Source organism: Xyrauchen texanus, chromosome 24, assembly GCF_025860055.1.
Source record: "Xyrauchen texanus isolate HMW12.3.18 chromosome 24, RBS_HiC_50CHRs, whole genome shotgun sequence".
In the NCBI taxonomy this organism is placed as follows: Eukaryota; Metazoa; Chordata; class Actinopteri; order Cypriniformes; family Catostomidae; genus Xyrauchen; species Xyrauchen texanus.
Window position 1 is genome coordinate 27,977,319 of NC_068299.1, and position 266,398 is coordinate 28,243,716.

At 38.4% G+C, this 266,398-nt stretch overlaps 14 protein-coding genes, 1 long non-coding RNA gene and 3 pseudogenes across 22 annotated transcripts; 10 read left to right on the forward strand and 8 right to left on the reverse strand.

Annotated features, from left to right (window-relative positions):
* Positions 1-4,479: 4,479 nt before the first annotated feature.
* LOC127617745 (G-protein coupled receptor 151 protein-like) lies at positions 4,480-5,655 on the forward strand. Its single transcript, XM_052089831.1, has one exon. The coding sequence runs from the start codon at positions 4,480-4,482 to the stop codon at positions 5,653-5,655; it is 1,176 nt and encodes a 391-aa protein (XP_051945791.1).
* A 4,957-nt stretch (positions 5,656-10,612) lies between these two features.
* LOC127617746 (uncharacterized) lies at positions 10,613-17,588 on the forward strand (annotated as a pseudogene).
* Positions 17,589-20,901: 3,313 nt separating this feature from the next.
* On the forward strand, positions 20,902-23,922 carry LOC127618082 (pantothenate kinase 2, mitochondrial-like; annotated as a pseudogene).
* Positions 23,923-24,296: 374 nt separating this feature from the next.
* Positions 24,297-59,161, forward strand: LOC127617536 (lysyl oxidase homolog 3B-like). Of its 5 annotated transcripts, XM_052089500.1 has the most exons (17): positions 24,297-24,506; positions 30,161-30,487; positions 31,569-31,732; positions 32,480-32,697; positions 36,898-36,948; positions 37,700-37,774; positions 44,262-44,469; positions 44,760-44,940; positions 45,746-45,900; positions 47,462-47,632; positions 51,660-51,815; positions 53,435-53,594; positions 54,724-54,967; positions 56,344-56,459; positions 56,577-56,713; positions 57,011-57,122; positions 58,219-59,161. In XM_052089500.1, exons 2-17 carry the CDS (start codon positions 30,169-30,171, stop codon positions 58,290-58,292), a joined length of 2,541 nt encoding a protein of 846 aa, XP_051945460.1. In that variant the 5' UTR covers positions 24,297-24,506; positions 30,161-30,168; the 3' UTR covers positions 58,293-59,161. The 5 variants fall into 5 exon arrangements, with proteins under 5 accessions (XP_051945460.1, XP_051945456.1, XP_051945457.1 ...); XM_052089496.1 differs by lacking the exon at positions 51,660-51,815; XM_052089497.1 differs by lacking the exon at positions 47,462-47,632.
* A 236-nt stretch (positions 59,162-59,397) lies between these two features.
* LOC127617540 (serine protease HTRA2, mitochondrial-like) lies at positions 59,398-68,208 on the reverse strand. Its single transcript, XM_052089504.1, has 8 exons — positions 67,554-68,208; positions 66,273-66,477; positions 63,872-64,066; positions 63,658-63,690; positions 62,593-62,701; positions 62,424-62,493; positions 60,172-60,267; positions 59,398-60,053 (listed from the first exon to the last, which is right to left on the reverse strand). Exons 1-8 carry the CDS (start codon positions 67,997-67,999, stop codon positions 59,888-59,890), a joined length of 1,320 nt encoding a protein of 439 aa, XP_051945464.1. The 5' UTR covers positions 68,000-68,208; the 3' UTR covers positions 59,398-59,887.
* Positions 68,209-69,833: 1,625 nt separating this feature from the next.
* On the reverse strand, positions 69,834-73,169 carry mrps26 (mitochondrial ribosomal protein S26). The gene is made up of 4 exons (XM_052089507.1): positions 72,805-73,169; positions 71,686-71,832; positions 70,939-71,062; positions 69,834-70,497 (listed from the first exon to the last, which is right to left on the reverse strand). The coding sequence occupies exons 1-4, from the start codon at positions 73,023-73,025 to the stop codon at positions 70,366-70,368; spliced, it is 624 nt and encodes a 207-aa protein (XP_051945467.1). The 5' UTR covers positions 73,026-73,169; the 3' UTR covers positions 69,834-70,365.
* Positions 73,170-74,759: 1,590 nt separating this feature from the next.
* On the reverse strand, positions 74,760-77,898 carry si:dkey-33c12.3 (uncharacterized protein LOC335380 homolog). The gene is made up of 3 exons (XM_052089505.1): positions 76,780-77,898; positions 76,130-76,254; positions 74,760-75,931 (listed from the first exon to the last, which is right to left on the reverse strand). Exons 1-3 carry the CDS (start codon positions 77,749-77,751, stop codon positions 75,871-75,873), a joined length of 1,158 nt encoding a protein of 385 aa, XP_051945465.1. The 5' UTR covers positions 77,752-77,898; the 3' UTR covers positions 74,760-75,870.
* A 166-nt stretch (positions 77,899-78,064) lies between these two features.
* Positions 78,065-90,749, reverse strand: LOC127617537 (uncharacterized). Its single transcript, XM_052089501.1, has 21 exons — positions 90,632-90,749; positions 88,749-89,006; positions 87,159-87,272; positions 86,325-86,507; positions 86,157-86,244; positions 85,712-86,056; positions 84,775-85,134; positions 83,700-83,801; positions 83,374-83,469; positions 83,165-83,266; positions 82,369-82,455; positions 82,063-82,224; positions 81,681-81,764; positions 81,422-81,559; positions 81,039-81,131; positions 80,769-80,852; positions 80,498-80,590; positions 80,306-80,404; positions 80,192-80,210; positions 79,693-79,747; positions 78,065-78,592 (listed from the first exon to the last, which is right to left on the reverse strand). Exons 5-21 carry the CDS (start codon positions 86,206-86,208, stop codon positions 78,476-78,478), a joined length of 2,088 nt encoding a protein of 695 aa, XP_051945461.1. The 5' UTR covers positions 86,209-86,244; positions 86,325-86,507; positions 87,159-87,272; positions 88,749-89,006; positions 90,632-90,749; the 3' UTR covers positions 78,065-78,475.
* Positions 90,750-90,990: 241 nt separating this feature from the next.
* Positions 90,991-111,226, reverse strand: si:dkey-33c12.4 (uncharacterized protein LOC560112 homolog). The gene is made up of 18 exons (XM_052089503.1): positions 111,040-111,226; positions 110,680-110,723; positions 110,472-110,547; positions 109,261-109,433; positions 109,096-109,179; positions 108,956-109,024; positions 108,535-108,696; positions 108,221-108,385; positions 105,892-105,970; positions 105,685-105,775; positions 105,419-105,560; positions 105,203-105,307; positions 100,189-100,279; positions 98,342-98,486; positions 98,176-98,250; positions 97,950-98,052; positions 92,012-92,118; positions 90,991-91,837 (listed from the first exon to the last, which is right to left on the reverse strand). The coding sequence occupies exons 1-18, from the start codon at positions 111,065-111,067 to the stop codon at positions 91,714-91,716; spliced, it is 1,863 nt and encodes a 620-aa protein (XP_051945463.1). The 5' UTR covers positions 111,068-111,226; the 3' UTR covers positions 90,991-91,713.
* Positions 111,227-121,453: 10,227 nt separating this feature from the next.
* Positions 121,454-128,444, forward strand: bbof1 (basal body orientation factor 1). Its single transcript, XM_052090482.1, has 12 exons — positions 121,454-121,509; positions 121,680-121,932; positions 122,019-122,084; positions 123,247-123,390; positions 123,486-123,566; positions 124,710-124,780; positions 124,921-125,065; positions 126,497-126,849; positions 127,217-127,357; positions 127,455-127,556; positions 127,746-127,817; positions 127,957-128,444. Exons 1-12 carry the CDS (start codon positions 121,469-121,471, stop codon positions 128,051-128,053), a joined length of 1,566 nt encoding a protein of 521 aa, XP_051946442.1. The 5' UTR covers positions 121,454-121,468; the 3' UTR covers positions 128,054-128,444.
* Positions 128,445-132,754: 4,310 nt separating this feature from the next.
* On the forward strand, positions 132,755-134,399 carry LOC127618050 (protein YIPF5-like). The gene is made up of 6 exons (XM_052090282.1): positions 132,755-132,842; positions 132,973-133,092; positions 133,226-133,347; positions 133,497-133,642; positions 133,812-133,993; positions 134,104-134,399. Exons 1-6 carry the CDS (start codon positions 132,820-132,822, stop codon positions 134,264-134,266), a joined length of 756 nt encoding a protein of 251 aa, XP_051946242.1. The 5' UTR covers positions 132,755-132,819; the 3' UTR covers positions 134,267-134,399.
* Positions 134,400-136,249: 1,850 nt separating this feature from the next.
* On the reverse strand, positions 136,250-139,658 carry grxcr1b (glutaredoxin and cysteine rich domain containing 1 b). The gene is made up of 2 exons (XM_052090283.1): positions 137,963-139,658; positions 136,250-136,389 (listed from the first exon to the last, which is right to left on the reverse strand). Exons 1-2 carry the CDS (start codon positions 138,362-138,364, stop codon positions 136,354-136,356), a joined length of 438 nt encoding a protein of 145 aa, XP_051946243.1. The 5' UTR covers positions 138,365-139,658; the 3' UTR covers positions 136,250-136,353.
* A 922-nt stretch (positions 139,659-140,580) lies between these two features.
* pomk (protein O-mannose kinase) lies at positions 140,581-143,277 on the forward strand. Of its 2 annotated transcripts, none has more exons than XM_052090317.1 (3): positions 140,581-140,606; positions 141,091-141,371; positions 141,450-143,277. In XM_052090317.1, the coding sequence occupies exons 2-3, from the start codon at positions 141,105-141,107 to the stop codon at positions 142,215-142,217; spliced, it is 1,035 nt and encodes a 344-aa protein (XP_051946277.1). In that variant the 5' UTR covers positions 140,581-140,606; positions 141,091-141,104; the 3' UTR covers positions 142,218-143,277. The 2 variants fall into 2 exon arrangements, with proteins under 2 accessions (XP_051946277.1, XP_051946278.1); XM_052090318.1 differs by lacking the exon at positions 140,581-140,606 and adding an exon at positions 140,709-140,981.
* A 2,275-nt stretch (positions 143,278-145,552) lies between these two features.
* Positions 145,553-161,337, forward strand: wdr32 (WD repeat domain 32). The gene is made up of 7 exons (XM_052090116.1): positions 145,553-146,148; positions 148,305-148,418; positions 151,271-151,468; positions 151,577-151,779; positions 157,195-157,269; positions 158,389-158,534; positions 158,873-161,337. The coding sequence occupies exons 1-7, from the start codon at positions 145,742-145,744 to the stop codon at positions 159,242-159,244; spliced, it is 1,515 nt and encodes a 504-aa protein (XP_051946076.1). The 5' UTR covers positions 145,553-145,741; the 3' UTR covers positions 159,245-161,337.
* Positions 161,338-161,430: 93 nt separating this feature from the next.
* LOC127617944 (uncharacterized) lies at positions 161,431-162,885 on the reverse strand. Its single transcript, XR_007967386.1, has 4 exons — positions 162,718-162,885; positions 162,397-162,536; positions 162,206-162,308; positions 161,431-161,830 (listed from the first exon to the last, which is right to left on the reverse strand). It is a non-coding gene; the product is annotated as an uncharacterized LOC127617944 (long non-coding RNA).
* A 1,176-nt stretch (positions 162,886-164,061) lies between these two features.
* Positions 164,062-165,900, reverse strand: LOC127617747 (probable carboxypeptidase X1; annotated as a pseudogene).
* An 8,097-nt stretch (positions 165,901-173,997) lies between these two features.
* On the forward strand, positions 173,998-194,045 carry LOC127617931 (SMC5-SMC6 complex localization factor protein 2-like). Of its 2 annotated transcripts, none has more exons than XM_052090108.1 (22): positions 173,998-174,410; positions 174,517-174,553; positions 175,907-175,975; positions 176,371-176,753; positions 177,403-177,633; positions 178,068-178,101; positions 178,213-179,141; positions 179,273-179,352; positions 180,020-180,130; positions 181,023-181,190; positions 182,133-182,235; positions 187,631-187,718; positions 187,800-187,941; positions 188,498-188,597; positions 188,750-188,926; positions 189,780-189,874; positions 190,002-190,089; positions 190,204-190,311; positions 190,427-190,504; positions 192,368-192,454; positions 192,560-192,628; positions 192,935-194,045. In XM_052090108.1, exons 3-22 carry the CDS (start codon positions 175,939-175,941, stop codon positions 193,478-193,480), a joined length of 3,654 nt encoding a protein of 1,217 aa, XP_051946068.1. In that variant the 5' UTR covers positions 173,998-174,410; positions 174,517-174,553; positions 175,907-175,938; the 3' UTR covers positions 193,481-194,045. The 2 variants fall into 2 exon arrangements, with proteins under 2 accessions (XP_051946068.1, XP_051946069.1); XM_052090109.1 differs by having other exon boundaries at positions 176,444-176,753.
* Positions 194,046-194,616: 571 nt separating this feature from the next.
* Positions 194,617-241,156, forward strand: LOC127617932 (semaphorin-4G-like). Of its 2 annotated transcripts, none has more exons than XM_052090110.1 (15): positions 194,617-194,747; positions 205,854-206,175; positions 221,013-221,161; positions 221,779-221,841; positions 221,919-222,017; positions 222,132-222,225; positions 222,366-222,479; positions 222,880-223,034; positions 225,157-225,332; positions 230,306-230,453; positions 231,182-231,404; positions 231,629-231,744; positions 231,874-232,028; positions 232,213-232,274; positions 235,527-241,156. In XM_052090110.1, the coding sequence occupies exons 2-15, from the start codon at positions 206,040-206,042 to the stop codon at positions 236,441-236,443; spliced, it is 2,607 nt and encodes an 868-aa protein (XP_051946070.1). In that variant the 5' UTR covers positions 194,617-194,747; positions 205,854-206,039; the 3' UTR covers positions 236,444-241,156. The 2 variants fall into 2 exon arrangements, with proteins under 2 accessions (XP_051946070.1, XP_051946071.1); XM_052090111.1 differs by lacking the exon at positions 194,617-194,747 and adding an exon at positions 201,377-201,501.
* The last annotated feature ends 25,242 nt before the right edge of the window (positions 241,157-266,398 follow it).

Sequence of the window (266,398 nt, forward strand, 5' to 3'; positions counted from 1 at the left end):
AAAGTCACTTATGTGTGAAACAACTTTTCTCGGATCCATTAATATAAAAACTAATCTCTGTCAGAGGACTGTAAGTCAATGACCGCTTCATTTTAAAATTCATTCACAATTAGCATTATTAAAGTAGGCTATTAGAGTCTAATCTCTATATTATTAAGTCTACTATCTTATAGGCTATTGTGTGAATAATTATAGTAAATTCGTCTTTAAAAACAAGACGGCTCACAAAATTGTTCGTTAAAGATTGGATGGCTGTGATGGACTCTGCTGACCTCTTCTGGATAGCTACACATATTACTAATCTTTTTTTTTTTTTTTTTTTTTCTTTTTTTCATTCAACCAACACCTAAGCTGGACTGTAAAAAAAAAAAAAAAAAAAACACAAGTTTTTACCAAAAAACAAAACAAAACAAAAAACTTGCAGCTATTGTTGCCAGAATAATTATGTAAAATTATTATAAACTGCTGCGATGGACTGGCGACCTGTCCAGGGTGTCCCCCGCCTTTCGCCCAATGTTAGCTGGGATAGGCTCCAGCCCCCCGCGACCCTGTACACAGGATAAGCGGTTGACGATGGATGGATGGATGGATATTATAAACTGTAAAGATCTGCTTTTCACTTTATAATGTATTGTTATTCACCATGGTAACTACAGAATGGCACATGATGACATGAAGTTCATCAATAGTGACTCTTCCAGGAGCAATGAACAATAAACATGTAGAGACAGTCACTCACACAAACACTAAACACCATCAGGGTAACACATATGAGATTTAAATAATGCAGTAAACATGAACTAAACTACATCAGATATAAAACAGAACACCCCAAAGTACATAACTGATATTAAAAATAAGATGAAACATAACTATTCCCATAAAATATAATGAAATGTAATGGGTCACGCAGGAAATTCTGGAAACGCTAGATTATTGTTTTTTACTGTAATGCAACATGTACTCTTTTGTTACACATAATATACATTTTAACCATTAATTATATTGGAAATCATACTTTTTACATCTAAAAAATATTTTTTTACACAATTTTACCGTAAAACTAGGCCTACATGTATAGTCTTTTTAAATATATATATAAAAAATTACATACTCTTAAACTAATTTAAACTAACTTGTTTTTTTTTTCTGAAGCATTTTTACAGTCTTTTACCATTAAAATTATGGACATTTCTTACAGTGTGTGAAAACTAAACATTTGCATATTATTGATTTTTTTGTTGATGTTGCTGCTTTACTGTATTTAACTGTTTGTTTTCTTGATATATTGGTATTTATTTGTGAAACTTGACAAAGAGCCGTTATTATATCTATAAAAGCAAACTTGAAAAAAAATATGATTTATTTTTTGTAACTATGATAAAGTACTTCCAATACTTAAGAATTATTTAATTCAAACACTTCCCATATTATATTCAATTATTATACACCTGTATGGAGCATTTAATGTTTGGAATATGCTTTGGATAAAAACAAAACATCAATACTTTATTTCTTTTAATATTAAAAGTAATGAAGCTAAGCTCAAAGTGTTAAAATAATCTTAAAATAACTTTTATGATTTATGTTTTGGGATAAATCTTCAGGAGAAAAACTAAATATCTTGAAAACGTAGGTTAATCCACTTCGGGACAACATACATGACAAGAAAGGGTACAGGTTTTTTAACACATATATTATATAAAAAATTATATATTTTTTGTAGTTTGCTTTACATTAGGAATCATATACATTTTATACAATTGTACAGCAAGTCCCAGGGTTACTCTTATGTTATTGATTGAGACATCAATAGTAATACCACAATGTTGAATATTTTGTTTGTTTGTCTATGTCTCAATGAGAGATCATCCTGTATATTTTTTGCCATATTCCAAATGCTCATGAAAATCTGCCAGATAATCTCCAATTACACTGATCCCCTTATGAAATTTCACTCAATCAAAAATGCTGCCCTGAATTTCATATAGTTTGTTTCAAAGAGTTTTATTAAGTGATTTGTAATGTCCTTGGGGCATTGAATTACATGCTCTGTGAGTCTAAAAGCACTGGCACACGGGGGGTGTTATGTGTTTTACCCCCGTGTGTCACCCCAATATTCACCACAGTGACCCTCAGTTTATGTGTGTATTAATTTATGTGTAAGTATATGTCAGTTCTCTTCAGTTATTTAAACACTGTGGTCTTCAGCAGTTCTGATCTTGTTTTTGTATTTATTTTCATGATTTATTTTTATATTTGTTAAATTTGTTAAAATAATTTAATTATAGATTAAGATGTAGTTCTGTTTTTATGCAACCTCTGCTTTGGCAATATTGTACTGTTTACACTCATGCCAATAAAGCTACTTTGAATTTAATTTAATTGAATGAGAGAGAGAGAGAGAGAGAGAGAGAGAGAGAGAGAGAGAGAGAGAGAGAGAGAATCTTAATGCTTATCCCTGAAGTAAAAACATTACTTTCACCATCCTGGAAAGAGGAACAAAAATAACCATCCCTACTGACCTGTGCACATTAAGTGAACATGTTATATTGCTCTCTCTTTGTTGTTAAAAATCACAAAAATAAACCCAAGGGCACTATGTCATAAGAATAAAGCACATATGCACACAGGGTCAAACACGCCAGCCCAGAATTGTACACAAGTAGGTCTGAAGAAACATGGGCATCCGACCCACAAGATGCTTTACTGGCTCCATACAGCCAGAATAATCATGCAAATATGCACCCAAAAGGACATAGACTATTATTTTTTTGTGTAAGATCTTGACTATGGTTTAGCTACATTTTTAACTCAAAAGAAAACTTTTTGTATTTTTAGAATAAAACTAATCTTTTATTGCATTTTATGCCCTCCAGATATAACCAAAACACAAAGACCGATCTGAAAACTTCATAAATCACTACATAACACATGACCAGAAAAAGAGAGACTGTTCCAAGTAATATTATTCTTGGATGTCATTTATTTATTGATATAAAAAACAGCACCATCACTATTTGAAAAATGTAATTTTTTATCAAATCTAGACAGACCCCATCTCCAGCAGCCATCACTCCAACACCTTATCCTCGAGTAATCATGCTCAATTGCTAATTAGGTACCAGAAAATCACTTGCCATTATATCAAACACAGTTTAAAGCTATTTGGTTTGTTAAATGAAGCTTAACATTGTCTTTGTGTTTGTTTTTGAGTTGCCACAGTATGCAGTAAACTGGCATGTCTTAACGTCAATATTAGGTCAAACATTTTAAAAATGAAACTGCTTTCTCGAGAAACTTGTGAGTCAATCACTGTTTTGAGGAATGAAGGCTATACAATGCTTGAAATTGCCAAAAAACTGGAGATTTCATGCAAAGGTGTACACAACAGTCTTCAAAGACAAAGGACAACTGGCTCTAACAAGGACAGTAACAGATGTGGAAGGCCAGATGTACAACTAAACAAGAGGATAAGTACATCAGAGTCTCTAGTTTGAGAAATAGACTCCTCACATGTCCTCATCTGACAGCTTCATTGAATTCTACCCGCTCAACACCAGTTTCATGTACAACAGTAAAGAGAAGACTCGGGGTGCAGGCCTTATGGGAAGAATTGCAAAGAAAAAGCCACTTTTGAAACAGAAAGACAAAAGAAAAGGTTAGAGTGGGCAAAGAAACACAGACATTGCACAACAGATAATTGGAAAAGAGTGTTATGGATCTTAACCCTATTGAGCTTTTGTGGGATCAGCTAAACTGTAAGGTGCGTGAGAAGTGCCCGACAAGACAGTCACATCTATGGCAAGTGCTACAGGAAGTGTGGGGTGAAATGTCACCTGAGTATCTGGACAAACTTTGGCTACAATGCCAAAGATTTTCAAAGCTGTCATTACTGCACATGGAGGATTTATTTATGTGAACTCTTTGAAGTAGTTTAAGAAGTTCTGAACAATTGTAATAGTAATTGTTTATGTTATTAATGTCCTGAATATACATTGTGATCAGCTGAATGCCACTTTGGTGAATAAAAGTACCAATTTCTTTCATTAAGAGCTCTGTACATTATTCCAAACTTTTGGCTGCCAGTGTATTTCTGAGAATTATTTCGAGAAATAAGACACAAATATACTCACATATTTATGATCAATATGATCACTTGCACATTTCAGTCATTTGAACTGTAGCACGAACACAATCCTAAAGCTTTTACAAACTGAAGCTGTTGTTTATGCTGACGTCTTTCAAGCTGCACTTGCCAGAAAGGGGAAAACGCCATTACTACGTTTCAAAACACAATAGACAAAATGGGTTTGCGTTCCCCTCAGCTATGATTACGTTGGAGTACTACGACACTAAATGGCATCTCTTAAAATAACGCATCTGCATCCGAGCGTATACGCAACCACGGGAGCGCTGTAGCCTACACCGTCGGCGATTCTTCTTCAATATCTTAAACGCGTTTCTCTCCTGGATGACATGGCGATGAACAGCACATTTGTGAGTTTCGATGGTGGCATTCAACAGTTAAAAGGTAAAGATACTTCGGTGATCGTACCAGCTATTCTCAGTACGATCAGTGGGCTTGGAATCGGCGGGAATGTGTTGGTGCTTGTGGTGCTTATCTACGTTTTCACCAGCCGGAGTGCATCCGAGGCGAATGTCATGCTCGCCAGCTTAAGCGCATCTGAATTGTTGATACTCTCAATGTGCGCTCCCGTGCGCGCGGTCACATACTACAGGCGCACTTGGACACTCGGACTAATAACTTGCAGAACTACAGAGTGGATCCAGCACAGTTGTCTGGCGGTCAAAGCTTTTACGCTGTTAGCAACGAGCCAAGCACGCCATAACTTCTCCTCCCGTCCAGAGAACCCCTCAAATTTCCGCCAAAAGCGCGTTCTGATAACCGTAGTGATAATATGGACAGTTGCGCTAGTGTTTCCAATTCCTGATATCGTATTCTCCAGGTTAAAGGAAGAGCACAACATCAGTCTGTGTGTCTCTGAATTACCTTCTTACTCCCATGATGTGATGCGTGTGTTCAGTAAAATACTACCGCTGGGCATCTATGTTCTTCCCATCATCCTGTCAGTTGTGTGTCACATCAGGACCATCTTCCACGTCAAACCGGTTACGCACGTGGAAACATTTCTGCCGCGTCAGTACGAGTGTTCTTTGCTGTATTTAAGCGTCATCGCTATGAACGCGCTCATGATGTTGCCGGAGTGGGCTTCTTGGGTGTGGATGCGTCACAGTTCTGGCGAGAGCTGCAAGCCGTCAGCTGGTTTGTTGATCTTCGCTCAGGTGTGCGTTTACCTGAGCAGCGCGTTCTTTCCCGCCATCCTTTTCACCATGCACGTGCCGCTCAGAGAGAGTCTTAGCGATTTGTGTTCTCTGTTAGCGTGTCGAGGAGGTAAACACAGACAGAAGATTGAGGGGAACGGAAATGAGATGCGCGCAATGGTCATGAAGGTGTTGGATGAGCGGAGCTGTGTGCCCACGCTGACCATAACAGAGAGTCATTCAGACGCGCCTTGTCAAACTTTCCCGGATCTCGAGCATTTTTGGAGCGAAAGGAGAAACACGGAAGTCGCTGAGGATAGCGACCCATTACCATGGGAACGACTGAACCAAAGCACTGTTGAACTCTAAACTCTGATTGATCTCTGTGATAATAACTCTTAATAATTGCCAATAATAGTATCAGTTTGTGCATCGGACATCCTGGAAATTAAACTGTATAGTCATGTATTTACTAAATGCATGTATAAAAAAAAGTGAAAGGTATTTTATTTGAACTCAAGTGTTCTCTGATGGCACACGTAGGCCTACATCAGCCAGTTGTGTATTTGATGTGAGCGTTTACATCTTGAAGACATTTTTTTAGGGTGTTTGCCCATCAGCAACACAACTATTAGACGTTTCCTCTCAGATGTCAATAAGCCATTTAGCAGATGTCTTTGAGACGTTTATGATTTAAATGATTTGTTAATCGGACCTTTTCAAGATGCTTAGCATATTTTAATTACAATGCAATGCTTTCCAGATGAAACGCTCTTAAACAGACATCTCAGAGATGTACAGTACATGTGCTATATGGGTGATCACTTGCAGATTTATTGTAGATAGTTTCCTTCTGTTTTGCATATTGTATTTCTTAATTGGTGCGTGTTTAAAATGTTTTTAACTCAGTATCTGTATACAATAAAAATATGCTTTATGACTTATGATAATGTTTATTGTTTTTTCACTCGGTTGAGTCCAAATGCCACTTTGAATGCACCCCAGCACATGTACATCTAGAAAGAATCACATTCTAATTAACATCTGATAAACATTATTCTAAATCATAAATGTCTCAAAGATATCGGCTGAAAGTCTTTTTGACATCTAAAAAAGTGCATCTTCCAGATGTAAACACACACATCAAATAACCGTCTGGGTGATGTATGTGTGCTGTAAGGGCAATAGAACATTTCCTATAGTTTGAATCCTGAGACAGAAGTTCTAAAGTTCTTCTGCTAAAATCGTTCTGTGCTTACCGAAATTGGAATCACTGCCCCCAGTGGCTGAGGCAGGAAGTGTTTTTAAATATATGTCAATGTGCTCCAGTTTCTAGGTGAAATATCCACAGAGAGGGCGTGTTAATTTGTTTTTAGTTGTAAATAGTGTCACACAGTAAAGAGGAATGCATATTTTATTAACTTCAACCCATTTCCAAACTATAAGTGGAGTGACAATTCTAGAGGGAAAATGAAACCTCCAAGTCACGCTCATCATGGATTATGTTGTCAGTGTGTGATGTTTCAATATTCTTTTAATCACACGTCTTCTCGTCATACGAATTTGCATGTCAGATTTCACCAACATTGAACTTGTTTAGCGGAATATGGAATTTATTCACATGAGATTTCCTGTGCTCAGATGCATTTGAATGGAAGTGAATGGAGCGCGATGTGTAGTGTGTCCATGGCTTGAGGCTATTGACACTATGCACTATCAGTCACCCCACAGGAAAAGGTAAACACCATTGAATGCAATTATGTATGATGACAGCAAATGACCACATTTAAAATTGCCATGTTGTTCTCAAGAGTTCCAGTGTGTTTACCTTACCTTGTGGCGTGACCGGAAGCATAACAGCAGCATGGAAGACATGGGTTCAGATCAAGCATTGAAACCTTTAAGTTCATATAATCAGTGACGAACGCGATTTGGAGGTTGCATTTCCCCCTCTAACGTTACATTTTTACTCCACTGATGGTTAGGGGGGTTAGGTTTGGGGTTTGGGAGGTACAGTTTATAAAATATTTATTCCTCTTCACTGTATTGCAGCCTGTCGAGCTGAATACAACTCGCATTTGGTGCCCTTCTGTGGACATTAAACCAGGATAATGGAGCTCACACGTGCCCCTATGTCCAACATTTACTGCTTTAGCCACTGGGGTAGTGTTTCGCATTTCAGTAAACATACAGATTTTAGCTAAGGAAAGTCAACCTGCTGTTTCTGATTTCACTGTGTGATCAGTCTGATGACAGATGGCACTTGTAAGTAACTTGGTAGAATGGTTGATTTCCCATGTGATCATGTTGCTTATAGAAATACTTGATTTCTTTAGTTGTGGGTTGTATCAAAAGGTTAGAGACTGAGAGGAAAGAAAATAAGATGCATATAGGTTATACTATTTTGTTGGTCTGCAGGAGCCCACAGTGGATGCAGAATGGATGATAAACTTTAGGTACATTTTACATCAAATACTTTTTAAAAATTCAAAAGCCATCTTGGTTACTGCAAAATACACTTTAACATTAACTCCTTACTTTAATGTGCAATTATATTAAGGCAGCAATTACAAATGAGATTGAAACATACAATCAAATGCATTAATGTTTATAAAAGAGTTCGACTATGAGTGACAACATTAATCAAGCTGAACTTGTTCTGTACAGCTAATCTACGTATAACCTATAGCAACTTGGCATTCACATAATAAACAAAGAAGAGGAAAAGGTGCAGGACTACATTTCATTGATACCAACGCAAGGCACTATGTCAGTTATACAGTAAATACTTTTCTGGAGGACATGCCACCACTTGTCAATCTAATCTAGTATATCCACAATGATGTCTTTGTCAGTTTAGTGTTTTATAAAATCACCTTAAAATACTCAGTTAGCATTAAAAAAATATATATTCTGAAATTTCAGTTTGTGACACAGCTTCAATGATCAGCTATCACTTATTCTCAAGTTGTTTGTATTACATTTTACAGGCATGCTTCTGTTGCCACTATACAACAAATTGGAAATGTGTCTCACTTTGAACTATAACAAAGTCGATGCACAACTTAAAAAATATAAAAAAGAAATAAAAACATTTTATATATATTTTATACATACAACATTTTCTCTCTGCCTATTTAGCCATCTCATTTCACCGCTCAGTATTTAGTCTCTCCCTCTTAGGTTTCCTCTTAAGTGTATGAAAAAGTAACTATTGAACATGAAAATACAGTACAATAAGTGAAATATGTATTTGTAATGCTTGTTTGAGCTTAATGAATAAGGAATGCATGAACAGTGATTTATACCACAAAGCATTGAGTGGCCCATACACTCCAACACAAGTACTGGCACATATACACATGTATGCTCACTGAGGGGTTAGCCGTAGCCTTAGGAGAAATATGCTCATAGTATCCATTTTTTTTCTATATGGTCTAATGGCCATTACCAGTAAACAGAGTCAAATAACTAAATTTATCTTTATTTCTTTATGTAGTTGTACCACTTTACGTTATTTTGCCAAAGGATGTATGTGAATAGAAGGTATTATTCTGTGCGGACATGATCCATTACTGACAATGATATTGTCAGTAATGTATCTATAATAATGCAATCTATGATTACATGAGAATCCTGTAATTACCTTGTTTAACCTGTGTCTATATTCAGTAGCTAAAAGATAAGAGACTAAATCTATATTATAAAAGGATCTTTTAGTTCAATGTAATACCTGATGGTGTTCATACTAGTTCACAATATTAGTTTGTCACATAATGATATAGAGTCAGGTGCCAGAATACACAAAGGCTACCTTACTTAAGTTTTAAAAAGTACACAAGTAGTTTACTTATGCAGTCAAATATCAACTTTGAACATGGATCCTCCCAACAGAATATCAAGACAAGCCCAAACCGAAATATATTGGCATGCGTTATTAGAGAACATTTAGTCTGATAAATGCAATCCTGACCCAATCTTAAGCAGCTTTTGTTTGTGCTTCTCATGGGTATCACATCATGGAGTCACTATGGAGATTCAGGTGTTTAGAAACATCTGCTGGCCTTTGGGGGAAAAAAACATACAAATGTTGTCATCATCACAATCCTGTTGACAAGAAGAGAAAAATAAACATATCAGGTGCAAGTTTCTTAATAATTTCATTACAGATACAAAAGTAAAAATATTTTATAGACTTTACAGTGTATATATATTATTCAATTGAGCTGTGTTCCATGTCTCTGAAAATTGTCTAAAATGTAATTTAACCCTTTAATGTATGGATGTTTCACCAAATATTATTACATGCCTAGTGTCTTTAGTGACCCGGCACTTACAGTATATCTATCATAAATGGATATACAAAAATGCCCAGATAGTTTCAATTAGAAAATAATAGAATATATTCTGGTATATTTTGATGTTTTATTTTTCATATATCAAAGAGATGATGCAACAAATATAAACCAGGATTCAATACATGGAAATTTCATGAGATGCAACCGGCACATACATCATAAAACATCACATAACAACACATAAATTACACATTAGCTACACATTATTATTTTCTCAGGAACTTTTTAGTCTGAATAATTGCACAAATTACATAACTTCTGTAGTACACCCAAATGACAAAAGCCAAATCATTCTGTGCATGTGTTACACTTGCTATAGTTTTGATCAGTCTTTTTTGGCTTGTTTTCCAAAAATAATATCTAAAACTCCTTTAAAACAACGTAGATTTACATTAGTGGCTATACTGCAGAAGAAAAATTGTTATTGGAGAATGTTGAATACAATATTTAATATTGAAACATTTTAAAATATCTAAAAACAGCCTATTAAAACAAGATACATTTACCTGAGAAGCAACATAAGATATGTGGAAAACAATGGAAAACAAGACAAATTTTTTTGATTACAATAGATTTTTTTGCAGTGAATGTTTTGTGAATTAAACTTAATAAAAAAAAGTTTTATTTTTCCTTGGAATTCAGTGAATGTCAATTAAAGGTATTTTTAAAAGATTATTTTGTCCTCTTTATTGTTAGTCAGCATGTTTAATACAACCTTTTAAGTCTAGGCACAAGCTGAATAGTCAGTTAAGAATGATTAATAATCAACCAAATATTTGAATAATCGTTCTAATAAGTCAATTATCAAAATAATCATTAGTTGCAGCCCTAGTACTGAGATAACAACCTTCGTGGCTCATTGGAGAGAGCATAATGGCTGTAATGGTCAACTAGCATTTTACGACAGTTTGCTGATGTTATACAAATGAATGGACCTGTAAACGGACACCTTCCAGGCATAAAATCGTATGACTTCTATAAAACAGCAATTTTATAATATTAAACTCCACACATAGTTCACTCCAAAAGGATTTATTGTTAAACATGTTGAAGATTAGCAGACAGGTTGTTAATTCATTAAATCTGGAAATGGGTCACACAGCTCTTTTGTTTCACAGTGAATCCCGATGGCTGTCACGTGGGAAGGTTTTATCCAGAGTGTTTGAATTGCGCGATAAGATCAGAATCTTCTTGGAGGAAAAGGGTAATGAACTTGCCCACAGGTTTAACAATAACAACATCTTCATGAAACTTACATACCTCAGTGACATGTTTCAGAATATCCATGAACTAAATCTGCAGACAAAATCACATCATTCACAAGAAAACAAGGATATGTGGGAGCAGCGAGTGAAAGAGGGGAATATAAACTCATTTGAGAGCCTAAAATCATTCTTCGAGGGCAACAAGCTGCAGAACACAGTGATCCCAAGTATGAAAACTCATATCTCTGCCCTACAAAAACATTTCCAGAGGTATTTCCCAGTGCAGGATCCTGCAAAATATGACTGTATCCGAGACCCCAACACCACCAAGTTCATTAATGTCACCTCCAATTCAACATTGAGGCTGCAGATGAACCCTTATGCGACCTTATGTCTTTTACACTTTAGTTTTTTTTTATCATTTTGGCTGGTAATGCATACGGCATAAATTTAGCCAAATGTGTGCATTTAAAAATGTTTATTTTATTTTATTTCATTTAAACTGCAATATTTGATCACCGTGCCATTAAAGCATTCTATGTTAATAGGCTTTCATTCTGGAGCCCTGGCTTCAAAATTAATTTATTTTATTATTTTCCACCAGATAGTGCCATTTTTTAATGTTTGGCCTGTGGAGCAAATACTTGCTTTTTCCTGTTTTCTGTTTCTGCTGTATTGTAGAGCAGGCCAATTGAATAAATGATGCAGCTAAAATTGTGTGAGTGTGTTGGTATGGATGTCAGAGAGTGGTTTGTATGTGTGTATTGAGAAGTGTGTGTGTGTGTGTACAGTTTGAGATAAATTATATTGTACTGCAAATCACATATCCCAACCCCGTCTCTCTCTTTCTCACACGCATACACACACACACACACACACACACACACACACACACACACACACACGCATGTGCAGGCCTTCAAACTCAATAGAATATAATTTATATTATACCTCACAAGTGCAGTCAATTTTTGTCAATTTCAAGATAAAAGAGATAAAACGTGAGCTTGTCTTTCATATAGAAGTTCAAAAGCCCCTTAATCATTTATTGCATTTAAAACCAAAACTAAGTCTGGCTTTATTTGGTCTAGTATATTTTAGACCATCAGTGAGTTTACACAGGTGCTGTCGCAGCCAAAACTATAAATATGTGCAGCTTGAGGGGCTGGTCATGTCATTGCCTACCTGGCAAGATGAAGAAACATTTCACAGCGCAAAAAGCTCTGGAGCTAATCATGTAGCCTGACAGTGAGCAGGACTTGGATGCCTCAAATGGAGGATGAAAGCACAGAGGATGAAGTAGAGTTTGTGCTGGAGTCTGATCCCTCTGTTGACTCTCATTCCTTTGACTGCACTGAGTTTGGGGAGGACATGGAGGATACAGCGAATCCTGAATGGAAATCAAAGAATGGGCAGATTGTCTGGTCTCCCACTCATGCTGAGGTGCTGTGCTACCTTCCAGCCACTGGTATGATCCCGGGACCAACACGATAAGCCACTGCCTGTGTCAGCACTGTGAAGTACTGCTTCGATCTCTTCATAACAGAAGACATCATCCAGCATCTTCTGGACATGACCAACTTGCAGGGGAAACGTTCTGTCACAGATTGGAGAAATGTAGATGTCACTGACATGCAGGCATACATTGGGCTGCTGATTCTGGCCATGTGTATAGGTCCCGAAATGAGTCAACCAGCAGCCTGTGGGATGAGTCAACCAGCAGCCTGCGGTTCGATGACAGGCTGATATGACCTGCATGCGTCATAGGCACAAGCTGGATGCCTTTCGGACCATCTGGGAGAAGTGGACGCATCACCTCCCCCTGCTATTTTACCTGGGCCAGGATGTCAGTGTGGTTGAGCAGCTTGTCCCTTTCAGAGGCCGCTGTGGATTCCGCCAGTACATGCCCAGTAAACCTGCCAAGTATGGCATAAAAATTTGGGTCACCTGCAACTTCACAAGATTCTATGCATGAAAGATGCAGATCTACACTGGGAAATCTGCTGGCAGTCACGCAGAGGTGAACCAAAGAAAAAGGGTCATGCTGGAAATGATGGAGGGGCTCCAGTGGAACACCGTGACCAACGACAATTTTCTCACCTCCCTATGCACTGACGGAGGAGCTTCAGAGGAAGAAGATGGCCCTGGTCATTACTATTCATAAGAACAAGCCAGAGCTTCCCCCGCAACTACTGCAGACAAGGCAGACATCACTTCTATCCTCCCTCTTTGCCTTCACCAAGATGCACACATCAGTGTCGTACATACCCAAATGGGGGAAGAATGTGCTGCTGCTCCGCACAAAGCACCGCGAGTCAGCTGTGAGTGACATGGACAAAAAGAAGCCAACAATCATCACAGACTACAACTGCTGCAAAGGAGTTCACAACCTGGACAAGGTATGTGCCATAATTAATCAATTACTCACTGCCTAGTGTTATATTATTCAGTATTTCTTGCATTTATATAAAGAATGTTATATATTTGTGTATGATGAGATGAAGACTTCTATACATTTTTTCTTTGGAATTTATTTTATTTGCAGGATGTCGGCACCTACATCTGTGAGAGAAAGACCTGTCGCTGACCACTGGTTCTCTTCTTTAATATTGTGGATGCCTCCTACAACTCATTTATGCTGTGGACACCTGTGGATCCAAGGGCAAGACATTCAGATGGAGGCTGTTCATGGAGGACTTTTTGAAGGTAAAAACTTTGAAGAGTAATAAAACAATAATGGACATTTTATATGGACTATAAATGTACAGGTGAGATTATTTACTTTAAACTAATAATACAATTCTGCTAAAAATAAAAATAAATCTCCTTAGCATTTAGTGTATGGAAAATAATAGATGTTTTGTATTTTTCTTCACAAAAACAGTGTCATTATATAAACAAACTGGCATTTAAAGGGTTAAATTCTGAAAATTGATGAATATTTGGAAGTTTTAAAAAATTCTAATTGAAAGTGGAAAATAATATCAATATATAATTGTATAATGGCTTTAGAACTTTTTGTCCTCTAAAGACCTCTGAGTAACTTTTTTTAAATTGACACACAAGGGTTAAGTCCAACACATTGGTTGCATTTTGCATTTTGGTAATACTGCCTAGCAGAGCAGTGCAGATGTGTAAAAGAGCTATAGGTTTCTTTAAAAGTTTCCCTTTGACATTAAAGATTTTAGCCAGCAGGTGATGACAAAATACATTTTCATTTTTTCTCTGTGACATCAAGATCAGTTTGTGGAACCAACACAAAACAACAATTGTGGGTCTACTCCATTCATTCTTTTGTTTGTATGATCAGGCAGAAAATGCCTCGATTTTCATCAACGCTCAGAGTGAGACAGATGTTACCTCACTTGCCACGCCTCACACTCACTGATAGGGTAAGGATCACAATTAACCAAATGTAAAATTAAAACTACGATTTATTCAGATATGCAAGTGTGACCATACACAAAAGCCCAAATATTAAAATGACCACACATTGTTCATAGCTTTTTTTGCTTGAATTATTTGCACATACTTTCACAGTTTGTTTACTTAATAATTAAACTTTACATTTGGCAGGAGGAAATTGAAGCCAAGAGAGAAACTGCGCAGACAAGAGAACTGGCCAGATGAGTTCATCACTGTGCTGCGGAATTGTGAACACAGGGAACTGGCTGAGGAGATCAGCGCTGCTTATGACAGGATCAAGGGGTGACAAGTAAGACCTTTCTGTAGTAGTCCTGCTTTTGTTTACAGTGAAGTATGACAGAGAGGGACATCATTTTATGAATGTCTTTTTTCTGTTTGTCTTTTGTCTGAAGATAATGCAGTTGCTGATGCTGTGCCCAGCCTTGCGCCTACCCCAGCTCCTGCACTTACCTCATCCGCTACTGGAGCAACAGTAACCACAGCTACAATTCATACTTTCCCGGTGACTACTCATCCTCTACTGACTTTAACCTCAGTGGAACCCCCAGCACATTCAGTTGCCTCATCCAACAGTGCAGCCCAAGTACCACCTCCTGCTGTGGTTTTTCAAGGTCTCCAGTCCAAACGCATACAGCAAGTGGAAGTCCCAACTCCAGTTCCATCCCCCTCTTCTGTGTCCGCTTCCAAAGCTGAAATGGCACCTCCAAAGTGATTCCCCCAACAGCAGTCTCAGCTTCCAAAGTGACTTCACCTGATCAGAAAAATGACATCCCAACCCATACTTGGGCAGCAAAGAACAAATCCACCATTGTAGATACCCCAGATTTCTTGGCTCTAACCAGCCAAACCACCAGCACCTTTAATTATAACACTGTCCTCTCCACCTTAAGTGCTCAAGCATCCTTGCCAGAGACTTTTCAAAACCAAACTACAAGCCCTTGCTCCACCTCGCATGGTTCTCCGAGGTCAGGGAAGAACCAGGTGCCAATAGCAGTCAAAGAGACCATCCCCTCTGAGAGGTACCCTGTCCAAGACACCAGTCCTCCTTTGAAAGAGCAAACTGTGTTTAAACTGGGGCCAGAAGAGATCTCAGATCTAACTGCAAATGAGGTAATGCTCAACCCAAAGCATCTCACTCTACAAATTCTTATTACTCAAAAGTAAAGCAGTTACACGGTAAAATTGTCATCTCAGTAGGCCTACGTTTCTGGTCAATTGAACTTATATAGTACAGAAATTTGTATTAGCATTCCAGATTTTTAATCATCAGTCTGTTATCAAGGGCTGTACAGTGCAACAGTTGTGCTCGAGTTTGCTATTAAAAATGATAATATATGATGACAAATGTATGCCCATTCGCAGATGTGAGAAGTGTTATTTCTACCTACAAAGACCATTGCAACAAAGATTGTGTATAATGAGTCTAATGTCTGCTTTGCTTTAGCCAAATCTCGAGCACTAAAACTGTAGCGGGTTGCCATGGACACGGTAATGTTACTTCTATGCTATGCATACAGAAGTAGCACATTACAACCTATTCGGCAGAAACTGAAAATTTTGGATTGTTTGCATCAAAGTCTGTGTGCATTTAGTTGCTCGATTTTCAGAGGACAGGTTAAACGAATGCACTTTGATTCAAAAACACTGGATTAAGCATATTTCTTAGATACACCATCGAGGGATGCATTCCTGTAATAGGCTATTCAGAATAGTGGTCGATAGATAGGCCTGTGTTTCCCAGTGGTCTATTCTTTAATCATTGCAATTAAAATGCTAAAAAAAAACATATTATAAATCAAATAATTATGGTACCAGGGCTGTTTCAGACCATTGTGGCATCTTAGACAAGATTTCTATAGGCACCCCATGTCGGGGGGTGGGGGGTGTTTGGGGTTTGTGTTGGCAGCCTTCTCTTTGCCTAGTTCCCCTATACCTAGAAACAGCCCTGATTGGTACATATATTTATAGCAAAAAATATATATAATTTTATGTAATTTGTAGCTGTAGTAAGTTAGGGCTGTGCAATATAGACAAAATTATATTGCACTTTTTATTTTTTTTTTTATTTTGAATAGGTATTGGGATTTTAATCCAATTTAATTTTGCATTGAAAAATTTTACATTGAAAAATGTGTTTTCAAAAACATTTCAGTATTGGAACAAATGGTCTTTGTGTTAGTGATAGATTAAAGCATCAGTTATTATTTTATGAATTTTAGCTTTTCCCAATTTCTGTTCTGTTCTGCCTTTTACCCTTCTACCATGTACCTTTTTGCACAGCATTCTGATTAGCAAGATCTTGTCAGTGTGAAAAACATGTGGAACAATCAAATGAACATCAAATTAAAACATCACATAATTCATAGTCAAATAAACTGCAGTTTTGTATATGCACATGCTTAAATCTTGATTTTATTGTGATTAATAATGCAGCCTTATACTAAAAAATAAAAAGAGTAGCCTAATAAATAATTTAAACAATAACAAAATTTCTACCATACTCTTCTGTGCTAATACATTTTTATTTGTGCTAAAAAAAAAATTCACTAGCACAAGTTCTAACACCTTAAAAGCATACAGCCCAGCTGTTAAATGTGTTGCTGAATTAGTTTTGTTTTAAGCATGTTCAGAGGAGTGGTTTCAAATCAATTGGAGATCAGCAGGTATGCAGTGTGTTCCACAGAGCCTGGACAGTCTACTAGTCTTGCGGAGCACCTCGGAATTGAGTCCAACAACTCCCCTGAACCATTTCTCTCTGCTAAGATAACAGTAGAGTGTGTTGATTACCCAAATCACAACACAGAGTCACTCTCCAACACCAATGAAACTTCCAGTCACATTGCTTGCCTTTCCATATAGGAAAATAGTTCTTTATTGAATGCTCCATTGTCTCCTAACCAACCAGTGGAGGACCACTATGAATCTTTCTGTGTGAGTCAGACAAAACCAGGAACACTGATCAATGTCATTCATATTGCTGAAGAACCATCTGCTGAAAAATCTAATGGTCAGTGGGGTGTCAGCAAATATCAAACCTTGCACGGTCATCTCTGAGGACCAACCTACCCTAAACAATCAAAGCACCAATGATCATCTCCATGAACCATCTAAGCATGAGGCATCAGACCATAAGAAGTTGGCTACCATTAACTACCAGGAGCAAGAATCCAATGCCACTAGACCAGGGAGTAATCAACAGTTAGAGCAGAGAGAAATGGACAGAGCATCATTCCAGATAAACAACTTCCATCTTTGCGCTGCTGCAGGCATTTGTCTGACTGCCATTGTCCTGGCCTGGAAGCTCAAGCATTAACTCTTAATTCTTAAAAGGAATAATTCACCCCAAAATGACATTTCTGACATTATCTCCTTACTCTCATGTTGTACTAAAACCATGTGATCTTAATTAGGGGAATATCCAGCCTGCTCTTTTCCCATACAACAAAAAAGTAAAGTAAATTAGATCAAGTTAGATCAAGTAGATTCACTTAGGCTACATGATAAATGGAATGTCCAGTACATGTGAAATTATATGGAGAGCCCAGTTTGCCAGGCATTACATAATACAACAATTGGTTTTACAGTCAGTTATGAAATGTTGCAAGACGCCTGTGTGTGACAGACCATGAATATAAGGGGCTATTGCATAACTTTGGTTACACATATATGGAAAACTCATATGGAACACTCACTCAAGAACAATACAGACTGTACAACTGCTTCAATCCCTTCCTCATCACAGATTCACATTCACTTGTGAATTTCTGTGAGCAATTTCACCCATATGAGACTGTCCAACAGGCACTTCCTATTTTACTGAAATATTAAGTTGCACACTGGCACAAACACAGGCTTGAGGCTGCCCACCACTGGAAAAATGTCTTCAGTTGTAAGATGTACTTACAATTTATACTTGAGTAACTGTAAAGGTGTGTGTTTGCATCTGATTGATGTATTATTTTAGGTTGTTTGCTCATCTGCAATACATCTAAGACGTTTCCTCTTCTTCAGAAAATGTCTTTGACACGTTTATGATTTAGAATGAATGTAAATCTGCTCTTTTTAAGATGTTTTTCAGATGAAACACTCTTAATGGGTTGTAAGCGTATTTTTAATGCATGAATCGTGTATATTGATGAATGCATATATTTAAATTTAAATCTCAGAAATGGCACTTTTATTTAGACTTTTTAAAACACTTGATGTTATATTAATTTCAGTTTAACTTATTATATTATTGCTACTTTTGATCTTTTAAACGTTTTCTGTGCCATTTCTTTTTCTATTTTATCCCCTTTTCTCCCAAATTGGAATGCCCAATTCCCACTACTCACAAGGTCCTCGTGATGGCGTGGTTACTGACCTCAATCTGGGTGGTGGAGGACAAGTCTCTGTTGCCTCCACTTCTGAGACAGTCAATCCGCGCATCTTTTTAAGTGGCTTTTTGTGCATGATATTCAGTAAAGTTTGTCCACAACATCAAGTACAAACCAAAATCAGAAGAGTTCAAATCTGTTCAGGGAAGGGCGCCATCTTTTGGTGAAAAAGAAAACGCGGCCAGCATATGAGGGAATGGATGAACTCTAACTGAGACCCTTCCTCTTCTTCTTCTTCTTCTTCTTCTTCTTTGGGGTTTTATGGCAGTTGGCATCCGGATTGTTGCATTACTGCCATCTTCTATTCTCCTCTTACCTAGAATCAATTTTTTTAATTTATTAAATAGACACTTCCTCCCTTGTTTTCTGTCAGCACATTCTAGTATACCTTTAATATTGACCTCTGTCTGTCCCATTTCCCATAGCAGTATCAGCTATTCTTGTCTTTCTTGATTGAATTTCTCATATGATGTAAGAATATGTTCCACTGTCTCATATTCCTGGCACTGATTGCACAGACCTGTTGGATGTTTTCCCATGATGTGAAGTGTACCATTAAGGTTGCTATGTCCCATTAGCCTGCTTATTATTACTTGCTCTCTCCTACTCACTTCTTTATTTCTTACAATCCCTACTGTGCTTTGTATTGAGTATAAATCTCTCCCTTTTACTCCATTATCCCACTGTTGTTGCCATGTTTTTATTATTTCCCTCCATAAAATGTTTTTTCCTTCTGATTTTTACAATTTAATATTAAATTCAACATTTTCTTTTTTGACTGCTTTTTTTGCCAATTTGTCTGCTCTCTCATTGCCCTGGATACCTGAATGTGCTGGTACCCACATGAATGTAAAATTTTTCCCATGCCTAGTTAATCTTGAATAGCTAAACAAGATTTCATAGAGCAGATCCTGATGGTTTCTTGTTGTGCCTGATTCAGCACTTACAAGAGCAGATACTGAATCACTGCATACTAAAAATATATTACCCCTGGCTTGTTCAATCCATTCTACAACCATCAAAATGGCAAATAATTAAACAGCATAGACACTAAGATAGTCAGATGCTCTTTTACTAAGCCTTTTGATCCATCTGTTAAAATCTGAATATTGTCCAAGTATTTACAGTTCCTATACCTATAATACTCATCTACAATATCAGAAGTCTTGTTGTTTTGTCTAAACTTCAGTAGTTCCATATCTACGACTGGACACTCCAGTGCCCACTGATTATGGGCCATAGGCTACAACAGTTTCTCCAAATCCTATATCAAATTCTCCCACATATTTTTCTATCCTGTCCTCCAAAGCTTTCTTTATGAATCCTCTTCTTCTCCCAACATGCTTACAACACCTTTTTTGTTGGGTGGTTACTGAGACCCTGAGTGGTTCGTCATTATTTCAGATGACAGGAGAAGCGCATTCATTGGTCACTCGAGTAGCTATTATTGTAATCAGCGACATACTAAAATGCGTTTACGGTGATTTTTCTACTTAACAGTAGATGTAGAATTTATTTATTTATTTTATTTATTTTTTTTTGTTAAATAAAATAATGGATTTGAACGGTTACCACAGTGACGGCGAGGAATGTATGCAGGAACAAGAAGAAGAATTTAAAGCGCTCTGGCTGTCTCGAAACGACATGTAGCATAATTGCTACACCGGGTGCGGACAATGCAGCGGCCGGCGGCAGTCGCACAGAGAGCCTCGAACAGCAAAATCGACTCCGAAGCTTAGGCTCGATTCGCTGAAGAATGCGCTAGGGAACAAGATTAACAGACCAGAGTCAGAAATTAACTGTAGACAAATTGTGACAATGGCCAAGTAGTCATATATTAGTGTGAAATATCTATACTACGGTGTTGGCCATGTTTGTCCTCTCACGATTAACATTTTAGTACTTTTTTTTTTTTTAATTAATTAACAGAGATTCCTGTTAAAAATTAAATATGCTTTAATCTTTCAAATCAGATATTGTTAATGATAGAAGAGGTATAATTGCATTTAGATGTAATTAATACAGTTTAATAGTAGGCTACTCTAAATATATAGTCCATAATATAGTCCAATTTCCCTTTAATGTATTTCATAGACAAACCTAGAAGCCTATATCTTTCCTTATTAGGAGTTAGGCTCATTCTTTTTTCCTTTTTTTTTTTTTTTTTTTTTTTTACAAAAAATGTGTTTAGAATATGCACAGTCACACTGTATGTTATTGGTCACCAGTTTTCCCATGGTTTGGTATGGACATTGATGGAACATTGGTAAAGCTGATCGACTTTGAGCCAAAAGACAGTACAGCCGAGGAAAAACAGGAGGAGGAGAGTCACCACCTATGGCACAACAGGTATCCGAGATGTCCACGTGGAGCTCTTGGATCTCACCCTTTGGGGCAGCCTGCACTTCATCCACTTTCCTATGCACAAGCTACCTGCCTTCTTGCAGGTGGGGCGAGACAAGCACTTCTCAAGTTTGCACACCTCCCTCTGTGCCACTGGAGGTGGCACGTTTGAGTTTGAAGATAACTTCCGTACTGTGTGTCCTGTGCTCAATTGCTAATTTTAATCATTTTCCATATTGCTGCACTCATTTCCCATGTGGTATTTTATTAAAAGCTGACTCTCTAAGGTGGCCAGTCTGCAGCTGCTGAAGCTGGATGAGTTGGACTGTCTGATAAAGGGGGCTCTGTACATTGACTCAGTGGTCTCATGAGGTGCTGAATCTGAATATTTCTACTTTGAAAACCCAACAGACCCAAAGCGTTGTGAGAAGGCATACAACCTGGAGAACACCTATCCTGTGCTGCTGGTTCATCATTGGCTTAGGGGTCAGTATACTGGCTGTATATTTGAGTGGTGGTGGCGTAGTGTGCTAAAGCACTAAACTGTTAAGCAGAAGGTTGTTGGTTCAATCCCAACAGCCACCACCATTGTCTCCTTGAGCAAGGCACTTATCTACAGGTTGCTCCGGGGGGATTGTCCCTGTAATAAGGGCTCTGTAATTCGCTTTGGATAAAAGTGTCTGCCAAATGCATAAATGTAAATATAAATATTCCAAAGACAACTACAAGCACGTTACTGCAACCAGGTTGGTTGTTGGTTAAAAAAAACATGTCGGTAATATTGCATTAATTTCTTATAACGCTAACAAGAAGCTTACTGCAAGTCTAGGCTTATTTCGCCTTTATCCCCCATCCAGCATAGGAGGTGGTGCATTCCTTGGGCTGTGTTGTGTGTTGACCGGATGCTCTACTTTTGAGAAGGCATTGGCAATGGCCACTGAGGGGGGAGAGTGCACGTCTAGTTAAACTTGTCCGGGATATCTATGGTGGCAACTACGAAAGATTTGGCTTGCCAACATGCTGTTGCCTCCAAGTGTAGGCACATACATTGTGTGGTTATTAATACACGCTGACATATTAAATCTCTTGTGTCTCAATTATGCTATAGTATTTGAAGAAAAAAAATGTAATTAATGTTAAATATCTGGTGTTGTTTTTTCTTTTGTAGTTTTGGGAATATGATGTGTAAGGACAAGAGAGACTCTGTCTCTAAAGTGGATCACAAACAACATTGGCTCAATCACACGCATTTGTGCACTTATGAGGTACACATGTACATCCATACCATAAGGTCCCACATTTATTTAACTCTTGCCCTTGTCTGTCAGCCTCTTTATGGTGCTGCCTTGTGGAATCTGGATCAAGCAGCATTGTACAGGGCTATGAGAGACCAGGGGCCAGTCACCTCCTTCAAAGCTCCAATAAAAAAAATTTGATTTCAGGATGGATGCTTACTATTAGGTCTTTCCATCTAGAATATTGAGAGAGTGGTGTTGGGAACTTTCTACGAGTGAACACATTGTCCATGATGTTATTGGCATATGGTTTGGACTACTGGAGAAAAGGACATCTCAGAGCTCTGTTCCTTAAGGTGAGTGTGTTTTTATAATACTCACAAAGTTCACATAATATCTAAACAAAGTGTCCATAACCACTATTTGTTTTGTCATGTTTGTTTCACTGGGTTATTTTGGTGCCATTGGTGCACTTTTGGAATTACCAGACCAATGCTGATCTGCACTAATCAACCTTGGATCATTGCTTTTACCAAAAATCCCAAAATTATTATGCAAACAGTCCAAAGTTTCCTTCAAATGTTGTCAGACCACACGTTATCTCATTAACACCAGGTAATACAGCCACTGTCATGACATCACCTAACAATGGATTAAACCATTGTGATAAACCATATGCAGATATGAGTTTTTGGTATTGCTGCTTCAGTCCATTTAGCTGTATGTATTTTGAATTCAGCAATCAGCAAAATCAATAAAAGAGCTCATATGAGAATAAGCCAGTAAGATCAGACCCATAGCCTGCATCAACAATTTTATTCTCAATTTTTACATTACATCAGTACATCTTGTCATTTGTAATGCTTGAATGTGTCAGCGATCAGCATATACTGTACTACCTTTACTGGTTGGGAATAACATTGATATTGTACTATGCAGACAACAGGTTACAGTAATATGATATGGTTGTGAAAGAATGCAGCAAAGCAGTGATTTAAACTTTTAATAAGTGTTGTCTTTGCCAGTCATCATTACACCAGTATATTGTACATTTCCCTATTTTGGGGTGCAGTCTTTTAGACATTTTCAGTGGTTTAGCTTTAATTGAATTGCAACAGAAATCACTCTCAAAAACATTTATGTTTATCATTTTGTTGTCTTGTTTATATACGTATTACATTACTGATGCAATGTAAATGCAAAGTAAGTAAATGGCTGGTGTAAAAATTAAAGCAGTAACTGATTTTATTATGTTTGTAGAAAACCAGTGTTGTGTTACTTGACAGCATTTTACCAAAAAAGAACTGTTAGGGAGAAAGGACCATGCCAGCCTTTTGACCTAATATTAGGGAGGGGTACAAATTCTTTAAACATTTAAACTAGGGAAACTCTCCCCTAAAGAAGCTGAGAACTTATTTAACCATTTGCTCTTTGGAATCATTTTGGCATCCCTGTTGCTCTAACATTCCATAAAGCAATGCACACTGCACACACTTACCTATTTTCTAGTTCATTATCATAAAAATGAGTTTGTTTTTAACCAGCAAATATTAAGTACCTTTGTGAAAGTCCTGCTAGGGAAGCATGTTGTTAGTTTAAAACATGTAGTGTGTAAAAAAAGATCCATTAAAATCCATTGTACCTTTTAAATTCCTGATGATTGTCAATTTTCTTTTGTAATAAAATATTGAAATGCACAATATAATGACTCTTTAGGCTTCTCATGCTAACTTTAATACAAAATAAATATTTATTCAATATTTTCCAATTGATGATCTTATAGTATCATGTGTTCAATGTATGCATTTTATTTTTATACCTATTATTAAAATGTTAATTTTTGCTTAAAGTTGAGTTGCTCAAAGGAAATGCCTGAAAGTAATGTTATAGATGTAAAACGTGAGCATTTGAGAAACCTCAGAAGAACGTTCCGTTATCCCAGGTAGGAAAATCTTTCCTGAACTGTGAAAGGGCTGTGTGTCTTTCCAAAAATAAATCCGGCCCCTTTTCTTTCGTGTGAAGTCGTCCACGAGTCAGCTCCACCTCTCCCTCCTGCTGTCCCTGACCCCCCGTGCCCCGTCTTTCCCGTCCGTCCAGCTGGCAATTTCAGAGTTATTACTGCTCTTAGGTGTCTTTCTTAGCTTCGGAGAAGTACTTTGTCCTGCAGCAGGTACCCCAAAATTTGTGGATAATCTCAGTTCTGGGTATACCGAAAACAAACGGCATTAAATAGAGTATAGAGACTATCAGTGGGGGAATCGACTAACGTAAAAAAAGGTAAGAAAAAATGATATTCGCTTGTCTATTTATTTTTTTCGTTAGTGAATACATTAATAAAATAACCACTCTGTTGGGCAAAAGAGTCATAAATGCCACTGACTAACGTACACTAGATGAAGCAGTTGAATTGGACGGCATATCCTTTTTATATTCATCTGTGTTTTGCAGTGAAGGTAATAAGGACCGCCCGTCAAAAATGCATTTTCAGTTACATATTTAAATAATTCGACGTGGTGTTTTGTCGAAAGTTTCTTTTTTCGTCCCCCACTTGTGTTTGGACAGCAGTAGTTTTGTTGAGGCTGAACTAGGCTTGGAGTCTCTTGCTGATTTTAAATGCAAAATCATTGGTTGCTTTTCTTGCTTACACTTTTATTGACTTGATGTAAAATAGTAAAAATGTCCTTGACCCCTTTAGGCACGAAACCTTATGAGATCCATATTATGTTATGCGCCTCGCCATCACACGAATATATTTGTTTGTATAGGCACAATCATGATTTCATAGCATGATATGCATGATTGTATGATTTTCAATGATTAAATCCATAGTCATTAGTTCGATTGAAGTGGAAATACCATTTTGAGATTTCAAAGGCTCCTAAATCGCACCCAATCACCCCTACTGAAAATCTGTTTTCAATTGCGTGCTGGTCTCTTGTACCTACCTTGTATAATTAGATCCATCAGGAGGAAAACGTATTTTTCTCATAAATGTAAAAATATTTTAAGCATTCTTATGAGTTTTACACATACACTAGTCTGTGGTTTTATGTATTGGGACAAGCAACGTTTCTTAGTGTTGGTGGCTTTCCAAAGAGTTGTGGGGATTTTAATTCAGCTTTTATTTCGTTTTCATTTTGGAGATTACAGCTAACGACAGTAGGTGGCGACAAATGCATATCTTTTAAAACAACGAGCTTATGTTTCCATCCAAGTCAATATTATGTTCCTGCAATACTGTGGGCTGTATTTTCAGGACATCATTTCTAGGACCCAAGCTTTGGAGGACCGAAAAAAGAGCAACCAAGGCAGTATTTCCACCAAATACTAACTACATATCGTTTTAAAGTTTTATTACACCCAAATACGACTTTCTTTCTTGCAATTCAACTTGGTTGCTAAGAGCTGCATGTTGAGCAATTTGTGTGACTAATTAGCATAATTAACTCAAGTAAAATAAAGAAGGAATAAAATGCTTTGGCCTTTTCAGTCACTAGATCTCAACCACAAATCAAGACAAAAAGATGACTCTGGGAGCAGATTCAAGATTGTGTATATTTTATAAAATAATACAACACACACATACAAAAACCCATTTGTTCATCAGCTGAACATGGAAAGAAATTCTGTCTTCACCGACTCCTGAGAGACAGAAAGACGGAGTTTGAGAGAGAAGTGAATGAAAAAAGGAACATTTACTTGAATTTCATATTTAAAATAACTTAGTGACCTCAGAGCACACGTATACACACTCACTCACTCACTCAATCACTATACTATATGTATATAATTAATAAATATCAATCTTCATGCCAATGTTCATATTACTGTTATTGTGTACTGTTCAAAGATTTGGAAAAAAAATATTTTGATGCTTTGGGAACACGGTTTCTTGAAACTTTCATGTCAATAAACCCCCTCTGAATTGAGAAAAAAAAATTATAGAGAGAGATGCAATAAATCCGAAGAGTAACATGTTATTGACATGACTTTTCCTGACCCTTAAATATTGAAAGCCCAGATTGTAAAGTATGTAGCAGCATTACCTACCAATCGAATGTTCTCCCTTCTTTCCTCTTGTTTGTCTATCCCTCTATTAAAAGCCTCCACTTCACTGAAATAGTAAATGGAGAACATTATCACTGCTGGATTAACAGAAATACTGTTAACACTTTAAAAAAGGATACATTGGACATTGTGTAATAAAATGACATTTTCTACTCTTACCTGTGATGATAATCAGGACCAGAGAAGAAGGCCTGCTGCAAAGACAAATTCTGAAGCACTGCCATGCTGGCCTATCAAAAGAAAATGGTTACTTTAAATATACACAGGTCTGTACACAAGCAGCATACAGTATAGTATACAGTAGGTTTGAAAGTGCAGGAGCAGGAACATGCACAAATATATTATATTGGAAATTGTTGGAGCTGGGATGGTGGTGGTTATGGCAGGGTGCTTACCCTTGCAAAAAGACCTATGCTTCATGAAGTCCGGTTTACGTAGCAGCATTGACTGACAGTGGATGCAGTGGTAATGCCACTGTGGTCGACAATCTAATCCGCATCTGTGAATGGTATACCCTAAACTTAAGAACATTGAACTGTAGTATTATTATGATGATCATCAGTGTAATTTATGAATACCCAAAATCTGAATAAAGAATCTGGTTACCAAAAACAAAACATAAAGGCAGTTGATTAGATTTATTGCTCAAATGGAATTGATCATAACATTCAGGCTGCTTTTCATGCATAGACATATTATAACTCCATTTGCATTTCCCGAGAAAATGTTTGCAAACTTTACCTTCATGGAGAACTGCACGGTTGAAATGGCTCTCTAAATGGGTTTGGACTTTGCTCAACTTTGTTGGGTGCATCCTTGCAGCATGTGGTGCATTTCTTCAGTTTGGGCAAGGATCTCCCTTCTTGGATTGTTATGTGCTTCTTGAAAAAGAGAGAGCCCAATTGGTCAAATGAAACATTTTAAGTTAATTTTATAAACATAAACAGACATAAATTGGGCCTAAGCCTAGTACTTGACCAAAAGATTTTTCTTTCGTATTTTATGCCATGCCAAATTCTATGTCTATATTCATAGCGGGAGCCAGGTTTAGTTATTTAAAAATAGAGTTAAATAAGGTGTTTAAGATAAAAAAAAAAATCCTAAAAACCTTAACACAAAATTTGGATTTGGCAGTCAGCACAGTTTAAATATTAAGATTATTTTAACTTAATTAAAATAGTAAAACAGTGAGTATTAAACAAACTTTAAAAATGAAGACAGTAGCATTTACTGTAGCTGACAGACACATCATATCGACATGCTTTTATCATATTTTTAAGTTTAATGTGCTGGCTAGAATTTATTATCATAGTCATTAAGTCCACACATAGTTGGAGCTTGCCAGTCGCACTACAGTTTCATTAACGGATATGCTAACAGTTCGTTTTACAGCTTTATTAGCTAATATACAATGGTTTCTATAATAGTGCATTTAAGACTATAGTTAGCAACTCTCGGTCACTTCGGCTACGTTAACTTTGCTGTCCAATTCAATGCATCACAGTTGTTTTTAATGTTAAACAAATACAAATATATTCACATTTGGTACTAACACTCTGATTGTTGTCCATCTTCTATGTTGCCAGAGAAAATGCAGTCACTGGTCCTCTAATTCAGTAGGTGGTGTTGTCACTAAAAACCTAGGGTCCTAGAAATGCGATCCTAGGACTGCGGTCCTAAAAATGCAGCCTTCAGTGTTGCAGGAACATACTACTCATCCAAGTTGCACATTTAATTTCTGCTATATATATATGACAAAACAATGTGCCTACAAAGCTGTTAAAAAAGCAAACAAAGTCATAGCTTCCTGTTAAATTGTAGCCACTGTGACTCTTTTATTAACAAAATACTCGGATTAAACTCACAGACAAAACACTAAAGAACTTGTCTCATGCCTGGGAGCGACAGCGTGTCACACAGTTTTGGGAGCACAACACACAGTTCTTCCATTCTTATGACTTTACCATGCAGATCTATTTGATATTTTCAAAAGTGTCAATAAACTTGCTCTTCGGCACAGTTCATGTTTATATTCGACTTATTTGCTCTGCAAACTCTTTTCAGGCTTCGGATTTTCAGGACATTGTTATTACAGTATGACCAGACAAAGTCTTTCTAGCAATTCAGTCCACTGTTGGTCATCATTGGAATGCTCTCAGTGCAGCTCCAATCTACTTGAATAAAGAAAGACCAAAATCTAAAAATATTTAGGTAAAGATTATGGTCAAAGAACGTTTCAAATCAGCAATAACATTTTAAAACACTGCAATCATAATTTGTGACCGCCCCCCTCCCCTCCCTATATCTAGCAAGAACCGGACACAGAGCATGGAGAATTTGAGGGTGATTTTGGTTCCCTGAGATGAAGGAAATGAGACATTGAAAAGCTGGCCGCACTACTACTACAGTGATTTGAGGAACGTGTAATACCCTCTGTCAGAAAATCTGAAGTAATGATGCTTCATTGCCAATCAGAAAATTGGCATTATTTTACAAGGGTTTCACATAGGTCATCAAAGAAAGTACTTTCCCATAGCAATGTCTCGTTCCCTTCATTTTAGAGAACCACTGCGAGTTAGAATGCGAGCTGGGAACGAGATAGTGACTTGACACAGGTCATTTCAATTTCTGTTTGTACTCTTGTTAACCCTGTGCCACAATACAGAGATTTTAGGTTCCTCGGTATTGCTTAATAGCCCTCTCACATTTCCCGCTGTGGCGAGCTGGAAATGAGGTTCTGCTTAGTTCTCGAGTGCGACTACGTGGTACGATTCTCGAGGCTGCAACCTCGTTTCAATGTTGTCATGTCCTCCACCGTAATGGTACAGTATGCACCAATTCTCCACTCAGAAATATTAAATATCCTCACAAATCTCAACTAAGTCCCTATGATAGCACCTGATGAATGAATGCATTCATTCCATTCACTGGTGTTTGAAAATTTTCAAGCTGGGAAAAACATTTCCATTTAAGCTTTTTCAATGAGCTCTGGGCCTCATGGTCTCTGCAACAACGATCACTGCGCTGGGACTACTGCGGAGGAGACCACTTCAGAGCTGGCTTAGATTGAAGGTACTGTTCCCCATCATTCATGGCGACATGGCCGCTTACATCTTGCGGTGACACGCCGCTGTCAAGCAGTGTTAACCATTTGGAAAACGCTCACATTCTATCAAATGGAGGGGGAGTTTGATCATGTCCATTGATGAACCTGGGGCACCAGCTTCTCCTCTGGTGCGAGAAACATCTATCGATAAATGCAACACACATTCCTGGTCACCTGAACAATGGTGCAGATTTGCTCTCACGACAGGGTATTTTAAAGGGAGAATGAAGACTTCGTCCTCAGACAGTTCTAATGATATGAAATCGATTTGGGGAAGCCGAAATAGATCTATTTGCATCACTGGAAACACCACACTGCCTGTTGTACTCCCTGGCTCATGCCCCACTGCCTGGACGCTCTAGTATGGCCAGCAAATATGGATTCCCTCTTGTCCACTTACTTCACCAAGTATGCGACTGATGCGCACTCTCACAACAGGTGCTCGACACCATATTGCAAGCCAGAGCCCTTTCAGCAAGATGTTTATACACATTGAAATGGCAAGTGTTCGCTGATTGGTGTTCCTCTCGGGACGAGGACCCTGTACAATGCACCATACAGCCTATACTTAACTTTCTACAAGAACGTTTAAATACAGGTCTCACCCCATCCATGCTCAAAATGTATGAAAAGCCTTAATAAAGGGCTTATAAAAGCCTTTTAGATATGTGCTGAGAGGACAATAACCATTGGATCATTGTAGTGTTAGTGTAGACTCACACTCTTATCCCTCTCTTTCTGTTTTTCTCCTCTTTAGAACCACAAATGGAGCTGTCTCATTGGTTGCAACACATTGTAGTCCTCTTACTTAATGTTTGGATTCCATCATGCTTTGCCCAAACCACACCCCCAGTGCGTTCAAGCCCCACAACGACATCTCAGACACCAGAGAGTCTGAAGTTCCGTCTGTCTGGTTTCCCCAGGAAACACAATGAGGGTCGAATTGAGGTGTTCTTTGAAGGCGAGTGGGGAACCATCTGTGATGATGACTTCTCACTGGCCAATGCCCACATCCTCTGTCACCACCTTGGCTTTGTATCCGCAACAGGCTGGACACACAGCGCCAAGTATGGGAAGGGCACAGGTAACGTGCATGTCAGCCCACATTCACACTTACTCCGACCAGACATGATGCAAGTTTTAAATGTCAACTGTAAACACCGTCTTCTTTTTTTACAACTTTATCAGTAAAACTTTACCGTAAGGTTCTATATGTTAAAATAATGCATTAGATATCAATGAGCTTTTTTCCATCTTGAGTAATGCTATGAATATACTGTAGTCATTGCTAGTTCATGTTAGTTCATAACAGCCTGAACAATGTTAACAAAAAACATTCAATGTTAAAAATGTATCAGAATATGTAGATAATATTATAATTTAGCAAGATTAATAAATGCTGTAAATGCACTGTTCATTGCTAGTTCATGTTAACTAACTAATATTAATGTATAAATCTGTGATAACACTTTAATTTGTGAACATTAGTTAAAAACATTTGTAAACATAAACTAACAATGAACAATACTTTTGATGCCTTTATTAGTTCATGTTAATTTCAACATATACTAAGTCAGTTTTAAAATCAAAAGTTTTATATGTTAACATTAATGAATGCAGTGTGAACTAGCATGAACTAACAATGAACAACTGTGCTTTTATTTACTAACATTAACAAAGATTAGTAAATGTTGAAAAAAAATATACTGTATGTTCATTGTTTGTTCATGATACCCAATGCATTTACTAACGATAATGAATGGAACCTTATTGTATTTTTACCAAAACTTCACGTTAAAATTGTATCGATATATAGATATTAGCATTAATCAGCCAATAGTAATAAATGCATTAGAAGTATTGTTCATTGTTAGTTTGTTAACCAATGCATTAACTTATGTTAACATATACAACATTTAATGTTAAAATGTATCAGCATATGTAGAATTAACATTAACCATTATTAATATATGCTGTAAAAGCATTTCATTGTTAGTTCATGCTAACTAATGCGACTTCTAATGTGAACATATTAATTCATATTCAAACATTTTCATATAAAGTGTTCAGAAGAGGATGCTAAGAAACAAAATATTCTACAAATTATGTTTTTATGTTTATTTTATTTACTGAAACCCCAAATGCACCATGTGTGTTTGTTTCAGGTAAGATTTGGCTTGACAATGTGCAGTGCAGTGGCAGTGAAAGAAGTATTTCAATGTGTAAATCTCGTGGCTGGGGCAACAGTGACTGCACTCATGATGAGGATGCTGGAGTGATCTGTAAAGATGAGAGACTGCCTGGATATATGGACTCCAATGTTATAGAGGTAAAGCATAAAACAACCCAACACAGACACATAGAGTTGTAGATGAGAAAAACAGTTGCATTAACAATTAAACACTGGGGCAGTGGTGGATCAGCAGTTGAGGCTCTGGGTTACTGACCAGAGGGTCGGTACTCTTGGGCCACTGTTGGACCCTTGAGCAATGCCATTGACCCTATCTGCTCCAGGGGCGTCGTACCGTGGCTTACCCTGTGCTCTGACCCCAGCTTGGCTGGGATATGCGGAAAAGAAAAAGGATTTCACAGTATATGTTCTATATATGTGTGACCAAAATAAATAAACAAACAGTTATGAAATAAGTTATTACCATCTTATTACCAAGATTCAGCAAATTATGAAATCAGGTGTTAAAGGGATAGCTCAGCAAAAAATGAAATTTCTGCCACAATTCACTAAAATTGTACTGAAAAAAGATGCAATGAAAATAAGTGAATGATGACTGAGGCTTTTTGTGTTAATTGGAAGAAAGATTATCATTCAGGTTTGGCACAAGTGAATGATGACAGAATGTAAATTTTTGGGTATACTATCCCTTTAAGTACACTTCTAGTAACCTAACATGCAGAAACACTTAATGGATGAGCTCAGCAACTGTAACATGTTTTTTAATCACCTAGACTTTTTTACTGTCTAAAGGAGTCAACTACACCCCATCTCACATGGTTCTTTGCACTCTGTTATTTGACTGTCCATGTGGTTTCCATTCTTTGCATCATATTTCTGTCTAAGGTGCAAGTGGATGAGAATAAAGTGGAGGAGGTCCGTTTGCATCCTGTTGTCACCATGGCAACTAAACGGATGCCAATCACAGAGGGGGTGGTGGAAGTCAAGTATAAGGACGGGTGGGCTCAGATCTGCGATAATGAATGGACACCCAAAAACTCACATGTTGTTTGTGGCATGATGGGATTCCCCCACGAAAGGAAGGTCAATAAGAACTTCTACAAGTGAGTGCTCATGACATCAGAGGATCTCTGACAGTACTGTGCATTATACTGAGAAATGTTTTCAGGTCAGCATGAAACTGTGTCTGTAACCCATTTTGTTTCCAAAATCTGGTGCATTTCAGACTGAAACTGTATATTTAAAGAGAAAAGAAATGTAGGGCACAAACAGATTTTTCCAATGAAGAATTGATTTGATCGTGAAAAGTGGGCAATCCATACCAGAATTAAGCCATTATTAGATCAAGAATGTGATCTGCAAACGTAAATAGGGACAGTTTTGATTTCATGTTGACTTTAACTTGACCAGGTAAAGCCAGAAGTCTATTCCTGCACAGTATACTTGAAAACAGTTTTAAACTTTTTAATCTTGTTCTGTTTAGACTAACTGTCTTGTGTGTGTTTGTGTTTGCAAGTGTGGAGTCTCACTGTGGTGTGTGCTTTATTGCCAATGTGAGAGGAAATTCTCTATACTTTCTCAGCCATCTGTGAAATGTGGTTTAGCTCTGCTCAACAAACACACAGTTTAAACCACAAACATACAAATGCACGAGCGAACTATTGCACAGATGTAGGACGCTCATGCATACAAAAAGGTAGATTGTGGAGGTCTCGTGTTCCTCTTGCAGGAATGACCTACTCACTAAGAAGATAAGGGGATGTCTGTGTGCCTCTATTGGACTTCTGTCTGCATTTATTTCCCATGTGTAGTTTTATAGAATACTTTAAGGTTCCATTTCTCAACCATTCTCTCTAATTAGGCATATATGCACCATTACCTACCCCACATACTTGAATGAATGGCGCACTATGACTAATGATGTTTCCATAACCCCGCATCACTTATTTGAATAGATTTTATAGTTTTAATGGCAGCCATTTTTATTCCAGCATAGTAAAAGAACAGTCTGATTTATATTTTATTATCCATCAAAAAAGCAAAGCAGTTCACTTTCTGGCAGGCCATGATTTTGAAGTCTAAATAATACCAAAATAGAATGAAACTTGGATTGCATAATATATGCAAGTAAAATATTGCATGTTAGAGTAAATGTGTCCAAATATTAGCTGTTTAACTTAACCTCATATCTTATCATCATTACTCTTATTTCCTTGCACTCTCCTGGATAAACAATGCTCATGTTCTGTTAAATAACTGAGGTTAAAGGAATTAAAATGGGTTCAATACAAGTTCATCTTAATCGACAGCATTTGTGGTATAATATTGATTACCACAAAAATTTACTTTGACTTGTCCCTCTTTTTCTTAAAAAAAAAAAAAAAAAAAAAAAGGAAAATGAAGTTTACATTAAGGCACTTAAAAAGAAAGTGAATGGGTTCAATCCGTAAAAAAAAGTATAGCCCCAAGACACAAACATGAGGTGTTAACATGATTGTAGTTTGATCATGTTAACCTTTTCTGTGTGAAGTTACACTCAGTCTTCTGCTGTTGTAGCCCATCTGCCTTAAGGCTCGACATATTTTGCATTCTGAAATGCTATTCTGCTCACTACAATTGTACAGCGTGGTTATCAATGTTAACTTAAAATTTCTTCCAGCTCGAACCAGTCTGGCCATTCTCTGTTGACCTCTCTCATCAACGAGGCGTTTTTGTCCACAGAACTGCCGCTCACTCTGTGTTTTTAGTTTTTGGCACCATTCGGAGTAAACTCTAGAGACTGTTGTGTGTGAAAATCCCAGGAGATCATCAGTTACAGAAATACTCAAACCAGCCCATTTGGCACCAACAATCATGCCACAGTCGAAATAACTGAGATCACATTTTCCCCCATTCTGATGGTTGATGTGAACATTAACTGAAGCTCCTGACCCGTATCTGCATGATTTTATGCACTGCTGCCACATGATTGGCTGATTAGATAATCTCATGAATAAGTAGGTGTACAGGTGTTCATAACAAGGTGCGGAGTGTGGAGCGGTAGTGTAGGTTCGCGCTGCGCTACGAACCTGGCGACCCGAGTTCGATTCCCACTCATGGCCAACACCAGTCTGTAAAACATCGCCACTGGGGAGATAAAGGCGATTGGGCGTGGTCCCACCCCCTCGTGTACCGTTCCGGCCTTCATAGGTGCTCGCGAACAGCACTTGCCCCTACAGTCTGTTAAGGCTAAATGGGGGATCTTTGTCTTTGTTATCTTTATAACAAGGTGCTCAGTGAGTGTACAGTATATCTAATTTTAAAAACTTTGTTGCCATGACGATGTAGTCCTGTGTGAAGCGTTTCCACTGAGGAAGGGACGGAAACAGCAACAGGTTTCAGGTAAGGTTGCTTTTTAATTCTCAAATAATTTACACACAGAGAGATACAACACAGTAGCTTCTTGGCCTTCGTGTCGGGCTCTGCCCTTGGGCTCGGTTGCTGCTGCTTTTTATGCCGCTCTCCTCAAGCTACTGCAATTAAAGACAGGTGTTAGACATAATTTAGCTCAGGTGTGAGTGACCTTACCGCTTTTCTCTCCCGTACAGGCGCTTGACCACGCCCCCGCTGCCACATACCCCCACCGCCCGACTCAGGCCGGGGCATCATCCGGCCTGCCTACCACCCCCCCCCCCCATTTCTGGAGAGGAAGTCAGCGGCAGCCATCTGCACCCCCGGTCTGTGGACCACCTTGAACTTAAAAGGCTGGAGGGCAAGATACCAACGGGTGATCCGGCGTTAGTATCTTTCATGCGGTGGAGCCACTGCAGTGGGGCATGATCCGAGCAGAGGGTGAAGGCCCGCCCCAGCAGGTAGTATCGGAGGGTGAGGACCGCCCACTTGATTGCCAGACACTCCTTCTCTACGGTGCTGTACTTAGTCTCCCTCAAGGAGAGCTTCCGGCTAATGTACAGCACCGGGCGCTCCTCTCCCTCCACCACCTGCGAGAGTACGGCCCCCAGCCCTCTGTCTGAAGCGTCCGTCTGCAAAACAAAAAGTCAGGTGCATTCAAAAGCGTCCCCCCACAAAGTGCAGCTTTAATCTGTGTAAACGCCTGTTGGCACTGCTCCGACCATTGGACCGGATCTGGAGCCCCCTTTTTAGTGAGGTCAGTCAGCGGGCTGGTGACATCCGAATAATTAGGCACGTATCTTCTGTAATAGCCAGCCAGCCCCAGGAACTGCCTCACCCCCTTTTTGGTCTTGGGTCTAGGGCAAGTCGCAATCGCCGCGGTCTTGTCAATTTGGGGACGCACCTGGCCATGACCTAAGTGGAACCCCAGATACCGTACCTCCACACGCCCAACCGCACACTTTTTCGGGTTTGCCGTGAGCCCCGCCCGCCGCAGCGATCTCAGGACGGCCCTCAGATGTTGCATGTGCCGCTGCCAATCATTGCTATAAATGATGATATCGTCTAGATAGGCAGCGGCGTAAGCAGTATGCGGTCTGAGGATCCTATCCATGAGACGCTGAAACGTGGCTGGTGCCCCGAACAAACCGAAAGGAAGCGTCACGACTTGGTGTAATCCGAATTAGTGTAATGCGTGGTGAAGGCCGTTTTTTCACGGGATATTGGTGTCAAGGGGATCTGCCAATAACCCTTCGTTAGATCCACGGTCGAATAAAATCGAGCCGTACCTAACCGATCGAGCAGTTCATCAACACGGGGCATTAGGTACGCGTCAAATTTAGACACCGTGTTGACTTTTCTTTAATCCACACAGAAACGTACAGACCCATCGCTCTTGGGAACAAGGACGACCGGGCTGGACCAATCGCTTTGGGATTCTTCTATTACTCCCATGTAAACCCTAAAACCAGAAAATTATCTAAAAAACAATGATTTAAACAACTTTCAGCTCAAACAATTAACAGAAAAATGAATGTAAGGGCTTTTACCTGTATATAATTATAAGTTTCATATTTCTGCCTTTAAACTATCCAAAACTTCGTCCCATTCACTTCCATTTTAAGAGCCTCACTGTAACCTTGATTTATGCTCTTTCAAAGAAAAGGATGAAAGAGTTGAAATTATCATTGTTATTACCGTTATGCCAGTAACACAAATGCTGTCAATTGAGCTTAACTTGTATTAAACCCGGAATGTTCCTTTCATATAGTATGGTGTTATTATACAGTTTCTCCTATCTCAAGCATGTCTGAACAGTCCTGAAGTGGACACAGAGAAAGAGAGATAGAAAGGCTGAGTGTATGTGTGTGTTTGTGTATTTGCGCTTGACCCTATTTTACTGTTTTCAACAGGCATCTCAGAAAGAGATCTGCTGAGTCTAAAGTTAAAGTAACAGCGGCCAGGTACCATCTGAGGGAAAGAAACCAGTAGTGTTCCTTCCCTAGAGCTTAAACACTAGTGTGCCTTTAGTAGTGCAGCTTTATTAGTGATAGTCATCCTCTAACTAACTCATTGAAGCTTCAAGCTTCTTGATAGTCAGTTATACTATTTATAATTGAACTGTGAACTTGATATGCATTGTTTGGGAATTTCTTGAGTGTGAGTATCTGAGAAAGAGATTCTGAGGGACCCAATGTAGAACTTCTTGCCATCTGTTAGATTTACTCACATAGATTTGCAATAAGGCTGTGCTTGTGTAAAAGCTTTCTAAGGGGAAAATGTTCTTGAGACAAACACCCTCATACTAACTCAAACTCTTCCCTCTGCTAACTCAGTATACACTCTGCATGTTGACCTTGTGCAATCTCTTCAGATGTGGATGTGTGCCTCTTATGTGCTTGTTTCTAAGTATGTAACGGGCATGGGAATGTTATATCATCTAAAACATTTATTGTAATTGATGTTGTATTTTGTAATTCTCATTTCTCCTCAAAGTTTCTGTTACCGAGTCTGACACTTACAGTAATTATTAGGCACTCTACTAAATAATTACTCTGTCAGTGCCTTGTAGCATCATCATTTCATTTATGACTTAAATTTCATTGTCCCCTTTCCCATGCAGCTGCTATTAATAATTGTGCTCATGCATGTTGATGCTACAGTGGAAATATGAATGTACTGTATCTGAAGGCTTAATTGATGTTTGCATTACAGGCAGGAGCCCAAAGCTAAGGTTAACCCTAAAACTAGCTCTAAGCCTAAACCAGGCAAATCAGCTGCAGCTAAAAGGTAACCTTGGTTAAAAAAGATAAAAAACAATAAAAAGAATCACAGTTATGTCCTTCCAGTCTCAGACATGCTTTTAAACTTCAGTTTGTACTCAAATATTTAATGTGCATATTTGTTTGAATATCTTACAGTGTGTATGTTTATGAAACTTGTCAGACCAAGTGCCACCTTTGATCAAATCGGTACCACCATCCAGTACCACCAGTTCACAAGAATGTCCCATCTAATTATTTCAGCATTATGCAAATTGACATCACTTTGAGGGACATAATGCCATATTTTGATACAAAAAATAAATAAATCTGTAATTAACAGATTAAACTTAGTCTGTTTAAATGCACAGTTGTAATCGAGCTAGAGCAGTCTTCATGTGTCTGTCAAAATATGCACGAATGCATAATCGAATATCTGAAGGAAGTCAGCTGAGGAAGTGTTACATTTATGTCACGTGTCACGTCTGTCTTTTTGAGCTTGTGCAAAATTCAGAGGCCACATATATATATATATATATATATATATATATATATATATATATATATATATATATCGTTTGGTTACGTATGTAACCTCCGTTCCCCGAGGAGGGAGCGACACGTTGTGTCGGAGAAGCGACACTAGGGGTCTCTCTTGAGCGCCAATATTCACCTCTGATCTATTGAAAAGGGCCAATGGGAGTTGGCCGTCAGTATTTGCATACCCCGCCCCCAGACATACGGGTATTTAAGCGGGGCAAATATGGGAGTTCATTCAGGATTTTTCTGAGGAGCCGGAAATGGTCCGGCCACAGCAGTGGCTCAGTTCAGCGACATGGCGGAGGAAAGACACAACGTGTCGTTCCCTCCCTCGGGGAACGGAGGTTACATACGTAACCAAACTTTCCCCTTCTGTCGCTCTCTCCACGTTGTGTCGGAGAAGCGACACTAGGGGACCCATTCCAATCTTGCCATGCGCTGAACCGTGTACGTGAACCGCCGATACAGAGGCGGGCAGAGATTTCATCCAGTGCCGCGCATCGTCTGTACCTGGCTGCACGTACCCTTCCCCAATGCCCCATAAGAACATCGGAATCCTTCTAGTTACCCTGGGAGGGGAACAAGGCGATGTTTGCCAACATGGGAACGGGCCAGCCTGGCTGGGCCTCTTTCTCTCTATGTTTCTCGCATAGAGCAATCACGGCCGGGGCCCTTACACGCATATAGGGAAGGGGTCTTACCCAGACCCTCGCGGAGACCACACCTGCCCTTTTTCTTGGGGAGGAAAAGTGGTAGACACGTCACACGGCCGTCTTAGGGCTCGTGTGGAAAGTATGGTGCGGTGGTAGATCCAGCCTCGAAAGGGGAGTTGCTACAGCATGGCGACCGGGCAGCTGTAACTGCCTAAGGGAGACACGGGGTCCGCTCGTAAGGGGACAGAACCGTGGAATTACACACAGGGGAGTCCGAACCGGAGGCCTTCTTATTTTACCTGTGGAGCCCCTATACCAGTATGGGGTGGCCATCAGGGTACCCGCAGTGGCTTGGGTCGGCGAGTTCCTCCGCTGAACCGCGGACCCGGAGGGCTGGGGAGGAATCGACCAGGGTCCCAACTTCGGAGTGGGAGCCCTGGGAAGAAGGCGACTACTTTACCTTGACGTCAGGAAAAGGGCACTGGGCATAGCGATCCACCCGGCCGGTCGGTTCACGTGTTACCGAGTTCTACGGGCTCGGACCTGAGAAAACACGAGACGCAACCAACTCAACGCGGAGGTTGTAAAACCTCGCGAAGGTGTTGGGTGTTGCCCAACCCGCGGCTCTACAGATGTCTGCTAGGGAGGTGCCCTTGCCAGTGCCCACGAGGACGCAACACCCCTTGTTGAGTGAGCAATGAAAGGGCTGGGTCTGCCTCCTCCCGGGGCAGCGCTTGCAGGTTCAATACCTGATCTCGGAATGGTGTGGTAGGAACCTTGGGCACATAGCCCGGTCGCGGTCTTAGGATCACAGACGTATCTGCCGGACCGAACTCCAGGCAAGTGTCGCTGACAGAGAACGCTTGCAGGTCCCCGACCCTCTTGATGGAGGCAAGCGCGATCAGCAGGGCCGTCTTAAGAGAGAGGGCCCTGAGTCCAATTGATTCAAGCGGCTCGAAGGGAGGTCTCTGGAGTCCTGCCAAGACTACCGAGAGATCCCAGGAGGGAACTAGGCCTGGCCGGGAGGGATTCAACCTCCGGGCGCCTCTCAGGAACCTGAGGATCAGGTCGTGCTTGCCCAAAGACTTGCCATCTACAGGATCGTGGTGGGCGTCAATGGCGGCAACATACACCTTGAGGGTGGACGGGGACAGCCTCCTGTCCAGCCTCTCCTGTAGGAACAGGAGCACTGACTTGATAGCGCATCTCTGTGGGTCTTCAGTTCGGGAAGAACACCAATCTGCGAACAAGCGCCACTTTAGGGCGTGAAGGTGCCTGGTAGAAGGGGCTCTGGCTTGGTTGATTGTATTCACAACGGTTGCTGGTAAGCCGGCTAGCTCTTCCGCGTCCCGTTCAGGGACCAGACGTGGAGGTTCCAGAGGTCTGGGCGCGGGTGCCAGAGCGTGCCCGTCCCTGAGAGAGGAGGTCCTTTCTCAGGGGAATTCGCCAGGGAGGAGCTGTCGCGAGAAGCCTGAGTTCCGAGAACCAAGTCTGAGTGGGCAAGTAGGGGGCCACTAACGTGACTTGCTCCTCGTCCTCCCTGACCTTGCACAGCACCGGTGCAAGAAGGCTCACTGGGGGAAATGCGCACTTGCGCAGCCCCGAGGGCCAGCTGTGTGCCAGCGCGTCTGTCCCGAGGGGAGCCTCTGTTAGGGCGTACCAGAGCGGGCAGTGGGAGGTTTCCTGGGAGGCAAACAGGTCTACCTGGGCCTTGCCGAACCGTTCCCAAATCAGTAGAAAGCAGAGGTCTGTCCAGGGTCGGAGTGTTTTGAGGCAGGCGGGGGTGATCCTTACACGATGCGTGCCGTGGTGCCATGCTTGTCTCGGGACTCGAGTCTGGAGCCAGTGCTGGAGTGGTCTCACATGCATCAACCCCAGCGGTGCGACCACCGCGGAGGATGCCATATGCCCCAGGAGCCTCTGGAAAAGTTTTAGAGGGACCACTGTGCCTGGCTTGAAGGAAGCGAGGCAGTCCAGCACCGACTGAGCATGCTCGCTCGTGAGACGTGCTGTCATTGAGACTGAGTCTAACTCCAACCCGAGAAAAGAGATGCTCTGAACCGGAGTGAGCTTGCTCTTTTCCCAGTTGACCTGAAGCCCCAAGGGGCTGAGGTGCCGGAGCACCTGGTCTCTGTGTGTGCATAGTAACTCTCGAGAGTGTGCTAGGATGAGCCAGTCATCGAGGTAGTTGAGAAATCGCGGATGCCGGCTACTCGTAGCGGGGCAAGGGCCGCCTCTGCGACTTCCGTAAAGACGCGAGGGACAGAGACAGGCCGAAGGGGAGGACTTTGTACTGGAACGCCTGGCCGTCGAACGCAAACCGTAAGAAGGGTCGGTGTCGTGGCAGAATTGAGGCGTGGAAGTACGCGTCCTTCAGGTCTATCGCTGCGAACCAATCTAGATGCTGAGCGCCAGCCAGAATATTTCTCTGCGTGAGCATTTTGAACAGGAGTTTTAACAAGGCCCGATTGAAAACTTCGCAAGTCCAGGATTGGTCGTAAGCCGCCGCCTTTCTTGGGTACAATGAAGTAAGGGCTGTAGAAACCCTTCCTCATTTCGGTTGGAGGGACGGGCTCTACCGCGCCCTTGGCTAAGAGGGTCGTGATTTCTCGCGGACGCCCCTGAAGGGGCGGAGCCGGGCAAACTGAATTGCGTAACCGAGTCGAATGGTCGGTGCAGCCAGCGTGATGCATTGGGAAGCAAAAGCCACGCTTCGCAGCTCTACGCTAGGGGCACCAAAGGGACGAGTATTTTGGGCGTACCGGCGGGGCCTCGCAGCGGGCGGAACAGGTAATGCAGCGTCGGGCGGCCGTTCGCGGCCTGAGGCTGAGGTGCTGAGAATAGACTCAAAGCACTTACCTTGCTCCGCGCACCGGCAGGGGCGGGTTACGTGACTGAGGAGGAGGTCTGATGCTGGCGTCCTCTGGACTTGTCTGAACCGGCTGGCCGGGGACAGTCGTGGGCAGGCGGAAGGCGGGATCGCCGGCGTCCGGTGTACCGGGACTGTCGTAATCTGAAAGCAGATTGCCGTGAGAACGGCATTTGCGAGCCAGGTGACCCAGAGGCAAAGGAAATAGCTCTATTATTGAGAATGTGGAAAATGTAAAAACAAAGGATTCTCCTTCCGGCCCTCCACCGGGAGCGGAGAGGTCTTACCACCTCGGAGCTAGCGTCTCGGTCTCTGGGTCGGTCGTCTCAGGAGCGCCTGGGAGCCTTCCGGGTCCTCGAGGGGGTCTGTGAGGCGAGGGGCGTCCTCTTTCTGCGGGGAGCTCAACGCGGGGCTGAGAGCTAGGCCCGCTCTCGTTAGATGGCGGAGCACCACTTCCTTTCTTCCTTGAAAGCCACAGGAGGATGCCCTCGGCGAGCAGACAGGGCATGACCCCTGGCGGCAGGTTTGCGGCGGGGCAGGACGTGTGACCTGGCCTCCGTCTGTTTCTTCACCACTGAGGACTGCTGGGTGGAGTCGTCAGGTGGTGTCGCCGAATGGAGCTGGGAGACTGGAGAGTTTTGAGAAAGCGTGCTTTGTCTACCTCCTGTACTACGACCAGATCCAGTCCATTTGTTATGTTTCTGGACCACGAGGGTGGACATCGCGTGTCCGAGTGCAGTTCCTGCAGCACATCTTGAAGTGCCTTGGCCCGGTGGACTTGCAGGGAGGGGCCATGGCATGCAGGGGGGGAGCGGTCTGGGACGTTCTACCGCCGAGGGTAGTGAGAGCGGAGGAGCGAGGAAGCTTGGCTCGCTCAGCTCGTTGTGCACGTCCGGGAAGGAACGGGGGTGGCGCGGCTGTGGGCGGCGCACCAGCCCGTGAATCATCAAGCCCGGGGAAGCATAGCGGATCTCCGTGCGTCAGGCTCAGACTGGGCAAGCAGACCCGTAGGTGGCGGCCCAGGCGAGTTATCCGCATCCGATGCCGCTGTGACGCTCTCCGATGCAGCGGTGATGTCGTCATCCAATGTCCGGTAGCTCCAGGGACCGGGCGGCCGGCCGTTAGGCGGACCCGCGCTTATCCCGAGCTCGTGAGGGGAGCAAGCAAGCATGCAGGGGGGGGCGGGGGGTTTCGAGCGGTTTTTACCCGGCGAAACGCAGCCCGCCATTATCCCGGGATCATCTTCATCGCTTGCGGCGCCTGCGTCAATCCCGTAGGAAGGAGGCGAGGAGCGGAGGGCGGCTGAAGTGGCTTTCTTCCTCACAAGAAAGCAGAGATCGCAACGCTGCTGCAGCTATGTTCTCAGGCTGAAAACATAACCCATTGTAGAGCATGCTCATCCCGAGCCCGGACGGAAAACAGCAAGCATGCCGGCGAAACGCTGCCCATCATTGACCCCAGATCGTTTTCATCGCCCGCGGCGCCTGCCTCAATCCCGTGGGAAGGAGGCGAGGTGCGGGGGGTGGCTGAAGCGGCTCTCTCTCACTACAAGAGAAAGCCTACGACCGCAATGCTGTCATGGCTATGTTTTCATACTGTGGGCGGTTTCATACTGAAAACATAGACCATTCATAAAAAACGCTGCCTGAGTGTTTCGCAACCCAGGTACGCCAGGCGGTTTTTATGACAGTCAGAGGTGGGGAGAAATCACCGCCTCCAAAAACTACACAGGGGCGGAAAGGCATCTTCAGAAAGACGCGTCCTGAAAAGGACGTTCAACGCCGCTGTGTTTGCTCTTTTAGAGAAATTTACTCTTTTAAGGAAAATAACTCTTTTAATATACACAGTGTGTATGTGTGTCTGTTGTCAGCTACAAAAGCAGCACCGCTGGTGATTCTGGGACCTAGACAAAATCTCTAGTGAATTCAAAAAATTGAAGCTTGCTGGAAGTAGCTTTCTGTGTAGAATTATATTTCACACAAATGTCAGAACGAGGTTAGAATCTGTGATGAGTAAAAGCAGGCTCCTATGTTCTCTGTAAAGGCCATAAAAGGCTTAAGAATAAACTGGTGTAGTGCAGAAGTTAGGGTTAGGGCCAGAATCCTTATGCTTATTGGTAGGTGTAGGGATGGGCTTTAGGGACCAGTGAGGTTAGGGTTGAGGTGAGCTTTAGGGATAAGGGAAATTCAGGCAGTGAGGAGTCAAAATCTGGCAAGCAGTCCGATTTTTGACACAACACCTGTGTTTTCTTATGGCTTTTCCAATGAGCGCATATGCTGTGTGCATGCCTTTTCATGGTATGATGTCAAAAGCAGAGAATTACAATTATTTAGAATGTAATGTAAATGCGGATTTCTTGCTTTGTCGGGTTTTTAAAACAGCTGATTTTTGGGAGTTATCAGTGTATTGGTGTGCATGTAAATGTGCTCAATGTTTCTTACACTCTCTCTCAGGTTATACGCTGAACGGCAGAAGAATCATTTCCTGGTACATTCAGTGGCATGTTTAGGTACAGAGGTGCACTTGGGTGCATGTCCACTAGAGTTTAACTTTGGCAATGCCACTAAATCCTGCCCTGGAGGCATGCCTGCTGTGGTCAGCTGCATACCTGGGCCCCTGTATGCACAGAACTCTGCCATGAGGAGGAAACTCAAAATTGCGGTAAAGTGGGTTAATATGTATGATATACAGTTGCACCAGAAATATTTGGATTATTTTGGACACTTAAGTCTCTTTTAAAAATGTATGAATTTCATTGCATTAGAAAATGTGTGCACTATATTTCTTTTAAATAAATGGCACTTGATTTATATTTTGTTAATGAAAAGGCATTCATACATTTTTATTAGTGGCATAGCTAAATGTCCAAATACTTTTTACGTGCATTTCCTTAGTGCTACTCACACTACCTCCATTAAACGCCTGCGTCATCCTCTCTTTTTTCTCATCAGCCCTCTATGCGTCTGAAGGGTGGAGCGAAGCATGGTGAGGGCCGTGTCGAGGTGTTGAAGGGTAGTGAATGGGGAACAGTTTGTGATGACCGCTGGAACCTGCTGTCTGCCAGTGTCGTATGCAGAGAGTTGGGTTTTGGCTCTGCCAAAGAAGCCCTGACTGGTGCCCGCATGGGACAAGGTGAGAATGAGACAGAGAAAGAGATACAGAAAATGATTGGCAACCATCTAATAAGCAGGACAAAGTGCAGTCAGCTGGTCATTATAGCAAAATAAACCTCTTCAGAGTGATACAAGACATCTATGAATCGTGTGTGTGTGTGTGTGTGTGTGGGAAAGAGAGTGTGTGTGCGTGTGTGTGAGCGTGTATTTATCACTTTGTGGGGACGAAATGTCCCCATAAGGATAGTAAAACCCGAAATGTTTGACCTTGTGGGGACATTTTGTCGGTCCCCATGAGGAAAACAGCTTATAAATCATACTAAATTATGTTTTTTGAAAATGTAAAAATGCAGAAAGTTTTCTGTGAGGGTTAGGTTTAGGGGTAGGGTTAGGTTTAGGGGATAAAATATAAAGTTTGTACAGTATAAAAACCATTATGTCTATGGAAAGTCCCCATAAAACATGGAAACACAACATGTGTGTGTGTGTGTGTGTGTGTGTGTGTGTGTGTGTGTGTGTGTGTGTGTGTGTGTGTGTGTGTTTTTGAATATGGCTGTTGAATATGGCTGTTTACAAAAATACACGACAATTGTCAGTTAAAATATTGCTTTGTGTGTGCCGATATTTGATTTAATTGAGTGTCTGTGACTCCATTAAAGTGTGCAGTTCTCCAATGCAATTCTCAAACATACAGTGTTTTTATGTGTGTGGGTGAAGTTACCTATACACTCTCATGTTTATATATTTTTCCAAACAGCTGTGTCTGTATATATTATTATACTGTACATACTGTTGTGGATTTGTGCATGCTTGTTTTCTGTAAGGTTTGGGGTCTATCCATATGAATGAGGTAAAGTGCACTGGCCATGAGCGTTCTCTGTGGAACTGTCACTATAAAAACATCTCTGCTGAGGACTGCAAGCACACAGAGGATGCATCGGTCCGCTGTAATGTCCCATATATGGGCTACGAGAAGACGGTCAGAGCAACCCACACAAACTCACACACATACTTTTGTTCTCTTTTGATTATTCATTTGATAAATTACAAATAGCATGTTTATACAATGAAATGTTTACATGTGCAAATTCATGTGTTCATTTTGCCATGTTAATAAGTAATCTACTCACCCTCATGTTTTTCTAATCCGTATGACGTTTTCTCTTCTGTGGAACACAAGAGATGTTAGGCACAATGTTTGCCTCAGCCACCATTCAGTTTGATTCTATGGAAAAAACGATGCAATGAATGTGAATGATGAATGATGAGTTAAGTGTATGGTCTTCTATGTGTTTAGAATATCAACATGAGGGTGAGTAATTCTGATGACAGAATTCTCTTTTTTAGGTGATTTCATGTTAATTGAACTTAGTGCCATGTCTCTGTCGTACTGCCATTTTCAGAGATCATGCTGTATACATCCACTTGCATCTATTGCTAGTGTCTCAATTCAAGGAGAACTCGGCCATGATCAAGTCAATGAATGATGTTGTGCTTGCTATTCATTTTGAAAAGCTCGAATCAAAATGAATGACTGATAATGTTGTGTAACATTATTAATGTCAAGAGACAATGACTGGAACTGATCATCCGTTGTGATCGATGATGATTAATCACAACAGATGAAACATTGTCTTGCAACATTGTTTACCATGATGCATCCACTTCTAGAAACCCTCTTTTATAATCCATTTCTGTATGTAGGGGAGATGGGGGCTAGTTGTCACACGTGAAAGTTGTCACAAGGGCTATAGCTCAGTAACAATAAGATTTGAGTTAAAAGTTCATTTGCTTGTTTTCTCTAGCAGTGGTTATGTATGTTTGATTCAAAACCCTCATACAATTACAAAATTTTAATAATTAAAGAATATTCATAAAATATTTGTTATTTAATTTTTCTATTATACAATATTTGAAATTCTAATATCATATTTTTTAACAGTTTTTGGGTAAACAAGTGAATGCAATAAATCCACACTGGGCTAAATTAACGCAATGGTCATCTAAGATGTTAAAATGTTCTTAGGACCAGGTTTTTATATTATAAATGTCAGTTTGGGGCAGATGATCTCATTTATATTGGGCCAAGCTGTCATGTTTCACATGTTGTATTTTTATACATTTAAATAATTACTGTAACTGTTGTCTAATACAGTGGATGGATAGTTGTGTATGTTACCTAAGATATTTTTTTGTTTCATGAATGCTTGTGTCTCATAAATGTTTTTTTTAAAAGCTGTTAAATAGCCAATAATAACATCTTCAATGGCAGGTTCCCATTGTTACAACTTATCCCACTGAACACATTGAACACACGTTGTCACAAAAGGTCAATGTGTTCAATGAACAATTTTTTTCCAGTGCAATAACATTACAAAAGTTAATCAGCTTTTTGTAGCAAAGATTTAATGGGATTCAAAAACACCCTACCCTGAGAAACGTTTACTGGAGTAAAAAGTGTGACACATAGCCCCAGTCAACCCTATAATCTACAAGCTGAACGCCCCCTTATCTCTCTTCCCTGGTTGTGCCCTGCACAGGTGCGCATCTTAGGGGGGCGTTCGCGCTATGAGGGCCGTGTGGAGGTGTTACATGTTGAGACTAACGGAACCCTGCACTGGGGCCTGATCTGTGGAGAAGGCTGGGGCACTGAGGAGGCCATGGTTGTGTGCAGGCAGCTGGGCCTCGGGTACGCCAACCATGGCCTACAAGTAGGATGCTTACAGTAACAGCAACACACACATGCATGCTAACAATGTCTTGAACTTTCTGCTACCATCAAACAGTCTGATGGTGCTGGCTTACACCCTCCCAAAGCCTTCAGCTTTGAAAAAACACAGAACAACACATGAAAATGCAGAGTCAGTGCATATAGTGCTGGGACAGACAGGGAATACTCCTGCTGAAAAGACCAACATAGCTGAGCAAGAGCACACGTTGTGTTGGTGCAAGGGCGAGTCTAGCCCCTTTTTAGGGGTGCTTCAGCACCCCTAAGAAGGAGCTCAGCACCCCTAAAACCTGGAGTAAGAAATGTTGTTGTTATTCTAAAAATTTTGTTTGTCTTTGACAAGGTTAAATAATGTCCAAAACATACTCCGTGGTTTGTGGTTTAAAATGTATGTGTTAAGGATGAAAATGAAAACACCCCCGCTTAGCAAATGGTGTCATCCTCTTCTCTTCTTCTACTTCTCCTCTGTACCTGCACCGCTCAGCACGACCATCATCCAGCGTGAAACACACGAAGAGTGAGAACCCGTTATGTAGTGTTGCGAATCAACTAAGTTGCTCCAAAGCTGTGTCTCACACTTCTTTCCTTTTACCTAGAGTTGTTCCGATTCCGAAACCATATCGGTGAGTACAGGAGTCAGTATCCTGAATCACCATGGTACAACTATAATAAGTGTTTATTTTCGCACTATTTAAGTCCAGCGGGTCGCCGCCGCTGTGGAGTAGCACAGGACCTGGGTGACTCGTCTATAGACATAAACGGAGAGAAGTAGCGCCTGTTACAGTGTTCTTCCGCAAGACGCGTGCAGTTCTGTTTATTAACTGCTAGAGCGTGAAACAAAAACAGCAGCGCGACAAATAAACTGCTCCATAATGACCTCTGTCTTGTTTTTTGGTTTTTTTGTTCTTCTGAAAAGTGTTAAGCTAAAGTAACAGATAATGCAAACCAGCTATCTGTTGTTGTATCAAATTACTTATCTAGGCAACGGTCTCCTGCTTTTATTTATTTTATTTATTTCAAACCCACAATGGAGAATACAGCTTCTCTTGTGAAAGGAATTTGTGAGAAAGGGAAAGGGACAGCATGCAGGAAGAACCAGGTGAGGAAACAACAACAATAAATTGACATATAGTGAATAGTGGCAAGCAAAACAGTAACTACTCATACTCCTATACTAACTTATTGTCATTAAGTAGCCTATATTACATTTACTTTTTGTAACATTATTTTACACCACATTTGTTCATAATAAAGGAGGAGGAAAACAACAGGGAGAGTCCATAAGGGATGAGAGGGAATTGACTAGTGAAAGAAATGAAGAGACAGAGGGAGTGCAACATAGAGACCACCAAGCCAAAGCAGCAGAGACAGAAGAGAGCTGTTCAGACTTAGGGGATAAGGACACTGGTCCTAAACAGTTAAAGCTGTCTCAATACCCTCATACTCAGTTTGGCACACAAAAAAGAGCCTTTCATGAACCATTTTTTGTAAATAATTTACAGAAGACGAATTACATTTTGTTGTCCAAGTACCTGTTACTTTGTTCAATGACAATAAAGTTGAATCTAATCTAACCAATCTGATGACTGTTGATACAAAAGGAGGCACATGGAGTTAACGGTCAGGAAAAGCAGCCGAGTGAAGAAGGTTTTGTGTTTGTTACAGGAGGCTGTCTGTGTGAACTCTCACAATTAAGCTGGTGCTCTGAAAAGGTCTAAAAAGAAAAATAAATCTGGATTTTGGAGTTAGTTGAACCAATGTTAAAATGATAAAGTTATTTTTCAATAGACATATTTTTTATTTTTGTGTGAAAAGAGGGTGGGTGGTGGCAGTGGGGCTCATTGTGTGCTCAGCACCCCTAAAGCTCTGACCCTAGAATCGCCCCTGTGTTGGTGTCTCACAAGGTTTCTTAATCAGCTAATGTAGCATTGCAAAAAAACAAAATCATACAAATCTAAACTTTAATTGAAGTAAAACAATTGAAAAAGGGGAAATATCTCATTATTAAATAAATATTTTTCTCCAAAACGCACTGGCCATAATTATTGTCACCCTTTATTCAATACTTTTGCAACCTCTCTTTGCCAAGATAACGGCTCTGAGTCTTCTCCAATAATGCATTATGAGGTTGGAGAACACATGGTAAGGGATCTGAGACCATTTCTCCATACAGAATCTCTCCAGATCCTTCAAATTCAGAGGTCCATGTTTGTGGACTCTCCTTTTCAGATAACCCCACACATTGTCTATGGGGTTCAGGTCAGGGGACTGGGATGGCCATGGCAGAACCTTGATTTTATGGTCGGAGAACCATTTTTGTGTTGATTTTGATGTTTGTTTTGGATTTTTGTCCTGCTGGAAGATCCAACAAGGGCAAATTGTAAGCTTTCTGGCAGAAGCAGCCAGGTTTTGATTTTTTATCTGTTGGTATATGATAGAGTCTGTGATGCCACGTATCCGAACAAGATGTCCAGGACCTCTGGCCAAAAAACAGCCCCACAATATTAAAGATCCAGTACTAAATTCCCTAATGGGCATTGGGTGGTACTTTATCTCTGTGTGCGCCAAACCCATCTCTGGGTTTGGAAAAAAGCTCCTTTTTTTGTTTCATCTGACCATAGAACCCAGTCGTATTTGAAGTTCCAGTAGTGTCTGGCAAACTGAAGACGCTTGAGTTTGTAGTTGGATGAGAGCAAAGGCTTTTTTTTCTTGAAACCCTCCCAAACAACTTCTGATGATGTAGGTGATCTCTGATATCTATATATATATAATTATATATATATAATTTATTTATTTTTACTTTTTTTAGACTTTTTGACTCCAAGACCCAACAAATTTATGCAATTCTCCTGCTGATCCTTGGAGATTCTTTGGTCACTTGAACCATCCTCCTCACTCTGTGTGGAGACAATATATACACACGTCCTTTTCCTGTCTGATTCTTAATATCTCCAGTTGATTGGAACTTGTTAATTATTGCCCTGAAGGTGGAAATAGGCATTTTCAGTCCTTTGGCTATTTTCTTATAGCCACTTCCCATTTTGTGAAACTCAACAACCTTTTGCCACACATCAGAACTATATTCTTTAGTCTAACCCACTGTGATTGATGATTAAGGGAATTTGGCCTGTGTGTTACCTCATATTTATACCCATGTGAAACAGGAATGGCTGAACAATTTCTTGTTCCTAGTCACCCAGGGTGTACTAGAAAAATTAAAATATTAATGGTAATATATTTCAGATATATTTTGCTCATAAGAATTTCTAGGGGTGCAAATAATTGTGGCCAACATGAGTTGGAGAACAATATTTATTTACTAATTAGCTATTTCCCCCCTTTCAATTGTTTTACTTCAGTTAAATGTTCGATTTTTGTGAATTTTTTGAATGAAAGATTTTTTAACAACCTTTTTTTTCCTCATTTTTACCAAGGGTGCCAATATTTTTTGGCCACCACTGTATATATCTATGTATCTTATATGTCTTGTTTACTAGTAATATATTTAACATCCTTAAATTTTTTTTTACTTAATTGGCTTTTATATATATATATACATATTCCCCCATTGGCCCCTGGAGGTTTATGTTTACAACAATAAAAAAAAAAAAAAATATATATATATATATATATATATATATATATATATATATATATATATATATATATATATATATATATATACAATTATTATATAAATTATAACTTAATTCATGATTCAAGATTTGATTATTATTATTATTTTATTTTATTTATTCCTCTGTCAATTAGCTTCAGGAGAAAGGCCATGCTGGCTGACCAGCTTTACCATCCAAATTTTACTTTTAAACAGCTTGGCTATGCTGACTTACCAGCTACACCAGCATGGACATTCGTGCTCTTCTACGTTGGTCTTTCAGTAGTAAAGTCTGTTTGTGTGTGTGGGTAAGTAGCGACTGGCAAGAGAGAGACTGGTGAGGTGATCAGGGTAAGATGCATGTGGTTTGACGTGGCGTAGGTTGTGTTTTCAGATGCGTCTGTCAGGTGGGCGCTCGCTATATGAAGGACGAGTGGAGGTGCGGGTGGGACAGCGGTGGGGCAGTGTATGCAGTGAGGGCTGGACCACCAAAGAGGCCATGGTGGCATGCAGGCAGCTAGGGCTGGGTTTCAGCATGCATGCTATTACAGTGAGTACATAACATGGACACACACATACTCTCAGATGCGGCTGTATTATTTCACTAGGCATGTGGTTGTTTTTTAGGTGAAATTTATGATTACGAAAAAGCTGTTTATTAGAAATTAGTTTTTTCAGGAATAAAAGTGGAGCACATTTGTGGTATCTCTTAACAAAACACTGTATAGACTATAAAAAATGAATCACCACTTCATATGCCAGTGTCTATTTTTAGATCATGAAGTTGAAGATTTTTTTTTTTTATCACTATTATCATTAGCATTATGACACTTATGTTCATTTCCTTACATTTACTGTAATGCAAAAACATTTTTATATTACTTTAATTGCCAAGTATTAATAAAGAAATATTGCATAGTATTGCATTATATATAGAGAGAGTACTGTGCAAAAGTCTTAAGTCTTAGGCACATAAGATGTTTCACAAAAACTTGTCTTAAGATGGTTATTTATATCTGCTACTTTAGTGTGTCAATAGGAAATTTAAATGTTAGACTTCCAAACATTACTTTTGCAAATAGCAAAGATTAGAATAGAAACCCCACAAAGCCCCCCAATGTACATCATGTCAGACAGTGATTACATAAAGAGACAGACGCAATTAGCCTAAATAGATAGAAGAACTGTGGTGTGAGTGTGTGTGTGTGTGAGTGTGCGTGTGTGTGTGTGTGTGTATGTATATATATATATATATATATATATATATATATATATATATATATAGTGGGTGAATATGTGGGTGACATTGTTAGATTCACTGAACTGCTCTAATTTAAAAAAAAAAAAAAACATTTTAAGAATTAAGATGAAAGGAGTGGAAGAAACTAAAGGTGCCTTTACTCAGTCAATTTAAAGGGTCCGTTCACCCAAAAATGAAAATTCTCTCATGATGTACTGGCATCAATGATGTGTATGACATGTTTTTCTTCTGCAGAACACCTAATAAGATTTTTAAAAGAATATTTCAGCTCTGTAGGTTCTCACAATGCAAGTGAATGGGTGAGTAAAGAAGAATGGGAAAATTTGGAAGTTTTATATATATATATATATAAGAACTTAAATATTGATATGTTTCTCACCTAGACCTATCAAATTGCTTCAGAAAATATGGATTTAACCACCAGATTCGTCTGGAGTACTTTTATGTTGCCCTTTTGTGGATTCTGGAGCTTCTCAATTTTGGTAGCCATTCACTTGCATTGCAAGGACCTACAGAGCTGAAATATTCTTCTAAAACACTTTATTTGTATTCTGCCGAAAAATGTATGTCATAAACATCTGGGATGGCATGAGGGTGAGTAAATGATGAGAGAATTTACATTTTTGGGTGAACTATCCCTTTAAGGCTGTTCAGTGCCTTTTCAAAATGCAGCATCAGTGCAGCCTTAAACTGTGTTGTTGTCATGATAGATCATATATTTCATTATTTATAGTTTCATATTTAAAAGTATAATTTGATATTTTAAGAGTTATGAAAATGGCTTTTCAGATGAGACCTGTTTACCAATTAAATCTGTTCGTAAATTTATTGCATCATTGTCCTCATGCCAAACTGCTCATTACTCTGTCTGTGTTTGTTTGTGTTCCTGTATTTGTGTGTCTGCCAAGGAAACATGGTATTGGGATAGCAGTAACGTGACCGCGATGGTCATGAGTGGAGTGAAATGTACTGGAGAGGAGTTGTCTCTCAGTCAGTGCCAACATCACAAAACAGTCAACTGCCAGAAAGCAACCGCACGATTCTCAGCAGGAGTTATCTGCTCAGAAAGTATTTAAGATAGTCTTTCTAAAACCACAATGAAAATCTGGGATTCAAACTCGAATTTACACCTGGCAATACACTGATTTCATTATGGCATGAAATTAATCATAAATATTTCTATTTACTATTTCTAGGTCACTATTCAAATGCAAGCAAATGCGTCTTTTAACTTCTTTTTGCAAAATGTCAGAATTCTTTGCTTCCATTGAAGTGCAAAAGATGGAAATATATGTATAAAATCGTATAAAAGTCCTGTGATGTGGCCAACATTCTGGTGTTTTACAAAGATCGTTAAGAAATTGTCACCTCTCAGACGGTCAGTCTTTTGCTGATGGTAGAGTTTAAGTTGTGGTCAGTCTGTTGTTTATCTTTTTTCGTGTACTGGTCTGCAATTAGTGGACATCACATGGAAAGTCTTGGGAAAAAATCTGGCTCTCAGAAATGTTAATTACTTACACCTGTCTGGATAATCTAAACAAATGAGACAGCATATCATTTTCTGAGGACTATTGCACATTGAGCAAAAGTTGTTGTTCAGACAGTAAAACCTCAGAAATCCAGTTCAGAGGCCAACATGCTATGCCGCTATCAACAATTGGATTTCAGTGTTTCAGTTTTCAAGTATTTGGTCCCCCTTTTTTTATGACTGCATGCACTAGACTCCGAAGAAACTCCTGATGTGTGCAAAACCTGATGATCCATTTTATCCAGCATGATCTGACAATGTCCCAAAGAGTATCCTGTGTGCTTCAGTGGAAGTAATGAAATCTGACCTTTTGTACAAAGGGGTTAACATGGCCAATGTCACAAATTTGCTTATTTGATTAGTGACCTAGAAAATAACACAGAATCTTAAATATTTAAAATCTCACGTCATATTATTTTGTCATTTCTATTTTCTAATTCTTTAGACGTTGTTTATTTATAGGTTTAAATGTAGATTTTGAATTAAGATTGTCAGTGTAGACTCTGATTTTAAATCCCACTTTGCAGTATATGTAGCATATGACATGAATACTTCAATTTTAATTTGGTATTATGCTATTCCATTCTTTTATTTTATTTTTATTTTTTTGCTTGCATATTTTAACCATATGATAGCTATGTATTAATGTGTCCAAGTTTATTTCCCCAGCTGCATCTGATCTTGTGTTGAATGCGCCACTAGTGCAGCAGACGGCATATATAGAGGACCGACCGTTACACATGCTGTATTGTGCAGCAGAGGAAGACTGTCTGTCCAAGAGTGCTGCTAAAGCTAACTGGCCTTATGGTCATCGTCGCCTGCTCCGCTTCTCCTCACAGATACATAACATCGGCCGGGCTGACTTCAGGCCCAAAGCTGGCCGTCACTCTTGGGTCTGGCACGCATGTCACGGGTAACCAACCGCAACATATTGAGTTCACTGTAATTAACGGAGAATAATAATTTGACAAAATTTCACAAAATATCAACAATAAATATATGTTGTTTAAAAAACACACAAGTAATGGGTAGTTTTATGATTATCACGCACCATCCCTTGGCAACCACATGAGGTGCCTCTGCATTGTCTTTGTTTTTAGTTTTCTGATTGCTCTCTTTGGTTCATTGTGCACACTTGACTCTTGTTAGTCATTACTAGTCTGTATCTGTACCGAGTATATTCACTTGTATCTTTTGCAAAGGCTTTATGTATTGGTGTTGTGTAAGGAAATACAGTTATACACAGTAAAGAGACCAGTATGAACAATGATGAGACGTAGTCAGAGTTGAAGTTTCAATCAACAGAGAGAGAGTTTACTGAAGACAGATTTCTCCACATATCCAAAGGCAAAAGACAGAAAGAGAAAATGAGTTGAGGATCTAACCTCGAACTGACTTAGATTACAGAAACAACAGTAATTATAGACATATGCAAATTTATTGACACAATCTTTTACAAGTACAAAGATCGGATAGGTGAACAGTACAGATTATACTAGAAATCCTACAAACATGACGTTCTGTTTAACTACGTGAATGAAATCATTCAAGGATGATATTTTTAAGACACTAAGCCAAGTTGGTAAGCAGAAATGGGTCAGAGCTGAGTCTTCTCTTTAGATACACTGGCGTCTAGTTCCCCTGACTTAGTCACACAATTCCCAAAACTACAAACAATCACAGAACACAATAATTAGACAGAACACAACATTTCTCCCAAGGTTGAGAACCTCACTGGACACAGACCTTATCCAGCTTGGAACAAACATTATGATAGAACAATATGTCCAAGCAAATAATGTGTACAGAGCAAAGTTATGCAGAAATATGCTTTTAGTGATGACTGTTAAGATTGTATTTGTGTCAGGAATTAATGACCGAAAACTTAAACACAACAAAACTCTTAAACTGAGTTTTATTGTTTGTAAATCTGTCCTCTTGGAGCCGGGCTAAAGGAGAAAGCACCGTTAACTGAATTCCTGACATGGGTCAGTCCCTCAGTCACACCGACAAATACACAAATGACCTGCAACATTCATAATTTTAACTTAACCAGAATAATTGCACATGACTAAAAATGCTTTGATTACCTTGCGATTATAAATACAATTGCTAGTAAATGTATTCAACTCTTCTATAGGCTAAAGAGACGAGTTGGTACCAAAGGTACTGGAAAGAACAATCAACAGGAATATAATCAATACAGTCACCTCATGTGGTTACCAAAGGGATGTCCCATTGATTGAGGATACAAAAGCAAGATTGTAACATGTGTATGTGACTCCACAGGCATTATCACAGTATGGATATTTTTACACACTATGACCTGCTGTCTGCCAACGGCACTAAGGTGGCAGAAGGACACAAAGCCAGTTTCTGTCTGGAAGACACAGAGTGTGAAGAGGGTAAGTGACTCGCATCTAAATATACTCTTCCATAAAGGTGTACAGTGTGCTATGTTTCGTTATACACATAGCCAGTGATGCGTAATTATCAGATTTGTTAATCTGTTTTGATTACAGGTGTTTCCAAGAGATATGAGTGTGCTAATTTTGGTGAGCAGGGCATCACTGTGGGGTGCTGGGATTTGTATCGCCATGACATTGATTGCCAGTGGATCGACATCACTGATGTCAAACCAGGAAATTATATCCTACAGGTCAGTGAATCACCAGTCTCGGTTTCATCGACATAATGCGAGGAATGGTAGAGTATAGAATATTGTAAATTTCAATGGGTTCAGAACATCATCCCGGTCATCACCAACATGTCTTGTAGAATTTATTTCAGATTATCTAGACTTGTTTTTTTGTCATCATGGGAAGGATGGTTAGAGAGTATATGACTCACAGTTATTAACCCCCGTATTAATATTTATGTTTTATTTATTCATGTTATGAAATATAACAAATAAATGCCGTTTTTGGGATGTTAATGTGTTTTGCTTTTTTTCCAGGTTGTAATAAATCCCAACTATGAGGTTTCTGAGAGTGACTTCACAAACAATGCTATGAAATGTAACCTCAAATACGATGGCCACCGGATCTGGGTTCATAACTGCCATACTGGTGAGACACAAATACAGAGCACAAGAGATACAAAACTGTCTGTTTGGAAAGGAATACTAGTATACTATTTAGGCCACATCCACACTAATCCTTTTGAAGTTTTAAACCTCCATTTTCAGTTTCATGATGTGATCATTTTCCAAAGCATGCGGTTATGGAGAGCATTTTCTGAAGTTTTAGTTTCCGGTGGAGGGAAAACAAGTGTGGATGAGAGGTGTAAACTTACCAAAATCAATGCGTTTTCAAACGAAAACAGAATACTGTGCAGTATATACTTTTAAAAGTAGTAGAAATAGTATATACATGTATGGTACGTTAAAATGCTGTTATGCAACCATAAAATTATTATTTTTTAAACAAGAGAGTAGCTTTCAGATATCATGTCAGAAATATATATATATATATATATATATATATATTTTAATCCAGTTTTGTGTAAAAATTAGGGCTGTCAATCGGGAAAAACAATTTTGACGACTTAATTATATGATGTTGCAAGCCCCTCAAATAACAATAATTCAATAGATAATGATTAAATAATCATAAATAGATATATTTAAATTATTAGAAATATAGTATATATTATAAAAATAATAATTCATTCAAAAAAGCATCACATTATTGTGGCAGACAAGTGGCCTTAGAAGGCAGTATAATGTTTATTTCCATATTATTGAACATAAGCCTCTCATTGGTCTATAGTCCACAGCAATCCATTTTGCAAATTTAAGAGTTTTATAATATGGCCTTTTCTAAGGACGGTTGTTTTTGGAGCATCTTACTTTGGTCGTGTCACATCATAAACGCAGCGTTTTTAGATCTAAAGGAGTCACAGAATCAAAAAAAATGTAAATAACATCATTTATACCTTATTTGTCACATTGGAATTGGAAAGTCAAGTCTAGCGCATTGGATTAGGATACGGTACCAAGTGCACAATGCTGTGTTGCACATTTAGCAAATACAGTGGATCATCTGGTATTCTATACATACATAAAAAAATATTCATACTATTTACAGTATACATAATTACATGGAACGGTTTAGAAATGGTTCATGTACTGACAATTTTGTTTTTCCATTTCTTTAATTTCAGGTGATGCTTTCAGTGAGGAGGCTGAGAGAAGGTTTGAGAAATACCCTGGACAACTGAACAACCAGATCTCGTAATCAGCTCACCAGATTCATCTAATTAGCATACTAAGACAATCTAATATGTAGGCCAAGTGATTTTTATTCATTTAAACTAGTTATCCTCTCACACTGCCAAATACAGAAAACACAAAATGTATTGAATTCTTGAAATCATCTCAGATCCAGACATGAAATGTTGTCGTATAGCATATATGTTCTATTTCAGCCCAAACTGAATTTCATAAAAATAACTTAACATTTTCCATTAGACCAAAGGGGTAAAACTCAGAAGAGAAACATTGTGAAGCCCCCAATATCAACTCTACACTAACTTGGATAACACTAATTGTACTTTTTTTTTTTGAAAACTCCATTTGAACTCCAAATGAGGATGGCTTAAGTAGTTTGAAGGTTTGATGTAAAACGAACATTCCTGAAGGCCGTGCATGGGCATAGCCTGCTGGAATTGTTTACAGTGCAATCAGGTGCTTATTTAGGATTTAAAAGCCTTGTTGATGCATCACAGCCAATATGCTGTTGTCTCTGTGAGTTAAAAATACTTGAATGTTTTGTACTCCAGATGATCATTTATGTTTTAAAGCTGTTGCAAGATATGAATGTATGTTATGCTTCAAAGCTCTGATTCAACATTCAATTTACATTACTCTCAAATGAAATGATCTTTCACGGATGACTTGTTAAAGCTTTGACTTTTTTTTACACTGTATCCTAGATTTCTTTTTTCTACTAAACAGTTTATGCCTTCATGTGATCAGATACAGCAACAAGTCACGCTCTCCTCTTTTAGAGATGGATGGAAAATAAAGTGTTATAGTTAATACAGATAATAGTATTTCAGCTTTCATGAGCCACAAATTAAAAGTCAATAATCAGATTATTTGAAATGACAAAAATAATCTATTGATCAAGGTCACATTAAAAGGGCCTCTGCTCAGCATTCAACAGACAGGATATTTGAGCATTATACCAAATTGAAAACTGCTTTGACTTTGCAACACTTCAAAATGAGAATTAATCTGTTGGAGGTGATTGAAGAAGGTCTTTGATATTTTAGTGTTTTATTGAGAAATGAGTAGTTTTAAAAAATTATTAAAATACAAACTCATAACATTGTAAAAAACATACATGAGATTCAATACAAAACTTCTGAGATGTCGCAATAAGAGTATCCACTTTAATTATGGAGGTCAAATGTTCAATGGTGTCATGCTAATCTGTTTCCTGAACACAGACTCATATTTAAATGGTAGTCATTCTTTTTTCCTTCAATAACAATACTGGTACAGGGCAGTTTTGAGGATACTCTGATATTTATCTAGTGTAAAGATGAAGACAGACAGGCTCAGATTTCCCAAACTCATTTACACACTTCTAAAGCCTTCACAAACTGTACACTAAAATAACATTTAAATCACATTGCACAAATGTCCATCTATGCAAAACAAACTAAACCCAAGTGTGGTCCATTATATTGGTGCTTTCTTACAACACCTCCCAACAATGATCATGTCTCACATCTGGTAAACATCATCGCTCTCTTATCTATTGAAACACAGCTGAGCCATTTCTCTATCTCTTATTTTAATGAATATATTTTCATCATGCTGATATCATTCTGTGAACTCTGGGGTCATGTGCAGCATAAGGAGATCATGACCCCTACGGATCACCACGTTTAAGCTGTCGCTTGTCCTCACAGCATTATAGATCTCCTCTGACGTGTTCACCTTTGCCCCGTTTATCTCAACAATAACATCCCCTGGTTTCATTCCAGCTCTGTAAAATATAAAACAGGAAATGGCATCAACAATAGGAGGCCTCTTTAAAACATTTGTCAGAAACAAGACCATGGCACTAAGCAGAGCACAGAAAGGGTCAGATTAGTGCTGCTTACCTATTGGCTGGGGACCCTATGATAACACGGTGGATCAGAATTCCATGTGTAACATCTGGAAAAGATGGATCACGCATCTTCAACTCTTCGATTATACTGAAAAAGGAAAGACACACCATTTGAAGTAAAAAAAAAAAAGGACAGACACATTTATGGCACAATGAAAGAGTCGGTCTCTCTCTCTCTCTCTCATTTTTTCAGCCTCCATCCAGGTAAAAATTAGGAGGTCATTTTAATTATATCTAATGTGTGTGTGTGTGTGTGTGTTTGTTTTGTTTTTTTTGTTGCATCAAATATATCTGCTTCCAAAGACCTGACCCTGTACGCCTTAATACAGTAAACAAAAGATGGCTTAAACTATTAAGAGCCTCATGAAAGGTTTGTTTGTAATTTAATTCCATGGCAGCTTCTGTGGCTATTTTAATGTAAAAAAAACGACTTAAAATACAATAGTTATAGTGATTAAAAACCAATAATAGGTTTCTAACATCTATTTTCCCTAAAAAAGTATATATACTGAATATATATAGTTGAAGCCATAAGTTTACATACACATTAGCCAAATACATTTAATCTCTCAGGTCAGTTAGGATCACTACTTTATTTTAAGAATGTGAAATGTCAGAATATAGTAGAGAGAATTATTTATTTCAGCTTTTATTTCTTTCATCACATGCCCAGTGGGTCAGAAGTTTACATTCACTTTATTAGTATTTGGTAGCATTGCCTTTAAATTGTTTAACTTCAAACATAGGGTCAAACATTTTAAGTAGCCTTCCACAAGCATCTCACCATAAGTTGCTGGAATTTTGGCCCATTTCTCCAGACAGAACTGGTGTAACTGAGTCATGTTTGTAGGCCTCCTTGCTCGCATGCAGTTTTTCAGTTCTGCCCACAAATGTTCTATCGGATTGAGGTCAGGACTTTGTGATGGCCACTCCAAAACCTTGTCTTTGTTTTCCTTAAGCCATTTTGCCACAACTTTGATAGTATGCTTGGGGTCATTGTCAATTTGGAAGACCCATTTGCAACTGAGCTTTAACTTCCTGGCTGATGTCTTGAGATGTTGCTTCAATATATCCACATAATTTTCCTTCCTCATGATGCCATCTATTTTGTGAAGTGCACCAGTACCTCCTGCAGCAAAGCACCCCACAACATGATACTGCCACTCCCATGCTTCATGGTTAGGATGGTGTTCTTCAGCTTGCAAGCCTCACCCTTTTCCACCAAACATAACGATGGTCATTACGGCCAAACAGTTACATTTTTGTTTCATTAGACCAGAGGACATTTCTCCAAAAAGTAAGATCTTTGTCCCCATGTGCACTTGCAAACTGACTGACTCTATGTTCAGTGGGGGGCTCTGTGGGGGCCATGCTATCTGTTGCAGGGCTCCCTGTTCTTCTATTCCATTCGCAAAAGGAATGTTCGGGAATTTAAAATGCATGTTCCCTATTGACACACTAAAGCTGAAGATAACCATCTTAAGATAAATGTTTTTGTGAAACATCTTATGTGCCCAAGACTTTTGCACAGTCTTGTACACAGTGTATAATATATATATACACACATACATACACACACACCGATCAGCCACAACATTAAAACCACCTGCCTAATATTGTGTAGGCCCCCCCGCGTGCTGCCAAAACAGCGCCAACCCGCAACTCAGAATATCATTCTAAGATGCTATTCTTCTCACCACAATTGTACAGAGCAGTTATCTGAGTTACCATAGACTTTGTACGTTCGAACCAGTCTGGCCATTCTCTGTTGACCTCTCTCATCAACAAGGCATTTCCATCCGCAGAACTGCCCCTCACTGTTTCTTTCTTTGTTTCTTTGATTCTGGCACCATTTGGAGTAAAAGCTAGAGAATTTTATGCATGAAAATCCCAGGAGATCAGCAGTTACAGAAATACTCAAACCAGCCCATCTGGTTCCAACATCCACCAACAATCATGCCATGGTCCAAATCACTGAGATCAAATTTTTTCACCATTCTGATGGTTGAATGAACATTAACTGAAGCTCCTGACCTGTATCTGCTTGAATTTTTGCAATGCACTGCTGCCACACAATTGGCTGATTAGATAATCGCATGGATGATTGTTGGTGCCAGACGGGCTGGTTTGAGTATTTCTGTAACTGCTGATCTCCTGGGATTTTTATGCACAAGTTACCACCGCGGACTATATTTGATCCTGGAAAAACCCACTAAGGGTCTGTATCAATAAACAGTTTGTCACCTGGGAGTAAGAGTCAGCATCATCACTCCAATGTAGCGCTGTTTTGATCCCGATTCTCCGAACCAGGACTCTAAAAGCAAGAGAAACAGGTGAAGGAAAGTCAATGACAATAAGACAGATAACATCACTGATAAGAGTAAGATCCTGTGAAGTCAAAGGTCGTTCTTACTCTGTTTGTCTGCAGCATGCTCAAGAAAGAGGCGGACTCTGTCTGAGGGAATTGCGAAGGAAATCCCTGCAGTCACTTTCATGGTATTAATGCCAATAACCTCACCATCCTAAATTACAAAGATGAGAGACGCATCAGTCAAAAATAACATTGCATCAGTAATAGTTTAGCAGTTACATGCATGACCAGTCAGTGCACAATAGGCCTTATTCATAAAACAAGAAGAATCCCTTTCTTTGCAAATTGTTCATAAAACCAAATGATCACTTTTAATTCAATGCATCAATTAATGGAAGAATGTTTTTTATGCATGATTTACACAGTAATTTATTCTGCCCATGTTTCATGAATGAGGTATGAATGTTACATTTATATAGCGCTTTTCTGACACTACAATCAAAGCCCTTTACACAGTGAACAGGGGACTCTATTCAACCACCACCAGTGTGCAGCATCCACCTGGACGATGTGATGGCAGCCATAGTGCACCAGTACACTCACCAGCTATTGGTTGAGGAGAGAGTAGAGTTATAGAGCCAATTAAAGGATGAGAATTATTGAGAGTAGATTTATAGAGCCAATTAATGGATGGGGATTATTAGGGGGCCATGATAGATAAGGGCCAATGGGAGGAATTTGGCCAGTACACCAGGGTTACACCCCTTCTCTTTATGAGAAGTGCCCTGGGATTGGCCACAGAGATTCAGGACTTCATTTTAACATTTCATCCGAAGTATGGACCTTTTTAAAAGTATAGTGTCCCCGTCACTATACTGGGGCATTCGGTCCCTCACAGACTGCAGGGTGAGCACCCCCTGCTGGCCTCCCTAATACCTCTTCCAGCAGCAACCTTAATTTTCCCCACGAGGTCTCCCATCCAGGTACTGACCAGGCTCAACCCTGTTTAGCTTCAGTTGGCAACCGGTCTTGAGCTACAGGGTGATATGGCTGCTGAATTACATGTTTATTCATCTGTAAATCAATTATTTGTCTAATTATCACAACTTCCTCAATTCTAACACCAAAAGGCACAAGCAGTATATTGTGTAAATGCCAGTGACTCACCAGGTTAATAAGGGGACCTCCTGAATTTCCAAACTGTAAAACGGAAATGTACACTGAGTGATGCAATACTATAATACAATACTCAATATATTTCTCAATATTTCTACTGAAGCAACTAACTGTCATATATCTATAATTGTAATGACATAAAATAGCATTTCCAGGCATTTGCACTTGAATACTCTATATGCAATATTAATTTTTGTTCTCTTACATCTATGGTAGCATCAGTCTGGATGTAGTCAATGTTGGTGTTGGATAGGCCCAGTTCTCTACTTCCTCTCTGGGCGGAGCTGACTATTCCAGATGTGATTGTGTTTTTAAGAGAAAAAGGGCTCCCCATGGCAACCACAAACTCCCCCTGACGCACATCAGATGACTGACCAAGACGCAATGTTGGGAGGGGATGCTAAGAGGAGATAAAAAGACAGGCTATTTTATATACCGGACAATATACTGCGGCAATAAGCAGTCTGATATTTCAAGTGATATTTCACCAGTCATCCGGGTATTGTGAGTCATCTTCTGGTATCACTCTGCATTCAAAGTAAACTAATAAAATTATTAAAACTCAAATAAATTTCATGTCCATTTATTTTATTTTTTTAGAACTAGTAGTGATGTAACAAGGGAGATAGTGAGCAGTCATATGTCATTATTGCAAAATAAACAACAACAGGTTCATTGCAAACCTTCAGCTGTTTCTTGAGATTCTGCTGTCTATTTCTTCTCACATAATGACATAATTTCAACTCAAATCAATATTTAATTTCCATTTAACCCTATGACGTCGTATGCATCAAATATGAGACACAACGTTTCACGGCTCCTGTCTAACTCTCTGTTCAAGATGAAAAGCAAAGAAAATTAAAATAAAAATATGGTAAGAAAGTTTCATGTTTATGGCACCATTTAGTGTTTATATAGATCCTTTTATCCTAATCTTCTGTTGGGGAAAACATGATTTTCTTCATCTCAGTGGAATGAGGTTTGGTGACTTTTCCTACATTTACTATCTACACACACACACAAAAAAAACTGGGCTGGATTCTGTTGGTGTAGTGGTGTGAAAAAAATATAATAGGAACACTAACGGTGTTCGTGGTCAAATTTGACACCCTATTGGAAATTAATGGGTGAGATGATAACAGTAATTTTTCTTATTTGTCAAATAAAATCAACAAATCAGCATAGAAAATGAATTAACCACTAACAAAAGCCATCATCGGCCAAAATCAAAGGACATTGCATCTACATGTATCTCCTCAGTTAATTCGGGATGACTTCAAAGACTTTAACACTAAAACTTAAATAATTTTGTTTAACCACTGACCCACAACACTTACTTAGTTTACTCATTTTAACCACTAATAGTCCTAAACATAAACTAATATGAGTGTTTGTTGCATAAAATACATCTGATAAAAATTATATTTTATTCCTATTGTATTTGATGTACTGAATTGTGTGATACATTTCAATCCATATTTTTAAGCCAATCTCATCCTGACCGTTCTCACCTGTAGCTGGTGCAAAGCAATCGGGTGTTTACTGCTGAAAACCTACAGAGACCTAGTAAAGCTACAGGTAGAGAGAACAGCTGTGTAAGTTTTGATAGTTTGTTTTTCAATTTGAAAAGAAATGAGCAGAAACAAGAAAATAAAATACAAATATTACAATACAAATATTACATAAATTAATGAATTAAAAATGAATTATGCCTAAATCAATAAAAAATACCTAAGCCTTTGTGCACGAGTTGGTACAAAGTGGCGCATGATATAGTAGAAGAAATGTCGAGGTTTTACTGTATCTAAGGGGATATTGTCTATATTGGTGTGTCTTCCCACATTCCTTCTCTTTACAAACTCTTATCTTCCTCTCTGACACCGAAGGGGGCTGTCACGCGCACATTGTTAGCATTAATGTTCAATTTGGGCGCAAGCACAGATTAGTTTATGTTTGTACATTTTCTCTATGTTAGTGCTTCCACCGCCCTATTGTGCACATGAAATAGGCCTGCCAACACGTTAACCTCTTTATACATACAAATAGACCTTAGAAGCTTGCACCCCGATGGCCGACCCACAGATGATAAATGAAACATTGCAAACACACATTTGATGAACAAAGCAGTGATTGTGTAAACAGTAGATCTTAGCCTCCAGCACAAAAATAATAAAAAATCTATGTATTTAATTATGTAGTTAAATAGTTTGATTATTTAAGAAAATAACTTTGAACATTTCTCAAACCAAATCTTTTTTTTTCTTCTAGTTATTATTTAGATTTTTGATGCACAATAAACTGCATCTGGGATTTTCTTTTTGGACTCTTGTGGCTTCTCTGTTTGCATCCATCATTGTAAGGGACATTTATTTTTTATTTCTTTACATTCTATAAATCGATTTGCCGTACTACCAGCCGATATATCGGTTATTGGTATCGACAAAATCCACTATGATTTGAACTCTACTCCTGACAACCCTGTCAGGGTCAATTTTGCGATATATAGTGACAAAATTGGGTGGGGAGGGGGGGGTTCCATGGAGATCTCAATTTATGTCCCGTTTTATAACGAGAAATGCACAATGTATCAAAAGCACAATTGCTACCTTAGAATTGATTTTGATAGTGGCAATGTCCGCAGCCTGGTCTACATCTTGAACTGTGGCATTGTAAGATTCTCCACTGGTCAGTTTGACACGGACACCACGCTTATTGGCAACCACATGAGCATTGGTCACTATCAGGCCATCACTACTTATGATGAAACCAGAGCCATTCGAGATGGGCACTTCACGGCCGGAAAAAGGGTGTCTGCAAAAAAGAAAGAAAAAAAAAGAAAAAGGTTACAATATATGATCTACTGGCTAGCATACAAGACAATGAAACTTGATAACTTCTTGTCAGCTAAGACACTATGACAGAAATGTAAAGTTTGTCAAGATAAACTTTGATGGTTTGACAAAGCCATGCCATAAACGTTTTCAAACACTGACAGTTTTAAAAGCTTGAGGTTTGACGGTTTAACTGTCCTTACCGTTAAACAAACAGCAGCTAGTTAGACAGAATATAAGCAGACAGACTACATAGTCAAGAAACAGGAGTTGAATTTAATAATTTGTGTCTTTGTTTAGGGATTTTGGGAAAATCCTAATCAGTTTAAAAGGAATAGTTCACCCAAAAATGGAAATTCTTTCATCATTTACTCACCCTCATAACATCTCAGATGTGTGACTTTCTTTCTTCTGCAGAACACAAATTAAGAATATTTCAGCTCTGTTGGTCCAAACAATGCAAGTGAATGGTGAGCAGAACTTTGAAACACCAAAAAGCACATAAAGGCAGCATAAAAGTAATCCATATGACTCCAGTGAGGATTAATCTATGTTGTCATAAGTGATATAATAGGTGTGGGTGAAAAAATATCAATATTGAAGTTATTTTTGCTATAAATCTCCACTTTCACATGATTCTTTGCTTCACATTCTTTGTGCATATCGCCACCGGCTGGTCAAAGGTGTACATTTATAGTAAAACAGGACTTAATTAATGATCACCAATGTGTTTCTCACCCGCACCCATCATATCACTTCAGACTATAAAGATTTAACCACTGCAGTCTTATGGATTACTTTTATGCTGCCTTTATATGCTTTTTAGAGCTTCAAAGTTCAAACCATTAATTTGTTTTTTATGATTTTCTTTATTTTATTTTGTAGTGAACTATTACTTTCTAGTGCAGTTTTGTTTTTTTCAAGCCAACATAACATTACTTAACTTCAGAAGGTAAATTGATGGACAACAGGGACATGATTCATCTATATTTTTTGATTCAAGAGCCATTAAAATATTTGTTCCTACTTCCTACACGGTATTGTTGACAGACTCACCGCCCAACAATCTCGATGTACACGACAGCAGGCGTTGATTTCTCAACCACATCTGCGATGAAGTTGTATTTGTACCGCGGGCTGTCAGGTTTAAATGGGGAGGCACACTTGACAGTAGGCAGCAAGCTGTCAATAAGCACATTTCTGACAGCGACTGTCCTCTGTAGGGCATCTGTATTGTCCCCTTCTCTTAATGCGTACAAGGCTGTTGCTCCACCGAGTCCCAGTCCAATAGCCACAGCCATCAGGCGACCTCCTGAACTCCGCTGTGACGCTACAACAGCCGGGCTGCTCTCATGTCCTTCTACTGGTTCATGCTTTCCTGCGGTGGAGTTAGAAAAGTGTCCTACAGGCCTTACGGTCATCAAATTTGGTTGTCGAGTATTGTCCCGGAGACATCTCGTGATTGTCCTAACAATACAACGATTCACATGTGACGTTGCCATGTTGTTGCATCAGATCTGTTGTTGAAAACACGTAGTACTTTGACTTTACGGTGCCGAACCGGTTCCGAGTGAATAAACCGTTCTATGATAAATCTTCCTCAAGCAGAAGCAGATATATGTGGCTAAAAATGACATTTACATGAGAAGTGATACTCCTGACCATCCTTCGGCTCTAACAGTGGCGAGATATCTGTACCGGATGTGGTGGATTCACAAAACATCTGCGCATGTCTGGACATGTCCAATGGGCATGTCTTCAAAGTCGTAATGGGGAGATCGGATAATTTTACTGACTTGGATTTTTGAGTCTCGGTCAGCAAAATGAACGAATCTTTATTCAAGTCATTTCGTTAATTTGATCAGAATTAAATTAAAATGTTACATTTTCAATAGCTAAATCCCGCCCCTAAACAGAAAGAATAGTTCACCTCTGGAATCTTCTTGTCCGAGTCGTTCATTCTTTCTGCATAGCGTGTACCACTCCAAGTGATTTGTTCATTTTGTGGTGGCGCATGCCCTCCATTGTACAGGAAACAAACTGGCTACTCGTTCTTCGGAGTCACAAAAAAGATGTTCAAAATGAACGAATCACTCTGTGAGACTAATCACATAAAATATTCGAATCGTTCATAAACGATCCATCACTACTTCAGAGAAAGGGCAGCCGTATACAGTAGTGTAATAAATGGCAAATCATTACAAAATATTAACATTAATTTCCTTATATGATATCCTGTTTCCCTATTAAATATTATTACTAAGAGTGCATTGCATCGTTGTTTCTCAAATCGCGAATGATAAATGATAATCTAATTGGCACCACAAACACAAAAATGTCTGTTTTAGTGTAGGTATGTGTGCTACTACTACTGACTGATCTTCTCAAAGTTGTATTCTGTACAAGTGAATCTGATAACTTTATTATGATATACAGTGCATCGAGAAAGTATTCACAGCGCTTCACTTTTTCCAATTTTGTTATGTTGTCTAAGAGGTCTACAGACAATGCCTTGGACTTCATGGCTTGGTTTGTGCTCTGACATGCACTATTAACTGTGGGACCTTAAACAGGTGTGTCTTTCCAAATCATGTCCAGTCAACTGAATTTACCACAGGTGGACTCCAATCAAGTTGTAGAAACATCTCAAGGATGATCAGTGGAAACAGGATGAACCTGAGCTCAATTTTGAGTGTTATGGCAAAGGCTGTGCATACTTGTTATTTTTCTTTTTTTATTTTTAATACATTTGCAAAGATTTCAAACAAACTTCTTTAAAGTTGTCATTATGTTTGTAGAATTTTGAGGAAAATAATGAATTTAATCAATTTTGGAATAAGGCTGTAACATAACAAAATGTGGAAAAAGTGAAGCGCTGTGAATATTTCATATACTTTCCGGATGCACTGTGTATTTACACTTGGTTAATTATTTAAGCCTGTGGTTCCCAACCAGGGAGGCTCAAGATGATTGAAAAACTATTTAACATAAAGCTGTAATAATCTAACTTGCTTTAATAAATTAAAATAAATGCTTAAAAAACATTAAAAACAAAGATGTGCACCTAGCATTTTAATTTCAACAACTGATTTCTTTTTTCGTTCTTGAAACTTCTGTATTCACAAAGTTGTGATTAATTTTAATGTACTGACATTCCTAGTTTCTGTTAATACAGTTTAAAAACTAGCAGCTTTCAGATCATTACAGCAGAAGTACCAGGGGAAACATCTTAGCTTATTTTGTGGCCTTCAGATTTTGACAGCATGAGTTCTTGGATTCAAAAAGTTGAGAACCACTGATTTAAGCCATAGTTGACTACATGGTCAATGATGAACATTTTGACTTTATTCCGTTTGTGAAAACAACCATTTACTTAAATGGAATTCCATGGGGCAAGTACAAACGTCAAGCTTGTATTTTTGTTAGAGCACTTCCATTAATTTTTCAGTTAATAAACGTTTAAATTTTTTTTAATTCTCATAATCATCTATTCCTCCTGTAGGAGTTTACTTTCTAGAAGCAGAGCATATATATTCATACACAAATATAATTCGAATGTTACCCGGTTTACGTAGACATAACACGAGTTAAACAACTGGATACAACTGCACAAACAAATATTGTCGATAAAGCGTCTAACTATAATAAGAGGCATCTGCACTGATATTGCAAGAAGAAAAACCAAACGACAACACACAAAGTGGTGAGTTAAATAAAGTTAAGGACCATCCAAGTCAAGTCTAATAAGCTTTAGTATATTTGTGAGACATCTTCAAAAAACAAGCACACATAAAATCACACTGTATATTTAAACCACAACATATATTTTATGTACATAGGAATTTTGGTTCTTTAAATGCTACATCTATCACTGAATCACAGTCCGTTTGACCACACGGCCTTCTTTATCTATGGCAAAATTGTAGTTTTTCGGGTTGTCAAGGGCCTCCTCAATCCTCTGATCAAGATTTTCCAATGTGATGAAGTTCTTTGCCTCTTCCTGCAACACAGATGAAGAGTGAGAAACCAAATCATACTGCCCAAAAACCCCATAACTGAGATACATTTATGATTCATCTTAAAAAACAATTTCTTCATGGAAATAATGACTTAAAAATATAGAATATACAAAAACACAAATATGCAAACAGCCTTTATAAAGTTAACTTTGTTCAAATGTATCAATTGTGTATGCGGCTTTGATGGATCAAGTAGAGTGTGAGTTCTGCTGCTGCATGTTATAATTGTTCATATTTAAATGGATAATTTACAAAAACCTTTTTATTTATTTTTTTTATTTTTTTTTTTTTACAGATTCCAAAACTAATATTTATCTTGTAAAATTATTTTTGCAAATATCTGTTTAACCTTACCAAAAACATCTCTTTGGCAAAAAGAAGTCTGCCATATTGTTTTTTTAACTGCAGAAAATAAGAATAACCTGTAGTTGTAGAATTTCTTTCTCTTTCTCTTTAATATAATTCTCCAGCTCTTGTTGACGTAAGATTGCTGCTTCTCTCTTCTTCAGTTCCATAATCTCAGCCTCCTTCTGCACGCGCTGCTCTCTGGAAGACCAAATGATAAACATTCATTTCAAACAGCAACAAAATCCAAGTGACCCTTTGTTAAGCCCCGCCTTATGTGCTTGTGACCAATCCTGTTTTAGCAAATGTTGCCCTGCCGCCTAAAAGTAAATTAAAGCTAATTAACTGAACGTTAATTCAGTTATGTATTGATTCAAGTCATAGTAAATGCAATAGAAAATAAACAGTTCACAGCATCAAAATGAGTGTTGAGACATTATAAACAGCTGTTCACCTACGCTAATTTTATTAGACGTGTAAATCGCTATTAAATTAAGTTTTTCTCTTTTCAAGTGACTGTAATAATCATTTGCCTCGCAGTTTCCAGATTCACAGTTTCCACAGTTTTTAATCCAAAAAATCTAACAGTGTAATTTAACGATTTATTTTTCAAAAGACTTCAGATAAATATGCATTAAAATGTCACTCCTCATATCATCTTACATAAAATTATGATCCATTCCGTTTATGAGAATTCCATTAATTCCAATGGGGAGTTCTGCAGAGCTTGTCAGAGGCGGAGACAGGCGGAGCTTAGCAAAGGGTCAATTACTTACTGCAGAAAATTTTAATTTCTCTTCATATCTACATCTAAAATGACTCACCGTATTTTCCGCAATCTAAGGTTTTCTGCGTCATTCCAGGCCATTAGTGACCGATGTTCTTCAGCCTCCTGTTTGGTTCTCTCCTCTGCCAGGGAACCCACCTCCTCTTCAAATCTCTTCCTCAACATTTCCTCTTTGAACTCCAATCTATAAAACACAAATGTAAATCTGAATACACTGGTTTTGAACAAACTGAAAATGTAGAAGGAAACCCAGTGTGTCACTGTCATGTTAAAGGGATTGTTTACTGAAAAATTTAAATTCATCATTTACTCACTCTCATCCCATCCCAGATGCGTATGACTTTCTTCTGCAGAACACAAATGAAGATTTTTAGAAGAATATTTCAGCTCTGATGGTCCGTACAACGCAAAACTTTGGTGACCAAAACTTTGGAACTTCAAATAGCACATAAAGGCAGCATAACACTTATCCATACGACTCCAGTGGTTTAATCCACGTCTTCTGAATCGATCCAATCACTTTTGAGTGAGAGACCAAAATATTACTCTTTTTTTTAAATGTACATCTTGCTATCACAATTTCGAGTTTGATTACACTTCCTAGTGTTTGACGCATGTGCAGAGTGCTAGATGGTGCTAGGAAGTGTAATCATGCTTGAAATCATGATCACCAAGCAAACTGCTGATTTATAGTGAAAAAGGAGTTAAATGTTGGTCTGTTCTCAATCGCTGCAGAAAACATTGATTTAACCACTGGAGTCGTATGAATTACTTTAACGCTGCCTTTGTGATATTTGGAACTTCCATTTTTTTTAAATCACCATTAACTTGCACCTACAAAAATTCACTTGGACCTTCAAAATTGAGATATACTTCTAAAAATATTTGTGTTATGCAGAAGAAAGAAGGTCATGCACATCTGAAAGGCGTGAGAGTAAATTATAATAGAATTTAAATTTTTGGGTGAACTATCCCTTTAAAAGAAGAGGGGTTGAGTGACCTTGATATTCGGAAACACGCTCGTAGTAGTAGTAAAGGTGATTATTTATTTTTTTATACGTTTATACTTACTACTTATTTGTTTTAATATATGCCGTTTAATGTTGATTTGACATCATAATCAGTCAAGAAATAATCTAATGACAAGCAGGTTTACCGTAGGGCTCTCACGACCAGATTGTACTCCGTGAAACGTTCCTTTAATACGACCATTTCAACAGGGTCCACGGAAGGGGGAGTCTTGATCCGTCCGAGCTTTGACTTCGCTTTCGGGTCTGTGCGAGATTTTCTACCCCGGACTGTTTCAACCATAACAGCACTACGAGGAGCGAGAAGTCGAGAGACAGCCACATGGCTTCTTGATAGAGCTCGGAGCATGTTGCAGATTATGTCCAGTAATGATTAATGATAGGCGACTATAAAGAGCACACAGTCAATGCCTGGTCTGAAGAAATACAATTCAAGTGACAACTAACAGCATGGTTATCATTGAACATCTGCACTCAGGCCGCCATGTTCTTGAACTTTAACCACGGAAGATATTTATTTTCTCTGATCCACACAAGCAAGGTTGAAGGTAACGCTAAACGCTCTCTACTGCCATGCGATGTAAAGAAGTGGAACTGCGAACGTACTTCGAAAAACATATCAAATAGAGCTATTCAGTGCTTACTTTTGCCTCTGTAATAATTTAGAGTGGCTGTTTTTTTTTTTTTTTTTTTGTTAACTAATATTTTTCTTAGTGCTGTGGCTCTGTAAAATATTACATTTAAAAGGTAAGTCTTTGCCCGTGGCATTCCAACACCTACACACAGCGCCGTATTTAATTTAGGATGGAATCATGGCTGTTAGTCTCTTCAATGGAATGCACTGTTTAAAGGTCCTACATAAACATTTCTCAACTTGTGTTTTATGGAGATTTTTTTTTGGAAAGAAGCTTTTTAATGTTTCGTCAGCTGATAACCCACTGAAGAAACTTTTAGACTCACAGCCTCGTTTTCATTGCCATCAAAAACTACTACAAACCCTCTACAAAGGTGGAGCCTACAAGGTTAGCAAAACAAAGCATGACCCAGTAGAATACCTGTAGGGGAGACCAGATGCCATTCTTTTTTAATAATGTCAATGGAGGAGATGCTAAACTGCTTTTGTTAGGAAACAGCTCATTACTTCATGAATTGACCACCTGTCTGCCAATTTTCAACACGTTTTACGCCAAACAATCCTTTTGGAGTGAAGTGTGGAGTTTACAGTTATAAAATTGCTGTTTTTAAGAGAAATCACAGATTTTTTGACTGGGGGGTGTCAGTTTACGGCTCTCCCCATTCATTTGTATGGTTTCTGCAAATGATGATTTACTGTCGTAGCGCTCTGGACGCAGTTCATAGAGTGCAACAATCTTGTTCCGAAAGTAAACTTCCATATTTTTTTCCATAGACTGATTGATTTTCAACGATTGCTTATAAACCTTTAAAGACAGACCTACCATGAGCTCCGAGGTTGTTCATGAATGGTGTATGCCTTCTGTTGAATCCATCAGTCTGTGTTATTTCAACTTCATTAAAAGTTCCTGGTGAATAACTACACTACCCATGGTCCAGCGAAACAAGCCCAGGAGCGACCGACCACTCCAGTGACACCCTGTGAATGACGCGTAACCAAGTCAGTCTCCAATTACCCTAAAAATACTAATTATATATTTGAACATTTTGGAAAGATTTAGCAAGAAACTTAAAATATTTTGTTTCTATCAACCTAAAATCAATAGTTTTATGTAGTCCCATCACTTTATATTTGATTATATCATTCACAATGTTTTATGGGATTGTAGTTCATGACCTTCTGAAAGACGGTACACACAGAGTCTCGACTTGTACCTTTGTCTTTTTCCCCGATTTTCAAATACTTTTTTGCCTCAAAACAAAGTTTATTATTATATAATTGGCTTGGAAGACTCACGTGATCCAAGTTGACCGTTATGCTCTCTCCAGTGGTTAATCTGTGGAGGTTGATGTCGGTATAAAAAAATCTCTGGCGCTACTCTGAATGAGGTCTGTGAAAATGCTTTTATGTTCACATACTTAAGAGCAAGAAGATGCATACTCAAACATACAGAAACATGCTAAACAAAAGGTGTTGTATTTGCTTTATTTAGGATGAATTTTGGTGCAAACATACAGCACCAATTTATTCAGAGACTGTCGTGGTAAACAGGCTCGGTTTCTTGATTATTTACCAAATTACTGATAATTAGCTTACAATAAACTAGATGATGCATCAGAAGCAGATGAGAGCATAATCATATTCTTTAACCATGACTTTATCCTACTCTTGATTTTCAGTCATGCTTTTGTCAAGTCGAACACTGTGAAACAATACAATCAGATATCCTCAATAAAACATACAACACGAGAAGCAGAACTGACAGAGCAATTGAAATTCTACTACATTCAATGTACTGTAAATAATACAGTCTATAAGCTAACATATAATGGAACTGTTGCTCTTACAACTGCACATGTAAGCTAAAGAGCCAGGGATGGTGGACAGTGTCCTGTTGGCTTATTCTTGGTCTGATATCATGTAAAGAAATGAATTAGCTTTAGTCCATTGCACATCACCCAAAGCAAGACTAGATTTAACAACAATCCACCTCCACAAACATTTGGTTAAAAGTTTGCATAGCAGGGGCTTGCTGGCTAATCAGATGCTCAACGGGTGCTAGGAGTCTAACATAAATACAATAAGTTTAATATTTACTTGCAGAACAATATATTACCTTTGTAAGTTCGACTACAAGAATTCAGCCAACATGACACTGAGCTCTGGCTGAGTGAGTGCTGCTTTTAGCAATGTCTCCAAGGTGGCCATATTTTCATTTAGAGTGTAAAGAAGAAGGGGGACCTCTTTTGATGTACCTCTTGTGTGACACAAGGACTCGTCTGTCTTTAAATCACTGATTTGTTATTTAGTTTCATGGTTAGATGCTTGGAGTAAGGTAAATGCAAAATGGACTTGGGTGTGGCAAAGAGGGTCTAATCTGGGGTTCTAGGTTACAAGGGTGGTTTTGGAAAAACAAATCTATATGCTTCATGGTGTTTGAAGAAACATGGTTGGTATTTCAGGACCTTAAGGGTAATTGTATGATCTAAAATTGTTTTATTTGGCACATGAGTATTTAAAGAAAGAAAATTATGAATTCGAGTTTCGTGTTTTCAGTTGTTTAGGCGAGAACTGGGAGGGTGGAATATGTCAATCGAATTTCTTCTCCCTCCAGGAGTTTCCTGTTGAGACAAAAGTCAATGTGCTGTAAATATAAAACAAAAGACAATAATAAAAAATACAAAAAAAATCACATCAATGTATTTGTGATCTCAAGTTAGTTATTTTAATTTCAAATTTTTTGAGTATAAACATGCACAGGAATGTTTTTTAAGTAACTAAATAAATAAAAATTGGAATGCTGTCAATAATGCCGTTACCTGTAAGCTGCAATCTCAACATCCAAAGCCATCTTAACATTAAGTAGGTCTTGGTACTCCCGCAAATAGAGTGACATTTCATCTTTCGCGTCACCAATGTCCCGCTCTAGGTCACTTATCTTCCCCTACAACCAGTTCATAGAAACATTCAATGAATAAATCTACGAAAAAACTATTAAAAACAGAAACATCCAATATTTGTGACAGAGACATAAAGCAAAATGTCATAGATCAAGGAGATTTTTATCTGCAGTGCCGATCCTTTAAGAATCAGAATTTTATCTGTAATTACTCCAAAGAAACAGTCATGACTCAGCATTGATTGAGTCAGCATCAGTTACATTTCACAGATTCATTAGTTGGTTGTAAATGCATTTTGCGTCCACTTAATAATGACAAAAGTAGGAGAGGACCCATTAGAAACAATATTCCATTACTGTTGAGACCGTATGTACGTAGGAAATTACAGGACAGCTGTAACTTGTGACAAATTTACAGTCTCCCACATTGTCGAAACTGAGTTATAAATAAAATTGGGTCTTTGATTATGATCTATCCTGTGACAGATGGGTTTGTAATCAACATTAAGAGTTGGCATAGTTACTGCATTTCGCCTTTGTAGGGCAGTATCGTTATCATTATAAGTATACCTGGTAATTGCTGACTTCAGTGTTCTGCATCTCCTCTAGTTCAACTAGTTGTGCACTCAGTGACTCAATGGCATTCCTCAGCGCCTCAACTTCAGCGGAACGGGACTGGAGCAGCTGCCGGTACTCAGCTGTCTCTTCACGCACCAAGCGCACAGCCTTCTCCTGTTTATCAGTCAGCGCCACTACACTTGCCACCTTACCCTGATACCAGGCTTCAGCTGTCTGCATGTTGTGTCCAGCCAGGCTCTCAAACTGCGATCGGATCTCTCTGAGAGCACCCGACAGGTCTGGTCTACTTGTGTCCAGCTCCACGCTGAGGCTAGCCACCTGTAGCTGGACCCTCAGCCTCTCTATCTCCTCTGAAAACACTTGCTTCAGGAATGCCAACTCCTGCACCAGGGAGACCACACAGGCTTCTGCATCACTGCTGCACAGCATGGCCCTGCTTGCCTCCTCCTTCAGCCACTGCAAGTCTTCTTCTGTCCGAATCCGCAGGCGTGCCTCTTCCTCCCAGCGTTCGTGTAGCTGTGCATAGGTCTCCCGCAACTGGTCCCTCTTTGCCTCCATGTGTGCCTTAATCTGGGCCTCTTGGTTCAACTGCTCCCTGAGCCCCCGTACCTCTTGTATGTAGAGCTGCTGCACCCTGGAGGGCTGACTCTGCCTGCGACGTAGGGCCTCCAGCTGCAGAAGCAGTGCACGGTTTTGCTGCTCAAGGTGGCGCACCTTCTCAATGTAAGATGCAAAGCGGTTGTTTAGCCCCACCAACTGTTCTCTTTCCTCGGCCCGTAGCTCCAGCAGCTCTGCATTCACTACACTCACCTTACTCAAGTCTGTCTGCTCCCAGCGCTGCAGCGGCTCCAAACGCATTGGCCACCTGGAGGAAGAGAGGTGCCCTTGGGAGAGCCGGTAGGTGGTGTGGGAGTCATCCCATCGTCGGGTCAGGGAGGAAGAAATGAAAGGGTTGAAGCTCATAATGCTGGATGTTTTTGTTGCTTTTTTGTTTGGTTTTCAAATTATGTTGATTTGTTGGTTTGAGAAGTTGTTCTCTTTAAGTCCCCCTTGTTCTGCACACCATTAGTGGAGATGAACCGGCACTGCACCAGTTCAGAAATGCTGCAGAGCAGTCTGCTATATAAAGGGCACACATACTGTCTCTCCCCGCATACACACACACACACACACACAGCTTGCCTCTGCTTTCTCAGCCAATGAGTGTTCTCAGCAGTGCCGTGATGCTGCAGGTTGGTTTGATGTTTCTTTCTTGGCTTTAGGAGCATATCAGAGGAAGTAGGGCATGTTGATTTGTTTATTAGGTCACTCTGCATGTTTTAAGATGAAATAATGGAATATTGTTCAAATAGCAACATGATTCGATGTGACAGTGACAAAATCCATGCAGTCAGATTAAGAATATAGGAATAAATAACTGTACATATTGTGGAGATAAGAACAATAAAGGAGATAAAATAACATTGTGACATACAGAAGAATATCTTACCAAGAGGTACCAAGTCTCAAGGTCCATAACAATGTAATATCGTTTTTTTTTTTAACTATACAATTATATAACATTTATTAGACAAAGATTGTATGAAAGTAATTGAAACCTAATTGATAAATAGTTCTATTTAACAAATCTTAATCAATAAATGTAATAAAGGGATAACATCAGTCCATGATACATGGTGTTAAGGTCTTAAACTTTTGTGTCTAGTTCACTCTCTCCCAGGAATGGTGTTGCTTCTGGCTGACATCTTTTGCTCTCAGAAAGGCAATTTTCAGAGAGCACATCTGATTCACCAATGTCTCCTAGCTGTGATGTAAAAAAAAAAAAACATACTAAATATTATTTCAGAATTTACAAATTCACGGGAGGGGAAAGTTACAATAGCAATATACGGTACAATAAATTCTAGTAGATACTTTTGGCATCAGAACCAAAGTTATTAAACTATGGGAGTGAATTGCTATGTATTACAGCAATTCAGCAATGCAATAAAATGAAGTAACTAACGTAACAAAAACCTCTAACTTTGTTCTTGAACATACAAAATCAAACCTCCTTGGAAATCCAAATCAGACATGACAGCTCTGAAAAAAATATTATTGCAGGCTAATTGTAGTGACTGAGTAAGGCAAGAACGTGGTTTTAAACACAGATTTTTACGTGTTTGCTCAATAATTGTATTTTTACATTTCTAATGAAAAATGTACATTTAAAGGGATAGTTCACTCAAAAATTAACATTTTATCATCTTGTACTCGCACTCATTCCATCTCAGATGTGCATGACATTCTTTCTTCAGCAGAACACATATTATGATTTGTAGAATTATATTTCAGCTCTGTGGGTTCATACAATACAAGTGAAAGGTGACAGAACTCATAAGGTACAAAGAGGGCATAAAGGCAGCATAAAGGTAATCCATATGACTCCAGTGGTTAAATCCATATTTTCAGAAGTGATATGATAGGTGTGGTTGAGAAACAGTTCAATTATTAAGTCCTTTTTTAACTATCAATCTCCATCTTTTACCAGCCTTAACCTAGGTGGCTCAATGTGAAAGTGTTCATGTAGATTTTCAGTGAAATATTGATCTGTTTCTCACCCACACCTATCATATCCCTTCTGAAGACATGGATTTAACCACTAGAGTCTTATGGATTATTTTTATACTGCCTTTATGTCCTTTTTGGACCTGCTGATCACCTTTTGATCACCATATATTTGCATTGTGTGTACCAACAGAGCTGAAGTATTCTTTAAAAATCTTAATTTGTGTTAAGCAGAAGAACGTCATAAACATCTGGGATGTAATTAAGGTGAGTAAATGATGAAATATTTTTTGGGTGAACTATCCCTTTAAGAAATTTATGTTGTAATTATCTCACCAATTAAATTACATAATTTACCTTCGGTGTGCACTCTGTCACAAGGTCCCTCAGCACATACAGCTCCTGTTGTACACTGAAAGACAGTAATTACCTTTGTTGTTTTTTTTTTTCATGAGAAATTAAGCAATCCAAAAGCAGCAAGTCAACAAAATGAAGCAGTCAGCATGGTAAAGGGATAATTCATCTTTGTAGATGATTTCAATAAACGGTCAAATATTGTGACATTTTTTTTACAAGCTCATGGATGTTTATATTCCCTCTGTATAGTCCTTTCCCATTTCTGGGAAGTTATTTTGTTTTTTGGAAGAACTTGTACATTTGAGAAATCTGTTACAGGGTCATTATAGGAAAGACTTTAAAACATCATCATTATTCACTAGTAATGATATTATTATTCATTAATTATTTAACTTGGCCAGTAACTTAATGGCCTCAAACATTAATTAATTCATGTTAAAATAAACAAGTTAAATAAGTTAATATTGCTATTGACATTAAATAAAAATGTTTAACTTACTCTCCGCCTTGAACTGCCCCTGCGATTCATAAGTGAAGAGAATACAAGTGAGCTGTGTTAATAACAGTGGCAACTTTTTTTACATAAGTGGCATAAAATACCAATGAAACTCACAGTATGCATGGATCTGTAAAATCAGCCAAACACCAGCCATAATGCTTTCAAAAGGCAGCACTATTACACGTAGATCATCCACTGTTCTCTCCCCCTTGTCTTGGAAAGAGAAGATTAATGAACAATAAAATATTGACCTCTGTAATCCAGCCTTATAACTAACTGCAATATTGTTTAGGTGTTAACACTTACACACTTGTAGTATTAATTCTGTAGCAAGAGAAACAGAGTTGACCACTGGCAAACCTGCTACCCCATACATGAACAAAACTGTGTAAATTACATCTAGAAAAGAGAAAATGGTTTTAAGATATTCAGCATTGATTATAAAGGAATGATTTCAGGGAAATTCCTAAAAATATCTTTGCAAAATCAGGAGGCATATAATTATTAGATTTTTAAACAAATAATGTTTTCAAATGGACTTTGTCCACATTTTCTAATTCTTATGGTATTTTGTTACCAGGAACCGTTCTCGAGAACCGCTCAGGTGCAATTGCAGTCAAAATATGGAGCAGAACTGTGACCAACATCCATCCATAACGTCCTGTGATAAATTACATATTTTAATAGTCATGTTAGAACTTCTGTAATCCTGTGCTATGCAATCAAAGCCATGACATAGAATAATGACATAGACAGAATAGTAAACAAATCACCATTTAAAAAAAAACAAAAAATGGTTACAATGGTTTTTATAGAATAATTGTGCTGGCATTTCATAACAACTTACTCTTAGTGTACTCCAGAATCTTGTAAAGATAATACAAAATAAATGCGCTATGCCCGATTAGCGTAACAACCATAACGTTTACCCAAACTAAATCTGTGGAACAGAGACAGAGAGTGGGAGAAAATGAAATACTGTCATCATCAATACAGCCAGTATCAAATGTAAACTGTATAAAACAAAAGAGTGAAAAAAACATAACTAATGTTCTCTATAACCATAATATTTCCCAAACCACTTATTGTTATTGGCATATTTTTGGCTGTACATATGCTAATTTTCCTGCCCTCCATTTTCCAATTTGTAACAAATGTTTGATTATTCAATTGATTCAATCTGAGGGAACACTAAAAATAAACATGTGGCGTGTGTGTGTGTGTACTTACAACATCTCCATGTAAGTATAGAAAGTTGCCTTTTGTCAGGTTTTTTACAAATGTATTGTCGAATTACTGGAATTGGAAGGACTATGAAAGATATGGCAGCAGTGATTCCCCCAAAGACATATGTCATTATTATCATGGCTGAAAATGAAAACAGATATACATTGTGAATTAATGACTATTGTTAAATAAGGCCTCAAGCAGAACTAAAACGATAAGAAAATGGGATCCTGAATAACTGATAAATATGAATCCTACTTACATTCGTCAACACTTGGTGATCTATAGAAAAGGAGACGCATTTGAAGAAAGTTGCTTGATTGCATGAGAACGTGTCCTAAAGATTCTACATGAGAGCATTCATAAAGCAATGTCGGTGTGACCACATATGTTCATTACAAAATGTGAAGCCTGGAATGGGGACAGTTGTTTAACAATTTCCAATGGCCCCGGTCATATGACATTAAAGATTCTATTGTAAATCAATTTTATTATATGTGTTAGCTGTAAAAATGATTACGTGAAATTATCTAAAAACATTGAATGATAAATATGATTAAAGCAGTTCTATGTGACAAATCAACATTTAATTTGCGTGCTTTAGAAATTTCCTAGTTACTTAAAGTAGACAACATTTGACATACTTATTACAAATCGAAGGGGAAAATGAAGATCAAAAAACTGTGGGAAGCAAACATCGATTAAAGCCTTAAGAAATACTGGTGTGGATGACAGCAGAATAACCACAACACCAACAAGCACAACTTCAGTCCACTGAGATGTATTCCAAAGATCATGAAGAACTACTACAAAAGAAAGATGAAACATGTGTTACACAAAGGTCTATCCATAAATTAGTTCCAGACCGAATTTGAAGACTTTTTCTTTTTTTATGCTGCATAATAATAATAATTACACATTTTATTTTCATTTAAAACTGGCTGCATTACCTGAGCAAAATGCTGCTGCAATAAGAAGATATGCAATGGGAATGCTTAAATATTCAATAATTCTCTGGATGTGATCTGGAAAAACAACTGGAAAGACATATTTACATTGTTAATGTGGGTTTACCACAAAAGAGCTCAGTTCCACAGCTTGCACAGCATCAGGTCCACCTCAACACTTACTGAATTAATTAATTCATTTCTATCACACTCAGCCATTTTGTTTATTAATCCTGACTCTAATCAATATACAGTACAATGCAACACAATAATAAGTACCAGAGGGGAAATTATTTTAATTTTTTTTGGTAAACAGGATGTAAACACAGAAACTGTGATACAGGTGATGACACAGAGATATGGTAGACTGTAGCATATAGTTAGAATAAGTTATAGAAATACAGCAGAATATCCTATTTTATATATATATATATACTGTATGTATATGTACGGATATATATAAAATATTTGACTGAATTCACAATACGTGAAATATATAAGAATGTAAGTGCAATAACAACTAAAACAAATATACAAGAGCTATACAACGTTATATAAAATGAAATACAAATATACATGGATTGAACAATGCAGTGTTCAATCACATAGTTCTGTCCCAGAATTGAAAATATATAATAGCTTATATAAACTCTAATTTCATCCGATCTTTACATATATGTAGGGTACTATTTGATATATCTCTGTTGATTGCATGTTCATGGCTTTAGAACATAAAATGATTCACAGAATAAAAGATGAACATAAACAGAAAAACAGTCATTCATTAAAATATACATACCTGAAACCACTCTATTCCAGTTAAAATATGGGGCCATGAGGAATAACAACATGATCCTCATCATATTAATAGTTGCACACATTGTCACCTCAACTATAGACCCTGATCAAAGCAGAAGCTCAAAATGATCAAATGTGATATATACACATATTATTATTATTATTACTATTTGAGAATGTGAACTTAATTAAAATGCTTGGGATGCTTACCCTCAATTACACCCCATAGAGAAAATGCAATAGATAAACAGATGTTGGGACAGACAACTTGCAAATAATGTATATACATAGGTCTTGTACGGGTGTCTGTAGAGGAACAGGAACATCATATCTCAAGTGCAACCGTTTAATTTATTAGTTACTTAGCTAATAATCGATATGGGCTAACTGCTTATCAATCATGATGCAATGGTGTAATGGAACAACAATTTAACCTCATATTAATAATACATTAATTATTAATAATGTTATTATTAATACATCTGCTATTCAGTAATAATAAATATAACCAGCATACTTTATAAAGCTTGGCCTACCTTTTCTGTTGATATAGATCGTGACAGGAATACTTAGTACAAGAGTCAACAACAGGGAAATAAAGCAAAGCATCAGTGTAATGATGTGCAAAGTGGACATTCCTAAATGAGAAACAGAATACATTTACTGACATATTAGAAAAAGCTGATAGAAAATAGCTATTTGTTATATAGTACAGATATATATGTTTTAACATATTTAAACTCAGCAAAAAAAGAAACGTCTTCTCATTTTCAACTGCTTTTATTTTTAGCAAACTTAACATATAAATATTTGTATGAGCATAAAAAGATTCAACAACTAAGACATAAACTGAACAAGTTTCACAAGACATGTGACTAACAGAAATGGAATAATGGGGGTGGGGGGGTGATTTTTACAAAATGATCTTTAAAATACAGTGTCCTGAAAAAGGGACATTTCTTTTTGCCTAGTATATATATATATATATATATATATATATATATATATATATATATATATATATATATATATATACACACACACATATACACGATCAGCCACAATATTAAAACCATCTGCCTAATAATGAGTAAGTCCCCCTTGTTTCAGTTAATGTTCACATCAACCATCAGAATGGGGAAATAATGTCATCTCAGTGATTTGGACTGTGTCATGATTGTTGTGCCAGACAGGCTGGTTTGAGTATTTCTGTAACTGCTGATCTCCTGGGATTTTCACACACAACAGTCTCTAGAATTGAGAATGGTGCCAAAAACAAAAAACATCCAGTGAGGGGCAGTTCTGTGGATGGAAATGCCTTGTTGATGAGAGAGGTCAACAGAGAATGGCCAGACTGGTTTGAACTGACATAGTTTACGGTAAATCAGATAACCGCTCTGTACAATTGTGCTGAGAAGAATAACATCTCAGAATGCTATTCTGAGATTTGGTGGCACGAGGGGGACCTACAGTATATAATATTAGGCAGGTGGTTTTAATATTGTGGCTGATCTGTGTATATATATATATATATATATATATAAATCCTCCATACAGTATTTTTTCAAAGTTAATGTATAAAAGTGAATTTCAACTCCACACATGACTTACCCAGCTGTCCTATTTCCACAGTTGTGGAGGTCACTGAATATTCTGTGTGAACTTCACACATATATTCCCCTTTGTCAGATGTCTGGAGATTTTTTAGTCTCATCGAAAAGTTGCCTTTGGGAATTTCTTCAATAAAGAAGTCAGCTCTGTCTTTATAACTCTTTTGAGTGGATTCTAGATATACTGTCCCATTTTGGAGAAGCAGCACAGGGATGATGTCTGAACTTTTGTCAACCTTTTTCCAAGTGACCTCCTCAAAATGTTGAGGAGGAATATGTGAGTCAACCATGCAATTAAGAACAACCTCCTCACCAACATACGCAAACACAACATGTTGTTCTCTTGTCACAACTACACGCTCTGTTATACACAAAAGAAAAGTATGATCATCTTGATTACATAAAATATAGCAGCATTTAGTAATATATTTTAAATATCTACAGTGACCCCCAAGAATTTGGACACTTAAAGTTACAGTTATAAATATTTGAACATAATTGCATTAGATACAAAATATCAAACCAAGTTGCATCTGCAAAGAAATTATTCAAGAGCTTTTCTCAGAACTAATTTTAGTGGATGTGTGAAGTCAGTTCACCTCAAGTCAACGTGTTCCACAAAGTCCACAGTGTGATCAAATATTTGTTTTTGTCTTAATTCTGAACAATATCTCTATTGCTTTATTATTACAAAATTAAACTTATTTTTGTGAAAGAAGATTCTTGAAATGTGTTGTGCTATGTCTTAAAACTAAACACCATTTGGTTTGATAATTTGTTATATAATGCAAAGATATTCAGACATTTTTAAGTGTGACTGAGGTGTCCAAATACTTTTTGTGAATGAAAGCCTCATTTGGATCCAGTCTGCATACTTCTTGTATGATAAACACATTGACATATTAAAAGATTCTTATTAAATAGGGTTAAATACTTACCTACATGTTTAATTTTAACAGAGATTTCCCCAACTTCCTCATAAGAGTAAACTACACATTTGTAGATACCAGTGTCTGCAACAGTTATGTTTTCCAGCAGAACTGAAAAGTTCCCTTTAAATATCTGGTCAGACAAAAAATGTGCTCTATTCCGGTATGAATGATACTGAGCCTCAGGTCTAACATCTCCATTCTGAAACAGTTGCACTATTGTCTGTTCATCTGTCCTTTTCCATTCAACCTCCAGCTCCTCCAGAGGTAAAGGGTTTTCCACAAAGCAGGGCAGTATTATGGAGCCCCCTAGTTGTGCAACCAGAGGATAAAGAGGACCTTGTACATAGAACCCTTCAAAAAATAAAACATGAAACACTTGTGATTCCGCTGCAATTATAAGCAAAGCGCACATTTAAAAAAGACACAATGTAACAATATCTTTGTTTCTTACCTTCAGATGTAAGCAGAACTGCTGCTGATGTCAAAGTTATAAAGAAGTTCATGTTCAAGATCTAATAATTCTGTGCAGTAACCCAGCTCTAACAAATAAACAAGAACTCAAGTAAGAACTCATGCAGAGATGAGGAACATTTTAGCGTGCAATATGAGTTGTTCTTACCTTTTTTTTTTATTGGGCTGTAATGGTGTAACATGGACTTTGACAGAGGATGAACATTATTGTGCTACTTAAGCCATATCTCTGTAGCTGAAAACAGGGTTTTTTGTGTGTCTTGACCAAGGCTGTGACAAGGAAGATGAAGTAAAGGGCAAAGTCAAATATTCTACACTGTAAAAGATTTTCCTGTAAAAAAAAAAAAAAAACAGTAATCTACTGGCAGCTGTGTTTGCCAGCATATACTGTAATAATACGGTGTATTACTGTTCTTGAAATTAACAGCAAGATACTGTTTTTGACAGCTACAGTATACAACTGTAATTTAGCCACATATTGCATTAAATTACATATCATACTGTAAAAGATTATCTTGTGAAAAAAACAGTAAACTACTGGCAGCTGTGGTTGCCAGCATTATACTGTAAAAATACGGTGATACCATTTTCGAAATTAACAATTAATTAATAGCTAAATACTGTATTTGTCAACTACAGTATACAACTGTAAGTTAAAGCATATAGCTGTTATATTACATACCACTCACAACCACATAATTACAATTTTAAATGCATATTACACCCTGCACTTTCTATTTGTATATATGGATTACAAAAGGTAAACAAAGCCAAGTTATGAATGTATTTTATTATTCTGAAACAACAACATGTTTATCGATATGCCCTATAACAGGTAATAAATAAATAAAAGTAGTCAAATAATATTCAGTGCTGTGGTGCAACAAAAAAGCACCCATCATCAAATCAAAATACACAAATGACTTCTCAGTAAATAGCAGAACGTTTATAAAAACAAAACAAACATTTTGAAATGACTTACCTACAGTTACGATCCCTGGTTGTCCGCCCCGTGTTTCTCTTCTTCTTCTTCTTCTTCTTTCAGAGTTTTATGGCGGTTGGCAAACCAGCTAAAAGGAGCATTTACCGCCACCAACTGGACAGGAGTGTGAAGCATTAACAGAGTGAAGGAAATTAACAAATAATTAAATAATCAAATAATTCTGGAAAAAAAAAAATATATATATATATATATATATATATATATATATATATGAACCTATATTCTGTTAACCAATCCTGTTTCCCTTAGATACCTCATTAAAGCACTATAGACCCTTTTCTCTATCTGTGCGTTTTGAAATATGCTATTGACTAACAATGTATCAATACCGTAACTTAATGATTCTGCAAAATTGATTCTTTCTCTGTCCTATTCTGTGCAATGAATCAACACATGTTCAACTGTTTCTGACAAGCCACATTTATCACAATTTACAGATTCTCTTTTCCCTATGATGAACATTGAGTAATTAAGGCATGTATGCCCTATTCGAAGCCTAGATATTATGGAATCTTCCTTTCTGCTTCCGTATTTATTTCTCTCACCCCCAACTTTATTTTGAATTTTATACAGATGTCTTCCTTTTGTCTCCTTGTCCCATTTCTGTTGCCACATCTTGTTTAGAGCAGATTTTATTATTGCTTTAACTTCAGTTTTACTCAGTGATACATTAATGTCTATAACATTTCGCTTCAAAGATCTCTTTGCCAACTGATCAACCTCATTACCCTCTACCCACACATGTGCTGGAACCCATAAAAATGAAATGTTTACACCTATTCTGTATATTCTGTACATATTTTGTAGTATTTCATACAAGATATCCTGCCTGGATGCTGACTTTCCACTATTTATACTCATTAAAGCTGAATAGGAGTCTGAGCAAATCACTACATCCATAGGATGAACGTCTTCCACCCATTGAAGTGCCATTAAAATTCCAATCATCTCTGCGGTATATACTGAAGCATGATCTGTAATTCTCTTTTCAATACTATATTTAAAATGGGGAATGTAAACTGCTGCATGTCCAGTATCTGGATTCTTAGATCCATCTGTGAATATTTGAATACTATTATAATATTCTTGACAAGGTGCTGCTTCACAACTATATCCTTTGTTATGCTTATTTCCTTTGTTTGTATCTTGTCTTGCAATGTTAAGTAAACATCAGGTTTAGGGAAAAGCCATGGAGGTATTGATGGTATTACCACTGTGGGACTAATATTTATAATTTATTTCTATGTTCTGGGCTTCTTTTTCTACATTCCATCCAAAACTATTTATTTCTCCTTTTCCTTACTCCCAGCATTTTTCTAGGATCTTTTTCACTGGGTGATTCTCATCGTGTCCCTTTAGTGTACTCCAATACAACATTTTTAATTGTAACCTCCTAACATCCAGAGGCATTTCTGCCATTTCTACCTGCATTGCTGGAATAGGAGATGTTCTGAATGCTCCACAACTTATTCGTAGGCTAATGCTTGCGACTCCCGTGTTTCTCGTGTCGCCATCACGGACTTCAATCACCATGATTCCCGACCCTCATCACTGTGTTATTGTTCTCACCTGTTTATCATTTTGTCATTTTCCTGTCCCTGTATTTAAACCCTGCTGTTCCTCCATTCCTCTGTCGATCGTTGCTTGTTTGTAGATACTTATGTTTTGCCCTGCTCACTCAGATCATGTACCATTTGTATGTTTTCGGTTTCAGTTTTCCCATCGTGGATGTTTCCTTTGTTCCTGTCGGTTTCGTTTTCACTTTGTTAAATAAAACCCGCGTTTAGATCATCACTCCTCGTCTGCCTCCTCCTACTTACGCGTCACCTGTACATAAAATACACATTTACGGTCAAATCTTCAACAAACACCTGCCCATTTTTTTTTTATATCAAAACAAATGGTTTATAAAATGCAAATCAGTACAAAACACAAAATCAGGCTTCAGCAACACTCCAGCCCACCATGTTGTCCAAAAACAAACTGCATTGGTGGGGAGTGTCAGCTACATTTTAAATTAAGTCCCACTCAAAGTCCATCCATCTTTTTAAAAGATTTGATACTTTTGGACTGACGGTTACAGTCTTCTTCTGCACAGTTTTCTCCATGCATGCTTGGTCCAATTTTCCAGATTTATTCCAATAAATCATCAGGAAAAACAAGAGGGGAAGATTTCCAGTGAACAATGATTGAAAATGTTATGGTTTTGATTATCTAAAGTGTCCTCACCAAATTAATGTAATTTCTGAAGACTTGGAATACACCACACAGGTCATGCGGAGTACATGGTGTTGTTTTGTTCTTTATTGCGCTTGTCAGTGAATGCCCCCATGTGAAAATTATCTATAAAAAGTCTGATTTTGTGTTATATGGAAGAAAGCAGTACAGGCTTTGAGCAACATGAGGGTGAGTACATTTTAAATGACTTTAAATTGAATTCCTTTTTTGGGGAGGAACACAAAGAGAGATATTTTAATATGATGATGAAGAAATATGATGTCTGGTTTTCAATACAATGCAGTGAATGGAGAACACAAAATTAAGCTCCAAAAAGGACTTAAAAGAATTTTAAAGGAAGTCCTTTTTCACCATCAGCACTTTCCTTGACGATCATGATTTCAAGCTCAATTACACTTCCTAGCGCTCTGAGCGTGTGTGAAATAAGTGTAATCAGGATTGAAATCATGATTGTGCAATGGCAAGTTGAACAGTGAGTGAGTTACATTTTGGTCTGTTCTCAACTAAAATTAAACCAAACTGAATTAAACCACAGTACTCATATGGATTACATTTATTACGCTTTATGTCCTTTTTGTAGCTGACAGTTTGGTACATATTCCACTTGCACCGAATGGACAAATATCACATCTCCATGAAAATATCTTTGTGTTCTGCAAAAGAAAATCCCAAGTTTTAGATGACAAAGTTGAGTAAATGAAATAATTAAATGGGGAACTAGTCCTTAGTCAACATAATAATATTAACATATTAATGAAATTAAAACAAATAATAAAATAAGTGCAAGGTATCATATCACTTGAGAAGACATGGATTTGTCTTGTCATATGGATACTTTTATTCTGCCTTTTGGGCTCTTAAAGTTTTGGCCATCACTCAGAGCAGATATATCCTTTAAAAAAAAAGGATTCTTCTGTTCTGCAGAAGAAAGTCACTCATACACATTTGGGATGGCGCGAGGGTGAATAAATGCAGAATTTTAATTTTGGCTGAATTATCCCTTTTAAATATCTGAAACTTACATGTGTGACTTCACTAGTTTATGGATGTAACATCATTTTAGTTTCATTTAAGTCCATTATGCTCTCAAGTAAACTGCTCTTTCCCATTTCTGATGTGGACAGTGTATGAGTGAAAGTAAATGTTGATTACATCATTGCTAAAACATGATTGTGCTTTGCCATGTGTATTAACTGGAAAGGCAATCCACTCACCTCCAAACATTTCACATCAAATATGGCCTACTTGTGTCATTCCAAATTGTGAACCATTTCTCTTTGTAGTGCTTGTAAAAGAGAAGGGGAAAATGTTAGCTACATTTTCTAGTCCTTAAGTGCTGGAGAGCAATTTAGGGTTCTGCAATCTCAGGTGAAATCCAACATACTTCAAAATGAATCGGGAGAATGACATGATCATAAACGTCAAAATTACTATTAATCAAAACCAGGTTTAAAAGTGACCGTGGAACCTTCATTAAGGAGCCATTGTCCTTCAAGGGTGTACAAATTATTTGGAATTCACTGCAGTTGGAGAAAAATATAAACTTAATTAAACAATGGAAAGTTTAAAAAAAAAAAAATGAAATGTCAGTGTACCTTTTTATTTGTACGGAGCATGGCATTGGAATACAATTACAACTGAATGCAAACCTTCACTCAAGATGGTATGACTTTGTTTACTGCAGATAATTTCTACTGATATTAGAGCATGATATTAATAAGGTATCAATTCATTTTGCAAGATAAGATATTAAACTCATCCCATTTCTTCTTTGACATGACTAAGTTAAGACTTCTATGTTGGAATCCCTTTGAGACCGAATACTGCTCTGAGTTTAAAAATACTTCTGGTTTCAAACCATCAGATAAGGTCATAGTAAACCATTATTTATCATAAGGGCTTAGTTCATTTCTTTCCAATAGCTATTTTTATTTTACATCTGCAATGAACCTTCATTGAATATTCATTTTGATAGCCTTAAACATAATATGAATCTTCACATTGCAGATATGGAAAACATATTAAAAAAAATAAAAGGGATACTTCATAGAAAGGAAAAGGAGCTGGATAATTACAGCCCTCATACCTGTTGTCCAACTCAAAACACTTAATAACTTGTTTATAGATTAATAGTAATTAATATTTAAACAAATAGAAAAATAAATGAAGCATTCAGAAGAACCAAAAATGACCACAGCTTCACAAGGTGTTTTAGGCATGTGTGTCATTTTTTTCTGTATTTAACCAATTACAGTATATATTTTTTTAGGATAAATCCCTCTCTGTATGCTCTAAATCAGGGTTGTGATTCCCCTTTATGTCTGTCAATGCCCTTGTTTTCTGGTATATGCTGGTAAGTGCAGCGATCCTTCTTAATGCAGCCGTTTGTCCTCCAAAAATAGCATTCATCAGATTGTTTGCTAAGATGACAGGAGAGAAAAAGATTATTAATATAAGGAACATTATAACAACATAACTATATACTAGTCCCACTTAAAATTTCTATAAAATAAAAGCAGTATTTCTAACCTCTGAAAACAACAAAAAAATTTCAGTAATGTCCAACGTAATGCAGAATCAGAAACTCCACTCACCCAGCCTTGTCTGGGGACTCTGTAGATGCATCTCTGGACACGCCAAGACGTGTGTGTATCCTATCTGGATAACGCACCACAAGAGTAGCTCCATCAAAAGCGTGACTCTGTGATCCACAAACACACAGTTACCATACACAGAGGACAGAAGTGATTCCATCCATACTGAAAGACCTTCATTTATGTGGTGACCTAGTACAACCCCAAAGCTCAGACAGCTCTAACCATACAAGGGTTAGACATACACAACAAGCTACAGGGTTTCCCGCAGAAAATGTGTTAGTTAAGGTGGTGGTGGTGGTGGTGGGTTGAGGTGGGGGTGGGGTTGTATTTGGAATTGCATAACTCCTGACACAAATTAAGACAAATACTGAAACTTGAGTCATATCTTTTTAATGATGTATTAGTTTGTCAAGGTAATAACATTACATCTAATAGTCCGTCAAAATGTGCAAAGCTTATTACAATCACTGCTTATGGCAGAGCTGACACCCGCAGCGTCGAGTCGCTCCTTTACTGTTGAGTCGCTCTACTAAAATTCGCGCTGTGAACATAAAGCCCGCCTACTTTGATTTGATTGGTCATCTCAAATATTCTGACATTGACGAGCAGTGACAGACCAATGAGGCTCAGGTGAACACACACACACACACACACACACGCGCCGCTCTTGGAAGAACGCGCTGATAACAAGACTGAAGCGAACACGAAGGCTTATCACATATTTAAAGATGGAAAGGGAGAAAACAGGACAGAGTAACACGGCGAATATCGCTCATATATATTTTTTTGACGACGTAGTTAAGGCGGCAGGCATGTGTTGCTTAGGCGGCCGCCTTAGTTTCAAAGTGCTGCGGGAAACCCTGAGCTATATGGTCACCTGCAATCTGCTAAATTTATGGTTACCAGAAACATCTACCTATATAAAACCACATTGTAAATACTAGGGCTGGGTAAGAATATTGATTTACAGATTGTGATCTTCATTTGAATGATCCTGATATCGAAACTTTACTCAATGCATACCCTTCTACAATGCAAGTAAATCACTCGTATACAAACCAAATTTCACTATGCGACTAAAAAGGTCTGTGATTGACAACTGGCTTATAAAATGTCAGATTTCACTTGCCAGTGATTGAGTATACTACTCAGTATAGTGAGTGCTGAAAAAGTTTGGTTACATTTGTTCTGTGTATTCAAAGAGGAGTCCACGCAATCAATCCGTCATCAAATAATGTCTCTTTTAATAACCTTTTTACACCGGAGGTCACGTGACACCATGAGAGGGGCGGACGTGTGAGCGACGAGATCTGCGCACTTTGATAGCTTTTTAATTATTTTCATGTTATAATCCAGTGAAATTCGATACACCCAGTTACACATTTGCTCTTTGAGGTAAACATAGCAAATAAGTGAAATTCCTCGGTCTCTGGAGACATTAAAAGACACTTACATGCTCGAGTTGAAACCTTTGATGGGCCTGCAGACCGCAGACTCAATTTTGATGGCGAGGCTGTGGAAAATCAGCATCAACTGTCCAACATGTCGGTGATGCTGACGAAGGTTGTTGCTGACTTTGAGGATCTCGCTGTAATACATCGATCGATTATGGCGATGGAAACAAAATTCTCTGAGTTGGTTACATGAGTGGCAGATGTTGAGAAATGGATCGATTATCTCAAGTCATCAGAAAGGGAATTATCTTCTAATCCACTCATGACCAATAAACCTGGAAGGCATTTTGGAAAAACTGGAAGATCTCGAAAATTGGAGCCGAAGGCACAACATACGGATTGTTGGAATTCCTAAGCATGAAGAAGGCACAGATATGGTGATATTCCTGGATAAGCTTCCCTAGTCTGCTTGACATAACAGCCCATAAGCTGGAAATTGAGCAAGCTCGCAGATTTGCTAAGGGAGACAGGCCCAATCAATTCTGGCCAAATGTCTGAGATCATCCGATAAAGATCTTGTGTTGCACCAGGTGAAAAGCAAAGGAAAGCTTTCTTGGAAGAATCGCAATATTTTCTTGTTCCTGGACTTTGCGGATTCAACAAGAGAGAAACGCGATCGGTTCAAGGAATGAAAGAAACTCTTGCATCAACAGAAGATCGCTTTTGGACTGATGATTCTGGCGAAACTGAGAATAGACACCAGGGATGGCCGCAAAGTATTTTTATGCCCCAAACAAACACTGTCCTTCATAGAAACAATGGGTAAGTAAACCATTTGGTGTTTCTCATGTGAGTGGATTGACTCACTGTACATTGACTCTGCAATTTTTATTTCTTTTTGCGTTGGCTCTGCCTAGCAGCTGGAGTTTTTGTGTTATAACACTTTTCCTTATAGAAACTTTTGGAAAAGGTCATGAGGCATCAGTGTATTACTCCCTGCTAGTTTAGAGTCTGGGGGATGGAGCTTTAACCTCTATCAAGAGATTATGGGAGAAAGATTTTAATTTGGTATTGGAGGATGGAGTGTGGGCTGGGATTCTAAAAAACGTCAAGTCTCTGTCTAGAGGTGCAAGGGTGCAACTTATACAATTCAACATTCTACATAGATTCTATTGGACCCCATCTAGACTGTATAGGCTTGATCTTAAAGACACACCCACCTTCTGGCATTGCCAGTCGAGGATGGAGACATGGCCCATATTTTTTGGTGGTGCACTGAGATTCAGGAATTTTAGCTGAAGTTACAGAGTATTGTGTGTGACATTTTGGGCATTCAGATTTCGTTTAGCCCCAGACTCTGTGTCTTTGGTGATGGAGCGGTCATCAACGTAGGTGACAAATACATAAATGACTGGGCAATGATAGGCAGGCAGATTGTTTTAAGGGGTTGGAAGTCGGTGGGAGCACCCTCAATTCAGGAGTGGTGCGAGGAGATGGGAAGTGTGGCAGCCTTCGAAGAGGTAACATTTAGAATGCTGGGGATATGGGATTCTTTTAATGGGAAATGGGGTAGATATTTGATGTTTTTGGGGGCTCTCGGAGTGGGTCTATGGAGAGAGAGGTATAGTTTAGAGTTGTATGTTTATAATAGGTGTGTATGTATTAGGGATGCACCGAAATTTCGGCCGCCGAAAATGGCACTTTTGGTTTTCGGCCGAAAGAGAAAAAAGGCCGAAAATATGAGCCGAAAATATATACCTCCTCGCCCCGCCTCTCAGTGCTCTGATTTCAATCTGGATCGATCTAGCCCTTATCACAGCGCTACCCAACAAAGGCCGATCATGTCAGCGGCGTGGAAATTCTTCAAAGTTACTGATAACTTATCTTCAAATGGAACCATTTATTTTTAAGTATTACGGCTGTATCTTAATGGCATCTTTTTATTAATGAAGGCCAGTATCACTGATATTTTATTTAGTATACTAAATTTTAGGGTTATAAAATAGTCCACAATGCATAAATTATAAATTAAATTAGATTAATCCTTATTAAAGCTACAAGCGTTCTTTAGTCAAAGAGTAGTTAGTAGTTTCTCTGTTCCCTTTGTTCTTTGGTTAACTTTACTGACAGACAGAATTAGTGGCTACTGTCACTTTAAGATCTACAGCTGGTGACAGGATCTCACGCGTCTCATTCTCTCACTACTCTTTACTTCCATTTAAGATTTTATTTAACTCATTTAAGGGTTATTGTTCGTTCAAGCCGAAAGAGAATTCGATACTAGTTCGCGACTTTTTGTGCCTCGTGTGTGTGTGTGTGTGTGTGTGAGGAGGACATTTACTGAAGTGCGTTCTCTTTTGTCTTGTCGCACATTAATGGTTTAAAGCATTTGGTGGACAAACTAATAACTAATAAGAGCTAAAGAATGACAAAGAACGGATGCAGCGTTAATTGTGTTAAATATTTAAAACATTAAAGCTGGACAAAAAAAAAGAAATCGCATACGTTAACGTTGACAGCACTAACGTTACTTGTCATACATTGCTGACAGAAAATGAAGTGGTTTAAAGTGGACTCGTTTTCATGGTAGGCCTACACATAATGTTTTTTTTTAGTAAGCTACACAGAATGTTCTACATTAAATATTTAACTAACAGTCTAAATTTACCTAGCAGAAGTGTACGTTAATGTTAGCTCAGTCAACGTAAGGCTAACATCAAAAGGTGTAGACAGAAAATATGATTATGCTGACCTGAGCTAATTTACGAAATCAACCAACTCATATCTCCTTTCTTTTCATCCATGATGACATTAAGTCACCTAATGTTGTTTCTGGAGTTCTGCGCTCCATGACGCTAACGTGAGGTATGGATCTCAATCACACTAGTGATGTGTCGTTCATGAACGATTCGTTCATTTTGAACGAATCTTTAATATGACTCGGGACTACCGAGTTGTCTCAGAGAGTGATTCGTTCATTTTGTGTTGACCGCGCATGCGCGCAACATCGCATAAGGTACATGAAGTCATAAATGATTAGTTCATCTTTCGCGAGTCTTCGGCCGGGTCCGAGTCTTTCGTTCTTCCTGTCAGTCCCATAGAGACTATGCTGTCAGTACCGGAAAGAGAAATGATTAGTTCGTCTTTTCGGTTTCGAGTCGTTCGTTCTTCAAGTCAGACTCACAAACCCATAGCACTTAAATCACACTGTTGCCAGGACCCGCCCTGCTCTGCTTCTGATAGGCTTGTGTCGTTAGTTAGAGCTGCGCTCCTCTCATATGATTGGTAGGTGAAATCAATTGACTCGAAAATATTAAACTGCATTGAAGTTCCCAGTTTCAAATGCAGCCGAGCGGTATGCGCGCTCATAATGGAAGCGGCGCACTCGTTTTTTCCAAGCGCGTCTGCGCCGAAAGTGCGTCCGACTGTAATTTGCAGCCTGATTAATACATTTTGCCTGCACCGGAGTTCACTGTACTAAAATGGCCCCCACAGTCACCAGATCCCAACCCAATAGAGCATCTTTGGGACGTGGTGGAACAGGAGCTTCGTGCCCTGGATGTGCATCCCACAAATCTCCATCAACTGCAAGATGCTATCCTATCAATATGGGCCAACATTTCTAAAGAATGCTTTCAGCACCTTGTTGAATCAATGCCACATAGAATTAAGGCAGTTCTGAAGGCTGAAAGGGGTCAAACACAGTATTAGTATGGTGTTCCTAATAATCCTTTAGGTGAGTATATATATATATATATATATATATATATATATATATATATATATATATATATATATATATATATATATATATATATATATATATATATATATATTTAATTTTTTATCATCTTAAAATGTGTGTACTTATGTAAAACTACTGGGATGTTCCTGAGGGGTCAGGTAGTTCAGATTGAGGTCAGAGCTTTGTGATGGCCACTCCAATACCTTGAATTTGTTGTCATTAAGCCATTTTGCCACAACTTTGGAGGTATACTTGGGGGTCATTGTCCATTTGGAAGACCCATTTGTGACTGAGTTTTAACTTCCTGGCTGATGTCTTGATGTTGCTTCAATATATCCACATAATAGTCCTTCCTCATGATGCCATCTATTTTGTGAAGTGAACCAGTCCCTCCTTATCAGAAGCTAAATTAGGCTTGACATAATTTCTGGAATTTTCCAAGCTGCTAAAAGGCACCGTAAACTTTAACACAGTTAACTAAGTGTATGTAAATGGCCCACTGGAATTGTGATAGTCAATTAAAAGAGAAACAATCTGTAAACAATTGTTGGAAAAATTATGTCATGCACAAAGTACATGTCCTAAACGACTTGCCAAAACTATAGTTTTAGTATATGTATCAATTCCCAGGCCCAGTATATACTAATTGGGACATTTATCTCATGAGCAACATCCATTGTTAGCTATGAGCCAAGATGTTATCTAAACTCACATATTCCCCAACATAACTGGAGAGATACAGGGGAAAAAAATCCATCACATTCAGAGTAATAATTCAGCAAACAAACAAACTTACATGGAAATCTCGGATAGCTGTCTCGCAGTCCTCCTTCTTGGTGTAGTTAACAAATGCACAGCGTCTTGCCGGTAACACTTTTACACTATGGACTGGTCCAACACTGTAAAAAATATAAAAAGTTACATTACATAAATGGCGCTTTATAGACTGATGTTAAATAAAGCATAATGTTACTAGTAAAGAATCAAAGTTTGTACAGTACAAAGCCAATGAGGTCACTTACGATTTGAATAATGCATAAATCCTTCCCTCTGTTATAGAAGGCACCAGATTTCCAACCCAGACAGGGAATAGCTCTCTGTTAAGTAATGAAACACACTTCAGGATTCATGCAGTTTTGACTGGTAGCATATTGAATGACTGCATGTGTATGGGTGCATTTGTCTTACAGAGGATGATAAGTAACTGGAGCAGTTGCTGGGGTATTGGGTCTATGCTGATACTGAGGAAGAGGTCTGATTTTAGCTGGAGGCTGTGGGTTTCTTTCTCGAGACATAAACTCATTTTCTCTGGGCACAAGAACAGGGGCTAAACCTAGACAGAGATTAAACAATATTCCGGGTTCAATACAAGTTAAGCTCAATCAACAGTATTTGTGGCATAATACTGATTACAACACAAATTAATTTTGACTTGCCCCTCATTTTCTTTAAAAAAGCAAGAATCTGGGTTACTGTGAGGCACTTACAATGGAAGTGAATGGGGGCCTCCCGTTTATGTAACACAATTAAATCCTTGTCAAATTAGAAATATATATTGGTTTTACCGGCAATATATCTTATCTGGGATCACAATTTTAAAAAATATGGCCAGATGTGCAGTCCATCAATAACGTTAGAGCTACAGCAGTAAGAATGCCCAGGAGCAACTTCACAGTATAAAGACCAACAACATCAAGCAATAAAGTCACTGCATGTGTGTACAAGGCTTGATTCCCTATCATGTGGAGCTCACCGAAATAACAATGAGCACTTTATGAACATAAACAATTGTAATAGTGTGTTCCTTCTATCATAGTATATACCTTCTACATCTATTTGAATATCTCGTTTAAACAGATTTAATTTACAAACCTCGCACGCATTCCATTTTCCCGCTCTCTGTTTCAGCTCCCTGAAACAGTTAACCGTCTTGTCTAATGTTAAAAAGGTATATATCAATAAAACATTCTATCATATACTGTCTGCATATATGCAGATATTTCGTTCTCAGATTTAATTTACAAACCTAAAGAAATTTGCACAAATCTGTTTTCTTCCCGTGGAGCTCTTGTATCTATTTCGCCAAACCTTGACTGTCTCACAAATGTTGCTTGACAGTCAGTCCATGACACTCCATGCATTCTGGTCCGAGGAAGCTGGATGTGTTCAGTAGATTGCTGCTCTCGCTTGATCCGCACAAGAGCGATAGAGCAACTTCAATGTAAAATCACTTCAAGTGTGCTATAAGTAAATGTCATCTTCACTGCGCCATGTATTTACAATTAGTTTGATTCTGTCTTTTTGTGACACAATGCGCTTTCTAATGCACACATACATCCGTGGTTTTACTGTGTGCACTGGTGTTATTTCATTCTTCCTAATGTATTACAATGTCTTTATGTGCAAACAATTATTAAAATGGGAAGAATAAACAGAAATCAGGAGAAACTGCTAAATACCATTTTAAAAAAACTTAATGTTTTGTGTAAGCAAAAATAATACTAAATAAAAGCAAATTGCCAATTTATGCATATGTACTATTATATTAAACTGAGTGGTATATCGGCCTATCGGCCACCCTACTCTCTGGATATCGGCATCAGCCATTAAAAAAAACTATCTTGGTCAACCTCAAACAAAAACGATATTTGATTAAGTAAAAATGCATAAATATCATTTAAAAAAATTGGTTAAACTGATTATCTGTAAATCACTAGTTAAAAGAATATACTTCGAAAACCTGAGAGCTCGATGACCCAAAACACATTAAAACGGAGTACATCCAAGCCTTTGGGCCATTGCATCTGTCCTATGCTTTAGCATCTAGCCATGTTCCATCTAGCCATGTTTGAAAGCAAAAACACATCTTGTGTAAAAATAAAATGTGTCCAAACAGGGTCAAGAGAACAAAAAAAAAAACAGACTAATTGTACGGGGCTTCCTTAAGATTAGTCAACAAGTTGTTCAGGCACCTACAGTGTAGTCAATTTTGAAAATGAGTTGTTTATGTATTGATTACATTTGTATTATCATACCTGGTACTCTAGAGAGTCCTTCAAAGGCTTTTTCTACAGTTCCATGAAGAATAAGGGCATTTGAACTCTGTTCTCTAGTGAATCCCATTTCCTTTTGAAGAAACAAACACAATCAGACAATCACAGATGTGCATAAAACAGAGAAGCAGCTGTAGCCAACATTCAAGCAGGCCCAGCACTCATATAGAAGTTGGTCCTGAATGTAGCCACTAGTGCTGCACGATTATTCATATCGCAATCACGATGACAGCCTGTGCGATTATATGACGGCAAATGCTGCGATTTTATTAAATAAATAAGTACTTATGTGGACGTGACAGCCCATTCTCTCTGAGAGCTGTTTTCCCATTTTCTACATCGCTAACGAAAAGATGACCAGTCAGTCTCAGTTTAGGGAGTGGCACATGTGGTCATGTGAGTTTCCGGTGTGCAGCATGGAAATCAGGTGAAGATGGATGCCGAGCAGACAGACACTGAACTGGTGGTCAGAAAAAATAACACAGATCACAGCTTGGCGATATGTCTATATTTCAAATAATTTTACATCAATAATTATAGTTAATATAATACGGGAGCATGACATGTAAATAAGCACAAACTCCAAAACTGTCATTCTCTGTGTGGTCAGAGCTGCTTCAACCAGATGCGGAAAAAACCCAATCTGAGCGGGAGTCGAGACCCGGAGAGATTTAAAATTCCGCCGGCTGATGCACACTCTAACACGGAGACGCTCGTCTCTCACCCCCGCTGTCTGCTGCTCGAGTGTCTGATAGAAACACAGATCACAGTTTTGCAATATATCTTTATTTTATCCTTAATTAAAGTTCATATAATATGGGAGCGTGACATTTAAATAAACACAAACTCCAAAAATGTCATTCTCTGTGCGGTCAGAGGCTCAACCAGTCGCGGAAGAGACTCAATCTGAGCGGGAGTCGAGTCCAGGAGAGATTTAAAGTTCCACTGGCTCATACGTACTCTAACACGGAGACACTCATCTGCAGCTTGCAACATGTTGCATCATTGATGAGATCATCATAAGATCAATCTTATGTGAAAAATAACATTAAAATTACAACAATACAATGTGTGTGTATATATATATATATATATATATATATATATATATTCATATACATATACACACAACAACAACAGTTTTAGTGGTTTGATTGAGTGAACCACACATTTATATCCAGTTCCCTTTTCAAAAGAATTTATACAAAGTACATGTTACATATTGCTTAAATGTCCCTGTTTGTTTGGACAATCTTAGGGGGCTTTCACAATTGGTTCGATTGCCTGTTCCGAACCCGAGTTCGATTGCTCCCCCCTCCCCCCGATGGACTGTGTTCACATTATATATTTGTATCCGAACCGCGGTACGCTTGCGTCATCAAGCTGCAGCTGGCGCGTAATCGTGTTGCTTGATAACCGCGAAATGAAAAGGCGTCAAAATTCAATGATTAGACTTGCTCGGACTTGCTCGGTTCACATTTGTTCTTCTTTTTTTTTAACCTTTGGTTTTGTTTTCAACATCAAGATACAGAAACACTCTTGCGTCTGTCTGCCGCAAAAATACTGAAATCGTTCAAAAGACAGCGGGCTGTCCGCCGAAGACAATTTTTGGGAAGGCAAGCAGAAATCATCTCTCTGCTTGCAGTGCGTGTGCGTCTGCGTCAATCACGCTTTTAGTCAAGGTAAGTGTATACACTGCGCACGCGCCGCAAAGTAAACTCTTTCCGCTCATTTTGAAAGTGGCGTGTGAGACTGGCGACCACATTATACGTCATCAATAGCGGTTCACTTCCGCGGTTTGGTTCGATTGTGTTCATATCAGCAGCGAACCGTACTGGAGTTCACATGAACCGTACCCCAGACCACCTTTTTAAGCGGACCCGAGTACGGTTCGCGGGTGCGCACCCGAGTTCGGAAGACAGCGTTCACATCATCCAGGGATATACTTTAATTCGACTGGACCGTGATAGTCAGAAATCATCCAAAAACATCGGAGGAGGATTGTGTATGTTTGTCAATAACAGCTGGGCAACAAATATCACGGTACGTGGAACTTATTGCTCAACCCATTACGAACTTCTATCGGTGTCCTTCAGGCCACACTATCTGCCCCGTGAGTTCGGACAAATAACTATTATCTTAGTTTATGTACCTGGGCCGAATTTTGTATTCGCAGCCGAGGGCATTGCTGCCAGTTACAACATGGCATTACGTAACTCATCGGATGATCCGGTGTTCCTTTTGGGTGATTTTAACAACTGCGAATTATCTGCGTTTTGCGAATTTGGAACAGTATATAACTTGTCCGACGAGACTGAGTAAAACTTTGGATAAATGTTTTGGTAATGTGGACCGGGGCTTATGTACCAAGGCTGCACCCACCATTAGGGCGTTCAGACCATAATGTTATCCACCTTCTTCCAAAATATAGACAGATATTAAAAGGACTGAACCTGTCATTCAGCAGGTCCAGTCATGGACTAAAGACTCAATTGAGAACCTCAGAGATTGCTTTGGAAGCACTGATTGGAATCTGTTTTTTAATGATTTTAATGGTTGCAATATCGATCATGAGTCTTTGAATGACATAATTACCAGTTATATCAATTTTTGTACAGAGGCAGTGGTTCAAACAAAAAATATTAGAATATTTCCAAACAATAAACCTTGGATAAACAAAGATCTTAAACAAACCTTAAACAAGAAGAGAATGGCCTTTTTAAGGAATGAGATAGACATGGTAAGAGAATTAAATAAAGAAATTAAATGTAAGATAAAGCAGGCCCAAATACAGTATAAAGATAAAGTTGAAAATAAATTTAAAACTGGTAATGTCAGAGATGCATGGAAAGGACTAAATATTATGATGGGCAAACAACAGAAACGGGCACAACTGGCTGTTGACGATGATCCTCATAGTTTTGTAAATAATTTAAATGTTTTTTACTCAAGGTTTGACAATCATGCAGATACTGAGCATAATGTTACTCTGATAGAATCTGAACCTATGAGAATAGAGGTAGGGGAGGTTATCAAGGTGCTCCGTGGGATTAAACCAAAGAAGGCTAGTGGTCCAGATGGCCTTAAGGGTATTGTTCTTAAAGAGTGTGCAGTACAACTTGGGCATGTATGTACTAGGCTGTTTCAGATCTTTTTAGACGATGGCTTTGTGCCGGTAGCATGGAAAAACACTACTGTTATTCCAGTACCTAAAACCACTTATGCAAGAGACCCGAAGGATCTCCGCCCTATTGCTCTCACATCTGTTCTGTGCAAGTGCATGGAGCGCATAGTGAGCAAGGAACTTCTAGCACAAATTAACGGATCTGTTGACCCATTACAATTTGCTTATAAGCCCAATCGGAGCACCTCTGATGCCTGCCTGACCTTACTTCATAAAGCACAGCATCACTTAGATAAAACAAATGCTCATGTCAGAATGTTTTTTATGGACTTTACATCAGCATTTAATACTGTACAGCCACAAATTTTAATAGAAAGGTTACGAGATTTAGGGGTACATAGCTGGTTAATTTTATGGATTGCTAATTTTTTAAGCAACAGGCCGCAAAGAGTCCGTGTTAACGGAATCTTATCTGAGCGCATAGTCTTACATTCTGGATTACCTCAGGGATGTGTATTATCCCCTTTGCTCTTTTCTGTTTATACTAATGAACTTAAGTGTAACAGTGATGATCTTACGTTGATTAAATATGCAGATGATTTGGTTTTAATTTCGTGCCAAATAGACAAGAACTGTCCCACCTACTTTGAGTATATTGAAAGTCTTGTACAATGGTGCGACAATAGTCATCTACGGTTGAACATTGAGAAGACAAAGGAATTATGCTGTGGGAATCAGAATAAGAAATGTACAGTTGACCTTCTATATGAAGAAGTAACTATAAAAGGTGTAAAGATTGAGCAAGTTCAAAATTTTAAATATTTAGGCACAATCATTGATGACAAACTTTCGTTTTTGGATAATGTGAACTATGTACATAAGAAATCAAGACAGCGTTTAAGCCTACTTAGAAAGTTGCGAAACCTTGACATCGAAAGGAGGATCTTAACCATTGTATATAGATCGATAATTGAAAGCATTTTAACCTATAATATTGTATCATGGTATGGAAATTTAACAATGAAATTAAAGAATAAATTAACACGAGTAATTAACGAAGCAAACAAGATTATCGGCCATAAACAGAGTACATTGCAAGAACTATTCTTAAATTTTATGGAGAAAAAGGCTTAGTTGTGTTTTTCAGATCAGACCCATCCTCTTCACTCCTGCTTTGAAGTCCTCCTTCGGGTCGCGAGGCTACGTACACCGTATGCTAGAAAGAATATTTTAAAAAAATCATTTGTCCCAATGGCAGTGACTGTTTTAAACCAAATTCACAATTAGGGTTGTTATTGTGAATTATGTATACTGTTTTTTATCGAATCATGTATTTATCAATTATTATGTGTTTTATGTGTTTAATGTGGTTGTAGAATGTTGTTGAAGCCAGTGTCAAAGATGAATTTCTGTCCAGTAAATCTGAACAGACAATAAAGTTAAAACAAACAAACAAACAAATCCAAACGAACCGAACTCTGACGTCATTCGAACCGGGGTGCGCACCAAAAGTGCTAGTGTGAAAGCCCCCTTATTTTCATGAAAATTTGTATGTTCTTATTTATTGTTCTATTTTATTTAGGTGTATAATTGAGAAAATAACAAGTTTGCCATAATGCAAAGATATTATTTCATATTTAAAACACATTTAAAACACTGCATTTATAGTTGTTGTTGCTAGTTTGTATGTTTGAGTTGAGAAATACACATTTCAGCATTATCAGTAATCTATTTGTGCATTTTCCTTGATAACCAAGCAAGTTGACTCATGTTACCATTTGTTTATTATATCGCAATCGCATATCGCAATATTAACCTAATTTCCCCCAAATCGTGCAGCCCTAGTAGCCACACCAACCCACATTCACTCACCATAAGCTGGATGAGCTGCACCCTCATCAACTCCTCAGCTGCATCCTTACATGTGCTGTCCAGCTTTAAGACTTCATTATAGGCAAGTCTGGCTTCAATATACCTCTGACAGAAGACAGAAATTGTGTTTAAACTTGTGACAAAGCAGTGACGCATGTGTGAATCTATACTCTTATGTAATCTGAATAAGATTTGGCTCTGTTGTGATAACAATACCTTTAGCCCAACCAGTGCTTTGCCTTTTCTGTAAAGTCCTTTAATCCATTTGGGATTCATAGAAAGAGCAATATCAGCATCTGTTAAAGCTTTTTCATACTGCAGCATCTTTTCATAGCAGTAAGAGCGATTCCCAAATAACCTACAACAAACAGACACAAAAATGCTTTAAATGTAACCTAGTCACAGATTTGCTCTACCTGATTTACCACTTGTGTATTCAAAAGTTATATGTTGTGGCCGAAATTGATGATGTGGGATCTTACTTAAACTCTTTAGGGTTGTGTTTTATAGCATCTGTAAAATATTTCACAGCCATCTCCAAGTTTCCTGAAGCAGCATACTGGCTACCCAAAACTATATATATAAAAAAATTGGAATAAGGACCATTTACTCCATATAATTTAAAGTCTTAAAACTTTGTAAAAAAAAATATATATATATATATTTTAAACAAAATGACATCCACACACCTGCCAGCTCCACGCTTTTTGTAATAAAATAATTAGCATTGACTGCCTCCGCTGACTCCACCTCCACATTGTTATCGATCTGCAGGAAGAAAAATGGGATGTTATCCAAATGTATAAAAAGTCTACAAATTGGTTTTCAAAATGCCTAAACAGGATTGTGGTTGATACTTTTGCAAGAATATGATAATTATGCATGGCTATAGTGTATGCATAAAACAAGTAAGTTGTGTGCTGCTCTTGAGCGCCATCATTACAGTTTAATGTGATCCCATGTTACGTTAAATGAGATCAAACAACTATTCGACAACAAAATGTTTTGTCGATACATTTTTATTGTCGACATTATCAATAACGTCGGCTAATAATTTCTGTCCTAATGGATACACATGGGGCCATACAAAATATTTTGTTTCAGCTTTAGATACATTTGAAGAATAGAAATTGCATGCTTTTAACACTAAAATGTAATAAACTAAAAGAAAACCACTATATTGTGTATATATACACACACACCATTTCGTTTTTCCGTAGTTTGATGCACATTGTGTACAATGGACCCTTTTCACAGACCTCTGATGATGCGTTTTTGCCTTATTTGGCAGAGAAAATCTAGCAAACTTAATTACTTAAAGTTTATAACAGCAGGAAACTGATGGAGTGCGTACTCCAGGTAGGGAAGGAGGTATTGCCCCAAGTGAAGGAGTTCAAGTACCTCGGGGTCTCGTTCACGAGTGAGGGGACAATGGAGCGGGAGGTTGGCCGGAGAATCGGGGCAGTGGGGGCGGTATTGCACTCGCTCTATCGCACTGTTGTCACGAAAAGAGAGCTGAGCCGAAAGGCAAAGCTCTCGATCTACCGGTCAATTTTTGGTCCTACCCTCACCTATGGTCATGAAGGCTGGGTCATGACCGAAAGAACTAGGTCACGAGTACAAGCAGCCGAAATGGGCTTCCTCAGAAGGGTGGCGGGCTTCTCCCTTAGAGATAGAGTGAGGAGCTCAGTCATCCGTGAAGAGCTCGGAGTAGAGCCGCTGCTCCTTTGCGTCGAAAGGAGTCAGTTGAGGTGGTTTGGGCATCTGGTAAGGATGCCCCCTGGCAGCCTCCCTAGGGAGGTGTTTCAGGCACGTCCAGCTGGGAGGAGGCCTCGGGGAAGACCCAGGATTAGGTGGAGAGATTACATCTCCACACTGGCCTGGGAACGCCTCGGGGTCCCCCAGTCAGAGCTGGTTAATGTGGCTCGGGATAGGGAAGTTTGGGGCCCCCTGCTGGAGCAGCTGCCCCCGTGACCCGACTTCGGATAAGCGGTTGAAGATGGATGGATGGATGGACATAGTACTTTAAATTATATTACCCAAAAATTATAAAAAAAAAAGTTACCACAGATCCAATGAGGCTTCAAATACAGCTGCTGAGAGGGTGACAGAAAATGTACTGTCTTCACCCTAATGCCATCCAAGACGTGTATGATTTTCTTCTGCTGAACTAAGATTTATCAGTGGTAAGTCCTTTTTTACTATAAATTCTCCTCACTGCTGAGTAGGAGGTGATATGCATGAAGAATATGATTTGCCAAAAACAAAAATAAAAGAATATCCAAGTGAAAGTGGAGATTTATAGTAAAAAATTACTAATCTTTTTCTCACCCACACCTATTATATAGCTTTAGAAGACATCGTTTTAATCACTGGATGCTGCCTTCATGTGGTTTTGGCACTTCACATTTGTTGTTGCCATTCACTTACATTGTGTGGACCAACAGAGCTGAAATATTCTTCTAAAAATATGTTTGTGTTCTGAAGAAGAAAGTCATACACATCTGGGATGGCATGAGGGTGAGTAAATGATGAGAGAAATTAAATTTTTGGGTGAACTATCCCTTTAAGCACGGTAGCCCAGCCAAAGCGCCACCCATGCTATTATCAGAGCTGTTCAGTTGCAGCGAGCTAATTAAAATAGCCAACTTGATCATACCTATAGCACACCGGTTACATTTCTCAACTCCATCTCTCGAGTTCCACCTGGAATATACAGTGCAGGTAGTTTAACTGCCTTGTGTGGGCATGTCAGGCAGTTTTGGATTTTATTTACATTAGTCTGATTGCATGTTTATATCCATATCCATTGATAAATTATCTACTTTTATAATGCATCTTTACTGATTTAGTTGCAAGGTCACCTCTATCAAGATTGAATCTGTTTCTATATTCAATACATTATTTCAGCTTTAACTCACAATCCTGTGCATTTGATTTGGTGGTTGAGAGACATACAAACTTCCATTCCATAATAATCCTACATTTCCTTTAACTCCATTCGTCCCCTTTTCTAACCTGTTTTTGTGGCATGGTGGCACCTTTCTCCTCTGACCCATGCTGTTTGCTGGAGTTTGCTGGAGCAGCTTTATTTTCTTTCTTGTCAGATTTGGGCTTTTGTACCAGTTTGCGCTTAGCGATGGCTGCTGCATTTGATACAAAGCAGCTATTCATGTCAAGCTCCTAAGACACACATAAAAACAGCATCATCAAAAACAGCACATATGTTAAACTGTTCTGCTTATAGAGTTTAAGCATATCACTTTTGTAAATTACAATGAACATTAAAATTAATTGGCTAAAAGATTGAAAAGTTAAAAACACAAGTCAACCTCTGGTTCAATATTTGAGTCTTCCTCTTCATCACTTTCCTCACTACCACTGCTTTGCACAGGTGCTGAGGTGCATGGAGGGCCAGAAGATGCAGATGAACATTTATTGTTTTTAATTTTATCTGCATGTTTATTCTTTTGTGATCCAGGATCAACATGTACCTTAAATCAAAGAAACAAGAAATATTTTGACTACACCATGACATTCTGTGCCATTTCTGTGAGATAGACACAAAATAATGGTGGTATGCAATGTGATCATAAATTACAATGGCACTATTTCACCCAATATCTATATAAATGACTGATATATATATATCAGTATATATCATGACTGATATATATATATATATATATATATATATATATATATCCTAAAGGTCACAGTGGTACAAATTATAATGCATTTATTTTAACTCACCTGTTTATTTTTTTCTTTATCTGCATTTTCTTTCTCTAATTTTTCCTGCCGACGTCTCTCTTTCTGTCTCTGTTATATTTCAGAAAGATATCACTTAAAACATTCAATAACTGATAAGAGCTTTTTGTTTATGCTCTTACCATCTTTTTCTGCTTTTTCTTCTCTGTTTTTTTCTTAAGTTTCTCTTCTTCATCCATCAGTTCTTTAGTATTTCTTTCTGCTTCCTAGAAAAAATATTTAAAGCAAATAGTTTTATACTAAAATAATACTGCAATCAGCTCCCAGCATAGGTGTTTGACACAAACCTCTGGTGTTATGTGTTTGTAGGGTTTTGTCAGGCCTCTCTCAAGGAAGTTGCGAGCAAAGCCACAGTATCTGTTGTTTGTACGGACACCATATTTATCAAAATCATCATAATCTTCATCATCTGATGACATATAAGCCATAAAATGAGAGGCGAAGTGGTCCAATTCTGGAACTTCAATACAAAAACAATTAGTACAGTGAAAATATAACAAGTATGCAGATTGCATCAAGATCTTAAACTACAGTTGGTATGATTTTATGAGAATGCCTAGTCAGGTTTAAAGGGACAGATCACCCAAAACTGAACATTTTCTCATTGTTTACTCACTCTCCATACCATTCTTTCTTCTGCAAAACACAAAGATTTTTAGAAGAATATCTGATCTTTGTTGGTCCTCACAAAGCAAGTGAATTGTGACTAGAATTTTAAATGTCCAAAAGGAACAAAGGCATCATAAAAGTAATTCATATGACTCCAGTGGATAATCAATGTCTTCAGAAGCGTTATGATAGGTGTTGGGGAGAAACAGATCAATATTTAAGTTCATTTTTACTGAAAATCTACACTTTCAATTTTACATTCTGATGTGAAAATTACTTTCACATTCAGCCACCTACTGATTTGGGATGGTCAAAGTTTAGGCAGTTGAGGAAGATCCCGCTATACTATGAAAAGCACTATATAAATGTAAGGAATTATTATTATAGTTGCATATTGATAGTAAAAAGGACTTAAATATTGATCTGTTTCTCACCCACACCTATCATATAACATAAAAGATGTGGATTAAACCACTGGAGTCATTTGGATTAAATTTATGCTGTCTTCATATCCTTTTTGGACCTTCTGAGTTCTGGTCACCATTAGCCTGCATTGTATGGACCTAAAGCGCAGAGATATTTTTCTAAAAATCTTCAAAGAAAGTCAAACACATTTGGGATGGCATGGGGAAGTAAATGAGAGAATTTTCATTTTGGGGTGAACTATCCCTTTTAGACAATGTTTGACCTCAAAAAGAGGATGTGTTGCTGAATAAGGTAACTTAATTGGAAAGAAAGAAAACATTTGGAATAGTCGCATATTATTGCAGTTCCAATAATAGACCAATCTGACAGTCAAACCTGCCCTACTATATATGTAGGTTGTAAGTGACCAAGTAACCATGATGAAAGGTGCATGTGTACGGAAGATAAAGAAAATATATATTACCAAATCCATAGCCAAAACTTAGGGCATCTAAGGAGTGGTTCGAGGGTCTACCATAAACAAGATCTACCATTGCTTCCTAAGAAAATAGACATCAATGAGAACTAAGAACTCAAACTTACCATCACAACTGAAAATATCAATAGTACAGGGTACCAGCTGATAACGGAATACACAGAAACGTCAGGACTCAGGGGAAAAGAAAACTTACGTGAGTCCGCATGAGGCGTGCATCACCACGATAGCGGAAGTACTCTATGAAAGTGATTAGAAAATTATATTTTAAACGTTTTCGCAGGCTATACATAAACACAGACACACGGATAGTGACTTAAAGTGCTTTAATCTTACGGCGAGCTCAAACATGCATCTTACGTATACTGTTAAGTAGTTTTTTTTCCGCAAATGTAAAAAGATATATGTTATATAATGAGATAGAGTGAGGCTATTTCGAGAGTATTTTGCTGAACAGCACGTATTCTTCAACATTGTTATAGGTGCTACATGTGTTCGTTGAGCTGGTAAAGTTTACAAGTCGTCATAAAACGAGTCGAATGCATACAAAACTTACCCGGTCCCATTGTGCCTTTTCTATACATTGTAGTGAATTTATTTGTATATAAGATACGAATTAATTCTAAATCTGAATATATTTAAATGTACTAAGTGACTTTTAAATTATTTAACATCCCTTCCAACCGTATTGTTTTCTTTGGATTCTTCTCCGCTTTTGCACACAGTTCGCGCTCATGCGCATGCACTTCCGCTCGCTGGACGCAGCACGAAGTGCACCACGTGGTTGAAAAGGAGGTTTGAAAAGAATGAGCTGATCAAATAACGCTAGTGAGTTGTAGAACTATGACCTGTGAAAATGCTTAACTGAACCATCAAATATAATATTCCCTTGTTATAATGTATAATGATTATGAAGTTGATATATTACCATTGTAAAAACGAAATGCATTGAAAAAAACAGTAATCTGTATAAAAAAGAATATTAAAAGTAGTAACTAATAAAATGACACCTAATCTTTTAGTTTAGGTTAGCATGGTAATTTTCATAGCTTAGTCAAATCAACTTGGACTTAATTTTATGAATATTGTTACCTTTTATTTCAATTAGAGGTTTATTTCCTAAAACTACATTAGTCTAGACGTGCAATGTCTGGCTGGAGGCACTGACCATCAATAACTTTCACTTTTTCACAGGCATGCCTAGGGTTTCATCTGGTGTCTGCTCCATAGGGAAATCCCTGCATTGAATATTCTAAGGGTGGTAACACCAGTGTTTTAGGTCCAGTCAGATGCACAAAATTGCCCTTATTATTGGCATTCAGACAAATAATGCAGCGCAGTTCCGCAGTAATCAAACTTGTGTTCCTTCAGGAAATATGCTCAACTTCCAGAAGTCCAGAAAAGGAAAGAGGTGGAAAGGAGTCTCGCATCAATGCTCCAGTCTTTAACAAAGTATACATGCAGTTATCGTGGAACATGCACGAAGAATCTTTCTAAGATGCAAGAAAACTCTCAGAGTCCTGGGTTCCAGATGCCAAAATTGTAGTTTATTGAATCACCAACAAACGTATCGGTTACATAACGTAACCTCGGTTCTCTCTAGATGAGGGAACGAGTATTGCGTAAGCTAGCTTACGCTACGGGAAAGATTCATCTTTTCTGAGATATTGAAGCCAAAAAATTATCCTTAGTTTTTGTATCCATTGTCAACGCAGTGCGGCAGCTGCAGACCTTGAGCGGGCTAGCTAGCAAGCTCATTGGTTGCTCTGCGGCAACTGCTGCAGCCTATAGACGAGCTTGGGCGAACTCGCATCCAATGAGAGGCGTCCGCGCGCTCAGTGCATCAAAGCCCGCCAAAATGGGCGTGACTAGAGTGCATATAAGCGTAGTTCGTAGGCTGGAACCCTGGTTTTCATTGACTGAAGCTGAAAAGTCGCCGTGGCGCGAAGCACGGCCGGCTACGCAATACTTGTTCCCTCATCTAGAGAGAACCGAGGTTACGTTAGGTAACCGACACGTTCTCTTACGAGAGGTTCTCTCGTATTGCGTAAGCTAGCTTACGCTACGGAACCCATTGTCAACGCCGTGCGCGCCAAGCATCCACTGTATGAGCCCCAGGGAATTAAGGGGGACCCGGGGAGCCCTTGTGAGTGGGGAAATAATATTTGGCCAGCAAGAATGCGGGTCATTGATTGTGTAATACATAAGCACATAGTGGGAAGGGAACGACAGAGCGGCGGTGCAGGTCTGTGTGGAATGTGTCCCATCAGTGCAGCTCACCAGGGGAGCTGTAGCGTATTAAACCGCTAGTAGTTTTGCCTGCAGAGCGGGCACTTCCATATTGTAAAATCTGACAAAGGTGGAGGGGAAGTCCATCCCGCTGCCACACATATGTCGTGAATGGAAATCCCGCTGGACCATGCCCACGAGGATGCCATGCCTCTAGTGGAGTGAGCCCTAATGCCCAACGGGCATGGCAGGTCTTTTGACGCCGTATGCAGCAGCAATAGCGTCCACTATCCATCTAGATAGTGTCTGTTTCGAGGCGGCGAGACCTTTGGTGCACCCTCCGAACGAAACGAAAAGCTGCTCAGAGCATCTGAAAGCGGCGGAGCGCGCAGTATACAATCTCAGTGCTCTGACCGGGCAAAGGAGATTGGCGTCGCGTTCGCTATCGGGTGCTGGCAGCGCCGATAGGGAAACGACCTGTGCTCTGAAAGGAGTACCGATCACCTTGGGAATATAGCCGTGTCTAGGCTTTAGAATGACCTTGGAGTCACTTGGTCCAAACTCAAGACACGCAGCGCTGACAGACAGCGCGTGAAGGTCTCCCACACGTTTGACTGATGACAGGGCAGTCAGAAAAGCGGTTTTGAGTGAAAGGTATTTCAAATCCACGGATTGAAGTGGTTCGAAAGGGGGCTTTCATAGTTTCGAGAACTATAGAAAGATCCCAGATAGGAACCGATGGGGCGTGGGGGTTCATCCTTCTAGCTCCCTGAGGAAGCGGATGACCAGCTCGCTTTTACCCCATGACTGGCCGTGCAGGGGTTCAGCGAACGCCGCAACGGCCGCCACATACACTTTGAGCGTGGATGGGGATCTGCCCTTATCCAACAGCTCTTGTAGAAATACGAGCAGCGACGACACCCCACATGTCCGCGGGTCCAGGTCTCTGTCGGTGCACCATTTTGAGAACACAGACCATTTTGACGCATAGAGTCTTCTCGTGGAAGGGGCTCTAGCGTGTATGATGGTGTTTATTACTCCTTCTGGCAGAGCGACGGGTAGTCGTTGATCACCCACGCATACAGCGCCCAGCGCTCTGGGTGGGGATGCCAGATTGTGCCGCGAGCTTGAGAGAGGAGATCTGCTCTCACTGGGATGGGCCACGCCGCTGTCAGTGACAGCTGCGTAAGCTCCGGGAACCATGTCTGATTCTCCCAACGCGGGGCTATGAGGAGCACCGAGTGACGCGTTTCCCTGATCCTCTGCATTACCTGTGGCAATAGCGAGACGGAAGGGAAGGCGTAAAGCGGGCGTCTGGGCCAGTCCTGGGCCAGCACGTCCTCGCTTTTCGAGAAAAATATTGGGCAGTGAGAGTTCTCTTTGGACGCAAAGAGGTCTATCTGTGCTCTACCGAATAGGTGCCATAACGTCTGGACTGTTTGAGCGTGCAGGGACTATTCCCCTGGGGGAATATTGTCTCTGGACAGTCTGTCCGGGCCGTCGTTCAGGTGGCCTGGCACGTGCGTCGCCCTCAGCGAGCGCAGGTGGCACTGGGACCAACTCAGTATGCGTTTCGTCAGATGGAAGAGGTTCCTGGATCTGACACCGCCCTGACGGTTTAGGTAGGATACCACAGATCTGTTGTCCGAACGGACCAGGACGTGGTGACCCTGAATGACCGGGAAAAAGCGCCGCGGCGTGCTCGACCGCTATCATTTCCAGACAATTTATGTGAAGGAGCTTTTCCTGAACTGACCATAGGCCGAAAACCGGAGAGCCCTCGCAGACCGCGCCCCAACCCGTGTTGGACGCGTCTGTCGAGATGACTTTTCGGCGAGATACAGCTCCCATTGTCACTCCCCGCTGACACCATTCGGCCACTGTCCAGGGCTGCAGAGCTGAAATACAGGTCTGAGTCACCTTGATGGGCTGGCGGCCTGTGGCCCAAGCCCGGCGTGACGCACGGGTGTTTATCCAATGCTGAAGCGGGCGCATGTGCAGTAAACCCAGCTGAAGTACTGCTGCGGCTGAGGACATGTAACCTAGCACTCTCTGGAATTTCTTCAGAGGCGTGAGGCTGTTCATCTGAAAAGATGCGGCTAGTCGCTGAACACGGCGCGCGAGCTGTGTAGATAAGCGAGCCGTCATTGCCACGGAGTCTAGTTCTATTCCAAGGAAGGAAATTGTCTGACTGGGCTGTAGTGAGCTCTTGGTCCAATTGACTGCAAGACCCAAACTGTTCAGATGGCTGAGGAGAACTGCTCTGTGAGACAGAAGCTCCATATGTGACTGTGCCATAATCAGCCAGTCGTCCAAATAGTTCAAAATTCGCAAACCCTGACTCCGCAGGGGTGCGAGCGCCGCATCCATGCACTTCGTGAAAGTACGGGTGCTAAGGACAGGCCGAACGGGAGGACGGTGTATTGATAAACCTGGCCGTCGAGGCGAATCTCAAGAATGGCCTGTGACGGGATTTATCTGAATCTGAAAGTATGCATCTTTCAGATCGAGAGAAATAAACCAGTCCCCCTGGCGCACATGCGCGAGGAGTTTCCTGATTGTAAGCATTTTGAATGGTCTTTTTGCAAGCACCTTGTTCAAAACCCTGAGATCTAATATGGGTCTGAGGCCGCCGTCTTTCTTGGGAAACAAGAAAATAACGGCTGTAAAGCCCCGACTCGCTCAGAGAGGGTGGCACTTTCTCTATGGCCCTTTTACACAGAAGGCTTGCTATTTCTGAACGAAGCATGCACGCTGCTTCCGTGTTCACAGTGGTTTCGAGCCGCGCTCTGAAGCGAGGAGGGCGGCGATCGAACTGTAGCAAATAGCCCTGTTGTATTGTGCTTAACACCCACTTGGATATCCCTGGAATAGCTTCCCACGCTTTGAAGCGTAACGCTAGAGGGTGAATGGCCAATTCGGCTCTGATTGCCGCACACAGACGCTGAACAAAATGTGTGAGCTGCGTTTAGTGTGTTTATGCATGATTGCTCGCAGACAGCATGAACAGGCTGTTTTGTGAGTGACTTCCGATTGGATGAATGGGGAAAGAGTCACATCTGTTACTTGATCGCTAAGCATAGTCATGGGCACGGGACTTACACACAGAGGAATGTTTGCTGGCCGTGTAACAGAGCGGGCAGAGAATGGGCATGCGCACGTATTCGTGGGCGCATTTATTGACTCTAACACTCGAGCGGTTCGTAACCGCTTTATGTGAGCGTGCTCTGGTGGGGACACGAGACATGTAGTGCTTGTGTGTAGAGGTGAACACTGGATTGTGGGCACATTTTCTACACATAGGGCTGGTCGTGTGACAGAGCGGCCAGAGAATGGGCGCGCACACGCATTCGTGGGCGCCTTCATTGACTCTGACGCTCGAGCGGTTCGTAACCGCTTTATGCGAGCATGCTCTGATAGGGGCACGGAATGTGTTATGCTTGTGTGTAGGGGTGAACACTGGGTTGTGGGCACATTTTCTACACATAAGACATGTTTGCTCTTTACAAGATTTATTTGGGTCGCCGTGAAAACGCCGTTTGAGTGCAGGCAAGCGGGCAGTGTCACCGGCTTGTTGGCTGCTAAATTCACCACTGTAGTAGCCTGAGAGAAGTGGACTGACAGGGGGCGAAGCTTTGACGGTGGTCCGGCCGTGGCGGGACTGAGCTGTCGTTTGTTCAACAAAGTTAGGAAGACTTTGGTTGCTCTGGTTTCAGCGTTACCTTAAATCGAGGCCCGCGGGGGGGCGGCGGTCTGCGGCGGCTGTCTGAGCGTGATCGAGGGCGGCCGCCCTGTCGACGCTGAGAAGTCTGAGTTTGTTGAGCTGGGCGCTGTGAAGAGGCTCGTGCAGGAGGCTGATCACGTGAGCGGCCTGCAGAGGAGCTAGCACGACGCGGCAGGAAGAGGTTCATGGCTTGAGTGGCTTTCTGGACTTCTGAGAAGCGGTCAACAATGCCACTCACCGCAGAGCCGAAGAGACCGGTCGGAGAGAGCGGTGCGTTGAGGAACGTGGAGCGCTCTGCTTCTCCCATGTCGGCTAGCGTTAGCCACAGGTGTCTCTCGGTCACAGTCAGCGAGGCCATGCACTTCCCTAGAGCTTGAGCTGCAGCTTTGGTAGCACGAAGGGCGAGGTCTGTCGCGCTTCGTAGATCAGTAACAGCCTCTGGGTGCCTGCCTTTCTCATCCCACTCCGAAGAAGGTCCGCTTGTAGGATCTGTAAAACGGCCATGGAGTGCAGAGCAGATGCGGCTTGGCCGGCGGCGGAATAGGCGCGGCCAACATAGGTGGAAGTCGCTCTGCAGGCCTTAGACGTGAGCACAGGCTTAGACCGCCATCTCGCGGAGGGCGGGCAAAGGTGTGCTGCTACCGAGTCCTCGACCGGGGGGATGGAGGAGTAGCCTCTCTCGGTGGCGCCGTCCACCGACGCAGAGAGGTGGAGACGTGGGAACGGGACCTGGCCGAAAAAGGAGCGTTCCACGACTTTGCAAGCTCCGTGTGTAGTTCCGGCAGGAAGGGAGCGGCCCGGGCCGCGGGTGTAGAGCGGCGATGGCTTTGAAGAAAGCAGCCGTCGAGTCTGTTGGGTGCCTGCTCAGGGGGCGGTGACCACTCGAGACCGAGGCGGTCGACGGCCTGTGTGAGGAGGCGTGTTAACTCCCTTCGACTCCGGCGCGGGTCCTGCTGGATTCCTGGGCCGAGGAGGAGGCTTGGGAGCCTGACCACTCCTCGCTGTCTGAATGGAACAGCAGCCCTTATCCTCCGCCTCGTCATCCGAGATGGCAGCAGTGCGGCCGCTCGGCGGCAACTGCGCGTCCCGGGGGGGCGGGGGGGGTGAAAGCGATGCTCGAGGGAGAGGCTCTGGCAAGGCAGTCACTTCAACCACAGTTTCCGGCAGCCTTTGGGAGCGGCGCTTCTTTCTGCGCGGCGGCATGTAAGGCGGCGCGGCGGCTTCTGCTTTGAGCGCTTCGAGTCGAGCCCGCAGGGTCGACATCGGTAGCTCCTCGCAGAAATCGCATCCGCCCTCAGTGAGGGCGAGCTCTGCGTGCCCCAGTCCCAGGCAGAGAGCGCAGATGATGTGGCGGTCTCCGGTGCTGAGAAGGGCGCGACATGAGGCGCAAGTGGAACGAGGCATCTTGAAAAAGACGCTCGTACTCTTTTGTGAATAGTTCGTAAGAACTAGCTTGCTGAATAAAAAGGATACGTCGTCGGATGGCGTAGCTCGCAGGATGGCTGAAGGTGGCTGAGACGGCCGACTTCTTCTAGCGCTGTCCACGCTTGCTTGATGCCCCTCGAACGGCGACGCGGCTTCCAGGTCAGCGATGCGAAGAGCTTCGCTGAAGAGATGAAAATCAGGGTTCCAGCCTACGAACTACGCTTATATGCACTCTAGTCACGGCCATTTTGGCGGGCTTTGATGCAGTGAGCGCGCGGACGCCTCTCATTGGATGCGAGTTCGCCCAAGCTCGTCTATAGGTTGCAGCAGTTGCCGCAGAGCAACCTATGAGCTCGCTAGCTAGCCCGCTCAAGGTCTGCAGCTGCCGCACTGCGTTGACAATGGATACAAAAATTAAGGATAATTTTTTGGCTTCAATATCTCAGAAAAGATGAATCTTTCCCGTAGCGTAAGCTAGCTTACGCAATACGAGAGAACCTCTCGTAAGAGAACTTCAGAAAGTTCAGCTGTCCGTTCTAAATACACAGTTCCAAATGCTCAGTTATATACCTTTCTGTGTTATCTCTGACCAGTGGGGTCACTGCCCTTGTCTTTTTCTTCGCCACCAATATGTTTTATGTCCTTCGTTAATTAAATATTGGTGGAAAATATATCTTCCATATGCAGCTAGCAACTTCTCATATCTTGGGCATATGTCACAGTTTATGCAAAGGGCACGTTGATTTAGAATCACTTGTGTAAGAGACAAACAGATTTTCCTCATAACATTTCTTTTACCTTTCACCTACATTCCAGTGTACCCTCATAATGAGGCGGCTTTGTTTGCTCATACACCATATCATTTGATTAATGAAAGAAAATACATGCTTTAAAGATATACATCATATATTCAACTCATTAAATGTCAGAAATATGTCAGAAATATATCATATGAGAGATACCTAAAAGGTATTCATCATGTAAGAAATGCATCATGTATTTTAATGAGACACAACATATATTTTAAAGATATAGTCAGCATATAACTAATTAAAAGAAATACATCAAAGATATATGTCAGAATACAACTAATTAAAAGAAACACATCATACCTTCAAAGAAATACACCATAGTGTCCTTCCATTTTCCGCCATTATCTTTTAGATTCTCTCCTTTTTAACTATTGGTGGAAAGCCCCTCGCCTGGTTATTTTTAAAAAGATTACATTATATCCACAGAAAATATCCCTTGCTTTGCAGTTTTGTCTGTTATCCATTAACTGAGCTTCTCTCACATTTTGCATAAGGGACATGTATTCTCAACACACATCTGCCTTTCTTTACAATATGCTTACCACATTGGTTACATTTATTTGTTTATACATAATTTTGATTAATTTATTTTTAGAATATATATGTAAAAAATACAGTTTGAGAGGATCAGTTATAAAACACATTTATTAAATATAACAGCTTAAAAAGTACCTGTACTCAGCTTTTAAACCCACGATCACACTAGACTGTGGGCTGGTGATGGGCGACACCACTTATTTTCTTTTCGATCTGATATCAATAATTTCAAGTCCAATATCGTCGATACCAATACCAATATTTTATTTGTAATTTTTTTGCGATTACTTAGGATAAAATGGGTAATTAACATTTTTATTTTTTGTAATAATTCGTCATCATTATTTTTTTAATGACTTATTAACAACAACTACACAAAATTATAAGAAATAAGAAATGTCACCTTTAGATATGTTGAGACGCTGCCATAGGAAATAAATGACTATTTTGCAAGAAAAGTCCAGGGTTCCAGATGCCAAAGTTGTAGTTTATTGAACACCAACAAACTTGAGACCGGTCAGCTGTCCGTTCTGACTCTCTTAGTCCAAAACCTCCTCTTCTATACAGTCTCATTTCCACGCCCCTTCGTTATTTTTGTAACCAATGGATACTATTTCCCACCATTATCTCACAGAGCCTTTTGATATCTTTTTACTGGAAGAAACTTGGCTTCAGTCTATCTTTTTAATTAATTTGACCACTAGTTGTTTTTACACCTTATCTTCAACTGTGTTTCAAGGTCCTTAGCCTCATTATTTTGTTACAGCTGGGTGCTCTTTGTGGCCTCTGCAGCATCAACACTTTTAGTAACCTCATATGCTCTCTCCTGGGTCACACAAAGGCCAGGAAACTCATTTAAGTACTTTGATATAAAAACATACTAGAATATTGAAAAATATACTATACCAGGTCCTTTAAGAGCTTTGTATGGGGCGATATTTAAGACTATTAATGTGAGTGTGGTTTGATATGCGTGTATTCAGATTTTATTGAATGTAGTCTTGAATGTGAACTTATTTATCCTTATGGAGTTGCAGTGTTTGGTTTTAACCAAGTTTTTGAATTTGAATTGTTCCATAACGTCTGTCTTAGCTAAACTTTAGTACTATTCTTTATAAAGTGTGAGTGTGTGTGTGTGAGAGAGAGAGAGAGAGAGAGAGAGAGAGAGAGAGAGAGAGAGAGAGAGAGAGAGAGAGAGAGAGAGAGAGAGAGAGAGAGAGAGAGAGAGAGAGAGAGAGAGAGAGAGAGAGAGAGAGAGAGAGAGAGAGAGAGAGAGAGAGAGAGAGAGAGAGAGAACCTGGCGACCCGAGTTCGATTCCCGCTCATGGCAAACACCAGTGACGATTATCTGAACCGGTCTCGGGCCTCCCCTAGGTCGACTCAGCCTAAAATGAGTACCTGGTGCGGTCTGTAAAACATCGCCACTGGGGAGACAAAGGCGGTTGGCCGTGGTCCTGGCCACCCACCCACCCCTTCGTGTACCGTTCCGGCCTTACTTGCCCCTACAGTCTGTTAAGGCTAAATGGGGGATCGTTGTCTGTGTGTTTACGTTAACCTTAATTATGCCAAATAGTATCCAACAAGAACAAAAAACTTCAGTTGGTAATAATTATTTATGAATATGGGTATTGTAGCTTAAATAACATCCTAGAAGAGAATACGTTAAAATAAATATTTTAAGATTTGCGCATTTCAATTTAATTACAAAGAGTAAATAAAATAAAATAAACCATTACATTTTAAGTTTTAATTTAATTCAGTTAAAAAAATACATAATTAATTTGATGGAATTTTGTTATGAAATTGAATATGTATAAATCTTTAAAATATGTATTATTTATTATTATTTTGTATGGTGAGAGGCCACACTGGTCCTGTTTCACAACACAGATGATGAATAAAATGTCTAGTTCTTTATCATAATAAAGATATATGAAGGTAGAAGATGTACATTTAAAGCGGGTATGGCTTGTTTCAACGTTGGGGCTGTATTTTGTTTGATATTAGTGTAGATAATATTCATCACATTTTGAATTGTTCACAAATGATTGAAACAATAATCAAAACAACACAAAAATTTTATTCTGAATGTATTTGTTGTTGTTTGGTTTATGATAATTATTATTTTTGCAAACGAGGAAAAATTGTTGGTCTGAGACAGCGGTATGACGTGACCATCTCTATGGCAACACGTGTAAACAAACTACTGCATGAGGAACTTGTATTGAGCACTGAACAGCTGAGTCGAGCATAGAACGATGCCGATTAAAAAAGGGAAAAGGCCAAAGAAGGGCAAGGGGTGAGTAAAAACATTTATTGCTCTGCCTATTGATAATAATATATACATACATTTGTTTCTGGGGGGAAAAATGTAGATAATTAAAAGGATTTGAAGTGTATTTGTGTATATAATATACGTTCTTGCGAAGTAGCGAAACTCTTTCGTATTGTTATTGGTTTTCCATACAGAAAAGGGAAGAAAGATAGCAAGCAAGAGTCCAAAAGGGATACAGAGTCCGACATTGAGAGGGCGAAAGCCAACGCGGCTCTGTGGGAGGCCAGGTATGATATGACAGAGACTTCACGCGTTGAGTATCATGAAGCAGCTCGAAGACTGACCAAAACCAACGAGCAGCTCACAGATCTACAGCACAAGACCGAGAAGCACACCATTAATGTCATTGCTGTTCTAAGGGCAAAAGACCTGGAAAATGAGGATAAGGTATTTTAACACAGAGGGTTAATGTATAGTAGCATTTGTTTGTAATCATATTCTCATATACAGTTAATGATGCATTGTCTTCGCAGATTGCTGCATTGGAACAACAAATACAGCTTGAGAAAACAAGGGCCTCTCAAGAAAAAGCGAATTTAGTGAGTAATGCCTCTGTGTTTCCAGTTTGTTCCTTCTGTGGGAAAGCAGGAATTTGTTCTCATCATAAACGAGAGGTCTATTAGAGAGTAATTCATTTATTAAAAATAAAAAATAAAATAGGGAATTCTTTTAAAACTATATTATTATTATTACATGCCTACAAATGTATTTATATCTTGATTAATATTAGGCTATTTTTATATGATATAAAATATAATTTGAATTATATGTTGCTTCGGACAGCAGTTTTTCTTTCTTAAAAAAAGAAAGAAATTCTTTCTTAATATATTCTTACCATTACTGACTAGACAGAAAATCAACATGATGTGAATGACTTTCCACATTCCCATGTACTGAACAATGAATTGTCACATTTGACAGTAATGTTACCTTAAAGGGATAATTCATCTAAAAATGAAAATTCTCTCATGATTTACTCACCATCATGCCATCCCAGGTGTTTATGACTTTCTTTCTTCTGCAGAACTCAAATTAAGATTTTTAGAAGAATATTCAGCTCGTAGGTCCATACAGTGGAAGTGAATGGGTACCAGAACGTTGAAGCTCCAAAAAGTGGTTTAATCCATAACTTCAGAACCGATAGGATATAGGTGATTGTTAGAAACAGATCAATACAAGTCCTTTTTTTTTACTATAAATTCTCCTGCCTGCCCAGTAAGTGGTGATATGCTTGAAGAATGCAAATTGCCAAAAACAGAAGTAGAAGTATGTGAAATTGAAAGTGGAGATTAATAGCAAAAAAGGACTTAAATATTGTTCTGTTTCTCACCCACACCGATCATATTACTTCAGAAGACGAGGGTTTAACCAGTGGAGTCATTTGGATTACTTTTATGCTGCCTTTATGTGATTTTTGGAGCTTCAAATAGTTGGTACCCATTTACTTCCATTGACTGGACCAACAGCGCAGATATTCTTCTAAAAATGTTTGTTTATGTTCTGCTGTAGAAAGAAAGCCTTACAGCACATCTGGGATGGCATTAGGTGGAGTTAATGTTGAGAGCATTTTCATTTTTGGGTGAACTATTCCTTTCAAAAAGTTGTGTTGCATGCACAAAGATGTCAAGAATAATTCTATCAATTGTGAAAAGGAGCTGACTGATCACCCTTGTAATCTTTTTCTCTGATTGGTCATTACAGATCGCTGAGTATACACTTAAGATGGGTGAGCTAGAGAAGACGTTTAAGAAGAAATCTAGTCAGTTCAGCATGATTGAAGAGGATCTTAAGATCATCAGTGAGTTCCGTAAGAAGAAGCCCCAAATGGAGCAAGAACTTAAAAATGTAAAATACAATTTATTGATTTCATGTAGTCAGTTATGTAGAAGTGTTACAATAAAGCTTTATGTCTATTATAATGTCACCATTGAATTGTACAGATGAAAGAAACTATGGACAATGTAGACCTGGAACAGAAGAGAATGCTTGCAAGAATGGAGCAAAAGTTCTTCAATGAGAAGGTATAAGGGTAGTTGATACATAACAGGTCCATGGACTTTTTGTTATGAATATCAATATTTTAGGCTTAAATGTATATGAATTATAAGGGAAAGTGTATATTTTAGTAATTGGTCACTATTTTAGAATAGCACAATTTTAATCACCTTTTCGCATTCTCTTGTTCATTTTAAATGGTCCTGCAGATTGACAAATTAATGTTTAAAAGTACATTATATTCCATGTAGTCTCTTATGTAACATGAGATTGTTTAAGATGCGTGCGTAATAATGATAAATGAATTAACACAAGGATGTTTAATAGTTTTAGATTTGCCCTTTTAAAGGTAAAGTTCACCCACAAATTACATTTTTACAATCGTATAATTTACTCAGCCTCATGCATCCCAGATGTGTTTGACTTTCTTTCTTCTGCAGAACACAGACAAAGATTTTTAAAAGAGCTTTTTTGATCTGTCGGTCCTCACAATGCAGGTGAAAGGTAACCAGAACTTTGAAGGCCCAAAAGGCACTATAAAAGTAATCCATATGACTCCAGCTGTTAAATCAGTTTCTTCTGGAGTGATATGAAAGGTGTGGGTGAGAAACAGATCAATATTTAAGTCCTTCTTTAAATATAAATCTACACGTTCACTTTCACATTCAGCCACCTACTGGTTTGGGCTGGTCATAGGTGGAGATTTATAGTAAAAAAGGACTTAAATATTGATCTGTTTCTCACCCACACAACTAATCACATCATATCATATAACTTCTGAAGATATGGATTTATACACTGGAGTCATATGGATTACTTTTATACCTACATTCCTTTTTTGGACCTACTGAGTTCTGGTGGCCATTCACCTGTGTTGTGAGGACCAACAGAGCTGAAATATTCTTTAAAAAATATGTTTTTGTGTTCTGCAGAAGAAACTAAGTCATTCACATACTGTATGGGATGGGATGGCATGAGTTAATTATGATAATTTTCATTTTGGGTGAACTATCCCTTTAATAAATCAAAAGTTTTTTTCATTTAGTAAATACAATTTTTAGAACTACTTATATACAGTATAAAGAAGAAAAACACATGGCATAACAATATATATCTTTCATCCTTGATGACTCTCTCTGTCTCCCTCTCCCCATATATTTTGTATTTAGGTTCACCTTGAGAAAGAAGCCGAACAAAAGATTGCTGTGCTTGCAGAGAGAGCCCACAATGAAGCGATTGTGTAAGTATCTTCTCCATCTCTCCCTGTTCTCCCTGCATCCTAACAGCACTTTACCCTTCTACCTGATGCCATTGGAACTGTTTGTTAGATATATTTACATGTGGTAATTGAGATGACATCTTCTGTCTTGGACCCATCAGACATCTGGATAATACTTCTCGCTCGGTGTTCAAGGAGAATGTACGTTTAAATAAGGCATTAGGTTACCACATCAAAGAAGTTGAGGATCTGCGGAAGAGAAATGCAATGCTGGCTGTGGAAAACGACACCCTCACTCTGCATGAGGTGACAACACAACTTATAGCATATAAACTACCAGTCTTAACTGCTCTACAAATACAAAATGCAGAAGCTATGCCAACACTAAAATGTATGAAAATATATTTATATAGTTTTTGATTGAATTTTGATTGATTTTATTTAAATATTCGCACTCTGTTTTCTCTGAATCTTAGTTGTGCAAAACCTCTGTCACAGGACAGATCATAGTCTATGAGACTGAAATGTCATCAAATCAGATCAAATCAAATCACTTTATTGTCACACTACTGTGTACACAAGTGCAACAGTAGGTGAAAGTCTTGTGTGCAGTTCCGAATAACATAGCAGTACCAATTACAAGAAACAACATATTTACACAACACAATTTACATAACAAATGTACACATACTTATACAACACAATATACAATGTACAGTAAACAATACACACAATATAGAATACACATATATAAGGGTATATAAAAATATATATACAGTTGTTGAATTGGGGAGAATATATTTGACAGTCCAGTGTGAGATAAGATGATGATTAATAAAGTGCAGTGCTGATTGTTGATCGTGAGAGATCAAGTGTTCAAAAGTCTGATTGCTTGGGGGAAGAAGCTGTCATGTAGTCGGCCGGTGCGGGTCCTGATGCTGCGATACCGCCTGCCTGATGGTAGCAGTGAGAGCAGCCCATGACTCGGGTGGCTGAGTAAACATAAATCTGAGTAAACATAAAAAAAGTTTTTAAATGATAACTTCTTTGCTTCAATAAAATCAGGGGGGAATCATGAAGGGGGCAAATACTTTTTCACATCACTGTAACATTGTACTTTGTATTATATTACCCTGGAAGTAGTTTTGAAAAGCAAGTTACCACAGATACGATGAGGCTTCTAATGCAGCTGCTGAGAGAGTGACAGACAATTTACCTCTGACTGTCATAATCCACCGCTCTCTCCCATTTTTTTTTCTTAATTTGAAGAAATGTAAGTTGTGGCAATGTAATAGTGCCATTTTTCTTTTGACGTTGGAGCAAATGAATAAGCAAAAATTATATTTGCCGTGGTCTGCCATTCACTCCCATTCACAGCTTTCAAGGTTTACCCTGCATTCCTTCTGCGTTCCAAAACCCAGAAGTGTGAAAAGGGTCCATACTGTTTAAAACCCCTGGTGGCACCACATGAAGTTGGTTGAAAGAGTGTGTAGAGCTATAATCTAGACAAAGGGTGGCTTTGAAGAAGCTAAAATATAAGATTTTATTTGTTTCCATTTTTGTTCACTGCACAATACACATACTTCAATGTGTTATTTCATAGTTTAGATTACATTACAATGAGTAAGTGTGTCCAAACTTTTGCCTGATAGTGTACAACTAATAGACTATGAATACTACATAGTTTGCCTATTGAACAACAACCACTGGAAATGAAAAATGTAATTGCCCCCACAGAAAAGGAGTCAGATGATTACGAATGACACGGTATCTCAGATTATGACCCAACGGAGCACAATTTCGGATCTCAAGACCAAGGTATCCACCCTGGAGCAGGCCCTGGCCAGCATGGTGGCAGAGTTTGAATGGAAGAAGGCTGACATCAAGCAGCTTGCTGTGGTCAGAACTCAAGCCAGCAGTGTAGAGCTGGAGAAACTCCAGAAGCTCTTGAGCATACGGGAGAGGGAGCTGAGCCGAGTGAAAAGACTAGCACGCAGTGTAGTGGAGCAGCGCACAGACATGGAGATCCTCTTCCATGAGGCTCTGAACCAACTGAAACAGGAGATTCTAATGGAAAGACAACAGCACAGGTTAACTTCATTATTGATTTTAGAGATAAATAGCTAGTTATTCACCCAAAAATGAAAATATTGTCATCATTTACTCACCCTTATGTTGTTCCAAATGGATATGACTGTCTGTCTTCCATAGAACACTTAAGGAGATTTTCAGCAGAATTCACTGTCATTGTATGAAAAAGATGCAAATAAGAAGTGAATGGTGACCGAGAATAACATTCTGCCCGATATCTCCTTTTGTGTTACTGAGAAAGACATACATGTTTGGAACATGAGAAAATTTTTAATTTTTAGGTGAACTGTTCCTTTAATGAGCAAGAGTTTGAGTTGCATGCACTATTTTTAATAGTGAACCATTTAGATGATACTGTGTTTGCAGACAGGAAGCAGAGGTAAATCGTAGCAGGAGGATGAATGAGGTTCTATTAGGTAGAAGGGAGTACGCTCACATTCGAACTTTCAAAAAAACTCTCCACAATACCAACAGCATTTCTACAGGAATGGAGGAGGCTGAGAAAAAGTAAGGGTATTTATGCCTAATTTGTGTTTCAAGCATTGTATTAGTTATTTACTACATAAAAAATCCTTTCAGTAACAACGTTGTGTTCTTTCATCAGCAATCTGAAGAATCCCAAAGTGAAAATATTAGAAATGACCTGGGAGCAAAGAGAGAGAGTGCTCAGACTGCTCTTTGCTAAAATGAATGGCATGAAATCCAAGTAAGCATCTTCTAGTAGATACTACATTTGGATGACAAACAATTTACTGTATGCCCGTAATTTACATGCTGCCCGTTGTGACAACGACCAAAAATTCTTCCTCCCAATCTAATTTAGACTTCTTAGCTTACTGTTGGCACCCACTCAAAGGTGCAGCAAATGTATAAATTTCTCTGGCATCTCTTTAAGGAAAACAACACAAGCTCTAGCTTTGACAGAGTTGACAGAGTCTGAAGGGAACCAGAGTAGCAGTGATCCAGGGTGAGACATTAACATGCCAACAGATGCAGTATGTTTGGCTTTCTGCTAACAATTATTGTTACTAAACCAGGTGGGTCTTTTTGTTCTGCTTCATCTCATGTAGTTGCATAATGCATTAATCTTTCTGTCCTCTACACAGGAATGCAGACGAGGAATCTATTGCAACCTTTTTAACCCAGGCACCAGTTTCCAATATGAGCTCCAGTACTAACTCCAGTGCTCTGCTAGACTTGTAGATCACCTGACCTCATCATAGTATCTCAAGAGAACCTCAAAATCTCCCAGATGAAAATATTACAATTTTTTGGCATTCAAAGGATCTGTCCTACTTTAATGATGTATAGACCATTTCAAGTGACATCTTTGTTCCATGAACAGTTCCTTCTAGTTGTCATAATCATTAACACAATTAACGTTACTTAAATTAACACGATTGTCATAAAATGCCAGTATTAGAATGTGAACCATGTGGTTTTTGTGGCTGGACGCTCCCTGGATGCCTGGAACTAATGGAAATTAAAGTGTTTAGATATCCAAAAGAGCAACCGCAAATGGATTCATGATCCGCTGAAGTGAAGCTGGACTGCAGGATACATGCAATATTAAAGGAATGTTCCTGGTTCAATACAAGTTAAAGGAATAGTTCTCCCAAAAATGAAAATTCTTTCATCATTTACTCACCCTCATGCCATCCCAGATGTGTATGACTTTCTTTCTTCTGCAGAACTTAGATGAAGATTTTTAGAAGAATATTTAAGCTCTTTTGGTCCATACAATGCAAGTGAATGCAAGTTACAAAAATCACTTAAGTCAGAATAAAAGCTATCCATAAGACTCCAGTGGTTAAATAAATGTCTTCAGAAACAATGTGATAGGTGTGAATGAGAAACAGATCACTTTTACATTCTTCCTGTTGTGTTTTTGGTGATTCACATTCTTCATGCATATCTCCTCCTACTGGGCAGGGAGAAGAATATCTAGCAAAAGAAGGACTTAAATATTTAAATAATCTGTTTCTCACCCACACATATCATATCACTTGTGGATTAAAACACTGGAGTCTTGTGGATTACTTTTATGATGTTTTTATGTGATTTTTGGAGCATCATTCACTTGCATTGTACTGACCTACAGAGCTAAAATAATTTTACAAAATCTGAATTTGTGTTCTGCAGAAGAAATAAAGAAATACACTTCTGGAATGGCATGAGGGTGAGTAAAGGATCAGAGAATTTTCATTTTTGGGGTGAACTATCCCTTTAAGCTCCATCGACAGCATTTGTGACATAATATTAACAACTGTTAATCAGACGGTTGTTGGTTTGATCCCCACAGCCACCACCATTGTGTCCTTGAGCAAGGCACTTAACTCCAGGTTGCTCCGGGGGGATTGTCCCTGTAATAAGTGCGCTTTGGATAAAAGTGTCTGCCAAATGCATAAAAATGTAAAAATGTAAATGTAAATAATATTTATTACCACAAAAATTAATTTCGACTTGTCCCTCCTTTTCTTTAAAAAAAGCAAAAATCAGTGAGTCGGTTACTATGGAATTGAATGTGGCCAATCTTTAAGTTACAATACTCTATCTATTTCAGAAGTATAGCCCCAAGATATAAAGGATATGTGTGTAAACATTGTTTCCATGACGATGTAATGCCAACAAACCTAAAATCCTAAAACGACTGTAAAAATGGCAATTTAAACAAATTCACAGCTCAAATAATACACAAGTTTTAAAATAATTAATGCAAGTGATTTTATAAAATTATAAGTTTCATATTTCTGTGTTTAAACCATCAGAAATTGGCAACATTCACTTTCATTGTCCCCATTCACTTTGTGACAGTGCCTCACTGTAATCTCAATTTTTGCTTCTTCTTCTTCTTTTTTTTTAAGAAAAGGAGGAACTACTTAACATACATTTTTGTGGTAATTAACATGTTGTCGATTGATCTTAACTTGTACTGAACCCGGAATATTCCTTTAACAACTGTAGGTGAACAACATTTATACCAACTAATTGTAAGTTTGATAGGTAGAGCTCTAAAAGTGACTATAGATGCTCCCATTATAATGAGTGAAGCTGCATAAGTAACTTTATATTACATTTAGTCATTTAACAGATGGAATTAGGAACAGAAAAATGTAATCCTTTCCATGCCCATCGGTCACACAGACAGCGTCATTGAACAGCTGTAATGATTACACAGATTAGCCACAACCACCTGCCTAATATTGTGCAGATCCTTTTCGTGCAGCCAAAACAGCGCTAACCCACATCTTAGAATAGCATTCTAAGATGATATTCTTCTCACCACAATTGTACAGAGTGGTTATCTGAGTTAACTTAGACTTTGTCACAAACCAGTCTGGCCATTCTCTGTTGACCTCTCTCATCAACAAGGCATTTTTGTCCACAGAACTGCCGCTCACTGGATGTTTTTTGTTTTTGGCCCATTCTAAGTAAATTCTAAAGACTGTTTTGTGTAAAAATCCCAGGAGATCAGCGGTTACAGAAATACTCAAACCAGCCTGTCTGGCACCAACAATCATGCCATGGTCTAAATCACTGAGATAAAAAAAAATTCCCCGTTCTAATGGTTGATGTGAACATTAACTGAAGCTCCTGACCCGTATCTGCATTGTTTTTATGCACTGCTGCCACACGGTTGACTGATTAGATTATCGCATGGATGATTGTTGATCCCAAATGGGCTGGTTTGAGTATTTCTGTAACTTTTGATCTGCTGGTATATTCACACACAGCAGTCTCTAGAAAAGACTATTTGATATTGTTTGAGAAAATATGTTAACTCAGAACCTTATTTAAAGGATCTGTATATACCATTGTATTTACAGTGCTCCAAGACCAGTAGTGTTAATGTTTACATCCTTGAAATGGTCTGTATGTAGCTACATAAATTTGGATTTGCATTTAATGTAAATTGTTAATATATAGTTTTGTTAGAATGCCAGGAAGTATTCTTGTCACAGGGTCACAGACTATCAACGCCACAGCTTAAAAAGTGTGATGCAATGCTTGTATATCAACACTGTTATACTAACATTGAAGCACTTTCATCAATTACACATAAAGGAAGTTGGATATAGGAGGTTGCTTAACTTAAGTTAAGTAGACACAGTATTCACATGGAAACCACCTGAAAATGTGTTTCTTAACAGACCGATTTAAATTTGTATATGATTTAATATAACAGAAAATGTATTTAACATGGCCAATGTTTGTGTACACCAATCAATTTGACATTGCTGAATTTTTGGGACACCTGATTCAGTTTGGGGCTATTGAGATGAGCCTTTTACTGAATACACTGTAATAATTATGTAAAAGCAGAATAATGTTTTCCAACCTACACAGTTACATAAAGAAGTTGTTTTGTAATTGAAAATATGAACAGCACTGTTGAAAAATAATGTGAGTCAAAATGATTTTTGCAGTAACAGGCAGCATGCCACAGTTGCATTTAAAGAATGTTTATTTAATTGTTGAATGCAGATTTTAGCTCATTACCTTAACATTTTAGTGGGAAGAAGAGTGATGAAATTATAATCATGAAAGCTTAGTGATGCCGACAAAAAATGTCAAGGTCATTTCCTATTACACCCTAAATCAATACATAAAAATAAATAAATTAAATAATTTCATAATTAAGACCATAAAGATTTTAGCATAGTGATAATTTCAGGACACTTACGCATATTTTACTCCCCAATTCTCATTAACATAATGTGCCTGGATATTTTACTTTCACAATTTCCATTGTTTTCAAGGATGATTCTCATTACAGTTCTTGTTTTACTGTATTACAAAGGAGTACTATGATACTTTACAGTTTAAATAATAAATTATATAATTTTCATCTGTTTTTCTGAGTTGTGGTAAGGAGAATTGGGGGTAAAATGTGCATAATTATAATGAAAATAATGTCACTGTTTAAAAAAAATTGAATGGCTCTAAAAAACAGGTTATATATTATGTATTATTTATTATTATAGTAACAGGACATTTTCATGACAGATTTTGTGTAGAAAAGAGTTGTATTTAAGTGGGGAAAATGTACTGCAGTTTAAGGGTGCTTTCACACTTCGATTGCTTGGACCGAACCTGAGTTCATATCCTCCCCCTGCCCCCTGCCGGTCTCTATTCACATCATATTTGGGTCCGATTACGTAATCAACGTGAGTACAAGCGGCAGCTGTTTACCACTGTAGGAAACAGTTCAAGAAGACGTCAGCATCTTTGTGTTATTAAAGTATTTATCTCTTTGAATTTTTCACCAAAACTTTACATACACAAAACAATTATGTTTGTCTGCCATGGGTGCATTGAATGTGCAATGATGTGATGAATATTAGCGTTTGTCTGCCGCGCGCCTGCGGAAGGGTTGCAAGAGATGTGCAGAATATGATCTGCTCTCTGATGGTGATTTAGTTGGACACAATCAGTTATGAAATGCATTGCACCATACGTATACCACCCATGGCCATGAGTATTCGGTCCTTTGCTTAAAAACGTATAAGAATTATTATGAAGGTAATTACCAATACGTTATAGCATTTTTAAAGACATTCTTAAATGTCGTAAAAAAAAAAAAAAAGCTTTAAAACAGCTAGAAATATCTATCATCTATCTATATTATTTTTATACTACAAGTTTATCTGTAATTTAAGCTAATTTTGTATTAGCAAATAAATATTTTTTTTCTATAATCATGTTAAAAGAATCACCTCTCTTGCACAGATATAAGTTGTGTAATTGTACTGAACAATAAGAATGGTCAGCATGCCAGCAGTCAGTGCATGAGTGCTCAGATCTGTAGATCATAAGGATGCAAGATTACCTCCCAGCAGAGTCACAGTGCTTCTAATGTCCCTCAAGTAAATATAGAAGACTATTAATATCTCATATACACACAACAAACAGCTGCTCAGTGACCAAGTAAACCACAAACAAATCAAGTTCTTCTAATCAAACCTAGGATGACTTCAAAGGACATGCAAAGGTAGGAACTTGTACAAACGTGTATTTACACTAACTGAGAACTGTATTCTAGCACTTGCCTGCTTCCAGAACTGGTTCTTAAAGTGGCAACTTGGTCATTCCAATGTGACATGCCTCATTTTATTAAGCAGCATGGGAGACTTTCAAAACTTTGAACAAGACTTCTATCAGTCTGGGTATAATATGGATGGCCAGCAAGAAGAGGTATATGGCTATGATCCAGGCTACGTCCATCCAGAATACCATGATGTGTAAGTGTAACTGCACCAATTGCATACATGCAGTATGTTTCCTATACAATTTCAGCTCATGTGTGATGTGTTTCTGTGTGGAGTCATGTTGGTGTAGTTGTAGAGTTGTAATTATTCATCGTCTGGTTGGCAGTGACGGTGATGCACCCTCGCCAGATGAATATACCACTCAAGGACCTACTGGGCAAGTGTTCCAGCCTGTAGCACAACCTGGGCAAACAGACTCATATGAGGAGGAACCGCCACTCTTAGAAGGTAATCACACCAAAAAAAGATTTATGATAAAGATAATTGAATACTTAGTAATTTCTTAATGTATTTGTCTAACCATTACATAACATAATTCAATCAAAATCAGCAAACAAATAAAAACATCTGTATGTGTTTGTGTGTTTTTCCCCTAGAGTTGGGCATTAACTTTGACCATATCTGGCAGAAGACTCTGACTGTGTTAAATCCACTGATGCAGGCTGATGGTAGTATTATGAATGAGACAGACCTCACTGGCCCTATTCTCTTCTGCATTGCCCTGGGAGCCACACTTTTGATGGTATAAACTACACCTTGAACATTTAGGCAATAACATGTCACCAGCAGTGAAATGGTTAAACCATTAGGTACACAGTGATGTGTATTGGACAGTGACATGTCCAGAGCATAAACCAGTGTATTTGTGCATGTGTCTGTATTCTGTGTTAGTCCATGTATTCTCTTTGCAGGCAGGGAAAGCACACTTTGGATATGTGTATGGCACCAGTGCCCTGGGATGTGCTGGGATGTACATGCTGTTGAACCTGATGAGTTGCTACAGCATATCCTGTGGATGTGTGGCAAGTGTGCTAGGATACTGTCTCCTGCCAATGGTAGCACTTTCTGCCTTTGCTGTTGTTTATTCCCTTCAGTGAGTATTGACACCTACAAAATACCTCAGTGTTTAGGCAGCTGCATTGAAAAAAGTCAGCAGTTACATTGTATTTCAATAAGCACATGGCTTTGTTTATTTACATTCAGAGGACTCCTAGGCATGTTGTTGGCCTTGTTCGTGATTGGCTGGTGCAGTCTTTCAGCTTCTAAGATGTTCAGTTCCACTCTTGACATGAGTGGGCAACAGCTGCTTGTGGCCTACCCCTGTGCTCTCCTATACGGTGTCTTCGCTCTTCTCACTGTCTTCTGATCATTCAGTTAAAAATGTTAACATTTATAAGAAAATCACACAAGAAGTAAATAATATCAAATTTGCACATTCATATTGCATGTCAAAGTGGCAACAAAGCAAGTTACATTGAATCTTTGTCAAAGTAATAAAAAAAAACTTTAATTATGTATAATATTTATTTATTGTTACATTATTAAGAACTTAGAGACCTGGCAATATCATACAAACATGTTTACATACATGCATAAATATACTGTATGCTTACATCAGATAGATACTGGTTACATAGTACAGCAATAATCTAATGATACACTCTCTCTCTCTGGGATCATGTTAAATAATGCAGAGGAAGCTGAGCTATTTGACCCTACAATCTGATTCATTATTGAGTATATTCATGTGTATGAAGGATGCAGCTCTTTGAATTTAAATTAATATACAGAGTTGACTTATTTCAAAAACAGACATATTTCATTTCACCCACAGGCTAACTGAGCCTAAATATTTTGCAGAATAAAAAAAAAATCACAAATGTAATAGTTTACAGTATTACTATTATATTAAATTAGCCTTTGCATGTGGGACGTGGACATGTTGTTCATGAAAGGTGTTTCCACAAGGTTCTTTGAACTATTGAAAAAAACTGCTTTAATCAAACAACAGAAGAAAAAAAGGTTGGTGTACCTAGGGACTAAAAAACGGTTCAAGGAATGAAAACCAAAATCATATGAAATTTTTTGCAGAACATAACCAAAAAAACGGAACAATGTGATTTTCAATTGTTCCGGAGTAAAAACGTTATTTTTAAATGCTGGTAACTGATAATAATCAGTTAATTTTGTTTTGATAATTTTTTCATGAAACTAAAGGACCAATGTTGCATCCATATTGCCTGAAAAAATGAAACATGTGTTTTGATCCTGAAGGAAACTGCTGCATCACACATTTCTTTGCTTAATTGCCTGTTGTGGATGTCAAATTCTGTGAATGAAGTCCTTTTTAACAACTATGTATAATTACTACATACACATGCACAGCTAATCCAGATACAAGCAAAACATTATTATAGGTAAAAATGACTTTTCTCAGTTGTTTCCAAGTCTTCACTGAATTATTGTTAGATATGATGCATCAATACAGATTTGATGCTGAATAACAAGCAAATCTGTAATTAAAATATACTTAACTGTTAATTAACTGAATGCTGTTATGATTTCTATGCTGATAAATCCACCACACAGAAAAATGTTTTGGTGAGGCAAGTGGCTTATTTTTGGCTTGTTTTTCCAGAACAGGTTGCTTAATCTTTGTGAGATCTCGCAACACTGCAATTGGTATTTCACCCACCCATTAGCGGAGAGTACTTTCATTTTAAAAAGAACATTACTCAGCATTCTTTATTAACGCAGCGGAGGTGTCCCATGCCGTCCCTGGCAAGATACCACCTAGGGTGGTTGCCCATGTCATCTATGCCTAAATCTAGAGGCGGCATCTTGCCAGGGGCGGAAAGAGGCGCCCATGTGAACAAGTGGGCTCCCTGAAGTTCACCAGCCATCTCACCTCCATCTTTGTTGGGGGGTGGGTGCTGAAGGGAGTTTTGCCCAGGGAGCCATACAAGCTAGAACCGCAACTCAAACTTCTGAATGAAAAAATACTGGCTCTGCTCAGAACAAATCAAAATTAGAAACATTTCGTTTTTAGTCCCTGGGTGTGACTTTTTCATATTTTATTGCATGAAAATATAACCGAGATATGCATACATTTTAAACACAACATTGCATTTTCTATAAAATAAAAATAAAATAATTTTATCAAAAACATTTCAAAAGTGAAATAAACAGGCAAACACCAGGGAAAAGAATAATACAAACTATCTGATTACAGATCAATTCCTTTGATCCCTTTATTTTAAAAAAACTAAATTTTTTTGTTGCAAAGATCTAATATAAAATATATTTAAATAACTACAATATGCACAAATAATTAAAAGCAAAAACATTGGCCCCTTTTCATTGCTTCTACTGAATCCTACACATCCTCCCAGGGTTACACCTTGTGATCCCATGCGCCACTGCAGGACATCCAAGCTGGTTTCAGGCAAAGTCTTATTGTCTTTTTGGCCGGTTCAAAATAAGAGAGTCCTTTGAGAGACACAAGTTTATTAGAAATGATAGATTCATAGGCTTTAACACTCAATATGCTGTAACAGCCTAAAACATTTTACACTGTTTGATTGTTAACTATAACAAATACTGTCTTGATCAAAAATTTCAATTGACAACAAGTCTGAAATTAGCTGGTGCCATTGAATTAGAGTAAATAATTCCAATTTTTCAGACTTCTTTGCCAGTGGAATATGTACTGTATTGTCTAATAGTAACAATACATTGCGACTGCATACCAAACACTTTTTCATTTAAATAATAATAATAATAATTTAAAGAACTAACGCCTCTTGTTACATATTCATTATTTAATAACAATCCTCTATTCGTGTCGATATTTATGGTTTTATATATATATCAGGCCCGTAGAAAAGGGGGTGGGGGGGATTCGCGGATTTCGAACAGCTACTGACGTTATGCACTCATAACAAAATTTGTGAGCGCGGTAAAGTTAGTTTGACGTTCGACATTCGTTGGACATTCGGTTTCGCAGATGTAAGGGACCGTCTGAAAACTCTACTCACTATGCTAAAACAGGAGATGTCCACTCATTCATTCATTTCACGTGCAAGTTATACAATAAAAAAAAAAATGAAAAAATACATGTTCACAATCAGAATGTTCTTATAACTTCCCAGAGGACAGACAGACATATTACAGGTGATATTACCGTATGATCAATCATATAAGTAGGCCTACTGTAATCAATTATTTTAGAAAAATATTCAATAGAATTCACCAAAATGATGTTTTCTCATTTTTAAGGCTGTGGTAACTTCCCAGAGGATTTTTGAACTTACTACAGGTAAAATTATTACAGTATAATCAATTATATATATATATATATATATATATATATATATATATATATATATATATATATATATATATATATATATAGCTATACAGTAAAATCAATTATTTTATAGAAAAGAAATCACTAAAATTCACCAACATTTTATTTTCTCATTCTAAAGGTTGTAGTAACTTCCCAGAGGATAGAAGGACTTATTACAGGAATAGGCCCTACAGTATCATCATTTTAAAGGCTGTATTTTTATTTTTATCGAATTTTAGTGATTATGTGTATAGTGCTTCTATCCTCTAAAATTTATTTCTGTACTTATATAATTGATCATACAATAATAATCTGTATGGCAGTCCCATACTTGTAGTATGTCTACCTGCCCTCTGGGAAGTTATAAGAACATTCTGATTGTGAAAATGTATTTTACATTTTTATAAATTGCACGCGAATTGAATGAATGAGTGGACATGTTTTAGCGTAGTGAGTAGAGTTTTCAGACGGTCCCTTACATCTGCGAAACGGAAAATCGAACGTCAAATTTTACCGAGCTAAATCAGTGAGGAGGCCAACGACATCCAGCTGAGTATGGGGGAAAAGAGCAGGAGAGACGGAAGAGAAGCAGGCAGCAGCGTCATTGTCGCAAAATATTGAACATATGTTCAAAAAGACTGCCAAACAGGGTACGGCCGCTAACAACAGTAAATAAATTGCATTGTCCAATTGCTCTAAAATACAACTTACCTCATACATTTTGGATAGGTGGTTAAATAACACCTGTCCGGCGCTCACTTTGTCTCGCACGCCCCTTATAGTTCCATTCTTACTGAAGATGTTCACGCGTTTTCCAGTGAAATGTTTATTCTTCGCAGCACTCGCGTACATGAGTAGCTCGTCCGGTTCGCTGCCGCTGTCGTCCGGTTCTGGTCCGACAAGGCCACACAGATGGCTGTTGGCCTCACTGATGACGGGCGAGCTGGCGCGCTCCGGCTCTGAGCTGACAGAGGTGTCTGTTTCAGCGGAGTCCTCGAGCGCGTCCTCTCTGAACACCTCCTTCAGGACGCGACCGCTATGCGCTGACGCAACGCGGAATCGCACTCTTCTCTCTGCTCTGTCTCCATCAGCCCTCGATGTGCGCCTCTCCATCCTGCTGTTAAAAATCTACATTATACAATTTTTGTTGGATGCCCAAGGTGGTGTGCATTGCCATCACACTGAAGGTCTATCTTGATCTTCAGATAAAAGCTTGTGTCTAGGGTGTCAATTTGACACCGAATGCGTTAATATTTAATAAACGTTATCCATGGAAACTGCGCAAACCGACTTCTGTGGAACCTTTGTTCTCTTATGAATAAAAGATAACTCATATTGGGAGTATAGGGAGGGAACACATTGGGTATAAAAAGTTAAACATATTTCAGCTCCTTTATCCCTCTTGAAGTTCTTCAGGATGGGTGTAGCTTCAGTATGAGAGACTAATATATCAGTGCTAATTAAACAATATAACTCAAGCTGTTGTTCCATCAGCACAGCTGGGATTTGGTAATCACAGACAAGCTGATATTGTTGTGGGGCGTGGAAAACTTTTCTGCCCTTTCAGTATAAGAAAACTCTCGAAGTCATGAGTTCCAGGAGTTTATTGCGCAAACCAACAAACCCGAGACGTCAGCTGAAATTGAAATGACTCTCTTGGTCAAAACACTCATTTTTTATACAGTTTGTTATCTGGCATTGCCTCATGTCTATGCCCCCTTCATATTTTTTTGTCTGCCACTATTATTTCACAGAGCCTCTGACTTATTTTTAATGGTGCTCTATAATTAATTTCTTACTCTCTGTAATTCCAAATGCATGCACATATCAGTTATGTAAGTCATTCTAGGAAAATGAAGATTTTTCATATCAATAATTACATCGTTTCTAGTGCAAATGTCCATTCCTGATATCAACAATTAAATTATAACGATAGAGAAAAAAAATTCAACTTCTTTTTGCAATATGCAATATTGTAATTTGTATGCTATGATATTGCAATATCTGTAATTTGGTTTTCATTATGTTAATTTCAGATATCTGGAAATGGATTTCAGATATCAATAAACTGAAGAGTAATTATATCTTTAAAAGGCTTTCTTATTAGTTAAATTAACATTACCACGACAAAGCTAAATGTGTCATTTATTATAGGATTTGGGGAGTAATGGAATACATAACAGGATTACATATTTAAAATACAAAATATAAGTAACTGTATTCCACTACAGTTACAATTTAAATAATTGATAATTATAATACAGTTACATTCAAAAAGTTTTGATTACTGAAGAGATTACTTCACACTGTGCCACTGTGTGTCCGACTGTTTGTACTGTATTTTATTTTATTTTATATAAATTGTTTCAATTATTCTTATTTTTATTTTTTTTTAATTCTTATTTTAATCTCTTCTATGTAAAGCACTTTGAATTACCATTGTGTATGAAATGTGCTATATAAATAAACTTGCCTTGCCTTACATTTTATTTATTTTTATTGTCATTTGTTTCATTTAATATTTAGTCCTTTCAGATAGAAAACATTTATACATATTAATGATGCAATCCAAAGTGCATTTAAACATGAAACACTTTCTTGTGATGTGTTACATTCAAACGAGCAGACAGAGAAGTAAGTTTGAAGTAAGTTTGAAGTAAGTTTGGAGCAGAAGAAATAGAAATAAACCTTAGATTGTAAAAATATCTAAAAATGCTTAAAACAAGATCAGTTTGATTGATCTTGTATTAGAAACAGCACTGCAAAAGATATTTAGTTTTTTCAGAGAATGTATTAACAATAACATGTGTATTTTGTGTATTGAGTTTTATAGTCAAAACAAGTGAAAAAATCTACCAGTGCTGTAGAAGTAATCTAAAGTATTTAGAATACAGTACTGACCTTGAGTAATCTAATGGAATACGTTACAAATTACATTTTACAGCATGTGTTCTGTAATCTGTAGTGGAATATATTTTAAAAGTAACCCTCCAAACTCTGTTTATTATAGGACTAATGTGTGTGCTTTTACATTTGTTATGAATTTATTAAAATTAAAAGGGGTTATAAAATGTATTGTGTATTGAATTTATGATACACAAGAGCAGACTCTGATAATATTCATTTCGAAATGATGGTTTCTCAGAAACCGCGATTTTGTCCTTTGTAGTACTTGGTCGAAAAGACAATAACTGATATCGCCCATCCCAACAGAAGACTGAAGCCATAAACGGGCCTTTTTGTCGACTGTGAGGTTGTTATGGTGATGGCGCTAGATGGCGGTATGTATGTCTGACACAGTGAGGTGCTCTTATCAACTTCGTCGAGCGAGACAATACGGAAGAACAACATAGAGGTAAATGGAAGCGTGGAGTATGAAAATCAAGTTATTAAACGCATTTTCAAAAAGAAAATAATTGCTCAGAAAACCATATGAACAGAAGACGTAGTGTCTGCCGTTGGTGAAGCAATATACTTATTCTCATGCATATCATTGTTTTGAAAGCATAAGTTGATTAAATAATATCAGATTGGACCTCTGTTTAAAATTGCGGTTTATTTTGAAGTAGCTTTCTGCTTAACACATTTACCTCATTAAAGCACATTTACCTCATTAAAGTCATTAAAGCAGAAGGTTTACTTTAGACAGCGTGTTTGATGAAAGTTAACTCAAATAATTCCCAAAAATTCCATCTGACTAAAAGAAGGCCTTTTCAAAGTCTTTATGGATGTGAGCTGTGTTTAAATACCTTTATCTTATTTTCTTTATCTTATAGTTTTCATTTTCCACTTGTATTTAAAGATTTCTCTGAAATGTCATAACCTGTTCCGATCAACAGGTTAAGATGTCAGTATGGGTGGCACTGCTAGCTATGGCACAAGGTGTGGACTGCCTGCAGTTTTGCTTTGCCTTGCAGCTCTTCTCTGTGCCAACGTGCTGCTGTATATCTATCTAGATGCCCTGTACCAGGACACTAATCCTCTCTCAGCACACATGCAGTGCCCACCACGCCACTTTAAAGTGGGCACTATGACCACATGTACTCCTTGGCTCCAGTGCCCAGAAATTCGTGCTGAAGTCCACCGTGTAAAACTCATTGGACAAGGGGCTGTAAAGATGGTGAGAAGTTTATTTCTTTTTCTTTTTTTCTTGCTGCATCTTTAGAGACTAACACAGATGCATAATTATGTTTCCTAGGTTTATCTGTCAGAGTGGCGAGGGCAGAAGGTAGCTCTGTCGGTCTTGTCTTCGGAGAAGTATAAAGAGGATTTTCTCCATGGAGTGTCAATGCTACGTTCCTTGCAGAGCACCCACGTTGTATCGCTTGTCGGGGTATGTGAGGAGGAAGGTGTGTTTGTTACAGAGTACCATCCTCTTGGATCAGCTCTGACTCTTGATGCCACCCTTGCCCAAGACAGATATCGCTGGCGAAACTCATGGCATACTCGGCTACAGCTGGCAATAGACTACGTTGCCTTCATGGCATACCTGCACAGCAGTCCGGTGGGTATCCGTGTGATGTGTGACTCAAATGACCTACACAAAACTCTCAGCCAATTTCTTCTGGCATCTGACATGCATCTGTTGGCCAACGACCTGGATGCACTGCCTGAGGTGGAAAGAGGACATCAGGGGGTGAAGTGTGGCCACCATGAGCTAACTGGAGACTTTGTTGCTCCTGAGCAGTTATGGCCTCATGGCGAGGATGTTTCTTTCTCAGATGAGCTCATGCCTGACTACGATGAAAAGACAGACATCTGGAAGATTCCAGATGTGACACGTTTCTTATTGGGGAATGTCCTAGGAAGTGATGTCATCCATTTTCACTTGTTTCAGATCTATACAGAGTGCAAAAGGAAGGATCCTCATTTGCGGCCCTCGGCACTTGAGGTTCTCAACGTTTATCGCTCTGTCTATGACAGTATGTTAGAGAGCCAATCACAGAGAGTTAGAGAAATGTTGTAAAGAATTAATAGCCTCTTATGATCCTAAGGTTTTAGAGAGTATAAAGTTATAAAAGTGGTCCTTATTTCATATAAATTAAGTTTTGTCATTCCATGTCATTGAGAAGAATATACAGTTAAATCTGTATTCCGTTGATGAGAACAACATCTAACAGAGGATGAGTTGCAGCTCCAAATTAATTCTGAAAGGGATAGTTCACCCCAAAATGAAGATTCTCTCATCATTTACTCACCCTCGTGCATCCCAGATGTGAATGATTTTCTTTCTTCTGCAAAACACAGATTAAGATTTTTAGAAAATATTTCAGTTCTGTAGGTTCATACAATTAAAGTGAATGGTGACCAGACCTTTGAAGCACATAAAGGCAGCATAAAAGTAATCCATATTACTCTGTTGGTTAAATCTATGTCTACTGAAGCAATATGGTTGGTAAGAGTGAGATACGGATCAATATTAAAGTCAGTTTTTACTATAAATATTCCCTGCCAATATGCCGAAGAATGCAAATCACCAACCACAAAAGTAGTGTACTCTAGGAGAGAAGAGTGCATAGGTGAATGTGGACATTTGTAGTAAAAAAAGGACTTAAGTATTGTTCTTTTTCTCACCCACACCTATCATATCGCTTCTGAAGACATGGATTTAAATACTGGAGTCATATGGATTACTTTTATGATGCCTTTATGTGCTTTTTTGTGAGCTTCAAAGTTTTGGTGACCATTCACTTGCATTGTGTGGACATACAGAGCTCAAATATTCTTCTAAAATTCTATCAATGTGTTGTACAGAAGAAAGAAAGTCATCCACATCTGACATGGCATGAGAGTGAGTAAATGATGAGAGAATTTTCATATTTTGGGTGAACTATTCCTTTAAACTAAGAAGGTTTGTCAAGCAATACCTCATAAACATTATTTTCACCCGAGTGAATAGAACTTGAGTTACTGATGCAATGCTTAAATCTGTTTCTTTTAATTTTCAGAGGATTACACTGAACCTGATTTGGTAATTTGATTGTTCTTTTTCAACATCTGGGAGCATTTAATAAAAAGAAAAATCTCAAGACCACACTGTGATTGTGTTTATCAGCAATGTGAATTAACTGCGTGCTGAGAAGGGCCTCATCCAGTTAATGTAGAAAGTCACGGAAGGGGATTTTGGTTGGGTTTCAGTCCGTCATTAAAAATAGACAAATCTAGTCCAAAGCGCTTCTGATATTCAAGTTAAAGCCTTTTATTTTAATCTGGCTAATGAGACATGGACACTAAATGGATGCAAACTCATGAGAGGTAAACAAGGTGAGAAAGTAGGCAGGTTGTAAAGGAGTATACAGTGTTTTCAGATAAATTGTTTGCATTTAAAATCTTTTTAAGTTCAAGCTTAAAGTATAACTTTCAAGAGATATTAATAAGTAAACTGTATAAAGGTTTACCAATCAATTTGGGCAAATTAACTTTGGCTAAAGTTGTCTTGAGCCAAAAGTTGAGCAATTTGAATACCTGAATAAAAAAAGGTACAAACCTGTTGCTGAATATATATATATATATATATATATATATATATATATATATATATATATATACACTCACCTAAATGATTATTAGGAACACCTGTTCAATTTCTCATTAATGCAATTATGTAATCAACCAATCACATGGCAGTTGCTTCAATGCATTTAGGGGTGTGGTCCTGGTTAAGACAATCTCCTGAACTCCAAACTGAATGTCAGAATGGGAAAGAAAGGTGATTTAAGCAATTTTGAGCGTGGCATGGTTGTTGGGGCCAGACGGGCCGGTCTGAGTATTTCACAATCTGCTCAGTTACTGGGATTTTCACGCACAACCATTTCTAGAGTTTACAAAGAATGGTGTGAAAAGGGAAAAACAGCCAGTATGCGGCAGTCCTGTGGGCGAAAATGCCTTGTTGATGCTAGAGGTCAGAGGAGAATGGGCCGACTGATTCAAGCTGATAGAAGAGCAACTTTGCCTGAAATAACCACTCGTTACAACCGAGGTATGCAGCAAAGCATTTGTGAAGCCACAACATGCACAACCTTGAGGTGGATGGGCAACAACAGCAGAAGACCCCACCGGGTACCACTCATCTCCACTACAAATAGGAAAAAGAGGCTACAATTTGCAAGAGCTCACCAAAATTGGACAGTTGAAGACTGGAAAAATGTTGCCTGTTCTGATGAGTCTCGATTTCTGTTGAGACATTCAGATGGTAGAGTCAGAATTTGGCGTAAACAGAATGAGAACATGGATCCATCATGCCTTGTTACCACTGTGCAGGCTGGTGGTGGTGGTGTAATGGTGTGGGGGATGTTTTCTTGGCACACTTTAGGCCCCTTAGTGCCAATTGGGCATCGTTTAAATGCCACGGCCTACCTGAGCATTGTTTCTGACCATGTCCATCCCTTTATGGCCACCATGTACCCATCCTCTGATGGCTACTTCCAGCAGGATAATGCACCATGTCACAAAGCTCGAATCATTTCAAATTGGTTTCTTGAACATGACAATGAGTTCACTGTACTAAAATGGCCCCCACAGTCACCAGATCTCAACCCAATAGAGCATCTTTGGGATGTGGTGGAACGGGAGCTTCGTGCCCTGGATGTGCATCCCACAAATCTCCATCAACTGCAAGATGCTATACTATCAATATGGGCCAACATTTCTAAAGAATGCTTTCAGCACCTTGTTGAATCAATGCCACGTAGAATTAAGGCAGTTCTGAAGGCGAAAGGGGGTCAAACACAGTATTAGTATGGTGTTCCTAATAATCCTTTAGGTGAGTGTATATCAGTGTAATCTCCATGTGTCAAGCAAAATTAAGGCTTTTTAAAGGGATAGTTCTCCCCAAAATTCTGTCATCGATTCACACTTATGTTGTTCTAAACCCGTATGATTTTCTTTTTTTTTTTTCTTTTGGGGGGGTTAAAAATACAATAGGAGATGTTAGGCCAAGAGACTAATTCACTTTCATTGTATGGAATAAAGCTGCATTGAAAGTTAATGGTGACTTGAGTCTGAGAGTTTCTAAGATTCTGCAACGCACCTTTTGTGTTGCGCAAAAAAAATACATTCAAGTTTGGAACAACATGAAGTTGAGTAAATTATTACATATTTTTTATTTTTTGCGTTAACTATTAAAATTATATAGCCTTGGGCTGTCATCATTTTATATGACAAGACTTGCTATACTTTAATTTTGCCATATTATGCGTAGTGAAGAAGACAAATCTTTAAACATCTGATTCAACAAGCGTCAGTTTGGAATTAATTTATGCGGAGGAGGAACCGGAAATACGCAGCTGTTGTATGTGCACACATCCGCATGACTCTTGTGTTTGTATTAATGGGTGTTTAAACGGCATCTGTACGCACTGCAAGACGGCCTGGCTTGCATGTCTAGTGCCTGTCCCCCACCACAGGAGGGTAAGTTAGGAGAACACAGCCGCTTCTTTTCTCTCTCTCTCGGGCGTTCAAAACGGAGCCACCAGCAGCGTTCGCGCAACAATGAGCTCGGAACAGCCGAGCGACAATGAGGAGCCCGAAGAGCCGCGCTCCACCATCGTCCGCGAGTTGGACCCTGAGAGGCAGAAAAGCGATGAGGACAGGGGCTCCACGAGACCACCATCTCCGCCAGCGGGCAACGAGAGTGCCGGTGTGTCGGGCAGCTCCAGGCTCGAGTTGGCTGGAGACGGCGGGACGAGCTCGAGGTGCAGGGGCTCGAGCGCGGGTGACTCTCTGTTCTCGTGGATCTGCAATAGGACAATCCGCAGGGGGCCGCTCGTAGACCCTGCTCGAGATCATTACCGTACCATGACACGGCTTTACTCGTCCATGAGTCCGGCTGCGGATTCGGTCAACCTCAGTACACAAACACACGGTGCTGTCTTTAACTTGGAGTACTCTCCGGACGGGTAAGTAAAGAAGAGGCAGTGACTGAGTTCAGTGTAGCTAATGTTCATTTGTCGATCGTGGCCTCTATCGAACTTTAAGTGGATTTTTGGTTTGTGTGTGTGTGTGACAGTTTTCATTAACTATAATAACACTATCTAAAACCATTTTCGTTAACTAAAATAAGAACTGGAATTTTTTGAAAAAAATAAAATTAAACTAATTATTTTTCTTAACTCTAAAGTAAAAAATAATATTGTATTCGTTTCCCTTTTAGTTTTGGGCAAAGTCGGACACTCTTGGAAATTTTACATTTCTTGGCCCTCTTAATTATGATCCAAACACACATAACCTGTCATTATATACCTTTGAGAAAAGCTCAGGATGTCTTCTACTTTAGTCAAAAGCAAACATGAAGAAATTCTTAATACTGAGATGCAAAACCTTTGAAGATCCTCTGTTGACCAAATGCCAGAGGAGAAATTATTCTCTAGAAAAGATCTACGTGTTTTGAATAGATGTTTTATATTTTGTAACACTTTTACATCTTAAGTCATTATGTAACATTTATACAAACATTACATCTCAAATTTCTGTTATTTGCTTTCCCCACCAGTGGACATGAAATGAGCTCTGCCACACATCCCAAAGAAAACATGGTCAATTTAAATCTTCAAAAAGCGAAAAAAAAAAGAGCGCGCAAGATTTTGCCCAAAAATGACAATTCTCTTATTTACTCACCTTCATGCCATCCCAGATGTGTTTGACTGTCTTCTACTGAAGACAAATATATGATGAGAATATCTCCGCTCTGTAGGTCCATACAACATGTGTCAACAAGGTCCAAAGCTTTGAAGCTCTAAAAAGCACATAAAGGTAACAAAGTAATCCTTAAGTGCTTTATTTTATGTTTTCTGAAGAAAGCTAATCAGGTTTGGGTGAGAACATGCCAAAATGTAACTCCTTCACTATAAATCTTGTGCTTGCAGTCAACATTAAAGATCGCCAGTGAGACTGATTTCAAGATTTACAGTAAAAAAAAAAAAAGCTGCATTTTGTGCTTTTTGGAGCTTCAGTGTTTTGTACTGTGATGACTTGCATTGTATGGAACTACAGAGCAGAAACATTCTTCTAAAAATCTTCGTGTTCTGCAGAAGAAAGTCATACACATCTGGGATGACATGAGAATGAGTAAATGATGAGAGAATTTACATTTTGGGGTGAAATATCCCTTTAATTGGTTACTTCCCAAAGATTAGTTAAGAAATGATTTATAATCTTTGAAGGAAATTCATATGGATGCAATGGGGATCAAGTTTAAATGTCCTATTTTACCCTATGTTATAAAATTGGCAACATTTACAATCCAAATTAAACAACATAATACAAATAGATAGCGGTTACATGAGCTTTCCCTGAGAAATGTAATGATGTTTGACATTTTGAAATGATACCAGTAAATGCTTCTCCTTTGGCAGCCAAAAAATACTAAAACCAACAGACAAACTGTGAAACTAAAACTAATTTGGAATGACAGATTGATATGAAATAAAACAAAATTAAAAATTATAATAGCTCAAAACTATAATAGCTCTGGTGTGTGATGATGAACTAAATTTTTGCAGTTCTTCAGAAACAAAAGTTGGAAAAGCCTTGGACTTGCTAACACCATAAGCTAGCAATCAGTTAACTTTGAGTTGGGAACATAAAAATAAACAGACTTTCTGAATACTAATGTTAAATACTAACAATAATGGTAATGGCACATAAAATTACTCTCAGATGTTGAAGTGGAAATCTTTTAAGTCAGTTGCATTTCTGATCACTCTGTTCTGACAGACCGAAATGGGCTCACCTGTCATTTCTCATTTTCATAATTACCAAATAATGCAACTGTTATTTTGTATCTTTATATATTGTTATTAAAAATACAAATTGTGCACACACACCAAATTAATTGAAAATATAATTTTTTTTAATTTCTTTGCCAAAATAAAAGTAAAAAAATAAAATAAAATTTCCCTAGTCCAAAATAGAGAAATATTGGCAAATTCCATCTTTCTACACTCTTATAAAATTAGGTAGCAGACACAGTAAGTTTAAAAATATTATAATATATCCTTTAAAATTAAAGGGAAATTCTCCAAATTGAAGGATCACCCTCATATGTCTTTTATAGGTCAGTTTTGACGGTTGCTTGTGAGCAGACAGAGGTGCTTTTGTTCGACCCTGTTTCCTCCAGACATATCAAAACACTGGTGGAGGCTCATGAGGATTGTGTAAACAACATAAGGTACATGTGCACATGAACATAATTGATTGCAATGTGGGAATACATCAGTTACACTTGCAAAAACGGTTTCAGGAACAATTTCATATAAAGCCAAATTTACAGCCTTTACACTGGCGACCAAAGTTTGGAATAATGTACAGATTTTGCTCTTATGGAAAGAAATTGTTACTTATATCACCAAAGTGGCATTCAACTGATCACAATGTATAGTCAGGACATTACTGATGAAAATTACTATTACAATTAATTACAAAAATTACAATTTTCAAAACTTCTTAAACTTCAGAGATCTCATCATATAATCCTAAACATGCAGCAATGAAAGCTTTGCAGGTCTTTGGCATTCTAGCTGTCAGTTTGTCCAGATACTCAGGTGACATTTCACCCCACACTTCCTGTAGCACTGGCCCATAGATGTGGCTGTCTTGTCGGGCACTTCTCATGCACCTTCTAGTCTAGCTGATCCCACAAAAGCTCAATGGGGTTAAGATCCATAACACTCTTTTTCAATTATCTGTTGTGCAATGTCTGTGTTTCTTTGCCCACTCTAACCTTTTCTTTTTGTCTTTCTGTTTCAAAAGTGGTTTTTTCTTTGCAATTATTCCCATAAGACCTGCGCCCCGAGTCTTTACTGTTGTACATGAAACTGGTGTTGAGCGGGTAGAATTCAATGAAGCTGTCAGATGAGGACATGTGAGGTGTCTATTTCTCAAACTAGAGACTCTGATGTACTTATCCTCTTGTTTAGTTGCACATCTGGCCTTCCACATCTGTTACTGTCCTTGTTAGGAGCCAGTTGTCCTTTGTCTTTGAAGACTTGTTGAACACCTTTTGTATGATATCTTCATGTAACACAGTTGAAGGATGGGCAAGGAGGAGGCGAGAACCGGCTTGTCAACATAAATTATATTTTAATGAGAAACTCAAAAACACATAAACAAACACACATGACGGACATGTCCGTAATTCTCTCTCTCTCGAACAATCGTCACCGGCCGCCTTTATCCCTCGCGCGCCTCATCAGGCTGATTGGGGACCGGGCGCTGATATTCCGACCGGCCCGCCCCCTCCGCTCCACACTCCTCCCGGCGTTATCTCAGGCCGGGTGCCACCGGCATGACGTACACCCCCTATCCCTGGGGCGGGGTGTATCTTGCGTCCAGCGTGGTCATCCCCGCCTTCCTCGCCCTGGGAGGAGACAGGAGGGAAGACAACAACAACAACAACAAAAAAAAACAAAATAGGCGAGGAAAAGGCCAACACGGTGCGACAGGGAGAGAGAGGAGAGAGAGAAAAGCTCACTCACCGGTTCTCTGATGTACCGTCGCGTGGTCCTCGAACACTCCTCCACACTCAGGCGGACGACAGCCGCTCCAACACCGGGCGAACCGGAGTGAAACCGCCGACCCCAGCGGATAGAACGCGCCTCCGCTTTTCTGGCGGCAAATGGGGACACTCCTCCGCCCCTGGCAGCGGCTCTACCGCTCCGGGCGGTCGGAGAGTTTCTTCCCTCCTCCCTCGCGGACGGCGGTCTTCCCTCGACCCCTCCAGCGTCTCTGGGGACGGCAGGGCACTCCTCCGCCCTCGGCAGCGGCTCCCTCGCTCCAGGCGGTCGGGGTATCCAGTCCCCACTTGCCCCGCGGACGACGGCCGTACCCCGCATCCGGGCGGTCGGGCTACTCCGTCCCCGGCAGATGGCAGCGGCGCTCCCTGGGTGGACGGCAGTGTCGAGGACTCTGCGACGGGTATCCCTCCTCCTTCCGGGTTTCGGCACCAATGTAACACAGTTGAAGGATGGGCAAGGAGGAGGCGAGAACCGGCTTGTCAACATAAATTATATTTTAATGAGAAACTCAAAAACACATAAACAAACACGCATGACGGACATGTCCGTAATTCTCTCTCTCTCGAACAATCGTCACCGGCCGCCTTTATCCCTCGCGCGCCTCATCAGGCTGATTGGGGACCGGGCGCGCGATATTCCGACCGGCCCCGCCCCCCTCCGCTCCACACTTCAGTTTTTTTTTGGCAATTTCAAGCATTGGATAGCCTTCATTCCTCAAAACAATGATTGACTGACATGTTTCTAGAGGAAGCTCTTTTTTGACCTAATATTGACCTTAAGACATGCCAGACTATTGCATACTGTGGCAACTAAAAAACAAACACAAAGACGATGTTAAGCTTCATTTAATGAACCAAATAGTTTTAAACTGTGTTTGATATAATGGCAAGTGATTTTCTAGTACCAATTTAGCATGATTACTCAAGGATAAGGTGTTGGAGTGATGGCTGCTGGAAATGGGGCCTGTCTAGATTTAATTAAAAATGACTTTTTTCAAATAGTGATGGTGCTGTTTTTTACATCAGTAATGTCCTGACTATATTTTGTGATCAGTTGAAGGACACTTTTGTGAATTAAAGTACAAATTCTCTTCTGAAACAGCAACATCCGTACGTTATTCCAAACTTTAGGCCGCCAGTGTACATGTTGAACTTTTGCCATTTGCATGATTTTGTTCATCCAAATATTTAAATTGTCATCACTGACTCATCCAAACCTGGAGGATTTTCTATCTTCCATGGATCACAAAAACAGATGTTAGGCGTAATGTCAGCCTCAGTCATTATTCGCTTTCATTGCGTCTTTTTATCCACACATTGAAAGTGAGTGGTGTATGAGGCTGACATTCTGCCTAACATCTCTTTTTGTGTTCCATGGGTTTGGAACAAGAGGAGGGTGAGTAAATGATGACCGAATTTTCATTTTTAGGCAATCAATCCCTTTGAGGTGGATGACTATTGTTTTGTCTGTGTGTGAGATTTTATGGCTGATGATGTATACTGTTCAGGTTTCTTGACAACCGACTGTTTGCGACCTGCTCCGACGACACCACTATTGCATTGTGGGACTTGCGGAATCTCAACTCGAAGGTGTGCTCATTGCATGGCCACGCCAGCTGGGTCAAGAACATAGAGTATGACACGCACACACGTCTGCTTGTCACATCTGGATTTGATGGAAATGTCATCACCTGGGATACCAACAGGTATGTGGGTTGTGGTTGGGGGGTAAGTGTGTGTTTCCTGTCTCATTTGAGGTTGCTTATGTTAGGATTGTGTGCGACTGCGAGTCATTCTGCCTGTTGTGTGTTTAGGTTCACAGAAGAAGGCTGCCCCCACAAGAAGTTCTTCCACACACGATATCTAATGCGGATGCGTTTGACTCCAGACTGCAGTAAGATGTTGATCTCCACATCCTCTGGTTACCTGCTCATCTTACATGACCTTGACCTCACCCAGAGCCTTGAGGTTGGCAGCTACCGCATCCTACGAGCCCGCAGAGCTTCACTCAGCACAGGTATAGACATGCCATAAAGCACAAGGGTAGGTGGCATGAAATTTAAAGCAGTGACAGCAGTGTTTTGTGGTTTGACATGCTATAAGTAAACACTTTATCATTGTTCTGTAATTATTATTGGGGCTGCTGATTTAACGCATTAATTCAGTGTGTTTAATTATATAAAAAATTATGCGTTTAAAAAAATCCATCCAATTAATCATGCCCCTGGACTGTAATAAAATAAGTTTCTACCATCTGAACAATTCAAGCTTAAAGTACTTTAAAGCCCTGTTCACACTGCCAGCAACATTGTCACTTGAAGTCACTAGTCCCTGCACTGTAAAGTCTCTAGTTGGCATTCTCACTGCTGTGTCTCTAAGGTTATTTGGGAAAATTCATGGGAAATAGTCCTATTTTTCCTACATGAGAATGGAAAATATTTGTATCCAGTGGAACTGTCGTGGACTCAGGGTAAATTTTGCAGAGTTGCAAAGCCTAGCTACAATTCTCAACCCCTTGGTTTTTGGTCTTCAGGAGACAAAATTACCACCAGATTTTACCTTCTCTTTTAAAAATGTTACAATTGTAAATTATTTTGGTCCTACTAATAGACAGACTTCTGGTGGTACAGACATTTTAATCAGAAACAATGTGATTCATAGTTGCGTCAATGTGAACCATAATTAACAGGTAAAAGCATTGCATTTGACCCTGCAGAGAACCATTACAATATGTTTCATATACATTCCTCCAAATCTTACTGTAACACACAAGGACCTGGATGCACTAGTAGCCCAACTCCCTCCTACATGTATACTCATGGGAGACTTTAATAGTCATAACACCTCTATGGGGAAATACCCATTATGACACCAAGGGGAAGAGGATAATCATGCCATATGTCTTCTAAATGATGGATTCAGCACTTGCCTACACCCAAGTCACGGAACATACTCTGCAATTGACCTAACAATTTACAAACCTGAATTATTTTAAGACCTCTAATGGAAAGTGTAGCAGGACCTTTGTGGTAGTGTCCACTTTCCATTTAATACTAACCCTAAAAGGAAAAGAAGAAGCTCTAAGAATACCAAGATGGCAGTTTAAAAACATAAACTAGGATCATTTTCAAAAGTTTTGCTATGAAAGGTTTAATGAAGCCTCTGAAGATGATCCAGATGCTATTAAACCGTTCTCCAGCACACTCGTCTCCATAGCAAATGAGACCATTCCAAAAAACATAATAAAATGCAAACGGATGCCATGGTTTGCTGATAAAAGCAAGACCACTATAAAAGAACGGAAGAAAGCGGAAAGATTATTCTTCAGAAGGCCAACAAATTAAAATCTTGTTAAGGTTAAAATAAGTAGGCCACAAGCTCAAAGAATAATAAATGAAGCTAAAAGGAAAAGTTGGATACAGTGTGTATCTGGTCTGACATCAAGTACCTCAACAAGAAATGTCTGGAATCTGATTCGAAGTATGAAGGGCAGGAATGATTGAGCTCAAATCCAGCACATCAAATATCAACACACTATTCTAACTTCAAAACAACAGATTGCAGAAAATGTTTAAAAGAACTCCTCCATTGAGAATTGCCTTAATGCCTTCCAAGTTTTTTGAGCACAGGATGAAAAGAAAGGTATACATTTTTCATCTAATAATAAGGAACCCTATAATCAACTGTTTACAATGGAAGAATTGTCACGAGCTATAAACGGAGCACATGATGCGGCAGTGGGACCAGATGATATACATATGCCTCACATTATCCTGTCTCTACTTTTAAAACTTTTTAACTCTATTTGGATACCAGGGAACATTCCACTCTCTTGGAAAGAAGCAATAATCATTCCCATCCCAAAAGCAGGAAAAGATCGTAATGACCCCAACAATTACTGCCCAATATCCCTGACAAGTTGCTTATGCAAAACCATGGAGAGAATGGTTAATGAACGTCTAGTATGGATCCTGGATTAGCAACATCTCGGAAGTAAAGTTCAGTGTGGCTTCAGAAAAGGGAGAAGTACTGTAGATCACCTCATCAGCCTTGAAAGAGATGCTTTCATCAGAAAAGAACATGAAGTGGCTGTCTTTTTTGACACATACCCATTTGTATTTCTAATTTTGTATCAAACAGACATTTTAAAGTCAGAGTAGGTAATACCCTATCTGACCCTCATAAACAAGAGCTAGGAGTAACATAAGGAAGCATTTTATCAGTTAGCCTTTTTAGTATCAAAATCAACGACATTGCAAACGCCGTCGGGTATCCATTGCAGTCTTTATGTATAATGTATCATATTATGAATAACTTTTAACAAAAGTTATGGTCAGTATCAAATGGTTATAAGTTTTCAAAGACAAAGTGTTTGTATGCATTTTTGCCAGCTACTCTCTCTCCATCTTCACCCAGAGATATTCATGGATGGTAAACACATCAGAGTTGTTAAGGAAAACAATTTCCTTGGAGTAACTCTTGACTGTAAACTGAATTTTATCCCTCACAAAAAGATTTTAAAAGATAAATGTCTTAAAGCCTTGAACATTTTAAAGGTTTTAGCTAAAACAAAATGGGGTGCAGAAAGTTCAGTTCTTTTTAAAGTTTCAGTTTCTTTTCATGCCTGGATTATGGAAGCATTGTGTATGGATCAGCCAGGAAATCATATATCCGACTCTTGGACAGTACATCCTCAAGGCATACATCTGGCTTTAGGGGCCTTTAGGACATCGCCATTTCAAAGTTTTAATGTAGAAGCAAATTAACTTTCTCTGGAGAACAGACGCCTGAAACTAGTCCTACAGTATACAACAAAGCTGAAGACCAACAAAGAAAACCCAGCCTACCATCCTATTTCACAACCCCTTCTTCAAGCCTATACAAACAAAAACCAAGACATATCCATCCTTTTGGACTACGGATCAAACCACATTTACAAAATCTCAAAGTAGATCTGAGCATACTGGAACACTTTAGTAAAATTCCTCCCTGGAACTTCAAAAAACCAAAACAAGACTTAACAAGAAACAAAAAAATCTGAAATCCAACCAAATGAATTTCAACAACAACTCCTTTTCATTAGAGAAATATTATATACACAGATGGATCAAAATCTAAGGATCATGTATCATCTACATTTGTGATCAACCATAAAAAAAAAAGGAATAGCCCAATCACAGCTCAATTTTTACAGCAGAGGCAAACGCTATCGTCTTAGCACTGGACTTCATAAAGACTATGCAACAAAGAAACATTCTAATAATTTCATATTCAAAATCATGTCTTCAAGCAATGTCATCTTTAAAAAATGATCACCCAATGCTTGTAAAGATTCTATGCAAACTGCTGGATTTGGAGGCCCAAAATGTCAATATCTGCTTCTGCTGGGTACCTGGACACTGTGGAATACCAGGAAATGAGGAAACGGACACTGCTGCAAAAGAGGCTTTATCGGTGGATTTCAGTGTCCAATGCCTCCCACAGACCTAAAACACATTATAAATTAATATATTAAAAACAAATGGCAAACTGAGTGGAATCAATGCATCATGAACAAACTACATGAAATCAGCCCTATTGTTGGCAAAGTAAATTTCTTTCTGTTTTCAAATCGCTGGGGCCAGATTGTCTACAACTGCTGTCGTATTGGTCACTCCAGGTTGACAAGTTTTTAATATTAGGAGAAGATTCACCAACATGTACCTTCTGCCAGAATCCATTATCCCTGAAACATGTTTTATTAGACTGTACTGGTCTTAACCCAGTGTGAAACCTTTTTTATTCAGTCAGCACTTTTGAGGACATTTTTATCAAAATAATGCAATTTTAGAGTTTTTAGGAAAAAGTAGAATTTAAAAACCTTTTATAGAATTCCTTACACTTCTCACTATGGAAATATCCAAAGAAGCTGGCATGGCATTAAAACAAACAAACTAAGGTTATTTGTGGACTCCACAACTGGCTATGGCTATAGAAAATCTGATCTGAGAGATATATATATATATATAGTATATATTTATTATATATATAAAATTGTAATTTGACAAGGAATTGGTTATCTTGCCTCTAATACACTGTAGAATGTTCATTTCTAAAGTGTTTTATAAAACCTGCAGCAGTGCTCAATGCATCGTTTCACGAACAAGATTAACAATCTATCAATGTATGAATCAAAATCACTCAGAATGCCAGCAGATTCTGACATGGTATTCCAGGCATCATGGTTTTGCTATATCCATGTCTCGGAGTACAGACAAATGATACTGAACAGTGAAATCACTCACAGCTTCTGATGTGTTTTTCTGAGTTTAAAACTACATTTAAATTGACGGCACCCTAATAACACTGTCTATAACACAATGCTCCCAAAGTGCCATGTCTTTAAAAAAGCCCTTATAATATTAAACAAATTAAATTGCAAAATGCATTCCTGTGGACTGTATGCCAATGAAAGGCTTATGTTCAGTTAAATGGAAATAAATAACAATTGCCTTCTAAAGCAACTTTTTGTATAGCCTAATCAATGCTTTACTGGTCTGCCACAATGTATATATTTAAATGATCTTTTATACTTACTGTATATAATGTAATGTATTTTAATTATCTATTATTATATTTATTATACCAGTATATATTCTGTGTATAATTATTTAATTATAATATATAGAATTATTTTTATATGGGAGTCTTTCTTGGCATATAATGACATATGTGATTAATTGTAAGTAATTAATCTGCATACAATAATTAATTTGATTTAAAAATAGATTGGCAGCCTTAATGATTAAACATGCAGTTTTTATGTCCTCATATAACTTGATAGATAAAGAGATCCAAAATTGTGGAAAAACATAGGAAATGGTAAGCAGTTACAGCACATAAAATATACACTTTCACTTATGTATTCATAGATGTATATTTAAAGAAGAGTTCACCCATTGTGTGGTAAACAACAGGAGATATTAGGCTGAACTACAGACTCGCCATTCACTTTTATTTAATATTTTTTCCATAAAATTAAAGTAAATTGTGTCTGATGAAATTAAATGAGCTTGTACATTCGACCTAAAATCTCCTGGCAGAGAAAAAAGTCCTATGAAGAAAGTCATATGAGGGTGAGAAAATAATGACAGAATTTTAACTATCCCATAAACCTAAAATCTTTATTGATTATGGTTTATATCAATGTTATTTGTCAACTGCCCATTAATAAATACTGTAAGGCATGAGTCTGGGATGAACTCTGAGATCTGAAATTAGGAGATGAAATGCAATATGAAAATGTATTATTAGTATTTAAGGGTTGATATTTGCTATAGAACCGCCTGATCTGACACAATTATGCAACCATAAAGGTTGATTGTGTGGCAAAAAGTAATCTTGTACTTTGTATTATCATCATTATTGATATTAAATTTGTTTTTTCTCTCAGAAGGTTCATCAGCAGGCTCCAGGTCAGGAGGTTCTCGTCATACCATTGACAGCAAAGCCCATCCCCACAGAGAAGGTTAATTGGAATGCTTTCATTACACTAATATAAAAGTTAAGCAAATATTAGTAGTTTAGTCCCTTTATTTTTGCAGACGTTCCTTGCCTTAGCAGTGTTCTGCAGCAGTTTAGTTTATGCATTTTTCAAATCAACTAATGGTACCATTCACAGTTACTGCAAGTGCTACTTTTTGAATGTTTGAAATTAGTAGCAGTGCGTCTAGCATTCTTTTGCATTTTGCAGTCTTTTTTTTTTTTTTTCAATTTGGCATGCCCAATTCCCAATGCACCTCATGGTGGTGTTGTGACTCACCTCAATCTGGGTGGTGGAGGACGAATCTCAGTTGTCTCTGTTGGTGAGACCGTCAATCCGTTTATCTTATCATGTGGTTTGTTGAGCGTGTTACCTTCGAGACATAGGCTTCACATTATTCTCCATGACATCCACGCACAACTCGCCACCTGCTCCACTGAGAGCGAGAACCACATTATAACGACCATGAGGAGGTTAACCCAACGTGACTCTACACACCCTAGCAACTGGGCCAATTGGTTGCTTAGACTTGATGAGCTACCCATGCTCCCCTTGCATTTGCAGTCTTAACAATTAAGTAATTGCATTTAAGGTAGTGTTCATCCACCAGTGATAAGGTCTTGTATCACCCTGATGGGTGGTTTATTTTGCGATAACAATCGGCTAACTGTACATTATCCCACTTTTTACACAGCTACTAACCAAATAAGTAAATAAACATTAAATGTTGATTTGCATTGAAATTATGTGAGAAGTAATAAATTGCTGAAAAGCTGAAATCCACCTCTTGTTTTCATTGGAGTTCAGTTTGTGTTTATTTTGTAATGAATGACTGTGAGTGCCCATTATGCATCATCTTACAAGACTACTTTCTAAATAAATGCATATGAAACATTGATTTAAATTGAAATAATTTTATTAGCTTGCTTCTAGAGAGATCGCACAGTGATCCGAGAAGCAGGAAAGTGGATGTGCAGTTGTTATATCAGACCTCTAGATGGCACCATTGACCAATCAGAATCGAGTACTCCAGAGCGCAGTGTAATATGTGTGATAATTGTGGCTCTGAAGTAATTCTTTAACTCCAGTGTTCTCTTTTCCCAGGGTTGTCACCCAGAAACAGTCTTGAGGTTTTAACCCCAGAGATCCCAGGTGAGCGGGACCGTGGAAACTGCATCACCTCCTTGCAACTGCATCCTAAAGGCTGGGCCACACTGCTGCGCTGCTCCAGCAACATGGATGACCAGGAGGTCAGTGACTTAACCTAAACAACGGGTGGAATGTACAAAGAAGTACAGCATGATCATCTTGGCCATAGACGCCATGCCCACGCTCAGATAATCCCACCCCTAAATTACACACAAAAACTGTGGGTGGTTGCTTGACATTTAATTCAGGTGGTTTTTTTCCTGTCTCAGTTTGTGGGTACTGTCCAGAATGTGCTGCAATGTGGACCAGACATGCCACTAAATTAGGTCTGGCTATGTGAGACTAGCACGATGATGGAAACACACTTCTGTTGAAATGTGAAAAACTATTTTATATTAACCACTTTTAAAGTCTATTTTGTTTTTCTGTCTTTCTACAGTGGACTTGTGTGTACGAGTTTCAAGAGGGAGCCCCACCTCGACCCCCAGTGTCTCCTCGCTGCTCTCTGCGTCTCACGCACTACATTGAGGAGGCCAACGTTGGTCGTGGCTACATTAAGGAGTTGTGCTTCAGCCCTGACGGACGGCTCATTTGCTCACCGTACGGTTACGGTGTACGCTTGCTGGCCTTCGATGAGCACTGTGCAGAGCTGACAGACTGTATGCCTGTAAGGACGGCTCTGCTGCGGGAGGTCCGCTCCATCTACTCTCACAGCGACGTGGTGCTCACCACAAAGTTCTCACCCACTCACTGTCAGTTCGCATCAGGCTGCCTCAGTGGACGTGTCGCTTTGTATCAACCACACTTTTAACCATAAACGCACACAAATTCATTAGAATTTAAGTTGATTACTAAACTATATCTTGGACTTTGTAGCTGTTGCAAGTAGGAGAGGCATTTGATTGGTCACACAAATGTTGATGGTGCATAATGGGAGAAGGAAACTACTGGATAGTTCATCCAAAAATGAAAATTCTCATCATTTACTCACCCTCATGCTTTCTTCTGCAGAACACAATGAAGATGTTTAGAAGAATATTTCAGCTCTGTACGTCCTCAAGTGAATGGTGGCCAAAACTTTGAAGCTAAAAAAAAGCAAAGATTTATACAAAAAGGTCTTAAATATTAGATATTAAATATTTGTTTCTCACCCACACCTATCATATTGTTTCTGAATATATGGATTAAAACACTGGAGTCATATGGATTACTTATATGATGACTTTGTGCTTTTTGGACCTTGTGAGATCTGATCATCATTCACTTGCTTTGTATGGACCTACAGAGCATACACATCTGGGATATCATGAGAGTGAGTAAATGATGAGAGAATTCATTTTGGGGTGAACTATCCCTTAAGCAGTGTATGTGATTTTCTGTTTTGGTCACGGCATTGTGTATGCATGTGTTTGACCTTGTACAAGTGAGTTTATCATTTTTAGATGTAATTGTTTTTTACACTGTGTAAACCGTTCGAACGTATTAATGTGCAGTAAAGAAAGACAAAAACATTTGTTTTTCCTCACAGTGAAGGAGGTTGAAAGTGGGCGGTCACAAATGTGAGCATTACACTAACCAGGTACAACACGATAAAGTGGCAAGTGCTAAAAGTTTGTTCTGTATAAATCTTGTTCTGACCTAACCTAACTTACTGTATACTGTGTAGCCCCGCCCACTGAAAAAAATCTCAAAACAGGTGAAGAATTGACAGTATTTTTGATTGCTTTTACTGTTCTGTGTAGCCCTGCCCACTGAGAAATCTCATTGTCCCAAAATCCCACTTCACATAACTATATTAATTGTCAGTTATCTTTCAGTGTGTACAAATTGCTTGTCGCTGGAAACTTGATGCATCACACCTGGTTAGGCCACGTTGCTAAAGGATTGTCAAATGCATTACATGTTCACTCATCCATGCAGCAATGCTGTAAACCTTAAGCCAATCATTTTCATGTATGACTCGCCTGAATGTAAGTTGGTAATTTTGTCCATGGTGGCAATTTTTTGCATTTTGCCAAACATTTTAGTCATTGCAATGCCACATTTGTTTTCAGAAACATATTTTCTGAAAGTAAGTTGCATTTTTCTTACTAATTGTTTGTTTTTTTACTTTTGGTGGACTGCTTGTCCTTAACACTAACTGAGGTATGATTTGTAGATTGTCAATGCAGTATGTACCATGTGTGAGTGAGTGTTAGTATGAACACCATTACTGTTGACTGAATGGTCTGGAATTATTTTGTATTGCATACACTCCTGGAACCTACATGGACAATCAATGGTCAAGGGTTCATCCCGAAATGTTCTGACGCTCATGACAATGGGATATTGCCGTTTTGATGCAGGTTTAACTATTGAATGAGTGTTTTATATTGTAGGATACCTTGAATTTAGCGTTCTCAGAATAAAGAAAATGGAAATCTGGGTGTTGAGCGTTTCTGGAACTATACCAGATGCTCCTGCTTACAAGTTGCTAAATAGTGACCATGCTCCAAGATTAAAATAGTAAAAAGCAGAGTAACAGCGAATGTTACCTTTACTACATCCATGATTCTCATACTTTACTCATGTTAACATTACTAAGGAAGCAGTGATAAAGATAAATAAAGGAACTTTTTCACAAGCCAGTGTAAGTTCTGTTTGACATAGGCAAGATTTGTGTTGTAAACAAAAGAGATGTTTGGAATTTGTTAAAGTAAAAATTAGACAACATGTATTGGCATACTTTGGGCAGCTAGAGTGCACTAAATGAACACTGGTATGTAGCCCAGATCAAGCAGGACAGGGATGTAAAACTAATTTTAGGTCAAGGCTGGCAAGTCTGTCGCCTCTTGTGGGCTGAAATTTGTATTTATTAAACCATGGTGTGCAAGATCAACACAGTCTTCTGAAAATAAAAAAGTCCAGAACAAAGAAAACATGGAATTTACTCATTTCATACACCAGAGGGTTTTGCACAACATAAGAAATTGATAATAGTGAGGGAGGTATGAAAAAAGATATAGGAGAATGAAAAATGTCACAAAAAAAAAAAGGTTCACATGGTCAAAGAAAACCTGGAAATATCAATGAATTTAAAACAGATGCAAAATAATGAGAGGTGAAAAAGAAGAGAAAGTTATAGCAGGTGTTCTATCTATATATTTATAAATGTATGTGCTGTATAACACGTTTGGCTGCAGTGAAATGTCCAGCTGGGGGCGTCAAAAGCAAGTAAAATTGTGTCGTATTCAGATGCAGTTTTAAGGTGAATTTTAGATCATTTGTTTTACAATATACCTAGAAGAGAATCTATAAAACAAACTCCAGCCAATAGGCAGAATAAACACAAAGAACGTGTAGATGCATCCACATACTGTCCCAAAGGTGTGTTCCTCCCCAAAACAAGCTCCAGCCTCTAGTGGAACCAACACACATACACACACACAAAAAAACTTTCAGTTTCCTTGGTCAGTCATACGAATGTTCAGTGCAGCGGATGACCTAATAATTTGTGCCAAACAGTCATATTTGTTTTATCTGTGTGACATGAAAAAGTTACAGAATTTCAGAAAGAGTCCCTGGAAAGAGTCCTTGGCTTGGTTTAAAAAAACAATACTTTTTTTTTTTTGGACCAGGGAAGACATTTTTAGTTATCAAATTTGTAAATTTGATAACTAAAAATGTACTGTAAACAGTAGATTTTGATTGTACATCAAGGAAAATTAGATTCCTCATGATACAGTATGACACCTTTGAAATAAATTTTACCAAGTGATTTCTACAAGCATACCAGATCTTATGTCATGGTCCAGGCCTTCCAACTTAATGACAGCATTTGCAATTCCAGCTTTTGTGTCCTTATCCCTGATCACACCCTTCATCCCTCTGTGCACCTGCAAAAAGCAGAGAGATAAGAAAATAAATTGAAATGTGTCCCAGCATTAAAATGTGGCTTGCTGGACATTTGGAAAGTGAACTGACCTGCTCCATGTACAGCAGTTGAGACTATTTGTTATTCTCCCACTCGATAGGAAGCTCATTGGCATGTGGGAACTTATCAGAGGACAATTTTACAGTTACTTCAAAACAGTTAGTGTGGAGGTAACTGAAGTCATTCATACCTATTAAGTCAGATGAAGCAAAAAATACAATACAGTATGTAAGGAACAAAGCTTCAAAGCTTCTGTCCCTATTCAATAGTAATCTAATTTGGGCGAAGTATTCCTTGTAGTACATGAAAATTATTGGAAAAATGTGATTATCAATTTGTTCTCTGTGTGTGCATGTTTGTTGTTTACTCACTCCCTGGAACAGTGTGCCAATCCTGCAGGAAAGCGTGACAGATTCTCCTATCTGGGTTTGCATCACCAGATTGGTGGATGCATAGACAGTAGCCAACCAATGAAAGAAATTGTTGGCTGGGGTAGGCGTGTCTACAGTCGAAAGGGACCACCAGCTCTCCCCCATGCAGTTTAGCACTCAGCACAAACGGTATGTCTTGCATACAGTATATATCCAATATTTATTCCAAAGTGGAAGTTTTTCTTTTAAAATGTTTACTTTTGCACCATGTCTTTATACTGCCAAGTTCATAAGGCTCTGGGCTGCTTTCAAATTTTGTGTAAAAATGCAATGCTCTATAAAGCCATGCTAAAATCTACCAGGTATCACTTGCCGTGTCTGCAAACATGAAGAGTACCTCCACAAATTGATTTTCACTAGCGTTGTGCTATTTACAATAGTCCTGTCTAAACACAGGTTTGAGTTGAATTTCTAAACTGTTAGTCAAAGTCCCGATCAAACTGACTCAGATTTTTTTTTCAAAATACTGTAAGTTTCCACATATAAACCTATGACCTCATCACATGACTCTCAACTCTAACTGGATTGGATGTCACACTAACAGGTTAGTAAATTAAATAAACAATATTAATAAATAAATATGTTTTGCCAAAAATATTTCAACCAAACTTACATGTATAAATCCTTGTAAACAAGTAAACACAAATAAAATATGAAAATGAAAAATATGAGTTACACAATTTTGACTCTTTTTATAAAAATAATCGACCAATCTATGACAGTGAGCACACCTTAGTGAACTATTTCATTAATAATAAAATTGCGTAAATTATTACTACGGTAATAAATATATTATTATGCTATAATTACTATTGTAATTAAACTAAATTATTACTATACTGTTACTATAGAAATAAATGTATAATTTTTTTTTCTATGGTAATGAATATATTAGTACTATATTGTTACAATGGTGATAAATCTATGATTATGCTACTATTATTATATTATTACTTTGTAAATAATCTGTTACTACACCATTATGTAGTACACCTATTGATATTATAACTATGTATTGAATTTATTATTACTATATAATTATAATGTAAAATAAATTATTACGTATTTGTTACTATATTGTACTATGTTAATACATGTATTGTTATACTATAATTAATTTACTATTACTATGGTAATAAATGCATTACTATACTATTACTACTATATTATTACTATGTAATGTATTTTATTAATCAATCAATTATTACTATTAATAGCTATAATTTTAAATACTTTACATTTGTTATTGTTATGTCTTAGGACAAATTGTTACCTTGACTGGTTCTATATTAGGAAATACTGAAACATAAATCAGAAATGTTTAATATGTAACTAATAAAGTTGCTTTAAGTACATCAAACCTTTTATCACACAAATTAAAGTCTTCATTAAAGTGTTAATTGTGTTTCATTTGATTATTTCTCCCTTGACCCTTACCTTCTCATAGGCTGCCTCATATCCATCTGGGTTCATAGATGGCAACAGATGGATGTGCGTGCCCTTTACCAGCAGTATTACATGATGATTTCCTCTCTTATATTCATGGCAGATGTACTGCATAATATTTAGCAAGAGCTCCCGGCCCAAAACTTCATTACCATGCATCCCAGCAACATAACGGAACTCTGGCTCACCAATACATTGGACACCATAAGAGAATAAATTGTGTGTGATTTCAAACAAGGACTAATTTAACACTTTCTACCCCTACAGAGTGAAAAGGAAAGAATTCTGCTGACAGTGTGCTTTTGGTTCGTCCCATACAACATCTGATCAAAGATGGAATGTTTATTCTGGCCACATAAATGATGGAAAGTAGAAGTGTGGCAACAACATGTTAGATAAAGGTATGATGAATGACTGGAATCAAGCCTGAAAACAAGAAAGCACATTCTATTATCTGGGTTAAGGAAGAGATATTATTAGTGTGTGTGTGTGTGTTCTATTAGACTTGGCCTTATGAACAGGGACATTAGCGACAGGGACCTGAAATAACCTGAAACTATTAAGCACCAGTGCCTTAACAAAGTGAATGCTTACAGAGCTCATATTTTCCTGGGTTATCAGAAATCTCCATAACATAAAGCTTCAGTCCAGTGTAACTCCTCCCAATAGTATAGATCTGTGTGATATCTGGACACTCATCATTCACAGACTTCATTAACAAGAGAAAAGGAGTGACATTTTTCAGTTCACTTGAAGGGATAGTTTGCTCTGAAATTAAAATTCTGTCATCTTTACTTGCAGTATGTTAGTCTCAGATGGCATTCATTTTCAATTAATACTTTTGTAAATAGGATTGTCATGAAGACGAAGGGCTGAGGTCTAAAAGAGTCTTACCTTCCTCATCTCATTGTAATTGTGGTGTCTGAAGTCCAGGTCATCTGATGATCTGCTCTCAGAATATGGAAAATGTGGGATGTCCAGATCGACACATATAGACAAATGTTGTTAAAACCTAATATAACTAGTAAATACATATGTATAGTAATATGTAAAAACATATTTTACTTTGTGGCTATTGATTTGTTCTTTATGTTGCCTTAATCTATTCTCTGTTTAAGTGGTGACAGTTTTAAAGCCTTGTAAAAATGACATATTTACCAGAAAAATCTACTCATAAAGATCCTATATGTTTTTTCTTAAAAGAGTTTCCATATGCCTTGGCCAAAGCCATGGTCTCCACCAAAACATTTCAAATATACAGTAGTGTAATGTTGAACCTGGCACTGGGCAACCCAGCACTTCAGCTCAGAGGCAAATTGTGCCATTGATAAACCAGGTCTGTGGATTAATACGAATGTACTGTGTCACCGAGGGCTCAGGGAACAGAGCCAGAACTGGCGTTTCCAACTCTTCATTCCCGACAAACACCTGGATGGCGATTCTCAAATCAACAGAGATACTGTAAAGTAAATACATAGTACAAAATGTAAGACAGAAGTGGGGAAAAACTTACTTTACAAACTATGATTTACATTCCCTCTCTACTGTAACCAATTCCCAAAAGCATATTTAAAAGAGATTTCTTTTGAGGCAAAGTTCCGTGATGTAGAGTTGACAAAAGTAGGTTAGTAGTACATAAAAAAGTCATAAACTTACCACCTACTCTCTGATCCATTTATGCGGGGCTGCAAGACCAAAGAGTCATTACTGAAGTGCATCTTAAAAGTGCGTACCCAGTTCAAGCCACACACACACACACACACGTTGTGTTTCCATGTTTTATGGGGACTTTCCATAGACATAATGGTTTTTATACTGTACAAACTTTATATTCTATACCCTAAACCTAACCCTCACAGAAAACATTCTGCATTTTTACATTTTCAAAAAACATAATTTAGTATGATTTATAAGCTGTTTTCCTCATGGGGACCGACAAAATGTCCCCACAAGGTCAAACATTTCGGGTTTTACTATCCTTATGGGGACATTTGGTCCCCACAAAGTGATAAATACACGCTCACACATACACACACACACACACACACACACACACACACACACACACACAAAATAAAAATAACAGATTATCATAAACACTTTCTTTTCACCCTGTTCCTCAAGAAATGCTTTCTTAAGGCTGTCGCATTTCTAATCTAATGAATTACATGACATGCTGATTAATTAATCAAATTAATTGCAATTGATTGCACACATCACTATTTGCAGAGAAAGAACCCAAATACAGATCATTAATACAAATAGTGTGTAATAATGCAAATATTTATAGATATAATAGGGTCTATAATAAATATATATTACAGATTAGAATTCAGTTTGAAATAAATGACATTATTGTGGCAGATAAATAAAGCTTTGAATATAATAGAGGTTTAAGAACTCAATATATTGTTAGTTTTACTCTCAAATCATTGAACAAGGCTAAAGCTGACAGCATTCTGTTTTGTGTCCAGTTCTCACAGTATGTGTTCTAGCTTTCCGTCTGTGCTATTTTTGAGCGAAATAGTGCAGACAGAACAATGGTAATGTCCTTCAGCGAGCGTACATATGCGTGCCTCAGGTGGACACGTTTGGAGCGTTTAGCTGGTATTGAGCATCAGAAATGCCACTTTTTTAGGATGCTGTGTCAAGTTAAAAGTCGTGGAATCTTTGAAGATCACATCTCAAGATTACTGTATTCTGTTGTGCTTTATTTATAAACTTCCTCATAAAGGTTTCATTCAGTGGCTGTGCTGCTTGTGAGGTTTGTTGAGGCCCACTGCCACATATAGCTGTGGATCATAAAACAGTTGTACTTCATGCTTGAATTGCTCATATGGTGAGAAAATCAGTACTTTTATTACAGAATGTTGTCAGGGGGCATGATTAAATGCGTAAATTTTTGTATGTGTTATATTTTTAAAGAATTAATCACACTTAATTAACATGTTAAATCGACAGCTAGGGCTAGGCGATATGGCCAAAAATAATATTACGATATTCTTTTTATCAAATCATTCAATATCAATATTTATCAAGATACTGTAAATATTTACATTTGCACATTTCATTTTTTTATTTTTTTTTTACATTTCCAAGTTGGCAGAAGAAAATAAACTGCATTGGGGCCCAGAGACAGCCAAAGCAATGGTGTCTGAGGGATCTTCTACCAAAATATTTGAGAGTGTTCATCAATCGAGTGCAGAATGTTAAAAGATCATTTGTTCATTTTGAAGCAAATTAATATTTTTACATTCAAATTATATATTTTTATATTTCTTTACATTCAGATACCCAATTATTGGGGCATAGAAGCCCTTGTGACTGAGGAATGATACTGTATGGGGGTTCAGGGGTATCCACTGAGAGAACATTTTGAAAATGTAAAAGTCTGAATGGACCATTTGTATATGTTCATTAAAGTGAGAAAGTCTAGGCTTCCAACTAGTAATTTCTTTGTCTTTGCTTGTCATCCAGGGATAATGAGATCAGATTAATTTTCACAAAATTAGAACAGAAATATATTTGTTTATTATTAAAGGCTCGTAACATGCTGATTAATAAAGCTACATTTCGAAGGAAAAATGTTATGGTCTAAAGGAGCCTTGCAATGTTAACTTATGTTTTCCCTCATATCTATCATATATCATGAAGTCTTGCGGTACGGATGGAATCAATCCAGGGTCTGGACCCGGACCGCGGTGACTGACGTAGCCTAATCGTTAGCAAGGCAGCTAACGTTAGCAACTTTTTAACAACATGCACCTAATCATCTAGATGTAGAACATAGGATAAATATAGAAAAATACTCAAAAGCTTATCATCGATATTGTCGATTTTTTTATCGCAATAAATATTGAGATTGTTTTATCACCCAGTCCTATCGACAGCCCTCATTTTAACATTCGCATTACATAACCAACTATATTTAGAAGAGTATTAGAGTATGACCAAATTGCGTTGTAGCTCTGACTGGGCATTACACTTGCAATGCAATGAACCGAGATAGGAGTCCTAAAGAACACTTGAGTCGACATGTAGGCCAAAAGTGTAAAAGAAGCACCACAAAATGACGTGGTTGCTTCAGCCATTTCATTCTTTATCTCACATTTGCTTTCTATGAAATTAATGGTTAAGTTTAAGGTTTAGGGTAGAGAGTTAGGTTTGTTGATTTAAAACTCGATAGAGCATTAACCTTAAAAACCTTTCAGCTTTTTGGAGGAAAATTTTACTTGCTTTTAGCGCGAAACTGCTACAATACGTGTCATTTTGCAAAAATGTTGCCACAGTCACATAATTCTGAATGCTGCTGCATAGCAAGCACTCTAATAAAGGAATTTGAGTAATATGAATGATGTCATCATCCTATAGACCAGACTACACAAACAGACACACAGTAAAACCCTTCACCAATCTCTGAACACAAAAACCTAGGATCCTGACATCACAATAATTTACAATTGTGCAGTCACCTGCTATAACAGACAGTAGGTTCTTCTTAATGGCAAGTGGGCTGACCTGTATGTTAAGGCGTACTTGGTGAGGACCTAACCCAACGCTCAAATATGAGGAAGACTCTAGCTGATCATCTGAGACTTTCAGAGACTCCAAACCCAATGGTGGACAATCTGATACAATGGTATTGAGACAGGGACAAACAAATTCAAGGAAGGTGTCAATGAACAGTTACTTATTAATTAAGAGCAGAACCTGTTTGGAAAGAAGGGCATTTGTCAATGTGCCTCCTTCTGAAAAAAAAAATTATGGGTTGGATTTACTTAAAATCTACAGTTTAATTGGCATTTTTGCATCACACTTTTTAAGGAAGTTAAACTAGTGGCCATTTTATGTCAGCACAACTAGAAAACCTTTGCTAGATATACACAAATGTATTAGTTCATTCAACTTTAAGGACTTAGAAATGTATGTCACACAAATAAGATATTAAAACTAATAGCAAGCTGTTTCAATTTAACTTTTGTATTACGGTTTCTACTTAATTTAATGGACTCTAAAGAAAATATTTACTGAGGTCAAGCATTAAACTTAATTTCTCAAAGAAGTGCACTTCATCAATGCACATGCACAAGGATATTTGACTGAACAGATCAGGATCCATCTTCACCAATGAGAACACTAATCACAGTTAATCAACATCAGTAATACTAAAATCTCAATAAATTCTTAACAACAACTAATTAAATGCACACATAAGTTATTTTTGATCAAACAAACATGTTTAAATTATTCAAGAGCATGGCTTTACAGGCGGAGGTGGGCAGAGTACTCAAAATCTTTAAACAAGTACAATTACTTAAAAATATATATTACTCAAGTAGAAGTAAATGTAGTAATGTAAAAAACTACTCAAGTAAGAGTAAGAAAGTATAATAATAAATAAAATAAAAAATTTATGATTTGTAAATTATATTAACCATTTGCTATATTGAAAGCACTACAGCTACACATTACATGATGTTTTACCATGTGAATTTTTAAATGTACAGTAATTTCAAATCAGATGATTGCAACACGCTTCAAAAAATTTGAGACGGGGGCAATTTAAGACTAATAACAATTTGACAAGTTGAAATAACAAGGCGATGTGAAACAGATGTTAAACAGGGGAGGCAATCGTGTTAAAGTATATAAGGAGCCTCCAAAAACAGCCTAGTTCTTCAAGAGCAAAGATCATTCGAGACTTGTCAGTTTGCTTCAGCAAATAATTGGAAATTGGAAGGATTTTGAGCATTTTGTAGAGCACTCTACAGTGCACAATACAGTTAAAAGATTCAAGGAATCTGGTCAAATCTCGGTTCGTAAAGGGAATGACAAAAACCACTTCTGAATGTGTATGAGGTGTGATTCCTCAGACATCACTGTCTTAAAAATCGTCATTCATCTGTAATGGATATAATGAACATGGGCTTGGGATAACTTTAGTAAACCTTTGTTAGTGAACACCACTCGCCGCTGCATCCACAGAATCAAGTTAAGACTTTACTATACAAAGCTGAAGCCCAACATCAACACTGTCCAGAAGCGCTGCCGACTTTTCTGGGCTCCGTCTCATCATAGATAGAAAGAAAAACAATGGAACTGTGTTTTTTGGTCTGAAGAGTCCACATTTAATTTTTTTTTAAAAACACAGCCAACTTGTGATCTGGGCCAAAAAGGAAAAGGACCATCCAAGCTGTTATTAATGTCAGGTCCAAAAGCCAGTGTCTGTATGGGCCAGGGGTGTGTCAGTGCCCATAGAATGGGTAACTCGCACATCTGTGAGAACACCATGAATGCAGACAGATATGTACAAATTTTGGAGCAACAAATACTGCCATCCAGCACTGTCTTTTCCAGGGATGTTCCTGCATTTTTCCAGCAGGACAACTTCAAACCACAAACCGACCGGATTACAAGTGCATGGCTGTATAAGCAGAGAGTGTGGATGCTAGATTGGCCTGCCTGCAGTCCTGACCGGTCTCCAATTGAGAATGTGTGGTGCATTATTAAGCACACCGTACAGCAACGAAGACCCTGTACATTTGTGCAGCTAAAGACCTACATAAAGGATGATTGGGGGGAAAATTACACTTTTTAAACTTAACAAACTTGTGTCTTCAGTGCCCAAATGCTTAATAAGTGTTATTAGAAGAAATAATGTTTCACAGTGGTAAACACTCAACTCTCCCAACTTTTGGAGCGATGAATGTGTTTTTGTTCCCCTCGCGATTGCTGCTGCAGCAGTGGACTCGACTCCAGTGACAGAGTGCAGCTGTAAAGTTCCACTGTCGTAAAAGACCCTTTTAAAAACTCTCTCTGTATATTATGCATTTATTTACACATACTACATTTTTTTCTGTTTCATTAGACATTTACTTGAATAAGAATGAAATGTACCCACCTTTAAATATACTCATAATAAAACAAAAGTAATTTTTTTCCAAAACGTTTCTCAAGTAAATGTAGTGCATTACTACCACCTCTGCTTATGGGTATTTTCCACAACCTCAGTTCTATTTATCGTTTGATAAAGTATAGGCTACTTAAAATTGTAATGTTATGGATTTCTCTGTTCACCTTAAAATTTATATTTTGTGCTATAAATATGTAAATTTCTTAATAGAAGCTATTTCTTTTCATATAGTTGAGCAAACAAATCTTTTTTTTATTTTAGTGGTAACCTGCAATTGGTACCTTAAAGAGCTATTTCTACCTGATCTAACTTTTAAAATGAGTTGTGTTAATGTATTCAGGTTGATTCAGTGATGAAACCCCAGATCAGATTAAGAGAAATCAGATTTACTAAAACAACACATAATGTGGATCAGTGTCTCTTTCTCTCATATTTCACACGGTGAGCTTTTGATATATGTTCAAGAACTTTTGAAAATAGTTACAGGAAAGCTGAGTCAACAAATGTGAAATTGATTTACCACTGTTGCATTTAATCAAATCCTGGTGCTGGTGAATTCCCGTATTCCCAACCCTTCTTATACTAATTTCTCCTGAGGCTACATACAGCATGATACCATACAGATGACCACAACAAGAGTTTAGGATAAAATTGGGCAAATCCCCCTTCTCTCTAAACATTGTAAGCATTTTCCAAAATCCAAAACTATTCTTTTCCATGTCTCTACAAAAAGCAAATGTTAATCAGGGTAAATTACATTTTAATGAAAGAACCATATCCATCCACACTTATTTCCTCAACTCAATTCCAGTAGATGTTGAACTCACCTTGTTTTGCTCCATGGGTCTCTTTGTTCATCTGTTCTCCATCTTTACTGAGCGGGTTCACTTCACTGCTGTTCCTCTGCGCCTCAGTGTTGTTTTCAACAGACACATTGGTGGGGTTTGCTTTGCTTTATCCAAACTTTTACTCACATTTTGAGCTATATTTAATATTGACTTTAAGTCATTATATTCATGCTTTAGTACTATTATAACTGATAGTCTGATTTTCTGATGCAGAAGAGCTGTGTGCAATGCAAAGTATTATTGCAGAACAAAAGTAAACACTTTACCTGAGCTTTGTTCTTCACCAATAAACTTGGGGTTAAAGGAACATGTAAAACGCTAATATAAAGAACTTTACTTAAAACCATACTTTCGGCAGTGCCGTATATTGTCGAATAGATGCCGTGTGAATGCGTGTTTTCAAGAAAAGTACTAACATAGAGGGCTCCCGTTTGATTTCACATGTATATTCTTTAACGCTACTGATTGCAAAGTGTGTAAAATGATGCTGGCGAAGGTGTCAGATTTATTCACATATCTTTTTGGAGGTATGTTGAACTATATATAAACACTATTGACGAGGACATTAACAGTTGTTTTTGCGGTTAACTAGACAGTTTCCACGTGTAAAATAATGATCAGTATAATAATAATAATAATAATAATAATATTAATACAAATAGATTAAAAAGTTGGTACATAATTGATTTTTCTTGCATAACATCACAGTACGCGGTTACTCTTTGAAAAAGCGAAAATACAAATAAATTTTTTTATATGTTGCTTTTTATTTGAATGGTAATTTAAATTAGAAATGAATTGCCTACATACTAAATACATATTTTTATACTGTCACATTTTATTTATTTGATCTTTAAATGTAATTTATTTTCATACTAAGATGAGACTAGATTTGATTTTTGTCGTTCCTGTCATCTAAAAATGGACTCTTCACACTAAAATAACTAATCTTTCTAATAGTGATGTGTCGTTCATGAACGATTCGTTCATTTTGAACGAATCTTTAATATGACTCGGGACTACCGAGTTGTCTCAGAGAGTGATTCGTTCATTTTGTGTTGACCGCGCATGCGCGCAACATCGCATAAGGTACATGAAGTCATAAATGATTAGTTCATCTTTCGCGAGTCTTCGGGTTCGGCCGGGTCCGAGTCTTTCGTTCTTCCTGTCAGTCCCATAGAGACTATGCTGTCAGTACCGGAAGAGAAATGATTAGTTCGTCTCTTCGGTTTCGAGTCGTTCGTTCTTCAAGTCAGACTCACAAACCCATAGCACTTAGTGCTGTGCTATGGGTTTGTGAGTCTGACTTGAAGAACGAACGACTCGAACCGAAGAGACGAACTAATCATTTCTCTTCCGGTACTGACAGCATAGCTCTATGGACTGACAGGAAGAACGAAAGACTCGACCCGGCCGAACTCAAACCCGAAGACTCGAGAGTCGAGACTTGAACTAATCATTTATCTTTCCGGATCCGGACCGGTATGCTGCATGTGCATGCAGTCAGTGAGTGCATTGGCTGCTGTGTCACACCACACGGCCCACACAAAGACACTGACAACTAAGTATTTTTAACGTTTTGAAGTTCGAACCCGATGACACAAGAGGCGGAGAAAAAGGAGGTGAGGTGAACTAACTGCAATAGCTTAAACTTAAGACCCAATTAATAAATTAACATTTCGGTTTCTTATAAATTGGCTTTGGCTGCATTACCCTATAGTTTATTTTTATTTATTTATTTCAAATTGAATCAACATTTTCGTAAGTAGACTACTTGATGTTTTGTGCTATTTAACATGACATTTAATTATATTCTGCTGAAATGAACGAAATGACTCGAAAAAAGATTCGTTCATTTTGCTGAACGAGACTCAAAGATCCGAGTCAGTAAAATGATCCGAACTTCCCACTACTACTTTCTAATTATCTATGTTGGCGCGCACACTAAAGACTTCCTAGTGGCCATTTCCGTGAATTACATCATTCGCTCCTCCTACCTACAGATGGCGGCTACTGAGAACCACAACTACATATTCGTCATGGAGTTTATCAAATAAATCTTCACAATAGCCGGGACAGTTTGTACGTCGTCGTTTTGAGACCATTTCTAATAGTTTACTGTATACATGTTTGGTGTTTCAGAATTTAACGCCGCATAAGGTAAAATAAACGTTTGGCAGCTAGTAAGTTGTTTGTTAACAAAATAACTGGATTTCTAGAGTGGTTGTTTGTTTTTTGTGCTTTTTTTTTTTAACAACCGCACCCTCTGGGTAAATCAACTTGGACTGGAAACTTGAAATTGAAACGTTTATAGTAGTTTCGTTTCTCAAGTATTGCCCACTAGCTGTGGTTAATTTGCGCTCTGTTTGTAAGCGAAAGCGAGTAAATAGTCAAAGTCAGCATTTAGAGGGAAGCACTGAAACCAGGTATATTCTTTTTTTTTTTTACATCAACTGACGGCGAAAACCTCCCGGACTATTTTGATGTCAACCTTTCATCTGTTTTTCCCTTTTGTTTGTGTCTTTTTTGCAGACACGCCCACTTGCCAACCTGGAACCTTGTAGCACAGGTAAGCTAAATAGAAAATATATTGACTGCCATAGTTAAGTATAGATTATTAGTATTGGTAAGTGCAATGGTGGCCAAAAGTTTGGAATAATCTACAGATTTTTCTGTTTTGGAAGGAAATTGTTACTTAAATCACCAAAGTGGCATTCAGCTGATCACAATGTATAGTCAGGACATTACTGATGTAAAAAACAGCACCATCACTATTTGAAAAAGTAATTTTTTATCAAACCTAGACAGAACACATTTCCAGCAGCCATCACTCCCAACACCTTATCCTCGAGTAATCATGCTCAATAGCTAATTAGGTACCAGAAAATCACTTGCCATTATATCAAACACCGTTTAAAGCTATTTGGTTTGTTAAATGAAGCTTAACATTGTCTTTGTGTTTGTTTTTGAGTTGCCACAGTATGCAATAGACTGGCATGTCTTAAGGACAATATTAGGTAAAAAAAAAGAGCTTTCTCTAGAAACTCGACAGTCAATCATTGTTTGGAGGATTGAAGGCCAAAAAACTGAAAATTTCAAACAAAGTTTTACACTACAGTCTTCAAAGGACAACTGGCTCTAACAAGGACAGTAACAGATGTGGAAGGCCAGATGTACAACTAAACAAGAGGATAAGTACATCAGAGTCTCTAGTTTGAGAAATAGACACCTCACATGTCCTCATCTGACAGCTTCATTGAATTCTACCTGCTCAACACCAGTTTCATGTACAACAGTAAAGACTCGGGGTGCAGGTCTTATGGGAATAATTGCAAAGAAAAAAACACTTTTGAAACAGAAAGACAAAAAGAAAAGGTTAGAGTGGGCAAAGAAACACAGGCATTGGACAACAGATCATTGGAAAAGAGTGTTATGGATCTTAACCCTATTGAGCTTTTGTGGGATCAGTTAGACTGTAAGGTGCGTGAGAAGTGCCGACAAGACAGTCACATCTATGGCAAGTGCTGCAGGAAGTGTGGGGTGAAATGTCACCTGAGTATCTGGACAAACTGACAGCTAGAATGCCAAAGACCTGCAAAGCTTTCATTGCTGCATGTGGAGGATTATATGATGAGATCTCTTTGTAGTTAAAGAAGTTCTGAACAATCGTAATAGTAATTTTTTACATCAGTAATGTCCTGACTATACATTGTGATCAATTGAATGCCACTATGGTGAATAAAAGTACCAATTTCTTTCCATAAGAGCAAAATTTGAACATTATTCTAAATTGTAGCCGCCAGTGTATGTTAAGTAACACTGTTAAAATTAAGCAGTTTACAAAGCAGTTTTTGTATCTAAACAAATGAGAGTTTTGCATTCTCATGTACAACACATGATAAATGCATCTCGCTCCATGCAGATGATACAGAAGGCCTTTAACATCACAATAAAATGTCAAGTAGCCTCAAGCAACGCTTCACCTCTGAGGGTGAGATACAGTTCACCAGTGTTTTATATAAATTGTACAGGGATGCTTGGTGTGTTGGGCTGCTGTTGATCTGCTTGTGGGCTTACTGCGCAGTATGGCACAATGGTAATGTCCTTTAGCGAATGGCAATGTGCAATATCTTCCTTCATCCTAGCTTATTTTCCCCCTTTTATTCTAACTTATCACTTATTATGACTTATCAACTGTCAATTCTCTTTCGTATTTGCCGGTCTGATTTGTGGCTGCTAACAATCTTAAATTAACATGCACTTGCATTTAATGCAGGTTAGCAAGGTGATTGAGCTACCATGGTGATATGGAGGAGGGTGCTGTTGCATTTAAATTTCTTGCTTGCATGTCTGACTTTTTTTTTTGCATGTCTTTTCTTTTTTAAGTGAAAGAATTCATTCCGCTTGGTACACCACGGCGCCAAAGTTTAAATGGCACATCCCATCCTATATCACGTAGAGCACGTCTTGAACCTCTTGAGAAGTCGCCAAAACTTTTAAGTTCACTGGATAAACGTGTGCTGCCAATCAAAAGCCCTGAGCTGAAGCAGAGGGACAAGTCCACTGCATCCTCCAACAAGAGCTCTAGGACAGAACAGGACAGCAGTGTTGCTGTGAGAAGACTACAACCAAACAATGGAAACATTCACTCCTTTATGGATAGGCCCCTCAATCCAATAGTTAAAAAGGAGGTGAAAAGGACCAGTTCTTACAACAGAGCCAGAGAAGATTCTATAGCTCTCAGCAAGGAGCTAAATGAAAACCTGAGGGTAAATGCAACTGTCAATAAATTTTTTGGGGTGCATTTTATGTGTTATTGTTCACGGTTTTAACACCCACTCCTATGTTGTTCATTTTCATTGAACCGTTTTTCTTTATTTATGATGCTGTGGTCAATGGTCATGACATTGACATCTGGCATCTCTGATCACTGTTTCTTCTGGTAAAGAAATTCAGGGTTCTCATGACCATGAAAAACCTGGAAATATCAAGGAATTTTAAGTTTATAAAAGTCATGGGCATTAATAAAAACTTAGACGTTTTGGAAAAGTCCTTAAAATGTTTATAGTGAATATACATTTTTCTAGTTTTCCTTTGCTCTAGAATATCTAGAAAGGGATGTTTGGTTTGTGAGCAAATCATTCTTTTGCCGCCTTTTTCAAATTATTTTCAATGAATTGGTCAAACAGGTTCTTATTAACAAATTTGTCTGAATTAAACAGATTTTTCAAGAAATCATAAATGACTGGAAAGGTCATGAAAAATGTAATTAATTTGTCAAAAAAAATCTGGGAACCTGATAATTGTATTGAAACTGTTGTTGTTTACTGTATTTATAATTGTTATAGCCTGTTGTTGCTCTCTGCATTTCTGGCATTTAACTTCTTAACCAATGATGCTCTGAAATTCCTTATTCAGGTCGGAGGAGGTATGTATCATTTAGATTGTGCTACAACATTTCGGAGGCATTCTGTTCCTCAGTCATCTCATTCCAGGCCTAAACTTGAGAACTGTAGTGCCAACTCATTCAAGCAAAGGCGTAAAAGTTCAGTTAGCACAGGGGAGCGATACGTCCACCGCCCTGATCAGAGGAAAGATAGACAGGAGAATAGAGACGGCAACGCATTTAGCAACATGTCCTCACAGAAGGTATAGTAAGAGCTCTCAATTTGTGTTTCATAATTTAATCTACGATTATCCAGTGATTGTGTGCAGGTTAAGGAGAAGTGTGTAATTTTTTTAGATGTCAAAATACTTTCTCCTATCCCAGGTTATTAAGTCAAACTAGAAGTAAGCATTCATATGTTGATTTCCCCAAAAAGTGTAAACACTGGCACGTTCAACTTGGCATTGTTTGTTTGAGCATCCCAACCAGCCTGACAGAGCAAAATTGGCTCAACCAATAGCTTGGACATTGGGGCAGGACTGTCTTTTTGTCCAATCAATGCCAGATGGGGAGTGTTAGAGAAACCTGTTTGAAAAGCTGCTAGTGGCATATAAATTGCACACTTCCCCTTTAAGAATGTTCAAGTCTTGTCCCATATAGGTAATTGTCTGTCTTCTTTTCATTGGTTTTATTTCAGGAATTAAGCACCCCTCACCGGAATACTACCACGGGTAAAGATTGTTAGCTTTTGTTGCATTAGGTATACTGCTCAGCTATTTGAATTGTTCTTTTCTAACTAAACTGGTGCTCCGTCTCTGTCAATTCCCCCCTTTTGCCAACAGAGGGCAGGCTGTCCCTTTCTGCAAAGAGAAAAAGGGAGGCTAGCACAGGCAGTGAGAGGGAAATTAAACAGCCGAGTCTAGATATCCTGCTCACACCCAGCTCTTCAAGTATAAACTCACCACCAAAATTTGTCAGATGTGCCTTCTTGAACTGCAGCAGTGATTCTGTGCTAACTATAAAGGAGAAACAATCCCCTAATCCCACATCAGACACCAACAAACCAAGACCTCCATCCTCCCTCCCCAGGCAGCTGTTTAAACCTTGTAAGGAGCCTAGCAGTAAGTCAAACACAGAGAGCGGCAAACCACACTCATTTCAGTTCACTAAATTCCCCCTAACTGGAGAGCCTAAAGATGCTATGTTGGCACATGCTAACAAAAGTCTCAGATCTCCACCTAGCCAACCGTATTTTTGCAAAATCTCTCCAAAGTCAAGCACAATGTTTGACAAAAAGTATGGAGAAAGAGAAGGTTGTACTATCTCCACACTCACAAGCTCCTCATCCAGCCACAAGGAGAGCACTAAAAATCGCTCACCCCCCCATCAGCCCAAACTAGGAACACCCTGCTTTGCTGAGCAAGCCAGTTCATGTAAGATGGAACCGGATGAAAGAATTCCATTGCAAGTGGAGCAATCACGCTGCCTCAAGGCTAACATGTCTGCCCCAGCTGTATCTGTAAAAGTAGAAGGATCAGCAGAAAAGAAGTGCTGCCCCCAGTGGAAAGATCCCTTAGATATTGAGCTGGAAGATGACTCGGGAGATGATCTGAGAGAAAGCTGTGCTATCAGCCTGAGCAGCAGCAGCAGTGGTCATGACAAGGATCAATTGCCCTCCCTGAGGGAGATCATGGATTGGAGTGTCCGTGTGCCTGTTACCCCTGAGAAAGATGCTTTTTCTGAGCCCATGACACCAGTCCCAAAAACAGCAGTAAGTTAAAGGCTAATGATGTGGAATAACAGAGGAAAACACATTATATACTCAAGTGACATTAATCCTTCTTCAATGTTTCTGATCTCATTATAAACACCTGCGTTTTTCTTATTTATTATCTATATTAGCCCGAGGCAGTGAAAACCAAAGCAGTTAGTTATAGAAATACACTGGAACAGATGCTGCAAGAGAAGGAACAATATCAAAGGTTGGTCTTCAAAGATATCAAAGATTTGTTTTTTTTACAACTTTACCATGTTTTTTTGCGTGTTTTGCAACCCTTTGAATGCTAGAGTGCTTTTTCTGTCTATGACCGAGGTATCAAAATCACTTTAATCAATGTTACTATTGCTCATAGTTAAGGTTAGTGAATTTTCAGAATCCTTACGTCAAAATATTACACTTTGTGTGGCTTTGCTGATGGAAGATGTGATGTTAAGAGTTTTTTTACTAAGCCATTGATACCAACAGGTTTTGCTGGGCCCAATTTTTTTTTATATATTTAAATTAAAGGAATTACCCAAGCCATATCATAGAGAACATCATAGAAACATACAACTACCTAGTTATGTGCTTAAATCCTCCCAGAAAACACTATCAACCATCCACCACACACTAGCATGAACAAGGCTAGTTTTGCATAGACAAGAACCACTCACTTTTTTTTTTTTTTTTTTTTAAGAAAATATAAAAGTCTAGTTTGAATGGCTGTTCACTTATTCTTCTATATATGTGTATTCTTGGTGCCAGGACCTCTGGATGTGTAAAATTGACAGGTTAAACCAAACCATTATGAATTTGTCAAGGCACACTGCATTTATCATAGAGCCTTACCCTAATAAATGGCAAATAATTACACACTTTGTAATACACAGGTCAAAAGAGCTGGAGAGGCAGTTACTTGCATCTTGTGAAGAGGACCTGCTGAATTTCAATGAGGATGAGAACAGTGAAAGTAAAGAGGAAGAAATTTCACATGAGCAAAGGTATTTTGTTCATACTGTAAGTGTTTGTCAGTTAGTTAGGCTCTGTTTACACAGCACTCTATTCTGATTTGCCAATTCAGATCAGTTTGTTCAGACAATGTAGTGAATTTCAGATATACCCAAATTGGTTGCTATTGTAACAAGCTGTCAGAAAGATGCCAACACACTTTCTTCTACAACAATTGGGAGCAGATAGTGGACATTATGAAAGAGAGGAATATGAGATTTAAGCAGGCCAGACAGAATTTGACTTCTATTTGAATTTGAATTTGAAAATCTAAATGGTCTAAAAATGATCTAAAAATGGTAAAATGTGCTAAACTCTGTACTATACTCTTACTGGTAGTTGAAAGCGTAATCAAATGAGAGAAAATGGATAATAAATATACATGTTGGGGGCAGGACATGTGTAGAATTTTGGGATGAATGACTGTGATGATGTGGGCATAGAATCAATGTGGACTTGGACATAAGTGATGGAGGGAGCATTGCTCTGTTTTTATATTCATTCCTTGACACATTTGTGCATGGTGTATGATGATGAATTTGTCATTTTCCAAAAGAAAAACTACTTTAATTCTGTTCTGATGATTCAGTCTGAAATGCATACCTCTTAACCAGATTTCTGTGGTTTGAATTTGTTTTGTAAAAAGGCTACTTTCAGTCTGTGTTAATGAAGCCCTAATTTGTTTCATTAATGATTTTAAGTTAATTATTATAAAAAATTTTTTTACATTGTTTTATAAATGCTTGTGTAGGCATATTCATTTACATTTTTTTTGCAGTTATTGTATGTATGCTTCTTTAGCTTAATTAGTAGCTCTAGTGCCATTATGTTGAATACAGTCAGCCTCTTGAATGTTTATCATCATTCATATCTGTTCATATTTAGGGAATTTTTGCAAAGGTACTCTGTTGCCTCATGTGCCATCAAGGACATCCACCCAGGAGAGGAAGTGTTCACACCTGCTATGTTTGGCCGACTCTTCAGTCATCAGACTCTGGACCTGAGGAAGATTAATGTGACTCCACTCAACAGATCACAAAAAATCCTCCTGCAGTAAGACTGTCACCATTTAATAGTCACACAAATTATGCTCAAAACCCTAATAGAACTTGTATCCAGTTTTGTCTTGCTTATGATATAATTTAAAAAGGTATTCCGTGAAGTACCAAAATATGCTAGTTTATGACATGGAAAATATCAAGTTGACTTAAAGTTGCATGAAGTGGGGGCCTGGGTAGCTCAGCGAGTATTGATGCTGACTTTCATCACTGGAGTCGCGAGATTGAATCTAGGGCATGCTGATTGACTCCAGCCGGGTCTCCTAAGCAACCAAATTGGCCCGGTTGCTTTGAGTTACATTGGGTTAACCTCCTCGTGGTCGCTATAATGTGTGGATTTCGCTTTCTGTGGGGCGTGTGATGAGTTGTGCGTGGATGCCGCAGAGAATAGCGTGAAGCCTTTACGCTCGCTACGTCTCCGCGGTAACGTGCTCAACGAGCCACATGATTAGATGTGCGGATCGACGGACTCCGACGCGGAGGCAACTGAGATTCGTACTCTGCCACCTGGATTGAGGCGAGTCACTTCGCCACCACGAGGACTTAGAGTGCATTGGGAATTGGGCATTCCAAATTGGGGAGAAACATTTTTTTTTTCGCATTTAATATGTTTTACCGCTAAAAAAAATTATGTAATCAATCCTTAATTATATTAAAGTAGAATGTTTAAAAAAAAAATAATTATGCACTCAATCGGTAGCTCATATCAGTAGCCTAATAAAAGTAGTTTTATTGGAGCTGATCTTCCATTTGGTGAATTAGAAATTAATATTGATGATTTATTTTCAGTAATATTGGAGATTCTTTTGTGATGATTTGTCTCCAGTTCATTTGGAAGGTGTTTTTTTGTCATGTGTTAGCATCTTATTCTTGTGAGAAAAAAAATCAAATGATAGAGGGGTGCTGTTTGAGATTTGAGATTTGTTTTCCTTTGTAGGGCCAGTTCTGAGAAAGTGTTGTGTCTGATCAGTGCAGGCTTGTTGAGGAAAGCCTACTGTTCTTTCCCTTGTCAGCCTGAGGTTACACGCTGGCTTTTTCAGGTAAAGCCGCCCACCTGCCTCATATTTTATACTTAAACACACTCTCCCACCAACCCTATGCTTATTCAACAATATATGGAAGTAAATACAGTGGTCCCAAAAAGTACTTGAGCCACAATTAAAAATCTATTCATGACGTCATACTTCTAATATATTATAAATTAGTGTTTCCCACAAGAATTTGTGAGACTGTGGTGGGTGGACTTCGGACCCTCTAGTGGTGTCCAGGTGCATGCTCCCCCCATAAGAAACTTTTTTGTACATTTTAAAGTTAAATGCATCAATCTGGAGCAATTTGAGAGCAAAATTAAGAGGCTAGATCTATGAAGAACTTTGTGCTCTTGTAAACAATTTTGTGCTTGTAGTAATTTAAACAAACACATTTGTTGTATAGATATGAATTGTGACATGACAAAAAAGTCACACCCACAAAGCATAAACAAGACAGTTTAACGCAGTTCACAAATGGTCAAAACACAAAATCGACTAGAGCATACATTTGAGCCTGGGCTCGACATTAAGCATTGTCATGTTCTTTTCCTCCGGACAAGTAAATTGGTCATTCACTGTCCAATGCTTCTTGTCCAGAGAGAGAAAAAGGGCATATAAGTTACATGCTCAAGTAACATGTCAAAGTCAGGGCTTAAAGTATTCCGGCCGGGGGCCGGATTTCCGGCTTGAGGGCAGGTCTGGCCTCCGGCGCAGGCAAAATGTATTAATCAGGCTGCAAATTACAGTCGGACGCACTTTCGGCGCGGACGCGCTTGGAAAAAACGAGTGCGCCGCTTCCATTATGAGCGCGCATACCGCTCGGCTGCATTTGAAACTGGGAACTTCAATGCGGTTTAATATTTTCGAGTCAATTGATTTCACCTACCAATCATATGAGAGGAGCGCAGCTCTAACTAACGTCACAAGCCTATCAGAAGCAGAGCAGGGCGGGTCCTGGCAACAGTGTGATTTAGTAGTGGGAAGTTCGGATCATTTTACTGACTCGGATCTTTGAGTCTCGTTCAGCAAAATGAACGAATCTTTTTTCGAGTCATTTCGTTCATTTCAGCAGAATATAATTAAATGTCATGTTAAATAGCACAAAACATCAAGTAGTCTACTTACGAAAATGTTGATTCAATTTGAAATAAATAAATAAAAATAAACTATAGGGTAATGCAGCCAAAGCCAATTTATAAGAAACCGAAATGTTAATTTATTAATTGGGTCTTAAGTTTAAGCTATTGCAGTTAGTTCACCTCACCTCCTTTTTCTCCGCCTCTTGTGTCATCGGGTTCGAACTTCAAAACGTTAAAAATACTTAGTTGTCGATGTCGACTCGTCAGTGTCTGTGTGTGGGCCGTGTGGTGTGACACAGCAGCCAATGCACTCACTGACTGCATGCACATGCAGCATACCGGTCCGGATCCGGAAAGATAAATGATTAGTTCAAGTCTCGACTCGAGTCTTCGAGTTTGAGTTCGGCCGGTCCGAGTCTTCGTTCTTCCTGTCAGTCCCATAGAGACTATGCTGTCAGTACGGAAGAGAAATGATTAGTTCGTCTCGGTTCGAGTCGTTCGTTCTTCAGTCAGACTCACAAACCCATAGCACAGCACTAAGTGCTATGGGTTTGTGAGTCTGACTTGAAGAACTAACGACTCAAACCGAAGAGACGAACTAATCATTTCTCTTTCCGGTACTGACAGCATAGTCTCTATGGGACTGACAGGAAGAACGAAAGACTCGGACCCGGCCGAAGACTCGCGAAAGATGAACTAATCATTTATGACTTCATGTACCTTATGCGATGTTGCGCGCATGCGCGGTCAACACAAAATGAACGAATCACTCTCTGAGACAACTCGGTAGTCCCGAGTCATATTAAAGATTCGTTCAAAATGAACGAATCGTTCATGAACGACACATCACTAGTGTGATTGAGATCCATACCTCACGTTAGCGTCGTCGGTGAAAGCATGGAGCGCAGAACTCCAGAAACAACATTAGGTGACTTAATGTCATCATGGATGAAAAGAAAGAAAGGATGTGAGTTGGTTGATTTCGTAAATTAGCTCAGGTCAGCATAATCATATTTTCTGTCTACACCTTTTGATGTTAGCCTTACGTTGACTGAGCTAACATTAACATACACTTCTGCTAGGTAACTTTAGACTGTTAGTTAAATATTTAATGTAGAACATTCTGTGTAGCTTACTAAAAAAAACATTATGTGTAGGCCTACCATGAAAACGAGTCCACTTTAAACCACTTCATTTTCTGTCAGCATTGTATGACAAGTAACGTTAGTGCTGTTAACGTATGCGATTTCTTTTTTTTTTGTCCAGCTTTAATGTTTTAAATATTTAACACAATTAACGCTGCATCCGTTCTTTGTCATTCTTTAGCTCTTATTAGTTATTAGTTTGTCCACCAAATGCTTTAAACCATTAATGTGCGACAAGACAAAAGAGAACGCACTTCAGTAAATGTCCTCCTCACACACACACACACACACACACACACACGAGGCACAAAAAGTCGTGAACCAGTATCGAATTCTCTTTCGCGCTTGAACGAACAATAACCCTTAAATGAGTTAAATAAAATCTTAAATGGAAGTAAAGAGTAGTGAGAGAATGAGACGCGTGAGATCCTGTCACCAGCTGTAGATCTTAAAGTGACAGTAGCCACTAATTCTGTCTGTCAGTAAAGTTAACCAAAGAACAAAGGGAACAGAGAAAACTAACTACTCTTTGACTAAAGAACGCTTGTAGCTTTAATAAGGATTAATCTAATTTAATTTATAATTTATGCATTGTGGACTATTTTATAACCCTAAAATTTAGTATACTAAATAAAATATCAGTGATACTGGCCTTCATTAATAAAAAGATGCCATTAAGATACAGCCGTAATACTTAAAAATAAATGGTTCCATTTGAAGATAAGTCCGTCTGTGCAAAAAAATTTTTTTCACTTTAAGCCCTGCAAAGTTTATGTTGTATAAAATTATGACCGATGCCCAACCTAATAGTGTCCCTTTGCAATCAACAAAATTGTCTGTGACAGAAATGTAAACTGCACTGGGTTGGGGAGGAGGCTATTGTCATATGATAATTATTTTATGTTACGTATGGTAGTAAAATAAAGAAAAGCCTCCATCGCCACCATTAACAGCAGCATTGCTGACACTTATATGGAATGAGATCTACTTTTTCATCCCGTTATTGCAGCAAGACCTAACATGTACAATCAGTGTTGGGGAGTAACGAAATACATGTAAAAGGATTACGTATTTAAAATACAAAATATAAGTAACTGTTTTACACTACAGTTAAAATTTAAATAATTGGTAATTAGAATTCTGTTACATTCAAAAAGTATTTTGGTTACTGAAGAGATTACTTTAAATATTGAATTAAACAAATTACACTAAAATGTAATCCTTTCAGATGGGAAAGATTTATACATAAATATGATGCGATCCAAAGTGGATTTGAACAGCGGTGAAACACTTTCTTATGATGTGTTACATTCATATGAGCAGACAGAGAAGTAAGTTAGAAGCAGAAAAAATAGAAATAATCCTTGTGTAAATTGTTAGCTTTACGCTAAGCTAAAATGCTATTTCTAGCCATTTTACATGCACGTTACCAGGCACTAGGCCTGCAACTAACGATTATTTTGGTAATCAAGTAATCTAATGATTATTAGATCGATTATTCTGCAATTATTGCAACGATTAATCATTAGCGCTTAACTGATTATTCAGCTTGTGCCCCGACTGAAAAGGTTGTATTAAACATGCTTACTAACAATAAAGAAGACAAAATCGTCTTTTAAAAATATCTCTAACTGACATTCACTGAATTAAAGGGAAAAAATACATTTTATTAATTTTAATTCAGTAAAAAAAAAAAGTAAATGTACATTGTTTTAAATGAGTTTTAGATATTTTTGTTAAAAAACAAGTAAAAACAAAAACAAATCAAAAACGTATTTTGTTGCAGTGTATAATGGGGCGAAGACTTCCTCTCTCACCTTTCTATTCACTTCAATCCGTCTTCAACTAAAAAAAAAAAAAAAAACTTGTCTTATTAATTAAGCTGCTTATTTCCAATTTTCTTCATGATAAGAAATGCACAGTGACATAATATGATTCAGTAAGTCATGAGCCATCATTGTATAATCTAGCTGTTTTCCTGTAAAAATAGCTAAAAATCCTTATAAAATATTGATTTGATTTATTTTGTTTTGGAAACAACACTGCATAAGATATTCAGGTTTTTCAGAGAATGTATTTTAATGTGTATTTTGTCTTGCTGTACTGGCAGAATTTTTATAGTCAAAACAAGAGAAAATAATCTACCAGTGCTGAAGAAGTTATCTAAAGTATTTAGAATACAGTACTGACCTTGATTAATCTAATGGAATATGTTACAAATGACATTTTACAGCATGTGTTCTGTAATCTGTAGTGGAATACATTTCAGAAGAAACTCTCCCAACCCTGGGTACAATAAAGGCTATACATTATCACAGTACCGAGTGAGGGCAGGTCCAAGTGGTTTACTAGGATTTTGTTTTTAAGGTTACAAACTGGTAATTACAAGGGTATTATGCTATAAATGTGGTTTATGAGACCTTTCTAGTGTCCCCATAATTTAAATCGATTAAAACATACTAAACAATGATTTATTGAAAATAATTAAAAATCCAACCTTGTGCAAAACACAAGGTTGCAGATCTTTTATGTTATTATGAGAAGTGTAAAAATATTTTCGGTTCATTATGAAACTGGTTGGACAAATTAGACAGGCCGCCACAATCTAGGTAATTATTAGGAAACACTGAATTTCTTCGCCAGCTCAGAAGTTGGTTGAGAAAAGGTCTAGCATAATTTGTTCACACTTCCCACTTGGTTTGATGTTTTTTTAATGCAATGTTTGTCTAGCTGCCTAATTCACTCATATATTTTTGTAACAGTACAGTAGATTTTATCTCATGCCATATATATTTGGCTTTCTGTTGTATTGTTATATCATTTTGTTGAAATTTATGACCTGCTACTCTTTATATACATCTAACGTGAGTTATAAAATTTGCATATTTACATTTTGTTAATGTTTGCTTATATTCTCCCATGTAAATCCTGCACACCCTTGGGACATTTACACTTAAACTTGCTGAAACCTATATGTTACAATCAGTACATTTTGTTGAGACCTTACGATGTTGACAATCCAACTGGAATTTTGGGACTCAACTTAAAATCCTTTCAAAATAATTTTAATTTATTCAATACAAATGTCATCTTTAATAACAACATACATTTTACAGAGTGTACAGTCATCTTCTTGAAATGTACAGTATGTGCAATTATATAACTATAATGCTTTTCCAGATGATGTCAGTTGACCCAAACCCCATCACTTCTTCACGGATCCTACAGTCTTTGCAAACCATCGCTCTGTCTTCAGCTGAACACATAGGTATGCTCAAATAACCTCATATTGGCTAGATGTGATGTTGTTGAACTACAAGAGGTACTAACACTTACTGTTATTTTGTAGTGGAAAACCAGAGCCGAAAGTTTAAAGTGTGGGTGCCCACTGTACAGGATATTGCAACAGTGTTCCTTAACATGGGAGCATCATTCATCAGTCTCTTCCCTCTGGAGGCCCTGCAACCCCCTTTTACTGAAGGAGACCTTTTGTGAGCATTTAACCATTCGAACTTCAGCATTAGGACTTTAACAAGCATTTGCACTAGCGTTAACAAGCTATATGTTTTTGGCATTTAGAATAGCTGATATTAACCATGACTTAAAAAGATAGGCTTTATAATTCTGATTGGATGAGCCAAGTTTGAAGCCATTGTAAAATGTTGACAATCTGTGACCACCCATTTGGCAATCATTCTACATTGCCTAGCAACTGTAAATGGCCTACTAGGAGGTTAATTAACTATATTACTTGTTAAAAGAATAGTTTATTAATTTTTCTTCATGAACAATTTAGCTATTTATTGAACTTTAGTGCCTTTTATCATATTGCTCTTGCTGCCATTTTTTAAAAGCAATAATCCACTTGGGCTATGCTTCAATTGTGATTCTAACATGGTTAATGGGGGTTTTAAGCACTCCACTAAATCGTGCATAAGAACACCCCTTACCCATGGTAAAATAGCTTGGCCTCTCATGACTTAGTGCTTTATTGTAACTCAATCAGTAGCAGTATTGTTATTTTTCAAACATTTCTTGTCTTGGCAGAGAGAACTTTCAGGTGGAAGAGACCAGCCAAGAAAGACTGATTTCTGATTTGAAAGACTATGCCACTTTACCAGTGCATAATTTGGAAAGTGTTATCAAGGTTTGCTGAATATTTTGAGGAATTTGTGTTATGTATGGTTAGTGTGTAAAGTTTCATTGTTTTTCGAACGAAAGGTTAGTCAGTTCTGAATTGAAAAGACATTGTCAGTGTTATTTGTGCCTGTGTTTGTGAAACTTTGTGTATACACACAGTACCTGTCCCTGTGCACTGCGCTGTGTCCGAAAGCGTACACTGATGAGGAGTTGCTGTTGCTTCTAACAGTGGCATGTAGAATCGCACTGGAGACTCATTTCCAGTTGCTGCCAACTGGACACTTCAGCCTCCTCCTCCAGAACATGCTTAAGAACATCACACACTGGGAAGTACAGGTCAGAAAGCAACCTAGTCTCATAAAATGAACATTACTGTAAATAAATTTTTGAAAACTGACTTTTAGGTGCCGTATTCTACATTTCACCGCAGTTTCCTGGGAAAATTAACACCAGAGGTTCTTCAACAACAGTGTGTTTTATTCAATTTCACACACATCATGACTGCAATGGCTGATTATGACTTTATAAACTTTTATTTATTAAACTGTTACTCTCACTCTGCTATGTTATGACATTGAAACACTATTACGCATCATTTAAAAAACAACACATTTTAACACTTGTAAAATATTTAAACACTGGTAAAGTGGCATAGTCTTTCAAATCAGATTAGCTTGCGTCTTAGCACACTTCATAGAGTGTTGGACTTTGGGACTCAGAAGTCGGAGGCTTGAGCCCAGCCTCTCATTTGCTTTTAAAACTATTGGTTAGGTTTAGGTTAAAGTTTTAGGTTATGGAAGTATGTTTTACTCATTAAAACAGCTATCAAACATTCACCTTAACCTTTTCTGATTACAAAACCATTTCACTCGCTTTGATTTATTCTTACAAATTATTCTCACATTCATCCATGTCAGTCAGCTAGATAACTTTTACATTGGTGACGTTTAAATCCAATTGAAAGAATTTTAGAATTTGCAACAAATAAGTTATATTCATCCCAGAACACCAAAATTTAAGTTTCCAAGGAAAAAAAACACAAGAGCAAAAGATGTAAGAATTAAGCAACACTAGCCTCGGGTCATCGAACCATCTATATTGTTGAGCACTGAATTCATTCAAGTATCAGTTCCCTTTACAATCGATCCATTTCTTCAGTTAACACAGCTTTTCTGTTTTATATCTACAGATATCTAAAGCTTGCCAGACCTTGACTGATTTATCGGAAGATCATCACAACCTTAGGCGGCTCGTTTATCTTCTGCCAGAAAGCAATCGTGGAAAGTGAGTGAAAACCTGTAATGCAATATAAATGTTGTTGCTACTTGTTGACTTAATGTGGACTGTAGCAGACTAATCATCATTAATAAAAATATTTGCAGTAATTATTCATTTGTATTTTCATCAAAAGGCAATTAAAACGACACCTGAGTTTGTCTATCATCTCAAAGCTTTTGAATCACACCTGCACCTACAAACCCTCAGGCACAGATTTTAAGGTAAAAAATAATAAATTACAACATAAGCAGCTTTCATTGCTGGACTTTTGAAGTATTGATAATTATGCAAAAGATATGAAGTCATCTTTGCTTTCTGACACTGTATTTTTCTAGCTAGCTGAGCTGAAACCTTATCTACCTCAAATCCGTCCTTCATCCCTGCTGAAAAGCCTCAGGTTTGCAAGAAGAGCAGAGGATTGTGATGCCACTCTAGACCAACAAGTGAGCATGAAGTTCTCTGTGGATTGAGGGCCATCATTACTTTCTTAATATCCAGGAGAGATATAGCAAACCCACTTAGAGTTTATTAACTTATAAATGATCTAATTTCATACAGGCATATTACCTCTGCTACAGCCTTTTGACGTTGACAAATGAAGCCTCCAATTTTGAGTTTTTACCCTCAAACCAAAGAGTAAGTGTTTTTATAGTTAAGTCATGAAGAAGCTGTGTCATTGAATCAGTCACAAACGGACCCTGTCAATGGACAGCTCCACTCTTTCTTCTCGTACCACTCTCACCCTCAGGGACCAATTATGAGCATAATTAATTTTTCTGTCTATAGAAAAAGGAGCTCTTCTGTGAATTGAAATGAGGGATGATTTTACAGACTAGAGGAGTGATGTCTTGTGAAAGAGGATAGTGTTCATTGTGCATCACCGTGATTTTACCGACTTACTTTCCTTTCCACAGTAAAAATGTTGGGGAAAATTATCTGCACTGTTTATCTCTAATTAAACACAAGGAAGATTATTTAACCATTTTAATTTAAATGCACCAAAATAACAATACAAAGTTATAAACAGAATTATTTAATTATTAAGTATTTTAATATATGAAAGATGCCACACAAAGACTTAAAGGGATAGTGCACCCAAAAATTTTAATTCTCTAATTATTTACTCTCCCTTGTGATATCCCAGGTGTGTATGACTTTCTTTCTTCACCAGAAGATCCTTAAAATGCAAGTGAATGGAGATTTCTCTTTTGATTCTCCAAAAATCACAGACAGTCAGCATAAACATCATCGCTACAACTCCAGTCTTCTAAAGGGACATGATCAATTTTGGTGCCAAAAAGATAAATATTCTATTCCTTTTTTAACTCTAAATCATGCTTCCGTTCAGCAGCGGTATGCATGTTTGATGTTTTCGCATTGGCATTTCAAACACGCGAGAACTGAAGCACTTGTGTCACAGCCGAAGATCAGCACGGTTTATACACGTGTTGGAGGAACACTGTACAGAAGCTTCTTTGGTTTTGGTTTAAATCTGTATTTATCTGTTTCTTTGCTTATCCTGGATGTCTCAACCGAGAGGAGAACGTGAGATTACATCTGTATCCATAGCAATGCGAAATATGTCATATGAGAGACCACTTGGACTGTTTCGTGAAGCCTAACATAAGCAATGGTTTATAGTTAAAAAGTACATAAATGTTTATATATTTTATTAGCACCAAAAGCGATTGTGTCGCTTAAGAATTTAACCACTGTAGTTATATCAATGATGTTTATGCTGACTGGGTGAATTTTGGAGTTTCAAAACAGAAATCTCCATTCACTTACATTTAAAATGCAAGTGAATTTTGAGACCTACTGAGCTGAGGTATTTTTCTTCAAATGTGTTCTGGTGAAGAAAGTCATACACATTTGGGATATCACGAGGGTGAGTAAATAATGAGAGAATTTTCATTTTTGGGAGAGCTATCCCTTTAAGAGAACATTTTTGAGTGATTAACAAATGAGTCATTGATTCAGTGCTTTGAATTTTTAATTTGAATTCTTCATTTAAAATGGCAGTTTGAACTGATTCACAATAATTAATCAAACTTGCCAATTCTAATGCTGATTTTGAGACAAGTTTCAATCGGAGTTGCTATTAATACAGATAAGTCTTAATGTTGTCCTGCTTGCAAGTTGTGAGAGAGTGATGCTATTCTAATGAGACAGTTTTTTGGAATCTTAGTTGTCAAATTATAAACCCATTAAATTGATTGTTATGTACAATGTTGCTTAATATTACATTTATTGCCAGCAAAATTATCATGAATACATATTATCCAGCCCTAGTATTTAATCTAAAGTACTATTGAGACTGTTCTAGTCAAGGAGTGAACTCAAAAAGCCTTGCACAATAGTAGCTTACGATAACAATAGTCAAAAATTATACACTCAGTGCTATCATCTGATCATGCCTTAGACTTTGTCTTATCACTTTTTTTATATCACAATTTGAATACTTCCTTTGGACTAACTTAAGACATCTGTCATTGCCAGAACGATCTGCGCAGTCTTTCTTCTCAACTGGAGAAACACATTAAATGTGACATTAGGGAGAGCGAGAAGATGCTGTACAGGAGCAAGGTAAAGAACAGTCTTTTTCTGTACTTTGTTCTGAGAATCCCTTGTTCTTTTGTTATCAGAGAGGTTCTGATTATTATAGACAGCATGTTGTGTTTTCATCTGTAGGTGAAAGACTTTGTGGCAAGGATATACACCAAGTGGCAGGTGCTTCTCACACGATCAAGGCCTCAAGAGGTAATATCTCTTACATGAATTGAAGAATGTGTCAACTGATACTGAAGAAAGATATATATTACATTTGTCTAACTTTGAACTGCACCTTTTTATGGTTTGAAAAACACCATGGGTCCTTTGCAGTCACAATCTACAATTTATCTGAAGCTAAATGGAAAGTATTGTGCTTGTAAACATCGATGTGTTGTCACCCTGGAAGAACTGTGCTATTGTTTTAATGTTTGTTTGTGGTGTCATTAGGTCTTCCTTTCTACTGTTGAACCCAAGGGAGAATTTTCTTAATTTGGCCTCTTTTTATATTCACAGGGAAAGCTGTATGATTATTGGAAGCCTCCACCAGAGGATGAGGTGCCCAACAGTCCTAAGGGCCAGTCCTGCCTCACAGCACAAGACACTTCAGAGAGTGCGGAAGAAACTCCAACCACAGAGTCAAGTTGTACAGAGTCAGATGAGGATGATGAGAGCAAAGAAGATGAGGACTGGGCTAAAGAATGTGAGGAACCTGAGAACACTGAGGAGAACAAGGCATGCCAGAATGAAGAAAGTGGGAAGGTAGAGATGAAAAGTGATGAGCAACAGCTGATGGAGCTAGGTGAAGAAGAGGGACAGTTGGAAGAAACCCCTGATGAAGAGCTGTTTAAAAGCGCTGAAGAGTTCATGAAGAGTGAAGACGACGAAGATCTCATTAATAGAGAGGAGGAGCTTTTTAAGGACGAAGAGCCACATGAAGAAGACAGAAAGCACATCGAATCAAACAATGAGCTAGAAGAACTTGAGGATGGAGAGCTGTTAGAAATTCAAGAGCAAATGAAGGATGAGATTTGCGAGGAGATGTCTGTAGACTCTTTTTGAGAGGATTGTACACCGCACCTTTGGTAGCATTAACACTCATACTTGTTGTCAAATGGTCTTTAACAACACTTATGCAATGCATGTCATTGTTGTTCATAGGTCCTTAATGTAAGTTTTGTCTTTACCATTTGTGTCCTCCAATTGTTTTTACAAGATTCTTATTTTATATATCCACCGTCTTAATGAATGTTTGAACTGAAAATATTTTAATGTACATATACTGCAAAGTCTTTGTTTCAAGGCTTTTCTAGACATATAATTGGTGAAAACATGTATGTAGTCATTGTGCACACTGATATATCTCAGGATCAGGGTGCCTGCTGTCTTTTTATATTTCTTGCCTGTTTCTGCAGTTTGAAAACTATCTGGGGCATCTTTATCCAGAAACACCATATGTGATTCTGTTTAGCATTTATTAATATTACTTTTTTAATTCACAAAACAAAGGCTTAATTAATTCAGATTAACTCAGAATTTTGCAGTGTAAGTGATTTAAAATTAATTCTATATTTCTTTAAAATATATTAAATATATTTTGGTAAATTGTTTGAAAATAAATACTTGTTCTGATAAAAATAAAAAGGTTAGTGTTTGTTTGACTGTCCACCCTCACTTCAGATCAGCATGGTCTTGCAAGCATTTACATCAGTCTTGCATTGTGCATCTCTTGTGGTAGTAAAGGAGCAATGGGAAGTTGATCAAGGCAACATCACTTGCATGCAAATATTCAATATTTTGTGTGTTTGCAATCCTTATCAGTCTATCCTGCAGCAAAAAAATAAAATGTTCTGCTTTACAAAGAATGTTCTAAACAGAATACAAATGTTGCATTTAATCGAAAGCGCTTTATTATTCATGGATAGATTTTATGTTGTCTATTAATTCGTGCGCTGACTTCAGATCAGTTGATTGGCTTAATGAAAGTGAGCATTCTGCAATGCATTGCTAAGGAATGTGGCAACAAAGATATTTCCCGGGAACCCAGGTGTTTTCCCCCAAATTGCCGTCAGCGAGTGTTGCTCTTCCAGCTCATTTTGAAACCGGCATTACAAACATTCAGCAGATGTGGCCAAACGCGAGTTGCGCAGGAGGGCGTACCTGTGACGAAGGTTTTGTGCCGATGGCAGAGCAGAGATCAGGAGGGGACTATCACTATCACAGTTGGAGTAGATCCCGTGTCTCAGCCGTATCTCTCATTACTGGATATACAACCACTCATTCCCGACTTTTCCGGCGTTTTGGACGATTTCTGTCGAAAGGCACTACTGTAAGTATAACAATTTAATATAGTACGTTCTGTCCGCTTTTATTCTTTTTGCAGTCTTAATATTTCTGGAACACGAACGGCTGTGAAGTTCTTTCTGAGAGTTCGCTATAAACGACTACAGGGGCCGTTCACACCGAACATCCGTCCGTCCACGCTGTTTTTCAATGGTCCAATGTAAAATTGTTTATTTTGTTTTCAGCGTCAAGTTAAAAAGAACTTCAAACGTTAAAAGACCTGTGTTCTCTTGTATTTGTTGTGCCGCAACAACGCATTCTGTGTGAACGGAGCCCATACTGATGTGTAACCCGTAGACAATTCCTAAAACACACAAAAGTTAAAATATAACACAAATTATGGTTTCGGTCAGTGTCTAACTTCAACGTTTAAGCTGTTCATTAGAAATGAATCGTTAAACTGTGTAAATGGCAAATTGTTGACCGAGACTGAATGTCTGAAAGACTGTGGAGCCAGTTTTACCTGAGAGAATTACAGGGCAGGTTTTCTTGGCACAGACACATTTGATTGTCAGAAGACATCTGGGAGGGGAAGTGTTTGAGTTACGCCTTATATCCTTAACAGAATGTGTCTGGCAAGAATGTAACAAATTAAATGCCTGTAATTATAATGCACTTGCTTGCAGTGTGGCATTCCTCTAATTAAACATGAGTGTGACATAAGTGTGTATTGTATCTTAAAATAAGTGTTTGTTTATTACATTATTATCTTGTACACGTTATTGATGCATATTTTTTTAAAGACTGCTATTTAGATTTATTGTGCTCAATAGTCCTCTTTTACAGAGAGATGGTTTATTGGACTGCTTTTATAGTTCAACAGAATCTCTTTTTTATTCTCAGTTCAATAGAGACATGTGATTAAACATGCGGTCATTGCCCCAGTGTACTAACCAGCACTGTCATTGCTCATACTCAATGTCCTTTACATGCAAGAATAACAGTTTTGTGAAAGACTGCTTTCATATGTAATTCTTAATCATGAGCCAAACATTGATATAGTAGTTCTACTGTATGGGACATTTGGGAACAACTGGGGAATAGTTTTTTTATTTATTGACTTTATTGGTTTACTGAAATTGCTTTGTGGTGCAATATTTATGGACCATGTTTCATTGAAGATGAACTAGATGGTGGATGCGCTCTTGAATTGCTGTGAAAGATTACTAGGCTGATATACCCTGAAATCATTTTTGGCTCAAGATAATCAGAATTCCTTACACTGTTTTTTTTAGATTGCACTTTCTAGATTGTGAGTTGCTATGAGCTCAGGTAGACCAGAACTACAGAACTTATAGAATGAAAAATGATTTGAGGCTTAGGGACCTGTGTAGCTCAGTGAGTATTGATGCTGACTACCACCCCTGGAGTTGCAAGTTCAAATCCAGGGCGTGCTGAGTGACTCCAGTCAGGTCTCCTAAGCAACCAAATTGGCCCGGTTGCCAGGGAGGGTAGAGTCACATGGGGTAACCTCCTCATGGTCGTGATTAGTGGTTCTCACTGTCAATGGGGTGCGTGTTAAGTTGTGCGTGGATAGCGGAGAATAGCATGAGCCTCCACATGCTGTGAGTCTCCGCTGTGTCACGCACAACAAGAGACATGAAAAGATGTGTAGATTGACTGTAGATTGAGGTGAGTAACCGCACCACCATGAGGTCCTAGTAAGTAGTGGGAATTGGGCATTCCAAACTGGGGAGAAAAGGGGATCAAATTTAAATAAATAAAGAAATAAATAAAAAAAGACAAACAACACTGAGGATTAGGTCTAGTTAGCTTTTAAAATGAATTATCTCTAAATGTTCTAACAGCTTTGACTTTAGAAAAATACACTGGGAGCCAAAAGTTTTGAATAATGTACAGATTTTGTTGTTTTGAAGGAAATTGGTACTCTAATTCACCATAGGGGCATTCAACTGATCACAAAGTATAGTCAGGACATTACTGATGTAAAAAACTGCACCATCACTATTTGAAAAAAGTATTTTCTGATCAAATCTAGACAGACCCCATTTCAGCAGCCATCACTCCAACAACTTATCCTTGAGTAATCATGCTAAATTGCTAATTTGGCACTAGAAAATGACTTGCCATTATATCAAACACAGTTGAAAGCTATTTGGTTCATTAAATGAAGCTTAACATTGTCTTTGTGTTTGTTTTTGAGTTGCCACAGTATGCAATAGACTGGCATGTCTTAAGGTCAATATTAGGTCAAAAATGGCAAAAAAGAAACAGCTTTCTCTAGAAACTCATCAGTCAATCATTGTTTTAAGGAATGAAGGCTATACAATGCTTAAAACTGCCAAAAGATTTCATGCAAAGTTTTACATTACTGTCTTCAAAGACAAAGGACAACTGGCTCTAACAAGGACAGTAACAGATGTGGAAGGCCAGATGTGCAACTAAACAAGAGGATAAGTACATCAGAGTCTCTAGTTTGAGAAATAGACACCTCACATGTCCTCATCTGACAGCTTCATTGAATTCTACCTGCTCAACACCAGTTTCATGTAAAGAGTAAAGAGAAGACTCGGAGTGCAGGCCTTATGGGAAGAATTGCAAAAATAAGCCACTTTTGAAACAGAAAAACAAAAAGACAGGTTAGAGTGGGCAAAGAAACACAGACATTGGACAGAAGATAATTGGAAAAGAGTGTTATGGATCAGCAAAGCTGTCATTGCTGCACATAGAAGATTTTTAGATGAGAACTCTTTGAAGTAGTTTCAGAAGTTCTGAAATTTCTTTCAAATTGTAATAGTAATTTTTCACGTTATTAATGTCCTGATTATACATTGTGATCTGTTGAATGCCACTTTGGTGAATAAAAGTACCAATTTCTTTCCATCAAAAAATCAGTACAATAATCTTAACTTTTGGCCACAATTGTATATACAGCACATAAGGACAGTAATGACATGATATTGAAAGTAATTCAGTTAGATGTCTGAAATCATGATATGAACAAATTTAGAGTGCTTGCCTTTAAATGTGCACAAAGTTAATGACCGCTGCTTCAACATGTATGAATGGTCTCATCCAGTCTCTGTCCAGCTGAGCTGTTTGCAGAAACTGAGCTATCTCTTCACTCTATGAGGTGTTTGAGTTTTTCTCTCTGCAGCTGGTCAATTCTTATCTCTTAATTTGGGATGTAGACTGATACCATGTACCCTGTTGTACAACACTTTATTATTAAATTAACTTGCAGCTGATCTTCTATTGTTTAGGAGTCTTGAATTTGTTTTGACCTTATCAAATGGATCCACTGCTTTGAGAGCAGAATAAGGAATAGCAGTGTGTTTTTGACTGAGCTCTCCAGTATTCTGTGTCAGCATAAGTTCAGCACATAAGCAGTGTGCTGACTCTCTGTCACAGTGGGTGTCAATTGATATGCTTTCCTATGGTGAGCTAGTGCTAAAAGACTGGAAAGAACTGGTCACACAAGGCTGAAGAAAGATAGACTGATCTATCTTTAGACTTCTTTCTTTCTTTGACTGCATTCAGAATACAATTTTCAGTGCTGTTTCAGAGTGCTAAATACAGTTATGTTCACAAACAGTTCGGTTACAAAAGAGAGTGACAACTGTATTCTACACTGTAAACCCTAAAGTGTTCATTGCTTGAAATATCAAGTTGTCTTAATTAAGTATCACTTAAAATGTAAAAAAAAACACAACGTTTTGGGCTCGTAAATCAAATATTTATGTTAATTGAAATTATTTATCTTAAACATCCATAGACTTAAGATTTTAAGTGTAAAGAACTCAACATTTTGAGAACAAAAGTGAGGCTATGTATGGAATACCTAAAATCCCTTGCACTTAAATGATTTAATTATGTTTTCTTGGTCAGAGGGAGCAGGTTTTTAGCTCTTTTGTAGTATTATTTATGTTGCTTTGTTGCAAAAAGTTGTTGTCAAGTTGGACCCTGTTAACATTATCACAGTCCTCCTTGTGCATGTGCTGCTGAAGTACAAGTTTATATGCATTAAGTTTTAGAGAATTATTAAGTAACTGACCTAGAATCAGTTGTTATCTTTATTTGAGCTGTGCTATTGTTTGATCTAAAATGTAATCAATTCAATTAAAATTATTAACAACAGTAGAAAAAACAATAGGCCTACTTAAAAAGCAAGTCTGAGTTAAGTATACTTACATCTAGTTAACTCAACTTATAAATTGAAGTTCATTCTATTTGAAAACCAAGTTAATTGAACTTAAATACTCAAGTTTTGGGAGACCCTAATAATCAATGGAACTGAGGGAACAAGTTTAATCAATCAAATGAGTGCAGTAGAACTTATTAGGGTTTTCAGTGTATAATTTAAGTGACTAGTATAGCCCTAAACTAACCATCAGTGGAGTAAAAATGCAACCTCTGTATTGCAATCACCATTGTTTATGTGAATTCGGATACTTCCTGGTTCCCATGGCACCAAAACAGAGTTTTGGAGGATGCTGGCGGAACACACAGTCAGTAGTACAAACATGCCTCCTTTCTATTTAGATTAGGCTCATTAAAGGGTCTGTTCCAAAACTTATTGAGCTACCTCGCTGTCTACTGCCTATATAGTCAGCTATCTTCTATGGCAGCTTCCTTGCTGAAATTATGCCTCATAATAGGCTGATTTGGAACGCTCTACATAGGCGGCAGCTCTGCACATCATTCAAATAGCACTTTTCACGCACAGCGCATGGGACACTTGACTACGCAGCTGATTTCAGTGGTGATTGTTTTGTGGTTTTAGATTGTTTGTGGTGTTCACTGTCCTTTTCTGCATATTGATTCGCCATTTTGTGGTCCGTTCTGCATATCGCGGTGGCTCATTTTAGCTAACCTCGGCCCATTCGGCACATTTTCCATCGGCCCGCTCGGTTCTCCCGATGGCCAGTTCACCCCAGATCAGCCCCAAAGAGTGTCGGCCCACCAGGAAAATAACCGTTATGCCAGATTACCAGTCCAGCCCTGGCCTAAGGATACATCCAATGCTACCTTAGAATTTGGCCAAAATTATATATCTTAAGAGGCAGCATAATGAAGATACCTACCTTTTGGAACAGCCTTCACGTCGGTAGTGTGGCTGTGATGTCTTAAAATACTGCCTCCGGAGGATGCTCAATAGTTTTGGAAAAGACCCATAGATTGCGCTTCATTCACAAAAATTGTCCGCCTTAATTTACATTATTTTACATTTAGCTATTACCACCAAACGAAAGCAGGCAGTAAAATGTATTTTATTTAAACGAGATGTATGTGTACATTTTCTATTGATAATATCAGCAGTAGCCTAATTCATTAAATAATGATACAACTATGGAGAAGACATTACAACTTGACACATTTCCAGATGCACAGTGTAGTCAAGCACACTTCCGTCATGTTTAAGAGACAATTCGGGTGTCTGGATCAAAGTGATGCTTTACAGTCCTGGCAGAGTGTGTCAGATCATGATGGCCTGTTGCATCCTCCGCTATATAGCCCTAAGAATCGTCCCACAGGTCTGGAAATGTGCGAGGAAATTGTGTTCAGTAGCGACAATTGCGACTATTTTGTGGGCACGTTTGCGCAGTTACTTTATCTGCATAAATCCTTTACTGAATCGGGTGCTAAACCAGCATGTGCAGATAACCAGTGCTTTTGCAGGCGCAATTGATTTTCAGTGAATTCCCCTCAAAATGTCTTCTAGGGCATGGCACTGGAGGAAGGTTATTCAGCTGAATGGTGTTGATTTTTAGAGTACATGAAGTTGAACATTCGGAAGCAGCAGGTCAATTTGGCTGCACACATGCTTGTCTCTTGTGTGTGGGTATCTTGTGGGATTCCCTATGATTATCACAAGAATAGAAAGGGGTATGACTTTAGTTATTTGTTCATACAGACAGTATACAAGCTGCTTTAGTTAGCTTGTGTACTGGACAATTTTAGATTCACAATGGTTGTAAATACAATGTCAATCCCAAACTCAGAATGTGTGAACGTAGCCTGTGAGTTTCTTTGAATTGGCAGAATAATAGAAAATGAATGATTGTGTAGTTATAATCCTGTAATGGATTTCTTGCATAAACCTCTTACAGATAAACTGGATTGTAGTTTTGGACCAAACAATATTCAATCCACACAGCTCTGTGAGTGTGTTCAGTTGAAAAGTTATTTGATTCCTGAAACTTTTTGTGAAATATAAAACCACAATATTTGCTAACAATTTGTTGACATAAAATTCCCATAGGGATATGTCTGATTTTTGCATAGACCTTTCAAAGTGTCCTTTTGTGATTCAATTTGTCAAAATTATTTGAGAAATATGTAATGATATAATTAACTACACATATGTCAAGTCCACAAGGAAATCCAGGAATCTGGATAATTTACCGCTTATATGCAATGCTTTTCTAAATGCATATAAGCGGTAAATTTGTAACCTAACCTGCACTAGGGATGCTAATTTGATAAACTCATCAGCATTGGTGTCTTACACTGCACTGTTGATTCTTGCCATACAGCAGGTGTGAATTCAAGCACATCTGTGCAGTTATGTTTGAGACAGAGGGGAGGTCCAAAACACGTTCGTTTTGTATGTGATTTACATAGTGAAAAGGAGTGAAATAGAGGAGGGTTTTGAATGAACGAGAGTACAGAGGAATAGAAGGCCACTGGGAATGTGGTCTCTATAAGAGGAGATACTGGCAAAAGAAAACACTGCTCATCTGGTGTGCAAGCTTGTTTCATGGAAAAAGGGAGAGCGAGTATGTTTATCTGAGAGTGGGGGAGAAGTCTGGAGTGTTTACAGAAGACAAGGACTGAGTGCGTTAGAGAAATGGACAGAGGGAAGCAAAGAGAATGGTTGGATGTTACAGCCACTGTCTGCCTAAATCACATCAGCCTGTCAGGATTCTGTCACTATGTCAGTCTGGGTTTTGTGGTGACAGGAACCTGACACTCTTGTTCTGTGTCTGTGTTGTGTTTCGTTTTTTTGTCTCTGTGTGAGCGCACGGCGTTGGGTTGTGGTTTCCCTGCCGTGCGCTCTTGTGTTTCATGTTCGGAGCATGGTGTCTGGATCCTGACTCTCCTGTCTGGTTTGGTTTCAGTTCTGGTTACGGGATCCAGACACTCATGCTTCATGTCTTGTCTTTTATTGGTGTGAGTGCATTGCTTTTATGTCATCTTGGTGACATGCACTCGTGTCAATTGTTTGTGTCTGTCTCTCATGATCACGGGTGAGCATTGCGTCTGGGTCGTGAGCCGTCTTCACATTGTGCTGGGGTTCGGTCACTTCTGTCTTAGATGTCAGTTTTATTTGTGGCCGAACTCTAGCATGGGTGTCTAGTCTCGGTTTGTCGTCTGTTACATGCATCGCGTGGTGTTTGCCTCATGATGTACGCTCAGGCTTATTCTAGTGTGAGAGTGCATGGCATTGCTTTGTTGGAGTTGCCATGCATTCTCTCATCCTGTCTGTTGGTTGTCATGAGCGCATGTTGCTTTATTGTCTTGGCAACATGCGCTCGTGCCATTTGGGTGTTTGTGTTTTGTGAGAGCATGTGGCTTTGATTTGTTTCTGTTTTGCCTAGTGTCTCTCAGTCGGGCTTATCAGTTAATTTGTCTCACCTGCCCTGCCTATTAACCTGTTGATTTCTCTCATGATTTTAGTCTCCTCATATGCGCTGTCATGTGTCAGTTCATCTTGTTCTTTCATCTTGTCGGTCCCTGACGTTTTTTTGTGCTGCTTCTTTTTTTACCCTGCCTGTCTGTATTCTTGCCATCCTGGACTGTGTTTTTCCCCTATGGAGTAGTTATTTTTGTTTTGTTTATTTTTGTATTAATAAATCCTTTGTTTCACTCTGCTTTTAGGTCCTGCCTATACAAATCATGACACAGACAGTAAGGGTGTCCTTTTTATCTGTTATCTTACATTTGATATATTTCATATTATTCTATTCTAGACATATCCATTGATGGGTTTAGGCCCCTAATGCCTCTGCAAACACCATATTAACTTTAAACTGTCATTTATCTGTAATTGTTGGCTTTAATTTGAGTTTTGCTGAATATGAGATCATTTTATTTTGAAAATCAGCTGTGAAAGCACTGATCATGAAGAATACACTTCCAACAATTAGAAAATTCGAAATGGGAATTACATAAATATACACTGTGATGATATAGACAGTAGAGAGCTGTAAAACCTAAAATAGGGACTGTCATAAATGATGAAAACATTTTTATTCTAGCAGAGCGTTTTACTTTTTTGTGAACTTAATTTAAACTTAAAAGAACTTAAATTATTTAATTGAAGTATGAATTGGGCATAATAAATAGACCATGTTTTATATAGTTAGTTATATAGTTAAAATGTCCTCATATAGGCAAAAAATGCCTCTGTAAATCAAATATTTCCCTTTACAAAAATTAAATAAGAAATATATATATACATTTCTTAAATTGGTAAATGTGCAAGGGGTGGGGAATTTGAAGAATTTTATGAATGACAGGAGTTCCAGTAATGCACAAATCTGTAGAAAAGTTCTGCAGCTACTTATAGAGTATTTCTAATTGGATCTGTGCTGAAAACTTTGCTTTTGAGTAATGCAGCATCCATGTTGATAGACATGAGTATAAAGTCCTAGACCACTGTCAAATTGGTCAGCAAAACATAAAGCACCTCACTTAACCTTTATGTACTTCCTCACATCAACAAACCTTCTCAACTTTCACATATTATTTTGTGTGTTAAGCAATATCACATGAGAAAGAGTGCAATATGGCCCAAGTGCCGTAGGTAATCACAGCAGTGCTGATGTAGGGCCATATAGCAGGATTGCGAGTGTGATATTGCTAATATACAACAGTTCAATGAACAAGTAAATATTTTTTTTTTTTGGAAAAACTGAGTACGGTCATAAAAAATCTAATTTGTGCATGGAACTGCTTTCTTACGCGACAGATCAGAATCTGCCGTTGCTGGTTCAAACCAAATGATGCTTCCAAGCATCTTTAAAAAATCACTCTAGAACTATTAGTTATTATATATTAATAATATGTTATTGGAGAAGCAAGGAGGTGTGTGTGGGTGTGTGTGTGTGTGTGTGTGTGTGTGTGAGAGAGAGAGAGAGAGAGAGAGATGGAGCGTTTGCGATCACCTGTTGATGATGCTGTAGTCTTTCACTATAGAAACCACAATGTTTTCCGCCATTTTGTCCTCTTCAATGTGTAAACTCTGGTAAGAGGGAAGCACCTTGAGTTTGTGTTATTAATCAGTCTGTTTTGTCTCTCAGCTGTGTTGAACCTTAATGCTGAAGTTGTTAGTTTAAAGCCATTTAAAGCTATTTCCTAGATTTGTAGTGTAGTAGTAATACAAGCGATCATGGAGTGTGTTGAATATAATCACTTAATGACACTGGCTCACTTCACGTCACAAACTGGCTCATATTACACACAAAAATGGTCTTTTGCCTCCACCTCCTGGCTAAAGTATGTAATGTCACAAATGTAAACGTAAAGAGACAGATAGTTCTTAACACGTCTGCACTGCTCTTACACTTTAGTTTAGAACGACATGAACACAAGAAGAGTGATACACACATAGTGAAGCATCAGAGTGCTGATGGTGTGAGACCATAAGTGCTCATAGAACGTCTCTTGTCCGATCAGATTTGAGGACCGGAAATGACGGTTGTACTGTATGTATATATATATATATATATATATATATATATACAAAGTAAAATAATGTACTTCAACAAGTAATAACAACGGTATTGTAGAGTGCTTTGGCTTCAACCACTAACCCATTATGTTTGTTTAACGTCCACAAGGTGATATTACAGTGGTGTGTGATACTATGTTTAGTATTTCCATGGGTAAAGAGCATTTTCAATTTAAGCCAATGTGCTTTTTCCATCTTAATTTTAATTTTCCACTTGATTTTTATACTTGAAGGTGAGAGAGGACAGAGATGAGGATAGGCATGTAGGTAAGCTCTGGTGGAGTTTGTGATATGTAGGTGAAGTTCTGGCTCTTTTTGACAAGGGCTCTCACTATTCACTTGTCATACATTAATCACCATCTTATTATTCGATGCAACTCAGACAGAGCTCAGGATTAAAGATGTTTAAGGTTGATGTCATTGGACGTGGCTCTGCATCCAGCAAAAACGTTTGATCTTTGCATGCTGTGTCATTTAGACTTTTTGAAAAGAGGACTTCATTTCTATTAGGGTAACACTTTTATGCCACAGGGGATTCCTTTTGAAACACCCACTCTCCTTTGTTCTGTGCAAACACGAGAATCTTGATGGTTTTCCTTGGGCAATCTGGGCAGATTACTGCAGTCAAATCTTGTTGTTTGTGAAACCTGATTAAACTACAGATTCACAGCCTTTTCAATGCACACCCTTTGTTTGATCATCCATCAGTCTAACCATTAGACTGGGTGATTCTCAGGAAACCTGTCAAGAAAATGTCCTGGTCATATTTTGCCTCAAATCAATACACTAAAATAAAAAATCTTAATATGATAATATTTAATATATGCTGAAATGGTTTATGCCATTGTGACATTAGTTTTAAGAACACACATTTTAACCCACATATTTTCACGTATAAACACTTACTTTTACTATTCCTGTTGTTTTTAATGATGATTCTCATTACCGTAACATAGTCTGTTTGTTTAACTGTATTAATGTAATAAAGATGCTGTTGTAAAATGTTTTTTTTAAAATGCAAATATGGGAAAATGAATGGCAGTGTCAAGGGAGTACTAATATGATGTGTAGATACTTAATATGCAGAGAAACTAAAAGTAAGCCATTCGTAGGTACATTTTCTCAATAACTGTAAACACTTTGTCTCTGTAGCGATCCGCTTAGACCCTCCCCAACAACATTACTCAAACAATGGCGTGAGTTGGGGGCGGGACTATCTCTTTGTTTGACCAACGCAGGTATGGGTGGTTGGGGGGTATTCAGAAAACTGTTTTGAAAACAAAGTTTATTTTTGCAATTCTGTTTCTTCTCACTATACTGTATTACCCAGCAAAGATTAGTAATTTCTTTACATGCCTTTACAGTTCTTTGTTTTGTTTTGTGCTTGTTTTTCAGAGTGAATCCACTTGAGCGAATGATGACGGAGTACCATTTTACTTTTAAGTGAAGAAAAGTACAACTGCTGCATTCCTGCGAGAGGGTCACCAGGGAGACGGTTTGAGTGACCTGCTCACTTGAGAGGGGGGGGTGGGGGGTGGGTGGTGGATCTTGTGATACTCACCCCTCCTGGTCACACTGCTGATGTTCAGCATGATGACCCACAGTGCATGGCTGCTCTTCCAGCTATTGCTGTGTATTGTGCCCACCCTGTGGGGTTACCCATTTAGACCCCCACTAGACCTGGATGTGACCCCCAGAACTACAGTCCTCTCTAATGGTATGACCCACTTTAATGTTAAACTCTTCTATTCATTCATTCATGTAAAAAACACATAACTCTTTCCGGAAGGAGTATATATATTGTCATCCTGTCCCATAACAGGATATTACTATGGTATTCAATGAAGTACATTGGGGTAAAATTATAATACCATGGAATATAAATATGCTAATTATTCAGTACCATGACGCAGATTAAAGAACTCTACCATGGTAATGCCACTGTACTTATTTGTAAGGGTCTTAAAGACCCCATGAATACAAAATAGATTTTTTTTGCCATTCAGTACATTTCTGTTAGGTTTGAGGCCATTGTTATGCTAGTGTACTCCTAAAAGTTGACAAAATTGATTTTAAGCAGATATACATGTTTCAAATGTTGAATTGAATTATACAATTTTAAGCAATCTGTTGGTATTGGTTGTGGCGTTATAGTTCTGTTCAGGGCAAACTGGACAGCAGTGAATCAATTCTTTCTCTTTTGGAAAAACGGTTCTTGCTGTCATAGGCATATACACATTTTTGTCCTATAGCATGATCTCTAGAATGAGATTGTCCCTTTCCCTTACATCGCAGGCATCCATTTAGCAATAGCAAATAGCAATTCATGGTTCATGGCTGTGACAGAACTTAGAGCTTCAATATGTCCCGCCCCAACTTCCTGTTTCAAAAGGTAATACGTTAACACATGAAAGAAGTCTGTGCTCATCAAGCCATTTTATGTGTTCTTTAAGGGTTCATTTTCAAGTAAAGAAAAAGAGCCACATTGCGGATGCAGAGAAGCTGCTGTTTGGATAAGTGAGTGTGGGTGGATTCACAGACTGTTTATGACTCTGTACCGATTAATTCAGCTGTACGCATGGCTCTATCAAAGTCTTTATGATTTGGTGCTTGCCAGCTTGAATTATTTATCTCTCCTCACTTTTGAACAGTAAAAACAACTTTCTCAAAAATCTATCAAGTAGAAATGCTGGACAGAAGGCACAAAAAGCCAACCCAAGTTGTTCCTTTATCTACAGTGTTATGTATGTTACAGAGGTCAGATGGCTAAGAGGCCTGAGGCCTGTGTTTACTTAAAAAACACTGAGAACAACAGGTTCAGTCTCCAAGACTTGTCCTGCTCTTCCCTGCCAGTTTAGAGACCTAGAGTAGAAGTGTTAGGAGAGCAGAATTTCAATGCAGAATAGTCACAAGCAGTGTTGGACATTGTTACTAAGTTTTTGACAAGTGATAAAAGTCTCTTTTAAAAATATTATAGAGATGGTATTTTTTTATGTGTACAAGGGCTTGTCTCCCCAACATAGTAATACCCCGTTTACACCTGGTATTAAGATGCGTCTTGGGTGAACCGATCACATGTTGTTAGGCGAGACACATCGCTGTTTACACCTGGTCACTTAAATGCGCCTCCTGTGTGTTTGGATTTTGAGGGGAGGGTCTCTGATTTCATGATGACATGCATCAATCACTATGGCAGTGTGTTACTGCATGACATTAAAGTGCAACAAAGTTAGAAAAGTCAAAGAAAGTGTGAAAAACTGTATGCTTTTTCTCCTAAATGCATCTGAAATTTAATCTAAGCACAAATGCAACATTTCAAGCTGAATTCTCTGATATTTCAGTGAGTTACCTGTATTAAAAGAGCTTCAGATGTTTGTGCTTCTCATCTGTGTCCCTGCATGGTGCATATCAGACACAGTAACCACAGCAACCACAGTTTTGGTTACATTTTATTTTTTTATTGTTTGTAATTTCACTGATTTGACAAACTTTACCTGCATATAGGCCACTGTTAAAGGAATAGAACAGAGAACTTGTTTAGTGCTAAAAACAATACAAATTCACATTTGAACATGTGAGGCACTGTGAATGAGCTTCTTTCATGAATGACCAATGGACGCCAAGATTTCCAATGCAAAATGACTCAAATTGCTGGCTGTTTCTCACCAAAACCAATTGTATACATTCAGAAGACTGAATATGATGCCTAAAAAGCGTAAGTCACATGGACTATTTTTATGATACTTTTGGGTTTTAAAGCTTTAAAGTAAAGCACTATCAACAGACATTGTATTGGAAAGAAGGTTTCATGAGGTTCACAAGATTAATTAAAACATCTTTTTGTGTTCTGCATCCCCTGTGTTCCGCACAAGAAAAAAGCCAGACAGGTTTAGAATGACATTAGGGTGAGTAAATTATGTTCGAATGTTCATTTTGTGGTGAACTATTTCATTAACATGAAATCAATTCTTTCAACACTTTCGGCCTCTTGCATGTGAGAATGTTTTTGTCATGGGCAGACAGATAGCACATGATGATGGGATGGTGGGTAGGGAAGTATACCATAGGGAGCTTTTCTGAAAAAGCCAAGCAGCTCGTGCCCAGGGGCCTTGGATGATCATAATAAGCCTTTGCACACAAGATTTCTTTTTTTTTTATCTTTTCATCAAGTTTCAATGCAAACTCTACTTGCAAAAAGTAATTAGCTCATCACTCTTCAATCCTCCCATCATTTCAGTCAGCATCCCTGTGCAGGCCTGAGCTGAAATTAGCACTGTGAGTGCAAAATGCGAGTTAAATTACTATCAAGTCCCTTCTTAGCAACAGATGAGAGACAAGAAGTGTAAAGAATTAAGGGTGTAGTAAAGGAAAGGTGAGAGAGCGATGGAAAAGATATACATGAAGACGCATCCTAGTGCAGAGGTTTCTTAAAGTGGGAAATTACTTTAAATTACAAATGGTAATTTTTTATGTTCCTCCAACTGGAACCTTATGTCAGACTTTTCTGATTTATTGATTATCTAAAGACAACTAAAACACACATACAGGCATTCTTTGTTCAAGTATGCATAGAATAATGTACAGCCAGCCAGTCATCACATAATAAATGCTATAAATGTTTCTCACCCTGACTGGGTGACCAGAACCCAACAAAATGTTGTATCATCCTGAAGAGGTTAATATTGTGGTAATGACTGGATGATTGCATATTATCCCACTTATTATACAGGTACATCCCAAATAAATAAATAAATGAAATGTGTTATTTGAATTGAAATGATTGTATTATGTGAGATGAAAGAGTTCACAGTGTGCCACATGAGTTGTGAAAGACTATCCCAGTGTGAGAAACTTGCTGCAAGGGACAGCAGTCAAATAACCGTTAAGTGGACATTGCCCAATCAGAATTAAGTTTTTGTATAATTACCATTAAACTGATCTATGTCGCTGGTAACTGATTTCTTTCATAGCTGGGTTAGATTCATAGATTATACAAGATTTGATCAGCCTGTCTGGGTTTATTTTGAGATTTGGTTAAATTGTCAAAAGGGGCTTGCACGCTTATAGCATCTTGCTTTAAAATCATTGTCCTTGACAACAGACACAAAATTATTCTATACTCACTTATGCGCACCCATTGATATTTTTGTTCATTTGGACAATTGTGTTTTAGCAATCCCAAGAGTTTAAATTGCAGAATGAGTCAGCATCCACCACCTACGATCACCTTTCTTTATGGCTGGTTAACTATTAATGAGTTCAGAGAACCCTGAACTTTATTCCCTAGTAAACCCTAAGAGACATTATGAGCTTTAGAGCCGAGATAGTTACAAGCTACTGGGGAGAAGAGTGTAAATTATGTTTGCTCTATATGTATTGTCAAAGACAAAGACAGTTTGAAGACACTCATCATGGTTCTGTCAAATAAGAAAGCTAACACTGCTGAAAAACAACATGAAGTGTCTGGTTGAAACGTGATGGCGAACACTGTGTTCCACACATATTCTCAGAAGACCTCCACTCATTTATTTAGTAAATACACAGTCTCTGTCTCTCTCTTTCTCCAGGCCCCTGGGAAGACAACCCAAATCATGTTGTGGATCTCACATTGATTAGCTAATTAGCTGTGGCAGATTTTCACTTCAATCGCCTGTGTATTCGTTTCAGCGAGGGGTGTGGGTGTGTGTGGGTGCGTGCAGATAGAAGGGGTGTGTCTCCGTTTAATGTGCTGTAATGTCAGTTGGACAGGTCTGTGGGGATGGTTGTCATTTTGCTGTTTATTTACATGTGAATGCACAATTTATATTGGTACCACATGGTATTTTCTTTTTAATCACATTGCAAAAATATTTTCTTACTCTGCATTTTTGTCTTGTTTTCCAGTAAAAATATCTTAACATCCTTAAAACAAGATATGTTTACTTAAGAAGCAAAATGAAAAATGTAATTAAAGGAATCATTCATCAAATTTTTTTTAATTCTGTTATAATTTAATCAACTTCATGTCATTCCAAACCCATATAACTTTCTTTCTTAAGTGGTGGTCACACTACACTTCACGTTACATTCACTCCCATTCAAACATGTCCGAATGCGGGAGACCGGAAGCGCAAGCTCATGCTAAGAAATTTCATATTACGTTGCGTCACACACTGACCTCTTGGCTCAATTCAAAGAACACATATTTCAAAGCTGTGTGCTGGAAAGTGAGTAGAGGGCATATTTTAAAATTTTTTATATAATATATTATTTGTTATTTTTATAATGTTATTTAACAAAAGCAGGAGCTCTCTCATGTGAAATCCTATCCTGGTCTGTTGCGTTGTCCAAAAAAAATGCGAGCACTCAAAGCGTAGTGTAAGGAGGTATTTTATTGAATACTTGCCCAAATATATCATAAAAGTAGTCCATGCAACATCATATTTCAAGTCTTCTAATGGCATACAATAGGTTTTGGTGAAAAACCTACAATTTAAATCTTTTTCAGTGAAAACCTTGACATGAGTGCATGAGAGAAGCTTGTTCGCAGTGGCACGTGTTTAACTTGCGCTGTTTAGCACTGAAAACAATGCTTTTTCTGGTGTGAACGCGCAAGCTTCTGTAAATGAGCTTCTCTCATGCACAAATCTCACTGCAAATTGATTTCTTCAAAAACAAGGCTATATATCTTAATATATAATTTTGCTAGTAAGTAAATTCTTATTGTTTTTAAGATGTTTAGATTTTTTAGAATTAAGTAAATTAGTTTTTGCAGTGCAGAATTGCTTACAAAAAACCTTCACTGTCTTCATGGTCTCATGGCAGGGGATGACAAATAAAATATGCTACACTCGGTGTTCTTTTCATGAAGTGGGTGAGTCATTTTGGTGGGCTGCTGCCTCACCTTACCTGTCACAATGCTTGGATTATACTTTAGCCAGAGAACAGGAAATTAAGGTATTGTTCTCTGTTGCTTTATTGTTACTTCACAATATGAATAGTTACAGAATGAAATACAGGAATCTGTGATAATGGAGGCAAGAGTGCACATCAGTTGGCTTTGTACTGAGGGTGAGTGGTTTCATTGCTATATTGAATGCTTACATTTTTTTTATTTACCATTTTTACAATTTTAATCATTAATAATACTTGACCCATTTGTATTTCCAGAAGCCTGAGTAATTATACAGATGACCCTGGAAAGTACTGTGGTGGTAGCATGGGACAGTTATGGTGTCAGATAGTAATACAGTGATACTTTGGTATATACAATGGTACTGAATGATTACCATATTCAAATACCATGTTATTTACATGTACTCCAAGGTTCTTCAAACAATACAATGGATTAGCATCTCACTATGTTAAAAAACATTTCACAACCATGGCACTTTTATATAAGTGGAGCTGCTTTGATAATCCCCAAATTTCTGTTGGTAGAATGTCATGGACACTGAAGCCATAACTTCTTCCCATTGAATAAACTCATTGTCTGCTGTGTACCCTTTTATTGACCTCTGTCAGATCCGTTTAAGATTCCATGACCATGCTGAAAAGACACACGTTTGTGCTGCTTGGAATTCCTGAGAAGTTCCATTTGAGTAATCAGAAAAACAAGTTATTCCGGTTTTGGGAAATAATAGCGTGCCTAGTTCAGAGAGCTATACTCCCATGTGCCTGAGAATGACAAGCCCGCCCGGGTCATGTGGTTTGTGTCTGTTTAATAGCAGGGCTACAAACTGCTGTCATTCAGGTTGCTGGTCTGGTTGGGATGGCCGTTGCTTCATGCCTGGCCGGAGCCATTTTTATGCATCTCTTGACATTAGTTTGAAATACAAAGCTCCTCTACTCCACCCAAAGCCGGAATATTGTGAAGGTCTCTGTGCTGTGCTCATGTAAACCCAGTTCTGTTTGAGTAACCTTGGCTTGTAATTTGTTGACCATTTTCAACTGCTGTTTGGATAATGGTTGAGTTGAATCTGGTGCCCAGCGGCAAAGTTCAGCCTACATGTGACGTGGCCCTCTAGCATGGGATGCTGGTGTCTCCACTGGGCTTCTTAAACCTTAAATGAAAATTCATCAAAAAGTCATGTTGCTCCAAATCCATCATTCTGCCTAAAATCTATGTTTAACTACCCAAGCCAACAAGACTTTCGGTTTTCACCCGAAAGACTACAGAAGGTTGACCAAAAATCTTTTACTGGTGCTCAGGATAACTATGGTGGTCCACTAGCTAGAATTCATGGTGGTCTAAGCTCGTCATTTCAACAAGAAGAATATAGATAAAGTGTGTGATGTGTAAATGACCACATGTGTGCTTTTCTGCATGTGAATATGTTTGTGAATGTGTGTGTATACTGAGTATTTGCTCTAATAATCTGTGCACACTCTGCTGGGCTTGAGATTGCTGCTGTGTTTCTCTGAAATAACGATGCCCATTGCAGAACGCAGGTCACTGCAGAATAATTGCTGGAGGACTGTGGGAACTTACTGTGATCTGATACTCAATGTCTGAGTGGATCTGTTCCATTCACATTCTGTTAGCCCTGGGTCGGCTTGTATAGATATTTAAAGGAGAGATGAAGGCAATTGAAATAATGTACAGAGTGGATCATTCAGCTTATTTAACTCACATTTTTAAGCCCATCTGCCATTGGTCAAACAGATTGTTCTGTCCCAAAGTTACACAATTGGTTGAGTCAATTTCACTGTGTCGAGCTGGTTGGGACTCTCAAACAAACAAAGTTTTGATAGGTGTTGAGAGATGAAATGTAAGTTCCCTGCAGTTATAAAATTGTTCAGAAAATATCATTAGACTGGTATGCGTTAATAAACCCTCACTATTCCTACCACAATCAACTTGAATGAATGAATGAATGAACGAATAGGACTGCTTTGGCATTCAAGATTGGTTTAATCAAATGTATTGAGCATCTGTGCGTGCGCGCGTGCGTGTGTGTGTGTGTGTGTGTGTGTGTGTTAGAGAGAAAGAAAGAGAGAATCTTGTGAACAGGAGGCATGAAGCAAATGTAAAGATTTCACAACCCAGCACTGTGTCAGCAGAGAGTCAGAGGGCACCTTAAATATCCTCTCTTCTTCTCTCTCTCTCTCTCTCTCTCTCTCTCTCTCTCTCTCTCTCCCTTCTTCCATATGTCTCTCTTATGCTTTCCAAGTAGCTGACTCCCCTCTGTCTCTCCATGGCTTTATTTGTCAGTTCTGCTGTCATTGTAATGCCCTGGGTTCTTAGCCAAAGCTAGCTGTGCAGCATAACCTGTCTTGTCCCTGCCTGCAATCCTGCCACACACTGCTACCCACATACTATTGGAGACGTCTGTCCTGTGATGTGTGCATATGTTGATGCTCTACAGCATGTGGGGCTATTTTTGCAGTAGACACATAGAATGTGTCATGAATACATTATCACAGTTAGTGCGATAAACAACACACAATTGTGCAAACAAGGAATTTGTTTACTGTCTACTCTTAAGGAGCTAAAGTAGTGCTAATTGCCTTGTAAACTTGGAGTAGCCCACAAGCTGTACTTTTGAATAATCACCTACTTTAATACATATCGTAAACTTGAAAACCACCAGTTTTAACTGCAAATTTCTTTTTGTTAGACATATGGTGTTCACATAACAAGAACATACTGTGTACTTCTCACATTGGATCCATTTGAACTTCAAAGCAATCACATTTTACTACAAAATGGATCCGACAATCAAAATGGATTTGACATACTAAAGTAATTGTATTAGAAAGACTCGAGATTTTTGGAATTAGTACGAAAAGATAATTATATTATTTGGTGTAAGCCTTGTCCTACATTTCAGTGCTCAGATGTTGCTTGAACCGTCAGATACTGTCGGAGGCGATGACGGCAGGGGAGAGGAGCTTACATCCGCCCAGGATGGGACCTAAACTGGTGGAGATGGGGTGGGATGGTGGGTGAAAACATGGAAGTATGGCAGGCTTATACAGCGAAAGCTGTATTGCGATTGGATGAGATGCTTGATAGAATGAATCCTAATATCTCCCTGCTAGAACTACACATATGCTTACATTTTTATCAGAAAGACTTGAGATTTTTGGAAATAATACAAATGGAAGGATACTTATATCATTTGGCAAATGCCAAATCTATAGAGTGCAAGTGTAGAACGATGTTGTTACTCATCCCAAACTTCCTAAGTCATCTAAGGAAGAAGAGCAGCTGGTGTGCCTTCTTCACTACAGCCTCTGTGTGGATGGACCATGTGAAGTCGTCAGAGATGTGAACTCTGAGGAATCTGCACCGGTGTTCTGTCAATAGAGATGGGGCTGTGCCTTTGTCCAGTCTCCTGAAGTCCACCACAAGCTCCTTGGTCTTGTTGAAGTTGAGAGAGAAATTGTTCTCCTGGTTCCAGCATGTTAGGGATTGCACCTCTTCTCTGTAGGCTGTCTCGTCATCATCTGTGATCAGGCCTACCACGTTGTGTCATCTGCAAACTTGATGATGTTGGAGCTGTGTGTGGCCACACAATCATGGGTGTAAAGAGAGTAGGGCTGCAAGTAAAGACCCACCGGACCCCTCGGTTCTCCCGATGGCCAGTCCTCCCCTGATCGGCCCCAAAGTGCGGTGGCCCACCGGGAAAATGCCCGGTATGCCAGATTACCAGTCCAGCCCTGTTTCAGCCCTAAAAAAGAGTACAGGAGTGGGCTGAGAATGCAGCCCTGTGGAGCTCCAGTGATGAGGTTCAATGAAGTAGAAATATTGCTGCCCATTCTGACCACCTGGGTCTGCCTGACAGGAAGTCCAGGATCAAGCTGCACAGCAAGACCAGAGCCCGGAGCTTGACATGTGTAGAGTGAAAGTGATGGTATCATCAGTTTAGCAGTTGCCAGGGTAAGAAAACTGTTGTGGATCCAGAGAGGCAGGCAGCAAAGAGCAAATGTTATCTCTAACCAGTCTCTCAAAGCATTTGCTTATTACGGGAGTCAGAGCAACAGGACACCAGTCATTTAAGCAGGTGATTTTAATTTGCCTCGGTACAGGCACAGTGGTGGACGTTTTGAAGCATGTGGGAATGGTAGACAGGGAGATGGAGAGGTTGAAAATGTCCATAAAAACACCCGCTAGTTGGCCCGCATATGCTCTGAGGACATGGCCTGGGATGCCGTCTGTACCCGAATCAAGTGTAGAAGATGTTAAGAACGTGTGGAAGAGAGGCAGCATTTTTGGGAGTGTCCGTGATGTTACTGATTCCTTGCCACAAGCTTCTGCTGTTGCTGGTTTTAAACTGTAACTCCACTTTGTTCCTGTACTAACGTTTTTCTGCTCTGATGGTTTTACAGAGAAATAACTGACTTTATTTTTGCTCCTGCTCATTCCCGAAATAGGGAATGTAAGGGATAGTAACAGTGATCCAAAGCCCGTTCTCTTAGTGTGTTGCATGCAACATGCTGAGAGTATCTTGGTGTTATTGTCCTTAAATTGGCTTTGTTAAAATCCCCTGCAACAGTAAATGCGACCTCAGGGTGTGTGATTTCCTGTCTGCTTATGTTCCCTGGTTCCCTTGCCTGGTCTGTATTGGCTTGTGGGGGAATGTAATGCTTGTGTATTATTACACAGCTGTAATAATAACTGATGTGAATTCCCTCGGTAGCCAGAATGGTCAACACAGTAGCGTGAGGTATTCCAGATCAGGGCAGCAAATGGACTTCATAGAGTGCACATTCCTTTGGTCACACCAAGTGTTGTTGGTAATGAAACATACACCTCCTCCACTGCTTTTCCCTAAAAGTTAATTAGGTCTATCCGCATGGTTCACGGAGAACCCCGTGGGCTTGATAGCTGAGTCTGGAACATCCACCGACATCCAGGTCTCTGTGAGGCAGATAAAGCAGCAGTTCCTCGTCTCTCACTGGAAGTAGATTTGCACCCTTAGCTCACAAAGTTTGTTGTCCAGTGACTGAAAATTTTACAGTAAAATGCTGGGTAGCGGGGGCCAGCTAACGCGGTGTCTCAGTCTGACGAGGACGCCAGCTCTCCTTCCCCTTTTCTGCTTTTGAGGTCACGGTCGGGTGGTTCAGACAATATTTTGGTCAATATCCAAAAGTGTTTGGCTGTCATAGGCAAAAAACAGACGACATCCAGAACAAAAATGCAAGAATAAGTTGCAAAACAAACAAAAAACTGCAGCGTTGTATCGGAGCTTGTGACACGGCTGCCCTACTCTGCACCATCTTGTGCTGTTTCCTCAAACACTGAGTAAACAGAACAATATTTTTGAACCTAAGCTCGGTTCCTTGCATGTGTGGCCGCCATGCAGTGGAACGCACAGTCATCTAACATGACATGAGAACCAAATACTCTAGTAAAATATTTTCCAAACAAAGTTTGGGAGGAGCTTGTTAATTCAATCTGACCAACCACATCGCCAGAGTAAGCAGATATAAGCAGTTGCTTACCTCGAAGATGTCGCTCATACTTGAACTATTTACATCAGATGATGAAGTCTCAACTGTACCCGACACTTCACAACAGCTCAACAAGTCTGGGATCATCTCTCCTACTCCCCACACCACTGCCCATCTGATACCCTACCCAAGAAACCTTAGAGACACCTGCAATCCTCATTCCTTCTCAACCAACCAATACTGCTGGAACTAATGTTTCTCTCTGGGCAAACATGGCGGCGCGGCGCCAGTGAAGTCTCTCCAACCACTGGACACGTGTTACTATCCCCGCCCCCGCATAGTTCCTGCCTCCTTCTGCTCTTCATCCTCAACCTTCTATTGTAAATCTACTTCCAACAGCCAAACCTTCAGCAAGCTTACCCCATCCTCCCAATACGCAACCAGCTCATCATCTGTATTCAGGAAATTCCCCCATTCCTATCTGCCATCCTACCCACTCCTCCAAGACAGCTCCTATAAACCCTGCGTGAGACTACCTCAGCTGGAGATTTCCGCATCGTGCACATTCCCCCCACACCATACCCTCCTTCTGACTATTACACTAACTTTCCTAATTTCGGAACCAATCCTAGTGTGAGGCTGCCTCCGCAACTGGCTTTGTTTCCAAATTCCACATCCGTTCCAGCTCGGCCCACCCACATTTACACTCCAAACAGCCATGACACTCACTATTCCCTCAAACGCTGCCGCTATGGAACCTCCACCAGTCTCTAATCACCTTTGCACTCAAATATTAACAAAGATTCAGAACCTTAGCTCCAGAAGTGAACCCGACACCAACCTCAGTTCCTCCCTGTTCAGAACTGAGGTCCTAAGTCAAATCCCCTCATGACCTGCTCTTCGCAGATGATAATAAACGGGTAGTTTTGAGATTTTGGTTCCAAAAACACCTAAAACTTGTCCTTCTCAAATCCAGCATTACAGCAAACTCATACTTAAGCCACTTGTTTTGTATAAGCACCGCAACCACTAAAGCCCAAAAAGGTCTGCCCGAGCAGCATATCCATTCACTGGGCTGCTGGTCATCCACAAAAAAGGCGCATCAATCTCTAATCAGCTTATCCATCTCTCAAAAGAAAAACTCTTTGAAGTTTTAGGGTTCCAGCCCACACATAGCCAGTTTGGGAGTATCTCTACCGCTACATCTGGAGCCCTCCCATTCAAATTGCTGCGAAGGCCCTCCTGCATGCTACAAGGGCCATCCCATCCAGATGCTGCTAAGATCTCCCCAGCCAGACCAGGAGCCCTCCCATTTGAATCTCCTTGAAGACCCTTCCCTTTAAGTACGTTTGGGGCTCTCCCATTCTAATCGCAGTGGGGGTCCTCCCATTCGGACACCACGTGAGTCAACTTTTGTTTATGTGTATTGCTCTCCCGTCTGATGCGCTGCTCCACCATACGAATGCAGTGAGGGCCCATTTGATTGAAGGACATGCTCGCCTGATCCAGCAGCAGCCGGGCCCCTCCCATCAAACAACTTGTGTCTTTAGGTGACTGTGACGATGAGGAGGGCATGGCCGGGCCATGATGATGCACGGCTGGTGCTGAATCAGCTGATCATTGGGAGAGCGAGATTAAGGGGAGCTGGAGGCACCAGTTAGAGAGAGAGAGAGAGAGACACACGTGGCCACGCTGTATGTGTGTTCATCTTAATGTTTATGTTCTATGTTGATTTAGTTTATTTATACCATTAAAATTTCTATTTCGTTCAAGATTAAATATTGCTGCTTAAAAGTGATATTGATGCAGTATAAAAAGAATGATGAATAGGTTATTGAGAACATTGATTGCAGAAAGCCTAGAAATGTCCCAGATTTTCGCCTAAATGATGACATCCTGTGTGAGTCTCCTATTGTCTCATATTTTAGCGGTGAGGAACTCAGGGATATGGGAACCATATGCCCCTAATTTTGTTTTGTTTTGTTAAACCATATCATTATTTTTAATAAAAATGGAAAGTTTAGAAAGTTCTAAAATGAAATGCTTACAAGGAGGACACACTTATGATTCATACAGAATTGACACCTAGTAAGGTGGAGACATATTGGTTTGCCTCCTCTGCAGCTTGTCTTAAACAAAGACCTAGGAACATATAAACAACCGGAAAATTGACCTAAGCCATGCCACCTTACTGTTGCTAGCTGATAAGCTTTCCTACTAGCACTTGTTCTGCAGTGTAGTGAGAATCACCTTGACACTAATTGAAATGAACTGAGCCTCACACAAGACACCAAAGTATGTGGTGATTTTTTATCACACTTCACTTAAGGGGTATGCGATTATTAATATCAGATTGCCCCTCCTTCCATCCTCAGGGCACCAGCTAAGTAGTTTCACCTTATCAGTAAAATAATGATCCAAATGGACTATTCAATAAATTAGAAATATGTAAATTGGCGGGAGCTTGTTATCTGATTAATCTGAAGGATTCATGAGTTTCGGCTTAACACTTTAGAAATCTTCTGTATCATCAACACAAGGAGCACACAGTTGTATTAAAATGTGTTTTATTTACAAAAATATAAACAAGAGTAACTAAGAAAAACTACAAATTGGTACAAATATGCTAAAAGATCAAATAAATGAATTGGTAAATAATGTGCATAGGATGGAAAGATGCAAGTGGTTGAATTGGAGGTAGCAATGTAAAAGTTTGACTATTATCTTATGAAAGATAAGTTGCTGTTTCTCACTTAATGAATTGAAAACCTTATTCCTAATTAAACAATGCAAAGATTATTTGCAAGAAATTTGATACACAGGTTACATAATCTAAAGAACATAAGGAAATTATAAACTGATAGTAGGATGTAGTACACAGCCAAGGCCTCTGGAGGGAAGTTTGGATAGTTATATATTTACGTTATGCTTGAGCGATCGACGAGTTTGGTGATGGTAGCATCTTCCACTGGGGTTCAGGGCCATGTTACAGTTGGGAAGGAGCTTGATTCAATTTCAACTGTCTTGGATATGAAGGGGAAGAGGAATGCTTATCTCCTGGAAGCACAGAGAGGGTTCTTGCAATCTGGAATGCACAGATTATGTCAGTGCATGCTTCATTTACATTTACATTTATGCATGTGGCAGATGCTTTTATCCAAAGCGACTTACAGAGCCCTTATTACAGGGGCAAACCCCCCAGAGCAACCTGGAATTAAGTGCCTTGCTCAAGGACACAATGGTGGTGGCTGTGGGGATCGAACCAGAGACTAAAAACATTGTATGATCTGTTATCCTTTCTCTGATAGAGTGAGACCAGAACAGAGAAGTGTTATAAAAGTGAATCCTGTTAATGACTCTCTGGGCAGGGACTCAGGACTAATTTATACCACCATAGCTCAGTTTGTGTGAACTATTGTTCTAATTGAACAACTGCAATTTACATAAATTCTGTGAACAAACACAAAGTGAATGTGAACAGTTGGTGTCCATTTTAGGAATAAAAGTTTGTGTGTGAAGACTTGTCTATGTGGCTTCTTTGTTTCAGCTTTTTCCAAATGGTAATTTAATGCTGCTTCGAGAGGTCTTGAATAATTTTTGTGGTCCTTCTCACCACTGGTCTTAGGGGGGCAATGAGAAGTGTTTTCCAATGTGTTGGAAGATCGTTCCTGCCTTGTGAGGGGTGTCTGGTAGTTGTCCGAGCATCTTATCTGATGGCTGCACTTGGCATTTGTTTGTGTTGGTCCTGCCATGATACAATCAAAATGGAACAACTCTTATTTGCCTTGTAAGTTTGAGAGGGGCTCTGGCATAAACTGGCTCCTGGAATGTCATCTGGTCTGATTGTTCACCACATCAGTTTAAAACATTGACTTAGAAGCAATTGGATTGAGTAAAAAGAAGTCAATAGAAGTGTCCTTAACATTTCTACAATCTACTCAGTATAGTACTGTGAATTCCTTATTATTGCCTCTATGATGACCTGAATTAATATGTGAATCAATTTGTGAATTTAATCAAAAGTTAATTAAAATGAATTAATATACAGTACATGTACAAAATACGGATGTTATTAAGTTAAAAATGAACCGGTTCAGCATGACTTCACAGCACAATGAACCCACTGATCGTATGACCCCAATGTGTCTTTTAAGTGGTATGTCCTGTGTGTTTTAGGGCTGTTGGGCTGCAGACGCTTCAGAGGTTCAACTCTCAACTACAGTTTATTGCTCCTGGAGGAGGAGGCAGACATGCTGTATGTGGGAGCGAGAGGGGCTTTATTTGTCCTGCAGGCTAGTGACATCTCCAGCAGCTCACTGCGGAATGTATGTACTCCCAAACACACCACTTAATTAGAGAACTTGCAAGGCAGCACCATGTTGATATTCTTCACACATTTTGTTTTTCTATCTCTTAATCTCCACAATTTTCTGCAAGTAATTAAGCCCGAACCACTTAACATACAGACCATGCTTTGTACCTTCATTGTTTTGTAGATTTCAGCAACAGGAGGACTGTGCTATCCAAAAATAGATAGTTCTCCTATTGCTGAAATAAACCAAAGTAAACCTAAACCTAAACCAAAAACGTTTTACTCTAATCTTTAATTAATATAAAATGTATAAAGTTTGAAAATCTTTTTGAAAATTGTTAGGAACTGTTCACACAATATACTTTTTGCATTCAAAATTAGCTAGATATTTTTCCTCCAAAAAAAAAAAAAAAAAAAAAAAACAATTATATATATATATATGTGTGTGTGTGTGTGTGTGTGTGTGTAATTACTCTGTATTTTTGTATTTTCCTTATTTGTGTTCCTACTATTAATCAGTGACAAACGCTACAATTTGGCTCTGCGAAATAGAGCAGGAAGTTGATTTTCCAGGAAAGCAATTTTAGTCTTGACATTTCAAGAATATTTGTTAATCTTTTACTTGGACAGATTGACTGGGAGGCATCAGACGAACAGAAGCAACAGTGCTTGAGGAAAGGGAAAGATAACGAGGTAGGTCAAGGTCTCATCAGTTGTTGTCATTATTACCTCTTGTCTAGTTACTGACCTAGACTTCCTCACCCTGACAGACGGAGTGCTACAACCACATACGTTTCCTCCAAAGGTTCAACAGCACACACTTGTACACTTGTGGCACGCATGCTTTCAGCCCTCTGTGTGCATACATTGTAAGTAACTATGTAACTAAGTAGCTGCCATTTTTTAAGCTTCTTGACATCTTATTTTTAGATGAAAACCTTCAGATTTAGGACAGAGTAAATAACTTTGTTGTGTTTTGCCAGGATGGGGGGCAGTTTAAGCTCTCGTCGGCCTTCGAGGAGGGTCGAGAGAAATGTCCATATGACCCCAACAAAGGATACACTGGACTGCTGATTGGTATGGCATCAAAGAAGCAATACACTGTATATTTGTTCCTTAGTTTTTCTTATTAAAAAAAATTTCTTATAATATTAATGATATTTAAATTGTTATGGTAAACATTCTATTCCGCTATATTGTACCTCTGTTTTTCGTAGATCAACAGATGTACACAGCATCTCAGTATGACTTTCGGAGCTTTCCAGATATCCGACGCAACTCTCCGAATCCCACACTGAAAACAGAAGAGGCTCCCACTCAATGGCTACAGGGTCAGTTTACAGCAATACATTTTATTTGTACAAATATTTTGTCCCACACCATGAACATTGTGTGTTAAATGTTTGGTCCTCAACTGATAATAGGTTAATAGAATTGTTAATAGAATTGTATTAGTATTGTATTATTATAGTTTTGTTACATTTTTTTTCTTAAACTTTTCACTTAAATTGTTATGCTGATAATACTGTATAATGTGTAATGAAAAAAATCTGTATTAAATTAGAAATTAATGTAAAATAGAAGCCTTTTCACTAGTGGTCTCAGACATTTTGCCCACACTGCATGTGTTTACAGAGCTAAAACTAAATTGGTCATTTTAATGTGCAACATTATAATACCAGCAGCTATTTTTGGAGTAATGCACTAACAGCAGTCTACTGTCCCTTGCAGAGGCTGATTTTGTGGGCTCAGCATTGGTGAGAGAGAGTGTGAGCAGCTCAGCTGGAGATGATGATAAGATTTACTTCTTTTTCACGGAGAAGAGCCAAGAGCTCAGTCCATACTTCAGCCACAGCAGAGTAGCGCGTGTTGCTCGTGTGTGCAAGGTATGAAGCTCCCATGTCTTCAAGAGGGTGTTGGTCAGACAGCAAAACAACAATTTTGTTGTATTTAATTTGAACAATTATAACTATAGAACTTAGTGTATACTTACATTGAAGAGCTTCTTGAGTTTGTTTTAGAGCACCACCACAAGTGTTTAATTCCAGCAGTGTAACAGCTTTGCCTTTGGAACACTCCGTATTTGAAGTGTGGTGTTCTACAGGTTTCATAATAGGGTTGGAAAGCAGCATTGTTGCCAGGAATCTGACTTTAACGGCTCCATTCCCATGAGACATGTCTAGCTCTACACACTCACATCAAAGTGCCAATCAAAAATGTCTCTAACCTCACATCTTGTAGACTGTTTTTGTATGTATTCAGTGTGCTGCTCAAGGGTCAGTGCATATAAGCAGTTTAAGTGTTCGCAACTAGTACACTTCAGACTTTGTCTCAGACATGGGGGAAAGGTCTGAAAAGTCAGGATTTTACTGCATATTTAAATTATATTTGATGTTGTTAGTTGGCCTAGAAAATGTTATAGTACCCGCCCACTTTTTCAGCTGTCTTGGTTCTTGGTTAAAGGGATTTCATAAAAAGGTTCCTGATAAAATAGTTCAAAGGCATGAACCAAACCAATCAGCTCCGAGGTGAATCGCAACATTACATATTAAATTTGACGCTAAATAGTATTTGAAAATCTGACAAAAATACAAATGTTAAAAATTGTGTACTTACCATCTTTCATGAGGAAATACAATCCCATGAAGCATTACAAATGATGTAAAATGCAGTGTAAATGACGTAAAAAAACAACAACAATATATTTCAAGTTTCAAGCAAAATATTAATATATATACAGTATATATATATATATACCTGTATGTACTGTAGTTTGAGAGTGTAGGGAGACCGACTTGTTTGTGCCTCATAAGAGTGCATGGTCACAGCAGAGCTCTTTAACAGCTGTTTGTTTACCAAGACTCACTGACGTGAGGATCTTTGCTCTTTATCAACGTGGGAAGTGTACGTCTTCAAGAGAAATTTTGCATTTAAAATGTTTTTTCTAATTAAGTTAACATGGACTAGTTGCTTCAACAGAAGTATATAACATTGATTAACAACCTCGGAGTCTGTCTAATTCTGTCTTTTTGTATTTATAAGTTATAGTTAAAAATGTAATCAAATACAGAGAAAATGAATGGGATTTTTACTCTCTGGAACCTGACTGTTGCGCTCTATTGGGATAGCCATAATTAAATGTGCAAAAAATAAATAAAAATTAAGACTTGCTAGTCGCTTTATATATATATATATATATATATTATTTTTAATGTAATTCTTTAGTTTTTATGTATTTTCTTCAGACTGATTTTAAATGTTTTAAATATACAAAAAGATCCGAAGTGCATTATCATACCAGTGCCAGTGCATTGTGCACTGGTTTCACATGACCATCTGCTTCTGAATTAAAGGTTATACAGTATAATGTTATTGTTATTACTGGAAACTGATTACTGGAGAAACTACCATAACAACTGCCGTAAGAAGTTTTGGGGTCCAATCAAAGTCATTCCTCGATTAAGATTTATTCTCCTCTTGGAAGGCAGCATGGAAATGTCTCCCTGACATGGGGGATTCCTTATATACAGAAAAAGTAATCCAATTTAGCTCATTTCCCCTTCCCACAGTCACACTGGCAATAATGTTTCCACCACTCATGCCAAAAACCAGAAGTCACAATCTCTCTTGTACTGCTGTTTTGCAGCAATCTTGCATTTTTCTTAAAGCCTAGTGTTGAATTTATATGACGTTGGGCCTTTTCTAACTAGTCTGATGTATTATATTTTCCCTATCAATCCTTGTTTTTAATACTAAACGGTCTCCAGATGTAACCATGAAATAAAAAAATAATACAATAATTATAACTGAGAGAATTTTTTTGGAGTTGTGTTTATAGAATAAAGAAATATAAATATGCCTTCAGGCAGTAAAAGATGACTTAGCAAGTGCCCTAGAGAGCGAATGGGTGAAATAAATGATATTTTTTCAAACTGTCTCAACTCTTATTTTCATCTGGAATCTTCTTTAGCAACCTATGATTTTTCTTTTTCTCTCTTGATTTTATAGAGCGATAGAGGAGGTCTCCTCACCCTACAGAAGAAGTGGACCTCCTTCCTGAAGGCAAGGCTGGTGTGTTCTTTACCTGACTATGAATTTCACTTCAATGTGTTGCGGAGTGTGTTTTTGCTGGAGGGTGCCCGCTCTCAGGACTCTATTCTCTATGGCATCTTTGGCTTGGAATGGTAAGAGCATCCGAATGTTGGGGACAGTCACTTTGGTATTGATCATGTTTTGCTTGAAAAGTGTGTTTGTGCAAAATTTCTTTCAAATAAATGCCACTTGGTTTGATTTTTTTATATAATGCAAAACATTCATACACTTTTAAGTGTGGCATAAGTGTCCAATACTTCTTTGGGCCTCTGTGTCTTTTATTTGCAAAACGGACCTGTGGTGATTAGGGAGGAGCCGAGCGGCGTCTCCCAAATCTTTTCACCTGCGTGCCACACCGGTCTCGTGTTTCAGCGAGGGGCGGCGGGAGTACTTAAGAACAAGAGATAGCGGCAGATGGGAGAACGAGAGAAGCTGTTTGTGTGGGTCCGCATGTCAGAATTGCGAGTGCTGAAATGCAGCGCATATGTTGAATGTAGGAACACTGAAAAGTCTTCGACAATAAATGTCTATGTACTCTGTCAACCCTTTTCCCAGCTTCCTCCTTTCCCCTCATTGAGTGTTACAGGGCCACTTATAGATTTGCAGATGTTTTTGATTAACTATGTGAGATTGCATTGTGGGAAACCATTACATTTAACATCTGTCAAATGATTGACGTCACTTCTTCTGTCCTTTTATGGTACTGTTATCCTCAGCAGAAGAGCCATGATCTACAGTGCTCTCAGGTAAAACTCTTGAATGAATCAACCAGACATTTGTAATAGAAGTAAACCATCTGTCTAACATTATCCTGGCAGTTGTGTGAGGAAACTTGAAGTGTTGCATTGCCGAGCAAGTAGAGTGGCATGCAAATGCATCATCAGTCAATACTAATTAATGGATTCTGCCAGGACGCATCATGTCATTCTGCTATGACTGGGTTTGTTGAAATAGATTTAGTGTGCGGCCTGTCTATTAATAAATTCATCTATCTACCTGGACACACTCCTCGCTTTGGCTTGCTCCTCACCCAGGTTGCTTACATCTTATGAGTCTTTTACTCATTTACAGTCCGCCAGGTTCATCAGAATGAAATTCGCTGACACGTTCTCTTGCTGCCTGGAGCACAAGTTATGTTTTATTCATAAGCAGGTTTCATTCTCTCTGGAGATCAGAGGATCTACTCCGGACAAGTGCAGAGGAGCCCCTGAGCTAGGCTTTGACTTGTCATTGATAAGACTGCAATTTCCAAAATCTGGATGATTTTTGTACTGGCAGATTGTGTACTTTGAAGCTTGAGGACCACATTTCTGTCCTTGTCAGCATGACGGTTGTGTCTTTTGTGTTTATTGTAGTCTCTGCCTCAGATGGCCGCAAACAGATTGTCCACAGTCCATTCACTGATTGTCTGATGCATATTGCATACAAAAAAGGCAAGAGTTGGCAGATGTCACAAGTTCAAATCTCATTGAAAACAGGTTTTGTAGTCAGTCTGCTTGGAGTCAAAGTCATGTTTTTTTAGGTACCGGGTTGATACAATAAACAGTTTTGTGGAAGATATGGATTTGCCAAAGTTTGCCTGCTCTGGGGCATTGAATCTTAATAAGATATTCAGATGTTTTTGTTTTTTGAGGCATTTAGTAACTAGACATCCACAAGCAGAACTTTATATTCCACTGTACTTTATTTTATTTGTACTAAATAATCATACAGAAATTGTAATCACAAAGTCTGTACACTTTTTCCGACACTCCATTATTTGATTTTTTTTCATGTCAGTCTGTTATTGTGGTATAATCAAAAGTTTCAAATAAACCAGATTCTAAACAGCACGTAAAACAAAAACTGTGGTTGTTTGCTTTACATATAATTATCAATATACCTACATTTTTGCAAAATTATTTCAATGTGGCTCCTTGTATTGCAACAGTTTCCTTTTTAAATAAATACTAGAGCTACAACAACAGTTATTTTATTCCCTTTCACACAAATCACAAGTAAAAGGGCAGATTATCAGTTTATAAACACTTTTCACATTGATCCTCACACAATGGTATATTATGACATCTATATTTTTTCTTTCATTTTTTATTTATTTCTCCCTAATTTGGAATGCCCAATGCACTCTTAGTACTCGTGGTGGTGTAGTGACTCACCTAAATCTGGGTGGTGGAGGACGAGTCTGAGACCATCAATCCACAAATCTTATCATGTGGCTTGTTGAGTGCGTTACCGCGGAGACGAAGCGCGTGCAAATGCGAGGGTCGGACGTGTGAACGGTGAGCTCTGCGCACTTTGCTAGTTTGTGCTATTTCACTTGCTAGTGAAATTCCTAGACGAGCTCTTCTGTTTGCTCGACATAACAGGCCATAAGCTGTAAATCGATCGAGCTTACAGGGTTCCAGCTCGGAGATCCACGGAAGGATACAGGCCCCCATCAATTCTGGCCACATTTCTGAGATCATCCGATAAAAATCTAATGTTATGCATGGTGAGGTCTAAAGGAAGGCTTTCTTGGAAGAACCACAACATTTTCATGTTCCCAGACTTTGCTAATTCGACAAGAGAGAAATGTGATCCATTCAAGGAATGCAAGAAACTCTTATACCAATGGAAGGTCGCATTTGCGCTGATGTTCCCGGCCAAATTGAGAATAGATACTAAGGATGGCCGCAAAATATTTACATGCCCACAGCAAGCATTGTCCTGAATAAAGTAAATGACTGAGTAAGTTATCTGTGGTTCTCATGTTACAGCCGAGCTGAACATTCACTTGACCGTCCGTGGAAACTGGCTCCTTCTTTGTTTCTGTTTGTGTTGGTTCTGCCTAGCGGCTGGAGTTTATTTTTTGGAATAACACACCTTCAGGACAGTTTGTGTAAGTATCTGCACGTTCTTTGTATGTATGCCTCCTAAAACAGTATGCCAGTGGAGTAGTATGTCCGAATCCATAGTATTCATTGGACAGTAATCGAGAAATGCCAAGATGACTACTCCTATCACACAATGAATCACGAGCTGAGGAGACATCATGTTCAAATGCTGGATTTAAAACAAATGGCGGAGAACCGCGGGGCGGAAGGCTGTTTTCAACAGTAAGTGCTGTATAGACAAAGAACGTTGCTCATTGTGCTTAAATGGTGCTTTTTTAACTGAACTTGAGTGGATTATTTTCACAGTTGTTGTTGTCACGCCATATATTCTGGTCATGGGACCATGTGTACATTCCCAGATGTTAGTATGTCCGAATTCTATTTATACTACCTCTTTCATACCTAAAGAGCATACTGTTTTACCGGCCGAGAAGTGCGTTTCTCATTAAATACAGTACACACTGTTACAGTATGCAGTTTGGATGCAGGGAGAATGATCTCATAATTTGGTAACTAACTGACTAAAATTTCTTATTTCTAAATATTTCTTCCCCAAAAGTACTAAGAGAATTGTTAATGGAACTGTTAAAGAATCGTTTAATTCCTTATGATTCCCATCCCTATCATGTACTGCATTGCAAGTCTTCTAAAACCCTTGGATAACAAACAGAAATAAAAAAATGTCACTAATTTAAAATATTGTCGCATGGACAAATTTTTCTGGTACTTTTAATTTTTATTTTTGATGCTTTACAGCCCATATTACAATCTACTTTACACTGTGTGGAAAGAAGCAACTTGGACATAATCTATTAACTACTTTAATGTTTCATGTAAAAATAAAAATGATATGGGTTTTGAAAGACAAGGGGTTTGAGTTGAAATGACAGAATTATTATATAACTGTCTCTAAGCTACTATTGAAAACATTCTTTTCCCTGCAGTGTGGAATCTTTTTGCAGTCATTGCTAATAAGAGCCCTTTTTTCTTTTTTTCGCTATGTAGTATCATATCAGTTGAGGAGCTTTTTCTTTGTTCTTGTCTTGCCCCCTTCACCAATCTCTCGATCGTACCTCACTAATCTCACACACTTTTTGATAAATTTTGAATACATTTTTCTTGTTGCCATGGTTACGCAGTGGGCTTACAGGGGTTTTATGCTGGCATGCCAAGACCTTGAGAAACAAAAAAACAGTACAGTCAGAGAGACTCTAATAAAGCCACTGGAAACAGGATGAGCTGCAAAGTGCTCACACCTTGGCTTATTCACTGAATGCACCTTCTATTCACAAATTTTCATTGTGCTGCCTTGAAATATATACTCAAGGGATGGCTGGATGTGAGTGTTCAATGTCTCTGCATTGGCTGAAGGATTTACTTGACGTCATGTTGTGTTGGATTTCAACTCTTCTTTGTACTAATACTTTGAAAGAGTAGTAGAGTACTAACCAGTCTCATCTTTTTTTCTTTATCCCTTTAGTTCAACCTCTTTCTCTTCATGATTATCATTTGATCAACCAATAATTTTTTTAATATTGGTTTTATCCATGTTGTCATAAGTGATATAATAGTTGTGGGTGAAAAACAGATCAATATTTAAGTCCTTTTTCCACTATAAATCTCCACTATCACTTCCACATTCTTCTTCTTTTGTTTTTTAGTTATTCACATTCTTTGTGCATATCACCACCTACTGGTCAGGGCTGGTCAAAGGTGGAGATGTATAGTAAAAGAGGATTTAAATATTGACCTATTTCTCACGCACACCTATCATATCACTTCAGAATATCCAGATTTAACCACTAGAGACTTAAGGATTACTTCTATGTTGCCTTTATATGATTTTTGGGGATTCACAATTTTGGCCACCATTCAATTGCATTGAAAGAGCTGAAATAATCTTGTAAAAATCTTCATTTTTGTTCAGCAGAAGAAAGAAAGTCATCTTAGATGGCATGAGCGTGAGTAAATGATAAGAGAATTTTCATTTTTGGGTAAACCAACCCTTTTATGGAGCTATTTCTACCTGACAAAACCCTTAAAATCGTGTTAGTTTGTGTAATTTAATGTAGTCAGGTTGATTCAGTGAGGATAAATAATATTTTTGAATAAAATCAAACCAATTTTTACCACACAAAGCACATTTTTTGTTTGAAAAAATGTCAGTGTACTAACCAGTGCTTCTTTTTCAGGAAAAATTTAAAAGCCTCTGCTATCTGCCAGTACTCCATTTCGGACATCCAGTGGGCCTTTGAGGGGCCTTACATGGAGAGCACGGAGGACTCCAGCCCTAAATGGACCCAGTATATGGGGAAGGTTCCGGAACCGCGACCTGGCTCGGTAAGACCAACAGTAGCTGTACAGGATTACAGCTGTACTGATCCCCAGTTTCATTTTACACTGGCATTATAATCCTTTTCTTCCACTGCAACTCTACCTGCCCGCTGACTGCGACACTGAAGTCAGCACTCCGTAGGTGGAGCTGCAAAACTTCTCTAATCGCTGTTTATGTTTTGGGCACAAGTCTCTGCGTCAAAGAGCACAGTGAGGTACAGATAAAGTGTCAACCTTTTTTCTTCCTGAAATCAGACACTGATGAGCAATTTTGTAGAGTGCACCCAAAAGAAAAGGGGCTTATTTCATCAAAGCTAATTGCCATGGAGATTAGTAGCAGGCAGAAAAGCTTTGCTGATTGGCTGCATAATGATTTTTAAATCTGTGACATTTGCAATGAGCGAGTCAGTATGTAAGTGAAGGTTAATATTACAGTTTTGAATGATGTTTGGAAGTTCTCAGAAATTAAAGGAAAGATAGAGTTAACTTTTCATTCCCTGGCCAGTTTTAAATTTGTCTAAATAGAATATGCTGTCTTTGTAAAACATTTGGTTTCTTTAAGCCTTTCTTCAATAACACATGAACAGTTTCTGTAAGATAAATTAATTGGTGTTTCAGTACTGAATGTCCTATATTCTCTGCTTTTACATAAGCAAAATATGACAGCATTTATTTATCTATTTATTTTATATATTACCTGCAATTCTTTGCTCATTCTTTCCATTGATCTCCAGTGCATCACAGATCAATTTAGAGCAAGAGGCATCAACTCATCCACCAACCTACCTGATGATGTGCTTCACTTTGTCCGTCGCCATCCACTCATGTACAGGCAGATCCGTCCACAAGGACAACGCCCCCTGTTGTTGAGGAGGAATGTGGACTATACTAAAATTGCAGTACACAGAGTGACGGGTCTAGATAGTCAGATATACCACATGCTCTTCATTGGGACAGGTGTGCTATATTGGCCTGCTGTTAGCAAACACTACTTTTGAGAGTTTAATTGTACAAAAAAATCTAGCATCATACATTTTTGTGTGACATCAGTGTCCAAACTCTTTTAGGGTCCACTGTATATGTATATATTTACAAGTGGTTCATGAAGGCAGCTCTTGTAACATTTTGTTCATAGTTGAACTGGTGTGATACTGTGGTGTGTTTATGTTTTGATTGTACAGATGAAGGTTGGCTGCAGCGGGCTGTGGTGGTCAATGGTCAACTGCACATCATTGAGGAAATGCAGTTGTTTGAGGAGCCCCAGCCAGTGGAAAGTATAGTCATCTCTGAGAAACAAGTGAGAAATAAATCTATGTACATTCTGTAAAAGTTTAATACAATAAAAACGTATACAAAGTGTTGCATCTAGTTAATTTTAATGGCAACAATGTGATTCGTACTACCCAATTGAACCTTTCTTCATCAGATGAGTGTTTATGTGGGTTCGCCCACCTCAGTGGTACAGATGCCCTTATCCACATGCAACAGATACGCCTCCTGCTTTGACTGCGTGATGGCGCGTGATCCCTTCTGTGCCTGGGATGGACTAGAGTGTGTGCAGATTACATCACACAACAGCAGGTAGGAGTGCATGTTAATGGATGCTTTCCCTTCTCAGCACTTTAATGAATTGAGTAAAAAGGTAGCATTGTGTTTGACATCATGTCTTTTATTTATGTTTACACCATGGAAGCACCTGCTTGATGATTCTTGGATACAGTTAAGTATCTGAATAATAATTAAAACATTTATAACATTTCTGCAGAGCCAATCTGAAGCAGGATATTTTGAATGGAAATAAGGGCTGTGATGAATCTACAGCAGATGGTATGAACACATTTGTTTTAATTGTCGGTGTTGAGGTGGTGTTATTTCCTAAATCTGTGTATTCAGTGCAACCTCTTAATTCCTTAATGAGTCTCACAGCTAATGGTAAATGTGAGATGAAGTAGGTTTAAATAGCTATATTATATAATATAAGCTTCATTCATTGTATAAATGGGCTATTAAACAAATACGTTTATTATGAAATTCATTGCTATAACTGCATGTATGCCCTACATTATAAAAATAACTTGGTTTATAGGTGGTTAGGGATAAGAAAATATTTACTTTGTGTGGTTCAAAAGTACTTATTACACTAGAAACAACATGTATGTTGAGACAAACTATAATGTTGGTCTGACAAAACATTGTTTGAAAGTTTTAAATAGTTTTAATTGCTTGAAGTTATACATTTTACAGGTTTAACAGAAAGAAAGAAAGAAAGAAAGAAAGAAAGAAAGAAAGAAAGAAGAGAGCATCTTAAAGTAGATTAAAGCTGAAGTTTGAAATTACGAACATTCCAAAACAGGCTTGTAGCACATTTTAACATTCTGTCAATGTAATGTAGTCTAGGGGATTTTTAGACACTTTGAAAAGGCTTAAATGATGACTTTGCAGGGATTTTCGGTGGAAGAATAATAATGGTAGCCAAGCTGTTGGGTCGTTCCAAACAAAATTTCCCCAAAAATGACCAAATGACCACTATTTTTGAGCCCCACACCTTTCAGCCCTTCAAAGCTTTCACAATGGAGGGTAGAGTATTTGAAGAACATAGGGTGTAGGAATGATCACTTCTGAAGGGAATGCACCCCATTATTCAGACGAGTTAGAAAGAATATAGCAGCATGAGCCAACTCTTTGCTGAATTTTAACAAACCCTTGCATAGATACTGTAGGAGCCTACTGTATTCGTTAAATTCATCAATATTTAAAGTGTTTGATGAAGTTAAAATAGTTCATAATTTATTTTGGCCTCTTTAAATAAATGCATTTTGTACGCATAATTTGTAGTATTTACACTGAGTTTACATTATGTATTACAAACATTCAAAATGGCACTGTCTCTTTAAGAACAGTGGCTGTACAATTAATCTGACTATAAATAACAGAACAGTTAATAAAAGAGTCTTAAATCAATGAAAATAGATTGCGTAGATCTCAACTTTTAAAGATAATTAGCTACCTTACAGCTTGAGGTATGTATACTTAGTTGCACACTTTTAATAAAAAGGTGTTTACGGGGAGGTAACATAATGGTTGATGTTTTTTGCATCCGATCCGTTCATATACAAAAAAAGTGCTTATAATTTCCCCCTCATTTGTCAAACTACTATGCACGTTTCCACGGCAACCTATAGGACCCTACACACAATCCAATCTGATGCCTGATGACATTTTTGGTATGTTGATTTGTTTGTAATACATATAATTTTGCCCAAATATAACTTTTTATGTATAATAATAAAAAAGATTGCATCTGCATCTGTACATCAGAGATGTAGAACACTTATTGCTTTTCTATTCCACTGGAAATTCCACCTCTTTTTTTTTTTTCCATGTATCTGTCCATGTTGACATTGTTGTGGTGTGTGTGGGTGAACCTGCACCGTGAGTGCCCAAACACAGTACACACTCTGCAGCAGCACAGCACGTCCGTGATTGGCCATTTATATAATCTTATAACACGATTGGGCGCTGATATAATCTGTCATGCGACTGGCCGATAATGTAATCTATCATGCGATTGGCTCATTTATTTTTTATACATCAGGATACTAATGCTGGGGTGGCAGATGGTGTGGCAATGCTTTTTCTTATGGTGGCATTTATCACTCGATGCCACCACGGTAGATCCACCCCGAGGCTAAATGTACATTATTTAGCTTATTACATGGCTACTAACCAAATAAATGGACATAAAAGATTGATTTGAATGAAAAACTATGTAATTACATGAGAAGTAATAACTCTATGAACAGCTGAAATCCAGTTCTTTTGGTGTTTATTCCATGCAAATAACCATCTGACTGTTGACTTTTAAGCCTATTAAAAGACTACTTGTCAAATAAATGAATAAATGCTTATGAAACATTGATTTGCATTTAAATAGTTTTATTAGCTTAAATGTAGCTATTGCACAGTGATCCGAGAAGCAGGAAAGATGACTCGCAATACCTGATTGACTGGCCTGACACATTTTAAAGGAATATTATGGGTTATACAAGTTATGCTCAATCAACAGTATTTGTGGCATAATATTGATTACTACAAAAAATAATTTTGACTTATCTGGGTTACATTGAGGCACTTACAATGGAAGTGAATGGGGCCAATCCGTAAACTTAAAAATACTCACTGTTCCTAAGTATAGCCACAATACTTAAACAATATGTGTTAATATGACTTTAGTTGAATAAAATCACTCCCTAACCTTATATATGTAACGTTATCTCCACTTTTACAACTTTGTTTCCATGACAATGTGATGTCAACAAACCCTAAAACATTAAAACAACTGTATGTGAATGTGCGGTTGTTACTGAGATATATCAGACCGTTAGATGGCACCACAGACCAATCAGAATCGAGTATTTCAGATCAACATGTAATGATAAAATAATTTCAATATTTTTCAATGTTTTCATGCAAGTCAATAAATATTTAGATACTTATGTATTTGCACATAAATGCCATAAAAGGATGTTGTTGTTTTTAATTTTCAGAGGAATTTCATTCAATTCAACTTGACAGTGTTTGTTGCCAAATAGATTCAAAATGTTAATGGCAAGAAGTAGTAATACAGTAAAAATCTAATATATATATATTTAAGGCATCATTTTCTACACTGGTTTTCATAGATTTGTTTTTGTTGTAATTTACATTTACCAGTGGACCATTTAATCCCACTCTTGGATTTTTTTTTTTTTGATGATGATGATGATGATGATGATGATGCAAATGTTATGTATGAAGGAATTGAATGGAACTTTCCAATTAAATAAAATTTTTGCTACTTAAGATTTGGACACTATTAAAACATTTCTATTCTAGCAACCTCATATTTGCAAGTTGTGAGGCAAGGAGAAATTGCAAAACTAGTTTAACGACAAATCGTTAGGAAACTTAATGGCCAAATAAAAATCACAGTAAAATTTTCACAAAATAGTCTTGAATTTAATATCACCACCTAAATGATCATGAATATTGTAATTCTTTTATAAATACTCATTGTTTTTGTGTGTGTGTCTCTCATAGTCCTAATGTTACACCGCTCTCGCTCTGTGATGGCGGGCGATGATGTACTGCTTCAGTGTGAGCTCAGCTCCAATCTGGCCACTCCTGAGTGGACCTTGGATGGCAAGAAACTGCAGGGATATGGGTTGAACTCCGGCTACCGGATTGGCACAGACGGTCTTCTGGTCATTGAGGCACGGCCCTTCCAGAGTGGTGACTACTGTTGCATTGCCATCGAGAATGGAGTCCATATTCCTGTTGTTATCTACAGCTTGACTGTTCGCCAGGAGCTGCCTCCGCCTTCTCCTGTAGAGCCAACTCATCCACTCATGACTACTACAATCTTCTGGCCTGATAAAACTTCTCAAAAAGACTCCCTGGATGAATTCAATCCGACCCCTCTGTCTCCTCGCTTTGAGTTCCTATCCCTGAGGAACATGGAGGCCATGTATCTATCCCTAATCACAATCTTAGGAGGACTATGTCTTGTTCTCACAGTCGTCCTACTTTATGTTGGATTCTGTTTGCAAGGGCGGAGGGGTAAGTACTCTTTGCGATCTGCTGCTCGTGCTGAAAGGAATAGAGGTGCGCATATGGAGCTAAATACCATCTCCAGCCACTGCAGTGGGAAACCTGATGCTCATGATGGTCTGCTGCAGATCGTCCCTGGAGAAGCTCCAACTTCACCCAATAAGGAGCTTCCTCCTGCTCCACCTCTCCCACCTCCACCTTCAGAATCAGAGTATATAAATGGACTCTCTGCCACCCTGCCCAGTGTCTTGCGCAAGATGAATGGCAACAGTTATGTGCTACTGAGACAGACTGATGGAGACACCACATCCCCTCTATATTATTCCTTCACGGAAGAGCTCAACAGGATCCTGGAGAAGAGGAAGCACACGCAGCTGTGTAGTAAACCTGATGAGAGCTCAGTGTGAACTTTGGGGCACAATACAAACATCCTACCATGTGGAGATATGTGCAAGAGTCCTTAGAAGTGTCAAAGGACAGCATTATTATTTACAAGCCCTGCTTTACTCAGATTGACATTATTGGGATGTTAATAATTGACCTAAACTCCTATTATTGGGAGATAAACAAAGCATCGATATTCCTCTAAAAATTACAAATTGCTTCTTGGTTTACATTTCAAATGTAGAGCTTTTGACTTTCAACCGAGTGCCCACTGGTCACAAAAAAGCGAAGATTGCAACACATACAATGGAAATTCTACCTCAGCAGGATATCGCACAAGTCTCAACTCATTTCAGAATACTTGCTATAAAATTTGGGTTGGAATAGGGTGGAAGGCCAAGGACATGCAGCAGAGAATCTTTAAAGCAAGAGTCTCAGTATTGGGGGAATCAAGCTACTTATTCAATAATGAACTTGTAAAGTTTGTTCAAATAACTTTAAAGACTTTTATAAGGCAGCAAAAGAATATTGCAAGTGGCAACATGAACTTCATATCCCGATTCAAGAATCATACCTGGACTGAGCGAGTCACTTTAAAACAAGTGATATAGTGCACTGAACGTCTTTGCATATGTTCATTAGTTTGATATTTCCTAATTTATGCCAAGACTGACCATATCAGTAACAGCTTGTAATAATAATTACAATTAAAAACAGCAGGGATAACAGACTTTTAAAAATGAGAAATGCACTTGATGGAACTAATAGTGTGAATAAGGCTTTTATTAATAGTTTCACAGGGGTGGGAAACTGGAAAGATGACAGTATTAACCACTGGGTTGCACTTTATGGACTGGTAGCATTTGTTTCTACGAGGTGCTGCTTATTCTGACAGATCTAGAGAGGACGAAATGGACCACAAGGACAGTCATGTTTGCAATAGATGTGAATCGCTGATTTAGCAACAATATGATAAAACTATATCGTATGCTGAATTAAAGATGCTATGAAGGGAAGACTATGTAAACGTACAATATACTTTTATAACCCTGGGAAATGAATCACTAATTCTGGTAATTCTCTAAGTCTGGATGTGTCTGTTTCAGAGTTTCATATAGCAGGGTTGTATTGTCCCTTGCAGTATGATTAACAAATCAGCGTTCATAGGAACAGACGTGATCCTTGGTGGGACTTCGTCAGAATTCCACAGTCATTGGCTGCCTGGTTTCCAAGGCAACCACAGCGAAGAGGTAAATCTGATGCTGATCTTCTTAGATTATCCTTTGGATTTGAACAAGTATTACACCACCTTTTACAGTCAGGATTTAGGATTAGAGAATTTGAGAAAAAAGGTGAAATTGAGCTTCTAGTACCAGTAAATGAAGTCAATACAGTTCTAGTTGGGGCACAACAAACAATGAGTATTGTGATATTGCAGTTTAGGGATACCTTCACTTTCTGTATGTCTATTCAATGGTTGTGTAGTCTAAATGTTCACGCTTGAGACTACCCACACTTGCGTGCAAGAGCATTTTGGCATTTCTCCCACTACTTAAGGGGATAAAGCACCTGGTTCTGTCTGTTTAGATCACATTATGCAGATTGCAGTGAAGCCGAGTGGAGAACATTAAGGCCACATGTTCAGAGCAGAGGTCTGAGTACTACTGATAATGAATTTTGCTTTCCTCTCTCTCTTTCTCTTTTTCCCTAACTTTTTGCTCATTGTGTTTTTGAATGATTTTGTCTTGTTTAGTATGCATGAGCTTAACTTATCTCTCTCTCTTCACTTTCCGTATTGTTTTTCTGTACAATCCATATGCCATTCCAAACCTGGATGGAGTTTTTGTTTTCTCAAAAAACCCACCCCAAAAGCATCATAAAAGTTTCCCATATAACTTGTGCGCTATATTCAAATTTTTCAGAAGACACACCATAGCTTTGCATTAGGAACAGATTTAAATTTAAGCAGATATTCACTGATAATCTTCCTGTTTTAGCCCACTTTCCCGTCCAGACTAAAAAATGGTTATTCGTCATTGACGCCAAAGCAGGATTGGTTGTGGCATTAATGTGTAGTATCCAAATGTGATGTCATTTTTAAATTCCTTTACAATTATGGCAAGATTATCAAGAAACAATTAATTTTGGTATATTCCTTATAGTCACATTCCCCAGAATCATTTGTACTACCTTTATTATACGTTTTTCTATGCTTTATGGTCTTTTTTTAGGTGTTTTGTCCTTTTTACATATTGACCGATATGGTCACTTTGAACATTAGTTGTATAAACCGAGCAGCGTAAATATTAAAAACTATTTGTGTTACAAAGAAAAAAATATAGCAAATGAATTTGGATCAAAGGTTTGAGTAAATAATGACAGAATTTTCATTTTTGGGTGGACTATTCCTATAAAAATTATTAATAATGTTTCCTGCCATTCTTTTTTTTCTCTGTGTCCCTCATCTCTCATTCTCTGAGTACCCTCACCACCTTTTTTTATTTCCATTTGACAAATGGCTTTCATGTCTGTGCATACTCCTCCATCATAGTCTTAAATGAGAGCAGAATAGATCTGCATACACATCTGACCTCCTGTCCCAGAGGGTCACAAGCTGTGATTAGATGCTTATCGTCATGCCGCTCATATCGTCTGCGCCTGCAATGTTTACGTCCCGCGAGTCTTATATATTCCTGCAAGTGAGGCACTTGTGCGAATTCTTCTAACATGCCAGGACAGGTTTGTGGATGAGATATATCTCAACTGTGGCCCTCATTCAAAGCTATTTTAAAGTGTGCGAGAGAGAAAGAGATTGACAGGGAATGGGAGAAAAAACATGAATAAACGAGAGCCTAGAGAATGCGTGGAAATAGTTTGGGAAATGGTTATTAAATCATTTCAATTCCTCATTTTGGCAACTACACAGAGAACTCCACAAATAGGAGTCAGGATAACAAAAGATAGCTCTGACACACCAAATTATGGTCATGTAGGCTTATTTGTTAACTTGTTCTAAATTGTAACATGGCATTACAGGTTATTCCCTCTTTAGATATAGGCCTACTGAAGACCAAAATCAGTAGCGTTTGTGGCCTTAGTCTGTGTTTGCTAGCTTTGAGGCCATCTATATGTTAGTGTACTCTTAAATTTAGAAAAAATTAACTTTCAGAATTCAAATTTACAGTCTTTCTCTTCCAGGAAAATGGGCCGAAAAGAAATTCTAGAATGAGAATGTCCCTCCCCTAATTCCACCTCCAATGGACTACAATGTTAATTAGCAATCATGGTTCATGGCTGTGATGTAACTGAAGCCTATAGGCAATTATTTATTTATTTATTTTAAGTTAAAAGCCCTTCGATATGTCCCACACAAACTTGCCCTTTAAACAGGAAATTACACAAGAATGAAAACTGTGCTCATCAAGCCATTTCATTGGGTCTATACAAAAATAATCATACGACATATGGCCTCTTTAACATTTTGAATTTATTTTTTGGCAGGACCAGCTGCTATTTGATGTTCAGCGTAAAATAAGACATTTTGTGGAGTTGAGCACATTTCAATCCTTACAAAGCAATAGACCAGTTTGCTAAAATCTTGAGAGCAAAATATATAAATGCTGCAACAGCATTAAGTTTAGTATTTATCACTGAGGTATATGGGAGAATTTGTATAGATTGAGTATGTTTCATTGTTTTGATGTTGTACTATTAATTCAAGGCATTTTCAGTATGAGGTTCTTTATGAATTATTAAAGAGGTTTGTGTTCTGTATAGTTCACCAGAAAAGACTGTTGATTGGTTGTGAAATTCTTTTTTTATTTTTGTTTTATTTTACTTGGTCCCGCTAGTCATGTATACCTTATTCCAACATACAGTACATGTGAAGAATGTGTGTCTGTGGAAATATATATTTTACAGCTTTGTACAGTTTATGTATATTTACTTTCAAATTGGGATTTTTCTCATTTGTGGTTGGTTAATGTTGCATGACTATACATTTTTGCAAACATGGCCTACACTATGGGGGAAAAGCTGTAATAATAGTAACGGAATTACCCCCAAATAAGTGTAATCTTCTTATTGTGTGTAAATTTACACAACATTCTAAACAACGTGAACCCAAGATTGTATACAGTACTTCCTATTTCCCATGTAGTGTTCAGATTATATTGTTAAATCTCCTGCCGAACATGTCTCAGGATCACTTCAGCACACAGTTGCATGCCTCTTCTGTTGTGGGTAGGATTGTGTGGGCTGCCTGTGGAACTGGATTGAATGAAGCTGGTTAGACTTATGCCTGTCACCATGGTGAAAAAGACTGTAGAATTCTTATCAATTCACTCAATGTTTAATTCTCTACTGCTCTCTCCATGTGAAAACATTATCTTGCCCTATACGTGTTCAGACAGTCAGAGCCCAAGATAAACACTTATATATTTGTTTATTCAAGGATAAGGTGTTATGTTTTGTGTTTAATTAACACAGAAATGCTACAGGGACATGCTGGCTGGGGAGGAGGCGGAGAAGTGTATCATTGCTTCCCATTATGTTTAAAATTGAAACTTTTATGTCTGAATTTTGGTTTGTTTACATTTTACTCAGTAAATTATTTTAATAAACCGTATTGAATCTTCTGTTAAAGATCCTAATTCTAAATTGCAAGTATTGTTTTTTTTGTTCAAGTCATACATATTATTTATCATCACTGAATCAGTCTGAATACATTAAGTTACACCAATAACATTTTAAGGGTTTGATCAGGTAGCAATAGTGCATTAAAGGAATAGTTCACCCAAAAATGAAGATTATCTCATCATTTACTCTCCCTCATGTCATCCCAGCTGTGTATGACTTTCTTTCATCTGCTGAACTCAAATGAAGATTATTAAAAGAATATTTCAGCTCTGTAGGTCCATACAATGCAAGTGAATGGGTGCCAGAATTTTTAAGCTCCAAAAATCACAAAAGTCAGCATAAAAGTAATCCACATGACTCAAGTGATTAAATCAATGTCTTCAGAAGCGATGTGATAAGTGTGGGTGAGAAACAGATCGCTTTAAATGTATTCTTCTTGTGTTTTTGGTGATTCTTAAATATTGATTTGTTTCTCACCCACACCTATCATATTACTTTTGAAAATATGGATTAAAACATTGGAGTCATATGGATTACTTTTATGCTGTGTTTATGTGCGTTTCGGAGTCAACATTTTGGCACACATTCATTTGCATGGTATGGACCTAAAAAGCAGAAATATTCTTCTAAAATCATAATTTGTGTTCTGCAGAAGGAAAGTCATACACATCTGGGATGGCATGAGGGTGAGTAAATGAATATATATTTTCAAATATGATCCAAAAGGCAACATCAATGTTACCTCATATTATCTTAGGATAACCTTAATGTAGATCAGATTCAGATCAGCCCGATGCACTGAGCTTATGCTAGAAATATCAGTTCTGCTGCACTTTAGGTATCACTGAGTAATTTGTATTTTTTAAGGTTCTGGCTGGTCAGTGTAAGAGAATACTTGTAAGAGAATAAAACACACTCTGAAGGGAACTCAGCATACTTATACCGTGGTACATAATGCTCACCAAGCAACCAAATTAGCTTTATGCCCAGGTACTGCTTTGAACAGTGATTGAAGAAAAACACTTTTATACATGCTCTCCTGGTATAAGGTAATGATTCTTTCTTTCTTTCTTTATTTATTTCTGGCAACATCCAGAACCAGAGGATCAACATCAGACTATTTCATTTTTCACTGTACACAGTTTTTCACCATAATTTCTTAGTAGTAGCATGTGCTCATACAACTCTCTTCTGAAAGTTTGTTTTGACACTAGGTGGCCCTTGATAATAATCTGTTACTATACCTCTGAAGATGATAAACACACAAGATCCTATTTCGTCTGCCTCTGATACCATAAGGGAAAAGTATAGTTGTCTAGAATACATAATGTCAAAGAGTGTCTTTACTTCTAATATCTAAAAACACCAAAACTGTCATATGGTAAATTAACGTATCACGCCATCTAGTGGTAAGATACAAGCTATACTACTAACTACTGCACTGAAATAATCATTATTGATGAACATAGCCATGTACTTTGAATTTTAATTTAAAGTCAGATTAGTGATCAGCTAATGTGTTTCTATTTTTCTTTTTTTTTTTTCCCCAATGGACAATTCTTAACTACTAACCTAATCCTAAATATGTGAATTCAAACATTGCAGCATTGGCCTATGTGTCATTACTAACCCTGCAAATTTCAACCATGTCACGGTATATTTGTTATTTGATTTAGGCTATTTGATAACATAACTGAATAAATTCTGGTAGTGTCACACACCGACACTGTATACCTTACAGGCTAATAAATCACAAAATACAATCAAAAGTAAAACAAACAAACATTAATAACCAAAATATAAAAAAAAATTTCAAAACATGTTTGTGCTCAGATACGTTCAAAATGTTTTTGGGTTGACTTGGCCTCTAAATTCCCCAGATCTTAAATCGATTGAGCATCTGTGGGATGTGCTGGATCAGTAAGTCCAATCCATGGAGGTCCCACCTCAAAACTTCAAGGACTTGAAGGATTTGCTGCTATCGAATTGGTGCTAGATATCACAGGACACCTTCAGAGGTCTTGTGGAGTCCATGCCTTTATGGGTCAGAGGTGATTTGTTGGCACGAGGGGGACCTACACGATATTAGGCAGGTGGTTTTATGTTGTGGCTCATCGGTGTATAATCCGTAGTGAAAGTGTCTGATAATATGGGGATTATAAAGCAAATATGGTATAAAGATTTTATTCAATCTCATCATGGCTAGCCCCATGTGGCAACCCAGTCATGAATGTCTGTGAGCCCATCATAGAAAATAAACAGTCCCTATCCATTTCTTTTGCAGGTAGAACTTTTTCAACCAGGAAAACATTAGTGCCCTTTTAAAAGTAATTTTATTACACACTAAACAGTGTCAATCTATCAAATAATGTGACAAATTTAACATAAAAATTATTTTTCAGTACCTATAAATTTATGTGGTGACCTTTAAATTAACTTGTATTACTGGGATTAGTCAAAATATTAGGCTATTGTTACTGTATGACACATGCTCGCACACACACATACACACATACACACACTCCACCGGCACAGATACAAATTTTGATGGGGGGGCAAGCTGGGCTGGTTGTGACGTCATCACAACAACATTCCGAGGTCAATATGGCCAATTTATATAAATAATAATAATATGGCCAATTTATACCAGACCAGTTTCCAACATGGTCAAATCATGTTGATGACTAGTTATTATAAACATTTACAGTTTTACAATTTACACTAATAGATCCAAATCTGTTCCCGTGCCACCAGCACAGAGAGAGAGAGAGAGAGAGAGAGAGAGAGACTATACACTTGTTATTGCACAGTTCACACATACCTTTGATGAGGCAGCTTTCTTCAGTTTCGGATACTTAAAAAATAACTACGTGGTCAAAAAATCATACCAAATCCAAACATTCTACCCTCTCTAACCTTTTCCATCGGCCTGTTTTGCAGAAAAACTTAAAAACAGGTGGAAAAATACCAATATAAATGGAATCATAAATACAATTGTAAATATAGCCTGAAAAAAGAATAATAATAAAGAATAAAAAAAAAATTTAATCAAATAAACCATGAACTCTGGAAAGTTTAACACAAATCTCATAAATAGGATGGCTACAGCTTTGATTGTCAGGAACATAATTTGATGTTTTGATACATTTTACCACGGCCACTTGTGCTTTGCGCTGGCACGAAAATTTAGTTTAGAATTAGCGCTTTCACGAATAGTAGATTAAACATTGCACATGGTTGTTGCTCATGAAAATAGAGGCTGTAATGTTATTGATTGCTGATGTCAGAAGTGTGTAGCCATTTGCAATCCTTTGTATCTGAATTGTTTCCCCCCTCCCTTTCCCCCTCCCTGGGATGCAAACTACACACCCTTAGGCTAAAGTCACCATTTTTTAATCTGTTTTCCCAAATTGTTTGGAAAAGTTTCTATATTGTACTTATTAAAATCACTGAAAAGGGGTACTTACAGCTTTAACACTTAAAAAGCTCTAAAGCAAAAACTAAAAGTATACCCCTATTACACTTGCTATGACATGCTCAACTTTTTCATGCTCAACGTTTTTTTTTGTATCCTTACTTTACATCCCTTGGTCATTCTCTCTGAGAGTGAGATCAGCCAGCACAGCCATAACATAAGACATCCAACACATAACATGCAGTGTTCAGGAAGAAGCTTACTCTTCTTGTTCACAATGCAAATGGAGTAAACTTTAATTGAGTTTGATGATCCTGCACAAAAAATCCTGGATTAGAGATTATCTCACAGGACATTTATCTCTCAGATGATGTTCCAGAGGGAATTAACCCAGTTAATGATACAGACGCACTCCGTGTGCCATTGGAAGCAGATGGCAATGGGTCTGCACAACTGTATCAACAATAGTGTCCTCAAGTAAAGTTGAAACTGGATTACAATAAGAACCAGTTCAAATTCTGACAATACTGGCTGGTATTAAGGTGGCTGAATATTCCACCTTAGACCTCTTATGGAGCTTGTAGGTACAAAATTCATTATAGAATATTTATATATATTAGATTTACATGCATTGCTATATGGTTCCTGGTGGTTGCTGTGGGGTATTCTGTGAGATTATTAGGGTGTTATGAGTATTTGCTTGATGGTTGGTAAAAAAAAAAAAAAAAGAAATCCCACGCCTATGTCTCTGTTATATTCTGGTCCCTAGATTGGTCTTCAGTTGAAGTCTAAGTTTTTTTCACCAGATTTTTGTTCAAAAATCGTAAGTCTAATTGTTTGGGAAAGGTAATAGCACACTTCTCCTTAACAATCTACATGATTTCAGGTATCATTCATGTCCCTAACCTTAAATATTAGCAAAAGTAATTGTGATGCTTGCCTTAGAAAGCACCATTAACAAACTCAATAACAGCAGTGTACACATTTATTAAGATGTGTATATAATGGCCAACTGCAGGTAATTTCTTTCAAAAAAACCTAATAACCCATGATTTAGACAACATTGGGACAAAAAAAAAATAATGACACAAAAAACATCAATTAAACATGATAATCTGTGTACAAATCACAACAATGGCACACCAGGACTTGTAGATCAGTATGTGTTCAGTTTCGACTGCACCTATTCCAGACAACACTTCTCCTCTTTCAGAAAATCCTTCATCCAAACAAGCCAGGACAGTCCAATTGCAACTTGCTTCGTCACATATAGTGAATTAACCAGTGAATATATCAGATATGTCAGTTGTGTCTCAGTACAGACTTAAAATCATTTAAATATTAATAAAATCTGTTGTAAAGGGAGTGGCATGACATAATCCTTTTAGAACCACTTACCGTATTTCCGTATATAATGTTGCACCTGAATATAAGTCTCACAGGCCCTGCGTCCGTATACTTCCCTATTATATAGTATGCCAAAAACAGTATGCCAGTGGAGTAGTATGTCCGAATCCATAGTATTTATAATGCCCGGACGACCTATTACGTCCGGCGGGAATCTGAAGTGTGGATTGGTTGAACACTTTCCTATCCCACAATGCATCGGGAGCTGAAGAGACGTCACGTTCAAATGCTGGATTTAAAACAAATGGCAGAGAACCGCCAAGGCTGAAGGACTGAAGGCTGTTTTCAACAGTAAGTGATGTATACACAAACAATGTTGCTTATTGTGCTTAAATTGCACTTGTTTATGGAGCCTGGGTAGCTCAGCATGTAAAGACGCTGACTGCTACACCTGGAGTCGCAAGTTAGAATCCAGGGTGTGGTGAGTGACTCTAGTCAGGCTTCCTAAGCAACCAATTGGCCCGGTTGCTTGGATGGGTAGAGTCACATTAGGTTAACCTCCTCATGGTCGCTATAATGTGTGGTTCTCACTCTCGGTGGGGTGTGTGATGAGTTGTGCGTGGATGCCGCGGAGAATAGAGGGAAGCCTCTACACATGCTAGATCTCCACGTTAACATGCACAACAAGCCACGTGATAAGATGCGCGGATTGATGGTCTCAAACGTGGAAGCAACTGAGATGCGTCCTCTGCCACCCGGATTTAGGCGAGTCACTACACCACCACGAGGACCTAGAGTGCATTGGGAATTGGACATTCCAAATTATGGAGAAAAAGACCTCGGATCCTGGATGTTAGTATCTCCGAATTCTATTCATACTGCCTCTCGCATACCTAAAGAACATACTGTTTTACCGGCCGAGAAGTGCAATTCTCATCAAATACAGTACATACTGTGACAGTACACAGTTTCTGGCAAACCAGATTTTGGTGCATTTCTGCCACCTACTGTTGGAGTGTGGAGCGTTGATGGAAGAAAAATAAAAAACACCCTGTCAAATAAATCCTACCATACATATTTGTTGTCTTAAGATATATTAAAAGAGCACCATACACTTTTGAAGAATTATTTAGCAGATTCTGAATAGACTCACATTTAATCTTTCTCTGTCATATGCAACACAATTTAACAGCACATGTTCAACTGTTTCAGAAAGACCACATTTAATGCAGCAATCAGATTCAAGTTAACCAATGTTATACAATGATTGATTGACTGCAGAGTGTCCAATCCGGAGTCTTGTTAATATTGTGTCATCCCTTCTATTTCCATATATAATATTCACATATATGTAAGGGAATTGTAGGTCATATAAAGCCAACAATATGTCACCAGGATGTTATTCTGCCTACTTTCCTTAAACAAATCATTGACACTGTTGGTCCTGCCCTGTTGCTAATCATTAACAAATGTCTAGCTACTGGTTCCTTCCCAAACTGCCTTAAATATGCTGCTGTGTCACCTTAACTAAAAAAACAAACATTGATCCCTCCACGTTGTCTAATTTTCACCCAATTTCTAATCTACCTTTTCTATCGAAAATTCAAGAGAAAGTGGTATTGATTAAATTACAATCATATTTGACTGTTAACTCTATACGTTAAATCTTTCAATCTGGTTTTAAACCCTTAAACAGTACTGAATCAGCTCTTTTAAGAGTTTCAAATGATATTTTCACCAAGACTGGTTCAGGGAAATCTATGGCTTTAGACTTGTTAGACCTGAGTGCTGTATTCGATCTGGTTGACCATGAGATCTTGTTGACCCGCTTGGAGATAGCAGTGGGCCTTCGTGGTACTGTACTACAGTGGTACCGCTCCTATTTGACAAATAGGTGGATCACTGTTCGTATTGGCCATCACTCCTCCTCTAATATACCTCTCAAATGTGGAGTTCCTCAGGGATCAATCCTTGGTCTGGTGTTGTTCTCCCTGTATATGCTTCCTCTCACTGTTATGTTTAATAAATACAAAGTTGCTTTTCACTACTGACGACACTCAGATCTATCTTCCACTAAAACATAATGATAAATCAGCCTTACAACCCTTGATGGATTGTCTACAAGAGTTTAAGTTATGGCTTTCAAATAACAGAAATTATTTTATTTGGGCCTAAGGAAAATTGTTCTGCTGACCTCGACGTTCTCTTGCCCCATATAAAACATAATGCGCCAGAAATCCAGGTGTACAATTTGATAACAATTAAAAATTGATAAACAATTTAGTGCGGTTGTAAAGTCATGCTTTTATCATCTTCGACTTCTCACAAAAGTAAAACCTTTTTTACCCACGCGCACAACATTCAAACTGTGATTCATGCTTTAGTAACATCTCGTTTAGATTATTGTAATTCTCTTTACTATGGAAGACTCTCAGTCTTCCCTCTCTCCTCTGCAGATGGTACAAAATGCTGCTGCCAGACTTATCACGGGGACTCGCAATTACAAGTCAGTTACACCTATTCTAATTGCTTTGCACTGGCTTCCTGTCAAGTACAGAATTGACTTCAAAATTGTACTGTTTGTTTACAAAGCACTACATAATTTGGCCCCTAATTATCTGTCAAACTTGCTTCAGCCATATATTCCTTCTAGAACTTTGAGATCTTCAGATTTTGGTTTACTTTTTTTGCCTAGATCTAGACAAAAAAAAAAAAAACGTGGTGATCGAGCATTTGTAGGACCGAAACTATGGAATAGTCTACCTCTATATATTAGATTATCTCCCTCAATTTCAACTTTTAAGTCTTCTCTAAAGACATATTTTTCTCTTTAGCTTTCAATATTCTTTAAATATTGTGACCGGTTTAATCTTCTTTTTATTATTTTATCTAATTTAATTTAATTGATCAATTGTCACACATTATACATACATTTCTGCATATACATGATAAAATTATTTATTTTTCACATATCCCAGCTAAGCTGGGGTCAGAGTGCAGGGTCAGCCATGATACAGCAACCCTGGAGCAGATAGGTTTATGGGCCTTGCTCAAGGGCCCAACAGTGGTGTCTTGGTGGTGTTGGGGCTTGAACTGGTCAGTAACCCAGAGCCTTAACCGCTGAGCCACCACTGCCCTTTTTGTATGTTTTTGTATGTTTTTATTTACTTGTAATATACATTTTACCTTGTACAGCACTTTGGTCAACCATGGTTGTTTTTAAATGTGCTTTATAAATAAATATTGATTGATTGACATATCCAACTTGACTTTGAATATTGTAGAGATGTCATCCCTTAACTTCCTTAGTCCATTTCTCTTGCCACATCCCTTTTACTGCTCCTTAAATTAATCCTTAAACAATTGACTTTCTCAATGGAACACTAACCTCTATTCTAGAATGTTTCAGAGCCTGCTTAGCCATACATCCACCTCATCATTACCCTCTACACCCACAAGAGCTGGCACCCACAAGAAAGAAACTGTTATTTGTGACTGACGTATCCTAAACCCAAATAGAATATCTTGCCTAGATGAAGACTTCCCACATATTAAACTTGTATAAGTAATAATAATCAGAGCATACTTCTATATTTTAAGGGCAGATTTCTTCAACCCACTGAAGAGCCAAATTAATAGCTATCAGTTCTGTTTGCATAAACTGATAAAAGATCAGATGTCATTTCTGCAATTCTGTACTTAAAGTATGGAATGTAAACTGCTGCTGCTGTATGTACACAGACAGATTTTACACGGAACATCTACATCTTTAGGAACACTCCTATGTTTATCGTTGGTTTTATCCAGCAGCTGGAAGTCAGCTAATGGCATAGGAAAGAGCCAAGGGGGTGTTACAGGTACAGCCACTGTTGGGCTATTTTAAACAATTTATATTCCTATGTCTTGAGCCTGATTATTTCTTACCAATCCAAAGCTATTTAATTGTTTATATTCATACACCCAGCACTCTTTCAAAACATTTTCAAAATATTATGATGACCTTTTCTCGAAGTCCAATAAACCATTTTCAGTTGGAGTTTTCTGATGTCTAAAAGCATTTTCCCCACTTCCACCTGTAATGCTGTTACTGGAGATGATCTAAATTCACCACAACATAGTCTTAAAGCTTGGGATTGAATACCATTTACCTTTTTGATAAAAGAGGCTGATGCAGAACTGTACACTATACTATCATAATCTATTGCAGATCTTATCATTGCACAATATATTCTCTTTAAAAATAACGATTTGCACCCCAGTCTATCCCCGCAAAGCACCTTAAAATATTGAATCTTTTTTACATTTGTCCACTAACTGTTGAATGTGTGTACTAAAAGTCCATTTCAAATCCATCCACACCCCTAAAAACCTTATCACAGATACTTGTTCCAAAACCTGATCATATAATTTCAATTAAACTTTGGGAGATATACTTGAGGTTTTGTTACATAGAGATGGAATCCACAGATTTGAGCCCACTTCTCTACTTCACCTACAGCCTCCAGCATTCTTCTCTCAACATAATGAACATTTCTTCCTCTCTTCCACAAAGCTCTGTCATCTGCATAATGAGATTTTCCTATTCCTGGGCCAACTTTAGAAAATATAGAATTTATCATAATGTTAAAAGGACTGGACTACATACACTCCTGTGAGGAGTTCCATTGACGATGGTATAGACATTTGAAAAGGAAGATCTTACTCTTATAGTGCAGGGCCATATGTAGCTAAATAAAGTGTTTGGAACATTTCATATAGATTTTTGCAAATGATGTTTTTTGACTTCTTCAGACCCTATAGTTTGCAAAACTACCTGTTTCCGATTTTTTTCCCGGGCTGCACAGGCCCAAAATCCAAGATGGTGGATATATCACCCAAAATTGCAAATAATCGCCTTTTTAAACATTTCAAATGGATATTTGTTAGGTATATCATTATATACATACATTTTCTAATTAATTGAATGACTTAGGTAATAAATATGACCATGGGTAACATGAATTATCATGATTATCAACCAATGATGGGTGTATAACCACCATTATGCTATTTATTGGCATACCCGGAAAATCACATTGACTGATTAAAAGTTTCCTTCATATAACCTAATAATAATTTTAATTAAAATAATGTTCTGCGCTCACCACAATAATTCTGTTAACAATCACATGACATGAAAAATTATTGGGGAGAATGGATTACATGAAGCCAATGAGAAAGATGGGAAAGATAACCAGCCCTTGTTACTAGGAAACGATAAACAAAATGAAACTTTTGAGATTTTGCAGGGAGAGGGAAATTTTTTTTTTCCAGCCTGGAGAAGAACAGCACATGTCAAATGTGCTATGAAATGTAAGTTCACATTTCCCCCCTCTACACCCAATGTTAGAAATTAATAGGGCTGGGTACCGAGTTTGATACTTTTTAGGTACTGACCAAATTGCCTCGATAATATCGAGTATCGAAAAATGACTTCTTGTTCGGTACCAGATTTTGATACCTAAGGGGTTAACTCGTCAACGTCAGTGCTCAAACAAATACATGTGAAATGCACAACAACACACCTAAAGTCGCTCACGCACATACACGCAAACTCTACACACACGAGACGTGCAGAAGTCTCCGTGCACATACTCAAATGAGACAAAATCAACAATTGAAACCCCAATCGCACTTGGCATCTCACTGTATTGTGTCACTCACATTTCAGAAGGAGTACAAGTGAACATGGCCAGAAATTATGGAAACTATGTACCCGCTGGGCTTCACAAAAAGCAACGTCTACGTTTTTCAATTGACAATCTTGATGCAAATGTTGATACATATGATGGAAAGAATTCATTCCATGCAACAGCCATGGCTGTCTATCAACGAGAGCCTAGAATGGATGACACTGAAGTGGTATTCACAGAGAGGGCAAACCCTTCACAGTGCAGACCAATAAGTTCATTGAAGGATGTCCCCAAAACGGTCATCCCACTGATACCAAGCAAGATAACTGGTGCTCCTAAGCCTCACACCAGCACAAAATATCCAAACTTCAAACTGGGAATGAATGAGGAAGAACTCAGAAAACCTGCTGTAGATGACCTAGCTTGGCTGTTGGTACGTCATGACCATCGCAACAAAGGAAATCTTTTTAATTTGGACTTGGCTGAGTCACTTGATGATTTTCTACAGAGTGAGGTGAGCTGTCAGCCTGTACCTGTATGGTCAGCATATAACTCAATTGTGTGTACATCAACGTCCAACACTCAGTCACTTGACAAAGTCCACACCCTGCCAATCATAAATTCACCAGCCCATGAATGGACAACTCTCACTACAGCATTAACTCAGTTCTGTAATCTTAACAAACTGATGGCAGGGGACCACCAGGAAAATGAGCCAGCACTTGTGTGGTTCGACATGGACTTGTATAAAAGAGTTCGAAAACTGAGTTTCCTGGATCTGCAGTTCCAAGCTCACATCATACCACATCCAGGTCCTTTCCATGTAGTACTCTGTGCTTTACGGTGTCTTGGTGCAACCCTTGAGGGCAGTGGTCTGGATGAAGCCTGGGTTCAATCTGGTCTGTACAGTAGTGTTACAGTAAGCCAAATACTGAATGGTAAACACTACAATAGAGCATTGGAAGCTCACCAAGTCATTCTACAAGTTCTATTTGACTTATGGATTGAGGCCTTCTATGAACATCACCCAGTGTTGCGTCGTAAATTGTCGCCTTGGCTAGAGGAAGTCAGAAAAACTGTTCAAAGTGGTGAAGATGTTCCTCAAGTTCATTGTAAACTGGTTGAAATGGTATCTGATCTGAACTTGATGGAAATGTTGGAACAATTTGATCGCAACAATGAAAAGAATCACTTGAAACTTATGTTAATGAAAGGGTCAGAGGAGAAAAGAATATGTGGGACAAAATGTCAAAGCTGAAGTATTTGACATGGAAAGATGGATGCAAAATTATCAAGCTTAAGTCGTCTGCTGAGGGTGTTCAGATGAAAGCAACCAACTCCCTGTTTGTTCGTTTGCTCCTCATTGCAAAGTCCTCAAGAGAACTGGACTTGCAGGACATTGTGGGAACATATGAATTTGCTGATTATAACGCAAGCCTAATGGTGCCTGATGGTTCTTTGCTGCCCACTACAGCTAAGTCTGCCCTCATCCATGAACTGGAGGGACTGGTTTCAGAAACAACATCCTCTGAACAATCTACAGAGAGTAGCTCTGTGCAATCAACACAGACATTGGATAGCATCTTAATAGATGGCATGGCTGTTGTGCAGGAGATGCTTGTCAGGAAAAGTGACATCAATTGGCAACTGTTGCCAAGATTTGGCAGAATGCTTCATTCAAAGTGTTGAAAGTAAGGCACAAGGCTACAATGACATATACTTATTATTTGACAACTATACCATCACAAAGTCCATGAAAGACAGAACAAGACAGGTGCGTACAGCGGGAAAAGCACAGGATAAGGGATACAAAATACAAGATTCTACACCAATCAAAGACTTTAAAGCTTTTCTGGGATCTAAGGAAACCAAAGCCAACCTCGTTCTCTACCTTGCTCATAAAGCTGTTGAACTATGTAAACTGCCAATCACAGTTCACACACACAAAGGTGTTATGGCCTCAAAAGTTAACATGGTGAGCATGAGGAGCTCACAAGAAGAAGTGGACACTCTACTGATCATGTACGCAGTAGCAGTAAGTCATTTTGGCAAAACCCCACATATCTACACATGTGACACAGATGTCTTGGTGCTTGCCCTACGCAGGGTACCAGACCTCAACAAAGACAGTCTCATTATCATGGGCACTGGAGATCGTCGACGAAAGATACAACTCCAACCTATTTACGTGGCTCTTGGCCCAGAGCGTGCAGCAGCATTACCAGGGTTCCATGCACTCACAGGTTGCGATACCACAGGCCATATCCGTGGGAAAGGAAAGGTTTCTTGTTTCAAGTCATTCGTGGAGACAGATAATGATGTCATTAATGCACTTTGTAGGCTTGGTGTAGGTCCTCATCCATCTCCAGACGTGTTAGCTGGATGTGAGAAATTCATGTGTCAGCTCTTCAAACCTGGTTATGAAACAGCTAAAGCCCTTCGGTGGAACATGTTTAAAAATCTAAAACCCAACCAGGGAGTGGAAAAACTATGTCCCACTTCAGGAGCAGTTACAGAGCACATTCTGAGAGCACACTGGCAAGCAAATGTTTGGGCACAAGATACAGTGCCTGCTCCAAAGATTCTTGACGCACTATCACTGGGATGGAGGCAAATTGATGATGGGCAATGGGCTCCTGTCCTGTCAAAACTTCCACCAGCACCAGAGGCTGTTGTGGAGCTTGTGAAGTGCTCTTGTCTTGCCAGCCAATGCAGTAGAAGGTGTTCTTGCAAGAGCAACAACTTACCATGCACGCAACTTTGCAGGTGTGAGGGCTCTGAGGAGACATGCACCAATATTGAAAAGTCAGACAGTGACAGTGAGAGTGATGAGGATAAACACTTGAGTGACAATGACTGACTGTTTTGTTGAAATCTTCAATAATGAAACAAAATGCAGATTTTTTTTTCATTTTTTCCAATTTTTTGGCAAATGATCCAATAAATATTTTGAAAATAGTCTGTGTCTCACTTGTCTGCCTTATTAGGAATACATTCATCAAAAAGTTTACCATTTTAACATTTCTCTTTTGATCATGTCGACTGTAACATCCGTAGGGACCCCGGCAATTACTCCTCTTACACATTTTCTATCTTCCATCACTGAGCTTGTTACTTTATGACCTAAAAACTATTTTAAACCTAGGGCCGCTTATTGAAGTTTATTATCCTTACAAAACAGCAACAATTCTCATTTTAGCACCTTCAATTTTCCCAACCACATTCTTCAAAGATTTGATTATTTTACAGATTTCAATGTATTCACAGATTCTGAAGCAAATTTAATCATTACCTTGTATTCCATCTTTCACCTCTTAACCTAATGATTCACCCTCTCACTATCAGTACTGGAAGCCTGGCTCAAATTTTTCTTCTTTTATCCTTATCCACTAATGTCCAATTGCTTTTTCTGGCACCTTCTGGTTCCCCGCTACACATACCATCTTCCATATCAGGATTGATTTTCAAAACTTTTTGATTTCTGTGCCACTTCTTTCCATCTTTGCATTAATCACAACCAACCTGTTCGCCAACCGCCTCCAGCAATCATTACTCCAGGTCAAAATTGCATGGTTGAGAGAAAAAAAACACAGATACATTGCATCTGTATAGACCTTATTCACACAATCTTTAATGGAATGACAAGTAGGCTGTGAGGGACAGACTTACCATCTCTTCAATAGGCAGCATTGCAGTTTAAAATGTTTTTTGGATCGGTCCGCAGACAAAACATTGTTAAAATATCTGAAAGTGTAAATTTTGAATTAAAAAGGTCTGAATTATTGATCTGTTTCTCAACCACACAATCACTTCTGAAGACATGGTTTTAACCACCGGAGATGTATGAATTACTTTTGTGCTGCCTTTATGTGCTTTATGGGCCTTCAAAGTGTTGGACATTGCATTGTATGGACCAACAAAGTTCTTTAGTTGTGTTCAGGAGAAGAAAGAAAGTCAAACACATCTGGAATGGCATGAGGGTGAATTAACGATAAGAGAAAAAAGTTTGTTTGGTTTCAAATGATGTATGTATTGTATTTATTTAATTTAACATGTTCTGGTTGTTGTAATGAACTATATGTAGTTAGTCAGGCAAAAGCTATATTTCTGTTTTTCTTATGATTTTCTATCTCAACCACAGAAGCTTACTTTTCTTTTGTGTCACTCTGAACAGGAGCAGGGCCTCACTTAACGACACAGTAAGGAATCTAAACTTCATATCTGCTTGAAGCTCAGATCAGGCTGAGGCACCATTATGAAGAAGAGGTAGAGAATGTATGCATGCTTTGTGTTTGCTCATGGACTGTGTCAGCAAGACAAAATATTTTCTTACTCATTATTATGGGTCTTGCCTGTGTGTAAATTGTACATCAATCCTTGAAGTTGTTGTTCCTCAGTCATTCTACTAAGATCTAAAGAAGGTAATACCCATCTTTAATGTCTTAATTATTGTCAGTGTCTTTGCTGTTGCTGATCCAAGATGAACATTTTACTGCTCGGATGTTACTCTTTCATGGCTCACACTTGAGCTCCCATTCATGTTTCATTTAAGTATCCACTATGTCTGAGACAATTGTTTCTCTTAAAAGTCGCATTTGAAATGAGACAATTCTTTTCTTTCTCTCCCCTTTTCTCCTCAATATGGAATGCCCAATTCCCAATCCGTCAATCCACAAATCTTATCACGTGGCTTGTTGAGTTACTACAGAGATGTAGCATGTGTGGAGGCTTTACGCTATTCTCCGCGGCATCCACGCACAACTCACCACGTGCCCCACCTCGAGCAAGAACCACATTATAGCGACAGTGTGGAGGTTAACCCATGTGACTCTATCCTCCCTAGCAACCGGGCCAGTTTGGTTGCTTAGGAGACCTGGCTGGAGTCATTCAGCACGCCCTTGATTCAAACTCACGACTCCAGGGGTGGTAGTTAGCCTCCCCTGAAATTAGACATTTCTTAACATACTGTAAAAGTACAGAATAATAAAAAATATTATGAATAACATGGCTAAGATTTAGATTTAGTGCTCACATTTAATCTTAAGAATTTTACGAGTTCATAATGTAATGTTAGACTTTTAATTGCAGACTTTGGTATCTTGGCAGATCTGACTGGCACAGTCTGTGACACATGTGAAAGCACCTTTTTCTCAGCTGTCTAGGAGAAATAATCAAGATTAAACAGATCTCTTTTTATGATTTATCTTTCCATTGGGATCGTAGCAAAGTGCCATTATGGATTTTAATGCAGCAGTTAAGGGCCAACCAGAAGATGGATATCAGTATTTTTACATGTCCTGGATCAAACCAAATCCTTCAGTATTGCAAATTAAAGCTTTAATGTAAGTGGTTGTGGCAAAGGAAGGGTTTTGTTTTTGTTCCTGATGAAAGCCTACTGGGGCTGATGAGGAAAGACGAAGAGGGTGGATGGTAAAATAAAAGAGGGAGGACAGAGACATAGTGAAGAGCTGCATATACAGAAGTGTTTTTGCAGTTTTTTTCCCCATGTGGATCTACAAATGCAATTCCACAACTTGTAAAATGTAAAACAGGGCAGAGGATAACATATACACAGCTGTTGTGGGGAATAACCTCAGTTTCTCAATTCCCACAGTGCATATACTGAATTTCAGTGCAGTCATGCTGACGGTATGTAAACTCAGAACATAGAAATAACTATATGTCAACAAATAAGCTCCAGTTGTGTTTTTGGTTTGGGAACAGCCCACCCCATCCACATCCTAAGCTGCAGACAGGAAACAAATGCAGCCTGAGCTGAAAGCCTTCTCAGACAATTCCACTGAGATAGAACCTAAATCAGGAAAGTGAGAGCACGTGTTAACCACAGTGACATTGTTTAGCAGCTTTTAATGCATTTCCCTTTATAAATCCTCAACTGGTGATTACATAAGTTGAATCTAGTGAGTGAAGAGTCAGTGAAAATAAATGTGTGAGTATACAGTATGTACTCAAAAATTATTCCTGGGAAAGTTAGGCTTTAAACAAATGTTTTTGATTGTGTATGCTTGTGTGTATATACTGCATTTGTGGAAAAAATAAAAATAAAGAAATTCAAAATGAGTTTTGTATTGTTCTCTAAAAATATCTAAACATCCTTAAAACAATATAAATAATAAAAATGGGTAGATAATAAGACTTTCAGAAAATATGCAGTACACTAAATGATTATTATTTTTACCCTATTGGCAAATAGTTTTTCTTTTGATTTCACCTCTCACTAAATAAACATTTACACATAAACCTCACTAAATTTTGTTAGGTTTTTGTTTAAAACAGGAAAAAAATATTTGCCAATGGTGTGAGAAACTTTTACTTAAGATTTGTTCTCTGAAAACAAGTCTTACTGTCTCATGTCATTTTACTTCTCAAGACAACTCGTCATGGTTTAAGAATATTAACTGGAAAACAAGACAAAAATACAGATTAATAAAACTTTTTTTTTTTGTTTGTTTTTTTCCAATGTGTGTGTGTGTGTTAGGTGGCTAGAGGGCTTGAGGTTCAGAGGGGCTTTTGTAGAGATTTTATTCATGAAGATTCCTTATCACAGCTCCCCTCTCTGGACTTCTCTGGGATTCTAATCAAAATCAACCAGGCAGAGTTAAAGTTATTGCTTATTGATGATGTTAAATGTGCCCTGAAAGAGTCTTATGAAACTGGCCCTTTAAACTCTCTGGTGGATCTAACCATAAAACATACAAAGAACTACTTTACACAAGTGTTCTCAGGATAAATCGAATCCCCCCCAGAGCTGAGAGGGGCCTCTTGGCCCTTGCTCCCAAATATTGGCTGCTTTTACTCTAACATTCATTCTCTAATAGTGTGCGTTATGACAGGGCCATAAGAGCTGCACTTAAAGGTATAGGACACAGTTTACGTATTTTTGCAAAAAGACTTCATTTTAGTGAACATTATGATATTAACTAGACTTGTGTAAGGTTTATAAAATCAAAAAGAGCTCCAGATAATTTCACTCCTGCTCATTTAAGATAGTTCACAAACTTTTGCGCACAGCTGTGTTTTCTATTTAACTTTTCTTTTTACTTCCACTAACTTTCAACAGAACTTTAATTAATTCTTCCATTCGCTCAAGACATTCATTCATTTGGAATGGCCAAGGTAGGGTCATTTAACTGGGGAATTAGATTCAAACCATATTTAATATGGCCATATTCCTTTTCCAATTTGTCTTTGTCATCATCGTTAAATTTTATGCTTAATTTATTCTTCAGAATGTCCTATGCAGAATATGAAATGTGAGGCCCTCTATGCTTCTCTGGCTAGACAATGCTTACAGCAGATGTATTTGGATATGTGCTCTATTATTGGTTTAAGTCTTTTATCTGAACAACAAGTGTTGTTCATTCTACTTCTACAATGCAGCTTCAATTTCACTTTTCATATTAGCTGGAAGTTACATTCACTCCAGTTACACAATTAAATGTTTGGCTGTTGACACACAGAGACAACTGCAAGTAAGTTTAATGATGAAACTTGCCTCTATAATATTCGTTTACTATTGGTAGTAAGATAAACTGTTTATTTGTAACAATAATGAACTTTAATCTTGGCTTTGTCTCTCTCTCGCCCTCCCTCCACACCCGACTTTACCTCAGGTCCAAGCCCTGACACCCCGCATACCTGTGTGAGGGAAAGCTGCTTTTGAGCAAAGAAGAGTTCCATGGAATCCGAGTGGAAAACAAAAAAATAAGTATAAGCAGTAATAAGATGATAATTCAAGATAAATGTTTGTAGAGAAAAAAGAAAACGGATGTTTTGAAAAGATAATGTTTACTTTGGGGCTGTTCATTGAGGACGCGTTCTTGCTTTCCGTCTGCTTTCCCCTCTCGCATCATGAGAGTTGCGTTTTTAGGACGGTTTGTCAGTTGAAAGCGGTTAAACTTTTTAAAATGCATCTCGAGACCCGTGCTTCGCTGCTTTTTCTTGCGTCGCGAGATTGTGTTTTTAAGATGGTGCGTCACATTAAACATTAACCTTAAATAAGACCCACGCGTTGTGCTCCATCTTGCCATTTTAGTAGTTAAAGGAGATTTTGGGGAGTATTGTGTGTGATGACTTCATGAATTATCATTAACACTGATCTATTTACTTTCAGTGTTCACTTGATTCTGGTGACCCTGCACAGACTGACGACGAATTGTCCATCAATCTTTATAAATGTTTTATCCTTGTTAGCCTTTTAATTGCAGTATATGTCGTTTAGAGATAGTTCACTCAAAAAAATAAAAATTCTCTCATTATTTAATCACCCTCATGACATCCCAGATGTGCATGCCTTTCTTTCTTCTGCTGAACACAAACAAATATTTTTAGAATAATATTTCAGCTCTGTAGGTCCATACAATGCAGGTGAATGGTGACCAGAACTTTAAAGCTCCAAAAATGAATAAAAAGGCTGCATAAAACTAATTCATAAGCCTCCAGTGGTTAAATCTCCACTTTCACTTGCACATTCTTCTTCTTTTGTTTTATGGCGATTCACATTATTTTTTGTATATAACCACCTACTAGTTGGGGCTGGTCGAAGGTGGAGCTTTATAGAAAAAAGGACTTAAATATTGACACACCTATCATATAACTTCTGAAGACATGGACACTGGAGTCTTATGGATTACTTTTTTGCTGCCTTTATGTGATATTTTGAGTTAAAAAGATCTAGCCACCATTCAGTTGCACAAAATACCTTTAATGCATCATTATACATTTTAACTGCTTGTATTACAGACTCACCAACATGTACACACTTATTCCTATGTGATTAGCTTCAGCGGTAGCTCATCAAAAGTGTTGGACAGTTTGAAACCAGTGAAGCTCGCAAATTGACAAGGGAGACGAGAGTGTCATACTGTATAAGCGACACAAGGTGATGATGATGTGGTTGTGTTCACCTTCCATTTAATTTTAGATCACTATTGTTTAGGTTTAGGTTAAAGTTTAAGTATAGGGAGGTAAGACAAACTTTAAGCCACCAAAATGTTAGGAGCAGGCTTTACGCAAAAGGAAAATGTCTATGTTACTTCCTCAGCGGACATCCTTTCTTCAAATATTAGATCATGCATATTGTCATGTACACTAGGATAGACAGAGGGTACTGCACTGTACTGTAGATCAACTACACACACTGCCAGCAGCCATCACACTCATATCATATCAGCTCAAGACTGGTTGCCCACTGAAACTAAGCAATGTTGAGCCAGGTCAGTACTTGGATGGGAGACCACCTAGAGAAAAGTAAGTTTGCTGTTTGAAGAGGTATTAGGGAGGCCAGTAGGGGGTGCTCCCCTGTAGTCTGTGTGGGTCCTAATGCCCCAGTATAGTAATTGGTACACTGTACTTTAAAAAGGCACTGTCTTTTGGATGAGATGTTAAACCGAGGTCCTGACACTTTGTGGTCATGAAAGATCCCAGGACAGTTCTCGAAAAGAGTAGGGGTGTAACCCCGGTGTCCTGGTCAATTTCCCCAATGGTCCTTATATATCATGTCCTCATAATAATTCCCATCCAAGAATTGGCTGCATCACTCTACTCTCTCCTCTCAACTCAGTCATCCATGTGGATGCTGCACGCTCTGCACGCTGGTGGTGGTTGAGGTGAGTCCCCTGTTCACTGGGTAAGCGCTTTGAGTGTAGTGTCAGAAAAGGGCTATATAAATGTAACATTCATTCATTCATTCATACACAATAACCTGCTGTAATCCGATTATAACTGTGCATGTAATGTACTGAATGCTGTATCCTTGACTCTAATAATTCACCGTGTCTCCTTTGCCACTGCCACTCTTCTATAGATGTAATGCACTGTACGGAATGGCTTCACTCAGCGAGGTTTCCGTGAAGCACAAAAAGTCCTTATTTTTGAGGATGATGAGAAGTAATTTGTCCATTTTGTCAGGAAGAGATTGGAGATTCACTAGATGAATGCTTGGCAACGCAGTTCGAAAGCCGTGCATTCTGAGCTTGACCAGCGCCATCTCGCTTCCCACATTTGCTTCTTTTAGCACACTTGTACAGCACCACAGCTCCTCCAACTAAAATGTCCAACAGAATGTCCAAATAATAAAAAAAATGGTAAAAGATTGTCTGGCGTGTGCTGCCGAATATTCAGCAGATTGTCACTGATAAATGGATCGGAAGTAAATTAGCTACTAAACACAGGACGGCAAACAAACACAGCAAATGAACTGGAGAGATCCATACCGAGAACATAGATTCAGAGAGTGCAGAGTGCATTTTATGTTTATTCAACTTTAAAAGTGTATGTGAGACAGCTTGGGATGGGCCATCACTGGTCTAGGCACTAAGATGGAAAGACAAATAGGAAACAGGGGAGGAAAACTCTTAACAACAGATGCTCCCATACCTCTAACCTGTCTCTTCTCATCAGTGCATTAAATCGTCTGTGCACTTAGTCCAGAGCTGCTGAAGTTTTTTGTGTCATGAAGTGCCTAATTTTAGTTATGTTTCTAGAAACAGCCAACCTAAGCCCACAGTGCTGAGATTTGAAGCTTGTATCCTTGGATGAATGACAACCTCGCTTAAGGCTTTCTTGTGTCCTTAAAGGGCTTCTATTTACCTTGTAGCCTACTCTCAGTCTCACAACTTTTCTCTGTATTCTCTCTGATGGATGTAAAATGAAGTAATACACACCACAATGCAAGATGGCGGAAGCACTGATTCCTGAAATTTGGGCCAAAACATGTTCTACAAATTTACCTGCAATTATTTAAAAAATAGCAACATTTGCACTTTGAAATTGTTCAGAGAGGATGACTAGTGTTCTTAACACAAAAATGCTATACTTGTGTATACACTAAAAATATACACTGGACTGTGTTCAGACCATGGTCAGAAATTATTGTGAACTTGGGGTAAAAAATGCTAGTGAAAATGACACAAAATGCCCTCAAATTAAAAATCTAAACTTTATTATAAGCCTAATACATACTGTATCATCCGAAAATAGGTAACAGCCATACTAAATTAATTTTGAATATTATAGGCTAGTAGTTGATTAAGGTCACACATGCATGCTTTCACATCAGTTGTTTAGCTTTTATGATTGGGCAAAGCTTTTTATCCATCCATCCATCCATCCATCCATCTTCAACCGCTTATCCGAAGTCGGGTCGCGGGGGCAGCTGCTCCAGCAGGGGGCCCCAAACTTCCCTATCCCGAGCCACATTAACCAACTCTGACTGGGGGACCCCGAGGCGTTCCCAGGCCAGTGTGGAGATGTAATCTCTCCACCTAGTCCTGGGTCTTCCCCGAGGCCTCCTCCCAGCTGGACGTGCCTGAAACACCTCCCTAGGGAGGTGGCCAGGGGGCATCCTTACCAGATGCCCAAACCACCTCAACTGACTCCTTTCAACGCAAATATAATGGGCCCAAGAACAGCTTTTTTTCTGTGCTGCAAAAATCGTTTGTCAACACCATAAGATGTCAACTGAGATTTTCAGATTTTCTTCAGTATAGAGCTGACAATCAGTCTGAAACCATCCTGTATTCTCATTTCATTCTTAATCAATGTCAGTATTTGTGACAAATATTGTAAGAATTACATAGCAGTTCAGATTTTTTTTTTTTTTTTTTTGGTATCTGATGGATTTAACTCATAAAGAGTGAGAAGGAAGGAAAAACACTAATGTGTGAGAAAATGGTATAAGAAGGTGGTTTTACCAAACCTTGAATTTAACCTAAATTAAGTGATTAATGTAAGTGGTATTTAACCTAAATTAAATACCACTTACATGTTTAACAGATTATCACAAAATAGCCTAGTGGAGTGGTGGTGTAGTGGGCTAAAGCACATAACTGGTAATCGGAAGGTTGCTGGTTCGATCCCCACAGCCACCACCATTGTGTCCTTGAGCAAGGCACTTAACTCCAGGTTGCTCCAAATGCATAAATGTAAATGTAGTCTAATTCATGAGTACATTTATGTTTTATATCAGTTTATCAAGAATCAGTGGATAAAAGGATCAATTAAATGACACAAGAGTCAAATGTTATCCTCAACTGTTCCTTAGGTGGCCACACAGAGCCTTTAAACTTCCCATAGATTTGAAGCTGAGCTGACACTAGAGCATCTGCCCCATTTAGCTCAATTCTAGCAATTCAGATTATGGCAGTGCTTTACAGGTCACTCACCAAATGCCACTGCTGGAGGCATAACGTTGTTACGCTATGACCATGTGATACATGAACGGTTTTGGCTGTTGCATACCGTCTATGTGTTTACATCAGCAAACGTGTTTGCATATGTGTCCTCCTGTGAGCGTTGACAGGGTAGAATAGGGTGGCGGATGCCAAGACTGGACCCTTCCCTGGGAGTTCGGGGCCCCCCTGTAGCCAGGGGCCCTGGGGCTTAAGCCCTAGTAAGCCTGTGCATTAATGCAGCCCTGCTCAAAGCTTATAGACATGGACCAAAAACTACAAAACTTCAGTTTTAATATTATTGTGTCTTTAAATATAATGGGCCCAAGAACTAGAAATCAGTGTGAATGAGTGAATTCATTTATGCAGACATCAGTGCATCATCCACTGGAACATTTAGTCATTGCTGTTTCAGCCAAGCATGACATTTTCACAGCTGCTGTGGCAACTAAGGATCCAGCACAAATTCTTTCCACTGTTGAGTTAAGAGAGACTGTTTTTCAGCCAGTGGCACGCTACATGATTGTGCTTCACAGAATGAAAGAGGCCAAGTCTTAAACACACTTTATCCAAGTGTTACATCACTTATTGATGTGTCCACCCACATCATTTGAGCAAAGCTCTCTATGCTCCCGAATGAGAAAGAGAAGAAAAATCCTCTGGACTTTCCCCCACATAAAGCAGTCTGGTTTGTTTCAGTTGTGTTCTTCTGTGCTAAAGTACTCTCTCATCATAGATTCGGGTAGATGACCTCTTCTTTATTTGTGTGTGTGTGTGTGTGTGTGAGAGCGAGAGAGAGAGAAAGAGAGAGAGAGATGTTACTTAACACCACATTAGAAGTGTCAGGATTCACCCTGACTTATGTAGACATAATGTATGATGACATTTAATATTTCAAGCATTAAGCATTTTTAGCAGTGCACTTACACATACTGTACATCTGAGAGCTGCCATCACACCCACTAACTTTACTCATCATGCTTTGTCTGAGTCCAAAAGTCTGTGACTATTCTACAGTATATTATTTCCTTTGAACGTTTTAGGATTTTGAAAAACAAAGAAAAGTTCTGACATAAAATGTATGATGTGCACTATTGTATGACATTACACAAATGTATGACATTAAGAATATTAACTGCATACAGAAGGTCAATTTTATTTGCTTCCTATTCATTTGTCCTTGTAAATTTCCATTTAAAATATAAGATATAGTGATAATATATTTTGTTATGAATAATGCTCCATTAAATAAGAAAAGTGTGAATTAGAAGTGTTTCCGAGTGGTCTCAGACATTTGCTGTAAATGTGAGTTTTAGCAATATTGTGGCATTTTGTTTTTTACATTACACATATGATGCTTACAGTGTTTAATATTCAACTGATCCATCGACTTGATCACAATTTGCATCACAGTATTGTGCAGTAGTTTAGTTGCACTTGTAGTTGTTTACTGAGTGGTTACTAATAGTAGTAATAAAATAAATAGTAGTGGTTCTATTGATGCTGTATCGCTGGATGTTATCTGCTGTCACCATTTACTTCCTTTGCATTTTTTCTAAGAAAGAAGAAATCAAAGAAATGACTTGTTGACTGAGGCTGTATAAAACTACCTTTTGTGCTCCACAGAAGAAATGGGTGATATGGGTTTGGAACAACACGAGGATGATTGAATGAAGATAGAATTTGTACTTTTAGATGTACTATCCTATAACTTTGTTCTCTAAAAGCCTGCATTTGGTCATTGTTATTACTGTTCTAGTTAATTATGTTCATGAGTAGCATAGACAGTGTAATGTAAAATGTTCACACCTTTTATTTGTGGCTAATATTATGACAGCAGTCACCTATACACAGAGTACTTCATTAAAACACTGTGGTTTTAAAAGCTCACAGCATACTTTCACTGTATTTGGAGTCTAATTGCATTGACAGAAAAGAGTTGAAAATAACAAAGTTAGAAATGGCACAAGTATTCCCTTTGGCAGGTTCAAAATGTCACCATAGTCACCCAAACACTTCAAAGAGTGTGTTTACATCCCAGTTAAGAGCTGTCAGCGCCTGTATGACCTCGCAATTGTGTGGAGGCTGCAAGCTCGATGTTATCGTGGACTAATGCTCACACCTGCTCTAGTAAGGAGAGCATAGGTGGGAAAATCAGGTGTGTGTTTTGTGCAGTGGCAGTGTTATGAGAGATGCAGATGGATTGTGTCTCATTCTGTGATAAAGCACATCATTATCGTTCTCTGTTCTAAAGCTTTCAATGACATCACAGAAAATACTCTTTGTGCCCCACTTCCTCAATTTAGATCTTATCGTCCAGACTGTAGCTGAATGTAAACCTGCATTCCCACTGCACCACATCTTTATTTTCCTCTTCCTCATTAATTGCCCTCCCATGTTGCCACATGTTCCACAGAGAATCTTTCTATCTCAAGAAACACACAGTTAAATCGTTATGTGAAATCATTGCCTTGCAGCAAAGGGACTGAGTTATTTTCTCATAAAATTTTGACGTTTTAGAAGATATTTGGGTCTTTCACTTGCTTTTTGGTTGCCACAGTCTGTCCTGTAGTTGCTAAGGATTCTGTTTTATGATGATTTGATTCCACAGAAGCTGATGATAGAAAATATTTGATTTTCCAAACCCCATAGAGAGGAATTCCAGTGTAGCGCTGGGACACCCAGTCCTTGACCAGCACAGCAGTGTGAGTGAAA

What these genes read in the sequence shown, in the direction of transcription:
- LOC127617745 (XM_052089831.1), top strand. Translation starts at nt 4,480, where the DNA reads ATGGCGATGAACAGCACATTTGTGAGTTTCGATGGTGGCATTCAACAG.
- LOC127617536 (XM_052089500.1), top strand. Translation starts at nt 30,169, where the DNA reads ATGGAGCTGTCTCATTGGTTGCAACACATTGTAGTCCTCTTACTTAAT. An exon ending in ACGCCAACCATGGCCTACAA is followed by an intron (nt 47,633 to 51,659) that starts GTAGGATGCTTA and finishes TTGTGTTTTCAG; the next exon opens with ATGCGTCTGTCAGGTGGGCG. An exon ending in GTCTGGCACGCATGTCACGG is followed by an intron (nt 54,968 to 56,343) that starts GTAACCAACCGC and finishes GTGACTCCACAG; the next exon opens with GCATTATCACAGTATGGATA.
- LOC127617540 (XM_052089504.1), bottom strand. Translation starts at nt 67,999, where the DNA reads ATGGCAACGTCACATGTGAATCGTTGTATTGTTAGGACAATCACGAGA. An exon ending in CTATCAAAATCAATTCTAAG is followed by an intron (nt 64,067 to 66,272) that starts GTAGCAATTGTG and finishes ATCTCCTCTTAG; the next exon opens with CATCCCCTCCCAACATTGCG. An exon ending in ATGCTGACTCTTACTCCCAG is followed by an intron (nt 60,268 to 62,423) that starts GTGACAAACTGT and finishes TTCCTTTTTCAG; the next exon opens with TATAATCGAAGAGTTGAAGA.
- mrps26 (XM_052089507.1), bottom strand. Translation starts at nt 73,025, where the DNA reads ATGCTCCGAGCTCTATCAAGAAGCCATGTGGCTGTCTCTCGACTTCTC. An exon ending in CTTAGATTGCGGAAAATACG is followed by an intron (nt 71,063 to 71,685) that starts GTGAGTCATTTT and finishes TTGGTCTTCCAG; the next exon opens with AGAGCAGCGCGTGCAGAAGG. An exon ending in AAGAAATTCTACAACTACAG is followed by an intron (nt 70,498 to 70,938) that starts GTTATTCTTATT and finishes TCTGTGTTGCAG; the next exon opens with GAAGAGGCAAAGAACTTCAT.
- si:dkey-33c12.3 (XM_052089505.1), bottom strand. Translation starts at nt 77,751, where the DNA reads ATGAGCTTCAACCCTTTCATTTCTTCCTCCCTGACCCGACGATGGGAT. An exon ending in CTGAAGTCAGCAATTACCAG is followed by an intron (nt 76,255 to 76,779) that starts GTATACTTATAA and finishes AACTGGTTGTAG; the next exon opens with GGGAAGATAAGTGACCTAGA. An exon ending in GTTGAGATTGCAGCTTACAG is followed by an intron (nt 75,932 to 76,129) that starts GTAACGGCATTA and finishes TTGTCTCAACAG; the next exon opens with GAAACTCCTGGAGGGAGAAG.
- LOC127617537 (XM_052089501.1), bottom strand. Translation starts at nt 86,208, where the DNA reads ATGAACTTCTTTATAACTTTGACATCAGCAGCAGTTCTGCTTACATCT. An exon ending in AGTTCTGCTTACATCTGAAG is followed by an intron (nt 86,057 to 86,156) that starts GTAAGAAACAAA and finishes TATTTTTTGAAG; the next exon opens with GGTTCTATGTACAAGGTCCT. An exon ending in TGTGGAAATAGGACAGCTGG is followed by an intron (nt 83,802 to 84,774) that starts GTAAGTCATGTG and finishes TTTCTCATTTAG; the next exon opens with GAATGTCCACTTTGCACATC.
- si:dkey-33c12.4 (XM_052089503.1), bottom strand. Translation starts at nt 111,067, where the DNA reads ATGTATAGAAAAGGCACAATGGGACCGG. An exon ending in TGCAGCTCATCCAGCTTATG is followed by an intron (nt 100,280 to 105,202) that starts GTGAGTGAATGT and finishes TTTCTTCAAAAG; the next exon opens with GAAATGGGATTCACTAGAGA. An exon ending in GAGTCCCCAGACAAGGCTGG is followed by an intron (nt 91,838 to 92,011) that starts GTGAGTGGAGTT and finishes CTGTCATCTTAG; the next exon opens with CAAACAATCTGATGAATGCT.
- bbof1 (XM_052090482.1), top strand. Translation starts at nt 121,469, where the DNA reads ATGCCGATTAAAAAAGGGAAAAGGCCAAAGAAGGGCAAGGG. An exon ending in AGGCCAAAGAAGGGCAAGGG is followed by an intron (nt 121,510 to 121,679) that starts GTGAGTAAAAAC and finishes TTTTCCATACAG; the next exon opens with AAAAGGGAAGAAAGATAGCA. An exon ending in CTCAAGAAAAAGCGAATTTA is followed by an intron (nt 122,085 to 123,246) that starts GTGAGTAATGCC and finishes TGGTCATTACAG; the next exon opens with ATCGCTGAGTATACACTTAA.
- LOC127618050 (XM_052090282.1), top strand. Translation starts at nt 132,820, where the DNA reads ATGACTTCAAAGGACATGCAAAG. An exon ending in CATCCAGAATACCATGATGT is followed by an intron (nt 133,093 to 133,225) that starts GTAAGTGTAACT and finishes TCTGGTTGGCAG; the next exon opens with TGACGGTGATGCACCCTCGC. An exon ending in GGAACCGCCACTCTTAGAAG is followed by an intron (nt 133,348 to 133,496) that starts GTAATCACACCA and finishes TTTTTCCCCTAG; the next exon opens with AGTTGGGCATTAACTTTGAC.
- grxcr1b (XM_052090283.1), bottom strand. Translation starts at nt 138,364, where the DNA reads ATGGAGAGGCGCACATCGAGGGCTGATGGAGACAGAGCAGAGAGAAGA. An exon ending in ACCTATCCAAAATGTATGAG is followed by an intron (nt 136,390 to 137,962) that starts GTAAGTTGTATT and finishes TGTCTCTCAAAG; the next exon opens with GACTCTCTTATTTTGAACCG.
- pomk (XM_052090317.1), top strand. Translation starts at nt 141,105, where the DNA reads ATGGGTGGCACTGCTAGCTATGGCACAAGGTGTGGACTGCCTGCAGTT. An exon ending in GACAAGGGGCTGTAAAGATG is followed by an intron (nt 141,372 to 141,449) that starts GTGAGAAGTTTA and finishes TATGTTTCCTAG; the next exon opens with GTTTATCTGTCAGAGTGGCG.
- wdr32 (XM_052090116.1), top strand. Translation starts at nt 145,742, where the DNA reads ATGAGCTCGGAACAGCCGAGCGACAATGAGGAGCCCGAAGAGCCGCGC. An exon ending in AGCCCATCCCCACAGAGAAG is followed by an intron (nt 157,270 to 158,388) that starts GTTAATTGGAAT and finishes CTCTTTTCCCAG; the next exon opens with GGTTGTCACCCAGAAACAGT. An exon ending in GCAACATGGATGACCAGGAG is followed by an intron (nt 158,535 to 158,872) that starts GTCAGTGACTTA and finishes GTCTTTCTACAG; the next exon opens with TGGACTTGTGTGTACGAGTT.
- LOC127617931 (XM_052090108.1), top strand. Translation starts at nt 175,939, where the DNA reads ATGTCAAGTAGCCTCAAGCAACGCTTCACCTCTGAGG. An exon ending in TCACCGGAATACTACCACGG is followed by an intron (nt 178,102 to 178,212) that starts GTAAAGATTGTT and finishes TTTTGCCAACAG; the next exon opens with AGGGCAGGCTGTCCCTTTCT. An exon ending in TCACACACTGGGAAGTACAG is followed by an intron (nt 188,927 to 189,779) that starts GTCAGAAAGCAA and finishes TTATATCTACAG; the next exon opens with ATATCTAAAGCTTGCCAGAC.
- LOC127617932 (XM_052090110.1), top strand. Translation starts at nt 206,040, where the DNA reads ATGTTCAGCATGATGACCCACAGTGCATGGCTGCTCTTCCAGCTATTG. An exon ending in CCAGCAGCTCACTGCGGAAT is followed by an intron (nt 221,162 to 221,778) that starts GTATGTACTCCC and finishes TTACTTGGACAG; the next exon opens with ATTGACTGGGAGGCATCAGA. An exon ending in GTGTTGCTCGTGTGTGCAAG is followed by an intron (nt 223,035 to 225,156) that starts GTATGAAGCTCC and finishes TTGATTTTATAG; the next exon opens with AGCGATAGAGGAGGTCTCCT.